Source organism: Mustelus asterias, chromosome 14 (genome assembly GCF_964213995.1).
Source record: "Mustelus asterias chromosome 14, sMusAst1.hap1.1, whole genome shotgun sequence".
Taxonomy (NCBI): domain Eukaryota; kingdom Metazoa; phylum Chordata; class Chondrichthyes; order Carcharhiniformes; family Triakidae; genus Mustelus; species Mustelus asterias.
This window is the reverse complement of record NC_135814.1, coordinates 97,982,310-98,270,667: the sequence shown is the minus strand read 5'-3', so window position 1 is coordinate 98,270,667 and position 288,358 is coordinate 97,982,310. Positions and strand designations below refer to the sequence as shown.

At 45.4% G+C, this 288,358-nt stretch overlaps 4 protein-coding genes and 1 pseudogene across 13 annotated transcripts; 3 read left to right on the top strand and 2 right to left on the bottom strand.

Annotated features, from left to right (window-relative positions):
• The first annotated feature begins 28,214 nt into the window (after positions 1 to 28,214).
• Positions 28,215 to 29,903, top strand: LOC144504091 (frizzled-5-like). The gene has a single exon (XM_078229264.1). The coding sequence runs from the start codon at positions 28,248 to 28,250 to the stop codon at positions 29,901 to 29,903; it is 1,656 nt and encodes a 551-aa protein (XP_078085390.1). The 5' UTR covers positions 28,215 to 28,247.
• Positions 29,904 to 55,695: 25,792 nt separating this feature from the next.
• On the top strand, positions 55,696 to 73,496 carry LOC144503423 (methyltransferase-like protein 27 pseudogene; annotated as a pseudogene). The gene is made up of 3 exons (XR_013499476.1): positions 55,696 to 55,732; positions 55,890 to 56,446; positions 73,351 to 73,496. The product of XR_013499476.1 is annotated as a methyltransferase-like protein 27 pseudogene (transcript).
• On the bottom strand, positions 70,175 to 143,897 carry ccnyl1 (cyclin Y-like 1). The gene is made up of 10 exons (XM_078228931.1): positions 143,580 to 143,897; positions 119,611 to 119,685; positions 114,712 to 114,746; positions 108,609 to 108,709; positions 106,860 to 106,895; positions 103,005 to 103,056; positions 100,193 to 100,312; positions 81,894 to 82,060; positions 76,482 to 76,644; positions 70,175 to 73,628 (listed from the first exon to the last, which is right to left on the bottom strand). Exons 1-10 carry the CDS (start codon positions 143,764 to 143,766, stop codon positions 73,512 to 73,514), a joined length of 1,053 nt encoding a protein of 350 aa, XP_078085057.1. The 5' UTR covers positions 143,767 to 143,897; the 3' UTR covers positions 70,175 to 73,511.
• mettl21a (methyltransferase 21A, HSPA lysine) lies at positions 143,544 to 163,274 on the top strand. 5 transcript variants are annotated; one of them, XM_078228935.1, is made up of 5 exons: positions 143,595 to 143,661; positions 147,649 to 147,724; positions 155,151 to 155,333; positions 160,626 to 160,737; positions 162,176 to 163,274. In XM_078228935.1, the coding sequence occupies exons 2-5, from the start codon at positions 147,722 to 147,724 to the stop codon at positions 162,571 to 162,573; spliced, it is 696 nt and encodes a 231-aa protein (XP_078085061.1). In that variant the 5' UTR covers positions 143,595 to 143,661; positions 147,649 to 147,721; the 3' UTR covers positions 162,574 to 163,274. The 5 variants fall into 5 exon arrangements, with proteins under 5 accessions (XP_078085059.1, XP_078085061.1, XP_078085062.1 ...); XM_078228933.1 differs by lacking the exon at positions 147,649 to 147,724 and having other exon boundaries at positions 143,544 to 143,661; XM_078228936.1 differs by lacking the exon at positions 147,649 to 147,724 and having other exon boundaries at positions 143,602 to 144,196.
• A 36,280-nt stretch (positions 163,275 to 199,554) lies between these two features.
• On the bottom strand, positions 199,555 to 282,093 carry creb1b (cAMP responsive element binding protein 1b). Of its 5 annotated transcripts, XM_078228926.1 has the most exons (9): positions 281,502 to 281,642; positions 252,883 to 252,967; positions 240,097 to 240,213; positions 231,971 to 232,114; positions 218,782 to 218,882; positions 209,561 to 209,700; positions 206,972 to 207,154; positions 203,772 to 203,928; positions 199,555 to 202,401 (listed from the first exon to the last, which is right to left on the bottom strand). In XM_078228926.1, exons 3-9 carry the CDS (start codon positions 240,199 to 240,201, stop codon positions 202,257 to 202,259), a joined length of 975 nt encoding a protein of 324 aa, XP_078085052.1. In that variant the 5' UTR covers positions 240,202 to 240,213; positions 252,883 to 252,967; positions 281,502 to 281,642; the 3' UTR covers positions 199,555 to 202,256. The 5 variants fall into 5 exon arrangements, with proteins under 5 accessions (XP_078085052.1, XP_078085050.1, XP_078085049.1 ...); XM_078228924.1 differs by lacking the exon at positions 252,883 to 252,967 and having other exon boundaries at positions 281,502 to 282,093; XM_078228923.1 differs by lacking the exons at positions 252,883 to 252,967; positions 281,502 to 281,642 and adding an exon at positions 281,925 to 281,989.
• Between the last annotated feature and the right edge of the window lie 6,265 nt (positions 282,094 to 288,358).

Here is a 288,358-nt window from a genome sequence, read left to right as displayed (position 1 = left end):
CCCGAGGCCGGAATTGAACCTGGGTCCCTGGAGCTGTGAGGTAGCAGTGCTAAACACTGTGGAGCTGTGAGGTAGCAGTGCTAAACACTGTGCCACTGTGCCGCCTTAATTTCCCATGAATATTTTGTATATTTCCTGAATCAATAGTGTGCTGAGATGATCCTTCACCTGTCCTGGTGTTCATTTCTGAAGTTGAAAACTGCACATCCCCATGTTCACAGCACTCCACTGCTGCTCCTTCCTTTGCCATATCTCTGCAATGTCCTTCCAACCCTCCGGGAACTCTGCATGTCTTACAGTCCTGGCCATTGACTCTGTCTACATTTCCCACTGCCTCAGGAAAGCAGCCATCATAATCAAGGGCCCCACGCACCCCGGACATACTCTCTTCCACCTTCTTCCGTCAGGATACAAAATTCTGAAAACACGTACCAACTGACCCAAGAACAGCTTCTTCCCTGCAGCCATCATACTTAGAATGGTCCTATCACATATTAAGCTGATCTTTCTCTATGCCCTAGCTATGATTGTAACAGTACATTCTGCACTCCTCCCCTTCTCCCCTATGTACTCTACGAATGGTATGCTTTGTCTGTATAACGCACAAGAAACAATACTCTTCACTGTAGCCCAATACATGTGACAATAATAAATAAATCAAATCAAAATCTCTGATTTGCATAGAAACATAGAAGATAGGAGCAGGAGGAGGCCATTCGGCCCTTCGAGCCTGCTCCGCCATTCATCACGATCATGGCTGATCGTCCAACTCAATAGCCCAATCCTGCTTTCTCCTCATATGGGTTGCATGATGGCACAGTGGCTGGCACTACTGCCTCACAGCACCAAGGACCCGGGTTCGATTTCTGGCTTGGGTCATTGTCTGCGTGGAGTCTGCACATTCTCCCCATGTCTGTGTGGGGATGCTCCGGTTTCCTCCCACATTCTGAAAGATGTGCTGGTTGGGTGCATTGACCCGAACAGGTGCCAGAATGTGGCGACTAGGGGATTTTCACCGTAACTTCATTGCAGTGTTAATGTAAGCCTTACTTGTAACTAATAAATAAACTTCAACTTTACTTTAACCTTTGATCCCATTTGCCACAAGTGCTATATCCAGCCACCTCTTGAATACATTCAATGTTTTGACATTAACTACTTCCTGTGGTAATGAATTCACTTCCTGTGGCAATGATTTCTTTCACCTCCACATCGGTGGCCATGCTTTCAGTTGTCCAGGCCTTAAGCTCTGGAACTCCCTCTCTGTCTACCTCTCTTCCGTTAAGATGCTGCTTAAAAGTTAATCTCTCTGACCACGCTTTTGGTCACCTGTCCTAACTTCACCACGTGGCCCTGTTGTCAATCTTTATGTGAGGCGCCTTAGGACATTTGACTAGTTAAAGGTGCTGTATAAATGCAACTTGTTGTCCAGACAGTGGTTAATGCTGCTGCCTCACAGCACCAGGGACCCGGGTTTGATTCCCGACTCGGCTCACAGTCTGCACGTTCTCCCCGTGTCTGCGTGGGTTTCCTCTGGTTTCCTCCCACAGTCTGAAAGACGTGCTTGTTAGGGTGCATTGTCCATGCTAAATTCTCCTTCAGTGTACCCAAACAGACGCTGGAGTGTGGCAACTAGGGGGTTTTCACAGTAATTTCATTGCAGTGTTAATGTAAGCCTCCTTGTGACTAATAAATAAATTTAAACTTCCATACTGTACATTGCCTCTCCTTTTCTCAGCTGTCGCCTGGACTGTTGAACATTGGTTTGAGACAGTGTCCTGCACCCCACCCCCTCGTCCCTGAAACAGCCTGCTGTTTACCTGCCTTGGAAAGACAGCTGCAATGCCAAGTGTCTGGGATTGCCTGCCAACAGTATTATGGCAGCCCTTCCAGACCATTTCCATGTCCTGGAACTGATTATACAACGGGAACGTAGCAACTTAGAGCAGCGAGTTCCAGCTGTTTAAAAGCAAAATTGAAACTTGGGCATTGCCGCTGCAGCCCCGAAGGGAGGCCCAAGATAATTAAATTACGTTTAGATTCTTTTTAATGCCACTTAACACGTTAGAAATATCACATTAAAACAATCGGCAAGTAATCTTGTACAAAATCTTTAGTTGGGTTCGTTGCAAACAGGAAAGTGATCTCCGGGGGAAAACAAAGCAACTCCTTGCATTTATTTAGCGAGCTTTTCATGACCTCGGGGAAAGGGCCACCCACCCAAAACAATTTGCAGTCAGTTAAGAGCTCTTATTGAAGTGTTGTCACTGTTGTGATGTAGTGGAACGCAGCAGCCAGTTTGCACGCAGCAAACTCCCGCAAACAGCGATCTGATAATGGCCACATAAACCTTTCTTGGTGACTGATGGGTTTGTTGCAATTCACGATGCCAGGGCCTGTGGCATGGGATCTTTTACATCCACCTAAGAGCTCAGAAGGGACCTTGAAGGTCTCACCCAACAGGGCACTTTTCGGCCTTCCAGACTGAATATTGACTTCAACAACTCTCTCCTCCACCTTCACCCCATTTTCATGTATTTTATTTCATTTCTTCTATTCATCCATTTTTATGACTTGATATTCTTATTTTTATTTTTCCACTTCTGAAATCTCACTCTCCATCTTGCCTTCCAACCTTCCCCCCTCCCCCCGCCACATTCCTCAGGTTGTCCTCTGACAATCTCTACCTTTGTTCTGCCAGTCACACATTCCGATCACTTAATGGACGCTCTTAGCACCTTTCTCAGCCTTTATCATCACCATTTACATTCCCTTTGTCCAATTACAGCACCCCCCCACCCTCAAAAAGTATAAATCTTGTCCTATCTTCTTTGCCTTTAGCTCTGACGAAGGTCATCCTGCCTCAAAACATTGGCTCTATTCTCTCTCCACAGATGCTGTGGTGATGCGATAGTTAAGAAAGCCCACCAATGCCTCTACTTTCTCAGAAGACTAAGGAAATTTGGCATGTCAGCTACGACACTCACCAATTTTAACAGATGCACCATAGAAAGCATTCTTTCTGGTTGTATCACAGCTTGGTATGGCTCCTGCTCTGCGCAAGACCACAAGAAACTACAAAAGGTCGTGAATGTAGCCCAGTCCATCACGCAAACCAGCCTCCCATCCATTGACTCTGTCTACACTTCCCACTGCTTCGGAAAAGCAGCCAGCACAATTTAGGAACCCAAGCACCCCGGACATACTCTCTTCCACCTTCTTCCGTCGGGAAAAAGATACAAAAGCCTGAGGTCATGTACCAGCCGACTCAAGAACAGCTTCTCCCCTGCTGCCATCAGACTTTTCAATGGATCTACCTCGCATTGAGTTGATTTTTCTCCACACCCTAGCTATGACTGTAACACTACATTCTGCACTCTCTCCTTTCCTTCTCTATGTACGGTATGCTTTGTCTGTATAGTGTGCAAGAAGCAATACTTTTCACTGTACACTAAAGCATGTGACAATAATAAATCAAATCAGACCTCCTGAGTTTTTCCAGCATTTTCTGTTTTTGTTTCAGATTCCAGCATCCGCAATATTTTGCCTTTATCTTAGTGCAGCGAACAAGCTGGAGGGTCAACATTACATTGAGTGCCCAAGCCTCTAGGAGCCACACAATCCAAAGATGTGCGGGTTAGGTGGATTGGCCATGCTAAATTGCCACTTGGTGTCATAGAATCATAGAAACGCTGCAGTGCAGAAGGAGGCCATTCGGCCCATCGAGTCTGCACCAACCACAATCCCACCCAGGCCCTACCCCCACATATTTACCTGCTAATCCCTCTAATCTACGCATCTCAGGACTCTAAGGGGCAATTTTTAACCTGGCCAATCAACCTAACCCGCACATCTTTGGACCAGGGGGACTAGCTGGGTAAATGCATGGGAATAGGGCCTGGGTGGGATTGTGGCCAGTGCAGACTCGATGGGCCGAATGGCCTCCTGCACTGTAGGGATGTTAGGATTCTAGCCATAGGCCACAGCTAACCTCTAAATTACACATCTATATAACATACACAATTGTTTTATGGTCTCAGGACAGTGATTACAATGGTTGGTAACATAATGATGGGTTACAATTTTATTTTTTAATCATTGCGTGAAAAGTTCTCACTTAACAAGGAATATGTTGTTTTCTGCGTGTCGACTTTGATTAAACCCTATGCAGGTTCGTCACTGAGATACTCGGGGCTTGACGAGAAACCTCATTACTTTCTCCAATTTCCCTCTTTTATCCTCTGCTTCAACCTCTATCCCACCCTTGCATCTAGCAGGAGGTGCACAATGGAGGAGGGAAGATTTGAATTTTAACCAGTTTTCCAACCCATTGACTTGAAAATTGGGCGGGTGGTACAGTGGAGCCGGTCTGTGCCCTACAACAAACTCTAAAATGTACTCCAACGCGAGGACATCACAGGAACCAGAATACAGGGGAGAAGCCCAGACGTAACTACTTCAATTGAGTTTGATTTATTATTGTCACATGTATTAGTATACAGTGAAAAGTATTGTTTCTTGCACGCTATACAGACAAAGCATACCGTTCATAGAGAAGGGAAGTAGATAGTGCAGAATGTAGTGTTACAGTCATAGCTAGGGTGTAGAGAAAGATCAACTTAATGCAAGGTAACTCCATTCAAAAGTCTGATGGCAGCAGGGAAGAAGCTGTTCTTGAGTGGGTTGGTGCGTGACCTCAGACTTTTGTATCTTTTTCCCGATGGAAGAACGTGGAAGAGAGTATGTCCAGGGTGCGTGGGGTTCTTGATTATGCTGGCTGCTTTGCCAAGGCAGCGGGAAGTGTGGACAGAGTCAATGGATGGGAGGCTGGTTTGCGTGATGGACTGGGCTACATTCATGACCTTTGTAGTTTTTTGCGGTCTTGGTTTGATTTGATTTGATTTATTACTGTCACATGTATTAGTATACAGTGAAAAGTATTGTTTCTTGCACGCTATACAGACAAAACATACCGTACATTCAGAAGGAAAGGAGAGAGTACAGAATGTAGTGTTTCAGTCATAGCTAGGGTGTAGAGAAAGATCAACTTAGTGCGAAGTAGGTCCATTCAAAACTCCAGGTACATTGAGAATGTTGTGACTGTTTTGTTGCTGGTTATGTTGCTAGTAGGTTTTGCTGTGTGCTTACCAAGCAACGTCTAAACCTAGAAAGTGAAGGGCAGCAGGTACAAGGCATAAACATCACATCTAAGTTCCCCTCCATCCACAAAACATCATAGCTATAGCACATAGCTGATGACACCACCGTAATGGGTCGGATCGCAAACAATGACGAGATGGAGTACAGGAAAGTGATAGAGAATCTGGTGAACTGGTGCGATGACAATAATCTCTCCCTCAATTGCAGAAAAACGAAGGAGATTGTCATCGACTTCAGGAAGCATATTGGAGAACATGCCCCTGTCTACACCAACGGGGATGAAGTGGAAATGGTCAAGAGCTTCAAGTTTCTAGGTGTCCAGAGCACCAACAACTTGTTCCTGGTTCCTCCACTATAGTTAAGAAAGCCTACCAATGCCTCTACTTTCTCAGGAGGCTAAGGAAATTTGGCATGTCAGCTATAGCTCTCACCACTTTTACAGATGCATCATAGAAAGCATCCTTTCCGGATGTATCACAGCTTGGTATGGCTCCTGCTCTGACCAAAACCACAGGAAACTACAAAGGTTTGTAAACGAAGCCCAGTCCATCATGCAAACCAACCTTCCATCCATTGACTGTGTCTACACTTCCCACTGCCTTGGGAAAGCAGCCAGCATTGAGCCAGTGGGCTGATGAATTGCAGATGGAGTTTAATTTAGGTAAATGCGAACCAGGGCAGAACTTACTCAGGTAATGGTAGGGTGTTCGGGAGAGTTATAGAACAAAGAGATTGAGGGGTACAGGTTCATAGCTCCTTGAAAGTGGAGTCACAGGTGGACAGAGTGGTGAAGAAGGCATTCGGCATGCTTGGTTTCATCGGTCAGAACATTGAATACAGGAGTTGGATACGTCTTGTTGCACAAGACATTGGCAAGGCCACACTTGGAATACTGTGTATAGTTCTGGTCACCCTATTATAGAAAGGATATTATTAAATTAGAAAGAGTGCAGAAAAGATTTACTAGGATACTACCGGAACTTGATGGTTTGTGTTATAAGGAGAGGCTGGATAGACTGAGACTTTTTTCTCTGGAGCATAGGAGACTTCAGGGTGATCTTATAGAGGTTTATAAAATAATGAGGGGCATAGATCAGCTAGATAGTCAATATCTTTTCCCAAAGGTAGGGGAGTCTAAAACTAGAGGGCACAGGTTTAAGGTGAGAGGGGAGAGATACAAAAAGGTTCAGAGGGATAATTTTTTCACTCAGAGCGTGGTGAGTGTCTGGAACAAGCTGCCAGAGGTAGTAGTAGAGGCGGGTACAATTTTGTCTTTTAAAAAGCATTTAGACAGTTACATGGGTAAAGAGGGATCTGGGCCAAACGCGGGCAATTGGGACGAGCTTGGTGGTTTAAAAAAAAGGGCAGCATGGACAGGTTGGGCTGAAGGGCCTGTTTCCATGCTGTTAACCTCCATGACTCTATGAGCATAATTAAGGACCCCGCGCACCCCAGACACACTCTCTTCCACCTTCTTCCATCAGGAAAAAGATGCAAAAGTCTGAGGTCATGTACCAACCAACTCAAGAACAGCTTCTTCCCTGCTGCCATCGGACTTTTGAATGGACCTTCCTTATATTAAGTTGATCTTTCTCTACACCCGAGCTATGACTGTAAGACTACATTCCGCATCCTCTCCTTTCCTTCTGAATGTACGGTATGTTTTGTCTGTATAGCGCGCACGAAACAATGCTTTTCACTGTAACGATAATAAAAAATCAAATCTTTTCAAATTAAATCATCACGACTTGGATATGTACCGCTTTGTTCCTCCCTCGTCGCTGGAGCAAAAACCCTCCTTAAATGCATTGTGGGCGGACCTATATCACACAAACTGCAGCAGTTTAAGTAGTTGGCTCACGACTTGTGGGTAATTAGGAATGGGCAGTAAATTCTGTTCTTGCCAGCCATGCCCAGAAACCCAAGGATGAACTGGGAAATGGAACCATGAGGATCCAACACCAGCACTCTTGGATAAGGATAGCTCAAGCCTGTTGCAGAATAAAAACGAATCAAATTTTCCTTTTCTGCTGCAATTAGGGAAACCTTCCAGATTACCAAAGGTAAATGGTGAAATAGTGTCTCCACTTTCTTTCCGTCCTAAATGGTCTACCCTGGCTGGAATTTTACCGGCACGCCCGCCCCGATTCTGGGGGCAGGCGAGGCTCGGAGAATGGCATTTTGTTGGCCTCGAGCAGGATCGTACGAACCTTGGGCGAACGTGCCGGTAAAACTCCGCCCCCTGTATCCTCAGGTGACCTCCCTGTGACCCCTGGTTCTGGATACACCCATGAGATCATAACAGAATAGGGCAAAGTATTTAAAACAAGTCATATAAACACAATGCTTTGCGGACAGACTGGGATTTGGTTGGAAACTCGGGAATTCCTTCTTGAACTTCTCCTCCTGTCTGGGTCTCCTCCTTGAAGGCTCCTTCAGACCCTATCTCTCTGCCCAAGCTTTTGGCCAACCCGAGTGTCCCCTTACACACGGAGGGATGGCAGTTTTTGTCTGGTAACGTTCCTTGGGATGTTTGACCACATTAAAAGGCTCAGTGTCACTGCAAGTGGTTGTTGTTAGAACGTGAAATTCCTTTTTCACTCTGCAATGATTTGCTGTGGATTTGGTAATCATTAGGGACTGGGTTGAGGCCGTCTGAAGGGATCTTTCGGAAAGGTGATAGTCATCTCATTGATCTGGCCTGCAGCTGGAGCCCAGGACTCCAGATGTGAAAGGACAATGTCCGACTGAGTCAAAGGGGGGCTCCATGGGGAACACTGTCCTCTCTGAGCCAGAACGTTGTGGATTCACATTCCACTACAGAGACTTGAGGACTTGAGGTTTAACAGGCTGATTCCGTGGATGGCGGGACTGATGTATGAGGAGAGATTGACTGGGTTAGGATTGTTTTCGCTGGAGTTCAGACAAATGAGGGGGGATCGCATAGAGACTTATAAAATTCTAACAGGACTAGATAGGGTAGATGCAAGAAGGATGTTCCTGATGGTGGGGGTATCCAGAACCAGGGGTCACAGGGAGGTCACCTGAGGATACAGGGGGCGGAATTTTACTAGCATGTTCGCCCAAGGTTTGTACGATCCCGAGGCCAACAAAATGCCATTCTACGAGCCTCGCCTGCCCCCGGAATTGGAGCGGGCGTGCCGGTAAACTTCCGGCCAGGGTAGACCATCTAGGACGGAGGAGACATTTCTTCACCCAAAAAGTGGTGAGCCTGAGGAATTCATAACCACAGGAAGTAGTTGGTGCCAAAACATTGAATGTATTCAAGAGGCGGCTAGATATAGTTTGGGGCGAATGGGATCAAAGGTTATGGGGAGAAAGCAGGATTAAGCTATTGAGTTGGACAATCAGCCATGATCGTGATGAATGGCGGAGCAGGCTCGAAAGGCGGAATGGCCTCCTCCTGCTCCTATCTTTTATGTTTCTATGTTTACAACCTTGGCTGACACTCCTAGATGTGTTGGAGGAGGAACCAATTGGATGAGATGTCAAACCAAGGTCCTATCTGCCCAAACAGGTGGACGTACAAGATCCCATGGTGCCATTATATAGAAGAGCAGGGGAGTTCTCTCCTCTTTGAAGCATTCAGCATACATTGCTCCTTTTTTTTGTAGTTTCTTGGGGAGTGAACACCTTGAGCCAAAAGCAACCCCCTGTCAGGGACTTGAACCCCAGGTTAAAGGTCTGATGCTCTACCAACTGAGCAACCTTGAAGGGGCTAAGGGTGTTCTCCCCAGTGTCCAGGCCAATCTTTATCCCTGTCAGCATCACTAAAAACAGATTCTCTAATCATTATCACATTGCTGTTTTGCAACCTCGAAAGCATTCTTTCTGGTTGTATCACAGCTTGGTATGGCTCCTGCTCGGCACAAGACCGCAAGAAACTACAAAAGGTCGTGAATGAAGCCCAATCCATCACACAAACCAGCCTCCCACCCATTGACTCTGTCTACACTTCCCGCTGCCTCGGCAAAGCAGCCGGCATAATTAAGGACCCCACGCACCCCGGACATTCTCTCTTCCACTTTCGTCAGCAAAAAGATACAAAAGTCTGAGGTCACATACCAACCAACTCAGGAACAGCTTGTTCCCTGCTGCCATCAGACTTTTGATTGGGCCTATCTCGCACTAAGTTGATCTTTCTCTACACCCTAGCTATGACTGTAACATTACATTCTGCACCCTCTCCTTTCCTTCTCTATGAACGGTATGCTTTGTTTGTGTCGCGCGCAAGAAACGATGCTTTTCACTCTATACTTATACATATGACAATAATAAATCAAATCAAGTCAGCTGCTGTGTTTCCTACGTCACAACGCTGGCTACATTTCATTGACTGTGAAGCATTTTGGACACTCCGGAGGTTGTGAAAGGCACTATATAAATGCAGGTCTTTTAATTAATGTGGGGCAGCTTTAATATTCCTCTCCCTCCCCAAAGAAAGCCAACTTCCTCCTTCAGTCTGAACTTGCTGTAGCTCGCAATTCAGAGCCCTGTGGTGCACGATGCAGGATACCACTGCTTTTTAAAACTGTTGGATGTTATTTTTAAAAAAAACACCAGTAGTTCCGAATGCATTTGGTTTGCCAGAGAACCCAAAGGGATGGTTGATCATGCCAAGATAGCCTTTGCCTTCATGCTGGTGACAACGCCCCTTTAAGAGATTACATTAATAAATCATTCACACAGGATTACACAGAACTGAACTTTGTGCCGGCCTATGGTGTTAAAGGTAAACAGGAGGTTGATTGCTCTTTTCTGGCTTTCCCTGGTTCTGTGAGGCGAGAGGTAACACACCTAGCATGAGGAAGCCGTGCATTAACAACAGGGTCTCTAACTATGTAGGAGTTGCCACTCTTCCTGGAATGTTGTGGAGTGTCCAGGGATTGAACATTAACCAGCAAGTGTGGCACAGTGCTTAGCACGGCTGCCTCACAGCACCAGGGACCCGGGTTCGATTCCCAGCTTGGGTGGCTGTCTGTGTGGAGTCTTGGGTCACTGTCTGTGTCTGCGTGGGTTTCCTCCGGGTGCTCCAGTTTCCTCCCACAGTCCGAAAGATGTGCTGGTTAGGTGCATTGGCCATGCTAAATTCTCCCTCAGTGTAACCCCAACAGGCAGTTGGCGACTAGGGGAATTTCACAGTAACTTCATTGCAGTGTTAATGTAAGCTACTTGCGACACTAATAAATAAACGTAAACTTTAAAAAAGGACTATACCGTGCGCAACTCTGGAGAAAAACATAGCCATGATGTGGAGATGCCGGCGTTGGACTGGGGTAAACACAGTAAGAAGTCTCACAACACCAGGTTAAAGTCCAACAGGTTTATTTGGTAGCAAATACCACTAGCTTTCGGAGCGCTGCCGCTTCATCAGGTGAGTGGGAGTTCTGTTCACAAACAGGGCATATAAAGACACAAACTTGATTTACAAAATAATGGTTGGACTGCGAGTCTTTACAGGTAATCAAGTCTAATCAAGCTGGAAAAAGATAGCATCATAGAATCCCTACAGTGCAGAAGGCGGCCATTCAACCCATCGAGTCAGCACCGACCACAATCCCACCCAGGCCTGATTCCCATAACCCCACATTTTTACCCTGCTAATCCTCCTGATGCTAATGGGCAATTTAGCATGACCAATCCACCTAACACGCACACCCTTGGACTGTGGGAGGAAACTGGAGGAAACCCACGCAGACACGGGGAGAACGTGCAAACTCCATACAGACAGTGACCTGAGGCTGGGAATCGAACCCAGGTCCCTGGCGCTGTGAGGCAGCAGTGCTGACCACTGTGCCGCCTGTGGATTTCCTCCGGGTGCTCTGGTTTCCCGGAAAACAACTGAATGTTTCCCCCCCCCCACCTTTCTACACTTCCCTTGAATATATTTGTTCCTTCGTTATAAAAAGATTGGGATTTGAGTAAGAAGGTCCTTTGTCTGGATGAGGCAGGAGATACTGTGATGAAACTTCCAGGAATGGGTCCAGCCAGAGTTGGCAGCCCTGATGTTTTCCGATGGGTTGGATTCCTGCCTGTGATTCGATCGGCCCTTGCCTACATACATGTGTACATGGACGCACCAAGAACCCATGATCCACCAAAACTACCACAGCTTCAGGTAAGCATCAAAGAATGGCCCTTTCCCTCAGAGGAATGGTAGAAAAGTGTCAAAGCATCACAGACCCACTATTGGTCTTTCCTACACTTCCAACCATTGAAATTGGAAGGGGGCTAGTGCGGGGGTGTGGCAGGGGCCCTGCCAAAATCTAGGTTTCCAGTATGTCCCCTCCCCACCATCCAGCCTTTTCATCCAGAGGGTTCTGGGAATCTGGATCTGACTGTCTGAAAGGGTGATTGAGGCAGGAATCCTCACAACATTTAAGAAGCATTTAGATGGGCACTTGAAACATCATAGCGTACAAGGCTACGCACCAAGTGCTGGAAAATGGGATTAGGATAGATAGGGTGCTTGATGGCCGCGCAGACACAATGGAGTAGACAGGAAGACATTTTTCCCCTTGGTGGAGGAATCAATGACTTAGATTTAAGGTAAGGGGCAGGAGGTTTAGAGGGGATTTGAGGTCAAACTTCTTCACCCAAATCGTGGTGGGAATCTGGAACTCACTGCCTGAAAGGGTGGTGGGGGCAGAGACCCTCATAACATTCAAGAAGCATTTAACATGGAACATAGAAGATTACAGCACAGGAACAGGCCCTTTGGCCCACAATGTTTGCCGAACATGATGCCAAATTAAACTAATCCCTTCTGCCTGCCCTTGGTCCATATCCCTCTATTCCTTGCGTATTCATATGCTTATCTAAAAGCCCCTTATACGCCCCTATTGTATCTGCCTGCACAACCACCCCTGGCAGCGTTCCAGACACCTACCACCCTCTGTGTAAAAAACTTGCCCCTCACATCTCCTTCAAACTTTCCCCCTCTCACCTTAAATGCATGCCCCCTGGTATTAGGCATTTCAACTCTGGGCAAAAGATTCTGACTGTCAACCCTATCTATGCCTCTCATCATTTTAGATGTGTACTTGCGATGCCAAGGCTATGGGCCAAGTGCTAGAAAATGGGACTGGAACAGACACGATAGGCTGAAGGGCCTTTTCTGTGCAGTATACCTCTACGACTCTATATTTCTGCTGTAAAACTAAGAGTCAATGACCCCTTTCATATCCTACTTGCCCTTCCACCCAGGAAGTTCTAGTCGATACAAGGCCAGTAACGTAATCCATCCTGCGGTTTAAACCCCCAGTATCAATCTGATGAATCTGTACTATACCTCATCCAAAGTCAGTATATCCTTAGGGTTGTGACTAAAACTGAATACATGGACATGGACAACAATCCCACCCAGGCCCTATCCCTGTAATCCCGCCTATTTACCCTGCTAGTCCCCCTGACACTAAGGGGCAATTTAGTACGACCAATCCACCTAACCCGCATATCTTTGGAGATATCAAACCATGTAAAGAGTTATTAGGGATGGTGACCAAAAGCTTAGTTAAAGAGGTCAAAAAGGAATTTCATAAAATCCCCTCAGTACAGAAGGAGGCCATTCAGTCCATCAAGTCTGCACCGACTCTCCGAAAGAGCATCTTACCCTGGCCCATCCACAGACCCACCCCATAACCCCATGCATTTTCCCCGCTAATCCTCCTAACCTACACTTCTTGAGACACTGAGGGACAATTTAGCATGGCCAATCCACATAACTTACACATCTTGAGAAACTAAGGGGCATTTTAGCATGGCTAATCCTCCTAACCCACACATCTTACGACACTAAGGGGCAGTTTAAGTTCAGTGTCACAAGCAGGCTTACATTAACACTGCAGTGAAGTTACTATGAAGTTAATAGTTGCCGCACACTGGTGCCTGTTCAGGTACATTGAGGGAGAATTTAGCATGGCATTACACCTAACCATGATGTGAAGATGCCGGCGTTGGACTGGGGTAAGCACAGTAAGAAGTCTCACAACACCAGGTTAAAGTCCAACAGGTTTATTTGGTAGCAAATACCATAAGCTTTCGGAGCACTGCTCCTTCGTTAGATGGAGTGGTCTCTGTTTGCTACCAAATAAACCTGTTGGACTTTAACCTGGTGTTGTGAGACTTCTTACTGTGATTACACCTAACCACCATGACTTTTGGACTGTGGGGGGAAACCAGAGCACCCGGAGGAAACCCACGCAGACACTGGGAAAACGTGCAGACTCCACACAGACAGTGACCCAAGCCGGGAATCGAACCCGGGTCCCTGGCGCTGGGAGGCAGCGGTGCTAACCACTGTGCCACTGTGCCGCCGCCATTTTCTGAAATGGAGAGAGAGAGAGAGATACAGCAATGTGGAGCGGTTTAGGGAGGGAAGCCCCACCATCAGAAAGTTTGAGATACCTTAACGTGGCTGAACACTGAGGACAAACTGAACCAGTTAACACACTGAACGATTACTTCCAGGGATATTTACTCAAGAAGACGCCAGCGAGAGGCCACCAATTATAGGTAATTCGCCAAGTAAATTTAACAATATCAACATCACTTGAACAAAGACCCTAGACAGTCAAGAGGAGGTCAAAACAAATAACCATCCAGGGATTTATGCACTTGTGGGTGCTAAATGAAATTGGAGACTAAATTGTCTGAGTGCTGATGGTTATCAGGATGAGTCAATGCAGACAGGGGAGATCAAATGAATCCTATCTTTTTTAAAAATGGTGACAACACAAACCTGGGTAACTACAGGCTCTAGAATGTTGATTAAGCTTGTCAAACATTGATGGTTGCCATAAAAGCTGTAGTAGTTTAGATTTTATAAATAGTGGCTCAGAGTACAAAGTAACAAGATAATGAGAAAGGTGTCGACTGTGGGTAGCTTCTTTGTCAGGAGGTTGTGAACTCAAGTCTCTGGAAACCTGAGCTTAAAGTCGAGGCAGGCACTCCCAGTGCGGTACTGTGGGGTTGCAGTGTTTCAGATGAGATGTTACACTAAAACTCTACTCTCTTGTGTGGACCCCGTGGGTCTACTTGACACGTTGGCACAGTGGTTAGCATTGCTGCCTCACAGCGTCAGGGACCCGGGTTCGATTCCCGGCTTGGGTCACTGTCTGTGTGGAGATTGCACGTTCTCCCCGTGTCTGCGTGGGTTTCCTCCGGGTGCTCCGGTTTCCTCCCACAGTCTGAAAGACATGCTGGTTAGGTGCATTGGCCATGCTAATTTCTCCCTCAGTGTACCCGAGTAGGTGCCGGAGTGTAACAACTAGATTTTCACAGTAGAATCATAGAATCCCTACAGTACAGAGGTAGGTCATTCAGCCCATCAAGCCTGCATTGACAACAATACCTCCCAGGCCCTACCCCTATAACCCCACCTATTTACCCTGCTAATCTCCCTGACACGAAGGGGCAATTTAGCATGGCCAATCAACCTAACCTGCACATCTTTGCACTGTGGGAGGAAACCGGAGCACCCAGAGGAAACCCACGCAGACACAGGGAGAAAGTGCAGACTCCACACAGACAGTGACCCAAGGATGGAATTGAACCCTGGTTCCTGGGGCTGTGAGACAGCGCTAACCACTGTGTCACCATGCCACCCGTAATTTCATTGCAGTGTTAATGTAAGCCTACTTGTGACACTAATAAATAAACTTCAAACTTAAAAGCTTCAAGGAAAGGTAGTGGAGTTCTCGCCAGTGCCCTGGTCATTATTAATCCCTCAACCATCATCACTAAAATCAAATGATCCCACAGGATTACCAACCCTCCAGGACTGGATAGGAGTCTCCAAGAATTGAACATCAATCTCCAGGGCACTGCTTTCGGTCATCATAGGGACATTAAAAAAGATGTTTTGTTTTTGTTATCTTCTTTGAACATTTGTCTTTACCAATAGAAATATTGAAAACCGGGGTGGGGTAGGGGAGAGGGGGGCGCGGTAGCGGGGGAAATGGCTGTCTGGCTGATAGCCAAGCATTAACTCATTGGGTAATGAGTCTTTTTGCTATCCAATTGCATGGAAGGCAGTACTGCACAAGGATGGATGTGTTGGCCACAGATCTTTTCATCGTGTTCCAGTTTTGACTTTTGAACCCCACTGGAATGTCGGCCAAGCTTTATGAGCTGAAGTCTCTTAAAGAGGGACTTGAACCCGTAGCACGGTGGCACAGTGGTTAGCACTGCTGCCAGGGACCCGTGTTCGATTCTGGCCTCAGGTCACTGTCTGTGCGGAGTCTGCACCTTCTCCCCGTGTCTGCGTGGGTTTTCTCCGGGTGTTCTGGTTTCCTCCTACACTCCAAAGATATGCGGATTAGGTGGATTGGCCATGGTGAGATGTAAGGGGCAAGTTTTTTACACAGAGGGCAGTGGGTGCCTGCAAGGCGCTGGCAGAGGAGATGGTAGAAGAAGATACAATAGCAATGTTTCAGAAGCATCTAGACAGATACATGAATAGACAGGAAATAGAGGGGTAAGGACCGCCTCGGGGCAAAGGATCTTTAGTTTAGAAAGGAGTCATGTGTCGGCGCAGGTTTGGTGGGCCGAAGGGCCTGTTCCTGTGCTGTACTGCTCTTTGTTCTTTGTCCCTTAGTATCCCAGGATGTGTAGGTTCGGGGGATTAGCGGGGCAAATATGTGGGGCTACGGGGATAGGGCCTGGGTCAGATGCTATGTCAGAGAGTTAATGCAGATTTGATGGGCCGAATGGCCTCCTTCTTCACTGTGGGGATTCTATGATTCAATGAGAACTCGTAGCGAACAGTAAGACATGAGTCATGACTGACTCAGGGGGAATCAGAGCTGGGACGTTCTCTCTTTCCACTCTACAGGGAATCATGCTCTATTTCGAATCTACCTCAATAATCTGGGTTCAGAGAGGTGATGGAAATGGGCTATTAAACTAGGGGGGACAGGGGTCAAGTTAAAACTGACAAGGCAGCCAAGAAACTACAAGAGGTAACATTTGGAACAATCATGGGAGTTACAATTCAGTATAGATGAAAGAAAGTTAATGATTAGTATGGCACTGGCAAAGTATGACACTGCATCTGCTTTGTCAGAAACAGTGCAAATGGACTTGATTCATAGATGTTTCAAAAGGGGAGCGAAGCAAGATTACTACCACTGAACCAAGGTGCAACTCTGATATAAGCAAAATACTGTGGATACTGGAAACTGAAACAAGAGTAGAGAATGCTGGCAGAACCTGTGCTGGTCCCTCCACGCTGATGCTATAGTTCAGAAAGCCCACCAATGCCTCTACTTTCTCAGGAGACTAAGGAAATTCAGCATGTCCGCTATAACTCTCACCAATTTTCACAGATGCACCATAGAAAGCATCCTCTCTGATTGTATCACAGGTTGGTATGGCTCCTGCTCTGTCCAAGACCACAAGAAACTACAAAGGGTCGTGAACGTAGCCCAGTCCTTCACGCAAACCAGCCTCCCATCCATTAATTCCGTCTATACTTCCCGCTGCCTCGGCAAAGCAGCCAGGATAATTAAGGACCCCACGCACCCCAGACATTCTCTCTTCCATCTTCTTCTGTCGGGAAAAAGATACAAAAGTCTGAAGACACATACCAACCAACCCAAGAACAGCTTCTTCCCTGGTCCTGCCATATCTTAAGCTGATCTTTCTCTCCACCCTAACTATGAGTGTAACACTACATTCTGCACCCTCTCTTTTCCTTCTCCCCTATGTACTCTCCAAATGGAATGTTCTGTCTGTATAGCGTGTAAGAAACAATACTTTTCACTGTATCCCAATTGGGCGGCACGGTAGCACAGTGGTTAGCACTGCTGCTTCACAGCTCCGGGGTCCCGGGTTCGATTCCCGGCTCGGGTCACTGTCTGTGTGGAGTTTGCACATTCTCCTCATGTCTGCGTGGGTTTCCTCCGGGTGCTTCGGTTTCCTCCCACAGTCCAAAGATGTGCGGGTTAGGTTGATTGGCCAGGTTAAAAATTGCCCCTTAGAGTCCTGGGATGTGTAGGTTAGAGGGATTAGCGGGTAAATATGTGGGGGTAGGGCCTGGGTGGGATTGTGGTCGGTGCAGACTCAATGGGCCGAATGGCCTCCTTCTGCACTGTAGGGTTTCTATGATTTCTATGATTTCTAATACATGTGACAATAATAATCATAGAATCTCTACAGTGCAGAAGGAGGCCATTTGGCCTATTGAGTCTCCACCGACCACAATCCCACTCAGTCCCTATTCCCATAACACCACCTATTTACCCTGCTAATCCCTGACACTAGGGTCAATTTAGCATAGCCAATCAATCTAACCCGCACACCTTTGGACTGTGGGAGGAAATCGGAGCACCTGGAGGAAACCCATCAGACACGGGGAGAACGTGCAAGCTCCACACAGACAGCAATCCGAGGCCGGATTTGAACCCGGATCCCTGGCGCTGTGAGACAGCAGTGCTAACCACTGTGCCACCCGTGGAATGGAATAAAGAAGGCTAATCCTGTGCACTCCTTTTTAAAGTTGAGCCTCAATTGCAAGGTGGGCAGATACAGGTAAAAATAGGTAACAGCGACTTCAGGACGGCACGGTGGCACCGTGGTTAGCACTGCCGTCTCACAGCGCCGGGGAAATGGGTTCAATTCCCAGCTTGGGTCATTGTCTGTGTGGAGTTTGCACATTCTCCCCGTGCCTGCGTGGGTTTCCTCCGGGTGCTCTGGTTTCCTCCCACAAAATGTGTGGGTTAGTTTGATTAGTATTGCTAAATTGCCCTTTAGAGTCAGGGGGTTAGTAATAATAAGTAGGTTTATGGGGCTGGGGCCTGGGTGGGATTGTGGTCGGTGCAGACTCGATGGGCTGAATGGCTCCTTCTGTACTGTAGGGATTCTATGAATTGTGAGGGAGGTCGTCTTCGAAGAGATCAATGCCTGACAGGGGCACAAAGCGGGAATCATATGCCTCCAGGGAAAGGTGGCCGAATCATCTGTGTGATTGTCCTGTGAAAGGGTTAACTCGGCCCTGAGTGCTGGGCTGAGAGATTCCACAGTACTGACTCCTGTGAAAGAGTTAAGCATGCTGTTACTTGTAGTGGAAACTAGCAATGGGGGGGGGGGAACTCTTGGTGCTGCTTCTGCTGCCAGTTTGCGATGGCATCCACTCATTGTTTCATATCCGCTTCCCTCTGAAAGCGACTTATTTTCGGGAATGAATCATAGTTCCTGAAGCCATAGAAACTCTTTCGAGAAACACCCTGACCTCTTCAGGGCTGAGTAAACACAGGTTTGTTGTATTACAGAAAGGCGCTTATTTACTGAGCATTTTCCACCTGAAGGGAGGCTGCAGTCCAGTCAGGAGAAGCCTCTCGTGGCCTTTTATCTTCCTCCCAGTTCTAACTCTCTTTGTGTTGCTGTCTCTCAGAGTAACCGAGGCATCTGCATTGTCAGCAAGACAACACAAACGGGCTTGATTCGCAGATGTTTCTATACGAGGAGCGGATCAAGATTGCTGGCCACTGAATCAAGGTGCATGCAACACTTATAGATCAGCTTTAGCACCAGTTGCTGCTACTGGCACACTTGACACTAAGTACAGCCTTTTGCCAATGTCCGGTCGTGCCCGCAAGTCCATGGGAAGTGGTAGCTTAGTGGTATTGTGACTGGATTGGTAATCCAGTGACACGGGGTAATGATCTGGAGACCTGGATTCAAATCCCACCAAGGCAGATGGTGAAACATAGAAACATAGAAGATAGGAGCAGGAGGAGGCCATTCGGCCCTTTGAGCCTGCTCCGCCATTCATCACAATCATGGCTGACCATCCAACTCAATAGCCTAATCCTGCTTTCTCCCCATAACCTTTGATCCCATTCGCCCCAAGTGCTGTATCCAGCTGCCTTTTGAAATTTGAATTCAATAAAAATCTGGAATTAAAAGTCTAATGACGGCCATGAAACCATTGTATAAGTTTATTTATTAGTGTCACAAGTAGGCTTACATTAATGCCACAATGAAGTTATTGTGAAAATCCCCGAGTGGCCACACTCCGGTGCCTGTTCGGGTACACTGAGGGAGAATTTAGCACGGCCGATGCACCCTAACCAGCACATCTTTCTGACTGTGGAAGGAAACCGGAGCACCTGGAGGAAACCCACGCAGACACGGGGAGAACATGCAGACTCTGCACAGACAGTGACCCAAGCCGGGAATCGAACCCAGGTCCCTGGCGCAGTGAAGGAGCAGTAATAACCATTATGCTACGTTGATTGTCGTAAAAATGGCCTGGTTCACTTTAGGGAAGGAAATCTGCCGTCCTCATCTGGTCTGGCCTACATGTGACTCCAGACCCACCACATGGTTGACTCTTAAATGCTCTCGGAGGGATGGGCAATAAATATTGGCCCAACCAGCGACGCGCACATCCCATAAACGAATGAAAAAAAGCACAATCCCTTGAGAGACTAAAGTTTATTTATTAGTGTCACAAGTAGGCTTACATTAACACTGCAATGAAGTTACTGTGAAAATCCCCTGGTCGCCACACTCCGGCGCCTGTTCAGGTACACTGAGGGAGAATTTAGCACGGCCAATGCACCTAACCAGCATGTTTTCCGGACTGTGAGAGGAAACCGGAGCACCCGGAGGCAACCCACGCAAACACGGGGAGAACGTGCAGACTCCACACAGACAGTGACCCGAGCCAGGAATTGAACCCAGGTCCCTGCACTGTGAGGCAGCAATGCTAACCACTGTGCCACCGTGCCACCACATCCCTCTGTGGATGTACAAGGGATGTACAACAACCCTTGTACAACAACCTGTAGTTACTAGACATGGTCGTTGCAGCAATTAGAATACATGGTTCAGTCGGTAACACTCTTGAGTTGGATAGCCCACACCGGGATAGTGAGTTTATAGCCCACACCGGGAGACTTGAGCACAGGATCTGGCCAATCATTCCCAGTGGAGCGCTGAGGGAGCACTGCACCATCAGAAGTGCCATCCTTCAGCTGAGCTGCTCAATCAAAGTCCCATCTGCATCGATCCCATGGCATTAATTTGAAGAGAAGGAGTGGGGAGCTCTTACCGGCGTCCCGGCCAAAACTTATCCCTCAACTAACAGCTAAAAGCAGATTATCTGCTCAGCATCACATTGCCGCTTGTGGGATCTTGCAGTGCACAGCCTGGCTGCCGCATTCTCTACATTGCAACAGTGATGATGCTTTAAAAATATCTATTGGGCTTTAAAGCACTCTGAGGCTGTGAAAGGCACGAGAGAAATTAAAGTCTTTCTGTTCTTTCAAGAGGGAGGGAAAAGGAAATTGGCCAGGTTGCCCTCTCTTCACAGCTAACGTGCGGCCCTCACATCTCTGCACCTTGCTTGGTAAGGTAGACATGCATGCATTGGGTGCTTACAGGATGGAGTGGCACTGTGGTGCCCTACACTGTTGAATAGCCCGCCAGTGCTCACTGTCGGAGGTCCATGCATGAATAATAGCCACTTGGCCAGAGAATCGGTAGGTTCCCAGAAGACAAGTTGCAGTCCCACGGTGTAAACTGCCATCATTGGCACATGTAGGATTAAAACAGAGGGGAATATTGGAGAGGGGTGTTGGAGTACGGAGGGAGGCGGGGGGTGTAAGGCTATAGTTTTGGAACGGGTGTGGGGGTGAGGCTATGGTTTTGGAAGAGATGTGAGGGGATGGGGCTATGATTTCGGAAGATGTGTGGCGTATGGGGCTATGGTTTTGGAAAGGGTGTGGGAGGGGTGGGGCTATGGTTTGGGACGGGGTCTGGGGGGTGTTGGGGGTGGGACTATAGCTTTGGAAAGGGTGTGGGGGCGGGGCTATGGTTTTGGAAGGGGTGTGGGAGCGGTGGGGCTATGGTTTTGGAAGGGGTCTGAGGCGGTGTTGGGGGGTGGGACTATAGCTTTGGAAAGGGTGTGGGGGATGGGCTATGGTTTTGGACGGGGTGTTGGGGGGGTGGGGCTGTGGTTTTGGACGGGATGTGGGGGGTGGGGCTATGGTTTTAGAAGGTGTTGGGGGGTGGGACTATAGCTTTGGAAAGGGTGTGGGGGGTGGGGCTATGGTTTTGGACGGGATGTGGAGGGTGGGGCTATGGTTTTAGGAGGGGTGTGGAGGTGGGACTATAGCTTTGGAAAGGGTGTGGGGGGTGGGGCTATGGCTTTGGAAAGGGTGTGGGGGGTGGGGCTATGGCTTTGGAAAGGGTGTGGGGGGTGGGGCTATGGCTTTGGATGGGGGTGGAGCTATGGTTTTGGAAAGGGTGGGAGCTATAACTTTGGAAGGGGTGTGGGGGTGGGGCTATGATTTTGGAAGGGGTGTGGGGGGTGGGGCTATGATTTTGGAAGGGGTGTGGGGGTGGGGCTATGGTTTTGGAAGGGGTGTGGGGGGTGGGGCTATGGTTTTGGAAGGGGTGTGGGGGTGAGGCTATGGTTTTGGAAGGGGTGTGGGAGGTGGGGCTATGGTTTTGGAAGGGGTGTGGGGGTGAGGCTATGGTTTTGGAAGGGGTGTGGGAGGTGGGGCTATGGTTTTGGAAGGGGAGTGGGGGTGAGGCTATGGTTTTGGAAGGGGTGTGGGGGGTGGGGCTATGGGTTCAGAGGGGTGTGGGGGTGTGGGGTCATGGCTTCGGAAGGGTGTGAGGCTATGATTTCAGAAGGGGTGTGGGGGTGAGGCTACGGTTTCGGAAGGAGTGTGGGGGGTGGGGCTATAGCTTTGGAAGGGGTGTGGGGGGTGGGGCTATAGCTTTGGAAGGGGTGTGGGGGAGTGTGGGGGGTGAGGCTATGGTTTTGGAAGGGGTGTGGGGGGTGAGGCTATGGTTTTGGAAGGGGTGTGGGGGAGTGTGGGGGGTGAGGCTATGGTTTTGGAAGGGGTGTGGGGGGTGTGTGGGGGGTGAGGCTATGGTTTTGGAAGTCGTTCGGCAGATTTTGGCAATCTCCCAAATTTGGTGAATACTTAACCTGACTAACAATCTGAAAATGCACCTTGCACCCTACCTGAAGTAAATGTCAGCAGCAGATATATAAATAGGAGGGTGCGTCTCACCCAACACCTCAAAGACTCATAGAATCCCAACAGTGCAGAGCGAGAGGCCATTCGGCCTATCAAGCCTCACAGCGCCAAAGACTCAGGTTCAATTCCCGGCTCGGGTGACTGTGTGGAGTTTGCACCTTCTCCCCGTGTCTGCTATGGCCTCTACTTCCACTTTTCTGTCTTGCCAGGGGCGGCACAGTGGCACAGTGGTTAGCACTGCTGCCTCACAGCGCCAGGGACCTGGCTTCAATTCCAGCCTCAGGTGACTGTCTGTGTGGAGTTTGCACATTCTTCCCTTTCCCGTGTGGGCTTGCTCTGGGTGATCCGGTTTCCTCCCACAGTCCAAAGATGTGCAGGTTAGACGGATTGGCCATGCTGAATTGCCCCTTAGTGTCAGGGGATTAACAGGGTAAATACATGGGGATAGGGCCTGGGTGGGATTGTTGTCAGTACAGGCTCGATGGGCCAAATGGCCTCTTTCTGCTCTGGAGGGTTTCTATGATTCTATGACTATTACTGTGAGGTGGAACAGTGGTTAGCAGGGTAAATATGTGGGGTTACGGGGATAGGTCCTGGGCGGGATTGTTGTTGGTGCAGGCTTGATGGACTGAATGACCTCCTTCTGTACTGTAGGGCTTCTATGAGGTCTCCCTCTTGCACCATTAGAGGTTCTTTCTCCATTTTGTAGTCATTTTCAGATAACAGGAGTCACTCCTGTTCTGCCTGTCAGTACTTGCACTGCGCCTTCTTACTCCGTCACCCCCCTGTCCATCATCCTGAACATACAGCCAATATGTAAACATGGCAGTCGCTCTCCCTGCATGTACCCCATTTATCTCATGCCTCCATTCACAGGACCACTCCCCCCCACCACCCCCACATTCAATCTGGAAATATATCCCCCAAAATTCCTCTCCAGTCAGTGGCACAGTGGTTAGCACTGCTGCCTCACAGCGCCAGGGACCTGGGTTCAATTCCCGGCTTGAGACACTGTCTGTGTGGAGTCTGCAGGTTCTCACCGTGTCTGTGTGGGTTTCCTGCGAGTGCTCCGGTTTCCTCCCACAGTCCAAAAATGTGCAGGTTAGGGTGCATTGGGCATGCTAAATTCTCCCTCGGTGTACCCGAACAGAACAAAGAACAATATAGCACAGGAACAGGCCCTTCGGCCCTCCAAGCCCTCCCTGGTCCAAACTGGACCATTCTTTTGTATCCCTCCATTCCCAATCCGTTCATGTGGCTATCTAGATAAGTCTTAAAAGTTCCCAGTGTGTCCGCCTCCACCACTTTGCCCGGCAGCGCATTCCAGGCCCCCACCACCCTCTGTGTAAAATACATCCTTCTGATATCCAGGTGTGGTGACTAGGGGATTTTCACAGTAACTTCATTGCAGTGTTAATGCAAGCCTACTTGTGACTAATAAATAAACTTTAACTAACTTTGCTGACTTCCTAAGCTGTGTATCCCTTTCCCATTCTTCATGCATTTATCATCCTTCTGTCCTGGTTCTGTGTTGTTGTGCAGAGGCTGATTACACAGGGGGTGCAGGAGAGCAGAGTGTGGAGACCTATGATTTCCACAGCCTGTGTTAACAGACGACAACAGGCATCATGGGTGGCGTCATCCTGTGTTACAGGAATTTGCACACAGTAGCTGAATTCCGGAAGGGCATTAGCCTGAGCAGAAGGGTGGAGTAAGGATGGAGAGTGACACCAACTCTCTAATGGCTTCCTTCCCCTTTTCGACCCATTCAACCAGCTGTTTAGCTCTTACAACCCAATGGGACGTTCCCCTTCCAATATGAAAGCAAACTACTGCCGGAATCTGAAACAAAAACAGAAATGAAAGTTTCAGCAGGTCTGACAGCATCTGCGGAGAGAGAACAGACCTAACGTTTCAAGGGTCATCTAGACTCGAAACATTAGCACTGTTCTCTCATTACTCTTGCATTGTTTGTTTTAAATAGGGTATAACCACTCTTTATAGTCAATAGACTGATTCCTTGAAGTGATTCTATTAAAAATATCGTGCAGCCCTGAACTTCTGGTCTAAACAGCAGAACTTTAAAACCTTCCCTCTTTGCGGTGTTCTTTGGGTCAGTCTCACTGTTTCCCTGAGCAGGTACCTTGTGTTTAAGTTTGAAGTTTATTTATTAGTGTCACATGTAGGTTTACATTAACTCTGCAATGAAGTGACTGTGAAAATCCCCCTAGTCGCCACACTCCAGCGCCTGTTCGGGTACACTGAGGGAGAATTTAGCATGGCCAATGCACCTAACCAGCACATCTTTCGGACTCTGGGAGGGCACAGTACGAAGTCTCACAACACCAGGTTAAAATCCAACAGGTTTATTTGGAATCACAAGCTTTCGGAGCGCTGCTCCTTCCTCAGGCAAATGGAGAGTCTCCACTCACCTGAGGAAGGAACAGCGCTCCGAAAGCTTGTGATTCCAAATAAACCTGTTGGACTTTAACCTGGTGTTGTGAGACTTCTTACTGTGCCCACCCCAGTCCAACGCCAACATCTCCAGATCAGCACCTGGAGGAAACCCATGCAGACACAGGAAAAACGTGCAAACTCCGCACAGGTAGTGACCCGAGCAGGAATCGTACCCAGGTCCCTGGCACTGTGAGGCAGCAGTGCTATCCATTGTGCCACCATGTCATCCTCTCTCTGAAACCAATATAATTGACTCCTTGAAGTGAAGCTATTAAAAATATCATGCAGTCTTGAACTTGGGATCTAAACGGCAGAATTTTAAACCTTACCTCTTTGCCCATTATGGTGTTCTTTGGGTCTGTGTCACTGTTTGCCTGAGCAAGTCCACTGTGAAGTGCTTCAGGGGACTTTTACAATGCTAAAAGGCTCTGTCATGTAAATGCAGGATGTTGTTGTTAGATTCCAGGGGCCTGACTTTGTATACTTAGTTCCAGCAGGGGAGTGCAGCTGCCCAACCCGGGAGGGGCATCTTAATGTGCACAAGGGTGAACAGACTCCCCCATCAGCCGAATTCACCTTTCGGTTCTGAATTGTACAGGGCTAGGCAGTGGAAGGCAACCAGCTTTCAAACTGAGGTCAGCTTTACCCATAGTGAAAATTCATTGGTCGCTATAAGAAGCGTAACAGGCTAAGGTTAGCAAAGGGAAAAGGCACAGACTTCTATTTTAAAACCCAGACTACTGATGTCCGGTTTAGAGTTTCAGTGTTTCCAGACAGGACACTTCAAACCTGTGCCCATGCCAACCCTGTGTAGCATAGTGACAGAAATCTCTATGTCACTATGGCATTCAATACATTTTGGAGTTATTTCGCTTGGCACAAATCGAAGTAAAATGCTCTTTAAAAGGACATTTTTGATTTGATTTAATTTATTATTGTCACATGTATTGAGATACAGTGAAAAGTATTGTTTCTTGCGCGCTATACAGACAAAGCGTAAGGAAAAGGGGTGGGGCCAAGGGGGCAGGACGGTGGCACAGTGGGTTAGCACTGCTGCCTCACAGCACCAGGGATCCGGGTTAAATTCCCGGCTTGGGTCACTGTCTGTGCAGAGTTTGCATGTTCTCCCCATGTCTGCGTGGGTTTCCTCCAGGTGCTCTGGTTTCCTCCCACAGTCTGAAAGACATGCGGGTTAGGTGGATTGACCATGCTAAATTGCCCCTTAGTGTCAGGGGCACTAGAAATCATAGAAACCCTACAGTACAGAAAGAGGCCATTCGGCCCATCGAGTCTGCACCGACCACAATCCCACCCAGGCCCTACCCCCATATCCCTACATACTTTACCCACTAATCCCTCTAACCTATGCATCTCAGGACTCTAAGGGGCAATTTTAGCATGGCCAATCAACCTAACCCACGCATCTTTGGACTGTGGGACGAAACCGGAGTACCCAGAGGAAACCCACGCAGACACGAGGAGAATGTGCAAACTCCACATAGACAGTGACCCAAGTTGGGAATCGAACCTGGGTCCCTGGAGCTGTGAAGCGCAGTGCTAACCACTGTGCCACCGTGCCGCCCACTAACTAGGGGTAAATGCATGGGGTTAAGGAGATGGGCCGAGGTGGGATTGTGATCGGTGCAGACTCGATGCGCCGAATGGCCTACTTCTGCACTGTAGGATACTCGGATTGTATGATTCATACCGTTCATAGAGTACATAGGGAGAAGAAAAGGAGAGGGTGCAGAATGTAGTGTTACAGTCATAGCTAGGGTGTAGAGAAAGATCAGCTTAATAGTAGGTCGATTCAAACATTTGATGGCAGCAGGGAAGATGCTGTTCTTGAGTCGGTTGGTATGTGACCTCAGACTTTTGTATCTTTTTCCCGATGGAAGAGGGTGGAAGAGAGTATGTCCGGGGTGCGTGGGGTCCTTAATTGTGCTGGCTGCTTTGCCGAGGTAGCGGGAAGTGTAGAGTCAATGGATGGGAGGCTGGTTTGCGTGATGGACTGGGTTTCATTCATGATCCTTTGTTGTTTCTTGCGCTCTTGGTCAGAGCAAGAACCATACCAAGCTGTGATACATTCGGAAAGGATGCTTTCTATGGTGCACCTGTAAAAATTGGTGAGAGTCGTAGTGGACATGCCAAACTTCCTCATTCTCACGGTCTTGGACAGAGCAGGAGTCATACCAAGCTGTCATACATCCGAAAAGCACGCTTTCTATGGTTCACCTGTTAAAAAATCTGCAAAAGCTGCGATCTAGCTTTAAAATTCCTTTCAGTTTCACACAACATACTGTGTGTGTGTGTCATTGTGTGGGTGGATGGGTGATGTCTCTTTAAAAGTGTAAAGCCAACCATTGATACATTCACACAGTGAGCTGTCGCATCCTTGGGTGATTGGTCCAAAAAGTAAGGAGCGGGTCTTTTGGGCGGGCATTTGATTGGTCCAGAGAGAATTGGGCGGGGCCAAAGGGCCAGTGCTGGCTGTCTGATTGGTCAATTTGGAAGGACGGGGTGGGGCTTTCTGCAGCTCCCTCCCGCCAAGCTCGAATTGTGAATGGGCAGCGCGGCGGAATGCTGGCGTCTGATTGGTGGGAAAAGACAATGGGAGGCGGGGTCCCTGTGGAGGGTGACCTCTGATTGGGTATGGAGTAGCGGGGGGGGCGGGGCGGGCAGCGGGGTGATTGACAGGTGGGGCAGCAGCTCCACCTTGAGCTACATTGTGCCCGGCACAAAAGTAGCAATCTGATAGCGGAGCCTCCGAGCCGCAGCGCAGCGCCCCGCAAAACAGAAAGGAGCTGGAAACCCGGCTCAGACAGCAGCCAGGGTCCGAGCAGCGACACAGCCGGATAGGGGAAGGAGAGGGGGAAGAGAGGAAAAAGAAAGTGCGGGGCAGAAGAGGCGGGGGGGATAAATGCCAACCGGTGTGGGGCAGAGCAGAGATGCAAAGCTTACCTGCGCTCGGAATTGCGGTCGCGTAGCTTGCGACTGAGAAGGGAAGAGACTCCGGGGAGATCACAAAGTGCGGTGAAGCCCTTCAACCCGCACCTGAGGACTGCTTTGGAGGAAATAACACTGGAAGATCCCAAATTCAAAAGTTTCTACCTGAACAAGTGCTGGCGATTTTACCTAAACCACAGGGAGAGAGAGAGAGACCTGGAATGGATTAAAAATCGGAGCCACAGAGAACACAAAAACACACTTTTAAATAACAGATTATCAACAGCAAACAATAAATTGGAGAAATCGACCAGGAAGGAAAATTAAGATGAGTTTCAGATTAGACTGAGAAGGATTGCAAGTGTGTGCCTTTGTGAATATTTGCCCTGTTCCATTTGGAGAGCGGTGAAATTGACTGGAAACCGACATTTCACCTGAGATTTGTTTGCTGCAGAAAGCCAGCGATCAGGGTTTGTTTAACCTGGCTGGGAGAAAGGGACATAGAAATAAATGTTTCTGTGAAGGACTCCCTCCCCCTGACTCCCCACTCTCTCTGTGTCTGTGCAGGGAGCAAAGCTGTAGACCATGCTCCCTGGGCATTGCCTGTTCCTGGTCAACCTATCCCTGAGTCTGGCGGGGCTGGCTCTCTGCGCCTCCAAGGCCATGGTTTGCCAGGAGATCACTGTCCCCATGTGCAGGGGGATCGGCTACAACCTCACTTACATGCCCAATCAGTTCAACCACGACAACCAGGACGAGGCGGGGCTGGAGGTCCACCAGTTCTGGCCCCTGGTGGAGATCCAGTGCTCGCCGGACCTCCGCTTCTTCCTGTGCAGCGTCTACACCCCCATCTGCCTGGTGGACTACAAGAAGCCCCTGCCCCCCTGCAGGTCGGTCTGTGAGAGGGCCAAGTCGGGCTGCTCCCCTCTCATGAGGCAGTATGGCTTTGCCTGGCCGGAGCGGATGAACTGCGACAAGCTGCCCGTGCTGGGCGACCCCAACAACCTGTGCATGGACTACAACAGGAGCGAGGCCACCACCCTGTCGCCCCCTTTCCTCAAGCCCACCGCCGCACCCAAGGGCCCCGGTAAGAATTTGAGACCCCTGTGGCCACACCCTGGCAAGCAGCCTGGCCAAGCGGCGGAGTGCCAAGGGAAGTGTCGGTGTAAGGAGCCGCTGGTACCCATCTCCAAAGAGAGCCACCCGCTGTACAACAGGATCAGGACGGGCCAGGTGCCCAACTGTGCCATCCCGTGCTACGAGCCCCACTTCAGCGAGGACGAGAGGACTTTTGCCACCTTCTGGATAGGCTTGTGGTGCATCCTGTGTTTCATCTCCACCTTCACCACCGTCTGCACCTTCCTGATCGACATGGAGAGGTTCAAGTACCCGGAGCGCCCCATCATCTTCCTCTCCGCCTGCTACCTCTTCGTGTCCGTCGGCTACATCGTCCGGCTCATCGCCGGCCATGCCAATGTGGCCTGCAACAAGGAGTACAACCACATCCAGTACGAGACCACCGGCCCTGCCCTCTGCACCGTGGTCTTCCTCCTCATCTACTTCTTTGGGATGGCCAGCTCCATCTGGTGGGTCATCCTGTCTTTCACCTGGTTCCTGGCGGCGGGCATGAAGTGGGGCAACGAGGCCATAGCCGGCTACTCCCAGTACTTCCACATGGCAGCCTGGCTGATCCCCAGCGTCAAGTCCATCGCCGTGTTGGCGCTGAGCTCGGTGGACGGCGACCCGGTGGCTGGCATCTGCTACGTGGGCAACCAGAACCTGGACAACCTGCGGGGCTTTGTCCTGGCCCCCTTGGTGGTGTACCTGTTCACCGGCACCATGTTCCTCCTGGCCGGCTTTGTATCCCTCTTCCGCATCCGGAGTGTCATCAAGCAAGGTGGCACCAAGACGGACAAGCTGGAGAAGCTGATGATCCGGATTGGCATCTTCACCGTGCTCTACACCGTGCCCGCCACCATCGTGGTGGCCTGCTTCATCTACGAGCAGCACTACCGAGACCGCTGGGAGCGAGCCCTCAGCTGCTCCTGCCCGGGGGGCCAGGGCCAGCACCCCCGACCCGAGTATGCCATCTTCATGCTCAAGTACTTCATGTGCCTGGTGGTGGGCATTACCTCCGGAGTGTGGATCTGGTCGGGCAAGACCTTAGAATCCTGGAAACAGTTTGGCAGCAGGTGTTGCCGGGGCCGTAAGTTGGCCAACGAAGCGATGTACGGTGAGGGCAACACTGCCCTGACTGCCAGGACAGGGGGTGGCAGCTCTGCCTCCTACCACAAACAAGTACCACTGTCCCACGTTTAACACTCTTTGGAGAAAGGGTTCATGCACATATTGTAGATAGATATTATATATATATAATGAAAAAAATACATTCGAGGTCATTTCACCTCTTAACTTGTGAGTCTTTTACACTGTCTTGTCAACGTGTGGATTGTAAGCATTGTACAGTGCGCTATTTGTGGTAAATACATCCCGGTGGGATCAGAAAATGCTGGAAAAGTTCCACAATCTGTGGAGAGAGAATAGAGCCCACATTTCGAGTCAGGATTTGATTTGATTTTATTATGCATTGGGATACAGTGGTTAGCAATGCTGCTTCACAGCGCCAGGGACCCGGGTTCGATTCCCGGCTCGGGTCACTGCCTGTGCGGAGTCTGCACGTTCTCCCCGTGTCTGCCTGGCTTTCCTCCAGTTTCCTCCCACGGTCCGAAAGACGTGCTGGTTAGGTGCATCGGCCGTGCTAAATTCTCCCTCCGTGTGCTCAAAACAGGCACCGGAGTGTGACGACTAGGGGATTTTCACAGTAACTTAATGCAAGCCTGCTTGTGACACTAATAAATAAATGTAAACTGTGCTATACAGACAAAACATACCGTTCACAGAGTACATAGAGGAGACAGTGCAGAATATAGTGTTACATTCGTAGCCAGGGTGTCGAGAAAGATCAGCTTAATATAAGGTAGGTCCATTCAAAAGTCTGATGGCAGCAGGGAAGAAGCTGTTCTTGAGTCGGTTGGTACGTGACTTTTGTATCTTGTAAGCTTTTTGTATCTTCATCCAGACTCAAAACATTGGCTCTATTCTCTCTGCACAGATGCTGTCAAATCTGCTGAGATTTTCCAGCATTTTTTTTGTTTCAGATTCCGGCGCCCGCAGTATTTTGCTGTTATCTGAGTGGAATCAGTCACGATTTGTTTTTTAAAAAAAAGAGGGTCCGTATAGTCTACCATGATGTGCCTGTCAGTGTCCAGAATCTGTTCCCTTTCAAACCAGAGGAGCGAGTCAGCAACTGGGGGCACAACAGTTCAATTTTATCTATGCCATGGCTAGTCTTATTGGGAAGGTTCCTGTTCCCCGCACTTTCTAAATCCTGGGGAGGGAGCTGTCTAACTAAACAGAACGTGTGGGGGAGATATTAATATTATTAAACAATGGAGCATTTAATAACCGCTACATTCTCCCTGTCCCTCTGAATTACTGCCACTTTCTCTCTCTTTTCCTGTAGTCTGTGCATTGTCCTGCACCGTATCCTCTCCTGAATTCAGATGTTAACTCACTGTTGTTAGGGTTACGTGCTGGCGAGCTGGAATCATTTACTGTGTGACAGATCCTTGTCTCCAGCAGTTGGACTGCTCAGAGACAAGGCTGCGTTAAGCACCTTCTCCCCTGTGCTGTGTCTCCCGTCCCTAACGAAAGCAGTATCGTTCAAACCAGTTTAAAGTTAATTGATGGCTGATTTCACTTTTTGCCCTGAGTAAATTGAGCTGTTTTTATACAATTGCAGAAAGCTCCCGGCGTCCCTTAAGTCAGGAATTAGACAGGGGTTTGAGTTAACTTTTACACTTTTACTCATTAGTTTAAAAAAAAGTGTCCTGATTTAGGGAAAACTAGAAGTATCTGGATTGAATGTGGGGCATTTGCAGACTGTTCTACTTGAATGCATTGCAGTCAATGCCCGGCTTTAGTATGGGTGATGTGGCAGTCAATCTCTTTGGACTATTTGGCTATGAAGACATCACTAATCCAAGCCTGATATATACACAAATATGTATATGTAGAAGTATATATGATATATATATAAGGGCGGCACGGTGGCATAGCGGTTAGCACTGCTGCCTCATAGCGCCAGGGACCCGGGTTCAATTCCGGCCTCAGATGACTGTCTGTGTGGAATTTGCACATTCTCTCCGTGTCTGCGTGGGTTTCCTCCGGGTGCTCTGGTTTCCTCCCACACTGCAAAGATGTGCGGGTTAGGTTGATTGGCCATGGTAAATTGCCCATTAGTGTCAGGGGGATTAGGAGGGCAAATACATGGGGTTATGGGGATAGGGTCTGGATGGGATTGTTGTCGGTGCAGGCTCAATAGGCCAAATGGCCTCCTTCTGCACTGTAGGGACTCTATACTTGTGTATACACTTGTGCAGAATATCAGGGTGAGCTAGGCTTCTGTTCTGCAATAGTTGAAGCCAGAGGGAGCCTAGGATGGGGTGGTGCTATTTGAGGGCAGACATGTCCTTGGTATTAAGAGCTGTGTAATTTATAGTTGCAACTATAGTGAACACAGAGAGAAAGACTGCACCTGCCTCTCTCTCTCTGGTGCCCATCCGGCATCTTTGCATTGTCCCGGTTGGGGCAGGGGTGGGAGAGTGCCCCGAACTCAAATCCAATCCATCACCCCTGTACTTGCTGACCAACTCAGATTTAAGATTCTCAAATCTGTGCCTGGACCCCTCCCCATCTCTGCAGCCTCCTCCAGCCCTGCAACCTTCCAAGATCTCAGGGCTCCTCTATTCCTGCCCTCTTGAAGTTCCAGAATTGGGGAGGTGATGGCCCAGTGGTATTATCGCTAGACTATTAATCCAGAAACTCAGCTAATGTTCCGGGGACCCGGGTTCAAATCCCGCCATGGCAGATGGTGGGATTTGAATTCAATTTTAAATATCTGGAATTAAGAATCTACCGATGACCCATTGTCGATTGTCGGAAAAACCCATCTGGTTCACTAATGTCTCTTTAGGGAAGGAAATCTGCTGTCCTTACCCGGTCTGGCCTACATGTGACTCCAGAGCCACAGCAATGTGGTTGACTCTCAACTGCCCTCTGAACAAGGGCAAATAGGGATGGGCAATAAATGCTGGCCAGCCAGCGATGCCCATGTCCCATAATTGAATTTTTAAAAATTGATGGCCCTACCTTCTCGATCCTAAGCTCTGCAATTCTGTCCCTAAACATTGCAGTCTCTCCTCCATTGAGGCTGTACTTAAAACCGATTTTATTTAACCACACGTCCTAATATCTCGAAATGTCGAATGTGTTTCTGGTTCCGGTCCTGTGAAGCACCTTGGGATGTTTTACTATGTTAAAGGCACTATACAAATGCAAGTTGCTGCATAGTGGGTAGGGGTAGCTGCAGACCAGGAACAGCCTGGTTCCCTCCAGCCCAGGATTATTGCGGCATCGCTGCTCATTCAGTTTTTCTCTGTGCCTCTGTCCTCACGCCTGCCACAAAATACAATGAAGAGACAAACGGCAGGGAGCCCTGAAATTATATCCCGACACGTTCTGGTGTCCAAATGCTTAGCGTAGGCAATGAGGCTTTGGAATAGGGCAAAAGCTAAAGACTGCGGATGCTGGAAGCCTAGAATAAAAACAGAAAATGCTCAGCAGGTCAGACAGCACCTGGGGAGAGTGAAACAGTTAACCTCTCACATCCATGACCCTTAATGAAAATTGGAAAAACATTAGCAGGTTTGGTGCAAGTACAGAGGCAAGGAGGGAACAAAGAGATAGATTGAGGTCTCCACCAAAGCATCAGGTTTCACATTTCAGCCAGTCCATTAAATACTTGTATTCCAGTGTGTAATTTCAGGGTTCCTTGTGTCATTAGCTCGCTGCCCGAGGGTCACGAGAATGATACAGCGCAGCAGGAGGCCATTCGGCCCATCATAACCCCGTACTGGCTCTTTAAAAGAGCTTTCCAATTAGTCCCACGCCCTCTGATCTTTGCCCTCGGCCCTGAAAGTCTTTCCCTTTCAATTTGAATCTTCAGCCAACATCGCCAAAACATCACCTGTTCGATATCGCTTTGCTGTCTGTGGGATCTTGCTGTGCGCTAGCTGCCCTCCCATGTTAGATTACAACAGTGACTGCACTGTACTGTAAATCGCTGCGCAATGTCCTGGAACCATGAAAGGCGCTGGGTAAATGCACTGTTCTAAAGTTACAAAGTGTCTGATAAGAGTGAATAAGGAAGGTCTATTATTTTTTTTTGCAAGTTGCTGCCGTGACTGCTTCCGCCATCCTTCCAAATCTGGTTTCGTCAGTTTATTAATTCTGTCGGCCTTCCTGGCATTCGTCCTGTGATTGGCAGCTGGTGGAGTGGTACTGGGGTCCTGGTCGGGTTGCCGTGGGTCAGTGAGCTGGTCAGGGTGCGGGCTTGCTGCACTCAGTGCGGTCCTGGGAGAGTCGCACAGTTTCGCCTGCAGTGTGTTTGCAGGTGGATAATACTCACGGTTCCGATTGGCTGTTGCTCCCCCGTGGTTATTTGACCTTTAACCTGACCTGTAGATAGTGACACTCCTTGGGCGATTGGGCTGATAGTTTACTGTCACTTAGTTGGGATTGCTGGGGAAACGTGATTTCAGAGTGCTCAGCACTAATCCACTTTCCTACAAGGTTCCCTTGCAGCTAGTTTCCACAGCTCCATTGCTAAAAGGACTATTACGAAAGGTTGGACATGCTAGGGTCTTTTATTCTCCAAAAAGAGAAGGCGGGGAAGAGACCTGATTGCGGTTGCCAAAGCGATAAACGGTGGAGAAAATGTTTCCACTTGTCGGGGAGTCCAGGACGATATGGGGCATAAATATAAAAACAAAAGAAGCTATGAAGAGAAAAGAATTGACAGGACAAGAGTCTGGGGAGTGGGACGAGCTCTTAATGGAGAACCGACACGGACAGCACAGTGGTTAGCACTGCTGCCTCACAGCGCCAGGGACTGGGGTTCAATTCCCAGCTTGGTTCACTGTCTGTGTGGAGTTTGCACGTTCTCCCCATGTCTGCGTGGGTTTCCTCCGGGTGCTCCGGTTTCCTCTCACACTCCAAAGATGTACGGGTTAGGTGGATTGGTCATGCTAAATTGTCCTTAGTGTCAGGGGGATTAGCAGGGTAAATATATGGGGTTACGGGAAAAGGCCTGGGTGGGATTCTGGTCGGTACAGATTTGATGGGCCAAATGGCCTCCTTCTGTACTATAGGGATTCTATTCTATGATTCTAGGTTGGGGGAATTGGCCATGGTAAATTGCCCCTTAGTCTCCAAAGATATGCAGGTTAGGTGGATTGGCCAAACTAAATGCACAGGAGTTACAGGGATGTGAGGGGGGGATGCTCTTTCGGAGAGTCATTGCAGACTTGATGGGTCGAATGGCCTCCTTCTGCACTGTAGCGATTCTATGATTCTGTGGACACAACAGGTTCCTTCCATGCTGTAACCATTCTATGACAGTAATAAATCCAGCTGGGACTTCAGGAGGAATTTCTTTACCCAGAGAGTGGTTAGAATGTGGAACCTGCTGACACATGGAGTGATTGAGGCGAATAGCATCAGTGAGCAGAGGCCTGAAAAATACTTGAGGGAGAAAGCAATAGAAGGTTATGCAGATAGAGTGTGATGAAATAAAGTGGGAGGAAACTCACGTGGAGCATACACACTAGTACAGACGTATTCGGCCCAATGAGCTGCCTCTGCTATAAAGACAATGTGATTCAGCTATGTCAACGTCACGTTGTTACGCAGACTCTGGTCACTGGATGGCACTGTGGCGCAGGGTTCAGAAACCTCTCTCCCAACTCCATTGTTTTCACTATTACATTCATCAGCACCGAACCTTAAAGAAGAAATGATCCGTGATCTCTGCACGGGTTCATTCTCGAGCTCTTTACCTGATGGTCCGTGCTGGACAGCAGGTGTATGCGCCAGTGCTGGGCAGGGGATTGGACTCAATTGTGATGCCTCCCTTAGTTAAACAGCCAGCCTCGTGCAACGCGGGGAGTTTGCCACTTGTGCACCGTCTCCCCAAAGGCGGAAGTCAGCCGTCGCTCAGCACAACAGGAGGAATTAGCACTTTGAGGAGGAAAATCAGAATATACTATTTATTGATAAAAGGGTATTGGGCAATATTACCATCAGAAGTTCAAAAATAAAGACTTGCCTTTTACGACCATCAGCTTTACAGCCAAGTGAGTACTTTTTGGAATTAGTCACTGTTGTAACAGATGAAATGCGGGAGCCAATTTGTGCGCAGTAAGCTCCCACGGACAGCAACATAACATTGGTAGATGGATAAATATCGGCCAGGCCACCAGGGAGAACACCCCTGCTCTTCTACAGAATAGCCCTGGAATCTTTTACATTAGGGCGCTCAGTACTGCACCAGAGTGTCAGCCTGGATTTTGTTCTGAATTCTGTTGGGACTCGAACCCTCAATCTTCCTGCTATCCTCTGGACCATAGCTCATTGCTTTTAATTTGTATTAATTTAGTAATCAATAACAAAATATGGCAGATCATAGAATCAAAGGGTTGATCTTTGAAAGGATAGAGGAGGTAATAGATACTGGTGAGCAATGGTTGATGTTTTTTGTTTGGATAGGCGAGGTGACTGGGGTATTTCTTCCAATCGTTCATTGTAACCTCTGTTGGAAGATCTGGGGGAAGCCCGGAGTGTTTACATTATTTTTCCAAGCTTCCCTGATCACACCTTTGATGTTGGTATGGACAATCGGGGGGGGGAAGAAAAAGCAACAACATGCTGAGAAGAAGTTTACATAAGTAGAAGACGGTCTCTCATAACTCCAGTAGAGTTCAAGAGAAACATCTTTGCCCAGAGAGAGAGAGAGGTGAGAATGTGGGACTCGCTGGTGCTTGAGGTGAATAAGGTGGATGCAAATAAAGGGAAGCTGGATAAAGAGTGGCAGGGTGGCACAGTGGTTAGCACTGCTGCCTCACAGCGTCAGGGATCCAGGTTTGATTCCCGACTTGAGTCATTGTCTGTGCGGAGTCTGCATGTTTTCCCTTTGTCTGTGTGGATTTCCTCCGGGTGCTCCGGTTTCCTCCCACAGTCTGAGAGACGTGCCGGTTAGGTGCCTTAGCCATGCTAAATTCTCCCTCAGTGTACCCGAACAGGCACCAGATGAGGCGACTCAGGGATTTTTACAGTAACTTCATTGCAGTGTTAATGTAAGCCGACTTGTGACACTAACAAACTTTATTTTCAGAAAGGAATGGAAGTATGTGCCAATGGGGTTAGATGATGAAATGTGGGAAGAGATTTTTGTAAAGCATAAACACAGATATAAACCAAATGGAAATAAGTCTTGGTATGCTCGATGGTGAATTAACTGATCCAGGCACTGCTGTATACAGTGTGTGTACTTTGATTCAGGATCTAGATGTGGAGCATTGATTGGGTACAGTAGCGTAGTGGTTTAATAATGCAGAGGCTGGACTAATAGCTTCTCTGCTCACTTGTCCGATCTGGGATTTTACAATCAGTTTCAATCTAGGAATAAAAAAGCTCGTGCCAGTAAACATGATGTTACTGGATTGTCAGAACTATTATTTAAAATCCCAAACTGGTTCACTAATGTCTGGAGAGGGAGACAGAGCTGCCGTCCACACTCCTGTCTCACCCTAGTGTGGTAAAGTGGCCTGCTCACTTCCTGTCAAACTTCAAGAGAAAGCCTCAGCAGCAGTTTTTCAGGGCTGGCCGTGCCAGCGGAACTTGCATCCTCAGAATGAAATTGTAAAAAATAATGGCAATTTGTGGGCTAGGAGTCTGTGTGCTGTTGGATCCAAATTCTTGGAAATCTAACTGAAAAATCCCATTCTGTTCTAACGCGAATGTCTTGGCATAAGTATTGGCAAGTCCCCAAAGTCCAGCTGCACAAAGAACGCGTGCAGTGGCAAGGATTTGTACCTAGATGTCGCCAGTGAGCTTTGTAAAATGGGATACTAGTGACATCTTGTGGCAGAATATTAACAGGCACTCATCCTTTTGGCTTTATTTCCCAAGGCCCCAGCTACAAGATGAAAGGAAGGGTTTGAAGGCTTATAGATCCATTAGCCGTACTGTCCAACGCATTCCTGAGTATGCCATCTATAGGGAAAGGCAACCCACACACACACACCCCACATACACACACACACACCACACACACTCACCACACATACACACACACACCCCACACACACTCACCACACATACACACACACACCCCACACACACTCACCACACATACACACACACCCCACACAGACACACCCACACCACACATACATACACAGATCCCCACACACACTCACCCCACACAGACGCACACACACCACACATACACACACACACCCCACACACACTCACCACACATACATACACAGATCCCCACACACACACACCCCACACAGACGCACACACACCACACAAACACACACAGATCCCTACACACACACACCACATACACACAGATGCCCACATGCACATAGATCCCCACATGCATGCACACACATGTCCCCATACACACACACCTCACACACATGTGTTTAAAGTTTCTTTTAAAGTTAATTGACTAGTGTCACAAGTAGGCTTACATGAACAGTGCAATGCAGTTACTGTGAAAATCCCCTAGTCGCCACACTCTGGCTCCTGTTTGGGTACACTGAGGGAGAATTTAGCATGGCCAATGCACCCTAACCAGCACGTCTTTCAGACTGTGGGAGGAAACCGGTGCATCTGGAGGAAACCCACGCAGACACGGGGAGAATGTGCAAACTCCACACAGACAGTGATGCAAGGCTGGAATTGAACCCAGGTCCTTGGCGCTGTGAGGCAGCAGTGCTAACCACTGTGCCACTGAGCTGCCCCATACACGCACACACCCACACTCCCCCAACACACATACACATAACCACATACACATATACACACACACATATATACACACACGCACACACATATATACACTCCCCCACACACGCACACACTCATACACACTCCCCCAACACACATACACACAACCATATATACACATACATACACACACACACATATATATATACTCCCCACACACACACATATATACACACACCCCCACACACACATATACACAACAATATACACACACATAAATACATACACACACATCACCACATGCACATATATACACACCTCACACATACACATCCCACACACATGCATACATACATGCACACCCAACACACATGTACACACACACACACACACATACATACACACATGCACACCCCACATACATGTACACACATGCACGCCCCACACACATGTACACACACACACACACATGCAAAACAGTTGCAGCCAATTCTCAGGAAAAAGCTCTTGAGAAATTCCTCACCAGCTCCCTCAGTGCCAGTGCAGTAGTGAGGGGGTGCTGCACTGTCAGGGTGCCATCTTTTGCATAAGATGCTAAGCTAAGGCCCCATACGCTCTCTAAGATGGACGGAAGAGAGCGGGGGAATTGTCCACGAGCCAATATTTATGCCTGAGAGAGGTCGTCATTCCTGTGTGGCTGCTTGTGGCAGCCTGTCATTCAGAAACTGGAAATGCCCTCAGGGACTTGTCAGATTGTTATGATGTGTTGGATGTTTACAAAGATATTGAATTGAGATGGCACCACGCAAGGATCATCTCAGCAGGAGGCAAAGCCTCAAGCCTACAGGACTCATAGGGAGTGGGGCTAAACTATCCGTCTTAGAATATAAGGTTACGCATTTCTCTTAAGGAGTGGTTGTCTTCACATTTATCTATTTGGAGAGGTGGAACTTTGAACTTTATGTCCAAATCGTCGGGGACTATGTTCAGTCCCACAGACTCTGGGCTCCCTGGCCTGCACCAATACTTTTCCTGTGTCGACCTATAAAGGAGCAGTCTAACTATCCACGAATAGCCCCCTACTCCCATTGATTGGACCCAGACACATGGGGTCAATCGAGAGAAACCACCCCCTCTAGTGGGGGAGTCCAGGACGCAACCCTAAAATGGGAGCCAGGGGTGAGGTCGGGAAGCTCTTTTTCACACAAAGGAGAGTGGAAATCCGGAACACTTTCCCACAGAAAGCTGTTGAAGCTGGCTGACAGGCGGTCATAGTCAATGGAGAATTTCAAAGCTGAGACTGATATTTTTGTTGGGTGAGAGTGTGGAGGGATTATGCAGTGATGGTGGGTAAATAGCGTTAAGACCCAGGGCAGTCACACTCTAATTGAACGGCGGCGGAACAAGGTCAGAGGAGCTAACTGCAGTCCGCTCCCAATATCCCACTTATAGTCCACTTTTCCCAGCTGATCAATGGAGGGCAGTGACCCGGAGTAGAAATAAAAGCAGAAAACACTGGGAGAAAAAACACCACGCTGGAACTTTACCGCGGGGCGGGTGAGGCTCACAGAACGGAATTCTCCCGTTGGCCTCACCCGAGCAAGGTCGTAAACTCCCGGCCAACCAGTGTGGCAGCGTCTGTGGACAGAGGGAATCAGAGTTATCATCTCAAATGAATTCAATTTGAATTCAATAAAAAATAGATATCTTTGAATTAAGAATCTACTGATGACCATGAAACCATTGCCGATTGTCGGAAAAACCCAACTGGTTCACTAACGTCTTTTAGGGAATGAAATCTACCGTTCTTACCCGGCCTGGCCCACATGTGACTCCAGAGCCACAGCAATGTGGTTGACTCTCAACTGCCCTCTGAAACGGCCAAGTGAGACACTCAGTTTCAAGGGCAACTAGGAATGAGCAACAAATGCGGGCCCAGCCAGCGACGCCCATGTCCCACGAATGAATTTTTTTTTAAATCAAAAATTACTCTGAGAAACATAGGAACTAGAAGCAGGAGGAGGCCAATCAGCCCTTTGAGCCTGTTCCGCCATTCATTTTGATCATGGCTGATCAAAAACTCTTCTTCGAAACAGCTTGGACTCGAAGCGTTAACTCCGTTACTCCCTCTCCACAGATGCTGCCAGGCCTGCTGGGATTTTCCAGCACTATTTTTATGTCACACTCCAGCATCTGTGGTATTCTGCTTCTATTTTTAAGAGTCTGATTTCCTTACCAACAACCCCCAGCACTTAGATGTGTAAACCAGCAGCATTAAGCATCCTAACCAAGTTTAGCCAACACCAGTACATGAACGTGGGACGTCCCTGTCAGTGGGTAAGGGGCACATTAAGTGGCACATTTTCACACGGTGCCCTCCCAGGGAGAATTCTTCACTCACTTGGCATTGCTCCTTTTAAATATAATTTTTGTTGACAAAGTTAGTTAGAGGGAGCAGTTCTTATCATTTTACTTCCATTGGCGCCAGGGCTCGGCTGAATTGCTTGCAACCATTAGTTTTGTTTTTACAAAAAGAATGTCCACGTTTCACATTGTAAGAAAATGGATGTTCGTCACAAACAGGGAGGGCTCTCACACCAGCCCCGTTCCCATTGAATGGTCCAACAGGCTAGGGGGGGCTAAATGGCCTTAATCCTGTTGAGACCAGGAGCAGAAGTTGGCCATTCGGCCCATCGAGTCTGCTCCGCCATTCAATAAAATCATGACTGATCTGATGTGATAATCCTCAACTCCACTTTCTCGCCATATCCCCATAACCCTCGATTCCCTCATTCATTAAAAATCTGTTTATCTGTTCACATGTGGCAGCAGTATGGGGTTTTTAAAATGCACTTGGAGAACACAGTGAGGCACTGGAACGCCATATTCCTGCTGAATATGGGACAAGGCCAAGTCACTTGCCTAATATATTGGTTTTGACTGCATGGGGATGGGGAGGGGGTTGGGGCCTCCCCTATTTTTCACTGGAATATGATTCAGACAGGTATCTCCAAATGTTAAATCCACCAACCTGTGATATTCGGTGTATTGTAACTGTCTCCAACAGTTAGGCATCAAAAAGGGCATAAAATTAAAGCACTTGGCCTATCGGTAACAAATATGTAGAGGAGCCCTGATTAAACCGTTGTAAACACTAGAACCAGCTGGATCTTTTAATTTGATTTGATTTGATTTATTATTGTCACATGTATTGAGATACAGTGAAAAGTATTGTTTCTTGTTCGCTATACAGACAAAGCATACTGTTCATAGAGAAGGAAAGGAGAGGGTGCAGAATGTAGTATTACAGTCATAGCTAGGGTGTAGAGAAAGATCAACTTAATGTGAGGTAGGTGCATTCAAAAGTCTGACAGCAGCCGGGAAGAAGCTGTTCTTGAGTCGATTGGTACGTGACCTCAGACTCCAGTTAATTTTTCATATATTTTACAAAGGAAAAGAGTTCCCCGGTTGTACTTCACACATTCAAAGTGGTCCAACACCCATTTCAAACAAATATCAGAGATGCCTCATGACATTGGGGATGAATGTGGCAGAAGCCATGTAAGTTAGGCACAGAACTCTATGCCCGAAACTGGTACACATTGTCCCTCCAAAACAAAAATGAAACACGCACCAAGTTTTACCCTTGCTGAATATGGCCCACGCCAGGATGTCGGATCAGGCCCCATTGTAAATTCATTTTGACCCCCACCGCTAATGGGTGGCACAGTGGTTAGCATTGCTGCCTCACAGCACTAGGGAACCGGATTCAATTCTGGCTTCGGGTCACTGTGTGGAGTTTGCATGTTCTCCCCGTGTCTGCGTGGGTTTCCTCTGGGTGCTCCGGTATCCTCCCGCATTCCAAAGATGTGCGTGTTGAGTGGATTGGCCATGCTAATGTCAGGGGGATTAGGAGGGTAAATATGTGGGGATTACAGAGATAGGACAGGACCTGGCTGGGATTGTTGTCGGTGAAGGCTCGTTGGGCTGAATTCACTGTAGATTCTATGATCTGCAGCCCTCCATTGCCATCCAGGAAATTTGGGAGTGGAGTTTTTTTTAACAGAGCCTGCCCTGTGACCTCACCGGATTCACACGGTAATGGTGGAGTGTCTGACCAATTCCAACTGGAAATTAACTCTGCAATCATTCTTCCCAATGTTAAGTTGATTTGAGATCGGACGATCGCATTGCAACATTCAGGACTGCCTTTCCTTTCTTACTTTCATTAAGTGAAGTACCAACCATTGTTTCTGTGTGTGTGTGGGGGGTCATTCTGGCTGGACGGCTGGTTCGTGACGCAGAGTCTAATGGCAACAGCACAGGTTCAATTTCTTCACCGGCTGAGGTTCAACCTTGCCCCTCGCCTGAGGTGTGGTGACCCTCAGGTTAAATCACTACCAGTCAGCTCTCCCTCCTCAGAGGCTATCTAGGACAATGGCGACTTTATCTTTATGTTCGATCTCTCCATCACTTCTTTAGTATCTGCTATGTGCGTCCCTTTGTTTTGTCAACTCTGTGTGCATCCTACTAAACTTCCAGCATCGTGAGTAACTCTAAGGACTTGAGCAGAAAATGTAGGCTGATACAGTGCAGTGCTGAGGGAATGCAGCAACTCTTAGATGCAATTTTAAATCAGTGTTCCCCCTCTGCTCTCCCCAGTAGAAGATCCTACAGCAAAGAGGAGCAGGGACGTTCTCCTTGACCGCCAGTTATCCCTCAGCCCACTGCGTTGAAACTATTCACTCGACCCTCCGACCTTCCCCTCTCTGAGGCTGAGCGTACTGTTCTCAGCAAAGGCCTCAGCTTTGTACCCTTACACCCCCACCTCAATGCCGCCTACCCTGAGACTATTTAGTTGGCCGTCAAACCAATTGCTGTCAGTGGGATCTTGCTGTGCAATGTATCCCACCCCTTCCTGAAACAAGTGAACACACTTCCAAAAGGTAATTCAGTCGCAGTCACTTTATTTGAGAGTTGAGTGTGACAGTGTATCGCAATCAGTAGGTGAATCTCTCTTTATTAAATTCCGCGACGCCGCAACTTCCTGAATGTGGCTGAGGTTGATCAGGGTGCAAGAAAGCGCTGGACTTTTCATTGTAGCAACCGCAATGTTTTCTGAGCTGTATGCAGTGTAAGGTGATTTTATAGCATTGCTCAAAGATAATGCCCAGCAGAGGCCCATCACCTGGACTATCTGCTCTTACCTGGGTTGGATTAAGGGCAGTAGGTGGAAACTGGACAACTTTTCTTTGTGGTAGATATTGGTTTCCTGTTTAACTCAACCCGTTCCTCTTGGGGAGTGTGTTTTACGGAAAGTCTTAAGGACTAACAAATGTAAATATTTCCCAATAACTAATGTAAATAATTCCAAGGATTCTTAGCTTAAGTACGGGTTTGTTGCAAGCGTATTTATACCTGGGTGCGCCCTAGGCTCGGAATTCAAACCAGCAAAATGTATTAGCAGGTTAGGTGGATTGGCTATGCTAAATTGCCCCTTAGTGTCCAAAGATGTGCAGGTTAGGGGGATTGGCTATGCTAAATTGCCCCTTAGTGTCCAAAGATGTGCAGGTTAGGTGGATTGGCCATGCTAAATTGCCCCTTAGTGTCCAAAGATGTGCAGGTTAGGGGGATTGGCCATGCTAAATTGCCCCAGAGTGTCCAAAGATGTGCAGGTTAGGGGGATTGGTCATGGTAAATGCGCAGAGTTACAGGGATAGGGCAGGGGGGAGGGGGAGGGCCCAGGTCAGATGCTGTTTCGGAGACTCGGTGCAGACTCGATGGGCCAAATGGCCTTCCTCTGCACCGTAGGGATTGTATGATTCTATATGTAGCATCTGAACTTGTCACAGCTCCTGAAGTGAGGATGTAAGTGAACTTTGACTCACTTCCCTCCCCCCCATTCACTACATCCCTTTGTGGTCGTTTTACATAGCTTAAAAACTTGTATGTATTATATTTTGGAAAGATTTGAGATTTTATTAAAGAAATGAAAAGTAGATATTTATGAAAAGGATTTCTGTCGTCTTTTTTTTGTTGCTGTCATTTGATGATTCTATATTAGGGGAAAAATAAAGTTGGAGTTATGAACGTTTGATCAAATGTCTGGGTTTTTTCACTTGTTTTCTTCTGTGCATTGTACTGAAAATCTCCAAAAATTACAGCAGTGTGAGCCCACAGATCCAACACTGACTCATGAAGCCCACCATTCCACGAGTGTCACTGATTTTGAAATTATTAATTATCGCTGCAATTCATATAATCCCACAGTGCAGAAGGAGGCCATTCAGCCCATCGAGTCTACACCGATCACAATCCCATCCAGGCCCTATTCCCATAATCCCACATATTTTACCCTCCTTATCCCCCTGACACTAAGGGACAATTTAGCATGGCCAATCCATCTAACCCGCACATATTTGGAGTGTGGGAGGAAACCGGAGCACCTGAAGGAAACCCACGCAGACACGGGGAGAATGTGCAGACTCCACACAGACAGTGACCCAAGCCAGGAATTGAACCCGGGTCCCTGGCACTGTGAGGCAGCAGTGCTAACCACTGTGCCACCGTGCCGCCCCACTTTCTGTCAGTGCTGTTGCCTCTGAGTCCAAAGTCATCAGTTCATGTCCCACTTTAGCACAAAATCCAGTCTTGGATTGGGATCCACAAATCTGCAGCATTCGGGCACTAAAATATCGGAAGCTTCCAGAATGCTGGTGTTAAAATGCCACACTGGAGCTATAGGGAATGCACTTCTGACATAACTATTAGCCTGTATTGAAAGGACAGGATAGTGGGAACTCAATTCTCTTTTTTTTGCGGGTATTGGTGATGGGGGTGGGGGGAACGTTGAAGCCAGAGAATGACCCCTCCCGATCCAGGGGCCTTTGACTCATTGGGGGGAATTTTCCTGTCCCGCCCTCCACGGGTATCACAGCGCCAGGGACCCGAGTTCAATTCCTGGCTTGGGTGACTGTGTGGAGTATTTGCACGTTCTCCCCGTGTCTGCATGGGTTTTCTCTGGGCGCTCCAGTTCCCTCGCACTGTCCAAAGATGTGTGGGTTAGGTGGATTGGCCATGCTAAATTGACCTTAGTGTGAGGGGGATTAGAAGGTAAAATATGTGGGGTTGCGGGGATAGGGCCTGGGTGGGATTGTGGTCGGTGCAGACTCGATGGGCTGAATGGCCTCCTTCTGCACTGTAGGGATTCTATGATATACCAAAGGCCCGTTGACCTGGGGCGGGGTCTTTCGGTTTTGAGGTGAGCACGGCTGGAAAATCCCATCCGTTGTGTCTGACCTGGGAAAGGTTGAATTTGAAATTGAGTGCAGCAAAGGGGCAAGATGACGAACACACTTAGAATCAACAAAAGAAGAGGCAATGACCCAACCCCTATATTCTCAACTAAAACATCCTCCCAATTTCATTCCCTCTTCCCAACCTCTCCCCATGTCCCTCTCTTCCCCTTTGCCTCATGGTTAAAACAAACCTTCAATTACATAAATATGAATCCCTGTTAAATTCAATAAAGGATTCCGATGAGGACAACTCTGCTTGTTTGTTTTAAACTCATGTGGCCTTGGGTTCTTTTCTCTTTGAATCAGTCTCCTTTGATTATCAGCTTGCCTGCCACTGAAAACAGCTTCACCTTATTTACTCTTACCAAAAAGCTTCATGGCTTTGGACGCCTCTATTAAATATATTTTTAGCCTTCCTGCTCCAAGGACAGCAACCCCACTTTCCCCAGTCTCCCCATATCAATGGGCAGCACGGTGGCACAATGGTTAGTGCTGCTGCCTCATAGCGCCAGGGACCCGGGTTCAATTCCAGCCTTGGGTGGACTCTCTGTGCAGAGTCTGCACGTTCTCCCTGTGTCTGCGTGGGTTTCCTCCGGGTGCTCCGGTTTCCTCCCACACTCCAAAGGCGTGCAGGTTATGTGGATTGGCCATGCTAAATTGACCCTTAGTATCCAAAGATGTGTAGGTTAGGGTGGATTACTGGGGTAAAAAGGAGGGCTATGGGAATAGGGTCTGAATGGGACGCTCTGTTGGAGAGTTGGTGCAGACTTGATGGGCCAAATGGCCTCCTTCTGCACTGTAGGGATTGTATGATTGAAGTCCCTCTTCCCTAATCCTGAAAACATTTGCAAGACAAAGGAGAAAATGCAGGGGAGTGGGACTAATTACAGAGCTCTGTCAAAGAGCTAGCACAGGCATGATGGGCTGAATGACCTCCTTCAGTGCTGTGTGACTCTATGCTCATCAGGCCTAAAGATTTGGGACTGCAGTGGGTTAGTGTTAATGTTGTACAATGTGAGTGCTCAGCAATGTGAGAGGATGGCACGGTGGTTAGCACGGTTGCCTCGCAGCGGCAGGGACTCGGGTTCGATTCCCGGCTTGGGTCAGTATCTGTGTGAAGTCTGCACATTCTCCCCCGTGTCTGCGTCGGTTTCCTCCCACAGTCCGAAAGACGTGCTGGTTAGGTGCATTGGCCATGATAAATTCTCCCTCAGTGTGACCCGAACAGGCGCCAGAGTGTGGCAACAAGGGGATTTTCACAGTAACTGCATTGTGGTGTTAATGTAAGCCGATTTTGACACTAATCAATAAACTTTTAAAAAAAGATCAGCAGCAGAGGGTTGGAACAGCTCCTTCATTCCAATAAAGAGACATTCAGACATCTGGGCTGTGTTTTTTCAGCAGTCCAGAATACAAGCAGCTTCTGGAGTTCCTCAAATCGCTCACCTGGCAATGCAAAGGGTTTCTAAGATGCTGCTTTCAGCATGGTGGGATTGAAAGGTAAGCGTGAGGGAGTGGTTGGTTCGATGCCTCCTTTTGTGCACTAATGATGAATGATGACTAAATATTTGCTTTGCCACCCACCCCGCCCCCACTCCCTTTCACTGAGTGTTTACCTAAAAAAGGCACATTCAAATCTCCTTTCACACAGCACACAGCCAGAGGTGCAGAACCATTCCTCCACCCCACCCAACAACATAAAGAAAGACTTGCATTTCCATAGCACCTCGCAACATCCCAAAGCATTTTTAGCACCAATTGAGTACTTCTAATGTGCAGTCACTGTTGCAATGTAGGAAATGGTATCCTCATGTATCTGGCCGGCACGGTAGCACAGTGGTTAACACTGCTGCCTTACAGCGCCAGGGACCCCGGGTTCAATTCCCGTCTCGGGTGGAGTTTGCATGTTCTCCCCATGTCTGCGTAGGTTTCCTCCAGGTGCTCCGGTTTCCTCCCACAGTCCAAAGATGTGCAGGTTAGGTGGATTGGCTATGCTAAATTGCCCCTTAGTGTCAGGGGGATTAGCAGGGTAAATGTGTGGGGCTAAAGGAATAGGGCCTAGATGGGATTGTGGGCAGTGCAGACTCGAGGGACTGAATGGCCTCTTTCTGTACTGTAGGGATTCTATTCCATTCTTCTAAAAGCAACTTCAGCATAGAAAGCTCCCAAAAGCAGCAATGTAATAACAATCATAGAATCGCTATAGTGCAGAAGGAGGCCATTCGGCCCATTGAGTCTGCACTGACGTGGCAGCATCATGGCACAGGGTTTAGCACTGCTGCCTCACAGGGTTCAATTCTGGCCTCAGGTGACTGTCTGTGTTGAGTTTGCACGTTCTCCCTGTGTCTGCGTAGGTTTCCTCCGGGTGCTCTGGTTTCCTCCCACTTCCTTTTGTCCACTCAAGGACAAAGGAGGGAAATTATGTGTAGAACCAAAGGAAGTGGGTGAGATCCTTAATGAGTACTTTGCATCGGCATTCACAAAGGAGAGGGACACGTTGATTCTTGGTGTCTTGGAGGGGTGTGTAAACTCTTTAGAACAAGTCATCATTACGCGGGAGGAAGTGTTAGGTGAATTAAAAAGCCTTAAGGTAGACAAATCCCCAGGGCCAAATGGCTTCTATCCCAGATTACTGAGGAAGACATGAGATGAAATTGCTGGGCCTCTAACAGAAATCTTTGTTTCCTCGTTGGCCACTGATGAGGTCCCAGAGGATTGGAGGCTAGCCAATGTTGTCCCGTTATTTATGAAGGGTAGCAAAGATAACCCGGGTAACTATAGGCCAGTGAGTTTGACATCAGTGATAGTGAAACTGTTGGAGAAGGTTCTTAGGAATAGGATCTATACACATTTGGAACTGAATGGACAGCATGGTTTTGTACATGAGAGGTCATGTCTCACTAATTTAATTGAGTTTTTTGAGGAGGTGACAAAAATGATTGACGAGGGAAGGGCTGTGGATGTTGTCTCCATGGACTTTAGTAAAACACTTGACAAGGTCCCTCATGGCAGGCTGGTGCAAAAGGTTAAATCTCACGGGATGAAGTGTGAACAAGCTAGATGGATTCAGAACTGGCTTGTATGGGTACAGAACTGGCCATAGAAGACAGAGGGTAGCGGTGGAAAGGTGTTTTTCCGAATGGAGGTCTGTAAGTAGTGGTGTTCCACAGGGATCAGTGCTGGGACCTCTGCTGTTTGTAATATATATAATGACTTGGAAGAAAACGTAGCTGATCTGATTTAGCAAGTTTGTGGATGATACTAAGATTGCTGGAGTTGCAGATAGTGATGAAGATTGTCAGAGGATACAGCAGGATATAGATAGGCTGGAAAATTGGACGGAGAAATGGCAGATGGAATTTAATCCGGACAAATGCGAGGTGATGCATTTTGGTAGATCCAATTCAGGTGGAAGCGAGAAAATAAATAGCGGAACCATCAGGAGCATAGACACACAGAGAGATCTGGGAGTACAGGTCCACGGATCCTTAAAAGTGGCAGCACAGGTGAAAAAGGTGGTGAAGAAAGCATACGGCACACTTGCCTTCATCGGACGGGGCATCGAGTATAAAAGTTAGCAAATTATGTTACAGTTGTATAAAACGTTAGTTAGGCCACATTTGGAATAGTGTGTCCAATTCTGGTCACCGCATCACCAGAAGGACATGGAGGCTTTGGAGCGAGCGCAGAAAAGGTTTACCAGGATGTTGCCTGGTATGGAGGAGCTATGAGGAGAGATTGAATAAACTGGGATTGTTCTCCCCGGAAAGACGGAGGCTGAGGAGCGACCTGATAGAAGTTTATAAAATTATGAGAGGTATAGATAGGGTGAACAGTTGGAAGCTTTTCCCCAGGACAGAAATGGCAATCACAAGGGGGCACCAGCTCAAGGTAAGGGGGAAAAGGTTCAGTGGAGATGTGCGGGGGAAGTTTTTACACAGAGGGTGGTGGGGGCTTGGAATGCACTGCCAAGGGAGGTGGTTGAGGCAGACATGTTAGCCACATTTAAGTCTCATTTGGATAGACACATGAACCTTGGCGGCACAGTGGTCAGCACTGCTGCCTCACAGCACCAGGGACCCGGGTTCAATTCCGGCCTCAGGTCACTGTCTGCGTGGAGTTTGCACGTTCTCCCCGTGTCTGCGTGGGGTTCCTCCGGTGCTCCGGTTTCCTCTCTCAGTCCAAAGGTGTGCAGGTTAGGTTGATTGGCCATGCTAAATTGCCCCTAGTGTCAGGGGGACTAGCAGGGTAAATATGTGGGGTTACGGGAATAGGGCCTGGGTGGGATTGTGGTCGATGTAGACTCGATGGGCTGAATGGTCTCCTTCTGCACTGTAGAGATTCTATGAATCGATGGATTCTATGAACAGACAGGGAATAGAGGGATTGAGAGACTAGTGTGCAGCCAATAGAGCCACAGTTGGCACAGGGCGAAGATTACAGGTGGGTTGGCATGAGTTGGCATGGGAGCTATAATTTGATTTATTATTGTCACATGTATGAGTGAAAAAGTATTGTTTCTTGCGCGCTATACAGACAAAGCATACCATTCATAGAGTACATAGGGGAGAAAGAAAGAAGAGAGTGCAGAATGTAGTGTTACAGTCATAGCTAGGGTGTAGAGAAAGATCAACTTAATATATAATAGGCCCATTCAAATGTCTGATGGCAACAGAGAAGAAGCTCCTCTTGAGTCAGTTGGTACGTGATCTCAGACTTTAGTATCTTTTTCCCGATGAATGTCCAGGGTGTATGGGGTCCTTGATTATGCTGGCTGCTTTTCCAAGGCAGTGGGAAGTGTAGACGGAGTCAATGGATGGGAGGCTGGTTTGCGTGATGGACTGGGCTATGTTCACGACACTTTGTAGTTTATTGCGGTCTGTAAGGGGGCATAGGTTGGCATGGAGCGGCTATTGTGGGTGGATGGTGGGCATGGTTTGGGGAGTGGGGGGATGTGGTAAGGAGTGAGGGCTGGAGGGCTTGATGTTTAACTAAACAATTAAAGTCCCAGTGAACCGAGGCAGTCTTTAGAAACATCCTCCCTCAGCAGCCCCCGTGGCCACCTCCGAGCTGCGCCTGGGAGTCCGACTCTGTTCCGTACTCACTCCGCCAACGTGAAGACCCTGCATTCAGCTGAGCTGCTGCCAAGGCAGGCGTGCCACAAAGCGTGAGATTTCCCATCTCACTCCACCCATCCCGGGATCGGAAATCCAAGCCATGGCCTTTCGTTTAAAGTCTAACTTCTCCTGGCATTAACCGGAGCCCCTCTTTCCCAGCTTTGCCATCAGGGGGAGGTGATGGCCTAGTGGTATTATCGCTAGACTATTAATCCAGAAACTTAACTAATATTCTGGGGATCCGGGTTCGAATCCCGCCACGGCAGATGGTGGAATTTGAATTCAATTTTTAAAAATCTGGAATTAAGAATCTACAGATGACCATGAAACCATTGTCGGAAAAACCCATCCGGTTCACCAATGTCCTTTAGTAACGGAAATCCTTACCTGGTTTGGCCTACATGTGACTTCAGAGCCACAGCAATGTGGTTGACTCTCAACTGCCCTTGGGCAACGAGGGATGGGCAATAAATACTGGCCAGCCAGTGACGCTCATGTCCTACGAATGAATAATAAAAATCACTCTTGTAAACAAAGTCCTCCTCACTCGACCTCTTCAGTTTAATCAAATACCCCATGGCCAGGTTCCCCTCTGATGAATCTAACTTTTCACAACCCAGGTTCCCTCGAGCATGGATTCCATCTCAATCAGCCCCTCGCTTGGTGGGTAACCCAAGAGCAGTTCCTTTCTCCTGCTTGCTTTAGCAGCATCGGTAGTGGGTCTACTTTCCCCCCAGTTGCTCGGTCTCACTAACTCCGACTGGCTGTAAGTTTGCACACAGCCAGTGCAGCTGTTTCCACCTTTGTGTCCAAATGTTAAAGCTCACACCTGCCTTTAATAAGTTTCAGTTATGGGTTTCTGTCTCCAAAAGCAGGCGACACGAGGTTTGCACCTGGACAGTCTTAGTATGAAATCACATGCTTCCAAGCAGAATTATTGGGAGGTAACATCCCCATTCTCAATGTTACCCTGAATTAAAAGAGACAGTGTAAAACATAACCTTCTTAGACAGCATAGTGGTCATAACAACAGTTATTCAAATTTCCAGCATCTGCTTTTGCCCTCCGGTGGTGCTGTTGAAAAGATTTACTCACCAGCCGGAATTAAGGAGCAGCAAAAGCTTAAAGTTTATTTATTAGTGTCACAAGTAGGCTTCTATTAACACTGCAATGAAGTTACTGTGAAAATCCCCCAGTCGCCACACTCCGGCACCTGCTTGGGTACACGGAGGAAGAATTTAGCATTGCCAATGCACCTAACCCATATGTCTTTCGGACTGTGGGAGGAAACCAGAGCACCCGGAGGAAACCCACGCAGACACGGGGAGAATGTGCAGACTCCACACAGACAGTGACCCTAACCGGGAATCAAACCCGGGTCCCTGGCACTGAGAGGCCATAGTGCTAACCACTGTGCCGCCTAGAGATGCCAGACTCTGGCGAGATGGTCCACAGGCCTCAGGACAGCGGTAATATGATGGTAGGATGTCTCCCCCGGTACCACAGTAGAAAACAGTACCACTGCAGGGAAGTCCATTGGCAACTTGTCGGACTACACACTTCAACCAGATGAAATCGAAGTTCTCAGCCGAGGGCTCAATTTCTGCCCCACCACCAAAATAGATCCCATCAGTCTCGCAGCCGACACAGAGGAATTCACCAGGTGAATAAGGCTGCGGGAGTTCTTCCACAAACCCCAAGAGGCCAACAGCGAACACAATGAGACAGCCAATGAACCGGAACAGCCGACAGAGAGATTCGCGCTGCAGCAACAGAAGAGGAAAGAGTCGAATTGGACTCCCCCGGAAGGCTGCTGCCCTCAACTCGATATGTATGCCCAAGCCGTCAGGAGGTGCGTCAATGCCAGATTTATCAGCCGCACTCACAAGACAGCTCCGAGCACAACGCAACGCCATCCGCGCTCTCAAGACCAACCGCAACATTGTCATCAAACCAGCAGACAAAGGAGGGGCCACCGTCATACTGAACAGAACAGATTACTGCAAAGAAGTGTACTGACAACTGAACAACGAGGAAAACTACAGACAGTAACCCGCAGATCCGACCAAAGAACACACCCGTCAACTCAACAGACTGATCAAGACCTTTGATCTGGACCTTCAGAGCACCCTCCATGCTCTCATCCCACGTACTCCCCGCATTGGAGATCTCTACTGCCTCCCAAAGATACACAAGGCCAACACACCCGGCCGTCCCATCGTATCGGGCAATGGGACCCTGTGCGAGAACCTCTCTGGCTACGTCGAGGGCATCCTGAAACCCATTGTACAAAGAACCCCCAGCTTTTGTCGCGACACTACGGACTTCCTACAGAAACTCAGCGCACATGGAGCAGTTGAACCAGGAGCACTCCTCGTCACAATGGATGTCTCGGCACTCTACACCAGCATCCCCCACAACGATGGCATTGCTGCAACTGCCTCAGTACTCAACACCGACAACTGCCAATCTCCAGTGCAATTTTACAACTCATCTGCTTCATCCTGGACCAAAATGTCTTCACCTTCAACAACTAGTTCCATCCCACCTTCAGACTCAACATGGACTACTCTCCGGAATCGGTTGCATTCTTGGACACACGCATCTCCATCAAGGGCGGTCACCTCAGCACTTCACTGTATCACAAGCCCACGGATGACCTCACGATGCTCCACCTCTCCAACTTCCACCCTAAACACGTTAAAGAAGCCAGCCCCTACAGACGAGCCCTCCGTATACACAAGATCTGCTCAGATGAGGAGGATCACAACAGACACCTCCAGACGCTGAAAGATGCCCTCATAGGAACAGGATATGGCGCTCGACTCATCAATCGACAGTTCCGACGCGCCACAGCGAAAAACCGCACCGACCTCCTCAAAAGACAAACACGGGACAGGGTGGACAGAGTACCCTTCGTCGTCCAGTACTTCCCCGGAGTGGAGAAGCTACGACATCTTCTCCGGAGCCTTCAACATGTCATCGATGAAGACGAACATCTCGCCAAGGCCATCCCTCCACCCCAACTTCTTGCCTTCAAACAACCTCAAACAGACCATTGTCCGCAGCAAACTACCCAGCTTTCGGGAGAACTGTGACTACGACATCACACAACCCTGCCAAAGCAACCTCTGCAAGACGTGCCGGATCATCAACACAGATGCCATCATCTCACGTGAGAACACCATCCACCAGGTACATGGTACGTACTCTTGCAACTCGGCCAACATTGTCTACCTGATACGCTGCAGGAAAGGATGTCCCGAGACATGGTACATTGGGGAGACAGTGCAGACGCTACGACAACGGATGAGTGAGCACCACTCGACAATCACCAGGCAGGAGTGTTCTCTTCGTGTTGGAGAACACTTCAGCAGTCACGGGCATTCAGCCTCTGATCTTCGGGTAAGCATTCTCCAAGGCGGCCTTCACGACACACGACAACGCAGAATCGCTGAGCAGAAACTGATAGCCAAGTTCCGCATACATGAGGACGGCCTCAACCGGAATCTTGGGTTCATGTCACACTATCTGTAACCCCCATGACTTGCCTGGGCTTGCAAAATCTCACTAACTGTCCTGGCTGGAGACAATACACATCTCTTTAACCTGAACTTAACCCTCTCCCCACTCACATTGTCTGTACCTTTAAGACTTGATTACCTGTAAAGACTCACATTCCAACCATTATTTTGTAAATTGAGTTTGTGTCTTTCTATGCCCTGTTTGTGGACAGAACTCCCACTCACCAGATGAAGGAGCAGCGCTCTGAAAGCTTGTGACTTGTGCTACCAAATAAACCTGTTGGACTTTAACCTGGTGTTGTGAGGCTTCTTACTTAGGATGTCTTTAGACCAGAGAATGTGAAGCAAAGGCGAAACCATTCAAGTGACATGTTGTAATAATCAAAAGACAGCCCAATCCATAATGGCAATGAGTTTTCAGAACGGATCCGGGAAAGTGTTCTGGAACAATATGTAACCATTAAGAGAATCGGCCCCGCGACATTTAGTGATGATAGCAAGAAATCATTCTGCAAACAATCTTAACACACCAGAGTTCGACATTAAACGCAAGAAGGGGGAAGATCAGATACAAACTATATGCAGTAAGGCAGATCTTCATAAAATCATTGAATCTCTACAGTGCAGAAGGAGGCCATTCAGCCCATCGAGCCTGTACCGACTACAATCCCATCCAGCCCCTATCCCCGTAACCCCATGCATTTAGCCTGCTAATTCCCCTAATCTATAGATCTTTGGACACAAAGGGACAATTTAACATGGCCAATCACCCTAACCCACACATCTTTGGAGTGTGGGAGGAAACCGGAGCACCCGGAGGAAACCCACGCAGACACGGGGAGAACGTGCAAACTTCACACAAACAGTGACCCAAGACTGGAATTCATAGAAATAGAAAGTCATAGAAACCCTACAGTACAGAAAGAGGCCATTCGGCCCATCGAGTCTGCACCGACCACAATCCCACCCAGGCCCTACCCCCATATCCCTACATATTTTACCCGCTAATCCCTCTAATCTACGCATCCCAGGACACTAAGGGACAATTTTAGCATGGCCAATCAACCTAACCCACACATCTTTGGACTGTGGGAGGAAACTGGAGCACCCGGAGGAAACCCACGCAGACACGAGGAGAATGTGCAAACTCCACACAGACAGTGACCCCAGCCGGGAATCAAACCCAGGTCCCTGGAGCTGTGAAGCAGCAGTGCTAACCACTGTGCTACCGTGCCGCCCTTATGAATCCATGGTGACTAGCTGTTATCCACTTGATCATCATTAAACAGGTAAAAGCAAAATACTGCGGATGCTGGAATCTGAAACAAAAACAGAAAATGCTGTAAAATTTCAGCATGTCTGAGAACGAATAAAGCCAACGTTTCTCCACAGATGCTGTCGGACGTGCTGAGATTTTCCAGCTTTTTTTGGCGTATTGTTAAACAGAATGGCAGCCACTCCAAGAACATTTGCAGATACTCAGAGAACTGTTCTCGCCGCTCATAAAGTATCCACAACTGAAAACAAAATGTCCTTTTACGATAGTTGGTCTGAACTCTATGAACAGGATGTGATGCTTCTGGATTATCGTGCTCCTCTCTTGGTTGCAGAAACTCTAGCAGCAGTAATGCAAGAAGACCGTGACCAAGTTCTGGTCCTGGATGTAGCCTGTGGAACAGGATTAGTTGCTCTACAGCTGCAGAGACTTGGATTTTGTAACTTCCATGGAGTGGATGGCAGTGAAGGAATGTTGGAATTAGCACGGTCTAAATCGGTGTACCAAACCCTCCAGAAATGTATTTTGGATACAGAGTCACTTCCAGCATCTTCAGGTATTTATGATGTTGTTGTGATTGTTGGGGCATTAAGTGAAGGGCAGGTTCCACATACCATTCTTCCTGAACTCCATCGAGTTACCAAGCCAGGGGGCTTTATATGCATGACCACCCGAACCAACTCCTCAAATCAACTCTACAAGGAATTGAACCCGGGTCTCTGGCGCTGTGAGACAGCAGCGCTAACCACTACATCACCATGCCACCCCATTGAAGATCGAGACTCAAACTGAACACATTAAACATCTCGGCAAGTGGAGGGTTTTCCATCGCCCTTAACATTTGTACCTCGTCAGTAGTGGAAAGGATTTGTGGAGTCAGCGGGTCAGTTACTGCATAATTCCCAGCCCCTGACCTGCTCTTGTGGTTGCAGTATTTATGTGGCTGGTCTGGTTAAGTTGCTGACCTCCCAGGATGTTGATGGTGGGGGAATTCAGCAACGGTAATGCCGTTGGAAGTCAAGGGGGAATGGTTAGACTCTGCTGCTAATGCTCATTATTTAGCACCAGTGTGGTGCAAATCTAATTAGCCACTTACCAGCTCAAGCCTGAATGTGCATGTGGGCAATGACTGCTTTGTTACCTAAGGAATTACAGATGGAACTGAACACTATACAGCTATCAGCAAACATCCTCATCTCTCTGACTTTATGAAGCAGCTGAAGATGGTTGGACCTAGAACACTGCCCTGAGGGATTCCTGCAGATAATTGGCCTCCTACAACCCCTACTATTTTCCTTTGTGCCAGGTAAGATTCCAGCCAGTGGAGTTTTCCCCAATTCCCATTAACGTCAATTTACCCACTAGCTGTGAAGCCAGTTGAATTTGTCATCAATTAGTTGGACAATCCATCCCTCAGCACACATAGACTACTCAGTGGAAGCTAATATGGCTCCGTTAAGGGCAAGTTATGTCTAACTTGGTTGAATTATTCGAGGATAAGGGTCAAAATTGGGTGCAATTTTCCTGTCCTGTCCGCCATGGGAATTGTAGCGGGCGGGACAGGAACATGCAGAGGTCCATTGACCCTGGGCGGGATTTTCAAGTCTTACGAGCGCGGCTGGAAAATCCCACCTTTTATCTACACAAACTTCCAGGAAACATACAATTCCAACAATTGTTAGCAAAAATAAGAGTGCATGGAATTGGAGGTAACCTTTTACCTTGGATTGGAAATAGGAGTTAAACTAGTGACAAAGGGTACATACTCTACTCATGGCCACGTGACAAGTAGGGTGTCTCACGAGTTCAGGAGTTCAACTTTTCACCATATCTATTAATGACTTGGATGAAGTGAGTTTCTAGAGGACACTAGGATGGACAAATGTGTATCTTCACACACATTTTCCTTTCTCTTTGGAAAAATAATGGAGGATAAGTTGGAAGAATGAGCTGGCTGATTCTTGATCCACATCACAAACACTCCTTCCATGGCCACAGCAATTTCATTGGCAGCACGGTGGCACAGTGGTCAGCACTGCTGCCTCACAGCGCTAGGGATCCGGGTTCAATTCTGGCCTCGGGTCACTTTGTGTGGAGTTTGCACATTCTCCCCGTGTCTGCACGGGTTTCCTCCGGGTGCTCCGGTTTCCTCCCACAGTACAAAAATATGCGGGTTATGTATGTGGCCATGATAAATGGGGGGTAAATATGTGGGGTTATGGGGAGAGGGCCGGGTGGGATTATTGTCGGTGCAGACTCAATGCGTGGAATGGCGTCCTTCTGTACTGTAGGGATTCTATAATTCTAAGTCCTAGAGCAGGACCTGAACCTGGAGTTTCTTGCTCAAAGGCAGGGCACTACCGACTGAGCCACACGCCCTCCTGCTGAAGCGTGAACACAGTATTGATAAATAGTTCAATTTGGGTAAACGTGAGGTCATCCATTTAAGATCCAAGAAAGACAGAAGCTTTTTTTTAAAAAAAAGAGACACGGTGGCACAGTGGATAGCACTGCTGCCTCACAGCACCAAGGACCCGGGTTCAATCCCAACCTTAAGTGACTATCTGTGTGCTCCAGTTTCCTCCCACAGTCCAAAGATGATGATATGGAGATGCCAGTGTTGGACTGGGGTAGGCACAGTGAGAAGTCTCACAACACCAGGTTAAAGTCCAACAGGTTTATTTGGAATCATGAGCTTTCGGAGCACTGCCCCTTCATCAGGTGAGTGGAGAGAGTTGGGTTCACAAACAGGGCATATATCGACACAGACTCAATAGCAAGATAATGGGTTGGAATGCAGTCGAGGGCATTCAGCCTCTGATCTTTGGGTAAGCGTTCTCCAAGGCGGCCTTCAAGACAGACGACAACGCAGAATCACCGAGCAGAAACTGATAGCCGAGTTCCGCTCACGAGGACAGCCTCAACTGGGATCTTTTGTTCACGTCACACTACCTGTAACCCCCACAACTTGCCTGGGCTTGCAAAATATCTTACTAACTGTCCTGGCTTGAGGCAATTCACACCTCTTTAACCCTCTCTTCACTCACATTGTCTGTACCTGTAAAGACTTGATTACCTGTTAAAACTCGCATTCCAACCATTATCTTGTTATTGAGTCTGTATCTATACATGACCTGTTTGTGAACCCAACTTTCCACTCACCTGATGAAGGGACAGCACTCCGAAAGCTCGTGCTATCAAATAAACCTGTTGGACGTTAACCTGGTGTTGTGAGACTTATACGGAGTCCAAAGATGTGCAGGCCAGGTGGATTAGCTATGCTAAATTTTGCCTTCCTGTCCCAAGATGTGTAGGTTAAGGGGGGTTAGCGGGGTAAATACGTGGGGTTACGGGGATGGAGCCTGGGATGCTCTATTCGAGAGTCAGTGTAGTTTTAATGGGCTGAATGGCCTCCTTCTGCACTGGACGGATTGAAAGATTTTAAATAGCGAGAAATAGGTGCTGTAGAGGTGTAAAGAGATTTGGTAGTCCAAATATAAAAACCAGGAAAAGTAGATAATTGCAAAAAAAAACAATCTAAAAGGCACATGGAATGCTGGCCTTTATCACAAGAGGGTTGGAATACAAAGGGTGGAAGCTACGCTTCAGTCGTAAAGTCTCGCTCTGATCTCATCTGGAGTACTACATTCAGTTTGGGGGCCCGCACTTCAAGGATATAATCGGTGGGGATGCAGCACAGATCCAGCAGAAATAAACCAGGGTGTAGTTACGAGGTACTGTTGCAGAAATTCAAGAAGTGATCTGATTAAGCTTTTAGAAAACTTAAAGGATTCGATAGAGGACATAAGGTGAAAGCAAAGTCGGATATGGACACCAAAAGCATGGACACAATCCTGAGTCCAGACTTAGGCTGTGCAACAGAAAAACGGTGTGACAGTGAGAAATTTTCAATAGACGGTGGGTTCTGAGGACAACTGGAGCAATCAAGAATGAGATAAAGGGGAAAACAGGAATTGGGGTACAGACCAGTCATGATCTAATGCAACGGTAGAGGTCCATTCCTATTCCTACCTCTCAGAGACCATGACAAACCACCACCGAGGGTGGCACAGTGTCACAGTGGTTAGCCTCACAACGTCAGGGACCTGGGTTCGATTCCCGGCTTGGGTCACTGTCTGTCTTTGTGGAGTCTGCAATTCTCCCTGTGTTTGCATAGGTTTCCTCCGGGTGCTCCGGTTTCCTCCCACTGTCCAAAAGGCGTGCTGGTTAGGTGCATTGGCCGTGCTAAATTGCCCCATAGTGTCCCCGAACAAGCGCTGGAGTGTGGCAACTAGGGGATTTTCACAGTAACTTCATTGCAGCGTTAATGCAAGCCTACTTGTGGCACTGATAAATAAACTTTAAAATCAAGTTTAAACTTTAAAGACATTAACAAACCACCATTTAACCTCTGCACTGTAATGCAATTAGTACTGATATTTTAGGAAGTTTATCAGATTTGAATTCTTTGAATATGCAGACTGGCATTGGTCAGATGCAATGCTATCTCGGGGTAGCACCATCCCGCTGGATTAGGGGACAGCTGGGGACAATGACCTCACAGGGAATAGAAAATATTCCCCACCTTTGGGACACCGTAAGGATTCAAATGACTGACCTCCAGACGCTCGAGTGAATCAGGTTTATTAATTTCCAAAATAAGAAATTCCAAACAGGTATGAACAGGGTTAGAGCCGATAATGTGCATTTTGCCACCTCAAAGCAACCAACGTTCTTTCCCACCCTCTCCAATGGGTAGCCCAGCCACCAGCAGTATTCAGACTAAACATGCTGGCAATCTGCAGCGTCTGAAAAGCAAGTGTTCTGGGTGATCTTTCAGACACTGGCAACCACTCCACCCCCCCGCCCCTCCCACTGCAATCCCCTAATTTTAAATTGCCAGCATTCACCTTTCTGTCCCTCTCCCCTTTCCTACATTGACAGAAGGATCAAAGTATCCCCTTGCTGGGTTTCCCAGCAGTCAGGTCGGAAATGCATCAGCGGCTTTTCCTCATGAAGGTCCCTTGTGGAACAATTCACTCCACCACAGTGTATAGAATCATAGAATCCCTGCAGTGCAGAAGGAGGCCATTCAGCCCATCGAGTCTGCACCGACCACAATCCCATCCAGGTCTTATTTCCGTAACCCGACATATTTACCCTGCTAATCCCCCTGACACTAGGGTCAATCTATCATGGCCAATCCTAACCCGCATATCTTTGGACTGTGGGAGGAAATCAGAACACCCGGAGGAAATCCATACAGACAGGCAGCACAGTGGTTAGCACTGCTGCCACACAGTACTAGGGACCCAGGTTCGATTCCCAGCTTGGGTGACTGGCTGTGTGGAGTCTGCATGTTCTCCCCATGTCTGTGTGGGTTTCCTCCGGGTGCTCCAGTTTCCTCCCACACTCCAAAGATGTGCGGGTTAGGTGGATTGGCCGTGCTAAATTGCCCCTTAGTGTCAGGGCGACTAGCTAGGGTAAGTGCATGGGGTAATGGGGAAAGGGCCTGGGTGGGTGGTCAGTGCAGACTCGATGGGCTAAATGGCTCCCTTCTGCACTGTAGGGATTTTATGATTCTAACATGCAGACTCTGCACAGACAGTGACCCGAGGCCGGAATTGAACCCGGGTCCCTGGCGCCGTGAGGCAGCAGTGCGAGCCACAGTGCCACCGTGCTGCCCCTAGAGTTTGTTCTGACCAGGATCTAATTTCTTTCTGCGCATCCCTCCCCACCTTCCCCTCCCATTTGTTCTTCGGCTTGGTGCTTGGAGCACCCTAATCGAGTTGTGATGAATGACAGCGATGGGGGGGGGGGGGAAAAAGAAAATCATATTGTTCGTAACCACGCAGGACGACAACTTGGGATATAAAACTGTAATGGCCATTGGTAATTACGTTTCTGTCCTGCAGTGGCTGTCAGTGTTACCAGGATGTTGAGCAGTGTCCAGAATGTTAAAAGAAATTACATACTGCGGTCCGAAGAACGGATGGAGATTTTTTTTTCAAAAATGGGAAACAAATACTTCACAAAGCGTTCAAAAGGCAGCATAGTGGGATAACCAGCGCAATTCTGCATCCATCCTTGGGAATACTGCGCCATTACGTTACCAAGGATGCAAAAGGTTTTGTCTGCATCAGAAAACACACACACACACAACCAACATTTTCCAGAGATGTTCAAGGCTGGTTGGCAAAATAGTTTTGAGAAATAAAATGCAGAGTTGGAACTTAATTGTGTCAATGCATTGTCGTCACCACAAAAAAAATGAGGGCCCATTTTCCTTAAAAGTGAGCTTTATCCTGCTGAATTGACACAAGACCATAAGATATAGGAGCAGAATTAGGCCATTCGGCCCATCGTGTTTGCTGCACCATTCAATCATGGCTGATATGATTCTCATCCCCATATGAGGTACTTGCACACACCCCCAGTGTCATAATGTCACACCATTGGGGAAAAAAAACTATACATAAAACATCAGCTTCCAAGTTTGCCTCTCAATTACGCCCTTCAATATTTTTCTTTGCCCTTCTATGAAGATTTTAGCTCCACTGTCTTCACCGCTGGCAGTCGTTTCCCCAGTACCTGCCGCACTCAGGTACAAGCTTCAACATCGCTAGTAAGCTGCAGCTGAGTTAGGACAGTCCCCATCTGATACGCACCAACCACACCCTCCACCATCCCTGGCAGCGGTTGTGGGTTTGCAGCAAGGAGGGGAAATCCTGCCCATTATCCCCTCCCCTCCTTGCTCCAGCCAAGGGCTTAGTGGCCATTTTAAAGCGCTTACCAACAAAGGGCAATGACAGAAGTGCAGATACCTCCCTCCCTTCATAACAGTCAACATTATGGGGCAAAAGTTCAGATAAATACAACTCTTCCGTAAAGAAGCAAAGCAAAAAACATTTCATTCAGAATTTATCTTGGTAATACTGATTTAGTAAAAGACTAATATTTCAGCTCTTTACGGTTTTATTTTCCTCTCTCTTCTTTCCATTAACTACTCTGTATTAGTAGCAGAGCCTGGGATATTACAAAATTGGCCATCGCCACAACCACTCCATCCTTGTTACAAAAAAGTTCAATTATAAAGTTTTTTTCTTTAAAACTATCTTTTATAAAAAAAAGTTCTTGCATTAGTTACAAACCATAATTTGCAAGTATATATTATTCTACCATTACTTTATATATATATTACATCAAAAAAATATGCATATATTATTTTTTTAAAGTCACACATAGGATATAGAAATTCTACTCGAATCGCAGCAGGTATCGACCAAGATTTCATGAGAGTTGATCGGACTGAGTTATGGCAGCAGCATCCAAGCAGTTTGGTTGAGGGTGCAGTAGTTGGCATCCCTTCTCTGCCACCTGCACTTCCCTCTCCACAGTTCACCCTCCACCCGTAGTAGTATATTAATTCTGGCTGCACATGGGGTTGTCAGTTCTCCAGATTTGCCCTGAAGTTACTAGGAATTAAGTTTTTAAAAATTTTATTTATTAGTGTCACAAGTTAGGCTTACATTAACACTGCAATGAAGTTACTGTGAAAATCCCCTAGTCGCCACACTCTGGCGCCTGTTCAGGCACACTGAGGGAGAATTTAGCACGGCCAATGCACCCTAACCAGCACGTCTTTCAGACTGTGGGAGGAAACCGGAGCACCCGGAGGAAACCCATGCAAACACAGGGAGGGCGTGCAGACTCTGTACAGACAGTGACCCAAGCTGGGAATCGAACCCGGGTCCCTGGCGCGGTGAGGCAGCAGTGCTAACCACTACGCCACCCTAAAGCTGGCCACCACCAAGAGCAATAGCCCAGGAGAAAAGGGGTTTCAAAATGTCTGCTCTCTAAACTTTTCTTAGAAAGATCTGCCTATTAATTGAGAGAGTATTGCAGACGGGAAGAATGGCTGTTTGGCTGGATAACGCATGTTATGAAACCTCCAGAATAATGTCCAACTAGAGTTGGCAACTCTAGCTGTGTACCTTTCCTATCCACAGGCTCCAATGTCAAGTGACCTCACAAACAATAACCTTAGAATAGATGGCAGTAGCCATTTTGGTGCAACAACCAAAGATATCGATTGGATTTGCTCCATTTCATGGTTACGCAGCCTTCTCGTAACTCTATTAAACTCTCCTCATACGCTTTCTCCAGCACGGGAACATCTACCACTGGGAAACTGCGATAAATATTCCAGGGGACTTTAAAATATCAAACGTAACAGAGGAGCGTCTGGACCATTTGGACCATGTTGAAAGATATTTTGGTACTAAAGGAGGGTTTCACATATACCTTTGAGTATTTTTTTACACACACACACACTTACACCCCCCCCCCCACAACCACTTGAGAAGGCAAACAGATCAATTGCTTTATCAACACCAGTGATATCCATCCACTGACTAGGAAAAGTTGGCTCTAAACATGAGGAGCTTGCCCAGATTGTTTTCTACCAAAATAACGGCTGAAAATTGAGGGTAAGTTTAAATGGCAACTAGTCTATGAGCTGGGCACAGTGAGACCAGATATACATCAGGAATGAACCAGCTCAATGAATATATTGGGCTCGTGCGTTGTTGAAGGATGTTGTGTTTGTGAAAGGACAGAGGATTATTAACCCACAACATCCCTGAAGTAAAACTCAGCCACACTAACTACGAGGGACAAGATTCAGTCATTTCTTTCCATTTGGTTCTTGGATCATCGTTTGTGGACTTTGTGATCACTTTGTGTGATCTCTCATTTCGGCACCTGTTGGATTGTTTTTCTGGTGTGCACCAGTAGGCCAATGAGCACGCACCAGGATTCAGTAAGGTCAGTATTACAACACCTGCACTGGTCCATAGTCTATCCATGGACAAGTAGGAGATGGCTTCAAACACCCGTGAACCAACATACATGCGCATACACACACACAAAGCCAGGCCATCATGCCTGAAAAAGGGATCCAGCACCTTATCGTTGCAACAAAGGAAATTTAAAAGATTACCCAAGGCTCACTCTCGTGCATCTTTTAACTTACTTGACCAGCCCAGAAGCAATGTTTCAACACTCAAAAATTCTAGATATTGTTCAAATACCTGTGCACATTAGTGGCTGCCTCTGGGTTGACGCAACACACAAGGAGTCTATTCAGCCTATTGTGCCTGTGTAGGGTCTTTGAGAGAGCTGCCTAATTTGTCCCACTCTCCCAGCTATTTCCTCATGGCACTGCAATGTTCAATCATTCAATTTATCCAATTACTGCGTCTACCAGCCTTCCAGATCAAGAAAACATGCTGATAATAGTCATCCTTATAAAATCTGTATTATAATGCCATTTATACATTGTAGGATACTTGGGACAACGGACCTGTCCGGTTTGGCGCAAGAGGCGGTACAGTTGGTGCCCGAATGTTTAGTGTTATGTCTAGCCAAGCATTACAGCGTCTGGCCTAACGGAGGTAGACGGGATGTGTAAACCAATACAAAATCTGCACCTTGTACCCTGCACCTTTTCACGCATGCTTACTCGTGTAAAATTAAGGAGCATCTACAAAATGCCAAGCAAGAAACATCATTGCAGCAGCTTCCTGTGGCGTGAACCAACTGGATTCCAAGGCTAAGCGGAAAGAGTTTCCAACTTGCGGTGGTTAGCCAACACAATAAGGAAACATTGATGACGGAAGTATTTGGGATAAGGAAAGGGTCATAGTGACTAAAACAGAGATGTCCTTAAATGTTTTGGGGGTAATTGCTGCATAACATATAAGTAACAGGCCGGGTCACAAAGTGCAGGTACCATTCAGCTCACACAATAAGCAAACTAGGGCCGCAAGAGGGTAAGCAAGTTAGCACTCCAGCATTCTGCTTAGAATCACTGGATCCCAAAATCCAGACTGCACTCAAGATTTTGGAAAAATCAGGGAGTTAAATCTGCAGTAAAAGAGATTAGAGGGAGGCAGGCTTTCAATCAGGAACAGGTGCATCGGGGCGGTCGGTATATTGTGCACACATTGCAAACGTCACACATTTTGGCTTAAGAATAACTAAGTCCGTGAAACTTGGCTGTGTTAACAGCACATTAAGGATGTTATATGGTCTGCAGGACTTGGTGCCTTGTCTTTCTTATTGTTGGTATTGTGCAGTGAGAGAAATAACATTAATAAGTCAATAGTACAGGTCAACAAATGTCCGGCACCCCGATTGGAAAACATTTGAGGGTAACATAGGAGGTGGTGGGAGCAGGTATGATAGTGGCATTTCAGAGACATCTAGACGAATACATGAATAGGACGGGAATGGAAGGATACAGACTCCGTAAGTGCATCAGGATCGGCACAGGCTTGGAGGGCCGAAGGGCCTGTTCCTGTGCTGTACTGTTCTTTCTTTGAAATGAAGGTGATGTAACAGGAGGAACTCTGGGGAGAAAGTTGTTGTGGAGGCAGTAGAGAACAGGGCAAAGTGATTTTGAAACAGTAGTAAGCACAGATTCTGAAGGCTCACAGTTAGATGTGAAAAGGTCATTAGGGTAGACTGCAGATTTTCATCTCAGTGTAATGAAGAAAAGCTACTCTAACCAAACCCAAGACAATGCATCATACTTGCCAATTCCAAGTGTTAAAATGAGAAGCATTTTAAGATGTATGGTTAAGATTCAGAAATCCAATTTTGCCATTAAGGTTGCGAACTGTCCAGGATTGGCCTGGAGTCTCCAGGAATCGAACTGCAGTCTGCAACCTTGGAGAAAAATCATCGGGACATTAAAAAAAGATTGTTTCCTTGTCATTTTCTTTGAACATTTCAATTTAGCAGATATAGAAATATTTGAAAATGGGAAATAAAGACAGTTTAGTCGATAGCTAAGCATCATCCAATGGGGGAAGGGTAATCAGTCCTTTTGCTTTCCAATTGGTGTAGGAAGGCCATGGATAGTCACATGTTGCGGGCAAGTCATGTGATGAAATCTCCAGGAATAGATGTCATCGCCGTTGGCAACCCTATTTGGCATTGGCTTGTAAATTGTAGCATAATCAGCCAGTGAAGATTGGAAAAGACACAAGATTATTTCCCCCATCACCTTATTCTGATAAAGGCATGCTTGGATGTTTACAGAGCCATGATGTGAACCTGAAGGTCCTAGGTTAGATTCCCAGTCTGTGCTGTTTCTCATTCAGGGTTTTCAATCCTCCAGGATGTTTTCTAAGCAGCCGATGGGAAAGGGCATTCAATACAGTTTCTTTAAAAAAAAATCTTTCAACACTTATTACTAATAAAAATATTGGAAAAAGTGCAGTTTGACTTACAGTCAGGAAATATCCAGTTAGATAAAGCGGAGAGTTTTTGCTTTCCAAGTGGTGTGGCTAGGTAATACACCATGAGATCAGCTAGGCATGCTGGGTGACCAATGGAGGGAGTATGGGGGTGGTTCAGTTGGAGGTCATGTGGTGACACCTCCAGAAATACGTACAGAGTTGGAAACCCTGTTTGCATGGGTGCACATTGGTTAACCACGGCATCCTTTGTGCGGATGAACAGGCAAGACTATCTGCCCCCAGTTGCTACTGGTAATTTGTACTGTTTATTAAAGGGTAGTGATGTGTACACTGATTGACACCGGAATTGGGAGCTTCACTGCAGTATCCCCATGGGCAACTACTCAGTGTTAAGATTCTATGAAATACTCATGCAGTCAGGCGAAGTACTGGACCCATGACAAAAAAAACACTGACCTCTTGGGAAAGTCCTCTTCCTAGGAAGAGTCTGGGAAAACTGACTACAAGCCATTTAATTTTAGAACCTAGAAGGTGCCAATGAAACATGTTTCATAGAAGCATTTCACAGAATCCTTACAGTGCAAGAGGCAGCCATTCAGCCCATCAAGTCTACACCAACCCTGTGAAAGAACACCCCACCCTCCACCCTATTCTTGTAGCTCCATGCATTACCACTATCAATCCACCCTAACCTACACATCTTTGGACACCAAGGGGCAATTTAGCATGGCCAGTCCACCTAACCTGCACATCATTGGACTTTCCACAAATGCCTCACGTCACCGTTCCAGCCTGCTGCTCGTGAAGGGAGGAGATACAAAAGGGAGATTTTGAACCAAACTAAAAATGACAAGTATTCTAACTTCATGCGCACAATCCACCTTATGCAAAAACATTTGTTACAACATTTTAAAATGGTGGCACGTCTTTCATGCAGCCAGCCTAAAATCTCTCACCGATAAGGTTTGAACATAGTGCACCATTCACATGGTAGGGAACAAGATATACCCTGGATCCTATCAGTAGAATGTTGCTGCAGATTTTATTTGTTAACAAATCTGTTCACTTCCTCACTTTCATATACAACGGATCTAAAAATAATCCATTACGTTACAAGGATCAACACAGACACTAAAGGATTAACCCTCCTGCGAGTTATGCCCACTGGGGTCCTATGTTAGGACAAAGGTATGGACAACATTAAAGGGTGTAGATACGCAGAAGGACCTGGGTGTGCAAGTCCACAGATCCTTGAAGGTGACGTCACAGGTAGCGAAGGGAGTGAATAAGGCATATGGCATGCTTGCCTTTATAGGACGGGGCATAGAGTATAAAAGTTGGGGTCTGATGTTGCAGTTGTATAGAACGTTGGTTCGGCCGCATTTGGAATACTGCGCCCAGTTCTGGTCGCCACACTACCAGAAGGACGTGGAGGCTTTAGAGAGAGTGCAGAGGAGGTTTACCAGGATGTTGCCTGGTATGGAAGGGCTTAGTTATGAGGAGAGATTGGGTAAACTGGGGTTGTTCTCACTGGAAAGACGGAGGATGAGGGGTGACCTAATAGAGGTGTATAAAATTATGAAAGGCATAGATTGGGTGAACGGTGGAAAGCTTTTTCCCAGGTCGGTGGTGACGTTCACGAGGGGTCATAGGTTCAAGGTAAGGGGAGGGGGGGGGAGGTTTAACATGGATATCAGAAGGATGTATTTTACACAGAGGGTGGTGGGGGCCTGGAATGCGCTGCCGGGCAAGGAGGTGGAGGCGGACACACTGGGAACGTTTAAGACATCCAGATAGCGACATGAATGGAGTGGGAATGGAGGGATACAAAAGAATGGTCTAGCGCAGGCTTAGAGGGCCGAAGGGCCTGTTCCTGTGCTGTATTGTTCTTTATTAATGACATACTAGCCCCTACCAGGCCAGCATGGAAGGAAGGAAGGCTGCTAGGTGCATAAGATGTTGACTCAGCTTACACTATCATATTGGAAGGAAGAGAGAAGAACAGAGAAAATCCCCTTTACACCGTTCAAACTCCGAGCACAGACACATCAATCTCTCCAGTTGTTCTCAGCCTCTCCACCTGCCCCACTTCCTTTAAGGTGCTCCTTAAAACCTCTCAGCTGGTCTAAAATCTCACCTGGCTCTGTATCAAATTTTGTCTGATATTGTTACTGGGAAATTTTACTACGCTAAAGGCGTATAAACACATCGGCCGGCACCACAATATTCGCGGAAACCTCAAAAAAAAGATGCTGAAAGAGCAAGTGATGGTGAACAAATCCATGGAGGCTTCATTTAAGCAGAATCCAACGTGATAACAGAGCCCAAACCTCACCCACCTACACAAAAAACAGGTGTTGAATTGGCCAAGCAGAGCCAAATTATCAGGCATTTCCAGTTACCCACAAATAACTGGGGAAATTGTCCTGAGATTTCAGCATTTCCTTTTTGACGTGTAGCCCCATCACAGGCTGTTTGTCAAACTCAGCAGAAATACGTCAAGTGCCACACGTCAACTGTTCCCATTTCACCTCATGCTGCTGGGAGTCGGTCCTCCCATTCCCGCCAATTAAGCGGGAAAGCTCGGGAGTAGTCCCGTCTCCACACCCTCAGTTGTTTAGTATATTAAATCCGGCTTTAGTTTGCCTGCTTCGACCAAAACTGTTGGCACTTGTTAGTCTACATGCCACATAGGATGCTCAGTGGTAGAGGGTGGAGGAAGGACAACTATCAAGTCTGGATACTATCCTACTCAGATGTGTCAACTAGTTCCTTACACAACAGTGGTCATTCTCAAGTGACAGCAACCTGCACTGGTTTTTGTCTAAGAGCACTGCATTTCTGCAACTCCTGTTCTTCAACCTAATATTGGGTCAACCTCAGGGAACCTAATGTTCATTCATTCAGCAGGGCTGCAAAGTGCATCACCTCCAATTCAGCCACGCTATGCTGTACTAATATCCCGGTTGTACATTAATCGCAATTAATGAAGTAAATCAGTGTATTCTCCCCATTACACTGTGTATACCCTTCTTGTTTCATAGAGTTCAATAGAGTGTCATAGAAGCCCTACAGTGCAGGAGGAGGCCATTTGGCCCATCGAGCCTGCACCGATAACAATCCCACCCAGACCCTATCCCCGTAACCCCACATATTAACCTCCTCCCCCCCGCCCCAAACTAGGGTCAATCTAGCATGGCCAATCAATGTAACCCGCACATCTTTGGGCTGTGGGAAGAAACCGGAGCACCCGGAGGAATCCCACGCAGACAAGGGGAGAACGTGCAAACTCCACACAAGCCGGGGATCGAACCCAGGTCCCTGGCGCTGTGAGGCAGCAGTATAAACCATTGTGCCACCCCATTGCTACCTTTGAAGATGTCAGCTTAATTAGTCGACGGAAATTTCTACGGGCGACAGCTTTATCCACAGACCAGGAGAAAATGAAATCTTCCCAATTGACAACCTTCATTGTAGCTGACTCCACCTTTTGCTTCCCTTGAGTGCGTCAGTCAGCATCTACCTGCTCGCCGCCTTCACAAGTGAAACACCCCAGCTGGATTTGTACACCCAGAAACAAATAGGACAACCCCCATTTCTAGTTGGCAAATGTGCTCTGGACAATCTCCGCTCACCGTGGCGTCAGGAGGGTAGATACACTTCACTCCCTCCTTAATCAAATGGTTGTTTTCTGGACTCTGCTGAAGAGCTGTCTCACAGGGAATTACACCTCAAAAAGGAAGGGAAAGTTGTTGGTACTTCACTTTGAAAGTACCATTTTCCCTCCCGCACAGACTTGCCATTTTACAGTAGCTGATTTACGCATGCAAATCTTCACTGCTTCTCCCTCACGTTTTAAAGTAACAATGAAGATTTAAAATGTATAAACTTCCACAAAGTAATTTCATAAGATTTCCTGTTTAGTTTAAAGATGGAGAGAGAGCATTTCAACTTTGACTTGGTCTCACTGGGCCTGTTGCTTGTTGTTTAAACACTGCTGTTGCTGTTTTCTGCGTCTTTCTTGTTTATTTTATAAAAAGTTAAGCACCATAAAGCCCATGCACTGTACAACCTAACCTGGGCAAACTGGGCCGGGAAGGTGGGGAAGGAACAGTTAGAGCCAGCAATAAAACTCAAGCCTAGTTTCAACAGTTTATTACCAGGGCCTTTGGTTATACGATGAACGAACAACTCAAATTTGTTTTTTTTTTGATTAAACGGGATTTAGATATTTTTACTTTTAAAACCTACACTTTGATGACTTTGCTCTACCAATCTGCCTGTACCGTATCACTCCCCGAAGATCGCAACTACCTCATGCCCCATCCGGGTGAAAGCCCAGATGCTGTTCATTTTACTGGCTGAAAAAAAAGTAGGAAATTCACTCGCACAGCGATGGAAGAAAATGAAAATAAATCAAAACGCTTATATTCAGGGGGGGGGGGGGGAGAGGAGAGAAGAATAATTGTAAGCAGCGTTAAAAATTGGTTCCTCTTAGTGAAGTAAGACAAACAAGTTAGAGTAACCATAAAGAGGTTTACTTCTACCATCTGTCGTGGCTGTACCAACTGTGGGACTACACAGTCTGATGGAGCAGCAAAAAGTCTCACGACAACCAGGTTAAAGTCCAGCAGTCTGAAAGAAGTCACGTTTCCATGGTAAACTGTCATTGAGAGGTTTCAGTTGAAACAGAAGTTGATAGATTTCTTTCAAGATTATGAAAGAGTTTGATGTGTGGGGATGGTTCATAACTGGGGGCCATTAACTCAAGAGAGCAACTAACAGATTCAGCGGGGAACTGAGGAGAACATTTTTCACCCAAAAGAGGTAGAATTTGGAACCCCCTATCTTTGTTTGAGATGTCTAGCATAGATGCAAAAGGGGAGGTTAGATATGTAGATGTGAGAGGTAGGAACGAAGAATATTTTGTTCAGGTGAACTGAAACAGGGTAGGAGGATGGATAAACACCAGCACAGATCTGTTGGGCCAAATGGCCTGTTTATGTACTGCAAAATCCTACATACTTTGCTGACAAGCGGTCACCCCCCGTGATTAGGGTCATGTATCTGCCCAGAGAATGGGGCAGCGTCACAAATTAAGATTGCAATTTGATGACTGGCAGGGGCCCCTGAGTGAATACTTATAACAGCTGAGTGACCCAGGTGTGGAGTTGGACAACCCTCAGACACCCCATCGTGCTCACAGCCCTACCCACCAAGTACCCCAACCCCTCCCCTTCCCTCCCCCAAACCTAGCCCCCAGTAACTTATTCAGATCAGCCGAGAACAGAAGAAAAATTCAAACATTAAAAACACTGCAATTTAAAACCCAATAGTTTCTTTGGGACGTGTGCTCCTGCACTGTAGACTGGCAGTGCAGTTTTAATTCAGGCTTATTACCCAGTAAGAGCCCTACATCTGAGGTAATACTGTCATCTTCAAGATGATAAATCTGAACTGACGGACACATCAACATAACGCCTTCAACTTGAATTCGGTTTTCCTCTCTGCAGATGCTGCTTGGCTTGCTGAGTATTTCTAGTATTTCAGATTTCCAGCACTTTCCTTTCGGACCATTGGTGTTGGCTAGCTTACAACTGAGACACGCATGTGTAGGTAGGTGTACATCATAATTCAGTTGCATAGACCCCAAGTTCAAAATTCCAACCCCGAACACCTCCACTTATCTACCCTCCTTTACTACTCTCCTAGAAAACTAACTCTTTGACCAAGCTTTTTGGTTACCTGTCCTAATATTGCAGGTGGCTCAGTGTCGAATTTGGTTTGAAAATGGCCCAGTGAAGCGCCAAGACACCAAAGGTGCTAAGTAAATGCAGGTTGTTGTCTTATACCTGCCCAGCCTACTGGGTAATGATGTAGATAATGCCAAACATTGAGGTGGAAAAGAATATTTACTGGGATGGATGAGGGGACAGGTGGGCTGGGGGGGGGGGGGGGGGGTTAAAAGAGAAACTGACTTCAACCTTAAAGCCTGCATCGCAGAATTATCTACGAATGCTTGCAGGTTAAGTCCATCCCACAGCTAAAAGAAATCTTCACACACGGAGAGCTTTGATGTTTGTTAAACTTGCACAGTGCACATGGTCAGTAATTTGCCCCTATTCTGACGCCATTTCATTCTACCACTGCTGCCATTGTCCCAACCTACCTGCAGAGTCCATGCGACATGATTTCAATTTGTTTTGGATGTTATTTCTTAAAATTAGAACAAATTAAAATAAAAGCTTGAGGAACTTCTCAGTTATAGGCCTACACAGTAAGCATAAAAAAACCTCCACACTGCAAGTTGCGTCCTGCTGTGTCAGTGTAGTGTCAAAACATTTTCTTTCCCTTCTCCTAAAAGGCATTGAAGCCAGGCGGACAACATTTAATGTTAATCTCTTAAGTGTGCTCTTCAGTGCCAAGAGCTGCGACTTGGTATTCAGCCGTCGAAGGATTCAGTCGCCCCAACTGGAAGACGGTCTCTGCTGGTGCAATACATGCCGATGAGATCAAGTCTCCCATCTAGGAGAGGATGGCATTAGAACGACTAATTCCTATCAAATTGCCAGCACTGAGTGATCGCCTTATAGCAGCTTTGCTCATGTCTTTGTATTTGTCCTCACACAACCTGGAGATTGCCTGGTGGAGGAAAAGAAAGAAAAGGAATTATTGTCCGGTCCTTAGTTCTTCTTAACTTCACTTACTGCTCTCCCCTATCTGCCAATCTATATTTTTAAGCCCCCTTCTTTCTCCATATCGCCTCATGCCATGCAATATCCATCACCCAAGAGTTAACATAGCCACGAACAAACATTGCCATTGGAATAATTTGTTGCTCAATGGTCTACTTAGTAGTTGCTTGGAGATCCAGTTAATGGAAATGTCCCCTCGACTCCCACCTTTGGAGAACGGGAAATTCCGAATAGAATTGTAGTACCCAACGCGACAGTTTAGAGAATGTTGCAAGACAACTTCTCCTGCTCCCCACCCCCCCCTCATTCCCACCCTTCCTGGAGGCATCATTTCCAAGCCAGATGCTTTTCAATAGCAAGTAGGCCCCTCTGGTGGAAGATTAAGGCACTGACTCATCACATGTTAGCTTGCAGAAAGTAAATCATTAAAATTAAAGATTCACCCTTTGCAAAAATTGGTTGACATTTTAAAAAAGTTGTGTGGATGGGGGAGAGGAGAGAAAGGAGGGAATAAAAAGCACTACAAGGGAGAACACTCTGTGGTATTATAACAGACCTAGAGCCCCAAAGCCCCTCGAGGCTGATCCACTATTCAATTAGATCTGGGTTGTTCTGTACCTAAAAATAATTCATCCATACTGATCCTATAACTGTTAATGCCCTTAATTAAAAACCTGAAGTTTGAGATTTTCCATAGCCCCCAAATCAAGAACCTTTTGCGGCGGGGGGAAGGAATTATGGATTTCCTTTGTGTTGCCCTGATATCACTCCTGAATGGTCCAGTGCTTATCTTACAGTTGTTTATTCTGGACTGCCCCCACCAGAGGAGACCCTGTTCACACAGCCACTCTTTTAATCACCTTTAATATTCCAAGTGGGTTATCTTTTTACAAAGAAAGAACAGTACAGCACAGGAACAGGCCATTCGGCCCTCCAAGCCTGCACTGACCATGATGTCTGCCTAAACTAAAACCGTATGCACTTATGGAGTCCGTATCCTTCCATTCCCATCCTATTTGGGATCCAGTGGGAAGATTTTTCCCAGGTTGGAGGTGACGAACACAAGGGGTCACGGGTTCAAGGTGAGGGGGGCAAGGTTCAACACAGATGTCAGGGGGACGTATTTTACACAGAGGGTGGTGGGGGCCTGGAATGCACTGCCAAGCAAGGTGATTGAGGCGGACACGCTGGGATCGTTTAAGACTTATCTAGACAGCCACATAAACAGACTGGGAATAGAGGGATACAAACGAATGGTCTAGTTGGGCACATGAGCGGCGCAGGCTTGGAGGGCCGAAGGGCCTGTTCCAGTGCTGTATTGTTCTTTGTATTCATGTATTCGTCTAGATGCCCCTTAAATGCCACTATCGTACCTGCTCTTACCACCCTTGGGGTGCTGGAGATTACCTGCACTTCTTTATGTTTTTATTGATTTACTAATGTTATTTCTCTCACTGCACAATACCAACAATAAGAAAGACAAGGCACCAAGTCCTGCAGACCATATAACATCCTTAATGTCCTGTCACAGCCAAGTCTCATGGACTTAGTTATTTTTAAGCCAAAATGCGTGACATTTCCAATGTGCGCACAATATACCCACTGCCCTGATGCACCAGTAGAAACTTCTGAACTGCAGTGGGACAAACTGCACTGAACTCATGGAACATTTTGTTTAGAAGAAGGTAGTGCATACATAAAAGTTATTCTGCAAGCATTATGCTGTTTTACTTTGGAGAGTTGATCAATTCTGCAGACAGAGAACGGATGGAGGCCACTGAGGAAAGTGAATGGGATTTGGTGCAGGTTAGGATGCAGAGGGTGCAAAGTGGGAGAGCTGGCAGAAGATCACGGCAGTCACTAGGAGTGTGTTGTTAATTAAGGAGGCAAATGGGAGGTTGCATTTGGTAAATGTGGAATTAGTCAAGGCCTGGAGAACATTGCAAGCCAACCATCACATCCAAGAGATAAGGAATGACACCAGTGTGACTTCATTTAGGAACATTTAGGGTGGCACAGTGGTTAGCACAGCTGCCTCACAGCGCCAGGGACCCGGGTTCGATTCCCAGTTTGGGTCACTGTCTGTACAGAGTCTGCATGTTCTCTCCGTGTCTTCGTGGGTTTCCTTCGGGTGCTCCGATTTCCTCCCACAGTCCGAAGATGTGCAGGTTAGGTGGATTGGCCACGATAAATTGCTCCTTAGTGTCCCAAGATGTATAGGTTAGGGGAATTAGTGGGGTAACTATGTGGGGTCACGGGGATGGGGCCTGGGTGAGATGCTCTGTCGGAGAGTCGGTGCAGACTCAATAGGCTGAATGGCCTCCTTCTGCACTGTAGGGACTCTGAACAGCCCAAGTTATCTGTACGCTTCCATTATACACCCTGTAGGTCGCAGACACAGTGGCAGCCTCCAGTCGGGCAAGCTTTGCACCAGTGAGCAACACTGGCAGCACTCCCCACAGCAGGCAAACTCATGGGGACATGGGCACATAATCTGGATGGATGCTGCCATGCAGTACCCGGGCAAGAGCTGTCTTTTGGGTGAAATTGTAAGCCATCTCAGGTGGATGTACCCAATCCCATGGCAATTTTCAAAGGCTGGTGAGCTTCCAGTGAATTGGTTAACATGTAATACTTCAATTACCTCAATGCAGTTTGTGGGATCTTGCTGTGTGCCAATTGGGTGCACCACATTTCAACAATGTTCTGTTTCAGAAGTATTGAATTGAATACAAAGCACTCGGGAACACTGAGGTTGTGAACGGCGCTGTATAGACTTGTACTTTCGAACGGTTATTACCTCTAGTTTCTGTGCTCGCTCTTTGCTGAGTGGCTCCAAAGGGAAATTCATATTGTTGTCATCTGCCAGAGAGCGCAGATCAAAGTAATATTTGGCGTAAACACTAGCAGGAACATTAATGTTAAACTGTAGCAGCTCGAGGAACTGTCTCTCCATCTCATTCCTGTGGAGGGATGGAAAACACCATGAGAACCTTTCATGAAAGAAAACAGCCAATTGATAGAGAGAGACGATAAACGGTGACAATCCGGATGAGAAGTGTTACTGACTTCAACAGTGCAACAGTGCAGTAACCTTGGAACGTAAGCAGTAGCCAATAGCCAGACCATTGTGTAGTATCTTATGACCCATTACAACTCTCAACATTATTTGCGAGTCTGTTTGCACATTTTCATGCTCCAGAAGCTTCTAGCTCCAAATAACCCTCTAACATTCACCATGCAGGACTTCCAGGTGAAAAATAGTCACTTAGGAGAGGTACCAGAGGATGGTTGCTGCCTGTGGAATTATACCGCAGGACAAATCCCTGTCCTTGGGAAAGGAAGGGAGAGTAGAGAAATTTGCTTTCGAACATGAAACCATTTGGCCCTTCAAGCCTGCTCCACCATTCATTATCGTGGCCGATCATCCAACTCAATAGCTTGATCCCGTCTTTCCCTCTCATATCCTTTGATCCCCTTTGCCTCAAGTGCTATACCTAACTGCTTTTTGAAAACATTCAATGTTTTGGCCTCTACTATGTTCTGTGGTAACAAATTCCACGGGTTGACCACTCTCTGGTTGAAGAAATTTCTCCTCATCTCTGTCCTAAGCGGTCTACCCTGTATCCTCAGACTGTGACTTCTGGTTCTGGACACCTCCACCATTGGGAACATTGTTCTTGCTGTTAGAATTTTATAGGTTTCTATGAGATTCCCACTTCATTCTTCGGATTTCCAGCGAATGCAATCTTAACCGACTCAATCTCTTCTCATAGATCACACCTGCCACCCCAGGAATCAGTCTGGTAAAACTTCTCTGCACTCCCTCAAGAGTAAGAACATCCTTCCTCAGATAATGACATCAAAACTGTACACAATATTCCAGATATGGCCTCACCAAGGTCCAGTATAATTGCATCAAGTCATCCCCGCTCCTGTACTTGAATCCTCTCTCTATTAAGGCCAACATACTGTTTGCCTTTTTTACTGCCTGCTGTATCTGCATGCTTACCTTCAGTGACTGGTGTATGAGGACACCCGGGTCTCGTTGCACATTCCCTTCTCTTAATTTATGGCCATTCAGATAGTAATCTGCCTTCCCGTTTTTGCTATCAAAGTGGATAACCTCACATTCATCCAAATTATGCTGCACCTGCCAATCATTCATTTGTCCCCCACCCGACTTGTCCAAATCACACTGAAGCATCTCTGCATCTTCCTCACAGCTCACCCTCCCACCCAGCTTTTATCACCTGCAAATTTGGAGGTATTATATTTACTTCCCTCATCTAAATCATTAATATATATATAATAGCTGGGGTCCCAGCACTGATCCCTGCAGTGTCCCACTAGTCACTGCCTGCTATTCAGAAAAAGACCCGTTTATTCCTATTCTGTTTCCTGTCTGCCAACCAGTTTTCTATCCATCTCAATACACTATCCCCAGTCACTTGCACTTTAATTTTACACGCTATCTCTCATGTTGAACTTTGTCAAAAGCCTTCTGAAAGTCCAAATAAACCACATCTACTGGTTCCCCCTCATCAACTCTACTAGTTACATCCTCGAACAATTCCAGTAGATTTGTCAAGCATGATTGGGTGGTCCAGTGGCACAGTGGTCAGCACTGCTGCCTCACAGCGCCAGGGTCCCAGGTTCAATTCCGGCCTCCTGTCACTGTCTGTGTGGAATTTGCATGTTCTCCCCGTGTCTGCGTGGGTTTCCTCCGGTTTCCTCCCACATTCCAAAGATGTGCAGGTTAGGTTGGTCGGCCATGCTAAATTGTCCCTTAGCGTCAGGGGGATTAGCAGGGTAAATATGTGGGGGTTACGGGGATAAGGCCTGGATGGGATTGTGGTCAGTTCAGACTTGATGGGCTGAATGGCCTCCTTCTGCACTGCAGGGATTCGATGATTCCCCTTTGTCTACCAGATAATGCTACGTGAATAGTATTTTGACTAAGTGTCTCCCTTTCCCGCGACCGTAGATCCTGTTACCAGCTGTCAACACATTATTAGAACAACCACCATCTAACATGGGATAATAAGTTTAAAGTTAGAGCGTGGCTATTCAGGGGTGATGCCAGGAGGCACAGCTTTGCTGAAAGGGGACAGGAAATTTAGAACACTCTCCACTGAAAAGCTGTTGTGCTGAAGGAGAGGGTCTACTGAAAACGTCAAAACGGAGGTTGGTAGATTCTTTGTCAGGTAAGGGTGTTCAGGGATATGGAATCAAGGCAGTAACTAGAGTTAAGATGCAGATCAGCCACAATCTGACTGGCTCGAGGAACTGCATGTTCTACTCGTGTTCCCTTATTTCTAATGCAAACACAAGCCATCAGATCCAATTATGAAACTATAGACATTCTTACACTGCAGCATGAGGCTCTGGGGTTTGATCCTGATTTTTCAGTTCCATTCCCGAGACAGCCAACTAAATCCCAACGCAAAAACACAAGCCTACCAATGTGGCTTTGACTGAAGGCAGGTATTCAATGTGTAAACCTGCAGAGTTAGCTAACGTGTTTGCGCTCCAGACTTCTGAGTTATGAAGCAGAGACAAATAGAGACCACATTCTGTTGCACATTGCCGATGCAGGAGGGCATTCATCAAATCAGAATGAAGCGCAAACGTAAATACACCTTAGACATTAACAAGTCAGGCCACATTGTACTAGCAGTCTTAGAGAGGAGTGGGTTTGCAATTACGATTAGAGTCTACACAAGGTGCAAAAATGAGGTGACAATGACTGGGCTCCCTCGACTTAAGCTTCACATGGCAATACCTCACCCCATAAACTGAATTCACAAAAAAATGCTGGGGGGGGGGGGGGGGGGGGGGGGGAGAGGAGGAGGAGGAGGAGGAGGAGGAGAGAGCGCGTGAGGGACGGGGGGGGGAGCGCACGAGGGACAAAGGGGGGGGAGGGGAGAGAGCGCGCGAGGGACAAGGGGGGGGTGGGGAGAGAGCGCGCGAGGGACAAGGGGGGGTGGGGAGAGAGCGCGCGAGGGACAAGAGGGGGGGTGGGGAGAGAGCGCGCGAGGGACAAGGGGGGGTGGGGAGAGAGCGCGTGAGGGACAAGGGGGGGTGGGGAGAGAGCGCGTGAGGGACAAGGGGGGGTGGGGAGAGAGCACGCAAGGGACGGGGGGGGGAGGGGGGGAGCGCACGAGGGACAAGGGGGGGTGGGGAGAGAGCGCGCGAGGGACAAGGGGGGGGTGGGGAGAGAGCGCGCGAGGGACAAGGGGGGGGTGGGGAGAGAGCGCGCGAGGGACAAGGGGGGTGAAGCGAGAGAACGAGGGACAAGGGGGGGGGGGAGGCGAGAGAATGAGGGACAAGGGGGGGGGGGAAGCGAGAGAACAAGGGACAAGGGGGGGGAAGCGAGAGAACGAGGGACAAGGGGGGGGAGAGAGAGAGCGAGAGGGGACAGCGTGTGAGAGAGGGAGAGCTTTGGTCCTCCTTTCTGAACTCTTGTATCCCCACAACAGATGAAAAGGATTCATATGTTGTGCATTATCAGCAAATGACTCAGAGCCACTTTCACCAGGATGATAACAGAGAGAGATTTACTGGGGAGGGAAAAAACACACATACAAAGGCCTCGGGCAGTCGCCACGGCAACAAATGGACTCTCAGAATGCTGCTGTTATCATGTCAGAGGATGAGGGCCCTTGAACCTGCAGAGGCGCATTATAGAAAGGCTTTTAACAGGAAACTGCTCTTCGTTATGCAACAGGCTAATACATAGGTAGCATATACTAGGAGTGCTGCACTTTGCTGCCCTTGACATTCTGCGGCCATGGATGCTGTGCAACTCTCGATGAGCTTTATTTAATAATTATCTGAAAATGAACCACAACGTCCACTTACTCTCATCTTTTGCGAGTTTCCATTTTGAGCGAGACTGAACAAAGGCTCTAATGTGAAAGACAGCCTCAACCTTCTTTTTAATTCACTTGTCATTCACTCCAGTAATCACAAAAAAAAGGGGTCTGAAGAGGGAGCATCTAAAAAGTGTAGCAACTAAATAAAGCTGCAGTGTCTCACTAAGATGTGCAGCAAGTTTCCCTCGGTGTGGCTCGAGAGTGACCCAAGAATGTTCCCGAGAACAAGTCAGGATCATTCGTCCCATTTGTTTCCCAAACATTGAAAAAAATCACTTTGTACCTCCAAACGGACTGCTGGTCTTGGTAGACAAAAGACACACTCCAGCACCTGGTATTATGTCACCTTCTCACAAACCACGCCTAAAAAGGTGCCATTTAGTGAATTCTAGGGCTTAAAATTGGTTTAAAAAGTTAGTAGGGTAAATAAAAGGAGCAAAATTCTCGTTAACAGCATATAAATTATTATTTTTTGAATGTAGTTAGTTGTTCTGATCTGGAATGCACTGCTTGATGCGGAAGCAGATTCAATGTTAAGTGGGAACAGGATAGCCAAAGATGTGTGGGTTAGGTTGATTGGCCGTGCTAAATTGCCCCTTAGCATCAGGGAGATTAACAGGGTAACTATGTGGGATTACAGGGATATGGCCTGGTGGGATTGTCATCAGTGTAGACTCAATGGGCCAAATGGCCTCCTTCTGTACTGTAGGGATTCAATGATATATACTCGAAATGGAAAAAATCAGCAGGGTTGTGGAAAAGAACAGGGGAGTGGAACTAATTGGTAGCTCTTAGAGATCTAGCACAGGCAAAAATGGGCAGACTGATCTCCTCCTGTGCTAGATGATGCTGCGGATACCATTGGGTGGCACAGTGGTTAGCACTGCTGCCTCACAGCGCCAGGAACCCGGGTTCGATTCCTGGGTTGGGTCACTGTCTGTGTGGAGTCTGCACATTTTCCCCGTGTCTGCGTGGGTTTCCTCCAGGTGCTGCGGTTTCCTCCCACAGGCCAAAAGACTGGTTAGGTGCATTGGCCGTGCCAAATTCTCCCTCAGTGTACCTGAACAGGTGCCAGAGTGTGGCGACCAGGGGATTTTCACAGTAACTTCACTGCAGTGTTAATGTAAGCCTACTTGTGATGTTAATAAATAAAAAAAACTTAAAGAAATTGCAATATGAATTTTAACATGCACCTGTACCCACTTCCTTAGCACAGCATCAAGCCGTTTTCTACTTTTATTTGGAAATAAGGGAGGAGGATAAAGGCTCAGAAGTTCTGGGCACTGTAAAGTGAGCTTCAACGGGTTTAGTAATGACCAACCACAAATACTTACATATCCTCAACCGTCATGTCTTTCAGGATCTGGCAATAGTCCACATTCCAGACAGCCTGATCATCCCAGACCTTGGAAGCAAGCAGGATGGCACCCAGCACAATTCGTTTCCAGTTACTTGGACAGATATCTATCTCAGCGTAAGTCAGTAACCTTTCTAGGTATACCTGGAAGAAGAGGTGTTCAATCTGGTTACTACTTCACAGACAAAACAAGATTGACAGCAAAAACGTACAGCACATTGCAAATGCCCAGAGTACTCAGATAGCTCATTGGCCGGTACGGCGGGGGGTGGTGTGTGTGTGTGGGAGGGTGGGGGTCTGCCAAAGGACAACAATTGAGCAACAGCCCAACACGCAAAGTGGAGAGGCACAGCTCAAATTCCTGCACTTTGAGAGTGGAAGTCCAAGCATTTCCTTGCAGCAAGCGGTATTCAGGTTATCCTTTTATATCGATGTGGCACTCAAGCGCACTATTGTGCCACACCTTGAAGTGGGAGAATCGAGGGCTGTGCCCACCATTTCCCACTCCAGTAGCCCGCGGCTACAGCTGCACTGCCTGAAAGGTGATGGGAACAGGAGAAAGAACAGAGGCCAAGAAAAACTGGTCTGCTTTTGCAGATCTCTTGGCAGCGGCTTCAGCGCACAAGGACTGCAGTAGCCAAGGAGTGGTATGCCTACTTGGTTGGGTAGTGGTGCATGGTGACCTAAAAGGGTAAAAGAATGAAACAACGTATGAAGATAAAATGCCACATCATTGTGGAACTCCAACACATTTTGTGCCAATGAATGATGCAGAATTGAGGCTGCATTCACAACAAAACCACCTTCCTGTAGATACACCACTCCAAAGGTAGCAAAGGGGAGATCAAATTTTTGCCCACCACAGGGAAGTATTTGCACTGCTGCCTCACAGTGGCAGGGACCAGGGTTCAATTCTGGCCTCAGGTGGCTGTCTGTGTGGAGTTTGCATGTTCTCCGCTTGTCTGCGAGGGTTTCCTCCCACAGTCCAACGATGTGCGGGTTACGTTGATTGGCCATGCTAAATTGCCACTTAGTGTCAGGGGGGCTAGCAGGGTAAATATGTGGGGTTACAGGGATAGGGCTTGGGTGGGATTGTGGTCAGTGCAGGCTAGATGGGCCGAATGGCCTCCTCCTGCACTGTATGGATTCTAACTAGGCTTCTTCTAAAGAAGGTTGGGAGAAAGAGAGTTGGAATTTAGATGCTTGCAACAGCTTCAAGCGATGGGGGATAGAAAGGTAGGCCAGATTGCTGACCAGGCCTCTTGGCCCGAGGAGACAAAATATAAATGAGAAAAAGAAATACTTCAAAATAAAAAAAGGGGCAGGTGATTCCAAGCCAATGTGTTCCGCTCAGCTGGAATTGCATTGTTGGAATACCAGAGACCTGGAAACAAATCAACCCCCAATTTCTTAGCGTAGAAGCTTCTTAGCTCCACAAAAAGACAGCCACTGTGACTCCGATATAAAAGCAAATTACTGTGGATGCTGAAATCTGAAACCAAAAGAGAAAATGCTGGAAAATCTCAGCAGGTCTGGCAGCATCTGTAAGGAGAGAAAAGAGCTGACGTTTCGAGTCCAGATGATCCTTTGTCAAAGCTTTAACAAAGGTTCATCTGGACTCGAAACATCAGCACAGTGACTCCTATACCTTGTATGGGTGATTGTACCTTCACTTATTTTACACGTCACCCTCTCCCCTGCCCTCCCTGCACCTTGCTCCCTTTCCTCTATGAAAGAGAGATATCTCCTGTAGGGACAAAGTTCTGAGTGAAGCAGTAACTTTATTCTATCTTGACCGCATGACCTAGAAGTGTAAAAGCTCCAGACAGCCGATGCTGCCGAGCTTACCGCTTGGTGAGATTATCGTGGAAGAGCCAGACCACCCGTTCACCTGCTCTTCTCAGCAGAGCTCACTTATTTGCCATGAGATGCAGGAAAATGTAAGATTACTCCCTCCCTTGCCCAGAGCACTGAGAGCAACTGCAGTGCCCCAACAAGAGAGCGAGAATGGAACTTCCTGGCTCATGTAATTTTGAGGGTGAAGACAATCTGAGAAGAGCTAGTGCAAGAAAGTGAAAGTGAGAAAGAAAACCAGTGATACTGGGGGCAATACAACACGTACTGATGATCTTGTGAAGATCAACTCAAGTGAATTCCACTTAAGTTTACGGATCAGTTCCCCTGCTAACCACATGTTAAAATGTTGTGGAGAATTCTGGTCATGGTAATATTTTCTAAAGCACAACTCAGAGATAAGTTATTGTTTCTCTTCCCACCACGTGCTTAGGGTGGATTCCAGATGATATTGTGTGTTTATGTCCAATCTTTATGTATTCAACGCAAGAGGTAGGAGTAGACCATACAGCCCTTCCAGTCTGCTCCGCCATTCAATACAATCGTGGCTGATCCAACTCCACCGGAATCTTGTATGTTTCAAACAGAGAATTTAGGTCCGGTTTACTCAGCACGTCATCATAAGACAACCCTCCCATCCGAGGAAGCAATCTAGCCAACCTTTGCTTTACTGCGTCCAATGCAAATTTATCCTCGTAGGGCCGAATGGCCTACTCCTGTTCCTGGCATTCCTTAAACATGGAGGCCAAAGTGGCACACAGTACTCTAGGTGTGGTCTCACCAAAGACTTGCACATTTGTGGCAAGACTTCTTTATTTCTGTATTCCAATCACCCTTGAAATAAAGGCCAACGTGCCATTTGCTTGCTGTAGATTTTAGATGTATTCTTTCGTGGCATGTGAGTGTCGATGGCACGGCCAGTGTGTGTTGCCCATCCCCAATTGCCTTGGACTGAATTTCCTTCCTTAAAAAGGGTATTAGTGAACCAGAATCAATATAAAATCTACAGCAAGCAGGTAGGAAGGCAAATGGCAAGTTGGCCTTCATTACAAGGGTTTTTACAAGAACCGGCAATAGTTTCATGGTCAACATTACGGAGGCTAGCTTTCAATTCCCGACTTTTGTAATTGAATTTAAATTCCACCAGCTGCCGTCGTGGGATTTAAGCCCATGTCCCCAGAGCATTAGCCGAATCCTCTGGAGTACTATTGCAGCGACATTACCATCTCACTCTAGTTGCTAGCTAACTTTCCGAGTTCCTTGAATGAGCACACCCAAGTCTTTCTGGAAATTAACATTTAAAGGTTTCACATCTTTCAAAAAATATTCTGCTTTTCTATTCTTATGATCAAAGTGAATAAATTCTCACTTGCCCACATTATATTCCATCTGCCATCTTGTTGCCCACTCACTTAACCTTTATATCACCAACAAACGTAGATGCTATACTCTCCAAGTTATTAATATAAATTACAAATGGCTGAATCCCTGGAACTGATCCTTGTGGCATTCCATCCATCACAGCCTACCATCTTGAGAATGTCCTTCATTGCTTCCTACCCATTAACCAATCCTCCACCCATGCTAATATATTTTCCCATCTCCATGAACCCTTATCTTGGCATTTAACCTTTTGCTCGGCACCTTATCAAATGCCTTTTGGAATTCCAGATTTGCTACACTTCTGGTTCCCCTCTATCTACCCTGCTAGTTGTCATATGCCAACTAGTAGGAAACTTGTTGTATGAGGAACAGTTGAGGACTCTGGGTCTGTACTCGTTGAAGTTTAGGAGGAGGAGGGGGGATCTTATTGAAACTTACAGGATACTGTGAGGCCTGGATAGAGTGGACGCGGAGAGGATGTTTCCATTAGTAGGAAAAACTAGAACCAGAGGGCACAACCTCAGGCTAAAGGGACGATCCTTTAAAACAGAGATGAGAAGGCATTTCTTCAAGCAGGAGAATGGTGAATCTGTGGAACTCTTTGCTGCAGAAGCCTGTGGAGGCCAGGTCATTGAGTGTCTTTAAGACAGAGACAGATAGGGTCTTGATTAATAAGGGGATCAGGGGTTATGGGGAAAAGGCAGGAGAATGGGGATGAGAAAAATATCAGCCATGATTGAATGGCAGAGCAGACTCGATGGGCCGAGTGGCTCGATTCTGCTCCTTGGTCTTATGTCACATCCTCAAAAGAACTCAAACAGATTTGTCAAGCACACTCCCTTTTGTAAAACTATATTGACTTTGTCGGATTGTGCTATGATTTCCAAGTGCATTGTTATGGCTTCCTTAATAATAGATACCAGACTGTCCCGACGACTGATTTAAGGCGACCTGGCCTGTTGTTCCTCGTTTTCTCTGTCCCTCTTCGCAGTGTCATATTTGCTCATTTCCAAACTGCTGGGACCAATCCAGAATCCAGAGAGTTTTGGGACAACATAGTTAGCGTATACCACTAACCACTAGCTCTGCTGCTGGGGGGTTACAGGAAAAGGCCTGGGTGGGACTGTTGTCAGTACTGACTTAATGAGCCGAATGGCCTCCTTCTGTATTGTAGGGATTCTATGATTCTATCTCTTTTAAAATAGAAAGATGTAGGTCCAGGGAATGTCAGATTTTAGTCCCTCAATTCCTTCAGCTCTTTTTCTTTGCTGATATTAATTTCTTCACCCATCATAGCACCTAGCTTGCCCTCTATTTCTGATATCTAACTTGTGTCTTCCAATGTGATAAGACAAGACACAAAATATTTGTTTACTGTCTCTGCCATTTCCTCATTTCCCCAATAATTCTTCCTGTCTCTGCTTCTGAAGAACCAATATTTACTCTCTCTCTTCCTTGTTATATAATAATAATAGGTCTTATAATCTGTTTTTATGTTCCTGGCTAGTTTCCTCTCATATTCTTGCTAAAAGCAAAAGCCAGAAGAGATCAAGGGATCCAAGTCTATCCACTTTCTTTCACTAAAAATTCATTCCAAAAAATATTTAAATCAGACAAAGAGAGGCTTGACAAAGTCCTCTTGAAACACAGTCCATAACACACAATGATATTAGGAGAAAATATAAAAGGTATACGCTTATCTGGGAGTTGTACAGTTCAGAAAGAACATAGAACAGGAGTAGGCCATTCAGCCCCTCGAGCCCGCTCCGCCATTCAATAAGATCATGGCTGATCTGTGGCCTAACTCCATATACCTATCCTAGGCCCATATCCCTTGATACTCTTGCTCACGGGGTGGCACAGTGGTTAGCGCTGCTGCCTCACAGTGCCAGGGACCCGGGTTCAATTCCCGGCTTGGGTCACTGTCCGTGCGGAGTCCGTACATTCTCCCCATGTCTGCGTGGGTTTCCTCCAGGTGCTCCGGTTTCCTCCCACAGTCCAACAGATGTGCTGGTTAGGTTCAAGAGCCATGCTAAATTCTCCCTCAGTGTACCCGAACAGGCGCCGGAGAGTGGCAACGAGGGGATTTTTACAGTAACTTCATTGCAGTGTTAATGTAAGCCTTACCGTGCCACTAATAAATAAACTTTAAACCAAACAATAAAAAATTTGTTTATCTCAGACTTAAACTTAACAACTGAACCAGCATCCACCACCATTTGTGTTCCAAACCTCCCCCACTCTCTGCATGTCGACATCTCTCCTGAATGGCTTAGCCCTCATTTTTAGATTATGACCCCTGGTTCTAGAGCCTTCAACTACTGGAAACAGTTTATCCTGATCCACCCTGTCCTTCCCTGTAAATATTTTGTGGACTTCTATCAGATCACCCCTCAACTTCCGAATTTGAGAGAATAAAGGCCTAATTTGTCTAGTCTTTCCTTGTAACTAAACCCCTGAAGGTATCATTCTTGTAAACCTGCTTTGAAGTCCCTTCAGGGCAAAAACATCCATGCTAAGGTGTGGTGCCCATACCTGCTCACAGTACTCTCAAGTTGTGTCTAACAAGGGTTTTGTACAACTGCAGCATAACACCTGCATCCCTACACTCCAGTCCTTTAGATGTGAAGGCCGGCATTCTGTTGGCCTTCTTGACTATTTTCTGCACCTGTTTGTGACATTTTAAGGAGCTATTTACCTGAACCCCCAAATCTCTGGATATCCACTGAATATAACAGTGTACTTTCTAAAAAAAATCTATCCCTTTTGATCCAAAACGGATAACCTCATGCTTGTTTATATTAAAATCCACCTGCCACAGCTTGGCCCAATCTATCAATATCCTGTTGTAGTTTTATGTTGTCCTCAACACTATCTACAACACTGCCCAATTTTGTGTCATCCACAAATTTGGATATTTGACTTCTTATGCCATTATTTGATTTTGATTTGATTTATTATTGTCACATGTATTAACATCGTGAAAAGTATTGTTTCTTGCACGCTATACAGGCAAAGCATACCATTCATAGAGAAGGAAATCAGAGAATGCGGAATGTAATGTTACAGTCAAAAGTAAAATTAAAGTTTATTTATTAGTCACAAGTAAGGCTTACATTAACACTGCAATGAAGTTACTGTGAAATTCCCCTAGTTGCCAGAGTCTGGCACCTGTTCGGATCAATGCACCTAACCAGCACATCTTTCAGAATGTGGGAGGAAACCGGAGCACCCGGAGGAAACCCATGCAGACACAGGGAAAACGTGCAAACTCCACACAGACAGAGACCCAAGTCTGGGAATCGAACCTGGGTCTCTGGCGCTGTGAAGCAGCAGTGCTAACTACTGTGCTACTGTACCACCCCTCTACACCTACACCCTAGTCATAGCTAGGGTGTAGAGAAAGATCAACTTAATGCAAGGTAAGCCCATTCAAAAGTCTGACAGCAGCAAGGAAGAAGCTGATCTTGAGTCGGTTGGTACGTGACCTCAAACTTTTGTATCTTTCTCCTGACGGAAGAAGGTGGAAGAGAGAATGTCCAGGCTGCGTGGGGTCCTTAGTTATGCTGGCTGCTTTGCCGAGGCAGCAGGAAGTATAAACAGAGTCAATGGATGGGAGGTTGGTTTGCGTGATGGATTGGGCTACATTCACGACCCTTTGTAGTTCCTTGCGGTCTTGTGCAGAGCAGGAGCCATACCAAGCTGTGATACAACCAGAAAGGATGCCTACTATGGTGCATCTGTAAAAGTCGGCAAGAGTCGTAGCTGACATGCCAAATTTCTTTAGTTTTCTGAGAAAGTAGAGGCGATGGTGGACTTTCTTAACTATAGTGTCGGCATGGGGGGGACCAGGACCGGTTGTTGGTGATCTGGACACCTAAAAACTTAAAGCTCGCGACCATTTCTACTTCATCCCCATATCTAAGTCATTAATGAATATTGTAAATAATTGAGGCCCCAAGACAGCTCCCTGTGGGACATCACTAGTCACAGCCTCCCAATTTGAATACTTACCCATTACTACAACTCCGTTTCCTGTTACTCAACCAATTTCCTATCGATGTCAGGGGCAGCACGGTGGCACAGTGGTTAGCACTGCGGCCTCACAGTACCAAGGACCCGGGTTCGATTCCCGGCTTGGGTCAATGTCTGTGTGGAGTTTGCACATTCTCCCCGTGTCTGTGTGGGTTTCCTCCGGGTGCTCCAGTTTCCTCCCACAGTCCAAAGATGTGTGGGTTAAGTGGATTGGCCATGCTAAATTGCCACTTAGTGTCAGTGGGATTAGTAAGGTAAATACGTGGGGTTACAGGAATAGGGCCTGGGTGGGTCGTGGTTGGTGCAGACCCGATGGGCAGAATGGCCTCCTTCTGCACTGTAGGATTCTATGAATCTATCTTCAATTCCATGGGCTAACAAACTCTTGTGCAGGACTTTATGAAGTTTAAAGTTTATTTATTAGTGTCACAAGCCTTTGTACTGAGATGCAGAGGGATCTGTCTGTGTCCCAGAGTATGAACTGCACAAGGTTAGAATGCAGTGAAATTAGCAAAGCTAATAAATTGTTATCGTTTATTGCAAGGGGAATTGAATACAAGAGTAGACAGGTTATGCTTCAGTTATACAGAGCATCGGTTAGACCACATTTGGAGTACTATGTAAAATATTGGTCTCCTTATTTAAGAAAACATATAAATGCTTTAGGTGGCAGCATGGTGGCACAGTGGTTCACACTGCTGCCTTACAGCGCCAGGGACCCAGGTTCGATTCCCGATTTGGGTCACTGTCTGTGCGGAGTCTGTACGGTCTCCCTGTGTCTGCGTGCGTTTCCTCCGGGTGCTCCGGTTTCCTCTCACAGTCCAAAAGACGTGCTGGTTAGGTGCATTGTCCATGCTAAATTCTCCCTCAGTGTACCCGGAACAGGCGCCGGAGTGTGGCGACTGGGGGATTTTCATAGTAACTTCATTGCAGTGTTAATGTGAACCTACTTGTGATACTAATAAATAAACAAAAAGCAGTTCAGAGAAGGTTTTCTAGATTAATACCTCGAATGGGCAGATTGCTTTATGAAGAAAGGTTGGACAGTCTAGATGTGTATCTGCTGGAGTTTAGAAGAATAAAAAGCAACTTGACTGAAACATAGAAGATACTGAGGGAACTTGATAGGATGGATGTAAAAAGGATGTTTCCTCTTGTGAGGGAATCTAGAACTCAGAGTCACTGTTTCAAAATAAGGGGTCGCCCATTTAGAACATAAGAACTAGGGGCAGGAATAGCCATCAGGCCCCTTGAACGTGCTCCGCCATTCAAGAAGATCATGGCTGATCTTTTCGTGATCCACTTACCCGCCCGCTCATCATAACCCTCAATTCCATCACTATTCAAGAATCCAACTGTCCTTGCCTTAAAAACATTCAATGAGGTAGCCTCAACTGCTTCACAGGGCAGGGAATTCCACAGATTAACAACCCTGTGTGTGAAGAAGTTCCTCCTCAACTCAGTCCTAAATCTGCTTCCCCTTATTTTGAGGCTACGCCCCCTAGTTCTAGTTTCACCCGCCAGTGGAAACAACCTCCCTGCTTCTATCTTATCTATTCCCTTCATTGTTTTATATGTTTCTATATGATCTTTCCTCATTCTAAATTCCAATGAGTATAGTCCCAGTCGACTCAGTCTCTCCTCATAAGCCAACCCCCTCAACTCCAGAATCAACCCAGTGAATCTCTTCTGCACCCTCTCCAGTATCATTTCTCAAGTAAGGAGACCAAAACCGTACACAGTACTCCAGATGTGGCCTCACCAACAGCTGCAACATAACCTCGCTGTTTTTAAACTCCATCCCTCTAGCAATGTAGGACAAAATTCCATTTGCCTTCTTAATTACCTGCTGCACCTGCAACCTTTTGCAATTCATGCACAAGGACACCCAGGTCCCTCTACACGGCAGCATGCTGCAATTTCTTACCATTTAAATAATAGTCCATTTTGCTGTTATTCCTACCAAAATGGATGACCTCACATTTACCAACATTGTACTACATCTGCCAGACCTTTGCCCACTCACTTAAACTATCTATATCCCTCTACAGACTTTCAGCGTCCTCTGCACACTTTGCTCTACCACTCATCTTCGTGTCATCCGTGAACTTTGATTCACCACACTTGGTCCCCAGCTCCAAATCATCTATTTAAATTGTAAACAACTGCGGTCCCAACACTGATCCCCGAGGCACACCACTGGTCACTGATCGCCAACCAGAAAAACACCCATTTACCCCCACTCTTTGCTTTATGTTAGTTAATCAATCCTCTATCTACGCTAATACATTACCAGTAACACCGTGCACCTTTATCTTATGCAGCCTTTGGTGCGGCACCTTGTTGAATGCCTTCTGGAAATCCAGATACACCACATCCACCGGTTCCCCACTGTCCACCGTGCTCGTAATGTCCCCAAAGAATTTCAGTAAATTAGTTAAACATGACCTGCCTTTCATGAACCCATGCTGCGTCAGCCCAATGGGACAATTTCTATCCAGATGTCTCGCTATTTCTTCCATGATGATAGATTCAAGCAGTTTCCCCAGTGCAGAAGTTAAGCTAACCAGCAAAGATGAGGCATATGCCTTTTCTCTCAGAGGGTCGTGAGACTTCGAAATTCTCTTCCTCAAAAGGGGGTTGAGGCAGTGTTCGTGAATATCTTTACGGCAGTAGTAGATAGATTCTTGATAAATAAGGGGGTGAAAGATTATCAGGGGTAGACAGAAACGTGAAAATGAGGGCTGAGTGGCCTACTCCTGCTCTTAATTCATATGTTCGTACGCCCTGCATTGATTTTTATAATTTGAAGTGTAAGAGTGCTTGGTTCATGCTGAGTCCATTAGTTGTTCGAGGTTTGTGTGTTGAGGTATGTGTGATGTGTGCCTTTAAGAAATGTATTTATATCATGGTTCTTGTGAAAGATCTGTTAAAATTCAACTCTGTTTAAGCGATGCCACTCTGTCTGCTCCAGGCAGCCCATTAGCTAAGGATGCAGGGCAGTAATTGATGCTAGATACTGGGGTGTTTATTTTAATCTGAGCTAATGCAGTTTTGTTTATTTTGTGGGTTGCCCTCTGGGGTTTCAGAATAAGGTTTGATTAGGTTGATTGACAGAGGCCAAGTCATGTACTAATGGGAGGAGCTAAGATTACAGAGACAAGCATGCAGTTTTCTGCTTGGGTCTGCAAGGAGCTCTTTTCTCTCTCTCTTTGGGCTCTGCAGTTTAGGACCCGCTAGAAAATAGGTATCTCTCTCCAGAGGTGTTCTGGAGGTTTGAGGACTAGCAGCCCATGTACCAGCACATAAGCTTGTTGTTGTTTGCTAACTGATTTTGAAGGGGAGTTCAAGTCTATGAGGAATATTGCTTAAATTGGAACTAATAGAGATAGACTAGAAGTTAAGAATTGTATCTTACTTATTTGGGTAAAAGCGCTTTTTTTGTTATAGTTTGACTGTCAAGTACAGCCTCTCCTACAAGAGGAGAGGCTGTACTTGATCTGATACTGACCAATGAGCCTGGACAGGTGTCAGATCTCTCAGTGGGAGAGCATCTTGGGGATAGCGATCATAACTCTATCTCCTTTATGCTTGCATCGGAAAAAGAGAGGATCAGGCAAGCTAGGAAAGCGTTTATATGGAGTAAGGGGAAATATGAAGACATAAGGCAGCAAATTAGAGGAGTAAATTGGAAGGAGGTATTCTCGGGGAAATGTACTGAAGAGAAGTGGCAGTTTTTCAAGGAATGTCTGTCTAGGGTTCTACAGGACAATGTTCCGAGCAGACAGGGAGGAGTTGGTAGGTTAAAGGAACTGTGGTGCACGAAAGCTGTGTGGGACCTAGTCGAGAAGGAAAGCGTACAAAAGATTCAGAGAGCTTGGCGAAGATAGGGATCTAGATGAGTATACGGCTTGTCGGAAGGGACTAAAGAAGGAAATTAGGAGAGCCAGAAGGGGTCACGAGAAGGCCTTGGCAAGTAGAATTAAGGAAAACCCTAAGGCGTTCTAAAAATATGTGAAGAGTAAAAGGATGAGACGTGAAGGAATAGGGCCTATAAAAGGTGAAGGCGGGAAAATCAGTACGGAACCAGTAGAAATGGCAGAGGTGTTTAATGAGTGTTTTGCCTCGGTTTTCACAGAGGAGAAGGACATGGGTGGATGTACTGTGGGCTTGCGGTGGACTGAAAAGATTGAGTATGTGGACTTTAACAAAGAGGTTGTGCTGGAATCTTTGAATGGCATCAAGATAGATAAGTCGCCGGGTCCGGATGGGATGTACCCCAGGTTACTGTGGGAGACGAGGAAAGAGATTGCAGAGCCTCTGGCGATGATCTTTGCGTCGTTGATGGAGACGGGAGAGGTGCCAGAGGATTGGAGGATTGCGGATGTGGTTCCTATTTTCAAGAAGGGGAATAGGGATAGGCCAGGAAATTACCGACCGGTGAGTCTAACCTCAGTGGTTGGTAAGCTGATGGAGAAGATCCTGAGGGACAAGATTTATGAGCATTTGGAGAGGTTTAGTATGCTCAAGAATACTCAGCATGGCTTTGTCAAAGGCAGATCGTGCCTTACGAGCCTGGTGGAGTTCTTCGAAAATGTGACTAAACACATTGACGAAGGGAAAGTGGTAGATGTGGTTTATATGGATTTTAGCAAGGCGTTCGATAAGGTCCCCCATGCAAGACTTCTAGAAAAAGTGAGAAGGCATGGGATCCAAGGGGCTGCTGCCCTGTGGATCCAGAACTGGCTTGCCCAAAGGAGTAAGAAGTTTAACAACACCAGGTTAAAGTCCAACAGGTTTATTTGGTAGCAAAAGCCACACAAGCTTTCGAGGCTCTAAGCCCCTTCTTCAGGTGAGTGGGAATTCTGTTCACAAACAGAATTTATAAAGACACAGACTCAATTTACATGAATAATGGTTGGAATGCGAATACTTACAACTAATCAAGTCTTTAAGAAACAAAACAATGGGAGTGGAGAGAGCATCAAGACAGGCTAAAAAGATGTGTATTGTCTCCAGACAAGACAGCCAGTGAAACTCTGCAGGTCCACGCAACTGTGGGAGTTACAAATATTGTGACATGAACCCAATATCCCGGTTGAGGCCGTCCTTGTGTGTGCGGAACTTGGCTATCAGTTTCTGCTCAGCGACTCTGCGCTGTCGTGTGTCGCGAAGGCCGCCTTGGAGAACGCTTACCCGAATATCAGAGGCCGAATGCCCGTGACCGCTGAAGTGCTCCCCAACAGGAAGAGAACAGTCTTGCCTGGTGATTGTCGAGCGGTGTTCATTCATCCGTTGTCGCAGCGACTGCATAGTTTCCCCAACGACCATGAGGCATGGTACGTTGGGGAAACTATGCAGACGCTGCGACAACGGATGAATGAACACCGCTCGACAATCACCAGGCAAGACCGTTCTCTTCCTGTTGGGGAGCACTTCAGCGGTCACGGGCATTCGGCCTCTGATATTCGGGTAAGCGTTCTCCAAGGCGGCCTTCGCGACACACGACAGCGCAGAGTCGCTGAGCAGAAACTGATAGCCAAGTTCCACACACACAAGGACGGCCTCAACCGGGATATTGGGTTCATGTCACAATATTTGTAACTCCCACAGTTGCGTGGACCTGCAGAGTTTCACTGGCTGTCTTGTCTGGAGACAATACACATCTTTTTAGCCTGTCTTGATGCTCTCTCCACTCCCATTGTTTTGTTTCTTAAAGACTTGATTAGTTGTAAGTATTCGCATTCCAACCATTATTCATGTAAATTGAGTCTGTGTCTTTATAAATTCTGTTTGTGAACAGAATTCCCACTCACCTGAAGAAGGGGCTTAGAGCCTCGAAAGCTTGTGTGGCTTTTGCTACCAAATAAACCTGTTGGACTTTAACCTGGTGTTGTTAAACTTCTTACTGTGTTTACCCCAGTCCAACGCCGGCATCTCCACATCATGACTACCATCGACACTGCCCAAAGGAGGCAGAGAGTGTGTATAGATGGGTCTTTTTCTAAATGGAGGTCGGTCACCAGTGGTGTGCCCCAGGGATCTGTTCTGGGACCCTTGCCGTTTGTCATTTTCATAAATGACCTGGATGAGGAAGCGGAGGGATGGGTTGGTAAGTTTGCCGACGACACGAAGGTTGGTGGGGTTGTGGATAGTCTGGTGGGATGCCAGAAGTTACAGAGGGATATAGATAGGATGCATGACTGGGCGGAGAAGTGGCAGATGGACTTCAACCCAGATAAATGCGTTGTGGTCCATTTTGGTAGGTCAAATGGGATGAAGGAGTACAATATAAAGGGAAAGACTCTTAGTACTGTGGAGGATCAGAAGGACCTTGGGGTCCGGGTCCATAGGACTCTAAAATCGGCCCTGCAGGTGGAGGAGGTGGTTAAGAAGGCATATGGTGTGCTGGCCTTTATCAGTCGAGGGATTGAGTTTAGGAGTCCGGGGATAATGATGCAGCTATATAAGACCTTCGTCAGACCCCACTTGGAGTACTGTGCTCAGTTCTGGTCGCCTCATTACAGGAAGGATGTGGAAAAGATTGAAAGGGTGCAGAGGCGATTTACAAGGATGTTGCCTGGATGAGGATAGGCTGAGGGAGCTTGGTCTTTTCCCCTTGGAGAGACATAGGATGAGAGGAGACCTAATAGAGGTATACAAGATGTTGAGAGGCATAGATCGGGTGGACTCTCAGAGGCCTTTTCCCAGGGTGGAAATGGCTGCTACGAGAGGACACAGGTTTAAGGTGCTGGGGGGTAGGTACAGGGGAAATGTTAGGGGGAAGTTTTTCACACAGAGGGTGGTGGGCGAGTGGAATCGGCTGCCGTCAGTGGTGGTGGAGGCAAACTCAATAGGGTCTTTTAAGAGACTCCTGGATGAGTACATGGGACTTAATAGGATGGAGGGTTATAGGTAGGCCTAAAAGGTAGGGATATGTTCGGCACAACTTGTGGGGCCGAAGGGCCTGTTTTGTGCTGTAGTTTTCTATGTTTCTATGTATTGTTAAATAAAGTTTGTTTTGATAAAAGCTTCCTAGTGGGTCAATAGAATCACACCTGGAGTGAAATACCTTATCCTCATACGAATGCCAAAATCAAAAATAGTTGGAGTTTAACTTCATAATACACCTCTGGAGTTTCTGATAACACATGATGGAGAAAGAAAACCTCGCAACAAGGTGGTGATATTGCTCCCCTATAGTACATTTTAGCTTAAATTACTTACAATGTCTGTCAACTTGCACTGTGAATCTGGACAATTTAGTTCTGACTTTGTTTAATTTACATTGGATTTACAGCAGACAAACAGATCTTTTGGCTCAACTATCTAAACTAGTTCCAGCCTATCCCACCTCACCTCGGTTTATTTAACTGCTTTGCTAAGCTGACCTGCTACTTTGAAAGATTTTTGTGTGAGAACCCCAAGGTCTCTCTGTTCTTACAACCCCTTAAAACTGTATATTTCGTTGTCACTCCTCATTCTTCCCACCAAAATGTATCACCTTCAACGAAGGATTCAGCATTTGTTGGGCGATGGATATTGGACGAACACTCACAGTGGAGGTTTACTGCCCTTCCGAGTGGTGCCGATGAGTTCTTTTGCGACTGGCTGGGAGGGTAGACAGGGCCTTTGTTTGGTGTCCTGTTGGGGAGTGTCACCTCTGACGATGCTGTGCTCCCTTGGTGCTGGATTGGAATGCGCGCTCAGGAATCTGCGCTGGGGTTTGGGGCCACTGCCTTCTGCCCGAGAGCTGAGAGCGCTGCTACTGGGTAGCACAGTGGTTAGCACTGCTGTCTCACTGCCCCAGGGTCCTGGGTTCAATTCTGTCCTTGGGTGACTGTGTAGAGTTTGCATGTTCTCTTTGTGTCTGTGTGGGTTTCCTCCGGGTGCTCCGGTTTGCTTTCTCAGACCAAAAATGTGCAGGTTAGGTGGATTGGCCATGCTAAATTGCCCCTTAGTGTCAGGGGGATTAGGAGGGTAAATAGGTGGGCTTACGAGGATAGGGACTGAATGGGGTTGTTGTCAGTGCAGGCTCGATGGGCTGAATGGCCTCATTCTATACTGTAGGGATTCTATGAACACCTAGACAGCGGGTTAGGGAAGGAGCGGGAGGAACTGTGGTGTGAGGGGGGTGCAAACTGTTGGGGGGAGAGAATGGGAAATTAAGGAGGCGAGGCGTTTGTGTTGCATATGAAAATGATCTGCAAATGAACTGTTAAATTGATGATAAAATATGTAAAGAATTCAGGAAAAATTTCTTTGCCCCGAGTGTGGTTGGGATGCAGAACATGCTACCACACGGGAGCAGTGAAGGTAAATAGTATAGACCAATTTAAAAGGAAGCGAGGTGAATACATGAAGGAGAGAGAAATAGAAAGATATCCTGATAGTGCTGGGTGAAGTAGGATGGGAATAGCATAGATCAGTGAGCCAAAAGGCCTGTTTGTCTGCTGTAAATCCAACATAAACTAAACAAACACAAAACTGTTTAAAATAAATGGTCCAGATTCATGGTGCAAGTTTGCAGACGTGTGTGTAATTTTAGCTAAAATATGCTGCAGGAAAGCAATACTACCACCTAGTGGTGAGGGTTTCAAAAATAAAAATACGAAAGCAAGCATCTCCATCGCATGCCTCAACACTCCAACAACTAATGGACCCAGCATGAGTCACTCTTACACCTCAAATTATAAAAATCAACGCATAGCTTCACAAAAAGAAAATAGAATCTTTAATGGGATACAATCGTACACAGAGCCCATCAAGTCTGCAGACTCTTTAAAAGAGCTATCTTCAGGAAGCACAGTGGAGGATATGCTCCTGTCTACATCAACGGGGACAAAGTGGAAATGGTCGAGGGCTTCAAGTTTCTAGGTGTCCAGATCACCAACAATCTGACGCTATAGATAAGAAAGGCCACCAACGCCTATTCTCTCAGAAGACTAAGGAAATTTGGCATGTCTGCCACGACTCTCACCAACTTTTACAGATGCACCACAGAAAGCATCCTTTCTGGTTGTATCACAGCTTGGTATGTGTGACTCCTGCTCTGCCCAAGACTGCAAGACCTTACAAAGGATTGTGAACGAAGCCCAGTCCATCATGCAAACCAGCCTCCCCTCTATTGACTGACAATATTTCCCGCTGCCTTGGAAAAGCAGCCAGCATGATCAAGGACCCCACGCACCCCGGACATTCTCTCTTCCATCTTCTTCTGTCAGGAAAAGGATACAAAAGTCTGAGGTCACGTACCAACCGACTCAAACACAGCTTCTCCCCTGCTGCCATCAGACTTTTGAATGGATCTACCTTGCACTAAGTTGATCTTTCTCTACACCCTAGTTATGACTGTAACACTACATTCTACACTCTCTCCTTTCCTTCCCTATGAACGGTATACTTGTCTGTATAGCGTGCAAGAAACAACACTTTTCACTGTATACTAATACATGTGACATTAATACATCAAATCTTCCTAGCTCCATTTTCCCTTACTCTTTCCCCATAACTCTGTGAATGTTTCCTTCCCAAGTATATATCCAATTCCCTTTTGAAAGTTGTTATTGAATCTGCTTCCACTACCCTCACAGATTGTGTGGGGGGAGGGTGGGGAAGAGCCATGCTGTCTAAGCTTTTTGCCTTCCACTCATCAGGACCGATCACAAGTAAAGGGAACAATAATTTACATTATGAGGAGAGAGGGCTTCTTGGTTGGCAAGTTAGCCAAGTGTCCCCTGCAACATTCTCCACGGCAACACCTCTACCAAACAGAGTCCACTTGGCGACCAATCAGCGCTCTCTTCTCATGCAGTATAAATTGTTGCTTTCTTTAATTGTTGGTGATCTTGTGATCTGTTCTGAGAGTTCAAGCTGAAAAGCTTCGACAGCATGTCCCTTTTCTTTAGCAATAAAAATAACCTCTCATCTCTCCCTGGTTCATTTTAACCAATTATCTCAGACTCTGACCGTTCTGTCGGTGGAATCCATTCCTCCCTATTTATATTCCATCAAACCCCCTCATAGTTTGAAACACCTTCAGTAAATCATCCTTTAAAATCCTATACGCCAAGGAGAACAATTCCAACTTCTCTAATCTCTCCGCAAAATCATCCATGATTTATATATTTTTTGAAGTGGTATTAAGAGCACAGAGGCTTTAATCAAGCATTACTTCTGCAATACTTCATCAGTTGGCAGGAACCCTCATTTTTCAATGGAAACAGCAAAGAAATGCAGGAGAGAACAAGTGTGACGAATTGACGCTGGATTCATTGTCAGGTGCTTGTGTGTGTATGCAGGGGGCTGGATAAACGCCTCGGTAACTGGCTGAAAACATGAAGAGGGAAACTCTTAACAGAAATGTAAGCCCCTACGATGCTATGAATAGATGGTAACCAAGTACATGCAAGAGTAAATCCGACGTGCTGATCTGCCCAAGTATCGACACGGTCACAACTTTGGAAGGCAGTACATACTGACAGCCCTTCTTGCTTAAACACCATAAATTGTAGAACCATTGACAGAATTGCAACAGACTGAACGCCAAGTTAGAAACGGGTGAAATTCTGATGCATGCCCATTCTTTTATGATTAGTTAACACTGGAAATATCTTGTAATCAGGACAGGGAACTCTCTTCAGCTTAGTGGGGTGGGGAAATATTCAGGAGTATTCTGATAGATGATTAGTGACCAGAGGCACGTAAATGGGATTAGGTGGGAGGTCAGGTGCTTCACACGTGCCGGTGCAGACTCAATGGGCTGAAGGGCCTTTTCTGCACTTGTATGATTTTAGGAATTGGAACTTCACTGATTTTGAGCACAATGAATCTTCTGAAGATAAAACTGTGAGGAGCTGAATTGAACGTGAACGGGGGCACAGGTATTTTGTTTTGATCGGGTACAGGTTTAATCATTGGCACAGTGTCCTGAATTGGTGTCCTCAAACAGTATGAGGTGATGCATGGTACAATGGATGCATGGCATTGGTGCAATTCCCTTACCAGTGTCACTATCGCACATTCTGCAGTCAACTGGGCAGCACCGAAGAGGGTCCGTACAAACCGGTATATATGTTTATGTTCTGGGTCACGTTTATAATAATCTACTGGCACCTCTTCTCTCTGTAATGAGAAGATACAAAATCTCAAAAACGTGTATTGGCAAAACAGTACAAGAATAGGAACTGCACGTTGACTCCCTCTTCACTAATCAGCTCACTGGTGGTTAACAAATCTCCCTCCCATTAACGCTCAGGTCTTCTAGGCAACTTCCTGCTTGTGACCTTCTAACCAGCTGCCTGGTGGGTGGGTAACAAAGGCCATTAAAATGACACTCCCCAATTATCCACAGATTAGGCACAATGTTCAGATAACTGCTGGAGCTGCGTTTCCACCAGTGATGGCATGGTCACCCCGGCTCTCTGTTCATAGAACCATAGTGTGCAGGTGGAGGCCATTCGGCCCATCGAGTCTGCACCAACCACAATCCCATAACACCATGCATTTACCCTAGCTGGTCCCCCTGACACCAAGAAGCAATTTAACATGGCCAATCCACCTAACCCGCACATCCTTGGCCTGTGGGAGGAAACCGGAGCACCCGGAGGAAACCCAACCAGACACGGGGAGAACGTGCAAACTCCATGCAGAAAGTGACCCAAGCCAGGAATCGAACCCGGGTCTCTGGCGCTGTGAGGCAGCAGTGTTAACCACTGTGCCACCATGCCGCCCATGGGCAAGCTTGCACAGTGAGTGCCAACTGGGTAACTGGCTGTGGGGAACATCACAGTTAGGGGAGGCAATGGCCTCGTGATATTATTGCTAGACTATTAATCCAGGAAGTCAGCTATTGTTCTGGGGGCCCCGGATTAGAATCCCGCCACGGCAGATGGTGGAATTTGAATTCAATGAAAGATATCTGGAATTAAGAACCTACTGATGACCATGAAATCATTGTCGATTGTCGGAAAAACCCATCTGGTTCACAAATGTCTTTTAGGGAAGGAAATCTGCTGCCCTTACCCGGTCTGGCCTGCATGCGACTCCAGAGCCACAGCAATGTGGTGACTCAACTGTCCTCAGGCAACTAGGGATGGGCAATAAATGCTGGCCAGACTGCGACACCCATGCCTCACAAATGATTAAAAAGCTAGAACCAGCCTTCATCCCACACACAACAGGCTTTCCAGGAGGAGTAAATGGATAGCAAATCAGGAGTGGAATTCATCGAATGGCTTTGCAACACTGATGTGCGGCACACTGCAACTCAACACTACCCGTCACCATTGTTGCTTTTAAATGAAAGCATCTGGAATATTTCATAACGTCACAACTGAAATAATGCGCAATTTGCAGCAGGCCATGTAACAATCCAGAGTTCTGCACAAGACAGAATCAGTGGCATTCACGTTGGGGCACACAGGGGGGAAAACAAATCAGGAAATAGACTGAAATCTAACCTCCTCGTTGAAGCGGAGTAAATAAACTGGTTGGCATGGTGCTAAATCAGAGCTCTCATTCCTGGTCACTATCCAGCTACTCCAACAGAAGTGTTTGATTGTTGAGTTACATATGCTTTTATTTAGCTGTTGGAAATGGGTGCACCAGCAATCTGACTCCATTTGGCAGGGTGGTAATAATATCAAAGGAGGGCAAGGGAAAGAGGCGAAGAGCAAGTAGACCGTAAGAACGATCTTGGCACAGTGGTTAGCACTGCTGCCTTGCAGCGCCAGGGACCCAGGTTCGATTCCCGGCGGGGTTTGCACGTTCTCCCCGTGTCTATGTGGGTTTCCTCCGGGTGCTCTGGTGTCCTCCCACACTCCGAAAGACATACTGGTTAGATGCATTGGCCATGCTAAATTCTCCCTCAGTGTACCCAAACAGGTGCCGGAGTGTGGCGACCAGGGGATTTTCACAGTAACTTCATTGCAGTGTTAATGTAAGCCTCCTTGTGACACTAATAAATAAGTTGGGACGTCTTGTTGAAGTTGTACAAGACATTGGTAAGGCCACACATGGAATACTGTGTACAGTTCTGGTCACCCTATTATAAAATGGATATTATTAAACTAGAAAGAGTGCAGAAAAGATGCTACTGGGACTTGATGGTTTGAGTTATAAGAAGAGGCTGGATAGACTAGGACACTTTTCCCTGGAGCTTAGGAGTGATCTTATAGAGGTCTATAAAATAATGAGGGGCATAGATAAGTTAGATAGTCAACATCTTTTCCCAGAGGTAGGGGAATCTAAAACTAGAGGGGGCATAGGTTTAAGGGGAGAGATACAAAAGGGTCCAGAGGGACAATTGTTTCACACAGAGGGTGGTGAGTGTCTGGAACAAGCTGCCAGAGGCAGCAGTAGAGGTGGGTACAATTTTGTTTTTAAAAAATCATTTAGACAGTTACATGGATAAGATGGCTATAGAGGGATATGGGCCAAACGTAGGCAATTGGGACTAGCTTACTGGCAAAAACTGGGAGCCATGGACGAGTTGGGCCGAAGGGCCTGTTTCCATGCTGTGAACCTCTATAAATAAACAAATAATACAACATAATATAAAGGGAAAATTCAAAACAACTGGATACGTGTGGTATTTTCTGAATTTTGGATTGCCCAGGCGTACCAGGTTCGACTGCTCCAGTCCGGTACACTCCAATGTACAATACAAGCATATGGATGATCACCAGCGCATCTAGCCCCACTTTGTCTACCCAATAAGCTCAAGGAATTTAGTTGGCCTTTCAAAATACATAATCCTGTTCATTTTGTTATTGGTTAATGTGGTTAAAATTTCAACAATGAGGGAAGCACTTACCGTCAATGGGTGATTTTTCTCGTCAAAAATATCTATCGATCTGTCTGAATCTCTGGAGGAAGAACACAAATCATATTTACTACTTTTAGCACCTGTGACTTTCTATCTAAACTCTGCTGATCTTTCAACTAACCTTGCTGCCACCCTCTGGAGCTCCTTGGCACCGCATTGCCACCTTGGTCCACACTTTTTAAAACCTCCTTAAAACTCTATTTCAAACAAGCTTTTCCCCCTCTGTAAAACCCAATGCTCACTGCTTAAGATGTTTTTCCTGCATGTGACAAGAGCTACGGAAATACAAATTACATGAAATCTGCAGCACAGAAACAGAACATTTAGTCTCCGCTGGTGATTATATCCAAGTGAACCAGCCCCACACTTCAGCTGCCCTATCAACACCATTCCATTCTCCTTTATGTACATATCTTGGCTCCCCTCGCATGCACATATGATGCTCACTTCAACTACTTCGTAAGGTAGCGACTTCCAGATTCTCTGTGCAATTAAGTTTCTCCTGAATCATAGAATGGAATCATCTAATTATTGTAGTTTGGGGTGGCACAGTGCTTAGCAGTGCTGTCTCACAGTGCCAGGGATCAATTCCCGACTTCGGTCACTGTCTGTGTGGAGTTTGCACGTTCTCCATGTTTGCGTGGGTTTCCTCCGAGTGCTCCAGTTTCTTCCCACAGTCCAAAGATGTGCGGGTTAGGTGCATTGGCCATGCTAAATTCTCCCTCAGTGTACCCAAACAGGTGCCGGAGTGTGGCGACTGGGGGATTTTCACAGTAACTTCATTGCAGTGTGAATGTAAGCCTACTTGTGACTAATAAATAAAACTTTAAAATTTTAAACACAGAAGGCAATTCAGCCTGTTGAACCTATGTTAACTCTCTGCAACGGCAACTCAGCTAGTCCCACTCCCAGGGATTCCCCATTAGATTCCTTAGTGACCATCTTAAATTATTCCTATTAGTGCAAGAGTCACAATTCTGTGTATGCTAAAACTGTAAATTGGAGTGAAAGTTATACAATAACCCTTTGGAAGGCAAACTAAAAAGGAGGAACTCTGCTGTTCCTCTCCAGTTGAGGTCTTTATAGCAGAATGTAATTTTCGCAATAAAGTACTTTTTTTTTGCTAATCTCCATTCTAAGTTCCAGCTTGATTGAGGAACTCTGCCAGTGCCACTCTGAAACCAACATCAAGGCAGCGACTGAGCAATTTTGATTATCTGTACTCGTACTTTCCTCTGCCAGGTTAACTGAACATTTTAAAATTATAGGTTTTTGTTAGAGAAGGGTATTTATGGATATAGAATCAGGACAGGTAAATGGAATTAAGACAAGGATCAGCCTTGAAATAATTTATTTGCGGAACCACTTGAGCCTGTTCCAATATTCCTCCCAGCCTACCTCCCCTTCCTCCAGTAGCATAACCACCAAAACTAATAATTGGAGAAAAACACAGGCATGAACTGGTCTGGCAAGGCATGATGGAATAACCCACTTAAAAGGGAGTGCAGAGAAAATACAATTATTTGTATTAACTTATACAAGCAATGCTGGCATTTTCTCAACAAAAGAATGGTAAGAAGTCTCACAACACCAGGTTAAAGTCCAACAGGTGTATTTGGAGCGCTACTCCTTCATCAGGTGAGTGGCTATATGGATAAAGGATGATGAAGGAGCAGCGCTCCGAAAGCTCGTGATTCCAAATAAACCTGTTGGATTTTAACCTGGTGTTGTGAGACTTCTTACAGATGTGTGGATTAGGTTGGTTGGCCATGCTAAATTGTCCCTTAGTGTCCAAAGATGTGCAGGTTAGGTGGATTGACCATGCTAAATTGCCTATTAGTGTCCAAAGATGCACAGGTTAGGTGGATAAATACATGGAGTTATGGGGATAGGGCCTGGGTAGAATTGTGGACAGTGCAGACTTGATGGCCTCCTTCAGTACTGTAGGGATTCTATGTTCAGTTTTGGGGCTTTGTCACCTTATCGTTGGACACACTGGATTTTCTTATGATATTTCCCTTAGTATACTTCCATCAAGACCATAAGACGTAGCAGCAGAAGTAGGCCATCAAGTCTGCTTCGCCATTCAACGAGACCATGTCTGATCCGAGATAATCCTCAGCTCCAATTTCCCACCTTATGCTTATAACCCTCGATTCCCTTACCTTCAACTGCATCAGTTCCCCCATTGTTTTAGAATTTGATCCTCCCATCAATCTTCCTTTGCAATGAGAATAGCTCCAGCTTCCGATGACACTTTTTATATCGAGGACAAATATTCTTACATTGTCTTTCACAACCTCAGGATGTCCGACAGCACTTCACAACCAATGAAATATATTTGAAGTTGTGTTGTAATGCAGGATACAGTGACTATACTTGAAAAGTACTTCATCACTTCATAAGTGTAGTGATCACTGCACGTGGCCTCACTGATGCTTTGTGCTTTCTTTCTCCTGTGTTTTATGAAGATGCAAACTGCACTTAATTTTTGCAATTGCTGTCATCACAATAATGTTTTCAATGTTAAAGTTTAAAGTTTATTTATTGGTGTCACAAGTAGGCCTACCTTAACACTGCAATGAAGTTACTGTGAAAATCCCCTAGTTGCCACGCACTGGCACCTGTTCGGGTATACCGAGGGAGAATTTAGCATGGCCAATGCACCCAAGCAGCACGTCTTTCAGACTGTGGGAGGAAACCCACGCAGATACGGGGAAAATGTGCAAACTCCGCACAGGCAGTGACCCAAGCCGGGAATCGAACCCGGGTCCCTGGCTCTGTGAGGAAGCAATGCTAACCACTGTGCCGGCCATGAACTATAAGATAGAACAATGCGCCTGACATGTCTGCCTTTTTCCTTAACTGAGGGTTTCCCTCCACCTGTGGTTGAAGGGCACCTTTTGGGTGTTTGTCACTAAAAGCATTAAGTTCCTCCAACTAAAAAAAAAATTATCCCAGCATTTGACACATCTCCATTTGACTCCTCCAATGGTCTCCTGGCCTGTCTCCCATTTTCTACCTTTCATAGACTTCAGCTCATCTTAAATTGCTGCCCGTATCTTGCGCCGTTCATCTGTTCCTCTCTTCCCCCCCCCCTCTCCAACGTGTTGGCCTAAGTTGGCTTTGAGTGGAGCAATATCTCAATTTTAAATTCTTCACGGTTTGCCCCTCTCCATCTTTGTAACTGCCTCCAGCCCTCAACAGCACCATATTCCAGCAATCCTGGCCTCTTGTATAGCCTGTTATCCCTTCACCACTGATAAAACACCATAACATTTTACTATGCTATAGAACCTTCACAAATGCAAGTTATTGGAGGGGAAAATGGACTGCCTGCTGTGATAGTGGAGTCAGACACTTTAGGAACTTTCAAGCGGTTATTGGATAGGCACATGGAGCACACCAGAATGATAGGGAGTGGGATAGCTTGATCTTGGTTTCGGACAAAGCTCGGCACAACATCGAGGGCCAAAGGGCCTGTACTGTGCTGTACTGTTCTATGTTCTATGTAACCTTCACAAATGCAAGTTATTGGAGGGGAAAAAAAACACCCCATCCTTTATTTTTGTTCCATTAAGATTTGTTGATGGCAGTTATCAGGGCTCCACAGGGCGACTGGTGGAGGAAACGTCACAGGAGGCTACAGAACCCAACGCAATTCCCTGGAGACTAATTACATTTTGAAAATTAATTTCCTGAAAATTGGCAGTGGATAATTGGCAGAGTTCTGACATCCATACTGTGGAACAAACCCTACTTTCTTGTGAAGTCACACAAACTAGGTGCTACAAGATAGCATTAGATAATTGGTAAGAACAATTTGAGAAAGAGTAAGATTACCTGTTCTTTGTGTGATAATATATTGCAAGCGTAACGCTGTAAGAAGGGGGAAAAAAATTAACATTTAAACTGTTAAACAAATGCAAATTTACACCATCTATAGCCCGACAAATACAACATCCATACTTTCTCACCAGTATCTCCCTTCCCAAAAAAAACTCTTTGTATTCATGCCATCTAACTAGCCCCACCAAGTTACTGTTGAACAAGGCTTCCTCATAGAACTGTTACTGACCTATGCACATCTGTATTTAAAACATAAATGAAGCACAGTTTACAAGATGCTATGCTGCAAGTCACTTGCCAACAGAATGGGAAGACTGGCGTAGTGCCCTTCACATTCTCTAGACATCTCAAGGCACTTTGTGACCCACAAATTACTTTAAAACTTGCAGTCATTGTTATGTAGCCAAATGCGGCAGCCAACTTGCACATGGCAAAATCCCATAAAGAGGAAAGGAGATTAATGATAAATTAATCTGTCCCTGGTGGTGCTGGCATAAAGACAAGCTGGTTAACTGGCAAAACCCTGCTTCAAGCAGTACCAAGGGATCTTTCATACTCAACTGGAGCTGCCTCAGTTTAATCTGAAAGAGGGCAGCTCCACTCTGTTGGCCCAAATGATGAGTTTGTTTCCTAGACTAGGGCCTGAATCCACAACCTTCTGACACTGAGGTGAACATTCTACCCACGGAGCCAAGGCTGATGTTTGAATCGAGGATTGAAGAAGGGTAAATGAAAATTGGATTATAGAAGCCCTTCATTTTAGATTTACTATAATAAGTGGATGAGGTTAAGGTAATTATAAAGTGCCTTATTTGTAGTGAGAATTCACAATGTGTCTGGAACAATATATGCAAAGGTATATAAACTGTACAACCACAATTTAACCAAGTATTATGAAATTAAACTGCATTCTTCATGTGTTTTGTAAACCTTGGCCAATGGGCAATCCAACTGCTCAACATGATGGGAAACACAGTGGTAAACCAAATTCTTTTAGTACAATAGAGTACAGAAAGGTGGATTTTCTTGTCAGCTTGGGATACGCAGGAGCAAGTTTAACTAGAAGTCTGGAATGTATGGGAGTATATTCACTCCTGGGTAGCGAGGCTGGTGCAATCTCTCAAGCTGATAAGAGAAGCTGGATTCAGGCAAAAGAATGACTCCGTTCGCCAATTACAATTCACACGTTAGCTGTGGCTTTGGATATACCGGATGTACGTGGGCTAAGTTTCCTAAGTAACGGGGTAGGAACCTTTAGGTGCAATGAGCTAATGATCTCCTACTTCTGTTGACAGGTGGAATGTTATTGGCTAAGATAATAATGTACAATATTGTAATTGGACCCTCCAGTTTGGGTGACAGACTGGGCAGGATATTGAAGTGTTCAGGACAGTATATCAATTCGACATTTGTAACGTTTAGCGATGATAGATAGTAGTCATCGGCTATTCTCTCTCCAATGGATGCATTAGCAAATAAAATTTCTTTTCATTCTTTAATCACATGCTGACTTTCGTAGTCTATGTATTGGTTGAGCGAGATCAACTGAATACAAGACACCTCAGTGGGACACCTGAGAAAAGTCTTCTTACAAGGATCATTTATTCAGATAAATCACAACAGTTCATATTAAGAAGTAAAAAAAACCTCATGTTTTTAATCTACCACAATTAGATAAAGAAACCCCACACCTACTTTAAATTTAGTCTGACAAGAAGAGAATTGAATTCGTTGATCACCTACCATTTAATTGTGCTCTTCAGGTTGGGTTGGCTTACAGTACTGTCATCAATAAATATTGTTGAACATGAGCTGTATTTTTTAGTGAGTTGACCAGGAGATACCTGTGTAAATAAATTAAATCAAATCTGAAAGATTTCTCTTTATTTCCGCACATCAGTACAAGACATTGATTATTATAACTATATGTCCTTGCCATAGAGGGAGTGCAGCAAAGGTTTACCAGGCCGATTCCTCGTGATGGCAGGTCTGTCATATGAGGAGAGACTAAGTTGGTTAGGATTGTATTCACTGGAGTTTAGAAGAGTGAGGGGGATCTCATAGAAGCTTATAAAATTCTAACAGGGTTAGACAGGGTAGATTCAGAAAGAATTTTCCTGATGGCGGGGGAGTCCAGAACTAGGGATCATCTTTTTGAGGATAAGGGTTAAAGTTTTTAGGACTGAGATGAGGAGAAATTTCTTCACCCAGAGGGTGGTGAATGTGTGGGATTCACTACCACAGAAAGTAGTTGAGGCCAAAATGTTGTCCGATTTCAAGAAGGAATTAGATATAGCTCTTGGGGCTAAAGGGATCAAAGGATGTGGGGGAAAAGGGGGAGGATCAGGATATTGAATTTGATGATCAGCCATGATCAAAATGAATGGCGGAGCAGGCTCGAAGGGCCAAATGGCCTACTCCTGCTTCTAGTTTCTATGTTTATGTTTCTATAACATGTAGGTATGAACCCTGCATACCTGCATGGGGCGGCACGGTAGCACAGTAGTTAGCACTGCTGCTTCACAGCTCCAGGGACCTGGGTTCGATTCCCGGCTTGGGTCACTGTGTGTGGAGTTTGCACATTCTCCTCGTGTTTGCGTGGGTTTCCTCCGGGTGCTCCGGTTTCCTCCCACAGTCCAAAAATGTGTGGGTTAGGTCGATTGGCTGTGCTAAAAATTGCCCTTAGTGTCCTGGAATGCGTAGGTTAGAGGGATTAGTGGGTAAATATGTAAGGATATGGGGGTAGGGCCTGGGTGGGATTGTGGTCGGTGCAGACTCGATGGGCCGAATGGCCTCTTTCTGTACTGTAGGGTTTCTATGTTTCTAAAAAAAATAATGCAAAAGCCAATCATTGAGGGATTAAATATCTAGTATAAATAATTATAGCTATTAGCCCCATATCACATTGAAATTCCTTAAACTGCCTCAATGAGTCACGATGCAGGAACATGCAAAAGCTATTCTATTATCAGCAACACTTCACCAATAGTAATAGCCTGTTCATTCATCCTTCTTTACGTTGAGAGAAGAATACAAAAAGTTCAGAGGAGATGTGCGAGGCAAGTGCTTTACAAAGAGGATGGTGAATGTCTGGAATGCCCTGTCCGGGGAGGTAGTGGGAGCAGGTACGATAGCGACATTTAAGGGGCATCTAGCTGAATTGATGAATAGGATGGGAATGGAAGGATACGAATTCCGTAAGTGCATATGGTTTTAGTTCAGATGGGCATCATGATCGATGCAGGCTTGGAGGGCCGAAGGGCCTGTTCCTGTGCTCTACTGTTCTTAGTCCTTTATGACATTGGAAGAATTCCCTGCTAAAATCTACCTCTTTGACCAAACCTTTGCCCACTTATCCTAACATCTCTTTATGTAGCTCAGTGCCAAATTTTGTTTACTAATCACTCCTGTGAATACACTGTATATAAAAAGTAGACTGCATTGGGATACCTTTGAACTTGTATAATGTTTGAAATGATACTTGAAACTTGTACATCTGATGTGCTAAGTGCAATTTTACCATGTTAAAGCATGGTGACACAGTGGTCAGCACTGCTGCCTCACAATGCCAGGGACCTGGGTTAAATTCTGGCCTTGGATCACTGTCTGTGTGGAGTTTGCATATTGTCCCTGTGTCTGTGTGGGTTTCCTCTGGCTTTCTCCCACAGTCCAAAGATGTGCGTGTTAGGTGGATTGCTAAATTCTCCCTCAGTGTCAGGATGATTAGTAGGATAGATATGCGGGATTATGGGGATTGTTGTCGGTGTAGTCTCGATGGACCGAATGGCCTGTTCTGCACTGTAGGGATTCTATGATGCTATAAAGCTGCTACATAAATGCAAGTTGCTGTTGGAATAGTTCCTTGGGATCTTTACTATCTTCTTGAGTCACCTTGTGTTTAACAAAAGTATTCAAGAGGAGGCTATTTAATCTTCACAACCCCCCCAAATATTTTGATAACTTCCCTCAAACAAATGGGAACAGGCCTCACCCACACTTCTTCAGTGAAACTATCACAAACTCCCTGTCGCTGTGAAATTAGTTTCAATCTTGCTCAGTGCTCTCTATTACTGGGGATCATATCCTTGATAATATTTAAAAGATAGCGATTGAGTTGGAGATCCATCTCCATCTATAGAAACATATAAGATTATGAAGGGAATAGATTAGCAGGGAAGTTGTTTCCACTGGGGGTGAAACTAGAACTAGTGGGCATGGCCTCAAAATAAGGGGGAGCAGATTTAGGGCTGAGTTGAGGAGGAACTTCTTCACACAAAGGGTTGTGAATCTGTGGAATTCCCTGCCCAGTGAAGCAGTTGAGGCTACCTCATTGAATGTTTTTAAGGCAAAGATAGATACATTTTTGAACAGTAAAGGAATTAAGGACTATGGTGAAGGGGCGGGTAAGTGGAGCTGAGTCCACGAAAAGATCAGCCATGATTGTACTAATGGTGGAGCAGGCTCGAGGGGCCAGATGGCCTACTCCTGCTCCTAGTTCTTATGTTCTTATGATGACTGCCAGCCAAGGAGAGCAATGATTAAGTGTCTCTTTTACTTGCAGCATTGTCCTCGTTTGATATTTCATTACATTCAAAAAAATAAAATGCCTCAGAAATCCACATTGACGTCCAAGGCTCGTAATGCAGAACCTCACAAACAGCACTACCAGTTCTCAAATTTCTACAAATGTTGTTCTAGAAGCAAGAGTTTGGAGAATGAGTGTGAAGAGTTCTGTGGGATCCACTATGGTTGCAGAGCATCCAGAGTCTAAACGTTTGTATATTATTGTCCCTGTGAGCATTGCCAACCTTCCTGTTTACTCCCAGTGTCACCAGGAGTTAAAGCTTAACCCCCTGGGCACTGCTACAAGAAACCCTGGAGAAAAATCATGGAGACATTTGAAAAGAGACATGGTAAACTTCCCTAATATTCTTAAACATTTTGAGAGTGGGATTATCGCTAAAGTGTAAAGTTTATTTATTAGTCACAAGTAGGCTTACATTAACACTTCAATGAAGTTACTGTGAAAATCCTCCAGTCGCCACACTCCGGTGCCTTTCAGGTACACAGAGAGATAATTTACCATGGCCAATCCACCTAACCAGCACATCTTTCGGACTGTGGGAGGAAACCAGAGCACCTGGAGGAAACCCACGCAGACATGGGGAGAACGTACAGACTCCGCACGGACAGTAAGCCAAGCCAGGAACTGAACCTGGGTCCCTGGTGCTGTGAGGCAGCATTGCTAACTATTGTGCCACCGTGCCGCTAGACTATTAATCCAGAAACTCAGTTAAGGTTCTGGGAACCTGGGTTCAAATCCCGCCACAGCAGATGGTGGAATTAAGAAGCTACTGATGACCATGAAACCATTGCCGATTGTCGGAAAAACCCATCTGGTTCACTAACGTCCTTTAGGGAAGGAAATCTGCCGTCCTTACCTGGTCTGGCCTCCATGAGACTTCAGAGCCACAGCAATGTGGCTGACTCTCAACTGCCTTCTGAAATGGGGATGTGAACATTGCTGGCTGAGCCAGTATTTATTGCCCAACCCTGATTGCCCTTCAGAGGGCATTTGAGAGTCAACCACTTTGCTGTCGTCACATGTAGAGTCATAGAGGTTTGCAGCATGGAAACAGGTCCTCAAGCTCAACTTGTCCATGTCACCCAGTTTTTAACCACTAAACCATTCCCAATTGCCCGCGTTTGGTCCATATCCCTCTATACCCATCTTACCCATGTTACTGTCTAAATGCTTTTTAAAAAACAAAATTGTACCCGCCTCTACGACTACCTCTGGCAGCTCGTTCCAGACACTCACCACCCTTTGCATGAAAAAAATGCCCCTCTAGACCCTTTTGTATCACTCCCCTCTCACCTTAAACCTATGCCCTCTAGTTTTAGACTCCCCTACCTTTGGGAAAAGATGTTGATTATCTAACTTATCTATGCCCCTCATTATTTCATAGACCTCTATAAGGTCACCCCTAAGCCTCCTACACTCCAGGGAAAAAAGTCCCAGTCTATCCAGCCTCTCCTTATAACTCAAACCATCAAGTCCCGGTAGCATCCTAGCAAATCTTTCTAGTTTATTAACATCCTTTCTATATTAGGATGACCAGAACCGGGTAAGGACGGCAGATTTGAAGTGTTAGCCAGGCTCCCACATTCCCACATCAGTGAACTAGGTGGGCTTTTCTGACAATTGACAATGGTTTCATGGTCATCTTTTAATTTTAGATTTTTAGTGAATGCAAATTTCACCATCTGCCCTGGTGGGATTGGGATTCGAACCCAGGTTCCCAGAGCATTATTCTGGGTCTCTGGATTACTGAAAAGTGACATTGCCACTACACCACTGCCTCCTCAGGCCATTAATGTAGTAAAATGTCCCAAGGCACTTCATAGGACCATTATAAAACAAAGTCTGACACCAAGTCACATAAGGAAATATTAGGGGGGTGGGGTGCGGGGGAGAGAGTGAGAGAACAGCATTGTGTTCTTTTATGCCTTTGTTAGACCTGTGCCGCAGTTGGTTTTGTGGAAGGTGCTGCGACTGCTTCTGCGGGGGTATGCGCTCTGCATTTGTGGCACCAGCCGGCACAGCCTCTCTCTCTCTCTCCAGTGCCAGGTCCTAGACCTGCCATTTTGCACATAGTCAGAAGCATTTAACAAGTCACTTTCTGTTATTTCTCCCACCTCCAGTGCAACGTTACCACCAATTACATTTTTCTCATGTCCTTTAGCATTCCAAAGGGATCTGACCCTTCACAACAGCCCGGTTCACTCTTACAGCACCCCCAAAACCCACTCCCCTTTGAGCACAAGTAGAGGAAATGCAACATGTCATGTCCTTTCAAACTTTCCTTCCCCCATCCAGGTCCCAAACACTTCTTTCAGGAAAAGCAATAACTCTGAAGCACGTCAATGGCTGTAAAGTGCTCGAGGACATTCTGAAGTTGTGATAGCCTTTTTATATAATGTTAGTAACTGGGCGGTCCAAGAGGCTGTTACATTGCATCTTCATATCTGGGATGAAGCGATGCAAATGATTTCTCGCTGCTTACCTGTCTTCCTACTGGAAACAGGTTTCAACTGTCCAAACTTGGCTCCTCATATGAACTGGCCTCAGCACTGTGCACTGCTCAGTTTTCCTACTGCTGCTCTATACCCTCACCTTTTATTTGGTTGAAAATGCGAAGGTCGTCACCATGAGAATGCACCAGAGAATACTGGCGAGTGAATGTTGTGCTATGAAATGCCTCTCTTTGGAAAAAAGTGGAAATGCTAATCTATTTTAAAAATAAACAGATTGAGTTTCAATTAAAATCACAGTGGCAACAATATTAAGAATTTGCGTGCTAATGTCCTCTAGTGTGATTTCACAGTGTCCAAGATTTAATTCATCACCACAGTACAGAAGGAGATCATTTGGCCCATTGAGTCTGCACTGACTCTCCAGCAGAGAATCCCACTCAGGCCCTATGCATAACTCCACACATTTACCCCGCTAATCCCCCTAATTTACACATCTTTACACTGAGGGGCAATTCAGTGTGGCCAATCTACCTAACCTGCACAACTTTGGACTGTGGGAGGAAACCCATGCAGACACGGCGAGAACACGCAAACAGATAGTGACCCATGCCGGGAATCGAACCCGGGTCCCTAGCGCTGCGGGGCAACAGTGCTAACCAATGTGCCACCATGCCGGGAGCTTGGGGAGAATGAAATGAAATTGACAAAATGTTGTAGCTTAAAGAATTAAATCCTGAAGTATGACAAAATACTGATGGCCCGCGATGGTGAAGCAGACACACAGCTTGTCTAAAGGAATTGCACTTACGTGGTTTATATGATTGCTCTTTCTCTTCTCTCTCACTGTTTCAAAACAAAGGAAACACATTTTAAAATTTGTGAGCAAACTAAAACAAATCTATTTGGAGCCAAATGTAGACCTTTATCAGTGACCCCTCAGCTCTTCTGTGTTTCTGAGAGACAGTTAGAGGTCTTTATGGAAAACGCTACCTCTTCCAACCTACCTGGTGCCAGCAATCATCTGGAGCAAAGCACAGCCTGGGATAACATCACCTACACTTATCTGACATTTTGTCTGAAGAAGCAAGACATGCTATCGTGTGGATTCCTTCGAGCGCAAGACCTCGATTACTTAGGCAAGAAATTCAGAGTTTCCATACTTTTAAAGAAAAGTCTAACTCTCCATATCACAGGATCAGAAAATATATACGTCATTTAACTAAATCCTCACTAATGAAACGCTTCATTTACATTTTATATATTGTATAATTTGTGCTTAGATACAGCACGATCACCGGGACTCACTGGCCTCCCCCAAGGCATTTTTCTCAGCGGCAGGAGACTGCGTGCTGTGGGCAGGAGGTGGATCTTCTGGTCCCGCCGCTGTCAACGGCATCTTCCATTGATTCAACCCCACAGTGCAGAGAAACATGGCAGGGGTGCACTGTCGGTGGTGTGAAAAGCTGGAAGATCACACTCAATAAGCTGAGTAATTGATTCTGTGACGTTAGTGTACCTTTAAGAATTTGGGAGAGGAAGTAGTTTGTCACGAATGTGATAAAAGGAGAAATGTTCGATGGTGGGAGACAAGAACTGAAATGGATTATATTATGACGTTTGCATGTTTTGATTTTGCAAAATATATGTATATTTATTGTAGAGTACTAATAGTGTGAAACTGGAAGGGTTTGAAAAATGAAACCATCTTGGAATGTCAATGGTTCATTTTTGTTCTTAAAGGGGGTGTGAGGTTAGTGTATCTTTAAGAGATTTTAAAAAAAAAAATCATGCTCACAGCCTTATCTGATGTCATGGCTGCCGGCTTGTCTGGAGATGTCCTTTTATTGCTGCTTAAACAGGGGTTTGTTTATTTTTACTGGGGTGTTTATGACTCGGCATTGTGAGGAGGAAAACTGGTTGGCAGGTCAGGTGACAGGAGTCTTTCATTTTCAGTTTTGAGCTGCAGGTTTTAGTTTAGAAGGGAGAAGGGAAATCAGACTGAAAGCAGTGTCTTCTCTCTCTCTCCCTGGTTTTGGTAAATTCTGCTGTTTAGCTGAAAGCCTTCCTGGAGTCGAAAACCTGCTGTTGGTGGCTTGACCAGAGTCTCTCCCTGCTGTTCTAACTTCAAACTGTTCTATCAAGAGAACTGCAGAATTCATCCAAAGGACTCAGTTCCAGTAGCACATGAGCATTAGTCTTAGTTAAACCTGTGAAAAGGATTTTGTCTAAAGGAAGTTTTGGTTTTGATTGGAACATCTTAGATATATTTGTTATGGGATATACATTATTGTGGTTGTTTTGTTATTGATAAAAGTTATTGCTAATTTTCTTTCCATACATGTCAACTATATTCTTAATTAAACTTGTTTGATAAAAGCTCCCTAGTGGGTTATTTGAATCATATCGGAGAGGAACCATATCATGCTTATCATAGCCAAATTCAAGGTGCAAAACTTACCATCCAAGCAGGCTTCATAAAACACTTTGGAGTTTCTGAGCTGAACCATAATTCAAGCAATAGCTTTCATTCTTATATTGCCTTTTATGCAAAGAAAATCATCCCAAGGAACCTCACAAATGGAAGCTACCAAGGAAAGGCATGTGCGAGCCATTGAGGAAGAGATTAGAATGAGATGGCCAATGCCTGGCCAAAAGGATGATTCTTGAGAAGACCTCTGCAGAAGCAGAGATTCGTGGTCATGCTGATGTGGTCAGGGGGTGAGTTTTCTTTTATTTATTCTTTCATGGGATGTGGATGTCGCGGGCTGGACCAGCATTTATTGCCCATCCCCAAAGGCATTTAAGAGTCAACAACATTTGCTGTGGGTCTGGACTCTCATGTTGCCAGACCAGGTAAGGACGGCAGATTACTTTCCCTAAAGGAAATTAGTGAAATTAGGTGGGTTTGACGTGGACGCTAGTGTACCTTTAAGAAATGTTTTTTTTAAATCATGTTCTCTGCAGTTTCTAAGCAGGCCTTTGATTTTATTGTGGTACCAGCTGTCTGCTAAAAGTCTTTTTATTGCTGTTTCAATGGTTTAAATGGGGTTATGTTTATTTTTAAGCTAGGCCTCATGCACCGACTTGGAATTTACAACTGGGTGGTAGATCATGTGTTTTGGACAGGTTTTTTTCCATAGTGAATTTAAGGTTTCATTTTCAGTTTGGCTGCTGATTGCTGTTTTAGTTAGAAGGTGTTTGGACATCAGACTGAAAGCAGTGTTTTTCTCTCTCTCTCCCCGGTATTTTAAATTCTACTGGCTATCTGGAAGCAGGTCTCCTGGCCTTCCTGGAGTGAAAGGTCTGCAGTTGGTGGTTTGCTAGCTAGTACCTGGAGTCTATCTCTCGCCCCCTGGTATTTTGGGAAGTTATTCTGGCTTCAAGTTTATCTGTGTGAATATCAAGAGAACTGCAGCATCCAACCAAAGGACTAAGTTCCAGCATCACATGAGCATTTGTATTTTCTGTGCTAAACCTGTGGCAAGGGTTTTGTTTGTTTGGAACGGTATTTACTTGTTAAAGTTTATACAATATCATGGTTATTTTTTTCTTGTTTGTAATTGGTAAAGGTTATTGCTAATTTTCCTTCTATACATGTTAATTATATTCTTAATTAAACTTTGTTTGATAAAAGCTCCCAAATGGGTCATTTGAATCATACCTGAAGTGAAACATCTCCTGCTTATCCAAATTCAAATTGCAAAACTTATGATCCAGACGGACTTCATAAAACACTCTGGAGTTTCTGACCTGAATTATAATAGATGGCAATCGACAATGGCTTCGTGGTTATCATTAGACTCTTTAACTCCAAATTTCTACTGAATGCAAATTTTACCATCTGCCGTGGTGGGATTTGAACCTGGGTCCCCAGAGCATTACTCTGGGTTACTAGATTACTAGTCGAATGACAAGTCCACTTCGCCACGGTCCAATGAAAATACCACTACGCCACTGCCTCCCCTAAAACCAATGTGAAACCACTGTCACCAAAGGATCGACCACAAGTAACAGAATCAGAACACTGAAAGATGCCATGGAAGGTGATCGGTGACTCTGGGGATGTTGTAGAGACAGAGGGCTGTCTTTACAACATCCTCAGAGTCACCAATGAGAAATATGTTGAGAACAAATGGTTCAAATTTAATGCGCTGTGGGACAGCAGCCAGTGTAAGTCAACAAAGGATGAATTGAACTTAGTGTAGAACTGGATCTTGTACTTTTGAACAAATGTGAGCTTGCGAAGGACAGGAGAGCATTGGAATAATTAAGTTGAGGTGACAAAGAATAGATAAGGTACTCAGTGGCAGAGGGGCAGCAATGTTTCACAATGGAAACAAGTGGTGTTAGTGATGGGACATGGGGTTTAAAACGCAGCTCAGTATCAAATAGAATGCCAAGGATTCACACAGTTCGTTTCAGTCTGAATTGCTGGAAAAGGGACTTGGAGAAGGATGCTGAGGGAGCCCGAGAGTTCTGTGTTGGGATCATCGCTTTCCTTTTGAATATAAGTGAATTGAACTTGGGCATGGCCTCCTTCTATGCTGCAAGATTCTGTGGTTCTAAGGGAATAGAATTTATTCTTTGGCTGCTTAGCCAGCCAGCTAGGGAATTTTCACAGCAACTTCATTGCAATGTGAATGTAAGCCTACTTGTAACGAATAAATAAACTTAAACTTACACTGAGCAGACAGTGAGGTTATTCCCCCTAGTCAGACCATTCGCAACATTTTGAAAAAACTGACTGAAAGTATTTAAAGGGGAGGAAGAGGCTGGAGGTGGGGCAGGTCAGGGCTAACAAAAGTATTATCCACCCATATGTGGAGTGCACAAAAGAATTGTCCTTACACTTCAGTGTTTATTTCACTTAAGCAGTTTAAGATGCTGTAAACATTACGTGCCGGGCCTGAATAAGCAACCTCGTGTATCATGTTAATGATGAGCAGTGCTATCAAACACATCGTTTAAGTTGTATACAGGTTTTGAATCTGTACATTTTAAACAAAGCTTGGGCAATAAAGAGATTAAAACATTGAACCCAACTGCTTGTAGAGGTATGCGGGCAGCCAGCAGAGCTGGAAGGGATTACACCAAGAGACTAACCCGCTTCAAAGAAGCTAAAGGGCTTTAAAGATCCCTGAATTTGATCGAGTCCCTGAAACACCGTTGATAACCATGACCCGCAGGTTGCTGATATATTGGAACCTGTGGCCCTGGTCATATTCTTATGAATGACAGACAGCTCTAAAGGTAGATATGCAAAAAAACCTTTTCATTATATCTGTGATTAACAGGGAACAAAAAGGATAGATAACCCCTTCTGCCACCTTTGCCAAGTCATTTTGGGAAGCGTGGTGCTTGGGAAAGGACGATGGGAAAAAGAGATGCAACTTTCCACCACTGAGCTGAATATTTGTCCATGAATGTTACAAACCTTAATGGAACATGGCAATATCAAAGGCAGTGTTTCTTTGTTGCTGGGTAGATTTGGTGAATGAATTTCATGAACAGTGCAGCTTTTGCATTTAGAAAAAAAAGATAGAAATTGAAGCAATGTTGTGACACTGCATGAGATGTTGGCCTACACTGGAGTCGACAGTAGCTATTGTAATGGCAGCATTTTAAAACAGCCAGAACATCTCTCTGGTACATAATGGACAACAATAACACAGATATCATGATATTAATCTGGCTCATATCTACTCACCATCTGGCTGTGACTTGCTCAGGAAGATGGTGCTGGCTCTTGGGTGGTCGGATGGATTGGATTCACAGTTCATATCTGGGAGACAGATGAGAGAGAAAAAAATAAATACAAAGTGTATCCGAGGTTGCAACAACTGGCGCCTTTCTCATTTTTCGCCTCTCATCTAATCGCACCACCTTGCCTTGCCGAAAGTCAGGCAGGGCGAGGTCTTAATATCATGCCCATTGTGTTCAATCCCTGCGGCTTCCCAGCAACTGATTCTGTCCTGCTCCTTGGCAACAGCCTGAACCTGAGCCAGGCTATTTGCAGACTTGGTGTCATATCTGACCTCGGAGATGAGCTTCTAACCACATAGCCACACCATTACTGGGACCCAAGACCACCTATCCCAACCTTCATAACATCACCTTGACTTTGCCCCTGCCTCAGTTCACCTGCTGTTGAAATCCTCATCTCTGCTGTTGCTCCCTGTTGACTTAAAACTGTTAGCTGGGCTCTCACATTCTACCCGCAATAAACTGCAGGTCATCCAAGACTCTGCTGTTCAAATCTTTAAAGTAAAAAAGTTTATTTATTAGTCACAAGTAGGCTGACATTAACACTGCAATGAAATTACTATGAAAATCCTCTAGTCGCCACACTCCGACCTGTTCCGGTACAGTGAGGGAGAATTTAGCATGGCCAATGCACCTAACCAGCATGTCTTTCGGACTGTGGGAGGAAACCGAAGCACCGGAGGAAACCCACGCAGACACGGGGAGAACGTGCAGACTCCACACAGACAGTGACCCAAGCTAGGAATCGAACCCGGGTCCCTGGAGCTGTGAGGCAGGAGTGCTAACCACTGTGCCGCCCCACACTCCAGCAGAATTTCCCAACCACCCGGGGGCTTCAATGGACTCCGGGAGGGCCGGTGTGAAGCCGATTTCACTGACTCACACCTAGTCCAATCATCCCTGCACTCACTGAGCTACACTGGCGTATGGTCAAGTACCGCCTCGATAAACTCTTATCCCTGTTTTCAAATTCCTCCATAACCCCCCATCCCAACCTCCTAATATTATAGCCCCCTCCCTCCCACAAGCTCGACAAATGTTCTGGCCTCATGAGCAGTCCTGATTCTAAATGTTCTACTATTGATAGGCTTGCCAACTGCACTGTGCATATTCCAGGAGGCATCAGCAGAAGCAACATCACAGAATCTAGGCAACTTGATGAGCCCACACAGGGTGGGACAAAGTCCAAATCTGCAGATCCTACACATCGAGTGCTGGCAAACGGCCAGCTCGGTTTCCACTTTCTGGCTGGCGGGAGCTTCAGCCAGCTCCCTCCTGATGGTTACATCAACAGGCTCGCGAGGTCCAGCCCGGGACCATTGGCTCGTGCCTGCTTCCTGCGGAAGTACTGGTCCCTCTGCCAGCTCACACCACACTTATCTCAGCGCCAGCGGGGGGAAAAACAAACAGGCTGGGCAGCCGGCAGCAATGTGCGCTGCCTGTTGTAATGCACTATATCATCATGCTGGCTGCACCAGAGAGGGAGCGCTGCCTAACCTGCCTACCAAATGGACTCTTGTGGCTGCCAGGCCAGAAGTCAATCAGCCGAGGGGAAATCCTATCATTTTAAAATCTCCAGGACTGTTTGTAATAGTCGCTGGGAGATTCTGGGCAATTCCGGGAGTCTCCTGCTCATTCCAGGAGGGTTAGCAACACTAGCCATTGGTGACCTCGCCTTCAGCTACTTAGAACCTTAGCATTAGAATGCAAGTGGCAGCCATGCTTCAGTTGGTAGCACTTTTGCGGAGTCAGAAAGTTGAGAGTTCAAGTCCTGCTCCAGCACAAAAATAAATGCCCGTGCAGTACTCAGTGGCTGCTGCACTGTCAAAAGTGCTATGTTCTGGATGAGATGTTAAACCAAGGCCCAATCTGCCCCCCCAGGTGCACGTAAAATATTCCATGGCACTAACTTCAAAGAGAAACTATTTCCTGTGTGCTGGCCAATAATGATCCCTGAACTAACAACACACAAAAAAATTACCTGGTCGTTAACACATTGTGGTTTATGGGATCTCACTGTGCGCAATGGGCTGCCACACCTTCTCAATTATAACAGAATTGTAAAGTACTTTCATGCATCTGGTGGTCATGAGAGGCGCTATATAAGTGCAAGTTTTACAATTTTTTCTTTTTACAAGTTGTTACAGTACCCAAAACCAAGCGACCTCCTCTCACTTTTGAATTTAGATAAGTGGCGCCAACTGGCAAATCGATGACACAGAATATTACAGCTGTGGCAAAGCCTATCTTTGCCCCATGTCCACACACATACATGTTCCAACAGCAATCGCATGCAACAATTAGGACAACTTGGTAAAGGGTTAAGGGGCATCTTACAGGAGGAGAGTACAATGGAGAGGCAGAAGGGCTTAGAAAGGAACTCTTGAGCTTAGCACGGAGGCCTAGAAAGAGTAATCTTCTTGAGTGCCTTCTTCTCTTCCAATTCCTGATTTACAGCTATTTCTGGGATGTTAACCTGTATTCTCTGGAATGAAGACTGATGCAAAACACACAATTCCATCTGCCATCACCTTATTTTCCATTATTACTTCCCCAGACTCATTTTCAATAGGGCCAATTACTTTTTTTAAAGTAAAGCTAATTTATTAGTCACAAGTAAGGCTTACATTAACACTGCAATGAAGTTACTGTGAAATTCCCCTAGTCGCCACACTCGGACGCCTGTTTGGGTCAATGCACCTAACCAGCACATCTTTCAGACTGTGGGAGGAAACCGGAGCATCCGGAGGAGACCCACGCAGACATGGGGAGAATGTGCAAACTCCACACAGACAGTGACCTAAGCCGGGAATCAAACCCGGGTCTCTAGTGCTGCAGAGCAGCAGTGCTAACCACTGTGCCACCTCCAAAACTCCTAAATCAATGTTTATAATTCTAGCCATCTTTCTCTCATACTCTAAGCTTTCCCTCCATATTAACCTTTTAAGTTTATTTATTATTGAGACAAGTAGGCTTACATTAACACTGCAATGAAGTTACTGTGAAAATCCTCGAGTTGCCACACTCCGGCGCCTGTTCGGGTAGACTGAGGGAGAATTTAGCATGGCCGATGCACCTAACCAGCACGTCTTTCGGACTGTGGGAGGAAACCAGAGCACCCGGAGGAAATCCACGCAGACACAGGGAGAACATGCAAACTCCACGTAGACAGTGACCCAAGCCAGGAATCGAACCCGGGTCCCTGGCGCTGTGAGGCAGCCGTGCTAACCACTGTGCCATCCCATTTAGTCATTCTTTGCTGTTCTTATGTTCTATGCAATTGTCAGACTGGCTACCCATCCGTAGGCAATTTTCTTTAAGTCTGATACGACTTTTAATTTTGTTAGTTGACCGTGGACGGTTGGTCCTCCCCTGGTAATTTTTCTCTCTCTTTGGAATGTTTATATTCCGTGAATTCTGAAATATCCCTTTAAATATACACATTACATATACATCAGATACCATCATTAATTCTAAATGATATATATCATCTGGATCTAAATGATTGAAAATGGTATTTATAAACTTGCTGACAAGCAGATGATGAGCCTCAAGGTTTATGAAATCAATCACAGTGTTGTCATTCTGATTTCAGTGAAGGGTGAAAGGTTCTTGAAATCCATATCCACTAGAAGTATGCAAAACATAGAGCAGTACAGGAAGAGATTTTATTTTTCTTAAGAGCTACGCAGCACTGGGATGAAATATAGACGATGGGAGCAACTGATGGCGTGCTGAGACTTTTACACAAGGGAACATTTTACATAAAGCGGGGAAATATGACTTTTCCCAAAATCAGCAGCTGATTCAGCCCAGTGACAAAAACAGCAACTTTATTCTTAACGTGGCTTATCAGAAGCCCACAGGTAGAGCGCGAGATGACTTTCTCTCCAAATTTCTACTGTCTCCTGTCAGGACGAGGAATAGACCATTCGGGACAACAACAGCAAAATACCAAACTCGACTTTAAGTGTTCTGAAATGTCAATCACATCTTTTCAGCTCATAGAAACACAGAAGCAGGAGGAGGCCATTCGGCCCTTCGAGCCTGCTCCGCCATCCATCTTGATCATGGCTGATCATCAAATTCAATATACTGATTCCCACCTTCCCCCCCATATCCCTTTATCCCCAAGAGCTATATCTAATTTCTTCTTGAAATCACAAAACGTTTTGGCCTCAACTGCTTCCTGTGGGAGTGAATTCCATACATTCACCACCCTCTGGGTGAAGAAATTTCTCCTCATCTCAGTTCTAAAGGTTACCCCTTATCCTCAAACTACGACCCCAAGTCTGGACTCCCCCACCATCGAGAATAGTCTTTTTGAATCTACCCTGTCTAATCCTGTTAGAATTTTGTAAGTGTCTATGAGATCCCCTCTCACCCTTCTAAACTCCAGTAAATATAATCCTAACCGACTTAGTCTCTCCTCATATGACAGACCTGCCATCCCAGGAATCAGCCTGGTAAACCTTTGCTGCACTCCCTCTATAGCAAGGGCATCCTTCCTCAGATAACACCAAAAATGCACACAATACTCCAGGTGTGGCCTCACCAAGGCCCTGCACAATTGCATTAAAACTCAGCAGAACAATACTGTAAACAAAGACTGAGAACTTCCCGCAGAGCTGCTCCACCACTGTGGCTGTGAAGAGAATCCAACTCAGGTTGTCACCTCACTTTACAACACCAACTTGCACCTATATAGCAACTTTAACATAGTAAAAGGAGACATTAAGACAGATTACCAAAAGCTTGCTCATAAAAATGGGCTTTAAGGAGCAAGTGACCTTAAGGAAGGTGACAGAGTTTGCGAGGTTTAGGAGCCTGAGTGATGCAGTAAGTTGTGCTCCTGCCTCTGAGCTGGAATGGCCCAGGTTTGAGTCCCGCATCAGAATTTGTTGGCCACAGAAGCGGCCTGCATGTATCGGTGCCGGTTCCCAGTCCGGATAAATGGGAGAAGAACACCCGGTTGTACGGGTATCCGACTGTATAACCACCCGGCAAATCCAAAAGATTATGGTCCACATGAATGGTGATCAGCCAGCGTTGTGGTAACCTTGTGTATAATGGAAAAAGAGGAAGAGAGAGGGTAAGAAAGAAGGAGCTGGAAAGCTTTAGTTATGAAATTCCAGAACTTGGGGTCCAGGCAGCTGAAAGTACATCGCTTGTGCAATGATAAAAGTTGGGAATGCACAAGATGCCGGAATTGGAGGATTAGCTTTATAAACATTAGATAAGTGAGACTGATTGTTCTTTTTCCTAATTGGGAGTCAGAGTATATTAACTTGCCAAGTGATACAAATCAGCTACCACAAAGAAGTCACCTTCATCCTTTATTTACGCATCCCAGTCACTCAACAAGTATTTATGGTGTTGTTCTATTTAACGATAGAATGCCAAGCAGGGTTCAATACAACATGCAAGCACGAGTCTTACAGCAGGAAACAAACTATCTGATCCTTAATGATGCTGAAATCTAGCACCTCACTACAAAGGATATGAAGCATTTGTAACTGTCTTCAGCCAGAAGTGTTGAGAGGATGGATGATCCATCTGAGCTCCTACTAGGATCCCCAGCATCACAGACATCAGCCTTCAACCAATTCAATTCACCCCCGGTGTTATCAAAAAACTGATGAAGGCACTGGATTCTGGAGGGCTTTACTATATAGTGGAGGCGAGGGAACAAGTTTGGAAAGATGTGATAAATTAAATAGCAAAGACAAGGGAAGAGAGCAAGGTAGGAATATGGGAAATGGTGATCGGAGCAAGGCAGGAAGGGACAGTGTAAAAACCGAAGAGTGTGACAGCAGAGGAGGATAGAGGTTACTAAAATAGTTAAAGGGCAGGACTAAAGACTTTGTATATAAAAGCATTTAGCTTTTGTAACTAAATAATGAACCGACAGTGTAAATAGAAATAAATATGTATGATCTGAGACGTAGCTGGAGGATGACAAAGACTGGGATCTGAATACTCAAGGGTACATGGCATTTAGGAAGGAGAAGGTGGAGGGGTAGCTCTGTTAATTAAGAATGGCATTGGTACAATAAACAGAGATGACCTTAGTCAGCACCGTGGCACAATGGTTAGCGCTGCTGCCTCACAGCGCCAGGGACCTGGGTTTGATTCCCAGCTTGGGTCACTGCCTGTGTGGAGTTTGCACGTTCTCCCTGTGTCTGCGTGGGTTTCCTCCATGTGCTCCGGTTTCCTCCCACAGTCCAAAGATGTGCTGGTTAGGTGCATTGGGCATGCTAAATTCTCCGTCCGTGTATCCAAATAGGCGCCAGAGTGTGGCGACTAGGGGATTTTCACAGTAACTTAATTGCAGCATTAATGCAAGCCTAATTGTGACACTAATCATAGATCCCCAAAGTACAGAAGGAGGCCTTTCGGCCCATTGAGTCTGCACCGACCACAATCCCACGCAGGCCCTATTCCCGTAACCCCACACATTTACCCTGTCAATCCCCTGACACTAAGGTCAATTTAGCACAGCCAATCCACCTAACCCGCACATCTTTGAAGTGTGGGTGGAAACCAGAGCACCCGGAGGAAACCGACACAGACACGGAAGAAACTGCAAACTCCACACAGACAGTGACCAAGGCTGGAATTGAACCTGGGTCCCTGGTGCTGTGGAGCAGCAGTGCTAACCACTGCAATAAATAAACTTTAAACTTCTGGAGATCAAGATGTAGAATCAGTTTGGGTAGAGATGACGAATAGTAAAGACAAGAAATCACTTGTGGGAAAGAACAGAAAAGCAGCATGTTATTTAAATGGAAAAAACTGTAGTACCCAGAGATACAGGGGAATCGAGGTTCCTGGAACATGAATCACAAAAAACGTGTATGCAAGTACAGCAAGTGATTAGGAAGGTAAATGGAATGAAGTAGAAAGGGTTGAGAGCTTCAAGTTTTTAGGTGTCCAGATCACCAACAACCTGTCCTGGTCTCCCCATGCCAACACTATAGTTAAGAAAGCCCACCAACGCCTCTACTTTCTCAGAAGACCAAGGAATTTTGGCATGCCAGCTACGACTCTCACCAGGTTTTACAGATGCACCATAGAAAGCATTCTTTTTGGTTGTATCACAGCTTGGTATGGCTCCTGTTCTGACCAAGACCGCAAGGAACTACAAAAGATCGTGAATGTAGCTCAGTCCATCACGCAAACCAGCCTCCCATCCATTGACTCCGTCCACACATCCTGCTGCCTCGGCAAAGCAGCCAGCATAATCAAGGACCCCACGCGCCCCGGACATTCTCTCTTCTACCTTCTTCCGTCAGGAAAAAGATACAAAAGTCTGAGGTCACGTACCAACCGACTCAAGAACAGCTTCTTCCCTGCTGCCACCAGACTTTTCAATGGACTTACCTTGCATTAAGTTGATCTTTTTCTACACCCTAGCTATGATTGTAACACTACATTCTCCACTCTCTTGTTTCCTTCTCTATGAACGGTATGCTTTGTCTGTATGCTGATACGTGACAATAATAAATCAAATCAAAATCAAATGTTGTCATTTATTGCAAGGGTAATGGATTATTAATGTAGGGAGGTTATGCTACAGTTGTTGATGAGACCACATCTGGAGTAGTGTGCACAGTTTTAGTCTCCTTATTTGAAAAAAGGTTTTAAATGCATTAGAAACACTTGGGCGACACGGTGGGTGGCACGGGGGTGGCACAGTGGTTAGCACTGCTGCCTCATAGCGCCAGGGACCCGGGTTCGATTCCCAGCTTGGGTCACTGTCTGTGTGGAGTCTGCACGTTCTCCCCATGTCTGCGTGGGTTTCCTCTGGGTGCTCCAGTTTCCCCCGTCAGTCTGAAAGAGGTGCTGGTTAGGTGCATTGGTCCAAACAGGTGCCGGAGTGTGGCAACTCGGGGAATTTCACAGTAACTTCATTGCAATGTTAACGTAAGCCTTACTTGTGACTAATAAATAAACTTTACTATAAAACAGTTCAGAGAAAGTTCACTCGATTGATACCTGGGATTGGGGTTGGTATCTTGCGAGGAAAGGTTAGTCAGGCTGGGCCTATATCCACCGAGAGGTGACCTTATTGAAACATACAAAATCCTGAGGGGACTTGACAAGGTGGATGTTGAAAAAATATTTTCCCTTGTGGGAGATGCTAGGAATATGGGACACATTTTAAAAATAAGGGGCCTCCCATTAATTATGGAGATGAGGAGGATTTTGTTCTGAGGGACGTAAATCTTTGGAACTCTCTTCCCCAGGGAGGGGTGGAGGTAGGGTCATTGTATATTTTTAAGGCAGAGCTAGATAGACAAGAGAGTTGAAGGTTACTGGGAGGTGAGAATGTGGAATTGAGGCCACGATCAGATCAAGCCAGGACCTTAGTGAAGAGTGGAGCAGGCTTGAGGGGCGAATGTTGTACTGAAGTCTTGTGCTCCAGAACTTGCCATACCCCTATCCAACTTGTTCTAGTACAGCTACAAACACCAGCATCAGTGTGAAAATTTCCCAGTATGGCTTGTCCACAAAAAGCAGGACAAATATAATCCAGCCCAACCAATGCCCCATCAGTCTGCTCTCAGTCAGTCAGCAGCAAGGTGAACAAAGGTTTCGGTGAGTGTTTTCAAGCAGACTTACCCAGTCAGCAACAACTGCCTCAGCAAGGCCAGGGCTTTTAGGATAGCAGGGTATCCCTTCCCATCCCCACCTGAAGACTCAGTAGGCAATGCATCATCGCTGATACTGGCTGCCTTGCTGCCATTTAACCCCGTCTCTAAGGAACATCAACTGGCTGGAGATGGGACTGCTGCCCCTCAGTCAGGAGGAAGTCCTGTCTCAGACAGCTGTCGGCCAATCTGACTGGCCAGCAACACCAGAGGCCGCAGCAGACAGGACTGTAAGCAGGCCCATTGCCTCCAAGTCCCAGGAGTCCAGGTCCAGCAAAGTCTTGAAGTGCTCAGGGTGGAGTGGGGAGGTGGGGGTGCATCTGTAGTGGCCACACCTTGTGGGAGAGGTGCCCAAGGTTGAAAGGAGGCTTTACATGGAGGCGCCTCCCCATCCCACCCTTCCGGCCAGAGGCCTGAGCAAGGTCACTTTGCAGATTTACCCCCTCCCCTGAACCCCTCCCATCTGCCTGAAACTTGGGGCAGGGTGGGAAAGGGTCTTTGTGGTCATTATTTGGTCGCTTAAGGGCCTCAGTAAAAGAATGACTAGGGTAAGATTAGGGCCAGTCAAGGACAGGAGTGGGAAGTTGTGCGTGGAGTCTGAGGGGCTTTAGATTGGTACCACTGGTCGGCGCAACATCGAGGGCCGAAGGGCCTGTAATGTTCTATGTTCTAAATTGCAAGGGGGCCAGGGTGGGTAGGTTCCCAGTGGAAAGGTTACCTGAGGAATTTTACAGGGCACCCCACCTGCAAGCCCGCTGGTGAGGGAACATAAGTTTCTGGCCCAAAGTGCTGGCAGGGTTTAAAAGTTTAAAGTTTATTTATTAGCGTCACAAGTAGGCTTACATTAACAGTGCAATGAAGTTACTGTGAAAATCCCCTAGTCGCCACATTCCGGCGCCTGTTCGGGTACACTGAGGGAGAATTTAGCATGGCTAATGCACCTAACCAGCATGTCTTTCGGACTGTGGGAGGAAACCGGAACACCTGGAGGAAACCCACGCAGACACGGGGAGAATGTGCAGACTCCACACAGACAGTGACCAGAGCGGGAATCAAACCTAGATCCCTGGCACTGTGAGGCAGCAGTGTTAACCACTGTGCCATCATGCCGCCCAGGTCACTCAGCTCCAGATTTCATCACAGCCTTGGTCCAAACATGGACAAAAGAGCTGAATTCCAGAGGGGAGGTTAGCGTGACTGGCCTTGGCATCAAGGCAGGATTCAACCCAGCCCAAGCAGAGCTGAATTCAAGGGGAAACAGGATGAAAACTCTCCATTGGGTGAAGTCATACCCAGCACAAAGGAAGATGTGGTTGTTGCGAATGATAACAGCTCTAGGACCTCAGTGTAGGAGTTCCTCAGGGTAGTATCGTAGGTCCAACCATCATCAGCTGCTCCATCATTGATCTTCCCTCCTCCACCGTAGGATCAGAAATGGGGACATTTCCTGATGATTGCAGTGTCCAGTGCCATTTATGACTCCTCAGATTGTGTCCATGTGCAGCAAGACCTGGACAACATTCAGACCTGGGCTGTTAAGTGACAATGTACTGATCATAAACATCCTGGGGAATCACCATTGACCAGAAACACAACTGAAACAGCACAAAAATACTGTGGCTACCTGAGCATTCAGAGGCTGGTAATTTTGTAGCAAGTAACCCACCTTCTCCAAAGCCTGTTCACCATCATCAAGCCACAAGTCAGGAGTGTGATGGAATACTTTCCTCTTGCCTGAATGGGTGCAGCTCCAACAACACTCAAGAAGCTCAACACCATCCAGGATAAAGCAACCTGCTTGATTGGCACCTTAAACATTCACTCCCTCCACCACTGACGCACAGAGGCAGCAGTGTGTACCATCTACAAGATCAACTGCAGCAATTTGCCAGGGCTTCTTCGACAGCACCTTCCAAACCCATGACCTCTTAACGAGAAAAATAGGGTAGCAGATGCATGGGAACATCACCAGTTACAAGCTCCCCTCCAAACTGCACACCATCCTGATTTGGAACAATAGTCGCCATTACTGAACTGTCAGTGGGTCAAAACCTTGGATTCTCCTCCCTAACAGCACTGTGGGTCCCCCACACCATATGGACACCAGCAGTTCAAGGTGAAGTCTCACTCCCAACTGCTGAAGGACAATTGAGAAATGGGCAAGTAATTTTGGCATTGCCAGTGATGCTTATATCCCATGCATGAATAATAAAAAACATGCCATGTCATTACAGTCTTCTGTGATTCCACTTTCTGGCTGTAATACTTGAGTGCCATGGTACTCAAAAACAAATAAACTCAATACTACAAACTGGAATCTTTCTGCCCTGCAGATTCAGAAAACTTCCCATAAAAGATCTGGCAATGTCAGTCTGCAAACAGCTGGTAGATGAGAAAGCAGTAGCCTGAGATTACTCACCCTCTGATCTACCATCTCACCCAGTTGGAAAAGCAGTTAGACCTCATTCATCAATCCCCAAAACTTAATCCCCACATGGCTAGAAGCACCCTGCCATTCCCTGCTGCAGCTTGTTCATCAGCTAGTATCGCTGTCCCTTATCCTGAGCCTTTCCTCTCATTGCTTCATCAGAGTACTGAAATAAAAAGCTTCAAACATGCAGGTACATTGTGCCCCCTCAACACAGCACAGCATCTTATCTCCTTCAAGGGGTCAGCCTTAGCATAGGTCAGTGTGGGGTGGCACTGTGGCACAATGGTTAGCACTGCTGCCTCACAACGCCAGGGACCCTGGTTCGATTCCCGGCTTAGGTCACTGACCGTGCGGAGTGCGATGTTCTGCGTGGGTTTCCTCCCACAGTCCGAAAGATGTGCTGGTTAGGTGCATAGGCCATGCTATGTTCCCCCTCAGTATACCCGAATAGGCGCCAGAGGCGACTAGGGGATTTTCACAGTAACTTCATTGCAGTGTTAATGTAAGCCTACTTGTGACACTAATAAATAAAATAAAAGCTTCGTGGTAGCACTCTTGCCTCTTAGTCAGAAGGTCATGGGTTCAAGATGCTTTAATTGTACGCCGTGAATAAGATGGAATATTTATTTGCTACACCCAATACAGCGGCTGGAAAATTCCACATCAGCAAGCCAGGAAGCAGCGAGCTTGTACATTTAGCAAACCAATAAAAGCAGCTCGCACATAATGTTCACTTGGTCATTCCACTGCCCAGCCTCCAATTTTAGATCAAATAAACGACTGCACAAGAGTCCATTCAGGCCACAGCTCCTGTGGCAGCGTGGGCTCTTACTGGCGCTCAATTCCGTTCCTTCGGCATTACATTATAATGCCTTTCTGTTCTTCCCTCCTGCTTCCCAGCCTTTCTGAGCTTATTAAATCTGACATTTCACAGCCTAACCTCTCTTCGGAATTGGAAAAATAAATTTATTTCTACAAATCACCAGTTACAGTTGAGGTAAAAGGTCCCTGATGGTTAGACCTATTTAGACTGTAAACAACAGAGTACCAGAGAATATCTCAGGTTGAAATTATGTAGTCTGCATTGAGTTAGCTGAGCCTATCCAGAGCATGTAGTTGGCCACTATAACTGGTTCGAATACATTGGGTTACAAAGTCATTCTGGGTCAATGCTTCATCTCTTGGTGTGTTTGTGGATGGAAAGCTGGGATGACACATCACAACGGTTCAAAAAGGTGGCTCACCACCACCTTCTTAAGGATAATTATGAATGGGCAATGAATACTGGCCTTGCCAACACCGCTTACATCCCATGAAAGATTTTTTTTAAAAGCTGCATGCTACCTTCAGGTAACCTGTTGATAACTTACTGTCAAAGATCATAAATGATAAATAACCTCTGGCTTAGATTGGTAAAGTTCTCGCCTCTAAGTCAGAAGGTTGTGAGTTCAAGTCTCACTCCAGAGACTGGAGCCCGTGTGGGCGGCACAGTGGCACAATGGTTAGCACTGCTGCCTCACAGCGCCAGGGACCTGGGTTCGATTCCAGGCTCGGCTCACTGTCTGTGCAGAGTCTGCACGTTCTCCCCGTGTCTGCGTGGGTTTCCTCCGGGTGTTCCGGTTTTCTCCCACAGTCCAAAGATGCGCAGGTTAGGTGCATTGGCCATGCTAAATTCTCCCTCAGTTTACCCGAACAGGCGCCGGAGTGTGGCGACTAGAGGATTTTCACAGTAACTTCATTGTATTGTTAATGTAAGCCTACTTGTGACTAATAAATAAAGTTTTAAAAATAATAAATTATCCAGGCCCACAGTCGCAGTGCAGCACTGAGGGAGTTCTGCACTGGCTGAGGAACTGCCCCTTCAGATGAGACTATCGCAGGTGGACGCTAAATATCCCAAGCGCTCTTTTGAAGAACAGCAGGGGATTATCCACATTGTCCCAGACAATTTCATCTCAGCCAACGTTACAGAATATTTGGTCATCATCTCATTGCCAAGTGTAAGACCTTACTGCGTGCAAAATAGCTACTGTGTTTTACACAAGATATACAGCTGAGAAGCAGGCCACTTTGAGAGCTTCAAGTTTCTTGGTATCCAACAAACTGTCCTGGTCCTTCCACGCTGATGCTATAGTTAAGAAAGCCCAGCAGCACCTCTACTTTCTCAGGAGGCTAAAGTAATTCGGCAACTCCGCTACAACACTCACCAATTTTTTTACAGATGCCCCAAAGAAAGCATCCTTTCCAGATGTATCACAGCTTGGTATGGCTCCTGCTCTGACCAAGACTGCAAGGGTTGTGAACGAAGCCCAGTCCATCACACAAACCAGCCTCCCATCCATTGACTCTGTCTACACTTGCCGCTGCCTCGGAAAAGCAGCCAGCATAATCAACAATCCCATGCAGCGCAGACATACACTCTTCCACCATCTTCCATTGGGAAAAAGATACAAAAGTCTGAGATCACGTACCAACCGACTCAAGATCAGCTTCCTCTCTGCTGCCATGAAAGTTTTGAATGGTCCTATCATATATTAAGCTAATGTTTCTCTACACCCAACTGTGACTGTAACACTATATTCTGCACCCTCTCCTTTTCTTCTCCCTTATGTACTCTATGAACGGTATGCTTTGTCTGTACAGCGTGCAAGAAACAATACTTTGCACTGTATCCCAATACACATGACAATAATAAATCAAATCATTTGGTGCAACCAAGGTATGCTGCTGTTAATGTTCCACTTGAAACATCTATCTTTCCTCATTTAACTCAGTCAGAATAATGCTCTACTCCCTCCCATGCTTGTCTGGCCTCCCATTAAATGTATTTATATTACAAGTGGAAGTTGTGGTATAAATATATGTCTTTCTCTCTATGAACACTCAATTTAGGAGGGGGAGGACCTGAACAAGAAATCAACATCATTGGGAGAGGAGGAAAACAATATGGGGGTGGGGAGAAAGAGAGAGAGAGAGAGGAGGAATTCAAGTAATATTTTTGGTTAAATAAATTTTTAAAATATTAACAGTTGTGGCAAATCAGCACACTTTAAAATGACTTGTGTGAAATTAACATGTTTATTTCTTTAGTGGAACGTAAACCATTGTTTGGACATTTTAATGCACTACACAAGACTACTGTCATCAAACTGCAGGAACACTAAGTGGGGAAGATCAGAGTCCTCTTTTATAGGGCTGGAAGAGTAATGCACAAAAACTCTGACTAACAGCTTGTATTTATATAGCACAATTAATGTAATAAAACATCCCAAGGCAGCTCAAAGAGCACCGCAAGATAAAACTCGGCACCGAGCCACAAAAGATAACAGTCAATGATAACTCGAGAAAAAAACTTGGCCTAAAAGGTAGGGTATTGAAGGAGCCTCTTAAAGGACGGAGACAAAAGAGGTGAAGAGGTTTAGGGAGAAAACTGCAGAGATTAGGGCCGACACAACCATTGATAGTCATAGAATCCCTACAGTGCAGAAGGAGGCCGTTCGGCTCATTGAGCCTGCACCAACAACAATCCCACCCAAGCCTATCCCTGTAGTCGCACATATTTACCCCGCTAATCCCTCTAACCTACGTATCCCAGGACACTGGGGCAAATGCTAAAGACGATGCACCACTGGATTGGACTGTGGGAGGAAACTGGAGCATCTGGAGGAAACCCACGCAGACACGGGGAGAAAGTGCAAACACAGACAGTGACCCAAGCTGGGAATCGAACCTGGGTCCCTGGCGCTGTGAGGCAGCAGTGCTAACCACTGTGCCACCGTGCCACCCACAATAGTGGAGCAATAAAAATCAGGGACATGTAAAAGGGCAGGGATGGAGAAACGCATAGTTCTCCTTGCGATCTCTACTACACTCATTTTACACTGCAGCACGGCTGTGACCACAAGTTTAGTTACACAGAAGATTGTGGACATGACCCACGTCCATGGAGCTCAATGTCACCTCATTATCACTGTCTGTCCAGTTTGACACCAACTCCTAACCCTCACCTACTCTCTATGAGACACACAGGTGGACATTGGGCCTCTTTCTTTATGTGGCTATTGGTCACATGTGGACCTAGATTAAGTACTGGCAGGAAAATCACCCTTTAGCCTAATCTCATCCACATATTACCTAGCTAGCCATCCCCAACTTAAATACTGAGGGCAAATGCAACATCTCTGCTGCCACTCACTCCAGCTGAGATCATCCAACCAGCTACAGACCAGTCAACAAAACATAGACTCAGGATGATAGATACTTCAACACAAGAGAGGCCATTTGGTCCATCATGTCCATACTAGCTCTAAAAATGGTCCCACTACACTTCTCTCCCCCCTCATACCCTTGTCTGTTCAAATGCTTTGAATATTTATCTACTTTAAAAGTTGCATCAACTAAAGTTTATTTATTAGTCACAAGTAGGCTTACATTAACACTGTAATGAAGTGAAAATCCCCGAGTCGTCACACTCCAGCACCTGTTCAGATACACTGAGGGAGAATTTAGCATGGCCAATGCACCTAACCAGCACGTCTTTCAGACTGTGGGAGGAAACTGGAGCACCCAAAGGAAACCCACACAGACAAAGGGAAAACGTGCAAACTCCACACAGTGACCCAAGCTGGGAATCAATTCAGGTCCCTGGCACTGTGAGGCCGCAGTGCTAACAGAATCACAGATTACTACAGTGCAGAAGAGGCCCGTCGGCCCATCAAGTCTGCACTGACGCATGAAATGCCCTGACCTGCCCACCTAATCCCACTTGCCAGCACTTGGCCCATAGCCTTGAATGTTATGGCGTGCCAAGTACTCATTCAGGTACTTTTTAAAGGATGTGAGGCTTCCTTCCCCCACCATCCTCCCAGGCAGCGCATTCCAGGTCATCATAACTGAACCTTCAATGAAGGGGAACAGCTGCTCCCTATCCACGCCCCTCATAATCTTGAACACCTCAATCAGGTCGCCCCTCAGTCTTCTCTGCTCCAGAGAAAACAACCCAAGCCTATTCAACCTCTATTCATAACCTAAATGTTCCATCCCAGGCAGTGTCCTGGTAAATCTCCTAACCACTGTGCCACTGAGCCGGAAGCAAAATATTCCATGCTCTAACAACTCTCTGCAGGAAGAAATGTTTTCCTAATCTCTCTCTGGAGACATTATGGAGAATTTTAAATCAATGACTCTCTCGCTCCAGAGAATAGTCTCTTACTTTTCATTCTGAGTTTTCTCTGCTCCATGTAAGTAGTCTCAATACCTCAATATCTAAGTTTCCCATCTTAGACACCACTCTTGTGAATCTAAACAGTCTGCTGTCCACGTACTTTCCAAAATCGGGGCAGTGAAAATTGCAGATAGTACCCTCACTGTCGCCATTGCCTTTAAGGAATTCAGTGGAAAGTTTAGGTTCCAGTGAGTGATTAGAAAGGTACCACAGGGGGTAGTTGAGGCATATAGCAAGGATTAAAGAGATGTTTGATTGATACATGAGGGGGAAAGGAATAAAGGATGTGGTGATGCAGTCAGATAAAACAAGGGAGGAGGATGTGACCTTACAAGCTTGTCATAAATTCTTGCTCTTTGTTCGCATACAAGGGGCCTTCATCTATGCCTTAACATTTCCATGCTGTTATTCTACGCCCCCTTTATAAAATCCAAACAGCTGGTTGTCGTTTTCATGGCTTGTTCTTGCATGTTAAAAGAATTATACATTTGCTGATTTATATGGCTAATCATCTATTGAGTCACACGGATGCTCTGTAACTCACTTCTAACATAAGCCATGTTACTTCAGGCAGTGCTGGGTAGGGTTGGCATAAAAACAAGTAAAGACACAAAAACTTCTACATGGCTGTTAGATTTAATATCCTGAGCAGACAGACAAGTCTGGGTTGGCATAGTGGTTAGCATTGCTGCCTCACAGTGCCAGGGACCCGGGTTCGATTCTGGCCTTGGGTGACTGTGTGGAGTTTGCACGTTCCCACCGTGCCTGCGTGGGTTTCCTCTGGGTGTTCCTGTTTCCTCCCATAGTCCAAAGATGTGCAAGTTAGGTGAATTGGCGGTGCTAAATTGCCCCAACACCGGTTAAGCTACAGCCAGAATATTGTCACAATACTCGAAGAAAGATGTGTTTGCGCGAGAGAGGATACAGGAAGATTTATGAAGATACAGTGGAGCCCCATTGTAACACGACAGTCGGGGTCCACAAAATGTCATTGCGAATGTTATCGGGGTCGGGCTAAATCGGAGTCGCGCTAAATCACTAAACCGGAAATAGCAAAAGGGTCCATCGCATCATATCAGATTTCGCGCTAAATCGGGGCGCGTTACAACAGGGCTCCACTGTATTACCTCGGCTGGAGAATTTTAGTTAGAAGAAAAGATTCCATAGGCTAAGGATGTTTTCTTTGGAATAGATGGGGCTGAAGGGAGCCCAATTGCAGTGTGGAAAATCATCTAGAGTGGACAGGAAGACCCTATAGAATCCTTACAGTGCAGAAGGAGGCTATTTGGTCCATCGAGTCTGCAACGACCATAATCCCACCCAGGCCCTATTCCCGTAACTCCACTTAGTTACCCTGCTAGTCCCCCTGACACTAATGGGCAATTTAGCATGGCCAATCCACCTAACCCACACATCTTTGGACTGTGGAGGGAAACTGGAGCACCCGGAGGAAACCCACGCAGACACTGGGAGAATGTGCAAACTCCACACAGACGGCCACCCAAGGCCTGAATTGAACTCGGGTCCCTGGTGCTGTGAGGCAGCAGTGCTAGCCACTGTGCTGCCGTGCCTCCCCTATTCCCCTTCGTTGAGAGAAATAGGAAGTTTAAGAGGGGATTTGAGGAAATATTTGTTCATCCAGCAGATGGTTGGGGTCTAGAACTCACTGCCTGAAAGGACAGTCGAGGTAGAAACTTTTATATCATTTAAAAGGTTCTTGGAAATGCATTGTTGTGCCAGAACATAGAAGGCTATGGACCAAAAGTCAGAAAGTAGGATTAAGCTGGATGGACATTTGTCAGCTAGGCTGGACACAATGGGCAAATACATCTCCCATTATGCTGTAACCTTCTATGATTCTATGAAGGCTACTTGGGTAAAACCTTTTGGGTCCTGCTTATGTACCAATATAAATAACTCCCCAAGAGTACAGAACTGCTCTGTGCGCTTAACTCGCTAATAGATATCCAGACACAACCCTCCACAAGCATCCACATGTCCTGCCAACAAACAGCTCACATTAAGAATGGGAAGACGACCAGAATTTGAACTATGCCTTGAAGTGAAACCAATCACCACCACATCGAGTGGAATTTACAACCTGGAGTCTCAGGATGACACAGACAAAACCAGCTGTTGGCTCTCCCTCACCACATCAATTATCCGTACGCAACCGTACCATTTTGACATCACCCCTCCTCCTCCAGAGGTTATCACATCACTGACCGTAGTGACTGAAATACTACACAGTGGATAAAGTTACTTAGAAAGGGATATCTGTCCCCAGAATAAGACCGGAAGTAGAAAGCAGCCTGCCCTTGACTTTTAAAACTCAAGGGGAGAGAAAAGCATGGAACCTTTCTCTCCTTCCTCCCCAACTATCAACACAGCCTCAGTACCCAATATCAGAAATACATTTCCTATAAACTTTAGGTTTAAGATGCAATTGATGGGTTGTCAGATCACCAGAGTTAGGTGAATTCTACAGTCCCTGGGCCAACCTAATATTTGACCTCACACACAGGAACATGCAATATTACAGCAATTCTAAGAATTCAGTTGGGTTTCAAATGAATTATTTTACTAGAATCCCTACAGTGTAGAAAGAGGCCATTTGGTCCATCGAGTCTGCACCAACAACAATTCCACCCAGGCCCTATCCCTGCAACCCCACATATTTACCCCGCCAATCCCTCTAACCTATGTATCCCGGGACATGAAGGGGCAATTTAGCATGGCTAACGCATCTAACCCGCACATCTTTGGACTGTGGGAGGAAACTGGAGCACCTGGAGGAAACCCACGCAGACACGGGGACAATGAGCAAACTCCACACAGACAGTGACCCAAGTTGGGAATCGAACCTGGGTCCCTGGAGCTGTGAGGCAGCAGTGCTAACCACTGTGCCACCCATATATTGATTATGGATGCTCCAAAAATTCTTCACAGAAAATCATTATTTGTTTTTAATGTACGTTTTCCATCCCTATTCTCTTTCTTCATACTACTCCTTGGCTTTTCGTTACTCTGCACCCTGTTTTAAAACTTGTTAAAGAGCGTATTTCACATCGTCAGGATGATTGGTCCAAAGCACTTTCACCAACAAAGTCTTAATTGTAAGTTATAATTACAATTAGCACTTTGTCTTATAGCCAAACCTGGCAACTGGTCATAGCAACGTCTCACTTAGAACATCAAATTAATGAATGGTCAGTTAATCAGTTTCTAGTGATGTTGGGTGAGGGAGCAGGGAACTGGAAGAACTCCCGTTTCTTCTTCAAACGTTACCTTGGGATCTGTTGCCTCTATCTGAAAAGACATATCTGGCAACACTCAGGTGGCCTGAACCAATTACCCTCTGACTGAGAGACAAGAGGGCCAAAACCTGAGCCAGGCAGATATCTGCAGTCATGTCACTCAATCAGTTTTCCTGTAGCCCCGGATTCTCGCAGCTGACATCAACTCAACGAGAATTAGATCAAAGCAGTGAAACAATATGAACCCATTCTCAGTTAACCAGGCATCGCTTTATTAAAACTTGGAGAATTATTGTATAATTAGAATGGGGTCTCACATTTCCCATAATTTTCGCCAAGTCCAACAAGAATGTAAAATTGTTCTTTACCATTTTATCTGCTTTCTTTGCTAGAGTTGACCCACATATACTGTACCATATATTCAGTAGCAACACAAACAAATCAAAAACGAAAGTGCGCTGCTCCCCTAAAAGTTCAAAGTGTCAGCTGTAGCTCACTCTCTCCTCAGATTCTGAAGATTGAGTCTCTCAGGTGCACAGAGAAGATTCCATGGCACCATTTTATTTATTATTGTCACAAGTAGGTTTACATTAACACTTCAATGAAGTTATTGTGGAAATCCTCTAGTTGCCACTCTCTGGTGCCTGTTTGGGTACACTGAGGGAGAATTTAGCATGGCCAATGCACCTAACCAGCACGTCTTTCGGTCTGTGGGAGGAAACCAGGGCACCCGGAGGAAACCCACGCAGACATGGGGTGAACGTGCAAACTCCGCACAAACAGTTACCCAAACCCAGAATCGAACCCGGGTTCTTGGCGCTGTGAAGCAGCAGTGCTAACCACAGTGCCAATGTGCCGCCCGGGTGCACAGAAAAGATTCCATGGCACCATTTCTACTAAGGGCAGGGGAGTCCTTGTCTGTAAATACTGTGGATGCTGGAATCTAAAACAAGAACACAGGGTGCTGGAAAAACTCAACATCTGACAAAGAGCCAAAAGTACACGAGACATAAACTCTGCTTCTCTCTCCTTACAGATGCTGCCAGACCTGCTGAGTTTTTGCAGCATCCACTGTTTGAGTTCTCCTCAGTTCCCTGTCCAACATTTATCCATCCACCAATCTCTCAAATTTGATTATTCGGTGATTTTCATAATCTTGTTTGTGGGGCATTGCCATGTACAAATTAGCTGCTACATTTCCTACATTACAACAGTGACTACATTTCAAATGTACGTCACTCACTGAAATGCGTTGGGATATCTTGGGTGGGATTTTCCGGCCACGCTTGCTCCAAAACCGGAAAATCCCGCCCACGATCAACGGACCTTTGCATGGTCCGGTAGCACTTTCGGTGGCTTCCTGCTATGGCAGGCTGAGAGACCAACACACCTGATTTAAATAGGAAGCATGTTGCTCCCTGATTGCACCATCAATTAGGACTCATCAGGTACTTATTTTTGGGTACCAACTAAAAAAAAATTAAATTAACTTGGGGACAAATTAAAAGGGGTAGCTCCCCAAAAGGAGGGGGATCCACCCGAAATAAAAGACAAAACACAAAGGAAACTTAAAATATCAAATTAAAAGGTGATTATCCGGGTCTATAATACACCCCAGCCCCTGCAGTGCCCAGCGGGACACCGCATGCCCCCTCTCTTGGGACACCCGGCTGCAAATATAGCCGTGGTAGAGGGGCAGACAGTCGGGTTGGATGACCCCCTCGATTGCCCGCTGCCTGTAGATTGCATGGTCTGGTACTACCCCCCCCCCCCCCCCCCCCCGCTTCCTGTGGTGGGTGGGACAGGAAAATTCCCTGCCTTGAGACTGTAAAAGATGCTATGGAAATGCAAGACTGTTTTTTAAAACCCAAGCCAGGATTACAGACACAAAACTAGTTGCTACTGGGAGTACCTTGCCTTCAGCGTACCTGGCAAAATACTAAGAAAGAAGCATTTTGTTGACATCAACAGCATCGATGTAGGGTTGTTTATGATATACAACTGCATCTGATAGCTGTCTTTCAGGAATCCCAACCTTGCATCATTCAAATTCACTGGCATTCAGAGGAACAGCAAATTATACCACAGTAATCTCCCCACAGGCAGACACTTAAAGATGTGTTGTGCATATTCACGCACCAATCAGTCTAAAATTATCATGTTGCAGGGTCCCAGATGTGCTCAACTTCAAGAGCTCAGGAAAGCAGCTGTCCCCACAATAGCTTTGCACAGGTCAGATGCACTGCAATCACTGACATAGAGCCCATGTATCTCAGTGCGATGACTATCCACCTACGGATGTAATGCATTACCATTTACCAGGCTGATATTCGAAAATAAATTTGCCATCCAAATTTCTCCCCTCATTCCCTGAACCCTGTTAACAGAAGCTAGCTCGAGAAGCTCATTCACCATTCCGCCAAGTGACCATTTTTCACGCATGACACGTGATAATCAGCATACTTTTTGGGCATGAGGGAGGGAGCAATCACAGAATCCCTACAGTGCAGGAGGCCATTTGGCCCATTGAGTCTGCGCCGACTCTTCGAATGAGCATCTTACTTAGGACCCATCCCCAAAACAGCCTCCCGTTGCCTCGGCAAAGCAGTCATAAGGATCCCACGCACCCTGGACATTCTCTCTTTCATCTTCTTCCGTCGGGAAAAAGATACAAAAGTCTGAGGTCATGTACCAACCGATTCAAGCAAAGCTTCTTCCCTGCTGCTATCAGACTTTTGATTAGTTCTACCCTGCATTATGTTGATCTTTCTCTACACCCTAGCTATGACTGTAACACTACATTCTGCACTCTCTCATTTCCTTCTCTATGAACGGTATGCTTTGTCTGTGCAGTGCGCAAGAAACAATATTTTTCACTGTATACTAATAGAGTGTATGACAATAATAAATCAAATCAAATACCCCACTAATCCCCCTAATCTACACATCTTGGGACACTAAGGGGGCAATTTAGTGTGGCCAATCCACCTAACCTGTACATCTTTGGGGAGGAAATGGAGCACGCAGAGGAAACCCACGCAGGCACGGGGAGAAGGTGCAAACTCCACAGTGTCACCCAAGGCCGGAATTGAACCCGGGTCCCTGGCGCTGAGAGGCAGCAGTGCTAACCACTGTGCCGCCAATGTCACAGCTGAGGCCTGTCCCAACCTTGCCTGGAGCAAAGTGGGAAATATGAAGAATTGTTCATATTTCTCACCCCGAGCACTGGAAGCCAATTTATGTCCCCACTGCTGATATAAGTGATTGTAAAGCCAAACCCAACAAGTAAGATAACATTTATCTTTTACGGCTGACACAGCCACCTCATGATAATTTCTAACATTCAAATTCTGGGTGACACCTGTGTTAAAAATGTGTAATTCAGATTATTTGAACTGAACAAACGGAATTATCGGAACACGAGTCAATGCATACAGACATACAAATTAGGTGCAAGAATAGGCCATTTGATCCCTCAAGTCAGCACTATTATTTGGTAGGATCATGGCTTAGTGGCACAGTGGTTAGCACTACTGGATCACAGCGCCAGTGACCCGGTTCGATTCCCGGCTTGGGTGTGTGTGGAGTCTGCACGTTCTTCCCCATGGTTCCCTCCAGGTTCTCTGGTTTCTTCCCACAGACTGAAAAACGTAGAATCCCTACAGTACAGAAGGAGGCCATTCGACCCATCAAGTCTGCACCAAGCACAATCCCATCCAGGCCCTATCCCCATAACCCCATGACACTAAGGGGCAACTGAGCATGGCCAATCAACCTAACCCACACATCTTTGGAGTGTGGGAGGAAACTGGAGCACCTGGAGGAAACCCACACAGACATGGGGAGAACACGCAAACTCCGCACAGACATTCCCAAGCCGGGAATCGAACCCGGATCCCTGGCACTGTGAAGGCAGCAGTGCTAACCACTGTGCCGCATGTGAATCAGCCATGTTAAATCTTCCCTCAGTGTATCCGAACAGGTTCCGGAGTGTGGTGACAAGGGGATTTTCACAGTAACTTCATGGCAGTGTTAAACTAAGCTTACTTGTGACACTATAAACTTAATTATGCATGGGATTTTCTGTTGGGTGTTAATGTAAGCCTATTTGTGACACTAATAAATAAACTTAAACTTAATTATGCATGGGATTTTCTGTTGGGATGAGAGGCAGCTTGCCAGCAGTCTGGCCTGGATCTGGTCTATAGCTTTGCCCACTGATCCCTCGGCTTTAACCTCCTTGCTGCAACTTGGTCCTGCATCAGTGTTTGTGACGTCACTGGCACCCGGTGTTACCGCCTCTCCCTTCCCCCGCTCCTCCCGGCCGCACGGTGTCGCCCTCCTTACCTTCCGGTGCTTCCCGGTCGCTGATGTGCTGCAGGTTGGTTCCGGGGCTGGGCTCGGCTTCCCGGAGCTCCGCCTCCACCCGGTAAGCGTCGACCCTCTCCTGCTGCTGTCCCCCCCGGAGCCCGCCGCGGCCCGACAGCGTGGGGCTGGCCCCGGGGGACACGCAGCAAGACAAGGTGTTCCCCATCCCTCCTCGGTCGGGGGAACGGGGGCAGCGAGTGAAACTTTAGCCCTGGCGCCTTGTGGCCTAAGAGCGGTTTATTTTCCGGGGGGGGGGGTGGGGGTTCCGCGCTCGACGCCTCTCAGGTGAGGGAAGGGGAATCGTCGTTCGTATCCTCTGGTAAATGGCAGTCTCTCGACCAAGTCCTGGATGCTGTCGAATTTCTCCGCCGCCGCCACCCGGCTCTCAGCCCGGCGGCCTCGGCTTCATTTGCGCCCCGCGGAATTTCTCCGCCATTTTGCGCCGCGCCCCCCGGACTCCGGCATAGCAACAGACCCCGCCCAGTGGAGACCCCGCCCAGCGCCCGCCCCTGATCGGGCCGGCCCATCATCAATCAGTGCCCCCATTGGCCAATACACATGCCAATCACTGAATTGCTATCCTCATTGGTCGGTAGGTATGTCAATCACCAATCTTTACCCCCCATTGGTCAATATGCATGTCAATCACCCGGCTTCATTGTTGTGAATTAAAGGCGCTCCCGCGCCTAAAGTCATCCCACTTTGGTCAAATTTCAAATCGTCACAGACAGCTGTTTATGACAGACTCTTGTCCAAGCTTATTAGTTCATTTTTATTCGTGTCACAAGTTGGCTTACATTAACAGTGCAATGAAGTCACTGTGAAAATCCCCCAGTCGCCACATTCCAGCGCTTATTCAGGTACACTGAGGGAGAATTTAGTACCTAAGCCAGCACTTCTTTCAGACTGTGGGAGGAAACCGGAGCACCCGGAGGAAACCCACGCAGACACAGGGTCTCCACACAGTGACCCATGCCGGGATTCAAACCTGGGTCACTGCAGTTGTGAGGCAGAAATGCTAACCACTGTGGACGCCCCCCCCCCCCTCCCTTCCTAAGCTGTTCATGACACACAGACTCTAATACAAGCTTATCCAGGATTAGTTAGGATGGGGACATTTTGCAATCATGAAGTATGCATTGAATTAAACTTGATACCGGTTTATGATTTCCAAATGAACCTTTGTCCCTTGTTTGTGCTGAGAGCTCAGCCGTAAACCGTGTTTGGGATTCAAATTGTGGACTGATTCCAAAGAGGGGTACAAAACAGAAACGAGTTTCTAACTCCTTCCACACAATGGTTTTTGTCATTGTTCCCAATATAAATTTAAACCTAAAACAGACCCATTCAAAAATAAGATCCATTTGATTTGATTTATTACTGTCACATGCATTAGTATACAGTGAATAGTATTGTTTCTGTGTGCTATACAAAGTATACTGTACATGGAGAAAGAAAGGAGAGGGTGCAGAATGTAGTGTTACAGTCATAGCCAGGGTGTAGAGAAAGATCAACTTAATGCAAGGTAGGTCCATTCAAATGTCTGGTGGACATAAAAGAGCTAGAATGAATTTTTAGAAGCATAGAACGAGAGTAAAAGATAGAATTTGAAGGTATGCTGGGCACAGCTTGCAAGAAGTCACCACGCTCCGGTGCCATCTTGTTTTATTCACCACCTTCATAGAATCCCTACAGTGCAGGAGCAGGCCATTCGGCCTATTGAGTCTGCACTAACTCTCCGACAGAGCATTTTTTTTCAGGCCCTAACCCGTGACCCCACGTATTTACCCTACTAATCTCCCTAACCTATGCATCTTTGGACACTAAGAGTGGGATTTTATGGCCTCACTCTTCCCGAAACCATAAAATCCCACCCGAGGCCAACGGACTTTCCATCGCCTGTCCCTCGCCGTTCCAATTCCTGTGGCGGGCAGGATGGTAGAATTCTAGACTAAGGGTCAATTTAGCTTGGCCAATTCACCTAACCTACACATCTTTGGACTGTGGGAGGAAATGAGAACACCTGGAGGAAGCCCACGCAGTCACGGGGAGAACGTGCAAACTCCGCACAGACAGTGACCCGAGACTGGGAATCAAACCCAGGTCCCTGGCGCTGTGAGGCAGCAGTGCTAACCACTGTGCCACCTTATTCCCACCCTTTTAATTTCTCAGTCCATTTTCCCTGCCGTTTAAAGTAAAAGTCCCCACCCTGTTTCAAAGCTCCTGACTCCTCCCCGAGCTACAATTCCACCAGCACTGCTGCCTCATCCAAGTAACTATTTCTGATTTGTGAGCATTGTCAGTGGAGCTATTCAACGGCAGAGCCATCACAGTTGAGCTTGATCCTATCTCATTTATTTGATGTGCACATTGCTGCGTGGCAGTAAGAGGTGTGATTTTTTTTGGCTTAAACCAGGGACGGTAATGTCACCCATAGCAACCCTATTGTTGGTATGAATAATACCAAGTTGCTGCCTTGAATTGCAGCCATTTTGTGTGGCGGAGATGGCCCCAGCCGATCCATGCTTCTGTGGCTTAGTTACTTCAAGAATCCTTTCTTGAGCAACACATTTACAGTCTTAAAGAAAGAAGCATTGCTTGATCTTGGAAATGAAGTTCGACAAAGAACTCTCATATGAGGAGAGACTAAGTCGGTTAGGATTATATTCACTGGAGTTTAGAAGAGTGAGAGGGGATCTCATAGAAACTTATAAAATTCTAACAGGGTTAGACAGGGTAGATTCAGAAAGAATGTTCCCAATGGTGGGGGAGTCCAGAATTAGCGGCCATAGTTTGAGGATAAGGGGTAAACCTTTTAGAATCGAGGTGAGGAGAAGTTTCTTCACTCAGAGGGTGGTGAATTCTGTGGAAATTCACTCGCACAGAAAATAGTTGAGGCCAAAACGTTGTCTGATTTGAAGAAGAAATTAGATATAGTTCTCGGGGCTAAAGGGATCAAGGGATATGGGGGGGAAGGGGGGATCTGGATATTGAATTTGATAATCAGCCATGATCAAAATGAATGGCGGAGCAGGCTCGAAAGGCCAAGTGGCCTACTCCTGCTTCTAGTTTCTACGTTTTGATGTTTCTAACTGACGTGAGATAGGAGAACAATTGGAAAATAGTGATTGTGACAATGTTTGAATTGTAAAGAATAATGTGTTGTCAAAGATAAGGATGAGGGTTCTGTAAAGGGCTCCGTTCTGTGAGATAAGAAAGGACCAACTTGGCAGAAAACGTAGAAAAGGAATAAGTCACGTGGAGGGTTCAACTTGGAGATGGATTGAGTAACTAAAGTAGATATTTTCCTATGGGTGTAATACATAGATTTTTGTGGATCAATGAATTAAAACTGAACAAACATAAAGGGAAATATATTTGAATTGGAGTTAACAATGCTAAAGAAAATAAATCAATTTAAAATTGTCAGGAAGAGAGTGAGGAGATATATAACCATTTTGTTTTCATGTACGAGGTTATTGGAGCATGAGATACTTTGCGACAGGAGGATTAAAGTTTTTTAAAGTTAATTTGTGAGTCACAAGTAAGCTTATATTAACACCGCAATGAAGTTACTGTGAGAATCCCCCAGTTGCCACACTCCGGCGCCTGTTCAGGCACACTGAGGGAGAATTTAGCATGGCCAATGCACCCTAACCAGCCTCCCATCCATTGACTCTGTCTACACTTCCCGCTGCCTTGGAAAAGCAGCCAGCATAATTAAGGACCATACGCACCCCGGACATTCTCTCTTCCACCTTCTTCCTTTGGGAAAAAGATACAAAAGTCTGAGGTCACGTACTAACCGACTCAAGGACAGCTTCTTCTCTGCTGCTGTCAGACTTTTGAATGGACCTACCTCGCACTAAGTTGATCTTTCTCTACACCCTAGCTATGACTATAACACTACATTCTGCACTCTCTCATTTCCTTCTCTATAAACGGTATGTTTTTTCTGTATAGCGCGCAAGAAACAATACTTTTCACTGTATGTTAATACATGTGACAATAATAAATCAAATCAAATCAAAATCAAAATGTCTTTCAGACTGTGGGAGGAAACCGGAGCACCTGGAGGAAACCCCAAGCAGACACGGGGAGAACGTGCAGACTCCGCATAGATGGTGACCCAAGTCAATGCTGAGCACAATCCATTTCACCTTTAAGGAAAACTCGATAAATATTTTTGAACCAGAGAAAGATAGCAAGTTTAATGGGGGAGAGGCAAATGGTGGGATTAGTTTTAGATTCCTCCTGAAAAGAGATGGCACAGAGTCAGTGGGCCACAATGCTTTGTTCCACATAAAGTCCAATATTCCTACACTAGTCACCAGATAGATTAGCTGCACTATTGTGGGAGTCTTGTCAATGGGAAAAGCTGGAGCAGCGAGATATAGCAAACCCATTATTTGTTAATATGAACGAGCAAATGTATTCTAGAAGGAATCTGGGCATTATCATTTATAAAGCATCTTTCATGATCTTAGGCTGTCCCAAAGTGCCTTTCAGATGACATGGTACGCTCCAACTGTTGTAAGATGGGAAATATAGCAGCCAGGGTGGCACAGTGGCAAGCACTGCTGCCTCACTGCGCCAGGGACCTGGGTTCGATTCCCGGCTTGGGTCACTGTCTATGTGGAATCTGCACGTTCTCCGTGTCTGTGTGGGTTTCCTCCGGGTGCTCCGATTTCCTCCCACAGTCTGAAAGACGTGCTGGTTAGGTGCATTGTCCATGCTGACGTAGGAGGCATGGTTAGTAAGTTTGCAGATGACACTAAGATTGGTGGCATAGTGGACAGTGAAGAAAGTTATCTTCAATTGCAATGGGATCTTGATCAATTGGGCAAGTGGGCTGACGAATGGCAGATGGAGTTTAATTTAGACAAATGCGAGGTGATGCATTTTGGTAGATTGAACCAGGGCAGGACTTACTCAAGTTAATGGTCGGGCGTTGGGGAGAGTTACAGAACAAAGAGATCTAGGGGTACATGTTCATCGCTCCTTGAAAGTGGAGTCACAGGTGGACAGAGTGGTGAAGAAGGCATTCGGCATGCTTGGTTTCATTGGTCAGAACATTGAATACAGGAGTTGGGACGTCTTGTTGAAGTTGTACAAGATATTGGTACGGCCACACTTGGAATACTGTGTGTAATTCTGGTCACCCTATTATAGAAAGGATATTATTAAACTAGAAAGAGTGCAGAAAAGATTTACTAGGATGCTACCGGGACTTGATGGATTGAGTTATAAGGAGAGGCTGGATAGACTGGGACTTTTTTCTCTGGAGCGTGGGAGGCTGAGGGGTGATCTTATAAAGGTCTTTAAAATAATGACGGCATAGATCAGCTAGATAGTCAATATCTTTTCCCAAAGGTAGGGGAGTCTAAAACTAGAGGGCATAGGTTTAAGATGAGAGGGGAGAGATACAAAAGTGTCCAGAGGGGCAATTGTTTCACACAGAGGGTGGTGAGTGTCTGGAACAAGCGGCCAGAGATAGTAGTAGAGGCAGGTACAATTTTGTCTTTTAAAAAGCACTCAGATAGTTACATGGGTACGATGGGTAGAGAGGGATATGGGCCAAATGCGGGCAATTGGGATTAGCTTAGGGGTTTTAAAAAAAGGTCGGCGTGGACAAGTTGGGCCTAAGAGCCTGTTTCCATGCTGTAAACCTGTATGATTCTATAAATTCTCCTTCAGTGTACCCGAACAGGCCGCAGAGTGTGGTAACTAGGGGATTTTCACAGTAACTTCATTGCAGTGTTAATGTAAGCCTACTTGTGACACGAATAAATAAACTTTATTTTGTCCATAGCAAGATCCCACAGGCTGATGATCTGTTTTTGTGATATGCAGGTGAAATATACCAGGTATGAGAAAGAATTCCCTCCCTCTCATTCTAATGCAAAGTAGTACCATGAGATCCATTACATCTATCTGAAAGGTTCAGCAGTGCCTTGGTTTAATGTTCTCATCTGAAAGATAGTACCTCTGACAGTGTAGCACTCCCTCAGTACTGCACGATACAGGAGTTCAGGTTCAGCAGTGCCTTGGTTTAATGTTCTCATCTGAAAGATAGTACCTCTGACAGTGTAGCACTCCAGTTTTGGGATTGGGAATTGAACCCACAACCTTCCAACTCGGAGGCAAGAGCGGTACCCACTGTGTGATAGCTGACACCAGGGTCCCCTTTCCCATTCTTGAATCTATTGACCCTTGCTGGGAATACAAGTCAAGGACCCTCCGATGTTGGAATCATGCCCCGATAATTGAACTGCCTCCTGATATTCAACGATGCCCGTATGTTTGTGTTTATTCTTTCTTTCATGGGATGTGGGCATCACTGGCAGGGTCAGCATTGGCTGCCTATTGCTAATTGCCCTTGAACTGAGTGGCTTGCCACACCATCTCACCCATTGCTGTGGGTTTGGAGTCACATATAGGCCAGACCAGGTTAGGGTGGCAGATTTTCTTCCCTAAAGGGAAGGATGGTAGCCTGTAATTTAAAGAAGTGCAGAATCTCCATGGCATTGCCTTCACCTGCACTCTCCATTGCTTCTGTCCATCCTTTAGCTTCAAATTAGATTTTCTTTGCTAAATAGAAAAATGACAGGGCACGGAGTGAAAAGCTGATCCGTCAAGCCTGCCTCACACCCATTGATGGCTGGAGCATCATGACTGGACCCCCGGGCCTCTCCTCCCCGCAGACATGTGAAGAAAAAAAGAGAGAAACCCAAGGCCAATAAGGGAAAGAAATGTTCTTGAAAATCCTCCAACTCTCTGCTCGCAATCAAAACTAGTCCGGCAGATCATATAGGCCAAGTGTTACATATGGAGCCATTTAGCTTCTAATGCTGGCAACTCAGCTCACTTCCGAGAGCATACAGAGAGGTATTTTCTTTAACCTCATATTCACACACACACACCTTTTTCCCCTTTGGGGAATAGTGGGGAAGTGGTGGAAGGATTCCCGAGCTGATTATCAGCCTGTTGAATGCTTGTTATGAACACTCCTTCCATGGCCAACATGTCATGTTGTTAGACTTGAACCCGGAGCTCCTAGTCCAGAGATAGGGATGCTATTCACTGTGCCACTAGACCTCCTGTATAGAGAGAGTCAGCACCCACCACACTCGCCAACAATTGTTTGGGAGTGCACACAATAATGAGGCAATTAATTCCTATCACTAAACTGCATCTTTGCCTTATCCTCTGGTTACTAACCTGGTTGAAAGTTCTTCATTAAGTTTATTTATTAGTGTCACAAATAGGCTTACATTAACACTGCAATGAAATTACTGTGAAAAGCCCCTAGTTGCCACACTCCGGCACCTGTTCGGGTACACTAAGGGGCAATTTAGCACGGCCAATGCACCTAACCGGCACGTCTTTTGGCGTGTGGGAGGAAACCGGAGGAAATCCACACAGACACAGGGAAAACGTGCAAACTCCACACAGATAGTCACCCAAGCCGGCAATCGAACCCGGGTCCCTGGCGCTGTGAGGCAGCAGTGCTAACCACTGTGCCGTCCAAACACTGCAATGAAGTTGCTGTGAAAATCCCCTAGTCACCACATTCCGGCGCCTGTTCGAGTACACTGAGGGAGAATTTAGCATGTACAATGCACCTAACCAGCACATCTTTTGGACTGTGGGAGAAAACCGGAGCATCTGGAGGAAACCCTCGCAGACATGGGGAGAACGTGCAGACTCCACACAGACAATGACCCAAGCCGGGATTCAAACCCAGCTCTCTGGCGCTGTGAGGCAGCAATGCTAACCACTGTGTAAAACATATTGGGCAATAAAGCATTTTGAGATGCCTTGAGATCATGACGGATCTTATATTGAAAGTTTTAGATATTCCTGAACCGCCGGGAGGTTTTTGGCAGGTGGGGGGAGTGGGCGATTATTTGGGGGGGAGAAGTAATTAAACTAAAATTTAATTGGAACCAAGTATTTAAAGCAAAGATTAAATGACACAGAACATAAACTATGCAGGAGGTATGAAGAGGAAGACTATGAATGTGAATTAACAGAGAGGCCACAGTGGGTTGGGGGAAGCTGAAGGGGGTTTCCCCACCAGTGAGGGGGGGAAAGAGGGCAGGCTGGCAAAACTCCCTGTCCGCCCCCCTCCTCCCATTGCCACCTCGGCCTCCCTTCCCTTCCCTTCCCTCCCCCCCCCCCCCCTGCTGACTCCAGAGCCACCTTAAACCCCCAAGTGGGTGATAATGGAGCAAGTGCATAAACAAACAATGGGTCCAGAGGTGTAAATAGTTACAGCAGACAGGGAGGGAAGCATTGAAAACCTGGCAAACTGGAGGGTGTTGTTGCTGAAATGTGGAACATTTCCAGCATCCACATTATTCTGCGCTTGTTCCAACGTAAGAGGCCTGCCAACATAGTTAAAGCACATAAAACAAACGTGCTGGTGGCAGCATTGATACTACGTTGGCTGAGTGACAGGTAACATAGTGTTGAATGGCTGTTTTTCAGATTAGAGGTAGGTGTATAGTGGGGTGTCTCAAAGGTCGATACTAACTAAAGATCATTGCTTTTCTTAATCCATGTTAATAACCCGGTCTTGGATGTGCAAGGCATGGTTTCAACACTTGAAGGCTACACAAACCTCGGCATTCTTGTGAACTATGGGGAGGATAGTGATAGACTTCAAGAGGACATAGGCAGGCTGGAGAATAGGCTGACATGTGGCAGGTGAGATCTAATGTAGGGCTGTGTGAAGTGCTGTAGTTTGATCGGAATAATGAGGGGAGGCAGTACAAACCCAAAGGATACAATTTTAAAGGGGGTGCAGTAACAGAGAGACCTGAGGGTATACCTGCACAAATGGCTGAAGGTGTCAGGACAGCTTGCAAAGGTAGTTAATAGAGTATACGAATCCTGGGCTTTATAAACAGAGACATAGACTATAAAAGTGAGAAAGTAATGATGAACCTGTATAAAACACTGGTTTGGCCTCAACTGGAGTATCGTGTTGAATTGTGGGCCGCACACTTTAGGAAAGATTTATAGAATGGAGACAGAAGGACAGCACAGTGGCACAGCACCAGAGACCCGGGTTCGATTCTCAGCTTGGGTCACTGTCTGTGCGAAGTTTGCACATTCTCCCCACGACTGCGTGGGTTTCCTCCGGGTGCTCCGGTTTCCTCCCACAGTCCGAAAGATGTACTGGTTAGGTGCACTGGCCATGCTAAATTCTCTCTCAGTGTACCTAAACAGGCACTGCATTGTGGCGACTAAGGGATTTTCACAGTAACTTTATTGCAGTGTTAATGTAAGCCTACTTGGAAATGCCAAACCATTATAGGCCAGTTTGTCTTACATCAGTGGTGGCAAATTACTAGAATCAATCCTGAGAGATAGGATTGACTGTCACATAGAAAGGCATGGACTTGCTAAAGGAAGGTTTTGCCTTACAAATTTAATTGAATTCTTTGAGGACATGACAAGAAGGGTTAATGAAGGTAATGCAGTGGATGTTGTGTATATGGATTTTAGCAAGGTGTTTGACAAGGTCCCACATGGCAGATTGGTCAAAAAAGTAAAAGCCCATGCGATAAAGGGTTATGTGGCAAACTGGATCAAATGTTGGCTTAGTAACAGTAAACAAAGGGTAATGGTTGATGGATGCCCTTGTGAATGGAAAGTTGTTTCAAATGGTGTTGCAAAGGGCTAGGTGTTGGGACCCTTGCTAATTGTGTTATATATTAACGATTTGGACGTGAATGTGGGGGGCACGATTGGAAAATTTGCAGACAACACAAAGATTGGCCGAGTAGTGGATAGTATAGAGGATAGCTATAATCTACAAAGCGATATCAATGGGTGGACGGTATAGTGGCAGATGGATTTTAACATAGAGAAGGGTGAGGTAATGCATTTAAGAAGGTTAAACAGTTATATGGAGTACACAATGAATGGGAATACACTAAGAAGGGTAGATGAAGTGAGCGATCTTGGCGTGCAAGTACACAGGTTCCTAAAGACAGTTCAAGTAGACAAGGTTGTAAAGAAGGCATAAGGAATGCTCTCCTTCATTGGCAGAGATATAGAGTATTAAAGTAAGGATACAATATTGGAATTGTATAAAACACTGGTGAGGAGGCCAAAACTGGAGTATTGTGTGCAGTTCTGGTCACCACATTACAGCAAGGACGTAATTGCTCTGGAGAGGAGGTTTACAAGAATGTTCCCAGGGCTGGAAAAGTGTACCTATGAGGAGAGATTGGATAGGTTGGGGTTATTTCCCTTGGAACAAAGAAGGCTGAGGGGTGACTTGATACAAGTGTAAAAAATTATGAGGGGAAGAAACAGAGTGGACAGGATAAAACTGTTTCTCTTGGTGGAGAATTCTAGAACCAGGGAATGTAGATTCAAGATAAATGGCAGTAGGTGTAGAGAGGACATGAGGAAGAATGTTTTTACGCAGAGGGTGGTGGGTGTCTGGAATTCACTGCCCAAGTTGGTGGTGGAGGCAGAGACCCTAAACTCTTTTAAAAGGATCTGTACCTTCAGCACTGTAAGCTACAGGGCAATGGGCAGGAAGGTGGGATTAGAAAGGACACCTGGCGGTCCTCGGGCTGGCATGGACAAGATGGGCCGAATGGCCTTCTGTGCTGTATCTTTTCTGTGGTTTCTGTTGGTGGAAGGGTCAAGAATCAGATGATACCAATGGAAGGCGATTAAAAGAGCCAGAGGCACTGAGAGGGAAAACTTTATAATGCAGCTTGGGATCTGGAATGCACCGCCTGGGAGTGTGGAGGAGGCAGATTCAACGTGGCTTTCAAAAAGGAGTAGGTCAGCACCTGAAGAAAAGGGGCTGTGAGGAAAGGGTGGGGGAGTGGGACTTGCCAAGTTGCTCTTGCCATGGACTCGAAGGGCCAGACGTCATCGTTCTTGCTGCAACCATTTGATCAATCTGTGATAAATGCAAGCTGGCAGCATCTGTGGAGAGAGAGAGAGAGAGAAACAGTCAATGGGTGGGATTTTCCGGCCGCGCTCGCCCCAAAACCGGAAAATCCCGCCCAAGGTCAATGGACCTTTGCATGGTCTGCCCTCCCACCCGTTACAATTCCCGTGGCAGGCGTGACGCGAACATTCCGGAAATGTCTTAAGTCGATAACCTTTCTGTTCTTGGTCATCAGCCTGTTTCTCTCTCCACAGATCCAGCCGGTGATGAGTATTTACAGGATTTGACGTTTTATTTCAATTACTTGCTGGGTTTAATTTGTATTCATAATGAGCCAAAGCTCTGGGACCCCAAATTAAGCAGGACCCCTGAATCACCGGAGTGCCGCACTGTTGGATGGGTCGTCTTTTGGATAAGACATTAAACCAAGGCCCTGTCTGTCCTCTAAGGTGGCCTATCACTAAAACAGATAAGCTGGGCTTGCTGTATGCAGAATAGCTGCTCATTTCACTAAATTACAACGGTAACTGCACTTCAGAAGTATTCCAATGTGACTGTGAAACACTTTCAGACATCCCGAGGTTGTGAAGGATGCTGTATAAAGGCCCATCTTTCTTTCTCAGTTTTACAGAGTACGTGTGAGCCTGGGCTGGAACATAATGGCTCTACTGCCGTACGATGGCGCTATGATACCAGGACTCCGGAAATTCCATGAAGCATCAGCAACCTTTCACTACGCCAAGAGGGACATAGTGATCCGACAGAACTGGAATCAGCTTGGAGTAGCAGCGGTCGTGTGGGATGCCGTAAGTATCCGACTGTCATTTCATATTCATGACTAAAAGCAAAACCCTGCGGATGCTGGACATCTGAAATAAAAATGGAAAAATAGCAGGGTAAACTCAGCAGCTCTGGCAATGTCTGCGGAGAGGGGACGAGAGCTAACATCAACATTTCGAGTCTTCTGAAGTCATACAGACTCAAAGCCCCATTTCTCTCTCCACAGGTGCTGCCCGGTCCGGCTGAATTTATCCAGCATTTCACTTCATATTCATGAGTGCCTGAGACCTCGGCCTGGTTTAGTATCTACATTGACAGGTTATCACCAGATCTGAAACTGAGTTATAAAAAGAAAGACTTGCATTTATGTAGCAACTTGCACCACCTCAAGTTATCCCAAACTGCTTTGCAGGCAACAAAGTACTTTTGAAGTGTAGCCACTCTTGCAATGCCTCTACTTTCTCAGGAGGCTAAGGAAATTCAGTATGTCCACTACGACTCTCACCAATTTTTACAGATGCACCATAGAAAGCATCCTAACCGGTTGTATTACAGCTTGGTATGATTCCTGCTTTGACCGAGACCGCAAGAATCTACAAAGGGTCGTGAACGAAGCCCAGTCCATCACGCAAACCATCCTCCGATCCATTGACTTTGTCAACACTCCCCGCTGCCTCGGAAAAGCAGCCAGCATAAACAAGGGCCCCACGCACACCGGACATACTCTCAGCCACCTTCTTCCGTCTTGAAAAAGACACAAACGTCTCAGAATACGTACCAACCGACTCAAGAACAGCTTCTTCCCTGATGCTGTCAGACTTTTGAATGGACCTATCATTTTGATTTGACTTATTATCACATGTATTAGTATACAGTGAAAAGTATTGTTTCTTGCGTGCTCTGCAGACAAGCATACCCATTCATAGGGAAGGAAAGGAGAAGAATGTAGTGTTACAATCATAGCGAGGGTATAGAGAAAGATCAACTTAGTGCAAGATCGGTCCATTCAAAAGTCTGATGGCAGCAGGGAAGAAGCTGTTCTTGAGTCGGTTGGTATGTGACCTCAGACTTTTGTATCCCGACAGAAGAAGGTGGAAGAGAGTATGTTCGGGGGGCATGGGATCCTTAATTATGCTGGCTGTTTTTCCGAGCAGCGGGAAGTGTAGACAGAGTCAATGGATGGGAGGCTGGTTTGCCTGATGGACTGGGCTATATTCACAGCCCTTTGTAGTTTCTTGTGGCCTTGGGCAGAGCAGGAGCCCATACCAAGCTGTGATACATCCAGAAAGAATGCTTTCTATGGTGCATCTGTAAAACTTGGTGAGAGTCGTAGCTGACGTGCAAAATTTCCGTAGTCTTCTGAGAAAGTAGGCTTGCTTGACTATAGTGTCGATGTGGAGGGACCAGGACAGTTTGTTGGTGATCTGGACACTTAAAAGCTTGAAGCTCTCGACCATTTCCACTTCGTTCCCGTTGATGTAGACAGGGGCATGCCCTCCACTGCGCTTCCTGTAGTCGGTGACTATCTCCTTCGTTTTTTTGACATTGAGGGAAAGATTATTGTCATCGCACCAGTTCAACAGATTCTCTCTCTCTCTATATATTAAGCTGATCTTTCTCTGCACCCTAGCTGTGACTGTAACACTATATTCAGCACCCTCTCCTTTCTTTTTTGCCTATGTACTCTACGAACGGTATGTTTTGTCTGTATAGTGCGCAAAAAAAACATACTTTTCACTGTATCCCAATATATGTGGACAATAATAAATCAAATCAAAGTGGCAGCCAATTTGCGCACAGCAAGATCCCGCAAAGAGCATTGTGCTAATAACCAAACCATCTATTTTTGGGATATTGGGTAAATATTGGCGAGTACACCAGGAAGAACATGCCTGCCGTCCTTCCAGCAATGACTATACAATCTTTTGCATGCACCTCAGAGGTTCAATGTCTCATCTGAAGGCTGCTGAATCTCTGAGGACAGTGCAGCAGCATGCTGGTTGTGTCAGTTTGGATTTTGAGGCTCATGCCTCTGGAGTGGGACTTGAACCCACAACCCACAGTCTGACACCGTAATGCAAAGAAGCACGAGTGTGAACTTGTGCCGCATGAAAAAACCAAGCCACATCCAGCTTAGATTTTGGACTTTGTGGTTGTTGCGTTACTTCACTAGCTTTGGTGCTTTGGGATATCCTGAGTTGGTGCAAGTATGCTATCTGTGCAAGTCTTTCTCTCTTCCTTTATGTCAGGGGTGGAAAGTAGCTGGGGCTAAGCGTCACAGTAGAAAGGAAATATTTCAATACCACAATAGCGAAAGGGCATCAGAGAAGTACTGATAACCATAAAGCAACCATAAAACTGAAGCTCATCACAAACTGGGGAAAAACCTGAATGAATACTTGCTCCAAATATTCACAGGGGGAAGACATTAGAGATCTGCCCTCTCCGAACATTCTGGCTAGGAGACACAATGGGCTGAATGGCCTCTAACCACACTGTGACCATTCTACCGTGGCTTTGTTCTAGGCAGGATGGAAGTTCTGACAGGCTGACCGGCCTCAAAACATTGTCATTTACCCCGGAGTGCTGAGAGAGATTAGGGAGAAGATTTGTGAGGCATTGACAGTCCTGGTGTGGGAGTCAGTGGAGAGGCACCAGAAGAGTGAAAACAAGAGAATATGATTGATGCATTAAAAAAGAGGGCCAAATCTTCATTAATCACATATTGAGGGCGACACGGTGGCACAGTGGTTAGCACTGCTGCCTCACAGCGCCAGGGACCTGGGTTCAATTCCAGCCTTGGGTCACTGTCTGTGTGGAATTGGCATGTTCTCCCCATGTCTGCGTGGGTTTCCTCCCACAGTCCAAAGGTGTGCTGGTTAGGTGGATTGGCTATGCTAAATTGTCCCTTAATGTCAGGGGGACCAGCTAGGGTAAATGTATGGGGTTATGGGGATAGGGCCTGGGTGGGATTGTGGTCGGTGCAGACTCGATGGGTCAAATGGTCTCCTTCGGCACTGTCGGGATTCTATGGGAAGGTGAACCTGAAGCCAGTCTTTTCCTTAAGCCAGGTTTATTTCCAAGACTAAAGACACAGATTCCTCCTGTTCCTCCCCAACACCCAATGTGATCTGCTTCTTATACTCTTGCAATGATTCCCTTAATCTTTCCCGAACTAGGGGGCAACTGCTCTTTATTACCAACTTGAAGCATGTACTCTATTGCAGCACGATTCCAACATTGGCGCCAACTACAGACCTCATTAGTCTTTCTTTCATAGCTTGCAAAGTAATGGAATCGTGACTTAGGAGTAACCTTGCAGATGTGTACAATAATCTAGTAGTTAACAGCAGTCAACGTGGATCTAAAATGTGACGATGCCACCAGATCTACCTTCCCAATTTGTTTGAGGCAGTGACAGCTCAAGTGGAAATATGGTGGGAATCCTTAATAGGGTGTAACCTTGACTTCCGAAAGGCTTTCAATAAAGTTCCACACGAAAGACTATTAATTAATGTCAATGCTGTATAATTCTCCAAAGATGTGCGGGTTAGGTGGATTGGCTATGCTAAATTGACCCTCAGGGCGGGATTTTCCGTGCTCGCCTGATCAACGGACCTTTCCATCGTCCACTCCTCACCCGCTACGATTCCCATGGACTTTGTGGTTGTGGCCCAAGCTGGGAATTGAACCCAGGTCCCTGGAGCTGTGAAGCAGCAGTGCTAACCACTGTGCTACCATGCCACCCTTTATGGTTCTGCCATTTATCGGATAGCTCCCCCCTACGTTAGTTCTACCAAAATGCATCACTTCGCATTTATCTGGATTGAACTCCATCTACCATTTCTTTGCCCAAATTTCCAGCCTATCTATATCCTTCTGTAGCCTCTGACAATGTTCCTCACTATCTGCAAGTCCAGCCATTTTCGTGTCGTCCGCAAACTTACTGATCATCCCAGTTACACCTTCTTCCAGATTGTTTATATAAATCACAAACAGCAGAGGTCCCAATACAGAGCCCTGCGGAACACCACTAGTCACAGGCATCCAGCCGGAAAAAGACCCTTCCACTACCACCCTCTGTCTTCTGTGACCAAGCCAGTTCTCCACCCATCTAGCCACCTCCCCCTTTATCCCATGAGATCCAACCTTTTGCACCAACCTACCATGAGGGACTTTGTCAAACGCTTTACTAAAGTCCATATAGACGACATCCACGGCCCTTCCCTCGTCAACCATTCTAGTCACTTCTTCAAAAATCTCCACCAGGTTAGTGAGACATGACCTCCCTCTCACAAAACCATGCTGACTATCATTAATGAGTTTATTCCTTTCTAAATGCGCATACATCCTATCTCTAAGAATCCTCTCCAACAGCTTCCCTACCACGGACGTCAAGCTCACCGGCCTATAATTTCCCGGGTTATCCTTCCTACCCTTCTTAAATAACAGGACCACATTAGCTATCCTCCAATCCTCTGGGACCTCACCTGTGTCCATTGACGAGACAAAGATTTGCGTCGAGAGGCCCAGCGATTTCATCTCTCGTCTCCCTGAGCAGCCTTGGATAGATTCCATCAGGCCCTGGGGATTTGTCAGTCTTTATATTCCCTAAAAAACCTAACACTTCCTCCCTTGTAATGGAGATTTTCTCTAATGGGTCAACACTCCCCTCCGAGACACTCCCAGTCAACACATCCCTCTCCTTTGTGAATACCGACGCAAAGTATTCATTTAGGATCTCCCCTGCTTCTTTGGGCTCTAAGCATAATTCCCCACTTTTGTCCCTGAGAGGTCTGATTTTTTCCCTGACAACCCAGTGGATCAGGAGGAGGCAACTCAGAAATTAAAGAGTTCCACAAAATATGCAGAATAGGTAGAATAATAGCGCAGGAAAGTGTCAACATGTTACACCAAGGATGCTACATGTGTTTGAGGTATGTGTCAAAATAACTAAGGATAACACTGAAAAAAAATGGAGGAATCTTAACAGGTTGAACACAAAACATATCCAATTGAATTCGAGCCAATTGCCAAAGGACAAGTACTAAAGCCAAATGTTTCAGGTGCTGGAGGTCTGAAATAAAAGCAGAAAGTTCTGGAAATACTCAGCAGGTCTGGAAACATCTGCTCTCCACAGATGCTGGCTGACCTGTTGAATATTTCCAGCACAATCTGACAAAGAAATGTTGAATTGCTTCCTCAAGGACATAACTCTGGTGAGGTAATCTTTTGGAGAGGAAAATTGCAAGCCTGTGTACAACCGACCACCGAAAAGGCAGTCGAGGCTAAGAGAAGCCTTTCCTTCTGTGTTTCAGGCCATTGTACTTTGCACATATCTTGAACTGGGAACAATCCAGCTCCAAGACCGTACTGTGATAGAGCTGGGAGCGGGTACAGGATTAGTCGGAATAGTTGCAGCACTGCTAGGTAGGTGGTGGGTTACCGATGTTCATTGTACCCCCTGCGTTACTGAAACCACATGGCACTCCCACATTACTGCAAGAAGGTGTGCGTGGAGGTGTAGACTCAGTTCTGCTCTTACTGATCTAACCTCAGTCACCCGGGTGTGGGGAGGAATTGAGCAAATGTGTGGGGGTCTAGAGAGTGTGTTGAAATATTAATAGATCATGGACCCTGAGCTGTCTCAAGTAAATCTCTGCTTGAGAAAAACGCTCTGGCCCCTTTAAGTTGGCTGCGCAAACTATGGGAAGTGTCCAAGAGAATGAAGTTAAATGGCTAATATCATGGGCGGACTGACAGTCTGCTAGGTGATACTAAGATAGAAAGATTCACCATTCCTCTTGCACCTTTGATGATCTCAGGACCTTCTGAAGTGCTTTGTACTTTTTGATACTGCTGTTAGGAAGGGAATGCGGCAAATAATTTCACACAGCTAGTTCCCACAAACAGCAACAACATAACAACCTGGTCATCTGTTTTAGTGATATTGATTTTGGATAAGCATTGATGTCAAGGGGAGGTGGCATCTCTGTCAGTGCAGCACTCGCTCAGTACTGTGCTCAAGTGTCAGCTTCTTCAACACCTTTTCCCTGCCAGTGTCATCAGCCACCTTCCTGAACCAGCACCCGACTTGCTCAGTTTCATTTCCCCTTGTCGCTTCCCTCCCCCTTCTTCCCCACACCTCTTCTGTCACAGAGTCACTGAAATAACTCCTCAGAGGCTCGCGTCCTTTCAAGATTCCCTTTATTTACAAACTTATCTCCACTCCTAAGAGTCCTTCAGGTACAAGGTCAGAATCCGGAACGTCCGTATCCTTGACACTCCTCAATATATATTTTTTTATTCAGTAATGGTTCATGGGCGTCGCTGGCTGGCCAGCATTTATTGCCCATCCCTAGTTATCCTTGGAGGGCAATTGAGTCAGCCACATTGCTGTGGCTCTGAAGTCACACGTAGGCCAGACGAGGTAAGGACGGCAGATTTCTTTCCCCAAAGGACATTAGTGAACCAGATGGGTTTTTCCAACAATCGGCAATGGTTTCATGGTCATCAGTAGATTCTTAATTCCAGATATGTTTTATTGAATTCAAATTCCACCACCTGCCGTGGCGGGATTTGAACCCAGGTCCCCAGAGCATTAGCTGAGTTCCTGGATTAATAATCTAGCGATAATACCACTAGGCCATCGCCGCCCCTACTGGCAAGACTCCCTGATTGGGCAGGCCTGATGGAGCTCATTACAGTCACTTTGGAGCAATTTGTTACATCGAAGGTGTTTTATAGCTGGTGTGTAGGTGTTGTTTGCTTGCGGAAGCAAAAAGGGATTTAATCTCTCACTCCTCACCGGAGAGTCAACATATATATTCTTTAACGCAGTTTTGTTCCCTTGTTTCTCTTAAAACAGGTGCTGATGTAACAGTCACTGACAGGGGAGTGGCGTTACAGTTCCTGGAGTCCAACCTCCAAGAAAACATCCCCACTGACCTGCAGAGCAGGGCGCGGGCCAGGGAGCTGAGCTGGGGGGTGGACCTGCAGCAGTTTGACGCGGGTGGCTATGACGTGGTCTTGGGAGCTGACGTGGTGTACCTGGAGGAGACCTTCCCAGCCCTGCTGGAGACATTGGAATACCTCAGCTCTGAGCAGACCACGATCCTGCTGTCCTGCCGCATCCGCTACGAGCGAGACCAGAACTTCCTGAAGATGCTCGGAAGTCGCTTCACGGTGGAGAAAGTCTACTATGACACCGAGAAAGATGTTCACGTTTATAAGGCACAGAAAAGAATGGTGAAGGAAGACCTTTAACCAGAATGTAACCCCTGTTTAGATCTACTTAGGAAGAGAAGGAGGCCATTCTCAGTTTTGAAATTTCTATTTACCCCTCCGCAACCTCAACAGTTTTTGAGGGAAAGAGTTCCATACTTCCACAGTCCTTTTGTGTGAAGTGTTTTTTGGCCTTGGGTCTAATTTTAGGGTTATACCCTCTTGTTCCGGACTTACTAATATTTTCTCTCTATTCAACCTATCAAATCCCTTCTAAACACCCCAATGAGACCATCATCTTTGCTCAAGGGAATACAAACCTTGTCCATGCAATCTTCTGCCACAATTTAACCCACTTGGTTCTGGCAAATTTGGGTTGCACTCTTTCCAAGGCCCATCACTGCTTCCTGAGGTGCATCTCCTAGAAGTGGACACAATCCTCCAGAGGCAGTCTAACCAGAGCTCTCTCTACAACTGTGAAATAATTTCAACCCTACCAGCCCCCCTGAAATAAAGGCCAACATTCCATTCACTTTTTTGCATCACATTTTTGTATCTCTATCCACTAGCTTTTTCTGATTTTTATACTTGGACTGCTAAACCGTTCTGCTCCGTCAGTCCCCACTTATTTCTCTTAGGCCCAAAATGGATGACACCACACTTCTGAGATCTAGTCTCGAGATCTTTGACCAAGCAAGTCCACCTGAACGAGCCTAATAAAGAGATGGTTATGTTTAAGATGATGTTTTACCTGTGTGGATCTTTTTTGTTAAACCACATTTATTTCCTGAGTTAAGAGCAAAATACTGCAGATGCTGAAATCTGAAACAAATACAGAAAATGCTGGAAAAATTCAGCAAGCAGGTCTGACAGCACCTGTGGAGAGAGAAACAGGCGATGTTTCGAGTCAGGATGACCCTTCGTCAGAGCATTTCCAGCATTTTCTATTTTTTCCACAGTTCTGATAAAGGTTCACTCTGACTCGAAACATTGGCTGTATTCTCTCTCCCCAGATGCTGTCAGACCTGCTGGGGAGCGATCTTACCAAAATAAATTCCGAGTGCCAAACGAGTATGAAGACGGAGGGTTACAGATCCGTTTCTCGGGCGAGTTTAAAAGCGCAATCTGAAACCACATTGTGCAAAAAAAGATGCACAATCTGATTCCCGCCAGTAGGGGGTGGACAATGTCTGAGCTAACCGGAAAGCCGGCTGCTCACACCAGAGGGCGCAATTGTGCTTGTGGAGATCTCAGACAGCACAAAGAGAGATCTGTCAGGCACCCCCCCCCCCCCCCGATTACCACATGCCTCCCCCGCGCTCCACCCCCAGATCGCTGGCTTCCCTGGCTGATCACCCCTCCACAGCCCCGTCGATCATCGCCCAACCGACACCCCCGATGCAGTTGAACCTAATTTATCACCTCTTGCGCAATCTTGCCAGCTCACCACGCCCATCGACTGGTGGGACGAGCCCCCAATGAGTTTTCCCAGCATTTTCTATTTGTATTTCCTAAGTATCAGCTCCACAGTTCACCCTCTCACCTCTAAAGTTTTAAAGTTTATTAGTGTCACAAGTAGGCTTACATTAACACTGCAATGAAGTTACTGTGAAAATCCCCTAGTCGCCACACTCCGCCGCCCATTCGGGTACACTGAGGGAGAATTTAACTCTGTCGGAAGGTGTGGGTTATCAAGTCCCCAGATGTTTTGCTCTGTTAAGAGTGGCGTACCAGACCGAGTTGTAGCACGTGGGCTGTGGTGTACAGGGACACCCACACACGTGGGAGAGCGGAAGACAGCCGCGGCTTCTGCAACCGCATCCCAGCAAGACTCAGCAGCTTCGGGAGAGGGGAGGGCAGAAAAGTGGAACGCACGCAAAAAAAAAAATTATTGAAGAGCAAATTCCTGCTTATAAAGCACTGCACTTTACATCTTGCTGCCTCATTCATTTTCATTTGTGAGATGTCTGAGCAATTTGTGCAGAGTGCCGTGATCGGCAGTTTAAATAACAGAACGCATGAAGGGTGACGGTCACAAAGAGCCCCCACCAATCGCCTCGCTGTGCTGCAGTGCCGCTGCAAACACCCCTAAATCCCAGAACAATAAAGACAGGGACTAATTACTCACCCATGTATTTCTTTTCTGAGCATCACACAACACTGATAATTAAGACTTGTATTAAGTAAAAACCCGCTTAACTGTTAAATTATCCAACTGCAAAGACACATACCTGCCCTGAAAATCTAATGGAGTGTGTGTAGTTTGTTATAATTGATTGTTTAATATGAATGAAATATTAGCTACAGAACATTAATAACACTTCCTTGTTTTTTTAAACTTTTCAGTACATAGAACATAGAACAGTACAGCACAGAACAGGCCCTTCGGCCCACGATGTTGTGCCGAGCTTTATCTGAAACCAAGATCAAGCTATCCCACTCCCTATCATCCTGGTGTGCTCCATGTGCCTATCCAATAACCGCTTAAATGTTCCTAAAGTGTCTGACTCCACTATCGCTGCAGGCAGTCCATTCCACACCCCAACCACTCTCTGCGTAAAGAACCTCCCTCTGATATCCTTCCTGTATCTCCCACCACGAACCCTATAGTTATGCCCCCTTGTAATAGCTCCATCCACCGAGGAAATAGTCTTTGAACGTTCACTCTATCTATCCCCTTCATCAGTATTTTTCAGTATTCCACACAATATATTGCATAGAATCCTTAGTGCAGAAGGAGGCCTTTCAGCCCATCAAGTCTGCACTGACAATCCCACCAGGGCCCTATCCCCGCAACCCCACGTATTTACCCTTCTAATCCCCCTGATACTATGGGGCATGACCAATCCACCTAACCTGCACATCTTTGGACATTACATAATAGGCAGATACTATACAGTATCTTCTGATTAAATGGATTAAACAGCTGCACACTTTAGCCTATTTGTTTGAACAATCACTGTTCCCTCAGTAAAAGGTAAATGTTGTAACCATTTGAAGTACAAATTAAGAGTCTGCTTACTGTCGCTCGCCCTGGCACGTGCACTATTTGACTCTTCCTCTCTCGCCCTTGTCCACACATTTTATCTCTCTGCTCCTCTGTCTCTCTCCCAATGTCCCCGAAAATTGCAATTGTATAGCGCTTTTCATGACCGCCAAAGTTCTTCCCAGCCAATGGAGTATAGTCAATGGGGAAACAGGGCAGCCAATTTGTGCACAGCAAGCTCCCATAAACTGCAAAGTAATCATTGTCACGGTCCTGTTAGAGACTGGTAAGTTTTAAAAAGAGAGGCGAATTTCCCAGTGACATACAGAAAGAACTGCATTTCAAGGTTTTAAGACTTTTACTATAGCAAATAAACTAAAAACTAATTAGACTAAACATTACATAATAAGCAGATAATGTACAGAAAGGCTACTTCTCCATGAACTAATTAATGCAAATGAAATTATTACGCCACACTCCCAGCGGATGTGTAGCTTGAAGAACAAGCCCATACTCATGATTTTCAGCCGACTTACTTCTCTATTCAATGAACAGCATGACGCTAGGAAGTTCTGTGGAATAAAGGGACCTTGCGTGTTTGTCTGTAAATCTCTGAAGACGGAAGGGCATGTTAGAGTGGTGAAAAAGACATATGGGGCACTTGCCTTTATCAACCGAGGCATAGATTACAAAAGCAGAGAAGTCATGTTGGAGTTGTATAAACCTTTGGTGAGGCCACAGCTCGAGTAATGTGTGGAGTTCTGGTCACCACATTATAGGAAGGATATGCTTCCACTGGAGGGGGTGCAGAGGAAATTCACCAGCATGCTGTTTGGGATGGAACATTTAGTTATGAAGAGAGGTTGGATAGGCTTGGGTTGTTTTCGTTGGGGCAGAGAAGACTGAGGGGGCGACCTGATCGAGGTGTACAAGATTATAAGGGGCATGGACAGAGTGGATAGGGAGCAGCTGTTCTCCTTAGGTGAAGGGTCAGTCACGAGGAGACATAGGTTCAAGGTGAGGGCAGAAGGTCTGATGGGATGTGAGGAAAAATGTTTTTACCCAGAGGGTGGTGATGGTCTGGAATGCACTGCCTGGGAGGGTGGTAGAGACGAGTTATCTCACATCTTTTAAAAAGTACCTGGATAAGCACTTGGCATGCCATAACATTCAAGGCTATGGGCCAAGTGCTGGTAAATGGGATTAGTTGGGAGCTCAGATATTTCTTGTGTGCCAGTGCAGACTCGATGGGCACTGTATGATGCTATGATCCCCGCCACACAAGGGCAAATCTCCCAGTTTCCTTTGCAATTCTCTTCACGCAGTGTTCTGATTATCTCAGAACGAAGCTCCAGCAACAAAGCCCTTTCTGGCGACTCCTTGGTGCAAAAATCGCCACCAGTTCCATCTCTTCAGAAAATCATTGTCCTTGGCACGCTGCTTGGTGACCAACATGAAACAGTCTTTCCCTCTGCTTCTCACAGCAGCAGTTGTTTCTGTCTCTCTCCCCGGGTCTTTGAGTCTGAGTGTGTCTCTGTCCAGAAGAGCGACTCCTCTTTCGCGTTATACTTGATTTTCTATTGATTTTGGCCTAGGCCTCTTTCCCCATGACAACCAAACTGCATAGGCCTGTCTCTAGGCAGACTTCATTATGGTCTCATCTTTCCCCCCCCCCTATTGAGGACATTCTACTTCATCTTAAATTGAAGCAAACATTAGGATTTGCATTTGTGTGGCACCTTCTACAACTTCAGGACATCCCAAAGTGCTTCACAGCCTATTTCATCCTTTTTTCGTCACGTCGTCACTTTTGCAATGGAGGAAATGCCCATTTGTGAACAGGGGGTGGTACGGTGGCACGTTGGTTAGCACTGCGCCAGGGACCCAGGTTCAATTCCCGGCTTGGGTCACTGTCTGTGTGGAGTTTGCACGTTCTCCGTGTCTGCGTGGGTTTCCTCCGGGTGCTCTGGTTTCCTCCCACAGTCCAAAGATGTGCGGGTTAGGTGGATTGGCTGTGCTAAATTGCCCCTTAGTGTCAGGGGGAATTAGCTAGGGTAAATGCATGGGGTTATGGGCTGGGTGGGATTGTGGTCGGTGCAGACTCGATGGGCCGAATGGCCGCCTTCTGCACTGTAGGGATTTTATGATTAAAAATAAATGACTGCCTTAAGTCCCACATTCATTCAATAACAACCAGATAATCTCTTTTTGGTGATTATTTATTAGTGCCACATTACATTAACACTGCAATGAAGTTCCTGTGAAAATCCCCTAGTCGCCACACTCCGGCACCTGTTTGGGTACACTGAGGGAAAATGTAGCACGGCCAATGCACCTAACCAGCACGTCTTTCGGATTGAGAGGGGAAACCGGAGCATTCGAAGGAAACCCATGCAGACACGGGGAGAACATGCAGACTGCACATACAGTGACCCAAGTCAGGAGTTGAACCCGGGTCCCTGGTGCTACGAGGCAGCAGTGTGAACCACTGTGCCACCATGCCGCCCTGTTGATTGATGAAAACATATTGGCCGGGACACAGAAAAAAAGGTGCCGTGGGATCTTTTACATCCACCATACCAGGCAAATGGAGCCTCTGTTTGATGCCTCATTCAAAAGAGAGTAGCGGCGACAGTGCAGCACTCCATCAGTATTGCATTGGAGTGTCACCTTTTGTGCTCAAGTCCTGGAGTGGGACTTAAGCCTCGTGACTCAGAGACAAGTGGGCAACCCCACTGAGTCAGAAGTGGGACTGAACTAAAATAAAAGCTAAGCATATTGAAAATAGATACTTGTTAAAAGTTAATAAAAAGGTTCCAAAGTCTATGCTTTCATTCATTTCTTAAAACTAAAATGGAAAACACTATAATGGACGGCCAATCATTGAAATCTTGCTACCGTTCATGCTTATGGTCCCGCTGACGGCACACCCCCACTGCGGGTTTCCGGCAGCAAGGGATGCGTTGATAACGGTGGAACCATAAGGTTTCACTGCCAGCGAGTCACCTCCTGCTACTGCAAAACACACTATGAAACTTTACCTACACTTCCCGTTGCCTCGGCAAAGCAGCCAGCACAATCAAGGACCCCACACACACTGGACATTCTCTCTTCCACCTTCTTCCGTCGGGAAAAAGATACAAAAGTCTGAGGTCACGTACCAACCGACTCAAGAACAGCTTCTTCCCTGCTGCCGTCAGACTTTTGATTCTGATTTGATTTATTGTCACATGTATTGGTATGTATTTATTCTCGTTCTATACTATATTCTGCACCCTCCCCTTTTCTTCTCCCCTATATTTGATTTATTATTGTCACATGTATTGGGAAACAGTGAAAAGTATTGTTTCTTGCGTGCTATACAAAGCATACCGTTCATAGAGAAGGAAAGGAGAAAGTGCAGAATGTAGTGTTACATTCAGAGTTAGGGTGTAGAGAAAGATCAATGCGAGGGAGGTCCATTCAAAAGTCTGACAGCAGCAGGGAAGAAGCTGTTCCTGAATCGGTTGGTACGTGACCTCAGACTTTTATATCTTTTTCCCGACGGACCTACCTTATATTAAGTTATATTTCTCTACATCCTAGCTATGACTGTAACATTATATTCTGCAGTCTCTCCTTTACTTCTCTATGTTCTCTATGTCTGTACAGCACGCAAGAAACAATACTTTTTACTGTATACTAATGTAGGTGACAACAATAACACTTGCTTGTAGTTATAGTCTAAGGAAAGGCATATTTTGAATTGTGTATAATTTCCTGAATACTTGTGCATTCGGGGAGCTTGTGACACAATGCAAACACTCTCTGGTAAGCTGGGATTTAGATGGTAGCCTTGGTTCAGTGGGCAGTACTCTCACTTTAGAATTGGAAGGTTGTGCGATGTAGTTTCAGGCCATAGGGCTGAGCTCAAGCTATATACTGATACTCCCAGGGCAGTTCTGAGGGAGTCATACATGTTGGGAAGTGTTATCTTTCAGTCAAGACATTAAAGTCAAGGCCGATATGTACCCTGAAATGAATGTGAAAGACCCCTTGGGTGGTATTTTCCTGTCCCGCCCTCAACAGGAATCGTAGCGGCTGGGGCGGACAATGCAAAGGTCCATTGGGTGGGATTTTCCGGCTTTGGGGCGATTGCGGCTGGAAAATCGTGCCCCTGGGGTCTATTGGGAGAGGAACGGTGGGGTCCTGCCAGCACTCTGCCCGATGTTTATCCCTCTGGTCATTCATCGTACTTGTGAGCGTTTGCTATTCACAAATTGGCTGCAGCATTTCCTCCGTTCCTCCAAAGAAAGGACTAGAATCATAGAAGCCTACAGCGCAGGAGGAGGCCATTCGGCCCATCGAGTCTGTACTGGCCACACTTCCACCCAGGCCCTATCCCCATAACATCATACATTTCCCTAGCTAGTCCCCCTGACATTACGGGGCAATTTTAGCATGGCCAATCCACCTGACACGCTCATCTTTGGACTGTGGGAGGAAACCGGAGCACCCGGAGGAAACCCAGGCGGAGGAAGATGCTGAGGGTGAAGGTGAAGAGGCAGAGGTTGCTGAGGAGGAAGATGATGCAGATGGACATGCAGTGAAGCGGCACAGTGGCTAGCACTGCTGCCTCACAGCGCCTAGCACTGCTGCCTCACAGCGCCAGGGACCCGGGCTCAATTCTGGCCTTGGGTCACTGTCTGTATGGAATTTGCACGTTCTCCCTGTGTCTGCGTGGGTTTCCTCCGGGTGCTCCGGTTTCCTCCCACACTCCAAAGATAGGCGGGTCAGGTGGATTGACTATGCTAAATTGTCCCTTAGTTTTGGGGGACTAGCTAGGGGAATGCATGGCGGTAGCGCCTGGGACGGTGCAGACTCGATGGGCCGAGTGGCCTTCTTCTGCACTGTCCGCTCCTATGAAACGTCTGGCTGAGGAGCAGGATGATGTTGAAAAGAAGAGGCGAAAGTCAGAAAATGGAGAATCGGCAGAACCCAAGGCAGAAGCTTAAGCAATCCTTTTGAAAATGGGGAGAACCTGCAAACTCCACACAGACAGTAACCCAAGACCGGGAATCGAATCCGGGTCCCTGGCACTGCGAGGCAGCTGTGCTAACCACTGTGCCGACCAAATAGGCTGTGAAGCACTTTGGGATGGCCTGAGGTTGTAGAAGGCGCCACACAAATGCAAGCCTTTTCCCAAGGGCTGGGGGGTGAGGAGGGCGGGGGGGGGGGGGGGGGGGGGGGAAAGAGTGAGAAGGAAAGAATGCCACATCAAAGCTGCTCTACAGTAAGTTCAGGTGACCTGCTGAGTACATAAAGCCTCACTTTTATGAAAGCCTCTCACAGATGAAGTAATTGAGACAGAGCTGGGGAGTCCACAGGCCTGCCAGAACAAATCAGTCAAATAATTTACTACAATAAGAATAATTGTGAGGCAGTGCCCACGCTTGAGTGCACAGGTCCCCATGAATAAGAAGCGATCGCTTTGCATGTGCTGAGGCTTTCTGCGGCAGCAGTCCATCTATTTACCTTGTCATTTCACTTGGTTATCCTAAACCCGCCGCTTAATCTGGTCTCAAAGCAGCAGTGTTTCTAACACACGGGCCGTGGTACGTGCCGCGAATGCTGGAGATCTGAAACCAAAAGTGTGCTGGGAATATTCAGCCCATCAGGCAGCAGCTGCGCAGAGGGGGCAAACCGGTTGATGACCGAGCGAGGAGTGAAAGTTCGTCGACTTACGACGTTGGGCGGGAACTTGAGCCCCGGGTTCAGCGCCCGTGGGAATACTGGCGGGACTCAAGATCCCGCAAAATTCAGAAATCGTGAAGCTCGCCAGCGAGATCATGATTTCGGATTTTCACCGCCCTCCCTCGCTGGTGATGTCATCAGGTTCATGCCCGTTCATTTTAATATATTATAATAAAGCAGCCAGCATAATTAAAGACCCCACGCACCCCGGACATTCTCCCTTCCATCTTCTTCCGTCAAGAAAAAGATACAAAAGTCTGAAGTCACGTACCAACCGACTCAAGAACAGCTTCTTCCCTGCTGCTGTCAGACTTTTGAATGGACCTACCTCACAATTAAGTTGATCTTTCTCTACATCCTATGACTGTAACACTACATTCTGCACTCTCTCTTTTCCTACTCTATGAACGGTATGTTTTGTCTGTATAGCGCACAAGAAACAATACTTTCACTGTATGCTAATACATGTGACAATAATAAACCAAATCAAATCAAACTATTACCTGCCAAATATTGAGCCCCTGCTGTATTTTCAAACCAGGCTGATGAGACATCAAGTCGGCAAGGTTTACAATAGCTTCATCCAGATGTGAACCTTTTGTGGGGATCTGAGGGGTGTGAAGGTGGATATAGCCCCCCCCCCACCCCAGGGGAGAGGGAATTGGCCTGGCAATGCCCCCTGGCACAGCCAGGTTGGCACCATGCCCACACCAACTTGGCAGTGCCAACCTGTGCTGGGGGGGCAGTGCCAGGCACGGACCCTAGTGGGAGCCTCATGGAGAAGTGGTGGTGAGTGGGAGCGGACCTGGGAGCTGGGATGACACCGATGGCTGTTTTGGTGGGGAGGGAGGGAAGGGGTCCGGTGGTTGGGGGGAAGCGGGGAAGGCCCTGAGACTTCCATGGTGGGAGGGTGATGGGTAGGTTACCTTTTGCTTTAAACGTGGCGCCCCATCTCAGTGCTGCTGGACTTTATCAGGGTTTAGATCCCCACGCTCCCACCACATGACGGTGTGAAACACACCCAGTTGTTTTTTGTGACGGAGTGTGGTAACATCTGGAGAGAAAGTCACACTGTTTTCCTCACTGAAACTCTGCCATATTTTGTTAAGATTGCCCCCATAGACTCTTGTTTCTCTCTCCAAACAGCCTGCATTTAGCACAGAATCATCGAATGGTGGCAGCAAGAACAGCAACATCTGCCCCTTCAGCTAGTGCCAATCCTCCGTCCCTTCCTCGCAGCCCCTTTTCTTCACGTGACACAGCCAATTCCCTTGCGAAAGCCACATTGAAATCTACCTCCTCCACACTCCCAGCCAGTGCTTTCTAGACCCTAACCTTTTGCTGCATAAAAAATGTTTAAAGTTTAAAGTTGAAAGTTTTGAAGTTTATTTATTCGTGTCACAAGTAGGCTTACATTAACACTGCAATGAAGTTACTGTGAAAATCCCCTAGTCGCCACACTCCAGCGCTGTTCGGGTACACTGAGGAAGAATTTAGCATGGCCAATGCACCTAACCAGCACGTCTTTCGGACTGTGGGAGAAAACCCACGCAGGCACGGGGAGAATGTGCAGACCACACAGGCAGTGATCCAAGTCGGAAATTGAACCCTGGTCCCTGGCGCTGTGAAGCAGCAGTGCTAACCACCCTGCCAAGGTGCCACCCTATTAGTGTCACAAGTAGGCTTACATTAACACTGCTATGAAGTTACTGTGAAAATCCCCTAGTCGCCATATTCAGGTGCCTGTTCGGGAACACTGAGGGAGAATTTAGCATGGCCAATGCACCAATCAACACATCGTTCGGATTGTGGGAGGAAACCAGAGTACCCGGAGGCACTCACGCTCCACCCTTTGGCTGTTTTTGCCAATCACCTTCAACTTGTGTCCTCTGGTTTTCGACCCTGCCACCAATGGGAACAGTCTCTCTCCATCTGCTCAGTCTCGGCTATTCATAGTATTCAACTCCCCAGCCTTCTCTCTCTGAAGGAGAATCAATGCCAGTTCCTTCTGCTTCCATTCTGTAAATGCTCCCTAAAGTGAGGGGCTCACAATTCAACAGAATACTCCAGCAGAGACAAACCAGTGTGCATACACCAAAATAAAAGCTGGATACTGCAGATGCTGAAAATCCGAAATGAAAAGCAAAGATATTGAAGAAACTAAACAGATCTGCCAGCGTTTCAAACCCATGCAGCTCAGAAGAGTCACGTGGACTCAAAAGTTTAACTGTTCCTCTCTCCACAGATGCTGCCAGAACTGTTAAGTATTTCCAGCATTTTCTGTTTTATTTATATAATCCTTACTGTGCAGAAGAGGCCCTTTGGCCCATCGGGTCTGCACCGACCCTTCGACAGAGTATCTTACCCAGGCCCTATCCCCGTACCTCACGTATCTACCCCACTAGTCCCCCTAACCCACACATATTTGGACACTAAGAGGCAATTTAGCATGGTCAATCCACCTAACCTGCACATCTTTGGACACGAAGTGGCAATCTAGCATGTTCAATCTCCCTAACCTGCGCATCTTTGAACTGTGGAAGAAAAACCCACGCAGACATGGGGAGAATGTGCAAACTCCACACAGACAGTAACCCAAGGTTGGAATCGAACGCCAGTCCCTGGCTCTGGGGTATCAGTACTTCCTTATTTTTGTAGTCCACATCTGTTTATAAAGTCCAGGATTCGTATACGCTGTTAACCACCTTTGCAGCCTATCCTAACACCTTCAGCCATTTGTGTCCATGTACTCTCATAGAATCTCTACAATGCAGAAGAGGCTGTTCAGCCCATCAAGTCTGCACCGACTCTCCGACAGAGCACCTTACCCAGGCCCTCTGCCCCACCCTATCCCTGAAACCCCACACATTTGCCATGGCAAATCCCCCTAATCCACACATCTTTGGATACTAAGGGTCAATTCAGCATGGCCAATTCACCGAACCTGCGCATCTTTGGACTGTGGGAGGAAACTGGAACACCCAGGTCTCTCTGTTTCTGCACCCCTTTGGAATTATACCCTTTGGATTCATATTGCCTCTCCTCATTCTTCCGACAGTTCACACATTAAATGTCATCTGACACACATCCAGCTGTCCCACCAGACTGCCTATGGCCTCTTGAAGTCTATCACTTTCCTCCTCACAGTTCACAGGAATTCCAAGGTTTGTGTCATGTTCAGAAGTGGAAATCTTGCCTTGCACGTCCAAGTGTAAGATATGAATACAGATTAAGAAAAGCAATGATCTTAGTATCAAGCAGCCCACCATATATTCTAGTCTGAAAAACGGCCATTCAACACTATTCTCTTTCCTGTCACTCAGCCAAATTTGTACCTATGCTGCCACTGCTACATTTATTCCAAGGGTGAGAGCTGCAAATTTCTAGGTGTCCAGATCACCAATAATCTGTCCTGGTCCTCCCATGCCGACGCTATAGTTAAGAAAACCCACCTCTACTTTCTCAGGAGGCTAAGGAAATTCGGCATGGCCGCTGCGACTCTCACCAATTTTTACAGGTGCACCATAGAAAGCATTCTTTCTGGTTGTATCACAGCTTGGTCTGGCTCCTGCTCTGACCAAGACCGCAAGGAACTACAAAGGGTTGTGAATGTAGCCCAATCCATCACTCAAACCAGCCTCCCATCCATCGACTCCATCTACACATCCTGCTGCCTCGGAAAAGTAGGCAGCATAATCCAGGGCCCCACGCAGCCTGGACATTCTCTCTTCCACCTTTTTCTGTCGGGAAAAAGATATAAAAGTCTGAGATCATGTACCAACCGACTCAAAAACAGCTTCTTCCCTGCTGCCATCAGACTTCTGAATGGACCCACCTTATACTAAGTCGATCTTTCTCTATACCCTAACTATGACTGTAACACTACATTTTGCACTCTCTCCTTTCCTTCTCTCCTATGTATTCTATGAATGGTATGCTGTATCTGTATAGCGCACAAGAAACAATACTTTTCACTTTATCCCAATGCATGTGACAATAATAAATTAAATCAAATCAAAAGGGTTTTAACTTTGCTGGCACTTTATCAAATGTTGTTTGGAAGTCCATATAAACCACATCAAGTTCATTGCTCTTGTCAACCACCTCTGTCCCTTCATCAAAAATTTCAATCATATTATTTAGGGGTGGCAGAGTGGTTAGCACTGCTGCCTCACAGTACCAGGGACCCGGGTTTGATTCTGGTCTCAGGAGACTGTGCGGAGTCTGCACGTTCTCCCCATGCCTGCGTGGTTTTCCTCCGGGTGCTCTGGTTTCCTCCCACACTCCAAAGATGTGCAGGTTAGGTGAATTAGCCACGGCAGGGCTACGGAGATAGGGCGGAGGGGACAACCTGGGTGGAATGTTTTTTCAGAGAGTCTGTGCAGATTTGATGGGCTGAATGGTCTTTTTCTGCATTTTGTTCCATTAGCTTGTGCAGTAATCACCAAGCCAGGCAATAGCAGCCGCAGAGGTTAAATGCCTCCCTCTGAACTCTGATCTGAATCTTGTCAGGGTGTTAGTACTCAACAATGTGAGTCATAGAGGGGAATCTTCCTGTTCTGTCCACCAAGGGAAGCATAATGGGTGGAGGGGGGGGTTGCGTGGCGGACCATGCAAAGGTCCATTGATCTCGGGTGGGATTTTCCTGCCCAATGATTGGGAAGCACCGCAGCTGCAGTTCAGGTTCCCTGCATGACCCCATTTGCTGCACAAAGGCCTTGGCTAGTGTGGAAGGGGTTGAGGAGTGCCTAACGTCGCCGTGGCAAGTTTAAGCTACAGCCTCCATTCTAATTTTGTTCTACAGATTCTGCATGTCTCTATAATTCTTCTGCAGATTTACTCCTCTATATCTTACTCACTGGTTGGGGTCCTATAGAACACACCCCGTACCGGAATGGCACTCTATGACTTCAGACCAGTGGTGGGCAACGTGCAGTCCGGGGGTCACATGCAGCCCTTCAGGGTTCTGAGTGCGGCCCCATGAGACATTTTGTTGATCGTTGCCCAGGCGCAGAGTTAGCCACATTCCGCTGGTTTCCGTCCGTGCAGTTTTTTTTCCCACTCGTTTGACTGAAGTGAGGGCAAGCATTTCTTGCGCTATACAGACAAAACATACCGTTCATAGAATACATAGGGGAGAAGGAAAGGATGGGTGCAGAATGTAGTGTTACAGTCATAGCAACGGTGTAGGGAAAGATCAACTTAAGATAAGGTGGGTCCATTCAAAAGTCTGATGGCAGCAGGGAAGAAGATGTTCTTGAGTCGGTTGGTACGAGACCTCAGACTTTTGTATCTTTTTCCCAACAGGAGAAGGTGGATGCATGTCCGGGGTGCGTGGCGTCCTTAATTAAGGGGTGGCACAGTGGTTAGCACTGCTGCCTCACAGTGCCAGAGATCCGGGTTCAATTCCAGCCTTGGGTCACTGTCTGTGGGGAGTTTGCACGCTCTCCCCGTGTCTGCCTGGGTTTCCTCCGGATGGTCCAGTTTCCTCCCACAGTCCAAAGATGTGTGGGTTAGGTGGAATGGCCATGATAAATTGACCCCAGTGTCAGGGGATGTGGGGTTATGGGAATAGGGCCTGGGTGGGATTGTGGTCGGTGCAGACTCGATGGGCCAAATGGCTTCCTTCTGCACTGTAGGGATTCTATGATTCTACGAAGTGAAGTGAGGTGTGTGCTAACTGCTCACAACATTGACTGTGAGAGCTGTGTGCTCTCTGTGTCCAAAGTGTAAATATTTCTTTTGGTTTACCATTTGAAGTTGATAGTTTTACTCATATGGACAATTAAAAAACTTCTATAGCTCATTATGAAATATTTGGCATGTATTCAATTTAATTTGATTCAAGGGGTCATGGTTAGTGAACAAGCTTGTTTTCCATAAGATATAGGAGCAGAATTAGGCCATTCAGCCCATTGAGTCTGCTCCGCCATCCAATCATTGCTGATATGATTCTCATCTCCATTCTCCCCATAACCCTTGATTCCCTTATTGATCAAAAACCCATCTATCTCTGCCTTAAAGACACACAACGACGTGGCCTCCACAGCCCTCTGTCTCAATGAGTTCCACAGATTCACCACCCTTTGGCTGAAGAAATTCCTCCTTATCTCAGCTTTAAAAGCGTGTCCCTTCACTCTGAGGTTGTGCCCTCGAGTTCTAGTCTCTCCCACTAGTGGAAACACCCTCTCCATGTCCATTCTATCTGGGCCTCTCAGTATTCTGTAAGTTTCAATTCGATCCCCCCCTCATCCTTCTCTCTCAGTCATGAGGCCCACTGCGATGAAGGAGGGACAGTCATGTGGCCTAGGTTGCCTGTTACTGCGTTAGAGCCTTTAACATAATGTACTGTGTGACCTTCTGAGTATTTCCAGCATTTTCTGCTTTTATTTGATTGGCATTTTAACACTAGATTAACAATATACACCCTTATTCAGAACACCTAAATCTATTGTCACCTGTTGACAATGCCCTTGTTTGGGAATGAGGACTTTTCCTATTTTGGCTCGAAAGGTGAGTAGGTGTCAGCTGTGGTTCATTTCTCACTCAGATGTCTGTGGATGTGCGTCCCATTACCAAAGTCTTAAACGTAAACTCCAGGCTGACACTCCAGTGCAGTCAAGAGAGAGTGTTGCGCTGTCAGAGATGCCATCTTTCAGGTGGGATGTTAAACTGAGGCCCACCACTAAGTGAATTATCTACATATTATCACCTGGCTGTTAGTGTCATAGAGGTTTCCAGCATGGAAACAGGCCCTTCGGCCCAACTTGTCCATGCCACCCTTTTTGTTTAAACCCCTAAGCTAATCCCAATTGCCCGCATTTGGTCCATATCCCTTTATACCCATCTTACCCATGTAACTATCTAAATGCTTTTTAAAAGACAAAATTGTACCCGCCTCTACTACTACCTCTGGCAGCTTGTTCCAGACACTCACCACCCTCTGCGTGAAGAAATTGCCCCTCTGGACACTTTTGTATCTCTCCCCTCTCACCTTAAACCTATGCCCTCTAGTTTTAGACTCCCCTACCTTTGGGAAAAGACATTGACTATCTATCTGATCTGTGCCCCTCATTATTTTATAGACCTCTACAAGATCACCCCTCAGCCTTCTACGCTCCAGAGAAAAAAGTCCCAGTCTATCCAGCCTCTCCTTATAACTCAAATCCATCAAGTCCTGGTAGCATCCTAGTAAATCTTTTCTGCACTCTTTCTAGTTTAATAATATCCTTTCTATAATAGGGTGACCAGAATTGCACACAGTATTCCAAGTGTGGCTGTACCAATGTCTTGTACAACTTCAACAAGACGTCCCAACTCATGTATTCAATGTTCTGACCGATGAAACCAAGAATGCCGAATGCCTTCTTCACCACTCTGTCCACCTGTGACTCCACTTTCAAGGAGCTATGAACATGTACCCCTAGATCTCTTTGTTCTGTAACTCTCCCCAACACCCTACCATTAACTGAGTAAGTCCTGCCCTGGTTCAATCTACCAAAATGCATCACCTCGCATTTGACAAAATTAAACTCCATCTGCCATTCATCAACCCACTGGCCCAATTGATCAAGATCCCGTTGCAATTGGAGATAACTTTCTTCACTGTCCACTACGCCACCAATCTTGGTGTCATCTGCAAACTTGCTAACCATGCCTTCTATATTCTCATCCAAATCATTAATATAAATGACAAACAACAGGGGACCCAGCACTGATCCCTGAGGCACACCGCTGGTCACAGGCGTCCAGTTTGAAAAACAACCCTCTACAACCACCCTCCAGCTTCGGTCAAAAAGCTAATGTATCCATTTAGATAACTCACCCTGGATCCCGTGAGATTTAACCTTACCAACAACCTACCATGCGGTACCTTGTCAAAGGCCTTGCTAAAGTCCATGTAGACAACATCAACTGCCCTCATCTACCTTCTTGGTTACCCCGTCAAAAAACTCTATCAAATTTGTGAGACAAGATTTTCCACTCACAAAGCCATGCTGACTGTCCCTAATCAGTCCTTGCATCTCCAAATGCCTGTGGATCCTGTCTCTCAAAATACCTTCCAACAACTTACCCACCACAGATGTGAGGCTCGCTGGCCTGTAGTTCCCAGGCTTTTCCCTGCTGCCCTTTTTAAACAAAGGCATAACATTTGCCACCCTCCAATCTTCAGGCACCTCAGCCGTGACAATCGATGATTCAAATATCTCGGCTCGGGGACCCGCAATTTCCTCCCTAGCCTCCCACAACGTCCTGGGATATACCTCATCAGGTCCCGGGGATTTATCTACTTTGATGCGCTTTAAAACTTCCAGCATCTCCTTCTCTGTAAAATGTACACTCCTCAAGACATCACTATTTATTTCACCAAGTTCCCTAACATCCATGCTTTTCTCAACAGTAAATACTCTCTCCCTAGTTACTCTTTTGCCCTTTATGAGACCTTGCTTTTTGCAAATTGTGTTTCCTGCATTAGTCTTTCCTACGCTTCAATAGTACTTAGAAACATAGAAACAAGTAGTCGGCCATTTGGTCCTGCTCTGCAATTCATGATGATCATGGCTGATCATCAAATTTCAAGATCCTTATTCCCCCCATATTCTGCCCCCCCCCCCCCCCCAAGCCCCACACAATGACTTTGGCCTCAACTGCTTCACCGTTTGGGAAGTGTTATAGAAAAAGTGTTATACAATGGCAAGTTTTTTTTTATTCATTCAAGGAATGTGGGCGTAGCTGGCCAGGCCAGCATTTGTTGCCCTGGTCATCCCACATTGCTGTAGGTCTGGAGTCACACACAGGCTAGACCGGGCACGGACTGCATTAACCAGGTGGGTTTTTACAACAATGGTTTCATGGTCATCATTTGAATTTTAATACCAGATTTCTTTTTTATTGAATTCAAATTTCACCATCTGCTGTGGTGGGACTTGAACCCAGGCCCCCAGAGAATTACCCTGGGTCTCTGCATTACTAGTCCAGCAACAACACCACTGCCTCCCACAGTCTATTAAATAATTCTAACGTGTGTTGTTACACTGAACAAGTACAACAGCACCCTCTGTTGATAGCCAAATGGTACTTCACAATAAAATTTCTGGTTGTCATTTTCTCTCATGTTTAGTATGGTAAATGTCCAAAGGCCCTTCACTGGAGCATAATCAGGCTAAATCTGAGACTGAGCCATGTAAGGACACATTTGCATGGGTGAGCAAATGGGGAGACGGTGGCCTGATGGTATTATTGTTAAACTATTAATCCAGAAACTCAGCTAATGTTCTGGGGACCTGGGTTCGAATCCTGCCACGGCAGATGGTGGAATTTGAATTCAATAAAAAAAATCTGGAATTAAGAATCCACTGATGACCGTGAAACCATTGTTGACTGTCTGAAAAACCCATCTGATTCACTCATATCCTTTAGGGAAGGAAATCTGCTGTCCTTACCTGACTCCAGAGCCACAGCAAGACTCTCAACTGCCCTTGGGCAAATAGGGATGGGTAATAAATGCTGGCGAGCCAGTGACGCCCATGTCCTACGAATGAAAAAAAAATGCTTGGTAAGTAAATCTGTTTTAATGTAGAGGGAGTGCAACAAAGGTTTACCAGGCTGATTCCTGCAATGGCACGACTGTCACACAAGGAGAGACTAAGTCAGTTAGGATTATATTCATTGGAGTTTAGAAGAGTGAGAGAGGATCTCATGGAAACCTATAAAATTCTAGCAAGTTTAGACAGGGTAGATTCAGAAAGAATGTTCCCAATGGTGGGGGAGTCCAGAACGAGGGGTCATAGTTTGAGGATAAGGGATAAACGTTTTAGGACTGAGGTGAGGAGAAATTTCTTCACCCAGAGGGTGGTGAATATGTGGAATTCACTACTACAGAAAATGGTCGAGGCCAAAACGTTGTGTGATTTCAAGAAGAAATTAGACATAGCTCTTGGGGCGAAAGGGATTCAGGGATATGGGCGGCGGGGGGAGCGGGATCATGATATTGAATTTGATGATCAACAATGATCAAAGTGAATGGTGGAGCAGTCTGGAAGGGCTGAATGGCCTACTCCTGCTTCTATTTTCTATACCTAATTTTAGTTGGGTAAATTGCTTCAACACAATAGACACAAGTCACTATGGTGTCAGCAACCCCAACCCACAACCAATCGCTGTAACCTCCTCCAGCCCTGCAACCCTCCAAGATCTTCATCTCCTCCAATTTTGGCCTCTTATACAGAACCGACTTTCAAGGCCTTGTGGCGCCATGGATAGTGTCCCTACCTCTGGACCAAAAGCTCCGGGTTCAAGTCCAGCACCAGGACCTGTTGGCATGGAAGGAGCGTTTGATGTGGTTCAACAGGCTGATAATGAGCTCAGGAATCCTCCCACTACTTCCCTCACTACTCCCAAAGGGTAAAAAAACAGTATATGGGTGTGAAGTATACTAACAGCAACATTGTCCTATCAGGAAAGAGATAGAGGATCTGGTGAAGTGGTGTGATGACAATAGTCTCTCCCTCAATGCCAGTAAAATGAGGGTGTTAGTCATTGACAGTGGAGGACATGCCCATCTATGTCAACAATGAAGTAGTGGAAATGATCGAGAGCTTCAGGTTTCTAGGTGCTCAGATCAACAATATTCTGTCCTGGAACCTCCATACCAATGCTAAGAAAGCCCACCAATGTCTCAACTTTCTCAGCAAGCTAAGGAAACTCAGCATGTCCACTACGACTCTCACCAATTTTTACAGATGCATCATAGAAAGTAACCTATCTGGATGTATCACAGCTTGGTATGGCTCCTGCTCAGACCAAAACTGCAAGAAATTACAAAACGTTGTGAACATAATCCAGTCCATCATGCAAACCAGCCTCCCATCCATTGACTCCATCTACACTTCCCGCTGCCTTGGAAAAGCAGCCAGCATAATCAGAAACCCCACTCACCCTGGGTATATTCTCTTCCACCCTCTTTCGTCAGGGAAAAGATACAAGTCTGAAAACACATACTAACAGACTCAAGAAGTTTCTTCTCTGCTGTTTTAAGACTTTTGAATGGTCCTATCATATATTTTTGGTTTGATTTTATTTGATTGTCACATGTATTAGTATGCAGCGAAAAGCATTATTTTTTGCGCGCTACACAGAGCATATCGTTCATAGAGAAGGAAACGAGAGTGCAGAATGTAGTGTTACAATCATAGCTAAGGTGTAGAGAAAGAGCAACTTAATGCAAGGTAAGTCCATTCAAAGGTCTGACTGCAGCAGGGAAGAAGCTGTTTTTGAATCGGTTGGTATGTGACCCCAGATTTTTGTCTTTTTCCCAACGGAAGGTGGAAGAGAGAATGTCCGGGATGCATGGGGTCCTTGATTATACTGGCTGCTTTGCCAAGGCAGCGGGAAGTGTAGACAGAGTCAATGGATGGGAGGCTGGTTTGCGTGATGGATTGGGCTACATTCACGACCTGCTATAGTTTCTTGCGGTCTTGGGCAGAGCAGATATATTAAGCTGATCTTCCTTTTCATCCTACCTGTAACTAATTTCTGCACCCTCTCCTCTCCTTCTCCCCTATGTACGGTATGTTTTGTCTGTATAGCGCGCAAGAAACAATACTTTTCACTGTATGCCAATACATGTGACAATAAATCAAACCAAATCATTGGTTGCCCTACCTTCAGCTGCCTGGGTCTGAAGTGCTGGAATTCTCTCCCTCTCTTTTAAGATGCTTCTTAAAACCTACCTTTCTCATCTGTCCTAATGTCCTTCTGCGACTCAAAGTCAAGCTCAATATGATTACGTTTCAGTAGTGTGTTTGGGACATTTCCAGTGCTAGCCACTGTACCACAGGATGGTGGCACAGTGGTTCGCACTGCTACCTCACAGCGGTTAGCACTGCTGCCTCACAGCACCAGGGATCTGGGTTCAATTCCGGCCTCGGGTCACTGTGCGGAATCTGCACATTGTTCCTGTGTCTGCGTGAGTTTCCTCTGGGTGCTCCGGTTTCCTCCCACAGTCTGAAAGACATGCTGGTTAGCGGCAGTGGTTATGCTAAATTCTCCCTCAGTGTATCCAAACAGGCACCGGCGCGTGGCGACTAGGGGATTTTCACCGTAGCTTCATTGCAGTGTTAATGTAAGCCTACTTGTGACACTAATAAATACTTTATTATGGACACTATGCAAATGCAGGTTTTTGGTTGTTGATTTAAGGGCCATGTCAGCTGGGAGTGAGAATCGATTCAAAGGGATGCACATCCATGAGACTCACGCGTTACTAATCCTGGCATCAAATGGTCTCATTCACTTCACTTGCAAAAATTAAAGCCGGTGGCATAAACCATTCCCAGCACTATGTAAAACTGGCAACGATTGTGCAGACTGTAGCTTTTACCTCCAAAACAAAAGTCTGAGGGTTGTTCCAAGAAAGTTTAAAATCGTGAAAAGATTTGTTCTGTGATGACATGGAGATGTTTCCACGAGGGGGGACATATTTACTGCTACATATTTAAAAGGGTTGCATGATTACTTTAAGAGTTGATCATGTGATTTGATGGTGCTGTCATTGGGATGTTGTACAGGCTACTAGTGCTTTTAGTTTCAATTTCTTCTCTATACAGGCAAGAGCTCCTAGAATAAGCCTATTGTGTGTTGCTATGAATCTACATGTGCAACCACATCTTTTCCTTCTGTTAAAACCCACAAACTCTAACATAGTTAGCACATTACATTTACCCAGAGGGTGATTAAACATAGAACATTACAGCGCAGTACAGGCCCTTCGGCCCTCGATGTTGCGCCGACCAGTGGTACCAATCTAAAGCCCCTCTAATCTACACTATTCCAATATCATCCATATGTTTATCCAATAACCACTTGAACGCTCTCAATGTTGACGAGTCCACCACTGCTGCAGGCAGGGCATTCCACGCCCTTACTACTCTGAGTAAAGAACCTACCTCTGACATTTGTCCTATATCTCTCACCCCTCAATTTAAAGCTATGTCCCCTCGTGCTAGCCAACACCATCCGAGGAAAAAGGCTCTCACTATCCACCCTATCTAATCCTCTGATCATCTTGTATGCCTCTATTAAGTCACCTCTTAACCTTCTTCTCTCTAACGGAAACAACCTCAAGCCCCTCAGCCTTTCCTCATACGATTTTCCCACCATACCAGGCAACATCCTGGTAAATCTCCTCTGCACCCTTTCCAACACTTCCACATCTTTCCTATAATACGGTGACCAGAACTGTACGCAATACTCCAAATGCGGCCGCACCAGAGTTTTGTACAGTTGCAGCATGACCTCCTGGCTCCGAAGCTCAATCCCTCTACCAATAAAAGCTAACACACCGTACGCCTTCTTAACAACCCTATCAACCTGGGTGCCAACTTTCAGGGATCTATGCACGTGGACACCCAGATCCCTCTGTTCATCCACACTACCAAATATCTCACCATTAGCCCAGTACTCTGTATTCCTGTTACTCCTTCCAAAGTGAATCACCTCACACTTTTCCGCATTAAACTCCATTTGCCACCTCTCAGCCCAGCTCTGCAGCTTATCTATGTCCCTCTGCAACCTGCCACTGCCCTCCGCACTGTCCACAACTCCACCGACCTTAGTGTCATCCGCAAATTTACTAATCCATCCTTCCACGCCCTCATCCAAGTCATTAATAAAAATGACAAACAGCAGTGGCCCCAAAACAGATCCTTGCGGTACACCACTAGTAACTGAACTCCAGGATGAATATTTCCCATCAACCACCACCCTTTGTTTTCTTACAGCTAGCCAATTCCTGATCCAAACCACTAAATCACCCTCAATCCCATATGTCCGTATTTTCTGCAAAAACTTACCATGGGGAACCTTAACAAACGCTTTGCTGAAATCCATATACACCACATCAACCGCTTTACCCTCATCCACCTCTTTGGTCACCTTCTCAAAGAACTCAATAAGGTTTGTGAGGCACGACCTACCCTTCACAAAACCGTGCTGACTATCCCTAATCAAATTATTCCTTTCTAGGTGATTATGAATCCTATCTCTTATAATCCTTTCCAATACTTTGCCCACAACAGAAGGCTCACAAAGAGTAGAACTCATTATGGACTGGTCAAGAAAGACAACACTAAGGCATTTGAGGGAAGCTTGATCAATACATGAGGGAGAATGGACTAGATGAATGATTGGATTAGACAAGGGCATGTCTCTGGATCATTAACACCAGTTGACCTGAGAGGCCTGTTCCTGTGTTGTAAATTCTATAAGTGTTAATACACTTTCTATTTATCAAGTCTTCTGCACATCTTCCTGAAGGCAGCACCCCCTCTATTCACTGCAGCAGGCAAAACTCAAAAATAGATTTGTTTTAACAGAGAACATTGTTGGTGATTCCTCAGAATGGTTACAGCGCAGGATGCCATTGGCCTGTCATGTCTGTGCTGGTTGAGGGAGCAATTCACCTAGTGCAATAGGCTTGCCTTCTCCCTATAGCTCAGCAGAAATAATTCAATTCCCTCTTGAATACCTTGATTGAATCAGACTTTACCATCCTGTCAGGCAGTGCATTCTAGATTCTAAACATTTGCTGCATGAAAATTGTCTTCATGTCACTTTTTGCCAATTTCCTTAAATCTGTCCCTTCTGGTTCTTGATTCTTCCCACCAATGTGAACAGTTTCCCCCCAGACCCCTCATGCTCTTGAATGTCTCCATCAAATCTCCTCCAAACCTTCTCTTCGCCAAGGAAAACAGTTTTCCCATCTCCAATCTATCTGTGAATGAAGTTCCTCATCTCTGCAACCATTCCCATGAATCCTTTCTGCACCCACTGTAATGCCTTCACATCCTTTCTAAAGTGAGGCACCCAGCACTGGACGCAATACTCCACTTAAGGACAAACCCATGTTTTATATAACATAACCCATGTAACATAACTTCCTTACTCTTGTACACTACGCTCCTTTAAAAAAAGCTGACAAACATACAAATTAGGAACAGGAGTAGGCCATTCAGCCCCTCAAGCCTGCATTTTGATGAGAACTTGAAATACCTTGGCATACATGGTGGCACAGTGGTTAGCACTACTGCCTCAAGGCCAGGACTCGGGTTCGATTCCCGGCTTGGGTCACTGTCCGTGTGGAGTTTGCACATTCTCCCCGTGTCTGCGTGGGTTTCCTCCGAGTGCTCCAGTTTCCTTCCACAGTCCATAGAGGTGTGGTTAGGTTGATTGGTTATGCTAAATTGCTCAATGTCAGGGAGATTAGCAGGGTAAATACATGGGGTTACGGGGATAGGGCCTGGGTGGGATTGTTGTTGGTGCAGGCTCAAATGGGCTGCACTGTAGGGATTCTATGATTCTATTCTATCTTTGACTGAAGTGGTTGACCCCTTAATTTTAACCAGAGTTTAGTTTAAGTCTCTCCCACATTGGGAAGCATCCTTTCAGCACTCATGCTGTCATCTCCCCTCAGGATTATATGTTTCAATAACCTCTCATTCTTCCAAACACCAATGGATACTTTGCTCACCACTTAACCAATTAACCACTCTGCAGGCTTCTTATGCCCTCTTCACAACTTAGAATCTTATCAATGTTGGCGTTATCTGCAAATTTAAGAACGAAGTATTTGGTCCCCTCATCCAAGCCATTGATATAAATTGTAAAATGTTGAAGCCCCAGCACTGATCTCTGTGCCACTTCACTCATCACATCTTGCCAGCCTGAAATGACCCGTTTATGCCTCCTGTGTTTCCTGTTAACTATCTATCCTCTGTCTACATTACCTCCTACACTATGAGCTCTGATTTGTGAAGTAACCTTTGATATGGCACCCTGTCTGTTGCCTGCTGGAAACCTAAGTATACCACATCCACAGGTTCCCCTCTATCTACCTTGCTTGTTACTTCCTGAAAGAACTCCAATAAATTGGTCAAACACAATTTCCCTTTCACAAATCTACGTTGGATCAGCCTGATTGCATTGAAATTTTCTACGGGCCCCACTAGAACATTCTTAATTATAGATCCTGGCATTTCTCCATGACATATGTTATGCTAATAAGATGAAGGGGACTGGGAAATTAGGCCTAAGGTGCTGTATGCTTTATTAACAGCTCAGTCAACCTACTCCACCGGACCCCAATGATTGATGCACACTTACACCAGGCATCTCTGTTCTTGCAGCCACTTTAGAATTGTAACTTTTATTTCATATTGTTCCTCTGTCCTTTTCACCAAATGAATCACTTCACACTTCTCTGCATTAAATTTCATTGGTGACTTGATCAAAATCTTTAAGCTCTGGTCAGACCCCATTTGGAATATTGTGAGCAGTTTTGGGCCCTGTATCCAAGGAAGGATATGCTGGCCTTGGAAAGGGTCCAGAGGAGGTTCTCAAAAATGATCCCTGGAATGAAGAGCTTGTCGTATGAGGAATGGTTGAGGACTCTGGGTGTGTACTCGTTGGAGTTTAGAAGGATGAGGGGGGGATCTTATTGAAACTTACAGGATACTGTGAGGCCTGGATAGCGTGGACATGGAGAGGATGTTTCCACTAGTGGGAAAAATTAGAACCAGAGGGCACAACCCCAGACTAAAAGAGACGATCCTTAAAAACAGAGAGGAGGAGGAATTTCTTCAGCCAGAGTGGTGAATCTGTGGAACCGTTTGCTGCAGAAGGCTGTGGAGGCCAGGTCATCGAGTCTCTTTTAGACAGAGATAGATGGGTTCTTGATTAATAAGGGGATCAGGGGAAAAGGCAGGAGAATGGGGATGAGAAAGATATCAGCCATGATTGAATGGCGGAGCAGACTTGATGGGCCGAGTGGCCTAATTCTGCTCCTTTGTCTTATGGTCTTAAGGTCCTGAGGCGTAATGATGGGGTGGATGTGGAAAGAACGTGGGGTTTTGGTGAAGGGTTGGGTGGGGTGGGGTGGTATCTGGGGTCAGATCCAGGGCTGGGGTGTCCTATACGGGGTTCAATCTGAGTCTTTACTCTGAAGTTAGAAGTCCTTTTCTCCTTCTAACTCTTTCAGAGTGTAAAACTGGCAGAACCATGTGGAAGTTAGCAATTTAAATCGTATTGTCAGACGGTTCTGAACTCAGCGCAGTTGTTCAGGGGAAGTTCTGGACAATTGCCAGGTAAACCTTTACGTGGGATCTTCCAAGAGGGTTTACCCAGTGCATCATTGGAGGTACACATCCAAATTTGATGCTTGGGGAGTCAGGAGGTATTGGCCCATGATACAATGATCTCTGTCCACTAAATGTTCCCCTCCTGACACAATGCACTTGGCCCACCTCATTCCCAAGAACCAGGTCCATGGACTTGAAACATGCTGCTCTGGAAAATTCTCCTGAACCCTGTGGAAACTCTTACCTCTCTCTGCTCTTGACACGATTACCCACTCTATATGTGGATAATTAAAGTCTCCCAATATACTATAATTCATGCACCTCTCTGCAATTTATTTGCAAACTTGTTCCTCTACATCCTTCACATTGTTCGGCTAGTCCATAGGCCACCAACCAATGTGATTGCACCTTTTTTGTTCACTAGTCAAATAGATTCTGTTCCTGACCCTTGTGGAATATCCTCTCCAGCACTGCAATGTTGTTCTAAGTACTGCCACCCCTACCCCTTCTCGAAACCATTCCATGTGGCTACTTGTGCCTGCAACTCACCCATCTTATTTACACACACTAATCCTAATTTAGACTTTATTACTTTCCTCCTTACTCTAAACTCACCTAATAACTTACTACAATAATGCTATGCTTCCCCCAGCATTTTGAAAGCTTGGTATTCCTCTCTAACATGACCTCCTGATTCCCACATTTCTGCCAAGTTAGTTTAAATCCTCCTCAATCGCACTAACAAATTGCCCACAAGGAAATTGGTTCTGCTGTTTCGATGCAACCTGTCTGGCTTGTACAGATCCCATCTCCTCCAGAGCTGGTCTCATGTCCTGAGAAACTAAATCACAATCTTTCCAGCCATGCATTCACCATTTTATCTTATTTCTACACGCATACGTTCATGTCATGGGGAACAATCCAGAGATTATGGCCAGAATTCTCTGGTCTCACATGCCCCGCTACCAGCGAGAATGGAGCATTTGGGACTCAGCCATAAAATCCACCTGGTTCACGAATGTCCTTTAGGGAAGGAAATCTGCTGTCCTTACCCAGTCTGCCTACAAGCGACTCCAGAGCCACATGTAGTTGTGGTTGACTCTCAACTGCCCTCTGGCAACTAGGGATGGGCAATAAATGCTGGCCTAGCCAGCGACGCTCATGTCCCAGGAATGAATAAATTTTAAAAAATGAATAAAAATAAAAGCTGTGGAGTGACCACATCTCTAAGCATGCATTCCACAAAGCTCCCAATCACAGATGTGCTGCATTGATGCCAGCTGCTGCTCAAGCTCAAATTCTGGAGATTAAGCTGCTGCAATTGACAATACCTCCTGCACATATGGTTATCCAGGACACTTCCCACATAACACAGGAGGGGCACTCAAAGCTGCCCTGCCATTCCTCTATCTATTGAACAATATACCTTGCTACCGCTAATAAATCTTACCACTTAAAACAAGACTCATGAGCTGCTCACTTTCCTTCTGCTGACATCACTTTAAAAATAGGAAAACTGAATGCTTCACTTTATTTGAAAATAAGGGTAAAAACTTTTAATTTACCAGCTGCCTTAGACTAACTCCCTAACTTTGGAGAAAAGGTACACAGCAACATTACTCACCAGCCAATTAACACTCAGCCTTCTTGTGGCGTGACAGTATTTTTTTCCCTCTTTCAGACTTGAGCGCGACCTGGTCTGCTGTCGCCCCCAATTCTCTCCTCAGGTGTATGATAGGCTCCAAGACTGGGTCTCAAATGATCTTTTCCCCAGTGCTCCTGATTTTTCCAGGTTCGCTCCAGCTGCCTACTCTACGTTCAGGTGTGACATTCCAAGGTCTGATAGGGCCAACTTCTTTTCATGGGCAGGTGGAGTATAGTACCGAATCATGGAAACGTCCTCTTTTGCAATCAGCGCTATTCTTTCAAATGCTGTTCAAATACTTACATTACTGGCACAGTGCTGCCTCAGAACCAGGGACCTGGGTTCAATTCCGGCCTCGGGTAACTGTGGAATTTGCACATTCTCCCCATGTCTTTGTGGGCTTCCTCCGGGTGCTCCAGTTTCCTCCCATAGTCCAAGGATGTACAGGTTAGGTGGATTGGCCATGCTAAATTGCCCCTTAATGTCCGAAGATGTGTAGGTTAGATAGATTAATCATGGTAAATGTGTGGGGCTACAGGGATAGGGTGCAGGAAGAGGGCCTGGGTAAGATACTCTGACTCAATGGACACTTTCTGCATTGTAGTGATACTACGATTCTATTCTAGAATGGACTGTGGATTGGAGGGAGCTCCTTCTGAAGAATCAACTCTTTTACTGAGATGGAACTATTTTCAAGACCATTCTGAGTGAAACTGCCAAACTGACAGTTGTTACTGTGACTCAAGACTGCCTGAAAGTTCATTTCACTTAGACTCTCAGAATAACTGTTTAAAATGTCGGTCAGACAGGTATGTGAAATTGAAGATTCTGCAAGGGACTTTTCCCAAGCTTAAGTTTATTTATTACAAGTAGGCTTACATTAACATAGCAGCTAAGTTACTGTGAAAATCCCCATGTCGCCACATTCCAGCACCTGTTCGGGTACACTGAGGGAGAATTCAGCATGGCCAATGCACCAAACTAGCAAATCTTTTGAACTGTGGGAGGAGTACAGTGGAGGAGGAGGTGCTGCTGGGGCCACAGGTGAAGAGGCTGTGGGGTCAAAGGAGTGGGGAGGAAACTGTGAAGGCGATGGGAGAAGACACACACATACACAGAAGGGCCCACAGGGAGGAAAGATTGCAGGAACTTGATGCCGACACTGCGAAACCCAGGGTCAGTGATGGGGAAAAAGACTCGTCGCTGTGTGAGGGTGAGAGATAGTGAATATGAGAGAGAGAGAGAACGACAGTGAGAGTATGAGAGTGAGAGTCTGTCTGGCTCACTCCCAATCTCAGAATTCTCACTCACCCTCATTCCCCACACCAAGATGTGGGAGGGCAAATTAGTGAGCACCCAGAGACTGGAAGTGAGCCAGACGCACACACACATACTGAACCTCTCACTTTTAATGGTCACCTTCATTAATTACTCATTTTTTAAAATGATAAATTTATTGCTTGGAAATTACTTTATTTTTGCTCAGCCTTTATACTCAACTTTTCAAAAAACTTCATTTATTTTTCTGAAATTTGCTCATCGGCCCCTTGAGTGAGAGAAATAAATGGAAATGTGTCAACGTCTGTGCAAAAAGGTTGCAAATATGGCTTACATTTTTGTGTGGAAGACTAAGTGGGATTTGAAAAAACTTTCGTGCTCAGAGGTAAGAGTGCTACCAACCAAATCACAACTGGTGGCATGGAAATAATTCTCAAAACTTTCATCTTGGGCCTTATGAGTGAATGAGTTATTTGGGAAAAAAATTGAACAACAAAGTGGCTCATTCAAACTGGCATCTACTTGGCAATTTGGAAAATTGCCCAGTTATGTTTTGTCCACAAAAAGCAGGACAAGTCCAACTTGGCAATTACTGTCCCATCAGTCTTTTTTCGATTATTAGCAAAGTGCTATTACGCAGCAATAACCTGCTCACTAATGCTGTTTGGGTTCTGCCAGGGCCACTCTGCTTTAGACCTCGTTACCACCTTGGTCGAAAAGAGCTAAACTCAAAATGCGAGGCGAGAGCGACTGGCCTTAACATCAAGGCAGCAAATGGCTGATTGCGGCATCAAGGAGCCCTCACAAAACTGGAGACAATGGAAATAAGGGGGAAAACCATCCAAATGTTGGGAGTCATACTTAACACTCAGGATGATGATTGTGGTTGTTGTCGGTCAAGCATCGCAGCCCCCGGACATCACTGCAAGATTTCCTCATGCTGCCCCAAGCCCAACCACCTTCAGCTGCTTCATCAATATCCATGATAGGGGATGTTCACTGATGTTTGTACAATGTTTAGCACCATTCATGACTCCTCAGATACTGAAGCAGTCCTGTCTCTATGCAGCAACATTCAGGCTTGGGCTGACAAGTGGCAAGTAACATTCAGGCCATGCAAACGCGAGGCAACGACCATAAAAATAAAAGTTCATTCGTCACATGTAGTTCACAATGCAATGAAGTTACTGTGAAAATCCCGTAGTCACCAGTCTGGTGCCTGTTCGGGTACACGGAGAGAGAATTTAGCATGGCCAATTCACCTAACCTGCACATCTTTGGATTGTGGGAGGAAACTGGAGCACCCGGAGGAAACCCACGTAGACACGGGGAGAATGTGCAAACTCCACACAGTGACCCAAGTCAAGAATTGAACCCAGGTCCCTGTGCTAACCACTGTGCTGACCATCTTCAACAAGCGAGAACCTAACCATCCCCCCATGACTTTAAATGGAATTATCTTTGCTGAATCCCCCACTATCAACATCCTGGGAGTTATGATTGACCAGAACCTTCAAACTGGACTAAGCATATGAATACTGAGACTGTAAGAGGTCAGAGGCTGGGTAATCTGTAAGGAGTTAACTCGCCTGTCCACCACTACAAGGCAGGTGTGTGATGGAATACTCTCCCCTTGCCTGGATGAGCCCAACTCCAACAACATTCAAGAAGGACAACACCATCCAGGATAAAGCAGCCCACTTAACTGGCACCCAATCCATCACCTTAATATATTCATTCCCTCCACCACTGGCACACAGCAACAGCACTGTACACCATCTCCAAAATGCACTGCAGCATCTCATCAAGGCTCCTTTTACAGCACCACAGATGCATGGGAACACACCACTGCAAGTTCCCCTCAAGCCACACACCATCCTGACTTGGAACTATATCAGTTACTTCATTGTTGCTGGGTCAAAGTCTTGGAAGTCCCTTCCTAAGAACTCTGTGGGTGGACTGCAGTGGTCGAAGAGCACAGTTCATCTCCTAAAGGACAATTAGAGATGGGCAATAAAGGTTGGCCTAGCCAGCAACACTCATACCTCATCAAATAATAAATTATATGGTACCTTCAAAACTGACTGTACGATATCAAACCATCACTGTCGCGAGTTGGAGAAAGCAGAGATCCAGTTAAGGAGAATTTCTGTCTTGGGTATTTGTTGATGGAGAGTGAACAGATGATACGTAGGAGTAGAATTCCTGACTTCACAAGGTCTGGCTTAAACAGTGCATCACTAAAAATTAAATCCTTGTAGCTCTAAAAGTTTGCAATAAATTACATTGTATGTTGTTGTTACTGTAAAGTGGCTTCTGATGACTCTCCTGTAAAACTTAATGCTTACATTTAAAACAAGCCTAAAGATCAACATTAATAAAAACTGATTTTTGGAAAGCCACACAGCCCCACCTAAAATTCTAATGAACTGTAAATGTAATGATTTTTTCTCCATACTATATTTACCAACTCGCACCTTCAATGTGGTAAAACATCCCATGATATTTCACAAGTGTAATCAGACAAGCGAGCCACATAAGGTGTTATCCTGAAGGCATCCTAAAGTTTGCTCGGATGTAGGTTTAAAGAAATATCTTAAAAAGGGGAGAGAGAAAGACGCACACAAAGAGGTTTAGGCAGGGAATTCCAGAGCTTAAGGCATAGGCCAGCCGATGGCATGGCCACCAATGGTGGTGCAACAGAAATTGTTCAAACATTTGATTGGTGAATTTTAGGAAGCCATAAACCTTCTACCACCAAAACTCTTTAATGCTGTAATTTCTGAAATATAATCTTGCACCCTTCACATTATAGAATCACAGAATTGTTACGGTGTATGAGGCCATTTGGCCCATCGTGTCTGCACCAGCTCCATGACTTAGTGCCATTCCCTTTATCCCTGCACATTGTTTCAAGTAATCATCTAATGCCCTCTTGAATCCCTTGATTGAACCGGTCTTCACCATATTTTCAGGCAATGAATTCCAGCCCCCTCATTATTTTCAATATCTCTACCAAATCTCCTTAGTCTTCTTGTCTCCAAGGAGAACAGTCCCAACCTCCAATCGATTCTCATAACTGGAATCATTCTCTTTTGTACTATTTCACATACTTCCTTTCATGTGGTGCCCAGAACTGTACACAATATTCCAGTTGAGGTCTAACTAGTGCCTTGTACAAGTTCAGCATAACCTCCTTGCTCTTGTGCTCTGCCACAATGAATGAAGCCTAGAATACTGTATATTTTATTAACTGCTCTCTCCACCTGTCTTTCCACTTTCAATGATCTAGCTACGCACATATACACCCAGGTCCCTCTGCTCCTGAACCCTTTTAAGAATTTACCCCTTACTTTATATTGTTTTGCCATGCTGTTCCTACCAAAATGCATCAACTCATATTTCTCCGCGTTGAACTTCATCTGCCACCTATCTGCCCACTCCACTAACTTCTTCATGTCCTCGAAGTTTTAAACTGTCTGCTTCAGTTTACAATACTTCCAAGTTTTGAGTCATCTGCAAATGTTGAAATTGTCCTCTGCACATCCAGATCTGGATCATTCATTTAAATCAGGAAAAACAAGGGTCCCACTACCGACACCTGGGGAACACCAATACAAACCTTCCTCCAGCCCGAAAAATATCCATTAACCATTGCTCTCTGCTTCCTATTTTTCAGTCAATTTTGTGCCCACATTGCTACTGTCCCTTTTATTCCATGAGCTATAGCTTTTCATACAAGTTTGTGTAGCACTGTATTGAATACCTTTTTAAAATCCATGTACACCATATCAACAGCATTATCCTCATTGACCTTTTCTGCTACCTCCTCAAAAAACTCAGACAAGTTAAACATGATTTCTCCTTTAGAAATCAATGCTGGCTCTTCCTAATGTACCCACATTTTTATGTGACTACTAATTCTATCCCGAATAATTATTTCTGGAAGCTGCTCCAGCACTGATGTTAAACTGACTGGCCTGTAATTTCTGGGGCTATACTTACAACTTATTTTGAACAAGGGCAATTCTCCAGTCCACCGGCACTTCCCCGGAGTCTAGAGAAGACAAAGATTATGGCCAGTACCCTTGCAATTTCCATTCTCATTTCCTTTAATAACCTTGGATGCATCTCATCTGTTCCCAATGCCTTGTCAGCTTTCAGGACCGACAGTCTATCCAACACATTTTCCTCATCAATTTTGAACCCTTCTAGGGACAGAATGTCCTTGTCTGTCACCATTTTCTGGGTAGCATCTATTTCCTTGGTAAAGACAGAAAGAAGTCTCACAACACCAGGTTAAAGTCCAACAGGCTTACTTGGTGTCATGAGCTTTCGGAGCGCTGCTCCTTCATCGCTCACCTGATAAAGGAGCAGCACTCCGAAAGCTCGTGATACCAAAACTTGTGTTGGACTTTAACATGGTGTTGTGAGACCTGCTATACGAGCTTAGAAAAATGAAGCTTAATTCATCTCTACCCATTTTGTTTTTTTTTTCCATCTCTCAGGTCTAAGGTCAGGCAAGAGGGACAGCCATCACCAGGATTTTCAATCTCACACTGCAATTGAGTGGTTAAGAGAATGCCCTGGCAAGACTTGATTTCTCACGCATCACCCCAAAATACAGACCGTGAAGTGCAAAACTTGAAACTTGTTCCACCAACCATCGCTTTTTTTAATACAACACCAGCTCGAACAGCGAATGATAAAATAATGACTAGACAAGCTTACATACAATTACAGCACAGTAGGCGGCTGTTTGACCCATCATGCCTGTCACTGGTGCATTGAGAGCGCTGTTTAATGGACTATTCACCTTCCCCAAATTACTGTATGCTTTTCCTTTATTTATTCAATTCCTTTTTTCAAAAGTTATTACTGAATATGCTTCCACCATCCTTTCAGACTGTCGTAACTCACAGCACCAAATAATTTCTCATTTCTCCTCTGGCAAAAGAGCCAGGGGAATGGGACTGAGTGCACTGCTCTTTCAAAGAGTGTGTACAGGCCATGTGGACAGAATGGCCTCCTTTTTATAGTACAAGTCAGCAAGTGATCTTCTAATGGGAGAGGCAAAATTGTGTGCCTGTGCAGTTGGGGCAGCACAGTGGCACAATGGTTAGCACTGCTCCTCACAGCGCCGGAGACCCGGTTCAATTCCCGGCTTGGGTCACTGTCTGTGTGGAGTTTGCACGTTCTCCCTGTATTTGTGCGAGTTTCCTCCGGGTGCTCCGGTTTCCTCCCACAGTCCAAAGATGTGCAGGTTAGGTGAATTGGCCATTCTAAATTCTTCCTCAGTCAACCCGAACAAGCGCTGGAGTGTCGCAACTCGGGGATTTTCACAGCGTGAATGTAAGCCTACTTGTAACTAATCAATAAAAACTTAAACTTTAAAACTTGGTTGGGAGTGGGAGGCAGGAAGAAAGAAGTGTTAAGCAGCACACTGCCTGTAAACTAACAACCACATATGAGGATCCTTAACATTTCCCATCTAAGTCTGGTATCAAACATGAGTCATATCTTTAAACAGTTTTTTTAAAATGGGTTAAATGAAGAAATAAAACAAAATCTCTTACTGGGAAGTTTCCCATTTTAAAGGAACTATGAAGGAACTGAAAGCTTTCTGGGCATTTGGATCGACAATCAGATTATGAGTTGATCTGAAAGAAAGCCTCCAGCTGAGTTAAACTAACTGTAAATTCCACAAGAGACGAGTAGTCTCAATTGGGTCTCCAGGGCAGAACAGCTGTTGTGAAGTCAAAGGCAATGGAAATATTTTTAAAAGGTCAACTACTTTGAACATCAAAGGAGCCTGTTTTTAAAAAAATTTTCAATAGCATTTTCTTTGCAAATGTTTTTTTTATTAAATCAGACAGCACAGGAGGCCATTCAACCCATCGGACCCACTCAGAACCCATCTAACGAATCTCATGCCCCTGGTCTTTCAGGGTAGCCGTGCAAAACTCGCCCCTTCAAGTATATCTGCACTTCCTTTTTGAAAATTACTATTGTTTCAAAAACACCTTCATAGGCCCATTCCAGCTTGTAACTTGCTCTGCCAAAAAAGGCACTGTTTCAGGTACTTCTTTCAAAGTGGCGATTAAGCCATGGTGACACAGTGGTAGCACTGCTGCCTCACAGCACCAGGGACCTACATTCAATTCTAGCCTCGGGTGACTGTGTGGAGTTTGCACATTCTCTCCGTGTCTGCGTGGGTTTCCTCCGGATGCTCTGGTTTCGTCCCACAGTCCAAAGATGTGTTGGTTAGGTTGGTTGACCATGCTAAATTGACCCTTGTGTCAGGGGGATCGGTAGGGTGAATATATGGGGTTATGGGAATAGGGCCTGGGTGGGATTGTGGTCAGTGCAGACTCGATGGGTTAAATGGCCTCCTTCTGCACTGTAGCGATTCTAAGCCAAGGTCTTTGGGCACAAAATACCCCACAGCATTTTCACAAAGATTAAGGGAGTTCTCCCTTGTGTCCTGGCCAATATTTATCTCTTGACTAATATCATAAATTTTAAAAATTCGATTAGCACATTACTGTGGGATCTTGCTGTGCACAAACAGTTGCTGTGAGCAGTGACTACATTTTTAAAGTATATTAGCTGTAAGATGCCTTGGAACATCATCTGGTCATGAATAGCACTGTACAAGTCTTTCCATTCTTTTTAACACATGGTTGTTATAATATTAAGGTCCATTCTTGTCTTTGGCTTTGCCAGTTGGCTTGTGTGAGCATACATTAGCATAATAAATGTTAGACATCAAATGTAAACCTTGCCACTCAGTTGCCCAGTGATTGTGTGTCTAACACTAAGATAAAGCAAAATACTGTGAATGCCGGAATCTGAAACAGAAAATGATGGAAAATCTCAGCAAGTCTGACAGGATCTGTGGAGAGAAAACAGAGCCAATGCTGAAGTCTGGATGACCCTTCATCAGCCCTGTCTGTGTGTGTGCAAGCACAAGAGGGTGGGACAGGGGAGGGACAGGTTTGATCTATTGCAGAATGCTAACTCAGCGACCCCAGTGAGATTCCACAACAGATTGTTACAACAGACTGACCCAAAAGACTGAACTCAAAAATATTACAAGTTAAACATTTTGCACCAACGATTAATTGAAGAAAAAGGCAAAAGAACTTGAAGTTTGCCATTGCATTTCTACTAATAACTATGGATTGGCAAGATTAAGCACTCTCTTATGGGATAGGCTGTGGGTTTATAACTGGCACTGTTCCAAGTTGCTGAAAATAACTTCTTCAAAACCTAACTCTTCAACCTTGACTGTGTCTCCCCAATCTCATTTTCACCACCCCCCTCCCCCTTAATCTTAATTGTCTGTCCACTAGCCTCTTCTCTCCTTTCAGTAAAGCAGTCTAATACAAAACTGTGGCTCAGTGTGTAACACTCCCACCTCGAGTCAGAAGGCAGTGGGTTCAAGCCCCAAATCCAGAGACCCGAGAAAAAAACCCAGGCTGACATGGAGTAGCGTGGAACTGCTACACTGTTGGAGATGATGTGATTCAGATGGGATGTTGAATTGAGGCCATCTGCCCTCTCAGGTGGACGTTAAACTTCCTATGGCACTATTTTGAAGATCGGTCGGGTAAGCGTTCTCCAAGGCGGCCTTCACGACACACTACGGCGCAGAGTCGCTGAGCAGAAACTGATAGCCAAGTTCCGCACACACGAGGACGGCCTCAACTGGGATATTGGGTTCATGTCACACTATCTGTAATCCCCACAGCTTGCCTGGACTTGGAGTGTCACTGGCTATCCTGTCTGGAGACAATACACATCTCTTTAACCTGTCTTAATGCTCTCTCCACTCACATTGTTTGGACCTTTAAGACTTGATTAGCTGTAAGTATTTGCATTCCAACCATTATTCTGTAAATTGAGTTTGTGTCTTTATATGCCCTGTTTGGGAACAGAATTCCCACTCACCTGACGAAGGAGCAGCGCTCCGAAAGCTTGTGGCTTTTGCTACCAAATAAACCTGTTGTTGTTAAAACTTCTTACTATTTTGAAGAGCAGAGCAGTATTTCCTAGTGTAGCGGCCAAATATATTTCTCAAGGTTAATGCCATACAAAGATCAGAACCATGCAGCAATCTCAAACCACCTCGAAGACCTCTTACCTTTAGTACATGCAGTAGTCTTCCCGATCATACTGCCACTTGTACTTTGGTGCTCAATTCAATACCCGTTCAGCATCTATGCACAATAATAGCACAACCATAAACCTAAATATTTAATAAGCAATAATAATTCCTCTGATCTACAGGTTTAAACAGTTCATGTCATTCCGATTTTACTTTGTGCAGTTGCAGAACTAAATTTGTTTTTTGCAAGTAGCAAGGCACCTATGAAGGTGAAGAATAATAGGATATTGATCTGTCCCACATGGGCAGGGCAACTGATTTAAGGAAGAATACTGCATATATTGATAACACCTGGAACTAGAGATAAAGGAACTCTAGAGTCTCTCCAATCCAAGTTGTAGAGGAATGAGCAAGGATCTAGGTGATCTGAACCTGGGCTGACCTCACCAGGCCGTCAGCGGCCCAGAGAATAGATGTAACTGAGATCACAGATGAACTTGGCAGGGTGCACTGACTCACTGAGAATACCAGCAAAAATTCTGCTACATCACACTTAACTGGCCATTTGCTAATGTGCCACATAGAAATCATTTCTGGACATGGGAAGGAGTGTATAAGCCATTCAAGCCCTCCAGTTTGGACAGGGCTGCCATCGTGGAAGGCCCAAGTCCTGATGTTTTTCAAGAAAGGTCATGGAGAGCAATTGTTGTTCCTTGGCTCACTTACCTCTGAATCTCAAAGTCATGGGTTCAGGTGCTACTCCATAGCACATATTTCTAGGCTGTCATTGCAGGATCATACTGAAGGAGTAATTTGCATGTTGGAAGTGCTCTCTTTCAGTACGTGGCATTTCAGGTGGCTGTAAAAGGTCCCATAGCACCACTGCACAAAGAACAGGGGATTTCTCCCCAGTGTCCTGAATTTCACACCCCCAACAAATGTCAATAAAACAGATTAACTGTTGATTATCACATTGCTCTTTGTGGGATTTTGGTAGCCAATTTGTGTACAACACATCTCTTACCATAGTGACGGCAATTTTTTAAAAAGTACTTCATTGGCTGCAAAGCAGTTTGTGATGTCCTGAAGTCACGATAGGTAATGTATAAATGCAAGTTCTTTCTTTTACTCTTTGTCCTCCTGGCTTTCTGTTCAATTTTGCTTCAACAGACGAGCTTTCTACACTCAAGTTGCTCGATGTCTCGGGCTGTAAATAGCTGACAATGCAACAACCTACCTAGAAACTGACTGCTCAGTGCTAAATTTGTTATTTTTTCAAGGCTGCTTCTTAACTGATGCCAGAACTGCTTAACTGGGGCGATTCAAACACCACAACTCAGTGATCACTTAGGAATGGGCATTATTCTCCCTCCAGGCATTGAACTTTTGTTTGTTATCGGTACGCAGAGATCATCTGTGCGACATCCTGTATGGCACATCTTGTTACCATCTTTATACGACATTGTTTTTGGAAAAAAAATATTAGATGGTTCTTTTGCTCTTTTAAAATTTGCACTGGGCTAGTTTTATTTTGCAGGGTGGGGGAATAAGGTGCTGAACCTCAGATTGACGGAACAGCAGTGCTCTCTCTCACTATTGAGAGCGGCAAAGGGGTTGTATCACAAACCCATAGCCTTTTCTAGTTCTATTTCTTCCTTGCAGAGTCACACTTCTTTTAGAAATATATATACAGTATAAAAATGTAAAGTGTTATTAATACAGTGCAAAGGCATCAAACAAAAGGTGACCAGTTTCACAACAATTATTCTCCCCCTCCCCCCCCGCCGCCAACCCAAAAAAACAGCGCTTTACACCCACTTTGCCGTGGGTGCCAGTTTACAGCATTAATTGGTTTTATGGTTCGCTCCCTCACGTACTTTTTTGTAGAATGATAAATACAAAACTTAACATTCCTTCCAGCCTCACCACCTATCGGGCAGGGGTGCAGTCAGCTCAGCTTGACTGACGGAACTGTCTGGCTGGATCGCAACATCGTTTTGAGAGGAAAAAATATATATATATATGGTATATAACGCAAACCAACACAACTTTTAAAAATTCAAGCTCAGACTAAAAAGTGATTAATTGAAAGGCCAGTAAGCGAAGCAATCAAGGCGCTCAAATCCACGGATGAAAGGGATCTTCTGCCCCAACATGGGCTGATCCCTCCGACACGCTTACCAACATTGCGGGGTGTGGTTTTGCATTGTTGCTGGGTCGCAATCTGACGTATCCTACAAATGGCTTGGCGAGAAGATGATAGCATAGGCATCCATGTTACCCCATGAGTGTGTGCGCCTTTAAATGACGTGGGCCTGAAGGTCCCACAAAGGCAAGGCCATGATTGCAGATGCAACTCCTACTTCACCTGGTGAGATGATTGCGACAACACTGCGCTCCAGAGCAACAAGGAGAAGGAAAAGAATAATAGGGGTGGGGGTGGTGGTAGTGGTGGGGGAAAAAGACAAAACCCTGAACTAAAATGTTCGCTTGTGATTTTTCCTGGTCACATTAGACAAGAATTTTTTTTTGTACCGATAAGTTAGTTCATATATAAAAATGTTCATGTGAAAAAAAAAACAATTGCCCAAACCAGGTTCCAGGCTATCTTGAGTTTGGAACGAGAAAGATTTGACCAGGTTAGATCCCGCAATCCGATGCATGATCCTCCTGGTGCATGGGCGTGCAGCTGCCGGAACTGCATCCATGCAGTTTTTTTTTGACTTTTTTTTCCCATGTAGGAGAGAAATCATTAGAAAGGTAGCAGAGACGCCCAGCTCATGCCAATAGTCTTTTGGGGCAAGTCTGTTAATCATTTGCAGGAATGACGGTGGCGTGCTAGTCGGATTTATGGCAATACAGGTCTTTGAGTGCCTTGAGCTCTTCAATGAGGGTCTTGTTTTGATTTTCCAGAACAGCCACCCGGTTCTCCAAGCATTTCACGTACTCTTTCTTCTTACGACGACACTCTCGTGCTGCTTCCCTGAAATGGGAAAATGGAAGAAATGGAAGGAACATTAGTTATTTATTTATTGGTGTCACAAGTAGGCTTACACTAACACAGCAATGTAGTTATGGTGAAAATCCCCTAGTCCGGCGCCTGTTCGGGTACACTGAGGGAGAATTTAGCCAATCCACCTAACCAGCACATCTTTCGGACTGTGGGAGGAAACCGGAGCACCCGGAGGAAACCCCACGCAGACATGGGGAGAACGTGCAGACTCCATACAGAGTCACCCAAACGGGAATCAAATCCGGGTCCCTGGTGCTTTGAGGTAGCAGTGTTAACCACTGTGCCGCCCTGCATGCAGCAATCATCATTCCCTACACCAATGCTTTTTCTGCTCAAATGTTCCTTTTCTTCCACATTCCAAACTTAAATCTAGGAATTCAAGCAAACATACTCCTCCAACTCTACTGGCCTCAAGACCTCTACCCTCCTCCAATCCTGGCTTCTTGCTTCACCTCACCATCAGCAGCCATGTCTTCAGTGTCCAGGCCATAAGCTCTGTAACACACCTCCACCTACCCCTCAAACTTCTTTCTCTTGCTTTCTCTCTCTCCTCCTTTAAGTAGCTCCTTAAAATCTTACTAATTACTCTTGAAAATCCGAAGACACCACATCCATTGGTTCCCCTTACCAGTCACATTCTCAAAAAAGGGGCATTAAAATACATGTTAAAATGGCAAACTTAGAAATGTTGTTGCGATTCCCATTCTTAGAGACAACCACGGTGAGATTTTTAAATTAAAAATCAAATCGATCGGGATGATTGGGAAGAACTATTTTCTCTGAGGTATCATCAATTTAAAACTAAGTTGGTGGGAAGAGACACAAGGGTAATGTTTTAAAAAGCACACATAATTTTAGGGAATTCTTAGCCACAGGGAGGAATTGAGTCAGAGATCATTAAACCTTCTAATGAGCAGCAGGTAGAATAGGAGGGAGTTTTGGACTGCATTAGCCAGGTACTAGCACAGACAGGGTCAGCCGAATGTTGTGAACTTTTACCACGGCGGACATTACAATCAAGCCTAACCTTGTTCTCATCGGATGTTCACACCCTGCAGTTATCAGTATGGCTGATAGTTTACTCATGAGGATTGGGAGGACTAGTTGATCTGTCGTGGCTCGATCGCAGGATTAGGACCACTTGTAGCAACGACTGCCTCAGCTGAGGTAGTTTAGCGAACACAGATGCAGAATTGGAATCTGGGACTTTCACCAGGTGACATCTTTACCCAACAACTCCGTCAGAAGAGCCTGCCATGAATTTCCTCCAACTCACTTGGATGATCTTTCCAGGGGGACATAGACATCAGTTTCTGGGACCGGAAGGAAAGGACAACTACCTGTTTTTCATGAGGCGGATTTCTCGCTTGCGAGTAGTTTCTTCAGCGTTCTGGGGCTGGTTCTGCAGAACTGGCGACGATGCCATCACCATTCCCTGGCCGGCAGTGGAGTTAGGGGTGGTACGGATCTGATAGGTCTGGACATCTCCACCAGCACCTAAGCAAAAAAAAAAAAGTACATCAGGCTCAGAGAGACATGCAAATAAATGTTAACTGTCAATCTTGTAGTGCAGAATTAGCCAGCACATCCCTGATCACTTTAGTTGCTGAATGATGTGGGTAATTGCTTACCCACATCAGGATTCTGCAGATAGTAACTTCTAATTCATAAAACATAATTCAACAAGGATTTTTAAATCCCAATTTTCTCAAGTTTAAGCAATCAGAAAATAGCAATGCTGTATACAAGCAGTTTAATACAGCTTTTTTTAATGACACTTACAAATGCTATGCACTGAATGTGGGTTCCATGCAGAGTTTTCCGTTTTTAACACTGAGAAAATGCTCGTTCAACATGTAAAATCTTACAGATCAGCTGCAAACATGTATTGCAGAGTGAAGGGATGAGAGATTTTCACTTTTATTTCCTCAGGTGGTGACAGCTGGATTCTAGTTAACTTCAATTCCCAGACTTGCTCGAGTGGTGTAAATAGTGTGTCAATGCTTAAGGCAGGAGTTATCTTGTTCTGAGCCCCAGGATCTCCAATTACCCAATATTAGGCTACCTCATGTATGGCACCCCAGTATTAATCCAATTAAACACCACTGTTTTCATGTCAAGGCCTCATTAATCCACTTTTATGGTGCCAATCATACAGGCTGGATAAATTCCTGTCTTAATTCTCACCATCTTTTGTTGTGCTGAGATAACTATTATTTATTAGTGACACAAGTAGGCTAACACTGCAATGAAGTTACTGTGAAAATCCCCTAGTCGCCACACTCCGGCAGCTGTTCGGGTACACTGAGGGAGAATTTAGCATGGCCAATGCATCTAACCAGCACGTCTTTTGGACTGTGGGAAGAAACCGGAGCACCTGGAGGAAACCCACACAGACACGGGGAGAATGTGCAGACTCCGCACAGATAGTGACCCAAGCCGGGAATCGAACCTGGGTCCCCGATGCTCCAAGGCAGCAGTGCTAACCACTGTGCCACCTCAGCTAATCTCAGCCATGCCCTGAATGTTCCTGGACTAGTGGGTTTAAAAAAAAGATATCAGCAGCCTTGCTGGAGACAGCAAGTTACCACAATTCCCCACCCACTCCAAACTATGATCCATCAAATCCAATTCCCACTTTTTCAATCCTACCCCCTTCTCAATCAACTGATCTTCGAACAATCCCTCAAACCACCTCACACTATTAATGATTCACTTTACTGAGGCACCATTTCGCAACAACGTCACACCAACCCTCCCTCAAAAAGCTTAATCTCAATCCATCGACCTATCGCCTCATCTTTAATCTCCCTTTCCTCTCCAAGGTCCTTGAACATCAATAACTACACACCCATCTGTCCCAGAATAACCTTCGGCCAGCTTTTGAGGAAAATAAAAATCACGAAAGCTCAAGGGTCGTTGCAACAAAGTCTTCATGGGACATGGTTGCTTCCATTTTGGATTTAGCAGATCCATTCTAAGAGGGATTCAAATGAGGAGTTGGAAATATCAACAGACTGGGATCGCCGATGACTGAATACAATACTTTCTATTGCCACCAGCTGGCTCTGCCATGCGTTATCCATGCACCAACACCATTTAATGGCACAATCTCATACTGCATTAACCTGCTATTTTAAATTGTTTTTAAATGATCTCAATTGTCAATGAAGAAAATTACATTTTCAACATTCACCTCGTCGGTAACAGAAAAGGTAGTAGCCCGCTGCAAAGCTCTTTACGTCGCAGGGATTTCTATACAGACAGTGGTTAGCACTGCTGCCTCGTAGCGCCAGGGAACTTAGTTCAATTCTGGTCTTGTCACTGTCTGTATGAAGTTTGCATGTTCTCCCAGCGTATGCATGGGTTTCCTTCAGGTGCTCCAGTTTCCTCCCACAGTCCAAAGATGTGTGGGTTAGGTTGATTGGCCATGTTAAATTGCCCTACAGGGGGATTACCAGGGTAAATACGTGGGGTTATGGGGATAGGGCCTTGGTGGACTTGTCAGTAGTGCAGGCTTGATGGGCCGAATGCCCTCTTCTGTACTGTAGGGATTCTATGATTTCATGATCTTGAACTGCTACACATAGCAGAAAGGGAGAAAAATAATACTGAGGGAAGCCCTTTTCTCTGCTCCCAAGAATGCCTGCCCCTAAAGCTCCAAACTGACAGCACTTAGAAATCCTAATGAGGATATACTCGTAATCCCTCTTCTCCAATCCCCAGGATCTCTCTCACTCCTGGCCCGCCTATTTCTTCTGTTAGACTGAAACATTTGAGCATCAGCCACTCTGTCCTCAGCAGCAGCTATTAGAGTGCCAAGGAACTATTGACATTACAACATCCGATTCAAAAAAAAATACACAAACAATTGCATAAACCAGCTGCTTTGCCTGGAACGTCCTGTCTGAAAGGGCCACTAAAGTGGATTCAACAGTAATTTTGAAATTGAATACAAGGAGAAAACAGCTGCAGAGAAATGGGAAAATAGCAAGGAATGAAACCAATTGCATAGCTGGTGTAGACACAATGGGCTGAATGGCCTCCTTCCTTGCTGAGTGATTCTATGAATCCATGTTGCACTCTCCTCCTGTCTTTGTCAAAATGGCTCAAAATACAAAACAGGAAGTGTCGCAGAGATAAAAATCAGCGGTCACACAACAAAATAAACATTTGATTCAACTCTGGTGAAACTCGTGTGTTGATTAGGTTGTGCCACAGACAGGACATAAACACAAGACTTGCAATATCTTGCACATTGAGTTCCTGCTGTCACCTAAGCACCTATATACCACAGCGCACACATACTGGCATTATTAAACACTGTGCAGCTTTTCTTGGCATTCATTCGTACAACGAATTGATTGATTCAGCAAAACAGTGCAGGGCACAAGTGACCTTATAATCTGACTCTTTGGACTTGTTAGCTTCGTGGCAAAATTAGTCTGCCACAGCCAAGGCTGCCACCGTGTATGAGAATTGTTAACTTTGAAAGTTTACCACTTTTGCTGGTTGAAAAGTTTCTAACAAACAGTCTCACCTTGTACGACCACTTGACTGCCCGGTACAAAGATCTGCTGTCCATCGGGACTCTGGGCATACTGCACAATGGCTGCCCCACCCTGGGCCGTCGCCGCGTTACTCATCGTTAGCGTCTGAAGCCCCTGCACCCCATCTGTGCCATTGTTGGCTAGCTGGATTGCGCCTCCCTGTGTGATAGCAACTGGCAACAATAAAGAATTGGGTTAATGGAAACTTTCTGCATTTAAGTCCCTGTTTTGATCACAGTGATGCCTCTTTATTGTACTGGTGACTGTTAAAAGTAGCTCTTATTTGGGCTGAGTTGGGAGAAAAGTTTTCTTTTGAGCAACTACACTTTCAGTCTGCAACAAGAAAAGATTGTATTTATATTGTGTATTTACCACTTTAAAATTCCCCAAAATGCTTCACAGGAATGTTATCAGACAAAATATGACACTGAACCACAGAGGACTTAAGGCAGGTGACCAAAAGCTTGATCAAAGAGGGTGGTTTCAAGGAGCATCTTAAAGGAGGAGAAAGAAGTTAGGAAACAGAGATTTGGAAGGGAAATTTCAGATCTTAGGATCAAGGCAGCTTTAAGGCATGTCCACCAGGAGTAAAACAGGAGAAAAATGGGGGATGCACAATAAGCCCGAGTTTGAATATCATTTTGTGATAACATTCTGGACTATCAGTACGAAAATTGACCAGCACTTGTTAGTCGTTTCAATTGCAAGTTATACATAGCTTTGCACCTTGAATTTAAAAGTAGATAGGTTTCATTTAGTTTTGAAGGGTTGCATCGGTCAGGGAGGACTACAGATAAATAGCTCAAGGTGAGACCTTATCACAATCTCTCAATCATCTCCTGTCCCCGGTCCTGCAAATTGATAACACCCATGAAGTATTAGGAGCACTGGACTGCTCCATTCTCAGCAGGACCGGACACAGCATGCGAATTTCCTTCATTGTATCTGAACTCAACATGGGAAATCAGAGTTGGCTGAAGTAGTTTGGTTTGACAGGACACTAATAAATCCAGTAACTAATTTGGGAGACATTTCTGTACACAAAGAGTGGTTATAATATAGAACTTATCATACATTGAGCAGTTAAGACAAATAGACTGGGTGCATTTAAGGGGCAAGCTAGATCGGTTAGCTCCATTGGTTGGATGGCTGGTTCATGTTGCAAAGCAACGCCAACAGGGCGGGTTCAATTAAAGTCCAAAGATGTGCAGGTTAGGTGAATTGGCCATGCTAAATTGCCCCTTAGTGTCCCAAGATGCGCAGGTTAGGGGGATTAGCAGGATAATGCATGGGGTTATGGGGCAGGTATGGGGGTGAGCCTGGGTAAGATGCTCTTTTGGAGAGTCAGTGCATACTCAATGGGCTGAAAGGCCTCTGTCTGTACTGTAGGGATTCTATAATTCTGCTGAGGTTATTCACGAAGGCCTATCTTCTCAACCTTGCCCTTCACCTGAGGTGTGGCAATCCTCAGGTTGAATCACCACCTGTCAGCGCTCCCCCACAAAAACGTGAGCCCAAGTCACCTGGGGCTGTAGCGACTAACTTGTTTTTCGTTGGAGGAGAAAGGATATTCAGGCAGGGTTTGACGAAGTAGAGTGGGAAGGAGCTCATTTGGAGCATAAACACTATAACAGGCAGGAAAATGGCGTGCTCTTATGCTTTAATCTTAATACAGGCAGCTCCCAGGTTACGAACGAGTTCCGTTTTTAAGTATGTCTGTAACTCGAATTTGTATGCAAGTCGGAACAGTTATAATAATAAATGGAAATGACAAAACTGGGATTATTTTTTAATAATAATTTTTATATTTATATATGTGTGTGTAGGTATAAAAAACATCGGTACGTAAGTACGGGCATTCGTAAGTCGGGCGTTCGTAACCCGGGGACTGCCTGCATACATAAAACGTGAAGGAAACAAAGAACAATACAGCACAGGAACAGGCCCTTCGGCCCTCCAAGCCTGCATCGATCACATGTTCCTAACTAGACCATCCGTTTGTATCCCTCTATTCCCGGTTTGTTCATGTGGTTATCTAGATAAGTCTTAAAATGATCAGAGCGTGTCTGCCTCAACCACCTTGCTTGGTAGTGCATTCCAGGCCCCCACCACCCTCTGTGTGAAATACATCCCCCGCATATCTGTATTGAACCTTGCCCCACTTACCTTGAACTTGTGACCCCTTGTGTTTGTCATTTCTGACCTGGGAAAAAGCTTCCAACTGTTCACTCTATCTATGCCCTTTATAATTTTATAAACTTCTATCAGGTCGCCCCTCAACCTCCGTCTTTCCAGGGAGAACAACCCTAGTTTACTCAATCTCACAAAGACAAACTTGCATTTATATGTTACCTTTCACAACCTCAGGATGTCCCAAAACACTTCATATTTAATGAAATACACTTAAAGTGTAGTCACGGTTGTCATGTAGGAAACAGCATCTCAAACAATGCTGCCCAGCAATTTTCACACTTTTCCCCTTATAACTGGCTCGTATAAAGTTCCCAGTCCTGATAATAGGTTAATTTCTGTGCAATGGTAGTATTTCTTTCAGGTTAGGATATGAAACGTGTACATACTGTACTGTCCGCTGCTGGTCTGATAAATGGGGGTTGGCATTGTCATTGTAGTAACTGTCGAGACAGACTCTTCTTCTGATTTCTCCTCATCGATTCTTGGCACACCAGGGGTGTCAGAAGAGAGTTCGTTCAGAATTTTCCTTAAAAGGGAAAGCAACAAGGCAATCTGATTAGGACAATGCAGGAAAATATCTCAATAAATAGACTTAAGCTACAAATGGAGTAAATATCTCCTGAACTGACCAAACATTAAACCATGTATAATCTCCGATAGAAAACATTCAGAGCAAAACCAAAGTTGCTGTTTTCCAGAAATATTGGTGACGGTAAGCATGCTCTAAAGCCGTGTCTTTTCTAGCTGAGCAGCACCAGATCTCAGTTCATTCATCCCCCCTATACCTGCTGATCTACAGTGGCTCCCAGTCCTGTAGAATCTCAAGTTTAGAAGTTTCATCCTAGTTTTCAAATCTCTCCACGATCTCACCACTCCCTATCTTCGTAACCTTGCCCAATACAACACCACAGAGATAAGAACACAAAAAATAGGAACAGGAGGTGACAAAACAGCTCGTTCTGCCTGCTCTGCCATTCAACACAATCATGGCTGATGTTGGGGCTTCAGTCTCACTTTCTCACTTGTTCTCAAATTCCTTGAGATTGCCTACTCCAGCCTTAAATGTATCCAACAGTGGAGCATCCATATTCCAAATGCTGGAAAATAGGATTTGAATAGATAGGTGTTTGATGGCTGGCGCAGACACCGTAGGCCAAAGGGCATTCTGTTGTACTGTAAAACTCCATGACTATAATCCTTGAGGGTAGAGAATTTGAGATTTACAACCCTCAGTGAAGAAATGTTTTCTCATCTCAGTCCTAAATGCTGTGTCCCTTATCCTGAAGCTGTGCCCTCTCGATCTAGATTCTCCAACCCCAGAGGAAACACTCTCCCAGCGTCTACCCTGTCAAGCCCCATCAGAATCTTGTATTTTTCAATGAGACCACTTCTCATTCTTCTAAACTGCAGAGAATATGTGGCCAATGTACTCAACCACTCATCCTTGGACAACCCACCCCATCCCAGGGACCAATTTAGCTTACCTCTACTGTACTGCCTTCAATGCAAGTATATCTGTCCTTAAGTATGAAGGCCAAAACTGCACACGGTATTCCTGACATGGTCTCACTAAAACCCTGTACAATTGTGTAGCTTTTCATCTTTTTTCCTGTGCTCCAATCTCTTTGTGATAAAGGCCGAGGTGCCATTTGCCTTCATGATTGCTTGCTGTACCCGCATACTGACTTTTTGCTTTCCTTGTACAAGAATACCCAAGTCTCTTTGAACATCAACTTATCAAGTTTCACACTTCTACAAAAATATTCTGGCTGGAATTTTCCCATCCAGTCTGCCATGGGAATTGGAACGGGGGAGGGGGGGAACCATGCAAAAGTCCATTGACAGGCGGGATTTTCCAGTCTTGGAGCGAGTGCGGCTGGAAAATCCTGCTCCGTGTTTCTATTCTTACAACCAAAGTGAATAACTTCACCCTTTCCCACATTATACTCTATCTGCCATCTTGTTGCCACCTAACCTGATTATATCCCTATAGGGCGGTATGGTGGCACAGTGGTTAGCACTGCTACCTCACAGCATCAGGGACCTGGGTTCGATTCCCGGCTTGGGTCACTGTCTGTGTGAAGTCTACACGTCCTCCCCGTGCTCCGGTTTCCTCCCACAGTCCAAAAGACATGCTGGTTTGGTGCACTGGCCACGCTAAATTCCCCCTTAGTGTACCCGAAGAGGCGCTGAAGTGTGACGACTAGGGGATTTTCACAGTAACTTCAATACAGTGTTAATGTAAGCCTACTTGTGACAATAGTAAATAAACTAATAAATAAATAATAATAAACTTTTGTGATCTATGTGCCTTCAATGCTGGCATTTGCCACTCATCTCATCCCTGATTTTCATCCTCCCACCATTGGGGACTGCATCGTCCACTGCAATTCCCTCCCTGAACTTCAACTCCTTCCTTTAAGATGCTCCGCAATCAAGCCTGTGGTCATACAAACAGAAAATGCTTTTGGTCACCTGTCCCAATATCTCCATTTATGGCTCTGTGTTAAGTTTTCCTAGATAACACTCTTACGAAGTGCTTTAGGGTGTTAATGCTGAGTGTTTCTGTGCACCTCTTAGTGGTTTGTTGCAAAGGAGGTCAGAAAGATACTTCAGAGGTGGTTACCTGCTTAATCTCTCCAACAAGGAATGGTGCTCGAGAGGGGGATGTTTTTGTGTTGAATTGAATATTTAGACTACATCTGACCAAAACAGTAGGTAAGTATACCATTGAAGAAACGCAATTTCTTAACTCTAATCTTTTATACCAACATTATTTTGACCGTTTTTATTTTATAAGTGTCGTCTGCAGCCACATTCCTCCATCAAATATCTGCAAACACTAACTGATTGTTCATCTCATTCAGAAGAATGCGGTGGGGGGGGGGGTGGGATCTCAAAGAATAGTGCAGCACAGGAACAGGCCCTTCGGCCCATCAAGTCTGTGCCGACACAAATGTCTCTCTAATTTAATATTTTCTTGTCTCTACGTGGTCTATATTCCTCTATTCCCTGCCTATTCATCTATCTATCCAGATGCCCCTTGAACGTTGTTATGGAATCTGTTTCCAACACCTCCTCCGGCAGTGCGCTCCAGGCATTCACCACCCTGTGTTAAAAACCTGCCCCTTACGTCTCTTTTAAACTTTCCCCCTCTCATTTTCAACTCATGCCTCGAGTAATTGACTCTTCAATTGGCTCTATCCAAGCCTGTCATAACCTTGTAAATCTCTATCAGGTCCCCCCTCATCCTCCGATGCTGCAATGAAAATAATCCAAGTTTGCTCAACCTTTCTTCATAGTCCATATCCTCCAAATCAGGCAACATCCTAGTAAATCTCTTCTACACCCTTTCCAATGCATCAACATCCTTCCAGTAGTGTGATTTGATTTGATTTATTATTGTCACATGTATTAGTATACAGTGAAAAGTATTGTTTCTTACACGCTATACAGACAAAGCATACCGTTCAGAGAAGGAGAGAGTGCAGAATTACTGGTTACAGTCATAGCTAGGGTATAGAGAAAGATCAACTTAGTGCGAGGTAAGTCCATTGAAAAGTCTGGTGGCAGCAGGGAAGAAGCTGTTCTCAAGTCGGTTGGTACGTGACCTCAGACTTTTGTATCTTTTTCCCGACGGAAGGTGGTGGAAGAGAGAATGTTTGGGGTGCGTGGAGTCCTTAATTATGCTGGCTGCTTTGCCAAGGCAGCGGGAAGTGTAGATTGAGTCAATGGATGGGAGACTGGTTTGCGTGATAAATTGGGCTACATGCACGACCTTTTGTAGTTTCTTGCGGTCTTGAGCAGAGCAGCAGCCATACCAAGCTGTGATACAACCAGAAAGAATGCTTTCTATGGTGCATCTGGAAGAGTTGGAGAGAGTCGTAGCTGACATGCCAAATTTCCTTAGTCTTCTGAGAAAGTAGAGGCATTGGTGGTAACCAAAGTTATACACAGTATTCCAAATGCGGCCTAACCAAAGTCTTATACAGCTGCAACATGATTTTCCTACTCCTATACTCAACACCCCGACCGATGAAGTCCAACATGCCATATGCCTTCTTGACCACCTTGTCCAACTGAGTTGCCACTTCAGGGAACTGTGGATCTGCACACCTAGATCCCTCTGTATGCTAATATTTCAACAGGCGCTACCATTTACTGTATATTTTCCTTCTGCCGCATCACCTCATATTTGTCCAGGTTAAATTCCATCTGCCATCTTTCAGCCCAGGTCTCCAGCTGATTTATATCCTGCTGTATCCTCTGACAATCCTCCTCACCATCCATTACTCCCCTAATTTTTGTATCATCTGCAAATTTACTGATCAGACTACCTACATTTTCTTCCAAATCATTTATATATATTACAGAGGCCGCTGCACTGATCATTGTGGAACACCGCCTGTCTCAGAAACTTATAAAATTCTAACAAGACTAGGCAGGGTAGTTGCAGGAAGGATGTTCTCTATGGTGGGGGTGTCCAGAACCAGGAGTCATAGTCTAAGGGTAAACCTTTTAGGACTGTGATGAGGAGAAATCTCTTCATCCAGAAAGTGGCAAGTTAGTAGAATTCGCTACCACAGAAAGCAGTTGAGGCCAAAACAAGTAGTTAGATATAGTTCTTGGGGCAAAGGGGGAAATCAAATGATATGGGGGAAATGGAGGGATCTGGCTCGAAGGGCCGAATGGCCTCCTCCTATTTTCTATGCATCTGGTTTGCTGTTGGTGGGATTTTGCTGCGTGACAGTGGGCCACTAACAAGTGATTCCACTCCTTAGTTTTGGAGTGCATCAATTGCCCTGAGGATGTGGCAAAGCTTTATAAAAATGCAACTTCACTGTGCTTTACTATTCATGATTAATGATTTAGCTTACTAAGTGGCATTTCATATTGCTGCAGTGCACTGAAGCCACATAAAATGATTTGCAGCTTTCCAACAACCATTAGATGACTAACAATAACACATACTGAGACCTTTTGCGACTGTGAGAACAGTAGATTATGTCACATACAGACAAAGCTCTTCTCCAAAAGTCCTGGTTAGTAATTAATTAAAATCCCATTTCCAGATTTAACTTTTGAACTGGGCTTTATTTAGAGGGACATAAAGTACAACAGCAAGGAGGTTATGTTGAATTTGTATAAAACACTAGTTTAGCCTCAGCTGGAGTATTGCGTCAGCTCTGGGGTGCCACACTTTAGGAAGGATGCAAAGGCATTAGCAAGGGTGCAGCAAACAATTCACAACAATGGTTCCTGGTTCCGGGGATGAGAAATTTCGGTTATGAAGCAACATTGGAGAAATTAGGACCGTTTTCCTTAGATAAAGAAGGTTGAGAGTAGATTTCTGAGCAGTATTCAAGATTGAGGTGTCTGGACACGGTGTAGAGCAAGAAACTATTTCCACTCGTGAAAGAATCCAGGAGTGGGCAAAGAAAAGCCTCTTTATGCAGTGGGTGGTTGGGGGTTGGAACTCACTGCCTGGGAGTGTGGTGTAGGCAAGTCAAATTGAAGCTTTCAAAAGGGAATTAGATTGTGATCTCAATGTGCAGGGTTATGGGGAGAAGGCTGGGGATTCATATTAGGCGAGTTGTGCAATTCTGCGATTCTCTTGACTTTGCAAGAACTGAATACATTTAATGAGCTGAGGGGTGGGGCAGGTTTAACACAAGTAATAATAAATTTAAAAGGACTAAGGGGAAAGGGAGGAAAAGTTTCCCAATTGGCTCTTTCAATATCCTGTCTTCTGTTACATGATCCAGATCGACAACCCTACAAGAATACAACATTTCTCTGATTCGGGCCTCTTTGGCATCTGTTTCTTCTGTCTCATCACTGGTGTCACAACACCAGGTTAAAGTCCAACAGGTATATTTGGTAGCAAAAGCCACTAGCTTTCGGAGCGCTGCTCCTTCATGGTCCTTAAGGAGCAGCGCTCCGAAAGCTCGTGGCTTTTGCTACCAAGTAAACCTGTTGGACTTTAACCTGGTGTTGTGAGACTTCTTACTGTGTTTACCCCAGTCCAACGCCGGCATCTCCACATCATCACTGGTGGCCATGCCTTCAGCCTCCAAGGCCTCCCTAAACCTGTCTGCTCTCTCTCTCTCCTCTTTAATCATAGAATCCCTACAGTGCAGAAGGCAGCCATTCGGCCCATCGAATCTGCACCGACCACAATCCCACTCAAGCCCTATTCCCATGACCCCACACATTTACCCTGCCAATCCCCCTGACACTAGGGTCAATTTAGCATGGTCAACCAACCTAACCTGCACATCTTTGGACTGTGGGAGGAAACCAGAGCACCTGGAAGAAAACTGTGCAGACATGGGGAGAATGTGCAAACTCCACAGACAGTGGCCCAGGGTCGGAATTGAACCCAGGTCCCTAATGCTGTAAGGCAACAGTGATAACCACTGTGCCACCCCTTAATACATTCCTTAAGCCCACCTCTTGGATCAAACTGTGCAATTGTTTCCTTACGTAGCTCAAATTCTGTAGTGTCAGATTTTGCCTGATTATGCTTACGTGAAGTGCCCTGGGATATTTTAATACATTTAAGGTGCTATATAAATGCTATAAGTAAGAAGTTTAACAACACCAGGTTAAAGTCCAACAGGTTTATTTGGTAGCAAAAGCCACACAAGCTTTCGAGGCTCTGAGCCCCTTCTTCAGGTGAGTGGGAATTCTGTTCACAAACAGAACTTATAAGACACAGACTCAATTTACATGAATAATGGTTGGAATGCGAATACTTACAACTAATCCAGTCTTTAAGAAACAAAACAATGGGAGTGGAGAGAGCATCAAGACAGGCTAAAAAGATGTGTATTGTCTCCAGACAAGACAGCCAGTGAAACTCTGCAGGTCCACGCAACTGTGGGAGTTACAAATAGTGTGACATAAATTCTGATTCTAGGATCGCATGATAAAGACTCAGAAGGAAAAAAGCAGAAATATTTATGTGAAATAGTGTGACATAAACCCAATATCCCGGTTGAGGCCGTCCTTGTGTGTGCGGAACCTGGCTATCAGTTTCTGCTCCGCGACTCTGCGCTCGGCCAACGTTGTCTACCTGATACGCTGCAAGAAAGGATGTCCCGAGGCATGGTACATTGGGGAAACTATGCAGACGCTGCGACAACGGATGAATGAACACCGCTCGACAATCACCAGGCAAGACTGTTCTCTTCCTGTTGGGGAGCACTTCAGCGGTCACGGGCATTCGGCCTCTGATATTCGGGTAAGCGTTCTCCAAGGCGGCCTTCGCGACACACGACAGCGCAGAGTCGCGGAGCAGAAACTGATAGCCAGGTTCCGCACACACAAGGACGGCCTCAACCGGGATATTGGGTTTATGTCACACTATTTCACATAAATATTTCTGCTTTTTTCCTTCTGAGTCTTTATCATGCGATCCTAGAATCAGAATTTATGTCACACTATTTGTAACTCCCACAGTTGCGTGGACCTGCAGAGTTTCACTGGCTGTCTTGTCTGGAGACAATACACATCTTTTTAGCCTGTCTTGATGCTCTCTCCACTCCCATTGTTTTGTTTCTTAAAGACTGGATTAGTTGTAAGTATTCGCATTCCAACCATTATTCATGTAAATTGAGTCTGTGTCTTATAAGTTCTGTTTGTGAACAGAATTCCCACTCACCTGAAGAAGGGGCTCAGAGCCTCGAAAGCTTGTGTGGCTTTTGCTACCAAATAAACCTGTTGGACTTTAACCTGGTGTTGTTAAACTTCTTACTGTGTTTACCCCAGTCCAACGCCGGCATCTCCACATCATATAAATGCTAGGCAGTGATACGTGAAGCTGATACCAATCTTAATTTCTTTGAGCCTGTTTTCAGTATTGATGTGATATGGAGATCCTCAAGTGGACACCTTCTCCATTCCAGTGACAAGGAAGGCCAAAAGCCATACTGGAATCAGACAACTTTGTAAACCATGGACTGAAGAGACAACTCCTTTTCCCTTACAATCGTTTGGTATAAAACAGCGCTGAGCTATTGTGTAATTCACTCTAGTCTCGTCAGTTGGGGAAGTTCTTCTGCATTTGAACATTTAAACAGTCCATTAAAAAAAAATCAGAGCAAATTCAGGAATATAATAAAAGGGGTGAGCTAGAACAAAAGGTATGTCCTTGAGATTCTCAGTCCTCATTAACCTTCAGGCAAGAATGCATTGGGGACAGTGAACTTGGAAAGCCCCTGATTTTTATTTCCAACCAATATAGCTCATGTGGGGGAATAGTTAGCTCAGTTGGCTTGCATGTGTTTAAGAGTAATGGCAACAGTACAAGTTTGACTCCAGCTCTGGCTGAGGCAGACTTGTACCTGCCTCCACACCCTGCCACCAAGTGCGGATGGGCAATGGCAAACCACCACTGACAAAAACTACCAAGGAAACAGCTCAGAGTGAAACATCAAGAGGCACTGAACTAAGGACCTGACTTCAGGCAAAATATATGACATAACTTGAACGTGTAAATATATTTTACTGCTGAATGCTGTTTTAATTTGACACCAATTTCAAATATCTGTTGCAGCTACTGTTCCATGGCCATCAGCCTCCCTCCAATATCTGCATAAAGCAACGATGTTACACTGTTGAATCCAGACACAGAGCTGATTTGTTGGAGGAAAGTACAAGAGAGGAAATCACAACCTAACTCATCTCATTACCCAATGCCCTTACATAAACAGAGGGTGCTGGATTTCAAATCAGGGAACTATGTACTTCAGTAGCACAGGAGCCCCATGGGACCATTTGCCCACCATCAACTGCTACCTTAGCCTTGATCAAGTTGGGAATGGAACCCAGAATCTTCCCTTGTCTATATGGCTGTGTATGAGGCATTGTCTTTATCTAGTCAGTCAACAATTCGTGCAACCTATCCATTATAGTATCAGAGAATGTTGACAGTGCAGAAAGAAGCCATTCGGCCCATCAAGCCTGCAACAAGAATCCCACTCATTCCAGTAACCCCATATATTTATCCCACCAATCTCCCCGACACCAAGGGGCAAATTAGCCTGGCCAATCAACCTAACCTGCAGGTCTTTGGAGTGTGGGAGGAAACCAGAGCACCCGGGGGAATCCCACGCAGACACGGGGAGAATATGCAAACTTCACACATATGGCTACCCAAGGCCTGGAGTATGTTGATATTTTTCAAAATGGGAAGCAGTAAAATGAATGTGCTCATTTTATTATCCAATTGGGTTTAAACCAGCTTTTTGTTATTCATTCAGTGTGAGGTCACTGGCAAGCATTTACTGCCCACCCTTAATTGTGGTGAGAACACGATCATGAGCTGCCTTCTGGATCCACAGCAGCTACTGTGGTCTAGGTGCAGCCACAATGCTGTCAGTTAGGGATCTGCAGGAGTTTGGCTCAGCAACAATGAAGAACCATGGATATAGATCCAAGTAAGGGTGGTATGTGACCCACAGATGGTTTCCAAGTGCCTGCTACCCATGATTTTTTAAGAAGGAACATGTTGCAGAGATGGATAACATTTTGGGTTAAAACTCCTCAAAGTCAGAAGTCCAATCTGAAATCAAGTCGGTAATAAAAACAAGTGATCACTTACCTATACGAAGGCCGCCTCGATAGAATTTCTCTACGTTTCTGTGAGTCAGTCATGCTATCCACAGATTCCTGGGAGTCCTCACTTTCTGGTATAGTAGAAATCTGAAATAAAGAGAAGTTTCAGTGCCCTGCTAACCTTGTTGTTTCCAATTTAACCACAAGTAAATACTTCCATTAATAATAGATTATACATTTTATGGCTAGTGAAATACTTTTGATGTATAGTGATGTATAGTATAATGTGGGAAACAGTGCCAATTTGCTCTCAAGCATGATGTTTTAAACAGCAATGTAATAATAACCAGATAATCTGTTTCTTTTGTGGATGTTGGGTTAAGGATAAATATTGGTCATTACACTGGGGAGAACACACCTGCCCTTGGGATCTTTGAGTTCCATACTCTGGGTGCTCTGGTTTCCTCCCACACTCCAGAGATGTGCGGGTTAGGTGGATTGGCCATGCTAAATTGTCCCCGAGTACCAGGGGATTAGCAGGGTAAAATAGGTGGAGTTACGGGAATAGAACCCGGGTGGAATTGTTACTGTTGATGCTGGTGCAGGCTTGATGGGCCGAATGGCCTCTTTCTGCACTGTAGGAATTCTATCCTCATAGGTGGACAGAGCCTCGGTTTAACATTTGCAACAGTGCAGCACTTCCCTCAGTAGAGCACGGGTGTGTCAGGTCAGATCGTGGCCAAGTCTTTGCAGTGGAATTTGAACACGCCTGGCCAACAGGAGAAATGTCTAAACACAGTTAAGGACTTCCGAACAAGCAGGGAAAATATTCCACACACCTCCTAGAATCTGTCTGAAGATTCCAAGAGAACATGCTGTTTACAGACAGCCTTGGATAATCATTTTTGCATGGAATCTCTAGTGTGGCAGCTGTGACACGATCTACTTAAAGCATCTATTCTCTGGTTGCCTCCAAGCAGCAGTTTTATAGCAGAAGACTTGCAGTATAATCTATTTTGGGATTTGGAAAAAATTTAGCGAATTTAGTGCACGTTACAACACTAAAATATCTACCAAGATTGTATGATAACTCAATCTCTGACTATATCAATATGTTAACTATTAGACTTCATTATACACTCGGAGCCCTCCCTCCTACCAACTTCTCTCGTACTTGTTGCCGAACTTAAAACATTTAGCACTGCCGCATGTGCTCGCTAAATTGGCTCCCAGTCCGCCACACCTCAATTCTAATTTTTAAAACATCCATTTCCTCAACTCTTCCCATGTAACCTCCTCCGGCCTTACAACCCTCTGCAATCTCTGTGCTTCTCCAATTCCTGGTTGCACAGTCCTGATTTTCATCCCCCCTATGTTTTCGTAGAATCCCCACAGCTCAGGAGGAGGCCATTCAGCCCATTGAGTCTGCACCGACCACAATCCCACCCAGGCCCTATCCCTGTAACCCTATGCATTTACCCTAGCCAGTCCCCCCGACACTAAGGGGCAATTTAGCATGGCCAAACCAAATAACCTGCACATCTTTGGACTGTGGGAGGAAACCGGAGCACCCGGAGGAAACCCACGCAGACATAGGGAGAACGTGCAAACTCCACAGACAGTGACCCAAGCCGGGAATCAAACCTGGGTCCCTGGCGCTGTGAGGCAGCAGTGCTAACCACCGTGCCGCCATTTTGTGACCCGTAAATTCAGTTGCCTCGGCCCTAAATCTTTCCACCGCTCCCTCTCCCCCTCCTTTAAGAGGCTTCTCAAAACCTACTTCTCTGACCAAGCTTTTGGTCATCTGTCCTCAAGTAACTGGTGTGACTCGGTATCAAATTCTGTTTGATAACAGTCCTGTGCAGGACTCCATTAATCAAAGTCGGTGTTGTTCATCACTGGTCTGAACACGGTATTTATGATATCTAAGGAATTTAAAGCAATAACATCGATAACTACTGAAAGTGGCCCACCTAAACATACTTTGGACCCTCACTGAAAAACATCAAGCTGTCGCAATATACCATTCAGCACACGATCTAAACTGCAGGTTGTATGTGAGGCACATTGGGCCTGATTTTACCATTTTGAGTCTAAGTGCCGAATCTGGGCGTCAAATAGATCCGCGCCCGGAATCCTCTTCGCAGCGCGCCCATACGCTTTTTGCCCGCTCCAGTCCGATCCGCTGTGGGCGATTCACTTGAGGTGAATAATGACAGTCGTGGTGTTTGAAGTATGCGGCCACTCCGGAGAGGAGGGATTCATTCCTCCAGTGGGGAGAGGAGGGATCGGCCGCAAAGTGGCAGCGGAACCCCCTGCCCCCCCCACCCCTCCCCCCAGAGGAGGAGCTGGGTCAGACAGCCGTATGCCGTCTCTGACCCCGCTCTTCAGAGGCTGCAGCGGCAACTTCGGATTTTTATTCGGTAGATCGATTAGAGCACGGATCCGCATCAGACCAGAAGACGGTAAAGTGGGACTTGGCAGCAGAGTTGGGCGCGCGATTCGATTTAAATGCATGCAAATGCATTTAAATCGTCGGGCCGCCTGGCCCGCGCCAGAATCGGGTGTCGGTAAAGCCGCGATCTGCTCGGAATCGGGTGCAGATCGCGGTATAGGCCCGACGCCCAACTTTACCGCGATTTTGTGCCTGAAAATTGGCGTGACGTTTTGGTAAAATCGGGCCCATTGTGTTCCGACAGTATATTCAGCAGGCGTTTTGAAGAAATTTTATATTAGGAAAATTTGCCAACAGTATAGAATTCAAAAGCCAGAGACTGTATTCCCGTAGACGAATGTAGAGCAAAAACGGTCATCCTTTTCACAGTTCCGGATGATGCCTAGTCTCAGCTGCTGGGCAGTTAAACAACAGGAAAGAAATGAGCTCTCTTCGATCCTTTCAAGGATCTATTGGCCCCCACATCTCTGAAATTAATTAGATATTTCCCTTCTTCATCCAACAACATTATAGATGGTAAGGAAAACTTTAAAGTTACTTCAATGTAAGCTCTCCAGTGTCTCACCCAGCTGTTGGGAGAGGGACGCAGTCAGTCCCTGGATATCACAGTAATAATCGAAGTCCAATACCCTGGACGTAATTTGTTCTCCATACATGACCACATCCCACTAATTTATCAGAGGCAATATGCCAGAACAATATAAAACACTAGTTAGGCCACAGCTTGAGTACTGTTTACAGTTCTGGACACAGGAAGGATGTGATCAGGAGAGGATGCACGAGAGATTTGCGAGGTCCTTGCCAGGAATTAATAATTTTAGCTATAAGGAAAGATTGGATAAGGCTAGGCTTGTTTTCATTAGAACTGGCAAGGCTGAAGGAAGATTTTTTGAATGAATATAAATTTATGGGGCCCTGACAGAGTGGATAGGAAAGAATGACTTCCCTTAGCAGAAAAGTCAATAACCTGGAAGCATCGACTTAAAGTAGAAACAGAAAATGCTGGATAAACTCAGCAGACCTGGCAGTATCCGTGGAAAGAAACAGAGTTAATGTTGGAGAGAGTTGAAGATAAGTATTTTTCAGTGGACAGCATGGTAGCACACTGGTTAGCACTGCTGCTTCACAGCTCCAGGGACCAGGGTTCGATTCCTGGCTTGGGTCACTGTCTGTGTGGAGTTTGCACATTCTCCTCGTGTCTGCGTGGGTTTCCTCCGGGTGCTCCGGTTTCCTCCCACAGTCCAAAGATGTGTGGGTTAGGTTGATTGGCCATGCTAAAAAATTGCCCTTAGTGTCCTGGGATGCGTAGGTTAGAGGGATTAGTGGGTAAATATGTCGGGATATAGGGGTAGAGCCTGGGTGGGATTGCGGTCGGTGCAGACTCGATGGGCCGAATGGCCTCGTTCTGTGCTGTAGGGTTTCTAAGATTCATGCACACTTTATAAAATATAAAAAATCCAGTAGTTGGGGAGTGGAACTCACTGCCTGAAGCGGGGTTACGGCAGGAACCCTCATCGAATCTGAAAAGTACTTATTAGGTATTTGAAGTGCTGTAAACTGCAAGGCTATGGACTTAGCTGGAAAGTGGGATTAGCTTGGATAGCTCTTTCTCAGCTGGCACAGATACGATGGGCTGAATGGCCACCTCTTGCTGTGAATTTCTATAATTTAAAATCTGTAGTATGGATGAAGCATTTCTGCTAAACTCCATTGGATCCTTATTTCCCACCCCACCCCCAATCCTGCAGGCTCTAATCAGCGTCTGCTGATAAATTATAAATTCTGACTAACCAGCTTTTAACTGGGTTTATAATGCTCATAGTAACAAGGAAGTGAAACAGGATGAGAGAGTTAAATAAATTAAATCAAGATATGGGAAGGCTTAAAAAGGAACATTGTAAAACCTGGGAAATTAAACTTAAATGTTGTGCCACAAATTATTGTTCAAATTAAATTTGATTAAATAATCTATCTGGCTTCCATCCCACTATCAGTAATAACCTTCAGCCACCACACCATGACACTCAGGAAATTCCCTGTCCTCAAGCCCTGTACTATGCCTCTATTTTCCTGCTCACGTTCTACAACTCTGTTGGATGTTCTGCACCCTTTTTCCAAAAAAAATCTTTTACTATATTAAAGACATGATGCAATACTTCTAAATGAGCAGAGAAACATCATAATGCAAGTGTCAAAAGCAACTGCTTGGATCACATTTTGCAGGTCCAATTAAATACTACCCTTCAATTTCTGGAACCTGAAACAGAATTCAGTCTGAACTAATCGGATGAAAATCTAATTTTATTGCAATGAAAGCTTTACTCCACAAGGAGAGCTTTAATTAATGTGGAAATGCCTGATGTAGAGTGTGAAAAGATGATGAAACGTTTAACTTAACACCTGAAATTGCGTTTTCTGGTATTAATCTGTGGGCATGCTTAACATGCTGACTTCAACCAAAATCTTAAAAAATATGAACTCATTTAAAAATAGATCACAAATCTTCACATGCAAATAGTGCAAAGGCAATTTTAAGACAAATTTATTTTGTTAAATTAAGGCAGACAAAGCACACAAAGGAATGTATGCTGAATTGGAACCAAGGGAAGTGAGTCACCTACTGTTCAACCAACTGTGTTGATAATTTCAGAGCTTTACCAGTTCTGTTTTGTTTGTGCCAATAATTAATTCCAAACACTTGTGTAATCCAAGCTTACTGTGCTAGCCATCTCCTCCTCCTCCACCCACACTTACTCATCAACCTGTCATACTGCACACTGGGGCGACTGAAATGATAAACATCTGGTCCACGGAGTACTTCCAAATGGACCATGGCATGAGTTCATCCCAGGAATAGTTGGGGAAAATGTTACACATGCATTTAAGGGGAAGCTGGATGAACACGAGGGGGAAAGGATTATAAGACTATGTTGTTAGTATTAAATAAAATAGGGTGGGAGAAGGCTCATATGGAGTATAAACGCCTGCATGGCTCAGCGTGTTTCCATGTAATATATTTGTATCTGAGCTGCGCTCACTCTCCAGTGAAACTGCCTTAAGAAATAATCCTAGAAGCATTAGGCAAACTAAAATTACCATAAAAATGATACGGACATATGAATTAGGAGTAGACCCTCGAGCCTGCTCTGCCATTCAATAAGATCATGGCTGATCTGATTGTAACTTCAACTCCACATTGTTGCCCATACCTGATAACCTCTCACCCCCTTGTTAAATCTAACTCTGCCTTAAAGATATACCATCAATATCCTTCAGTCGCCTCTTACTCTTCTGAATTCTGGTGGATACAAACCAGACCTCTAAAACTTTTCCTTGTAAGATAACCCTAGTATTAGTCCAGTAAACTTTCCCCGAACTGCTCTAATGCATTTACATATTTTCTTAAATAAGGAGACCAATACTGTACACAATACTCCAGATGTGGTCTCACCAATGTCCTGTACTAATGAAGCAAAACCTCCCAATCAATTCTCCTCACAATAAATAACATTCTATTAGCTTCCTGAATTACTTGCTGCACCTGCATCCTAACCTTCATTCACGGTGACTCCAGATTCCTCTGCACCTCAGAGCTCTGCAATCTCTCACCATTTAGCTATCAAGCTTCGTTATTATTCTTCCTGCCAAAATTCCCAAATCCACATTTGCCCCCATTGAACTCCACTTGCCAGATTTTTGCCCACTCACTTAATCTATGTTCTTTTGAAGCTTTCTTACGTCCTCTTCACAATTTACTTTCCTACCTAACTTTGCATCGCCAGGAAATTTAGCAACCATATTTTCGGTCCTTTCATCCAAAACATTTATATAAATTGTATAAAATTGAAGCCCCAACACTGATCCCTGTGGTACACCACACATAACATCCTTCAGCACAATTGGTCTCAGATTTGGGTTCAGTTGTAGGTGAAATTAGAAAACCCAAATTGAAGGAGGAGGTAAGAGTGCAGGTTATAGAGTCATAGAGGTTTACAGCATGGAAACAGGCCCTTCGGCCCAACTTGTCCATGCCGCCCTTTTTTTTTAAAGCCCTGAAGCTAATCCCAATTGCCCGCATTTGGCCCATATCCCTCTATACCCATGTAACTATCTAAATGCTTTTTAAAAGATAAAATTGTACCCGCCTCTACTACTACCTCTGGCAGCTTGTTCCAGGCACTCACCACCCTGTGTGAAAAAATTGCCCCTCTGGACACTTTTGTATCTCTCCCCTCTCACCTTAAACCTATGCCCTCTAGTTTTAGACTCCCCTACCTTTGGGAAAAGATATTGACTATCCACCTTGCCTATGCCCCTCATTATTTTATAGACCTCGATAAGGTCACCCCTCAGCGATATCGCAGATGGTTACCAGACAATAAAAGAGAGGGACATAACGGGTGAATGTCTTTATGCACCAAGGAATTATAAAAAAAAAGTAGAGAAATTTACCAGTAGAACAAATTTAAAAGCTTTGTATCTAAATGCACGAAGCATTCGGAACAAAATTAATGAGTTAACGGCGCAAATCGAAACAGAAGGGTACGATTCGGTGGCGATTACTGAGAACATGGTTACAAGGAGACCAGGTCTGGGAATTGAATATCCAAGGCATTTCGGAAAGATAGCCTAAAAGAAAAAAGTGGTGGTGTAGCTTTGCTGGTGAAGAAAGGGATCAGTGCTGTAATGAGAAATGACATAAGCAGAGGAGGTGAAGATGTTGAATCTGCCTGGGTAGAAATAAGAAACACAGTAAGAAGTCTAACACAGGTTAAAGTCCAACAGGTTTATTTGGTAGCAAAATCCACTAGCTTTCGGAGCGCTGCCCCTTCGTCAGGTGAGTGGGAGTTCTGTTCACAAACAGGGCATATACAGACACAAACTCAATTTACAAAATAATGGTTGGAATGAGAGTCTTTACAGGTAATCAAGTCTTAAAGGTACAGACAATGTGAGTGGAGAGGGGGTTAAGCACAGGTTAAAGAGTTGTGTATTGTCTCCAGACAGGGCAGTTAGTGAGATTTTGCAAGCCCAGGCAAGTCGTGGGGGTTACAGATAGTGTGACATGAACCCAAGATCCCAGTTGAGGCTGTCCTCATGTGCAGAACTTGGCTATCAGTCTCTGCTCATCGACTCTGCAGTCTTGTCCAAGGCCGCCTTGGAGAACGCTTACCCGAAGTTCAGAGGCCGAATGCCTGTGACCGCTGAAGTGTTCCCCAACAGGAAGAGAACACTCTTGCCTGGTGATTGTCAAGCGGTGTTCATTCATCCATTGTTGTAGCATCTGCATGGTCTCCCCAATGCACCATGTACCAATGTACATTGGGGAGACCATTCAGACGCTACGACAACGGATGAATGAACACCGCTCGACAATCACCAGGCAAGAGTGTTCTCTTCCTGTTGGGGAACACTTCAGCGGTCATGGGCATTCGACCTCTGATCTTCGGGTAAGCGTTCTCCAAGGCGGCCTTCGCGACACACAACTGTGCAGAGTCGATGAGCAGAGACTGAGAGCCAAGTTCCGCACACGAGGACAGCCTCAACTGGGATCTTGGGTTCATGTCACACTATCTGTAACCCCCACGACTTGCCTGGGCTTGCAAAATCTCACTAACTGTCCCGGCTGGAGACAATACACATCTCTTTAACCTGTGCTTAACCCTCTCTCCACTCACATTGTCTGTACCTTTAAGACTTGATTACCTGTAAAGACTCGCATTCCAACCATTATTTTGTAAATTGAGTTTGTGTCTCTGTATGCCCTGTTTGTAAGCAGATCTCCACCTGATGAAGGAGCAGCGAGCGCTCCAAAAGCTAGTGGCTTTTGCTACCAAATAAACCTGTTGGACTTTAACCTGGTGTTGTGAGACTTCTTACTATGTTTACCCCAGTCCAACGCTGGCATCCCCACATCATAGAAATAAGAAACAGCAGAGGAAAGTAGTATCTATAGGTCCCCAAGCAGTAGTTCCGCAGTGGGGCACAGTATTAACCAGGAAATGCTGGGGGCATTAATCATGGTTGATTTTAATATGACCTGCAGAGTTTCACTGGCTGTCTTGTCTGGAGACAATACACATCTTTTTAGCCTGTCTTGATGCTCTCTCCACTCCCATTGTTTTGTTTCTTAAAGACTGGATTAGTTGTAAGTATTCGCATTCCAACCATTATTCATGTAAATTGAGTCTGTGTCTTATAAATTCTGTTTGTGAACAGAATTCCCACTCACCTGAAGAAGGGGCTCAGAGCCTCGAAAGCTTGTGTGGCTTCTGCTACCAAATAAACCTGTTGGACTTTAACCTGGTGTTGTTAAACTTCTTACTGATTTTAATATGCACATAGATTGGAAGAATCAAACTAGCAAAGGTAGCCTGGAAGCAGAGTTCATTGAATGTATTAGAGATTGTTTCTTGGAACAGTATGTTGTGGAACCAACCAGGGAGCAGGCTACTCTGGATTTGGTATTGTGTAATGAGGGGGGATTAATTGATGACCTCATCGTTAAGGATCCTCTAGGGAGTAGTGACTATAGTACGATAGAATTCAAAATTCAGTTTGGGGGTGAGAAAGTGGAGTCCCACACTAGCATTCTGCAATTAAACAAAAGAAATTATAGGCATGGGGACAGATTTGGCCTGAGTAGAGTGGGCAGGGAGGCTAAAAGGTAGGACAGCAGATGAGCAGTGGCAGTTGTTTAAGGAGATACTCAAGTCCTCACAACTAAAATATATCCCTGTGAGGAAGAAAGATGGCAAGGGGGTTAAAAACACATGCATGGCTAAAAAAAAAGAGATCAAGGACAATATAAATACAAAAACTAAGGTGTACCATATTGCAAAGGCCAGTGGCAGGCTGGAAGATTGGGAAACTTTCAAACATAAACAAAGGAGTACTAAAAAAGTAATAAAAAGAGCCAAGATAAATTACGAAAGAAAACTAGCACAAAATATTAAGAAAGATAGCAAAAGCTTCTATAGGTCTATAAAAGGGAAGAGAGTCAAGTAGGGTGAATGCTGGTCCCTTGGAAGATGAAACCGGAGAGTTAATGGTGGGGAGCACTGAAATGGCAGAGATCAATACTTTGCCTCAGTTTTCACGATGGAGGACACGAGTACCATTCCTATAGTAACGGGCAAGTCAGAGGTAATAGAAAGGGGAGAACTTAGAACAATCAACATCAATAGGGAAAAGGTTCTCAGCAAACTATAGTGATCGAGGGCAGATGAGTCCCCCGGGCCTGATGGCCTACATCCAAGGGTACTAAAGTGGCGGCGGTGGCGGAGATAGCGGTTATAATTGGTTATAATATTCCAAATTTCCCTGGACACAGGAAAGGTTCCAATGGATTGGAAAAAATGTTAATGTAATGCCCTTATTCAAAAAGGGAGGGAGGCAAAATGTGGGAAATTACAGATCAGTTAGTTTAACATCTGTTGTTGGGAAGATGTTAGAATCAATTATCAAGGAAGCAATATCAGGACATTTGGAAAGTCAAAACGCTATCCATCAGAGTCAACATGGTTTTATGAAGGGCAAATCATGTTTGACTAATTTGCTAGAGTTCTTCGAGGATGTGACAAGCAAAGTGGATAATGGGGATCCTACAGATGAGGTATATCTGGACTTCCGGAAGGCGTTTGATAAGGTGCAGCACAAAAGGTTAATTCACAAAGTTAGATCACATAGGATTAAGGGTAATTTATTAGCTTGGATAGGTGACTGGTTGATGGGCAGAAGACAGAGTCGGGATAAATGGGTTTTGTTCTGGATGGCAAGAACTAACCAGTGAGGTGCCACAGGGTTCAGTCCTTGGACCCCAGCGATTTACAATCTATATTAATGACTTGGATACAGAGATAGAAGGCTCGAAAAGCCAAATTTGCAGATGACACAAAAATAGGCAGGACAGTAAGCTGCAATGAGGATATAGATACAATAAGACGTATGGAGTTTAACATGGATAAGAAAGAAGCATTTTGGTCGGAAAAATGGGAAGGCGACTTATTATCTAAATGGGGAGCGACTTCGGGGTGCTCAGGTGCAGAGAGATCTGGGTGTCCTCGTTCACGAGTCACAGAAAAATAGCATGCAGGTACAGCAGATAATAAAGACAGCGAATGGAGTGTTGGCATTTTTGGCTAAAGGAATAGAATATAAAGGTAAGGAAGTATTGTTGCAACTATACAAGGCATTGGTGAGGCCACACCTGGAGTATTGTGCACAGTTTTGGTCCCTTTATTTGAGGAAAGATGTAGTGGCATTGGAGGCAGTTCAGAGGAGGTTCACTAGATTGATTCCAGAGATATGGGGTTTGTCGCATGAAGAGAGATTGAACAGTTTAGGCCTATACTTTCTGGAATTTAGAAGAATGAGGGGAAATCAAATTGAGGTATGGATAAAGTAGGCGTAGAGCAGATGCTTCCTCTTGTGGGGCATTCTAGGACTAGAGGTCATAGTCTTAGGATAAGGGGTAGCAAATTTAAAACAGAGTTGAGGTGAAACTACTTCTCCCAAAGGGTTATGAATCTGTGGAATTCGCGACCCCAAAGTCAGTGGATGCTGGGCAGAGAGTAAATTTGAGGAGTTAGACAGATTTTAAATTGGTAACGGGTTGAAGGGTTATGGGGAGAAGGTAGGAAAATGGAGACGAAGAGCATATCAACCATGATCGAATGGCAGAGCGGACTCAATGGGCCGAATGGCCTAATTCTGCTCCTATATCTTATGAACTTATCTGTGAAATGGGATCAGTTCAAGGGTCAGTTTCAGTCAGTCAGTTTTGGGAAGTCAGTCTGTAAGTGTCACAAATACAGGGACAGGAACAGCTCTCAGTTAAGTAAAACTAAAAAAAGGATAAAGAAAGACAGCGCTTTCAAATGAAGAAGGCCACCGTGGAAAAGGTACCCCTTCGGTGCAATCGTGTTGTGTTTGGAATGGCCATGGATTTGCAAGTGCACTGGTATTGAATGTACTCAGGAATTCAAGAAGGAATCCCAGAAGGTAAGGCTAAAACCCAAGTAAGTGGGTCATTGTGAAAGCCATTCAAGTGGGAGGGATTTTGAAGCAAATGCCAAGGAGAGATCTTCAAAGATGAAGATGGGAATTCCCCTTCAGTGCAACAGAGTTTTAACGAGACTGTTTGGCTTGGTGTTTACTGACATCTGGTGGGGTCTTGAGAAATCCATGGACTCGGTATTGGTTGCATTTATCATTTACTCTGTGTTGTATGTTCGACCACAGTTCATCTGTTAATTCACACGTACCTCATACTTACCCTGAATGTTAGAATACAAGGCAGATTTGCAAGTTTTCTATCTGAACTTTTATAGTAATGTTTCTTTTTTTGCTTGTTCAAAACATGTGGAATCTTGTGGTTTTACTCCAAAGGTTGAAGTCTTGAACCACAATCTTTTTTTTAAACTTTAAACAAAACGTTATTGGTCCCTAATGGGATCTCCGCCCCACAACCCGACCACATCCTGAATTTTTTTTGTTTGTTCAAAACACGTGGAATCTTGTGGCTTTACTCCAAAAGCAGACGTTTTGAATTTAAAATTTTTTCCCCTTCAAACAAAACATTATTGGTCTCTAACAGGATCTTCCCCTGCCACCAGCCCCCCCATATAGAAACATAGAAGAAAAACTACAGCACAAACAGGCCCTTCGGCCCACAAGTTGTGCTGAACACATCCCTACCTTCTCGACCTACCTATAACCCTCCATCCTATTAAGCTCTATGTACTCATGGAGTATCTGGCTCAGGATCATGACACCAGTCACCAAATTTAAAACCTCTCTGGGAGTCAGCTTTATCATGAGTGTTAGTTTTGCAACAAAACATCACAAAATTTCACGCTGAAGTTCTGGCTGCAAACAAAATGTCTTACCATGTGATACATCAGAATGGCCTCGTGAATTACTTTGTCATGGTGCAGGGAATGGAAATTTCTGGCATGCTATCCCATGTGTCAAGTGAAAATCTATTGAGTAGCTTTCTTTTAACAAAGACGGACAAATTCAGGGCAAAAGAAATGCAATGGTATCTAACAAAAGCATGAAGGAAATAAAGCTTCATGTTGAATAAAATGTTCCGCAAGCCTCTTGCAAAGGTTTTCACTGAAGCTCGCAATAATATGAGAAAACTATTAATTGTTTCGCAAAACATAAAGCAAGGAAGAATGGTAACAATCTATGCTTCAGTTCTGCCTCCTCTATATGCTGAATTTAACAGTGGTCAGCAGTGCGAGGGGCCCGGGTTCAATTCTGGCCTCAGGTGGCTGTGCATTGCACATTCTCCCCGTCTGCGTGGGTTTCCTCCCACAGTCCAAAGATGTGTGCGTTAGGTTGATTGGCCATGTTCAATTGCCCCTTAGTGTTAGGGAGATTAGCAAGGTAAATGTGTGGAATTACAGGGATAGGGCCTGGGTGCGATTGTGGTTGGTGCAGGCTTGATGGGCTGAATGGTCTCTTTCTGCACTGTAGGGATTCCATGATAAAATTTTCTCCAAAAACAAAACCTGCGTACAGCACAACCACAAAAATAAAATTGAGCAGCAATTCACCAGAAATAACACAGAAACGAAAGCTGAAAGCTCAATTACACACATCAACCACACCCCCCTTTCCACATTTAAGCAAAAGCCCTGGGAAAATAATTCATGCTTACATGTGGGCTTGATCTCAAACTTAAAACTAATTCTTCAGGCTTGTCAAGTGCAGTTTATATTTGGATCAATATAGTATACCTGAAGCATATGATTACTTTAGTGGAACTTACATGGACAGTCTGAACTTGAGGCGACTGTATAACTGATGATTGAGCTGCCTGGATAACTCCTTGGACCTGAACAGTCTGCCCATTAGGCAATTGCACTAATGTTACTGTTGGACTGGTTGTTGATTGGATCCCAGGCATGGTTACCTGTAAATACCAAATATAATAAAAGTTCATTCTTGCATTCTAGCTCACATTTCATAGATTAATTCAAATCTTATTCATTCAAATATTAGATACCATGATATGAGAAAAACATGCTCGGTACAGTAGGGTATGCAGAAAAGCTGCTGTGTGCAAGAAACACAAACTTAAAACACAATTTGATTTACTCAAATTTACAAAGGTGTCCCAAGGCCCTTCAGGGTGGTGTCTTCATGTTCACTGACATGTTGGCTTGTGGCAATCCACCAAAACTTCACATTTGCAGTTCCCATCTTGTGTTCCAATCCTCTGCAACCTTTACTAGCCCTAGAGTTCTTGGAGAACTTGGTGCTTTTTCAGCTTTGGCCTCTTTTGCATTTCGAATATCCCAAAGTAGGGAACTATATCTTTAGCTGTCCCAAGCTTTGGAATCCCTCCCAAAATCTCTTTGCCTCTCTCTTTCATCTTTTAAAAGCTATTTCTTTGATCAGACTTTTGGCCACCTATCCTTTCAGGTGCTGTGTCAAATTTGTCTATTTTTGCTTATATATGTTAGTTGTTATTCAAAACAAGTATAAGGAGGATTGAGGTGGATTTAGGACAAGCTGAATAATGAGGACAGAGGTTGTGGGGCTCACCTGGATAACAGAGTCATAGAACTTAACAGCACAGAAAGAGGTTCTTCAGCCCATCAGGTTGAAGACAGCCATCAAGCACTTACCTATTTAAATACTATTTTCCAACAATTAGTCTATAACCTTGTATGCTATGGCATTTCAAGAACTCATCTAAATGCTTTTTAAATGTTGAGGGTTCCCACCTCTATCACCCTTTCAGGCAGCGAATTCCAGATTCCTACCATATTCTGGATGGAAAAAGCTTCTCCTCAAATCTCCTTTCCCTTGGTTATTGACCATTCTACTAAAGAGAAAAGTTTCTTCGTATTTGCACTATGTCCCTCATAATTTTGTACACCTCAATCAGGTCCCCCCTCAGCCTTCTCTGCTCCAAGGAAAACAATTCCTGCAGATAAACTGAGGTCGGCAAGATGTATACAGATAGCTTAGGATCAAAAAGAACACGGAGGATGCACACAATCTGGCTTAGCATAACGTGGTGACTGTGAAAGCAAATGGGACCAGCTGTAAGAGCAGCGTGTTTATAGCAGGGGTCAAGAGCAGAGCCTCAGTCTTTTCAATGGCTAGCTGAAGGAAACTGTCACCCAAGAGTGGATGCCAGACAGGCAGTCCGATATCATAGCAGCAGCAGAAGGGTCGACAGGAATAGTGGACTTGTAGAGTTGAATGCCATCAGAATACATATTGGAAGCTGACCCCATGTCTATTAAAGACATGGGCGGCACAGTGGCAAGCACTGCTGCCTCACAGTGCCAGGGACCCAGATTTAATTCCTGGCTTGGGTCACTGTGCAGAGTCTGTACGTTCTCCCCGTGTCTGCATGGGTTTCCTCTGGGAGCTCCGATTTCCTCCCACAGTCCAAAAGACGTACTGGTTAGGTGCATCGGCCATGCTAAATTCTCCCTCAGTGTACCCGAACAGGTGCCAGAGTGTGGCGACTCGGAGATTTTCACAATAACTTCATTGCAGTGTTAATGTAAGCCTACTTGTGACACTAATAAACTTAAACTTAGACTGTCACCTAAGGGCAGCATGTGGATATGGGAAAGGAGGGAACCACGACGGCGTGATGGGGAACTGCAAGGTGGTGCTGTGAAGCGGGATAAAGCACCTTTAATAGCGATGCTCTGGCTACAACTGGATAGGCAAGAGTTGAATCAAGCTGGAGCAGCACTACCAAGCAAGGCAATGAAGGAGCCAGATTGGTGGAGGATGGTTTGGTCAGTTGTGTCAAAGGCTGAGGGGATAAGGACCCATAACTAGCACATCACAAAGTTTTGTTCAGGCTGTTTCAATCCTGTGCGACTCATCCAAACAGCACTTAGAGACAGACCCAAATCTGAGGGGGCAACAATTCCTCCAAGCAGCAGAAGGCAGCAACTTCATGATTGTAAAACGCCAACAGATCTTTTAATTTTGACATGGGGCAGTCAGTTATCAATGGTGGCTTTCATAGATGGATAAGAGGAGGATACAGTAAGAAGTTTAACAACACCAGGTTAAAGTCCAACAGGTTTATTTGGTAGCAAAAGCCACACAAGCTTTTGGAGCTGCAAGCCCCTTCTTCAGGTGAGTGGGAATTCTGTTCACAAACAGAGCATATAAAGACACAACCTCAATTTACATGAATAATGGTTGGAATGCGAATAGTTACAACTAATCAAGTCTTTAAGAAACAAAACAATGTGAGTGGAGAGAGCATCAAGACAGGCTAAAAAGATGTGTATTGTCTCCAGACAAGACAGCCAGTGAAACTCTGTGGGGGTTACAAATAGTGTGCCATGAACCCAATATCCCGGTTGAGGCCGTCCTCGTGTGTGCGGAACTTGGCTATAGTCTTTAAGAAACAAAACAATGTGAGTGGAGAGAGCATCAAGACAGGCTAAAAAGATGTGTATTGTCTCCAGACAAGACAGCCAGTGAAACTCTGTGGGGGTTACTTGATTAGACTTGATTAGTTGTAAGTATTCGCATTCCAACTATTATTCATGTAAATTGAGGTTGTGTCTTTATATGCTCTGTTTGTGAACAGAATTCCCACTCACCTGAAGAAGGGGCTTGCAGCTCCGAAAGCTTGTGTGGCTTTTGCTACCAAATAAACCTGTTGGACTTTAACCTGGTGTTGTTAAACTTCTTACTATGTTTACCCCAGTCCAACGCCGGCATCTCCACATTAAGAGGAGGATACCAGAGATGTGGTTGAAGAAGTGGATTATGAAAATGGGAAGATAGGTAGCACTGCAAAATTTGAGATCAGCAAGCATCTATGAGACAGCATGATACGAGTCGACACCATCGTGGAAAAAAACAATTCGATTCATAATTGAGTTGATGAGATACTGATAAGGGTAAACATCTGGATGAAAATGCCTTTTAGATTTGAACTGATGAGGTGTAAACTGCCTGACAATTTATCAGTACCTAATGTTAATAGGGTGAAATTTAACAATGTATGAAAGGAGTAGAACATAGAAACAGGAATAGGCTGCTCTGCCATTCAATTAGATCATCTCCTTCAATGCCGCTTTCTCACACTATCGCCATATCCCTCAGTGTTATTAGTATCCTGAAATCTACTGATTTCTATCCTGAACATACTCAATGAGTGATCTTCCACAACCCTCTTGGGTAGAGTATTCCAAATATTCACCCCCTCTGAGTGAAGAAATTCCTCCCCATCTCAGTCCTAAGTGGCCCACCCTTTATCCTGAGATTATGTTCCCTGGTTTTAAAGTTTAAACTTTCCAGCCAGGGGAAACATCTCACCCACATTCACCCTGTCACATGCTGTAAGAGTTTTGTAAGTTTCAACGGAGTCACCCCTCATTCTTCAAAACTCTAGGGAATACCGACCCAGTCTCCTTAATCTCTCCTCATTAGACAATCCCACCACCCCAGGGACTAATCGGATGAACCTCCTTTGCACTCCATCTGTGGCAAGTATATCTTCCCTCAGGTATGGGGACCAAAGCTGTGCACAATACTCGAGGTGAGATCTTACCAAGGCTCCGGTTATCGGCAGTAAGACCTACTCCTGTACTCAAACCCCCTCACGATGAAGGCCAACTTGCCATCTGCCTTCCGAATTGCTTGCTGCATGTGCATGCCAGCTTTTCGTCACTCTTAGACAAGGACCCCAGGTCCCTCTGGATACCCGCACTTGTCAGCCTCTCACCAGTTGAGAAGCATTCTGCCTGTTTTTTTCTACCGAAGTGAATAACTTCACATTTATTCACATTATATTTCACCTGCGATGTTCTGACCCAATCGCTTAGCCTGTCCAAGTCTTCTTGAAGCCTCTGTGCATTCTCCTCACAGCTTACATTCCCACTCTGTTTGGAAATATTACAATTGGATCCAAATTATTTACATACATTATGAATGGCTGTGGCCCTAATGCTCATCCTTGTGGTACCCCACTAATAATAACCTGCCTTCCCGAGAATAATGCATTTATTCCTACTCTGCTTTCTTTCTGTTAACTAATTCTCAAACTATACTACTACATTTCCTCCAATTACATGCACTCTAATTTTATTTACTAGTTTCCTGTGCAGGATCTTATCAAAAGCTTGATGAAAATCCAAGTACACCACATCCACAGGCTCTCCTTTATCCACGCTACAAGTAACATCCTCAAAAAAAACTCTCAACAAGTTTGGCAAACATGATTTTCCATTCATAAATCCATGTTGAATTTGCCCAATTTTACCATTCTCTTCTAAATGTCCAGTCATATATTTTCCCTACTACTGACATCAAACTAACAGGTTTCCATCTTCCCCCCTTCTTAAATAGTGGAGTTACACTTGATACTTTCTGGAATTTACAGAATTTTGAAAGGGTGTGGATTCTTCATTCAAAATTGAGTAATTATGAGAAGAAAAGGGAATAACTTTCAGTTACATACTGAGGTCCATAACCTCCGGATGTCCCAAAGTGCTTTCACAAGTCAATGAAGTACTGTTGAAGTATAATTGCTGGTGTAATGTAGGAAAGTGTAAAGGCCAACTAATGCAGAGAAGAAAAGGGTTTTCTTAAATAATGTTTAAAGAAGGAAAAGGAACTTTCTCAGGTGAAATCAGGTTGGCACTGAGAATGAGGAATGAATAAAGAGCTTGGTGGCATCAACATATATGTGGAAGGTGACCCCATTTCTATGGATGATGTTGCTAAGGAGCAGCATAGATAGGAGCCAAGAATAAATCCTTGGCAAGACAAAGAATGTAACAATATTGTTAGTAACTCCACTGAGCTGGATAATGGAGGAAATGGGTTGGAGGAGGATGAGGAGTGTCAGTGCACCTCATTTTTTGAGTCTTATTCTTTCCTGGCTGGGCTTATCTACCCAGTAACATATTTGTTACAGTCCTGGGCCAAATCAAAAGTCCCACTCCTTTTTTAACCTTTGTGATGCTAGACACAGCATAGAAATTTTTGTAAATTCACATGATGGCAAAGGAGCCTTCAAAAATGTAATTTTTAAAAAGTGCTGCCATTATAAATGGTATCGCTCCAGATACAAAGCAAAAGCTGCCATTCATGTGTAAGACATAAGATGCAAGGGTGGGATTGTGGTCGGTGCAGACTCGATGGGCCGAATGGCCCCCTTCTGCGCTGTATGATTCTATGATTGTATCATGACAGTGCTCATGAATACAGACGTAATACATAGTGTCAGAATCATAGAGCAGTTATTCATGTTAAGAGTAGGTAGAAACCATCTCAAAGATGAAGAAAGCACCAATTCCCAGCACTTCTGTTCTTTCAACTAATGGTGAATTAAGGTTGGATTTGTACTATGAGTTTGGTCCACTGAACTGAGACTACCCATGCTGTTGACACATTGATCAAACTTCTTCAGCCAAATATTCTTTTGTCATCATGCAAGGTCACTGACATTTGCTTGAACATTGTTCCATGAACATGGAAAATGTCTAACCTAAAAAACCGAGACAACAAGTGTTTGTGAGATATCTGACTGGGGAGACAATCACAGCTGAACTGTGTTCTTGCTTGTAACACTCACTGTCCAGTAAAAACTTGCATTTATAGAACACCTTTCACACACACAGGATGTTCTAAAGAACTTTACAGCCAATAAAGTACTCAAGTATGCTGGGTCATTGTAAGAGAGTTATGGATGAACAATTAAACTTTTGTATGATGGAGCATAATAGCCTTTATCAATATAAACGGCATGCTTTTTAAAAAATTTATTTAATAGTGTCACAAGTAGGCTTACATCAACATTGCAATGAAGTTACTGTGAAAATCCCCTAGTCGCCACACTCCAGTACCTAATCGGGTACACTGAGGGAGAATTTAGTATGGCAAATGCACCTAACCAGCATGTCTTTCGGACTACGGGGGGAAGCCAGAGCACTCAGGAAACCCACGCAGACACAGGAAGAATGTGCAGACTCCGCACAGACAGTGACCCAAGCAAGGAATCGAACCTGGGTCCCTGGCCCTGTGAGGCAGCAGTGCTAACCACTGTGTCACCATTTTGAGATGTCATGTGAGGAATGCAAAGTTTGTCCTCTGCAAAGAAATATATAACAGTGATGACAGCCATGAATGATTAGAGTGCAACTTTAGGGGCTTGAATAATTATTAATATAGGCAAGGTAGCCCTTTGCTTTAGTATGGAAAGTTGACTGTAATGTGGCAGGCATTTGACAAATGCCACACCAAAGGCTGCTGCATAAGATAAAGATGCATGGTGTTACGGGTAATGTATTAGCATGGATAAAGGATTGATTAACTAACAGAAAGCAAAGAGTGGAGGTAAATGGGTGTTTTTCTGGTTGGCAATCAGTGACTAATGGTGTGTCTCAGGGATCAGTGTTGTGACCACAGTTGTTTACGATTTACACAAATGATTTGGAGTTGGGGACCAAGTGTAGTGTGTCAAAATTCCCAGATGACGCTAAGATGAGTGGCAGAGCAAAGCGTGCAGAGGACACTGAAAGTCTGCAAAGGGATACAGATAGTCTAAGTAAGTGGGCAAGGGTCTGGCAGATGGAATACAATGCTGGTAAATGTGAGGTCATCCATTTTGGTAGGAGTAACAGCAAAATGGCCTAATATTTAAATGGTAAAAAATTGCAGCATGCTGCTGTACAGAGGGACCCTGACACCCACAAGGGTATCCTTGTGCATGAATCACAAAAAGTTGGTATGCAGGTGCAGCAGGTAATTAAGGCGGCAAATGGAATTTTGTCCTTCAGTGCTAGAGGGATGGAGTTTAGAAACAGGGAGGTTATGTTGTAGCTGTATAGAGTGCTGGTGAGGTCACACCTGGAGTACTGTGTACAGTTTTGGTCTCCTTGAGAAAGGATTTACGGGCACTGGAGGGGGTACAGAGGAGATTCACTATGTTGATTCCGGGGTTGAGAGGGTCGGCTTATGAGGAGCACCTGATTAGACTGGGGCTATACACATTGGAATTCAGAAGAATGAGGGGAGATCTTGTAGAAACATAAAATATTACGAAGGGAATAGATAAGGTAGAAGCAGGGAAGTTGTTTCTACTGCAGATGACACTAGAACTAGGGGACATGGCCTCAAAATAAGGGGGAGCAAATTTAGGACTGAGTTGAGGAGGAACTTCTTCACCCAAAGGATTGTGAATCTGTGGAATTCCCTGCCCAATGAAGCAGTTGAGGCTATCTCATTGAATGTTTTTAAGGCAAGGATAGATAAATTTTGGAACAGTAAAGGAATTAAGGGTGAGCGGGTGGGTAAGTCGAGCTGAGTCCACGAAAAGATCAGCCATGATCTTATCGAATGGCGGAGCAGGCTCGAGGGACCAGACGGCCCACTCCTGCTCCTAGTTCTTATGTAGGTAATTTGCACCCAGAGACAGAAATGTGGTAACGAACAGATCATCTGTTTTAGTGACAGTGGGAGAGAGATAAATATTGATCAGGGCACTGGGGAAAATTATCCAGGCTCTTCTTCAAAGTAGTGAACGTTTGAGAAGACAATGGGGCCAAATGATCCTACTTCTGAAAGTGCAGGACTCCCTCAATATTTGAAGCCATAGCATTTTGACTCAAGAGTACTACCACTGAACCTGTTACTGGATCTGCATGAAACAGAACTCTGACTGATCATCCCCTCCCTAGCCAGAGTTACCAAGACGGAGCCCAAATGTGGAGCTGGCACAACTACCCTGACAGGAATCATCAGTCAGAAGGTTTTGAAACCAATTCGGAAGGGAAAGGACAGTGATGTATGTACGGTTCAGGGATTATTTCAAAAAAAATTTAAACTGAAGCCGGGAATACTTGTGGTTTCGCTGGTCACAAATTGCCATTTGTTAAGCACATTGAAAAATACCTGTGCTATAGTTGCAAGCTGTGCTTGTGTCTGAACTGCTAGCTGGTGGGTTTCCGTTTCTGAAATTGGAGTGTCACCATGTTGAGCATCTGCACTGGAATCCATTGTTTCCTTTACCTGCAGCACCAGAAAATAATGAAAACATAAGCAACACATTCTGTCTACAGTGCAACACGCTGGGAAAAGCAGATGTTTGCTATACCTCAAATTATTTGCCATGTTATTCAAAAAAGTGAACTGCTTCCAGATTATGAAGCCACACGCTGGCAATGTTTCGCTTAGAGCAGAAAACATAAAGGTGAGGTTTAACAGGAATGTTCAAAATGACAAGGGGTGTGATGGAACAAATGAGGAGAAACTGTTTCTTTTGGCAGGAGGGTCAGTAACCAGAGTACATTGGCAAAAGACCCAGAGGGGAGATGAGAATTCTTTTTGTGCAGTGAGTTGTGGTGATCTGGAATGCATTGCTTGCAAGGATGGTGGAAGCAGATTCAATAGTAATTTCCACAAGAGAATTAATTGAAGAAGAAACATTTTCAGGGCTATGAGGAAAGAGCAGGGGAGAGAGACTACCTGGAAAACTTATATTGACTCTATATGGAATAGAACTGTTTCTTGGGGTGCGATGGTGGCAGGGGTGGGAAGGGGGTGTAGTGTAAAAACATTATACTATTAGTGATAATGAGTTGGTGGGTATAGTGCCTTTCACAACAGTGGAAGAGTCAGATGTTACGTAGGAGTGTTTCACAAAAGAATGAATACCTGCATTGCACCATTGCAAGCAAGATTTATATTCAGTAGATACACTGATGTATCTTAACCGTACTTTCAACAGTTACATAAACACACAAAGTCTAATTATGAAATGCCACTGGAAACTACAATAAATGGCTGATGTACAGGGGAGATTTGATTTTAGGGTTCTCCTATCTAAGTTAAATTTCAGTTTACAAATTTGTTTTCGCCCCTCTGTTGTTTGTCCTTTCCTGAATGCAGTGGATTCACGAGTATTAATCGGTCTTTCAGTACCAGGTCCAAGTGACCACCCTGCATATTATAGCTTCTATAATGAATACCTGACCGCAGAAACGGGAAGCAAGGGTAGTGAGGGATGCATGTTGCCGAGCTTCCTCCTGTATCATTGGATATCTTCCAGGTGAGCTTGCAAGGCAAGGCAATTCCCGCCACACCATTCCCTCACTGCTCCCCTCCCCACTTTCCGCCTGGGGACAGATCTGGCAACAGACTCTCACTGCACCTATGCAGACAAGATTTAACCTGAAATCTTTCTGGTTTAGCATCCCAACCACCAAAAATCTTGAGGCAAAAAAAATAACGTTCCGAGTCAAAACTGACAGGGAAAATTCAATGCTGCTAAAGGATCTTGAAAAATCTCTGTACTATTCATTCTCAACACAAGGCAAGAAAATGTTAGATTGCCCCATAATTAACAGCTCCCTCATTCAGTTTTGAAATCGGAGCTTTCTGAGAACACAACTTTACTCGTGGTTGTTAATTTGAGAGTAAAACAGGAATTTCTGCTTTGTCATTTGAGGAGAAATTTTAGCCTACAATTAATCTCTTTGTTGAAACATATGCTCCTCAAATTTAGGTTACACTATTTTTCTCTTCAAAATGGTGTACTTAAGAATCCAGATGAAACATACCTCCAAAAAGGTGCACAGAAACCTAATATGAAGAGATGCCTAAACTGCAAAATCAAGACAGCTGCATGCTTGGCATGAGTCAATGGGGGTAGACAACATTTATCTCAGCAGGAAATTACTGGCCATAAATTAAAATTGTACGCAGTTTAAAAACCTGTAGCATGCCACAATCACATGCAGAATTACTTCTCTTAACATATCACAGAGCTGTACTCTGAAATGGTTTCACATGGACTGCAAACAGACCTGCGCAGAACGTTTCCTGTACGTTAAAGATTTTTAGGCTTCATCACTTGTCTATAAAATGCACAACTTTAGAATATAATATTTGAATTAGTTTTAGAACACAAGTGCAAAATTAAGTGATAATTTAGTCAAACCCATCACTTTGTACAGAGCATTGCAATTTTTCTCATACTGACCCCAATGTACCATGAAAACATTTAGTAAGACCATATGGTCTCAGTGCCGAATGCAAATGTAATGAAATCTGCAGTTTAAATGCATCTTAAATAAAAATACTCAAAGGAGACATTCCATACTGCTGACCCCATACAAGAAACCATGGACTAGGGGGGTAAGGGAAGAGAGAAAAAAGATTATAGCTGAGCCCAGCCCTGCATCCATCCAACATTTACAAGCATGCACTTTTCAACAGAAGCAACTGGATGTGACTAGGAGGAAGAATCCAGCTTGATGCTATGATTCATAAACAGGGAGCTGAGGTTAATTTCTGTGCCATTACAACCCCCTGCTCAAGATCAACAAATTCAGCACAGGCCAGGAATCAAATCGAGCATCTTTCTCAGATGTATCTCTCAACTAATCAACGGATGCAGGTCATCAGCTATCAGAACTCTGATCTTTTATTAGTCAAACCAACTGCCTTTGGTGTTTCTAGGCCCTTCTACCTACATTTTTGTCTGCACTCTCTGTTCTGACTCAAATAGATTTTCGTACATCTATAATTCCTGTTTCTTACCAAATGCCGCTTCTCCCCTTTTAACTCTTTTTAAAGCCCAAGTCCATGCATCATTTAACTAATGTTCCCATATCCAAACAGGTTCTTTTTAACACCAAATCTGCCAAACCAAAGCTTGTCCCTGACCCCTGAATAAAGGGGTGAATGGAGGCAGGCAAAAGTAATTTTTAAAAAATTGCAGAATTGTTGCGGTGCAGGAGGTCATTTGGCCCATCGTGTTTTCTACGTCAATTTTGGATTCACTTTTACAAATTCTGATGAAAACCATCAACCACAACATGTTTTTCTGACGTTCTGGCTTAGGATAGCAAACAAAAATTCTGCTTAAATACCAAACATCCTTCCCTCAAGAGATAAACTATATGTTTTTCAAACTGAAGTCACACATTGAAAATAATGGAAGTTCAACGACTATAGTAAGGCTGTAGCAACATTCTATGAACACTATGAGGAGTGTTGTAAGTTTTTGATCGACCTGAGTCACCACCTCACCATCAGTTCCTTAACTAGTGCTTCCAAGCTATATCGGATTATTTGGTCAAATGTTCGACAGGTTCAATAAGCTCAACTTTCCTAAGGTAAGAAAATAACATTGTGCATGAATAAGCATTTACAGCTTTGTCAAAGACCTTTACTATGCAACCAAGCAACGTGCCTTAATGACTATCGGCAGGAGGCTCTGACATCCATCATTATGAAGTGCTTTGAAAGGTAGTCATGGCACGAATCAATTCCAGCCTCCTGGACTACCTGGATCCACAGTTTGCCTACTGCAGCAACAGGTCCACAGCAGACGCCATTTCTCTGGCCCTGCACTCAACCCTGGCACACCTAGATAACAAGGACACCTATGTCAGACTCCTATTTATTGACTACAGCTCAGCCTTCAACACTATTATTCCCGCAAAACTCATCTCCAAACTTCGTGGCCTGGGCCTTGGCACCTCCCTCCGCGACTGGATCCTGAACTTCCTAACTCACAGACCACTATCAGTGAGGATAGCAACAATACCTCCTCCATGGTAATCCTCAATACCAGTGCCCCACAAGGCTGTGTTCTCAGCCCCCTACTATTCTCCTTGTACACCTATAATTGTGCGACCAAATTCCCCTCTAATTCGATTTTCAAGTTTGCTGACGACACCACTGTAGTGGGTCGGATCTCAAACAATGACGAGACAGAGTACAAGAATGAGATAGAGAATCTGGTGAACTGGTGTGTGAACAATAATCTCTCCCTTAATGTTAACAAAATGAAGGAGATTGTCATTGACTTCAGGAAGCGTAAAGGAGAACATGCCCCTGTCTACATCAATGGGGACAAAGTAGAAAGTGTCGAGAGCTTCAAGTTTTTAGGTGCCCAGATCACCAACAACCTGTCCGGTCCCCCCATGCCGACACTATAGTTAAGAAAGTCCACCAACGCCTCTACTTTCTCAGAAGACTAAGGAAATTTGCCATGTCAGCTATGACTCTCAGCAACTTTTACAGATGCACCATAGAAAGCATTCGTTCTGGTTGTATCACAGCTTGTATGGCTCCTGCTCTGCCCAAGACCGCAAGAAACTACAAACGGTCATGAATGTAGCAAATCAGCCTCCCATCCATTGATTCTGTCTACACTTCCTGCTGCCTCGGCAAAGCAACCAGCATAATTAAGGACCTCATGCACCCCGGACATTCTCTCTTCCACCTTCTTCCTTCGGGAAAAAGATACAAAAATCTGAGGTCACATACCAACCAACTCAAGAACAGCTTCTTCCCTGCTGCTGTCAGACTTTTGAATGGACGTACCTTGCATTAAGTTGATCTTTCTTTACACCCTACCTATGACTGTAACACTACATTCTGCACTCTCTCGTTTCCTTCTCTATGAACTGTATGTTTTGTCTGAATAGCATGCAAGAAATAATACTTTTCACTGTATGTTAATACATGTGACAATAATAAATCAAATCAAACATGTGGCAGCAATTTGCTGCAAGAGATTTGTGACATGGTCTTCTTTTATTGTGGACTTAAGTTGGAGATGGGAGCTCAATGCACCAAGCCAATCATGGTCATCTCCTGAGGTGAAAAGGACAGACTTGCCTTTCACAACCTCAAACATCCAAAGTGCTTTAGAACAGAATAGAATCATACAGTGCAGGAGGCCATTCGGCCCATCGAGTCTCACCGACAACAATCCCACCCAGGCCCTATACCCATAATCCCATGCATTTACCCGAACTAGTCCCCTGACACTACGGGGCAATTTAGCATGGCCAATCCACTTAACCTGCACATCTTTGTAGCCAACAAATTATTTCTGAAGTGCAGTCACTGTTACAATGCAGGAAATGTGGCAATTTGAGCACAGCAAGGCCGACCAAAATACCAATGAGATAATCTGCTTTAGTGATGCAGATTGAGGAGTAAGTATTGGTTAACGTTCACGAGGGGTCATAGGTTCAAGGTGAAAGGGGGGGGGGGGAGGTTTAACACAGATATCAGAAGGACATATTTTACGCAGAGGGTGGTGGGGGCCTGGAATGCGCTGCCAGGCAAGGTGGTGGAGGCGGACACACTGGGAACGTTTAAGACTTATCTAGACAGCCATATGAACAGAGTGGGAATGGAGGGATACAAAAGAATGGTCTAGTTTGGACCAGGGAGCGGCGCGGGCTTGGAGGGCCGAAGGGCCTGTTCCTGTGCTGCATTGTTCTTTGTTCTAATGCACTGGAGAGAACCCTCCCCAGCTCTTCTCAAAAAGTCTCAGAGGATTTAACATCCAGTCAAGGGGACAGACTGGCCCGTCGTATAACATATCACCTGAAATAAGGAAATCTTTTGACACTGCAGCACTCTCTCAGTACTGCGTTGTGCTGCAGTCTATTGAATGGAACCTACAACCTTTGACTCAACTGAGCAAGTGTTACCTTGCAAGCAGGACATTTATAAACGTAAGCTTCAGTTAAGTCCCTCACTGTACAAATGCGTTGACAACAGGGCCCTCGGGTATTGCAAGATGCAATCCTGTAATAAGGAGGAAACATTTCAGAATTGCATTTAACAATTCTCCCTCTGTTTGCTAATTAACTCGAAGAACTGACACTAAGCTGAAATGGACTTTCAACTCATTTGGCTTATTGTTGAGAAAAACTACTGAATAGCATTATAAAAATATTACGGGGCAGGAATTTATGTCGGGCAGTGATACAAAATGGGTGGTACTGAATCAGCTACCTGTTATGCAGAGTGCCTGGTATTTAATTATAATGCAGTTGATTAAATCAGATATCAGACACTGCACATAACAGGCAGCAGATCTTATGCTGCCCATTTTGCACCACTGCATGAGATAAATTTCTAGCCGTGTTTGCAAAATTCAGTTTTCCACAGATTGCCCTTAGTAGTTGACACAGTTCAAATCACACATTCATAGGTGGAATATTAATGCTTGCACAATCTATATCTCATAATATTAGGAATTCGTACCACACGGAATGGAAAAAGTACCTAGTTTTCTTTTCATTATAAAACTCAATACTTCCAAGAAGTCTAATGGAAAGGAATTGATAATATTGATTAACGCATTTCATTAACTTGCAGGGCTCAAATACATCGGCGAGACAAGTTAAAACTGCGAACACAAAAAGAAATTAGATGAACAGTACTCATACAAAAGATAATAAAGATGTGCAATAAGTTGTAATGCACTTAATGGAGCTGAAACAGGTAGTAGACATGGGCTCAAGGCAACTGGGTGAATTTCTTGAGGGAATGACTTGAAGAACAAAAAGTACATTAAATTAATCTACCACAAAGGACAGAGGTGTGAAATCCAGTGGCCTTTTTTGTTTCTAAAAACTCTGACAAGCTAGACGAACATAAAAAATTGTAATTTCCCAAGAGTAAAGAGCTAATTGAATTCCGGCTTGGTTGAAGTATTTAAGAAGTGAAAGAGGTTAGATTTAACAGATGGGGTGGTAGCAAAGAATTAAATACACAGGACTGAGAAAATAGAAGAATGAAAACTGAGATGCAGAGCTCAACCTGAACAAAATCTTGGCTGTCTGAATGGCCTCTTTCTGTTCTTGCACATTTAGCCTGGTACAAAAAGTTAAATGAAACCATTGTCGATTGTTGGAAAAACCCATCTGGTTCACTAACGTCTTTTAAGGAAGGAAATCTGCCGCCCTTATCTGGTCTGGCCTACATGTGACTCCAGAACAACAGCAATGTGGTTGACTCAGGCAACTAGGAATGGACAATAAATGCTGGCCAGCCAGCGATGCCCATTTCCCACGAACAAGTAATTAATAAACCTATTAAAGATCAGATTTACTAAGAAGTTCATATTTCTGCCCAAATTGTAAATCAACATGATGTGTTGGTAATTTGGGGAACATCATGATTTAATGATGAATCCCTTGTCTGTGTGCTTATTTGTTCAGCCAAAAGATGCTAAGCTAATGAGGTTACATAACAGTTGTGTGTAGGGTATGCTAAACATTGAAGAGGAAGCCCTCTATTTAAAAGGTTAATGAATATGTTTGTATTAGCACCTCCTTGTTGAGAGAGAAAGTGAAATTTAAAATCAAATCTGCATCAACTCCTTTGCAAGCCAGGATTCATTTTGGTTCCTTGATCTTATATAGACACCCTTTGAGTTTTAAATGGAGGGGGATCCCAAGTACGCTCCGAGGAAGAAGCCATTTATCGTGCCTAGACAATCCCCTTCATGTGTCTATACATTTCTTAGGATATCAGTTATTCAATGATTTCTCATTTGGATAACTGGTACAGGCTTGTCTGGACTGGAACCATTTTGCTCAGCTCCATTTAAATGGGCAGCTAATTTAATATTAAATTTAGCATTCTTACCCTGTGCAGAACATCAACAGAAACTATTGCATTAAAGGAAGCATGGTTCAAGCTGATTCTATAAAACAGGGGAAAAAAATGTTGTAATTCTTTTAACCTCTGCGACTTAATTTTATTTCCTTCCTCTCTAAGTTTCCTTACACCACTCACTACTTGAGGGTGGCAGGCATGCTGGTGCCAGGGTTTTCAAATGCTTCCCACTACCAGTACTTTTAAGTCAAGTGCAATTATTTGATTGTTTTCTGTCTTCACTCATCTTCTCCCTGAGATGGCACAGCTTGGATTAGAAATTCAGCATATTACTGCCCAAGAGCTCTGGGTTTGCTTCTTCCTGGCCCTTGACTTCTCATCCTTGTTTCCAGATTCCCTTCTCCACCTCTAAAACCTTTGAGATCTCCATACTCCAATCCTGGTTTTTGGTAAATTTCTTCACGCCACCATTGGTGGCCCTGCTTCTTTGGACTTCATCTCCTGAATACCTCTGATAAACTTCTGCCCCTCTCTCCTCCTTTAAATGCTCCTTAAAACCACTTTGACCAAGCTTTTGGTCACCTGTGCCAATATCCCCTTAGGTGGCATGGTATCAGATTATGATGAACACATTTTACTACATTAATGGTGCCAGGCAAAGTAAAGTAAAGCTTATTAGTCACAAGTAAGGCTTACATTAATACTGCAGTGAAGTTACTGTGAAATTCCCCCAGTCGCCATACTCCGGCGCCTGTTCGGGTCAATGCACTTAACCAGCATGTCTTTCAGAATGTGGGAGGAAACCGGAGCACCCGGAGGAAACACACGCAGACACGGGGAGAATGTGCAAACTCCATACAGACAGCGACCCAAGTCGGGGATTGAACCCAGGTCCCTGGTGCTGTGAGGCAGCAGTGCTAAACACTGTGCCACCGCGTATACAAGTTGTTACATGGAGAAGACACAGACTCAAAGCCTAACCACTATGGCACACTTTCACCTTTATCATATAACCCCCACAGTGCGGAAGGGGGCCATTCGGCCCATCAAGTCTGCACTGACAACAATCCCACCCAGGCCCTATCCTTATAACCCATGTAATCCCCCTGACACTAAGGAGCAATCCCACCCAGACCTGTTCCTCATAATCCCAAGTATTTTCCCCACTAATTCCCCCTAACCTCCACATCTTGGGTCACTAAGAGGCAATTTAGCATGGCCAACCCACCTAACCTGCACATCTTTGGAATGTGGGAGGAAACTGGAGCACCCATCGGAAACCCACACAGACACGGGGAGAATGTACAAACCCCACACAGACAGTCACCCGAGGCTGGAACTGAATCCAGGTCCCCGGCGCTGAGAGGCAGCAGTGCTAACCACTGTGCCGCCCGTGCTTTAGAGTTCCAGAGCACTCCAGTGTCGTTACAAGCCTTACTTGATGTATTAGTATAAATATGCTATGGGGAGAAAAAGTAATTAATTTTGTCATTCAAATACGAAGCCAATATACTTCTTGTGAGGCATCGAGCCTCTGATCTTCGGGTGAGTGTTCTCCAAGGCGGCCTTCACGACACACAACAATGCAGAATCGCTGAGCAGAAACTGATAGCCAAGTTCCGCACAAATGAGAACGGCCTCAACCGGGATCTTGGGTTCACGTCACACGATCTGTAACCCCCACGGCTTGCCAAATCTCACTAAATGTCCTGGTTGGAGACAATACACACCTCTTTAACCTGTGCTTTACGCTCTCTCCACTCGCATTGTCTGTACCTTTAAGACTTGATTACCTGTAAAGACTCACATTCCAACCATTACCTTGTAAATTGAGTTTGTGTCTATATGCCCTGTTTGTGAACACAACTCCTCACTCACCTGATGAAGCAGCGATACTCCGAAAGCTTGTGCTGCCAAATAAACCTGTTAGACTTTAACCTGGTGTTGAGAGACTTCTTACTGTGTTTTCCAGTGCCCAAGTGGAGGGTGTAAACACTGCTCAAACATTTCATGAGAACTTAACAAATGAGAAATGGATTCCAACTTAAAAACACTCATGGAAATGAAAATAAATATTCTAATATTATTTGTAAGTGGTCATAATTCCCTTCGTGTGACTTTAGTGTCCCTTTAAGAAAGTTTTTAAAAAAACATGGTTTCTGCAGCTCACAGCTTCACTCGAATAAATCAAATGACTCAAATAAAATGAAGGCATACAAAGAATGGAACGCTCTAGGAAGAAAGCTAAAACCACAACTAGTTTAATTATGGATGCAATTGTATTCTGGTGAAGACCTATTGGGAAACAAGGTAGGAAATGCATTGTATTGAGGAATGTGATTAGATCTGTACAGAATTTAATACACTCACATGATTAGATCTGTATAAAAGATGGCTGTAACAGAACAACTGGGAGCAGATCCTTCTGATCACTCCCAATGGCCACTGAGACTGCAAAATAAAGTAATATTGTGTGGATTTGCCGCGATTTTCGTTCTTTAACACTTGTCTCAGCAACAGAAGTAACTACTATATCCTACGTCATTCTCTAATTAATTCTAAATTTTAGTGCACATCATGAGTCAAAAAAATAAACTTTTTTTTGAAGAGCCTTGCCTTTATATGGCATGACATTCTAAAGCACTTTACAGCTAATTAAGCACTTTTGAAGTGTAGCCACTACTCTAACTGCAAGGTGGCACAGTGGTTAGCACTGCTGCTTCATAGTACCAGGGGCCCGGGTTCAATTACAGCCTTGGGTGACTATCTGTATGCAAGTCGCATATTCTCCCCGTGTCTGCGTGGGTTTCTTCTGGGTGCTCCCACACTCCAAAGATGCGCGGGTTAGGTTGATTGGCCATGCCAAATTGCCCCTTAGTGTCAGGGGGATTAGCAGGATAAATAAGTGGGGTTGCGGGGATAGAGCTGGGATTGTTGTCAGTGCAGACACAATGGGCTGAATGGCCTCCTCCTGCACTGTAGGGATTCTATGATTCTAACGAAGGAAATGTGCCAGCCGATTTGCATACAAATCCTCAAAACAGCAATGCGACAATGGCCAGGTTGTCTGTTTTCATGATCTTGGTTGAGGGATAAATATTGGCCAGGACAATAGGCAGAAATCCCTGCTCTTCTTGAAAATAATACCATAGAATCTTTCTTGTCCACCTGAGGGTACAGATGGGAACTCGGTTTAATATTCCAACTGAAAGAAGGCATGTCCAGCAGTGCAGTACTCCATCCATACGTACCACATTGGAATTTCAGTCAGGATTACATGCTCAAATTTCTAAGAGCTTGTACTCATACTTCAGGGAGAATATCTAAGTCTTTTACCAACGATGGGAATCAAAGCACACTGCTCATTGAGACAATTAGATTAAGGACAGTAAACAATTCTTCGTTGAAGTTTAGTTTACACATCGTTTAGGTGCCCAGTAGGCTAAGCTATACTTTTGCGACAATAACTGAGCTACCTTAAGTTCAACCTTTTCTGTGTAACTACTGCAGAGTAAGAATTCCACCTAGTCTTGCAGGTGGTCATGATCTTCAACTGACATAATTAGTGAGCAGCAACCAGTCAACCGAGCTTAAAGACGAAAGAAGCACAATTTAAGTTATCCTTTACAATTCTGCCCTCCCAACCTAATCAAAAATTGCATTCCGTAAGTTGTTTTTGTGTGCCACAATAGGTTGACTTATTATGCAATACTTTTGATTTCTTAGCTTCGGCCCAAAGGACTTCTCTATCCTTATTTGGATGGGCAGAGCAAAAAAATCAATTAGTTAGGATCAAGGTATATATGTGCCATTAACAGATTCTGCTTGTGTGAATGTAAAGCGTAGAGTCCCTGCAATCAGAATACAAAACCAGAGAGATAATTCCCTTTACACTAAATCTCAGATTGCAGAATCATTCTGCCTGCAAGCAATCACACACACCCCAAAAAACAGGGCGGGAGGGGCCTATTTAGCTTAACAGAGAGGTCAGTGACTAAGGGACATAGAATTAGAGTGGTTGGCAGAAAGATTAGAGGGAAGATTAGGAAAATCTATTCCTCCCAAAGGGTGAGGGGGGGGGGGGGGGGGGGTCTGGAAATCACTGGCTGATAGAGCAACAGAGGCAGAAACCCTCAACTAATTGAAAAGATGTCTGGATTTGTACATCAAGTGTCGTAACCTGCAGGGCTATGGGCCAAATACTGGAAAGTAGGATTAGGCTGGGTGGCTCATTTTTCAACCGGTTGAGACACAATGGGCCAAGTAGCCTCTTTCTGTGCCATTAGCTTTCCAAAAGTTGAAGAATTACGACATATAACTTTGTTCATCTGGAAAGATTTTGTCCTAACTTTTCCATTGCCTCCTACAGCCCTGATAGGGTCATGCTTTTTAGGCCCTGTCTCCCTGCTCCTTCTCAAACTCCTCTCTTTACATCCAGCCATCAATTCCCACCTTACCCAGTCCCAAACCTTGCACTCCTTTACATGCAGAAACAAGACATATCCCGGCCCAGTACCCCTCCATACTGTTCCCAGAAAGACAAGACTGTACGGGCGGCACAGTGATTGGTGCTGCTGCCTGACAGTGCCAGGATCCCAGGTTAGGTTCCTGGCTTGGGTCACTGTCTACATGGAGTTTGCATGTTCCCCCCGTGTCTGCGTGGGTTTTCTCCGGATGCTCCGGTTTCCTCCCACAGTCTGAAAGACGTGCTGGTAAGGTGCATTGACTCGAACAGGCGACGGAACATGGCGACTGGGGGAATTTCACAGTAACTTCATTTGCACTGTTAATGTAAGACTTACTTGTGACTAAATAAACTAACTTTTTAAAGCTGACAAAAATGTGGAGCCAAGTTTTCCCTGGCAGCTAAGAGGAAAATGACAGTAAAAAAATGGAGGACAGATAAAAACAGAGGGAGTGTGAGAGCACCCCCTCGACATACAAGAAAAGGATAAATGTGAAGGCAATGGGAGAGTCACACTCAGAATGTGTAAGAGATGCTGAGAGAAGTATGAAATCAAAGACATGTAAGAAACACAGAAAAAGAAACCAAAATAGTTAACAGAGGGGTTCAAGCAGTGACATATTTACAAGAACTCTTATCTTGCCGTTGAACAAGATCTTTCTCATGATTCTGCAGAATGGAAATTAAGATCAAGTATAGTTGTGAGGTTGAGAAAAGGATAATGCACCAGGGCACACCAGTGCCCTTGCTCACACTATGTATTCTGTCCTATATTTGCATCAAAAATTTCTACTTCTGCATTTGCCACCTGTATAAACTGATCACGTTGTACTTACACCCTGCTGTCAGTTTTTGCAGCACATGTAGTGGGAGGAGGGTGTACATATAGTTTCCAGTTTAAATGTGGGCACAGCAATGTATCTGGGGAAAAAGCAAGAGTTAGCATATAAATAAACAGCATGATTTTCCAATGCCAACAGTCTGTAGATACCTCCTAGAAAATCAGTAATCAAATATATTAAATCCTCAATCGACTACATTTAATCACACTGGTTCCTTCATTTCACTTTACTCTTCCAATTCAACTGTGGTTCTAAGAATTTTAAATCTTTGATCGTTATTGGTGTATGGGGTTGGAAGGGATCAGGATCATGTGAAATTACAAGTTCAAAATGGATGAGGCAAAAAGTTGGAAAGTTTCAGACAAACCTAGCTGAACCTATTTTCACTCAATTTCTGCTTTAAGCTGTGTCACTTCCTGCAAATAAACGGTGTGGCTATTGTACCCTCATGGGCTTTTTGTGGAGTATGTGGAATATTCTGTGTTCCAGTCCTAACTCAGGCTCTCTCCCACAACTCTTTCTCCATTACATTGATGACTATCTTGGTACCCCTTCATGCTCTTGTCTGGACCTGGAAAAATTGATCAATTTTGCTTCCAATTTCTACCTCTTTCTCACCTTTACACAGCCCATCTCTGACACTTCCCTTCCTTGACCTCAGTCTCCATTTCAGGCGATAGTCTGACCACCAATATTCATTACAAACCCACCGGCTCCCACAACTACATCGACTTGAGCTCCTCATACCCTGTTCCCTATAAGGACTCCATCCAATTCTCTCAGTTTCTCTGCCTCCATCACATCTGTTCTGCTGATGCCACCTTTAAAAAGTGTTTCTGACATGCTCGCCTTTTTCCACAACTGAGGTTTCACCCCCACTGTGGCTGACAGGGCACTCAACTGTGTCCAACCTATCTCCACGTCTCTGCCTCGCCCCTTCCCCTCCCTCCCAGAACTATAACAGGGCTCCTTTTGTCCTCACTTTTCCAGTCATCAGTCTCTGCTTCAATGGATCATCCTCTACCATTTCTGCCAAATCCAGCATGATGCCACCACTAAACACATCCCCTTCCCCCATCATCACCCCCACCCCTTCATCCCTTCCCATGCAATGGCAAAAGGTGCAACACCTGCCTGCCCCTTTACCTCCTGCCTCCTCACTGTCCAAGCGCCCAAATACCTTTCAGGTGAAGCAGCATTTCAATTTGGTCTACTGTATCCACTGCTTCCAATGCAGTCTCCTCCACATTGGTGAGACGAAACACAGACTGGATGGTTGCTTTGTGGAACACCTTCGCTCAGTTCACAAGCATGACCCCAACCGTCCTGTCGCTTGCCATTTCAATTCAGCATTTTGCTCTCATGTCCAGATGTCCATCTTTGGCCTGCTGCAATGTTCCATTGAAACTTAATGTAAGCTGGAGGAACAAATCCTCATCTTTAGATTAGGCACTCTACAGCCTTTGGGACTCAACATTGAGTTCAACAACTTTAGGCTGTGAACTTCCTCTTCCATCTTTACCCCCATTTTTGTTTTTTGTCTCGGTTTGTCCCAATACAACCCCGTCTGCACCACCCCGATAGGGCCATCTGTCAGTTGTTCAGGTTTGCTTTCACTGATCTTTGTTCTCCTATTAACACATTCTATCTTACCTTTATGCCACTATTAACACTTCTTTAGTCCTTAATGCCACCATTAATACTCCCTTTGTCTTATGTTCATGATATGTCAATCTCTCTTTAGCTCCGACTTATTCCCGATCTTCTGTTCTGCCCAACCTCCTCCTCCTCCCTCGCCAGCTATATAATCAATCACATTTCTACCATCCAGATCAAATTTACTGGATATCATTCCTCCTTTTTGGCAGTAAAGGGCCTTCATGAAATGCATGCCAATGGTTATTTATCTGGTACAAATCAACAGGATCACCATGGTGTATTTACACTACATCTGTACAATGAAACAACATAAAAGCAAGCACTGCCACAATAGTACAGTTACTGCAACATAAACCCAATATTATGGTTCACTTTAAGGAGACCAATCTCACTCCACTTTGCCCAAAGACAGCCCCAATTCCAAACTGCATCACATCAGTTCAACACCTATAGAGACCAATAGACCACGCGGCGGGAGAATGAAGATTGCTTTACATTTACAAAGACATGCCAAAAAGCTGAAAACGTGACTGTTCACAACAGAAAGTATGGAGGGATTTGCAGCCCGCATTGGCTGTCATGGTGACGGATTAAAGACTTGATTAGCTGTAAGTTTTCGCATTCCAACCATTATTCATGTAAATTGAGTTTGTGTCTTTATATGCCCTGTTTGTGAGCAGAATTCCCACTCACCTGAAGAAGGGGCTTGGGGCTCCGAAAGCTTGTGTGGCTTTTGCTACCAAATAAACCTGTTTGACTTTAACCTGGTGTTGTTAAACTTCTTACTGTGTTTCCCCCAGTCCAACGCCGGCATCTCCACATCATGGTGATGGAGGCACAGGCTAAAAATCTAGAGAGAATCAGGAAATATGATTCTCTCTGAAGAGATTGCGTTTTGTTCTCTCTCTCTCTCTCCCCCCCCCCCCCCCCCCACCCCCTCCCTGGACATGGCCTCATAATGGGCCTGACACTGCCCCCTGGCCTGTGGGAGTGGGTGTGTGTGTGGAGGAGACGGATGGACTCATTTATTTGTGGTGTTGTTGGGCGGGTGTGGCGGCGGCACGGGGGGGGGGGGGGGGAGGGAACGTGGGTTGAGGTGGGGATGCTGGCGTTCACTGTTTGGTGGTGGCATTTGGGCGGGGGAGCGAAGACTGTTATCATTCTCTCTAATCTTAGTGCAGCCCATTTACAGGTATGTTTAGGCCCCACCCCTCAGCATGATAGCTTGAAACACAACTCCCCCCCCCCCCTTTTCTTGACAAGCATCATAAGATCAGGAGAGAAAACTGGCCTGTTTCTCTTTTTTAGTCTGATCCTTACACTTAACATTTTTTGGTAAGATTCCGCCCTGCATCTATGCTGGTGGGTACTAAATACTGACAGTGTTAAAAATAGGAAAAGCATTCTGTTCTCCAAAACTGACAATTCTCCTGTTAATGACAAAAATAGAAAAATTGAAGTAATGATGCATAATCAAGAGCCACCCACATATGCTGCTACCTCCTAGGAATAAACGAATGCATCGTTTATATTGCAGGATGAGGAAAGCTTCAGGCACAATTTGATAACTTTAACACAATTACAGACCACATGTAATCCTCAAACCTACATAAACTTTCCATACCTTGTTGACGAGCATGATGAGCAGTTATTTTGACAATATGATCAGTTAATTCTTGCTCGCCAGATGTAACCCACAGATTCGAACAACAGACCACCTGTACCGGGGAAGCACAGTCTGACGCGAAGGAATGTATAACCCGCCACCTGTTAAAACGACTACTGTACAGCATCTAAAATTTCACCTGTCAACTAATCTGCATAATCACCATCTTTGAACTGAAAACAAAGCAACTAAGACTGGCTTCTATTATTCAGACATTTGCTCATTCTTCCCACTTCCTGTTCCTAACTTCCTGTTGCATTTCTTTGTGATTAGCTGCAACTTTTCCTTTTACTGCTCTTCTCAGGTACTATATGATTCACCTTATTCCATCTGATTAAAGTTTAAAATAAATACGAAAGGCAAAACACAGAGGATTCTGAAAACAAAAATAAAACTGAAAGAAGTTCACACTTTAGGTCTGTGACCGTTGGAACTGGAAAACTTCACAGATAAATAGCTGATATTTCTAATATTTTCCAATTCTGATGAATGGTCTTCAACCTGTAATGTTAATTCTGTTATGCTCTCCACAGATGCTACCAGACTGACTGTGTAATACCAGCACTTTATATTTGCACAAGTTAACTTCGATGAATTTAAAGGCTACTTGCAATTTTTCCAATTTGTTTACAGACAGGTCATTTGTTAGAATTGCACACCAGTTAGAAGAAACAGAGGTACATCAATCTCAAAAAATAATTAAGGCTATTCAGAAAAGGAGAACACAAAACTAGTTGGGGATGTATGGTGTAAGGGCACCAAGAGGCTGCAAAGAGATATAAACAGATTAAGTGAGTGGGCAAGAAAGTGCGAGATGGAGTACAATGTGGAAAAGAGAGGTTATTCACTGGAAAAGTGGAATATTTTTTTAAAAGACACGAAACTTGTAAATTGTTGATGTGCAAAAACACATGGAACACAAAGTTAGCATGAGTGTACACAACAAATAATTAGGAAGGCAAGTGGCATCTGAGCCTTTATTACGAGGACTGAGCACAAGCCAAGGAAGTTTTGCTACAGTTGCAGAGGGTTTTAGTGACACCACACCTGGAGTACTGTCTGCAGTTTTGATCTCCATATTTAAGGGAAGATAGTTCACTAGATTAGCGCCCGAGATGATAGGGTTGTCTTATGATAAAACGCTGAGAAAATGGGCCTATATTCTATTGAGTTCAGATGAATGCAAGATAACCTCATTGAGACATACAAGATTCTGAAAGTGCTTGACAGGGTTGTTTCCCCTTGCTGGGGAATCTGGAACATACAAGCACAGTCCGAAACAAAAGGGCATTTATACAATGGGGGTTGTGAATCTTCTCGGTCCAGAGTGTTGTGAATGCTCTATAGTTGAGTATATTCAAGGTTGGGAAAATGTTCTGATCTCTCAGGGAATCGAGGTATATGGGATGCGGGTGCAGAAGTGGTTCTGAGGTAGAGGTAATGATGAATGGTGGAACAGGCTCAAGGTACCATAGTCTGTTCCTATATCTTATGTTTTTTTATGTCCAAGTCCTGCTTACTCCCATGTAGTCATGATGTGGAGATGCCGGCGTTGGACTGGGGTAAACACAGTAAGAAGTTTAACAACACCAGGTTAAAGTCCAACAGGTTTATTTGGTAGCAAAAGCCACACAAGCTTTCGAAGCTCTAAGCCCCTTCTTCAGGTGAGTGGGAATTCTGTTCACAAACAGAACTTATAAAGACACAGACTCAGTTTACATGAATAATGGTTGGAATGCGAATACTTACAACTAATCCAGTCTTTAAGAAACAAAACAATGGGAGTGGAGAGAGCATCAAGACAGGCTAAAAAGATGTGTATTGTCTCCAGACAAGACAGCCAGTGAAACTCTGCAGGTCCACGCAACTGTGGGAGTTACAAATAGTGTGACATGAACCCAATATCCCGGTTGAGGCCGTCCTTGTGTGTGCGGAACTTGGCTATCAGTTTCTGCTCAGCGACTCTGCGCTGTCGTGTGTCGCGAAGGCCGCCTTGGAGAACGCTTACCCGAATATCAGAGGCCGTATGCCCGTGACCGCTGAAGTGCTCCCCAACAGGAAGAGAACAGTCTTGCCTGGTGATTGTCGAGCGGTGTTCATTCATCCGTTGTCGCAGCGTCTGCATAGTTTCCCCAATGTACCATGCCTCGGGACATCCCGAGGATGTCCCGAGGCATGGTACATTGGGGAAACTATGCAGACGCTGCGACAACGGATGAATGAACACCGCTCGACAATCACCAGGCAAGACTGTTCTCTTCCTGTTGGGGAGCACTTCAGCGGTCACGGGCATACGGCCTCTGATATTCGGGTAAGTGTTCTCCAAGGCGGCCTTCGCGACACACGACAGCGCAGAGTCGCTGAGCAGAAACTGATAGCCAAGTTCCGCACACACAAGGACGGCCTCAACCGGGATATTGGGTTCATGTCACACTATTTGTAACTCCCACAGTTGCGTGGACCTGCAGAGTTTCACTGGCTGTCTTGTCTGGAGACAATACACATCTTTTTAGCCTGTCTTGATGCTCTCTCCACTCCCATTGTTTTGTTTCTTAAAGACTGGATTAGTTGTAAGTATTCGCATTCCAACCATTATTCATGTAAATTGAGTCTGTGTCTTTATAAGTTCTGTTTGTGAACAGAATTCCCACTCACCTGAAGAAGGGGCTTAGAGCTTCGAAAGCTTGTGTGGCTTTTGCTACCAAATAAACCTGTTGGACTTTAACCTGGTGTTGTTAAACTTCTTACTGTGTTTACTCCCATGTATACAGTTCTAAATGTTTAGTAAAGCATCAAGTATAAGGGAATGATAGAGTCCAAGATTTGGGAGGCAATTTATTTCATTGCTACCAAGAATTAATAAAGTGAAATAAAATGCAGTCTCAGCACTTAAGAGACTGTTACACGCATAATAGTTGACTTTGGAGATTATACGAAGTCCTTTCTAAAACAGAAGTCACTTCACACAAAAATGTCACACAATTGCTGTGTAATCCTTGCAATCAAATTATAATATGAAGGCTGGAGTTCAAACTTATTTTTTTTATTGCACACAAATGTATTATTGTAAACCACTATAAAGGGACTGTCCAAAGTTAATCCTTAGTTTGGCACCAACAGAATCATACAGTGCAGAAGAGGCCCTTCGGCCCATCAAGTCTGCACCAACACATGAGAAACACCTGAACTCCGACCTAATCCCACCTTCCAGCACTTGGCCCATAGCCGCAAATGTCATGATGTGCCATGTGCTCATCCAGGTACTTTTTAAAGGATGTGAGGCAACCTGCCTCCACCATCCTCCCAAGGCAGTGCAATCCAGACCGTCACCACCCTCTGGGTAAAAAGGTTTTTCCTTGCATCTTCCCTCTACCTCCTGCCCCTCAGCTTGAACCTATGTCCTCTCGTGACTGACCCTTCAACTAAGGGGAATAGGTGCCCTTTATCCACTTTGTCCATGTCTCTTGTACACAAGGATGGAAGTTGAAAAAATCCAAAATATCTTGAAAGAGATGTCATCTGTTGAATACCAAATCAATAGAAAATGTCAGAAAGAGACATTCAATATTAATATTTTGTAAGGCGTCTGTTTAAGGTGACAAAATGGTGATGTCAGCATTCCCCAAGAGTATAGGGAAAATAAATCACCAATTCATACTCAAAGGATCACTTAAAACTCCTTCGCCACTAAATTCAAGTTACATTTCAGAATTTTCCCACTGGAAATAGAGTTGAAGATGTTGCGAACTACACTGGTCACTTTTTTCTTCTCAACAAGACAACGGACCAATTTTACCCTTTTTCTGTAACTTGTGCAACTGGTTTGCTTTGACCATGCTGATGTGCAAAGACGGAGGACAAATCCTTCAAATTTTTACTTGGTTATTCAGAAAGCTATTTGATTTTTTTCAAAAATTAAATTAGCCTACAGTGCAAAAAAACATCAGTCATAAATTAAGGGATGTCAATACAGTCCCTAGCACTTATGATAGTCATTGTAGCAGCAAAGCAATATTAAACAATGTGGTAGATCACCATTGAATGAAATAAACAAGACTGCATGCAACGCAACTGGCTCTAAACTGCAGTTAGCGTTTATTACAAACTAATGCCATATCATTAGAGGGGAATAGAAAAGTTCAGTACACAAAAGGTAACCAAACGCCAACTTATTTCAGGTTTCCACCATCCACAGTATTTTATTTTACTATCATTTAGGCGTCTGTTTTTGCATTCTGTATACGAACAAAAGTGACAATAATAAATCAAATCAAAATGCAAGCTAATGAGTAAACACAGCTCTTATCCAAACTAAACAGAGAACTTAAGACATTATAGCTGACAATTTTGAAATTCACAATAATGCGAACAGCAAATGGTCATTGCTTTTAATGCTCATTTTAAACGTGGATGCTTTAAATTGCCTGGGCTGTATTTTTTTAATTAATGGGATGTAGATATTGACTAGTAAACTCCAGCCTTTATTGTCCATGCCAAATTTCCCTCAAGAGGGTGGTGCTGAGACCTCTCCTTGAATACAACTGAGTGGTTTGCTAGGCTGATTCAGAAGGCAGTTTAAAGTTAACTATGCTGCTGTGGGCCTGGGGGGGGGGGGGGCAATAAATGGCAGTTTTGAGGCCCCACAACTCAAGAATGAAGAAAATAAAACTTATTGGAAAAGGGACCAACAATGGGCATACCCATCTCCAAGGCAGAGTTATAATAGAAATTGGGGTGAGGCTAACAAAGTAACTGTAAACTGGAGGGTTCCTGTGTTCAGTCCTTCTCCAAACAGTTGGCAATGATAAAATTCACATCAACCCAGATTGCACTTAGCAAGTTACATCTTTACGTATCGAACCGTAGCCAGAGATCACCTCCAATGGCTTCTCTTCCCACTCCTGCACTATTACATCTGGTGCTCTCAAGGATTCACCCTTGGCCCATTCCAATTTCTCATTTACCTACTGGCCCTGGATGACATTGTCCAAAAACACTTAGTTTTCACTGGCATGCTGATGACGGCCAGCACTACCTCACAACCACCTCTTTTGACTCCTTCATTCTCTCTGAATCATCAGTCTGACATCTAGTACTAAATGAGGGGAAATTTCCTCCAGTGACACATTGGAAAGACTGAAGCCATTGTTTTTGGTTCTCACTACACGCTTCGTTCCCTAGCTACTGATCTCATCACTCTCCCTGGCCAGGGCAGCATGGTGGCACAGTGGCCAGCACTGTTGCCACACAGCGCCAGGCACCCGGGTTCAATTCGGGCTTGGGTCACTGTCTGTGCAGAGCCTGCACATTCTCCCCGTGTCTGCGTGGGTTTCCTCTGGGTGCTCTGGTTTCCTCCCACAGCCCGAAAGACGTGCTGGTTAGGTGCATTGGCCATGCTAAATTCTCCCTCAGTGTACCCAAACAGGCGCCAGAGTGTAGCGACTAGGGGATTTTCACAGCAACTTCATTGCAGTGTTAATGTAAGCCTACTTGTGACTAATAAATAAACTTTAGCTCTCCTGAGGCTGAAACAATGTTCACTACCCTGGTGTCATACCTGACCGCATGCCTGTGCCATCACTACGAATGCCTGTTTCCACCTGCACAGCTTCACCCAACTCCAATCCGTTTAGACTTGGCTATTCCATGGCACACCTGGCCAGCCTCCTGCATTCTACCCTCCATAAAACTTGAGGTTATCCAAAACTTGGCTACCCGAGTCTTTACTTGCACCATGGCCTGCTTACCCATCACTCTTGTGCTTGCTTGCTGACCCACACTGCTAAGCAATCTCTCAATTTAAAAATGTTCATCCTTAGTTTCAAATTCTTCCCTGGTCTTGCCCCTCCTGAGCTCTGTAATCTCTTCCAACCCCATAATTATGTAATTCTGGCCTCTTAAGCATTCCTGATTTTAACTGCTCCACCATTAGTGCTCTGCCTTTATTTGCCAAGGCATCAATGTCTGGATTTACCTCCCTAAACTTCTCCACTTCTTTTCGGTCCTTTAAGACATTAGAACATAGAACAGTACAGCACAGAACAGGCCCTTCGGCCCACGATGTTGTGCCGAGCTTTATCTGAAACCAAGATCAAGCTATCCCACTCCCTATCATCCTGGTGTGCTCCATGTGCCTATTCAATAACCGCTTAAATGTTCCTAAAGTGTCTGACTCCACTATCACTGCAGGCAGTCCATTCCACACCCCAACCACTCTCTGCGTAAAGAACCTACCTCTGATATCCTTCCTATATCTCCCACCATGAACCCTATAGTTATGCCCCCTTGTAATAGCTCCATCCACCCGAGGAAATAGTCTTTGAACGTTCACTCTATCTATCCCCTTCATCATTTTATAAACCTCTATTAAGTCTCCCCTCAGCCTCCTCCGCTCCAGAGAGAACAGCCCTAGCTCCCTCAACCTTTCCTCATAAGACCTGCCCTCCAAACCAGGCAGCATCCGGGTAAATCTCCTCTGCACTCTTTCCAGTGCTTCCACATCCTTCTTATAGTGAGGTGACCAGAACTGCACACAATATTCCAAATGTGGTCTCACCAAGGTCCTGTACAGTTGCAGCATAACCCCATGGCTCTTAAACTCCAACCCCCTGTTAATAAAAGCTAACGCACTATAGGCCTTCTTCACAGCTCTATCCACTTGAGTGGCAACCTTTAGAGATCTGTGGTTATGGACCCCAAGATCTCCGTTCCTCCACAGTCTTCAGAACCCTACCTTTGACCCTGTAATCCACATTTAAATTTGTCCTACCAAAATGAATCACCTCACATTTATCCGGGTTAAACTCCATTTGCCATTTTTCAGCCCAGCTTTGCATCTTATTTATGTCTCTTTGCAGCCTACAACAGCCCTCCACCTCATCCACTACTCCACCAATCTTGGTGTCATCAGCAAATTTACTGATCCACCCTTCAGCCCCCTCCTCTAAGTCATTAATAAAAATCACAAAGAGCAGAGGACCAAGCACTGATCTCTGTGGCACTCTGCTAGCAACCTGCCTCCAGTCCAAAAATTTTCCATCCACCACCACCCCGTCTTCGATCAGATAGCCAGTTACCTATCCAATTGGCCAACTTTCCCTCTATCCCACACCTGCTTACTTTCATCATAAGCTAACCATGGGGGACCTTATCAAACGCCTTACTAAAATCCATGTATATGACATCAACTGCCCTACCTTCATCAACACACTTAGTTACCTCCTCAAAAAATTCAATCAAATTTGTGAGGCACGACTTGCCCTTCACGAATCCGTGCTGACTATCCCGGATTAATCCGCATCTTCCTAAATGGTCGTAAATCCCATCCCTAAGGACCTTTTCCATCAATTTACCAACCACCGAAGTAAGACTAACCGGTCTATAATTACCAGGGTCATTTCTATTCCCTTTCTTAAACAGAGGAACAACATTCGCCACTCTCCAGTCCTCTGGCACCATCCCCGTGGACAGTGAGGACCCAAAGATCAAAGTCAAAGGCTCTGCAATCTCATCCCTTGCCTCCCAAAGAATCCTAGGATTCCTCAAAACCTATCTCTTTGAGCAAGATTTGAGCAAGGGCGGCATGGTAGCACAGTGGTTAGCACTGCTGCTTCACAGCTCCAGGGTCCCGGGTTCGATGCTCGGGTCACTGTCTGTGTGGAGTTTGCACATTCTCCTCGTGTCTGCTCCGGTTTCCTCCCACAGTCCAAAGATATGCGGGTTAGGTTGATTGGCCAGGTTAAAAATTGCCCCTTAGAATTCTAAAATGCATAGGTTAGAGGGATTAGCGGGTAAAATATGTGGGGGTAGGGCTGGGTGGGATTGAGGTCGGTGCAGACTCGATGGACCGAATGGCCTCTTTCCGCACTGTAGGGTTTCTATGATTTTGGCAATCTGCTCGAATATCACTCATTGGCTCAATTTGTGTCACCATAAGAGCATAAGACAAAGGAGCAGAATTAGGCCACTCGACCCATCAAGTCTGCTCCACCATTCAATCATGGCTCATATTTTTCTCATCCCCATTCTCCTGCCTTTTCCCCATAACCCCTGTTCCCCTTATTAATGAAGAACCTATCCAGCTCTGTCTTAAAGACACTCAATGACGTGGCCTCCACAGCCCTCTGTGGCAATGAGTTCCACAGATTCCACACTCTCTGGCTGAATAAATTCCTCCTCATCTCTGTTTTAAAGGATCGTTCCTTTAGCCTGAGGTTGTGCCCTCTGGTTCTAGTTTTTCCTACTAATGGAAACTTCCTCTCCACGTCCACTCTATCCAGGCCCCGCAGTATCCTGTAAGTTTCAATAAGATCCCCCCTCAGCCTTCTAAACTTCAACGAATACAGACCCAGAGTCATCAACTGTTCCTCATACGACAAGCTCTTCGTTCCAGGGATCATTCTTGTGAACATCCTCTGGACCCTTTCCAAGGCCAGCACATCCTTCCTTAGATATGGGGCCCAAAACTGTTCACAATACACCAAATGGGGTCTGACCAGAGCCTTATACAGCCTCAGAAGTACATCCCTGCTCTTGTATTCTAGCCCTCTCGACATGAACGCTAACATTGCATTTGCCTTCCTAACTGCCGACTGAACTTGCACGTTAACCTTAAGAGAATCTTAAACACAAGTCCCTTTGTCTTTCTGAATTCCTAGGCATTTTCTCATTTAGAAAATAGTCTATGCCTCCATTCCTTCTTCCAAAGTGCATAACCTCTCACTTTTCCACATTGTATTCCATCTGCCACTTTTTTGCCCACTTTCCTAACCTGTCCAAGTCCTTCTGCAGCCCCCCCCCGTTTCCTCAATACTACCTGTCCCTCTACATTTTGCTTCATAACACACGGTGAAGTGACTTGGGATGTTTTATGATGCTAGGAGCAGCACACTGGCAGCGGTTAGCACTGCTGCCTCACAGCACCAGGGACCTGGGTTCAATTCCAGCCTCGGGTGACTGTGTGGAGTTTGCACATTCTCCCGGTGTCTGCGTGGGTTTCCTCCGGGTGCTCCGGTTTCCTTCCACAGTCCAAAGATGTGCAGGTTAGGTTGATTGGCCATAGTAAACTGCCCCTCAGTGTCAGGGGACTAGCAGGGTAAATAAATGGAGTTATGGGGAGAGGGCCTGGGTGGGATTGTGGTCGGTGCAAACTCGATGGGCCAAATGGTCGTCTCCTGTACTGTAGGGATTCTATGATGATGATTCTAAAGGGGATAAATTGTTATCTCCTTTGTTCTCTGGAAGGAGCAGTCTCCTACTGGTTAACAGTTCTAGCCAAATGCCAGCAACAGCCCAACACTTCATCCCATGAGAGCTGGTGGTCTGTTTAAACAAATAGGCATCACAACCAAGTCTATTTTGTTCTGATCAGGTATCCCCACACATGTTCATTCTAACAGGAATCCCATTGCCAAATTGTTACTGCGGCTGAATAGCCGTGGCTTCATGTAGCAGATGCAAGGCAAGAGGCCGGCATGGTCCCAAGCTGCAATGATCAAATAACCTTTTTTTGTGATGTTGGTTGAAGGATAAATATCGGACAAGACACAAAGAACTCCTCGGCTCTTCTGAGAAACAATGCCATGAATTTTTTTCACATTATATAACATTTCATATAAAAGACAGCACCTCTGAATGCATTACTCCCTCGGTACTTGACTGGGAGTGACAATCTGGATTTTGCGCAGTTATCATAGAATCATAGAAACCCTACAGTACAGAAAGAGGTCATTCGGCCCATCGAGTCTGCACCGACCACAATCCCACCCAGGCCCTACCCCCATATCCCTACATATTTACCCACTAATCTACGCATCCCAGGACACCAAGGGGCAATTTTTAGCATGGCCAATCAACCTAACCCGCACATCTTTGGACTGTGGGAGGAAACCGGAGCACCCGGAGGAAACCCACGCAGACACGAGGAGAATGTGCAAACTCCACACAGACAGTGACCCGAGCCGGGAATCGAACCCAGGTCCCTGGAGCTGTGAAGCAGCAGTGCTACCCACTGTGCTACCGTGCCGCCCGTATGTTGAATCCACAATCGTTTTACACAGAACTGAGGGTACTGCCAATTGAACTATGGTTGACACCTTAATGTGGAGAAAGCATTTCAGGAATGTTTTAGTGAACAGACTTGGGGACGAGATAAACATCCGACAAAACAACAGTTGGAATCCAACGCACAGAGAATGCCACTAGAGCATTGGTAAATGTAAATTTATCTTGATAATTCTACACATTATGAAAGGAATAAGGAGACAAAATTGTTTCAAATACTCTGGGGAATTTTATCCAGGGCTTTTACACAAATGCCTGCACAAATAAATCGTGAGTTCTAAATCTTATGTGCTGCTACTGATTCCCTACACAAAATCAATGGCTAGACCAGAAATTAACCTGCATGGCACACTCAGGAAAACAGATTTGGAAGAGGGATGGCTATTTTTGTTTAGAAAGGAATAACTGGTTGAATGAGGTTAGGGTTTGAGGGCTATCGGAGTATAATGAGTTAACATTTAGGCTCCAATTCGAGTTCAGTGAAAATATTCGAGTATTACAAACCTAATCAACCACATCAAAAAAAAAGTTAATAACATGAAATTTCAATCATCCACTTTTAATATGGTGAATAAGGGACGGACAAGAGATGGGAGACCATACGAGGTATTCCTTCATTGAACTGCTTCTGAAGTCAACATGTTGCAACAGGTATTGGTGAAAACGAAAACAAAATTTAAGATTTTGTAAAATGAGCCAGAGTGAACAGGTGACCTGCAAGTGGAAACTGAGACCACTCTATAAATAAAGATTTATTTGTACCCATGAGGTGGTACAAAACGTAAACGCCATGTAACAGGGTAGTTATAGAATCATGTAGCACAGAAATAGGTCCTCTGTCCACTATGTCTATGCCGGCCATCAAATACCAACCTATACTAATGCCATTTACCAGCACTTGGTCCATAGCCTACTATGCCCTGGCGATTTAAGTGCTCGTCCAGATGCTTAAATATTGGCGAAGTTGAAATCCCCACTACTATAACCCTATTCCTTTAACACTTCTGTTATTTGCCCTATATATCTGCCCCTCTATCTCCCTCTGACTGTTGGGAGGCCTGTAGTACAACCCCGGCAAAGGCAAAGTGATCATCCCTTTTTTATTTTTAAGCTTCATGCATAAGGCCCTATTTGAAGAGTCTTAAAAGACAACAAGGCTGGTATCCACAGAATCCCTACAGTACAGAAGGAGGCCGTTCAGACCATCTAGTCTGCATCGACTCTCCCAAAGAATATCTTACCCAGGCCCAACCCGCCACCCTACCCATAATCCTGCACATTTACCATGGCTCATCCACCTAACCTTTTATTCATTTGTGGGAAATGGGAGTCGCTGGTTGGCCAGCATTTATTGCCCATCCCTTGTTGCCAGAGGGCAGTTGAGAGCCAACCACATTGCTGTGGCTCTGGAGTCACATGTAGGCCAGACTGGGCAAGGACGGCAGATTTCCTTCCCTAAAGGAGATTAGTGAACCAGATGGGTTTTTCCAACAATCAACAACGGTTTCACAGTCATCAGTAGATTCGTAATTCCAGATATTTTGTTTTTTTATTGAATTCAAATTTCACCATCTACATTTCTTTCAATACTAAGGGGCAATTTAGCATGTTTTAGTTAGTGGCATTAAAACAATGGTGGGATGGGGACAGAGGGAACAGGGATGTGGCATACTGCTAATGTAGGGAATATGGCAACAAATTTCTAAATAGGATGAAATATTTTTCAGTTTAGTGACTCACATCTGCATTTGACACCAAGCATGAAACTGTGTCAGTTACGCTCAGAAGGCACATATACATTCCATACTTCATTAACACAGAGATGTCCCATGTCAATTGTTGCGGAATGAATGCCACCACCCAATTTCCCAAAAGGGGAAAGGGCAACAAATTAATTCTTTAAAAAAAATTGAATTTTACTGTGGGCAGTAAGGGTTCAGCAAAATGCTCTTCAGAAACTGTGATTAAAACACATTCCCTACTCAAACGTAGGCGGATGTACATTGCAGTTTCTTTATGGTTTAATTTTTATTTGCTCATCTGGTAGTTTCTGCAAATTTTAGGTGCTGAGGGGTTTGGAAAAAAAGCACACTATCAGCTGCCCAGAAAATTGACAATGAGCCACATCAGGACAAGTGACCAAAAGCTGGGACAGAGGTAGATTTTAAGGTGAGAGGTTTACATAGAATTTTTCAACACAGACACAGGCCATTTGGCCCAATGATGCTTATGCACCTCAAGACTCTGTCTTCTCCTGCTTTATTTATTCCATCTCACCCAATCAACCTTCCCTCCTCCATGGCCTGTGTCTACACTAATTCAAATTTTCTATCTAACAAAGTTAGTAATCCCTGCCTTTGTGGGTGGGTGGTGGCAGAGGTAGCTAATTTGATGATCAATATTAAAGTGACAAAAAAAATCCACGAGCTCCTTGCATGTTGTTGGAGGGTGGGAGAGTTTAAAAAGACAGTTTGCAGGAAAGAAGCAGGGGGCGACCTTTGAATTCCAGGATTATCCTGGATTAGTAAAACAGTTTTCACAGAAGAGAACTGGACACAATAATGCATTCTAGGCGCAAGTTTTCCGTCACGTCTGTTCAAGTCTGTATCCCTTGGACTTAAGAGAGATGAAGGAGCAACAAGGTACGGGAAGGGAATTCAAAGGTAACGTGCAAGAGGCCAGAACGGGAAGAAGCCAGAGTTCTCACAGGGCTGCAGACACATCAATGACACCAACTTCATCAACCCGCTTTGTTATTTCAAAGGACTGTCAAGTTAGGCAAGCCTGATTTGTCTTTCACAAATGCAGGCTGGCTTTAATTTATAAACACATTTTTTCCCACGTGCCAATTAATTTTGTCCCAGATTATTGTCTCCAAAAGTTGCCCCACTATCAGTGTCAAGTAGGCTGGCGTGGAATTGCTGGGTTCATTCCTCTCTCTTTTCTAAAATGGGTGCTAACATTTGGAATCTCCAGTCATCCATTCCCTTGTCTGAGAAGGATAGAAAGTTTGTGACCTCAGCAATTTACACTCACTTTCCACAGTAATCCAGGACGTTCCTGTCCACACCAGGGGACTCTTCTACTTTGAGTGAGATAAATCTGAAGTACCTCATTACCTACCTTTACCTTATTCAATTTCTCCACCACCTCTTTTCTTGCGAGGTTGGCAACATTCTCTTCTTCAGGAAAGACAATTAGTGCTCAATTAGTATTTCCGCCTCATTGTCCCTCCTTCAAAAGATTTCCTGATTGGCTCTAACCTTCCTTTGACTACCCTTTTTACTATCCCATTTTTAATAAAAGCCATTTGGATATCCTTTTATGTGACCTACTTTCTCAGCAGGCTAAGGAAATTGGGCCTATCTGCTATGACTCTCACCAATTTTTACAGATGCACCATAGAAAGCATCCTTTCCAGATTTATCACAGTTTGCTATGGCTCCTGCTCTGACCAAGACCGCAAGAAACTACAATGGGTTGTGAATGTAGCCCAGTCCATCACACAACCAGCCTCCCATCCATTGACTCAGTCTACACATCCCACTGCCTCAGAAAAGCAGCCAGCATAATTAAGGATCCCACACACCCCAGGCATTCTTTCTTCCACCTTATTCCGTCAGGAAAATGATATAAAATTCAGGTCACGTACCAACCAACTCAAGAACAGTTTCTTCCCTACTGCCAGACTTTTGAATGGACCTACCTTATATTAAGCTGATCTTTCTCTGCACCCTAGCTATGACTGTAACACTATATTCTGCACCCTCTCCTTTCCTTCTCACCAAGTACTCTATGAATGGTATGTTATGTCTGTATAGTGCACAAGAAACAATACTTTTTACTGAATCCCAATACATGCGACAATAATAAATCAAATCCAATAAACTATCTGCATGCACTTTCTTTGCCTCATTTTCTTTTGCAACTCTCCTCAGTGTTTTCTGTATGCTGCTTAGTTCTCAACTGAATTATGAACCTGACATTCATCAGAAACCTTTTTCTATTTCACTTTGAAGCTTTAGTAAACCAGGGCGCTCTAGCTTTGGATGTCCTTTCTTTCTTTGAGGAAACATGTCAAGCCTGTGCATGGACTATGTCCCATGTGATGTCCCATTGTTCACATACTGCTTTACCAGCCAACCTTTGATTCCAATCCACCAGAGCCAGATCCTTTCTCAACTTACTTTATGTTTCGCAGAAGTATTGTGGTTATAGGTGATAGCTGGGATACAAGCAATGAGATAATTACAAATAAGATATGAAATTGTGTTGGCGTTTGAAGTATGATTCTGCATTCCCTTCTACAAACCCAGCAGTATTTTAGTATCGAGAAATTAAAGTGTATTATGTTATAAATATACACAGCATATTTTAGAAAGCGGTTCCTACAGATATGGCACGAGAAGCAAATTTTGAAAATATCTGAGCGTATTTCACACCCCTGCAGCCCCCACACACTTTTCAAATGTACAACAACCATAAATAGATTTTACATGCTGTTCAGTAATATGATAGCTATTGCCAGTTGTGAAGGAACTGTAACTTACAATGGATATATTTTGGCAAGAATATTTAACACATTATATCTGACCCTAACAGATTCATTATTCAACACACAAAATCACCAGACCCTCATTAGCTACAATCAGCTGTTAGAAAACACATTCTCAAAAAAAAAAATCAGCATAAACCCATATCTGTAAATACTATTAAGTAATTTGGCAAGCTAGGACAGGAGAATTAATCCCATCACTAAACTTTACTAATTCTCTCAGTTCCTCAAGATTCTTACTGATATCAGTCGGTTTATTTTATTAGTGTCACAAGTAGGCTTACATTAACACTGCAATGAAGTTACTGTGAAAATCCCCATGTGCCACACTCCGGCGCATGTTTGGGTACACTGAGGGAGAATTTAGTATGGCCAATACACCTAACCGGCACATCTTTCGGACTGTGGGAGATAACCAGAGCAAACTCACAGACACAGGGAGAACGTGCAGACTCTGCAGACAGTGACCCAAGCTGGGAATCAAGCCCTTGTCCCTGGTGCTGTGAGACAGCAATGCTAACTGTTGTACTGCGGTAAGATTTTGCGTGGGATACCATGTAAGTAAGGTATTAATTTAAGACATGGGACTGTTGAGCAAACCAAGACAACAAAATCTATTAATCAAGTGTTACAATAACTTTGGCACTGATGTCATCAAAATGCAACTAAATGTGAAATCAGAAAGTGACAGTAAAACCAAGCTCCGTGAACATGGAAAAGTAATCCAATGAAGAAGGCAGTCAGCAAACAAGCCACACACTCCCAACATATCACAGAATCCCGATAGTGCAGAAAGCGGCCATTTGGACCATCGAGCCTGCACCGACAACAATCCCACCCAGGTCCTATCCCTGTAACCCCACACATTTATCCGGTTAATTCCCCTGACACTAAGGGGCAATTTATCATTGCCAATCAACCTAACCCGTACATCTTTAGACTGTGGGAGAAACCAAAGTGCCCACAGGATACCCACACAGACACGGGGAGAATGTGCAACCTCGACACAGACAGTCACCCGAAGCTGGAATTGAATCCGGGTCCCTGGCGCTGTGAGGCAGCAGTGCTAACCACTGTGCCACCTCTTAGCAATGTCAGAGCAATCGAACATAAAAAGTTTTGAATGCTTTAGATGAAGCCCCTATGTTCGTTTAATTTCATTTACAAAGGAAGTTTCTCTTCACCACTAAAAGGAGGTCCCCTACTCTTTCCATTCATAAATGCACTAATTAGTAAAGGAAGAGGTCCAGAGACCAGGAAGGTGCCAGGTTTATACCTTGGTCTGTGTTGAGTTGGTTTCTGTCTGCTTGGACACAACAGTTAGAGAGGGTAGGGAAGAAGAGATTTCATTCATCATTGCCATAAATAACCACTGCTACACAATATGGACATGGTGCAAGCACGATGCATGATTGAAAAATCTGCCAACACTCACCTCTGGGCTTAAACAAGCTGGATGTGGTGGTGGAAAGTTGTCAGTTTCGCAGTATGGCATGTGTCACCACATTCAGGAAGGGAGGGGAATTTTTTTTAAAAAGTTCTTTATCTTGGTGTTTATTTTAAAAAGGAAATCAAAATATTGTCGATGCTGGAAACGTGAAAGAAAAACAGAAATATGCTTCAAAATTATACACTCGAACATCTTCCAGCTCTGATGAAAAGTCATTGACCTGAACGATAACTCTGTTTCTCGCTCAACAAATGCTGCATGTCCTGATGAGTGCTTCCAACATTTTCTAAATGCTGGATTTTCATTTTATGATGGAAGTTTTAAAGCTATTTGTATTCATAATAATCATCAGCAAAATAAATTAATGGTTCATTGATCTCATTGCTGTTTGTGGAACCATGTTGCACTGCCACATATGCTTAGAGGAACTGTGATTACACTTCAAAAACAATTAACTGTTTGCAAAGCACTTTGGTACATCCTTAGATGTGAAAAGCATGATATAAATGCAAATCTTTTATTTTTAGCTCAGAATAAAAATAAAAATGCTGGAAATACTCAGCAAGTCAGGTAGAGGGAGAGAGTGTTAAATTGTCAGGTTCCCTGAACATTAGCTTTATTTTCTCTCCACAGATGCAGCCTGAATATTTCCAGCATTTCTTTTGTTCTCATTTCAAACTTCCAGCATCCACAATATTTTGTTTTGCCTTTTAAGCTTGTCCACTGCAATTTATCCTTTACTTAAAAAACTGTTTTTTAAAGTTTATTTATTAGTGTAACAAGTAGGCCTACATTTACACTGCAATGAAGTTACAATGAAAATCCTCTTGATGCCACACTCCGGCGCCTGTTCGGGTACACTGACGGAGAATTTAGCCAATGCACCAGCATGTCTTTTGGACTGAGAGGGGAAACTGGAGCACCCAGGGAAAACCTACGCAGACATGGGGAAAACGCACAGACTCCGCACAAGACAGTGACCCAAGCTGGGAATCGAACCTGGGTCCCTAGCGCTGTGAGGCAACAGTGCTAACCACTGAGCCACCATGCACTCAATAAGGTGAAGAACGAGGGACCTGGTCAACAGAAATCTCTTCTTCGCCAATGTCAGATATGGCTTTATTTCAGAAAATTGTATTGCACTGTACTTGAGTCATGACATATGATAAGCAAACCATGCTTGGAGGGATGTGACTTGGAAGCCATGATTCTCAAAATGGTCCACCAGAGGGTTTTTCCTTTCACCATGTCTGGCTCTGTTGTAGCACACCAATTAATTGCCACGATTAGTCGCCATTATCATTGTGTCATGCAACTACTTGCATAGTACAGGGGCTGCAGTAATTTTTTTCTTCTTGAGCAATTCCTATTAGTGTCAAGGAAACCTGCGGCAGGCGTGGTGTAAAAAATCTAACTTAAATTTGTCTCACTTTGAAAAGATGTTCATAGAAGAGTATATCCTACTTCCCCAATGATAATATTGTGCTCCCATTTCACCATTGTCATGAACTGTCAATTTCTGTTAAATCACAGGTAGTTGTGTGCTGTGGATCCCTACAAAAGGAATCGGGCTTTAAATGACTACTCAAAAATCATTTTATATAGATCTTTATAACGAGAGATTTTTAATCTTTTGTCAGTCTAGGTAAGGTACAGTGGAACCCAATTCAGAGATAAAACAATACTGTCTCCAAGGATCCAGTTCAGGATGTACTGGGATCTGATTTGCTCATTTGTCCTCTGAGCTACAGTTGATAATTAGTCTGTGGTAACTAGGAGACTTTTTTAAAACTCTCTAATTAAAGAAAATCTTTACAGAAGGCTGGTGAACTCCTTCAACTCCTAAACAGATTTAAGATCGCACACAATCACCTCCTCCCTTCCTTTGGAACCACATATTGATCAGGTGTGAAGGTTCACACACTCCCAAAACCCTGAGAGCTATGTTGGCAGCAGTATGAACCAGACAGTGAACGGCCGGAGCCAGACTAAAGGCAGCTCATCTGCCCTGGGCAGAGTGAACAAACTTCCATTTATATAAAGCTTTTCACAACCTCAAAATGTCCCAAACTGCTTTGTAGTCAAGTACTTTCTGAAGTGAAGCCCCTGCAGTAATGTAGGGAAAGATGGCAGCCAATTTGTGCACAGCAATGTTAAACCAACAGTTAATTTGTTTTAGTGAAATTTATCAAGGAATATATACCAGGGAAACTTGCCAGTTTTTCTTCAAAATAGTGTCATGGGAACGTTCACAGCCACCCAAGGGCAGATGGGACATCAGTTTAATGTTTCACCCAGAAGACAGCACCTCCAAACTTGCAGCAAGCTCCCAGTGCTACACAGACTCGACTGCGCTCAAGTCTCAGAAGTGGAGCTTGAACCCGTGAATGGTGTAGGGAGATTGACAGTCAGGTTAACGACCTGCCCATATATGCCTTTTGCTGCAGAAACAACCCACAGACAAGACAAATCTGTTACAGGGTTACAAATATAAACACTGACTGTGGAAACATCACAAGTTGATGTCTTGTCATCCAATATCTTGCTCTAGGCAAACAGCAGCAGCAGAAATGGGTTGCTTTGTGCACCACTAGCACTGTAGACGATAACTAATTTGCTCATGTGCCATCTCTTACCAGAGGTTATGAAAATTAAGAAACTTAAAAATCAAAATTCACTGTTTTGGGTTATCTAATCACTTTCACTGTCTCCCTTGTCTGTGTACTTTATTGGGACATTATGAGGATTGGGTTAAGTTTTACAGTTTATGCACCTCTTTAAAGTAAAACTCCACAGTAACTGTGAGCCTAACTGACACACCCTAAACCAGATGCATTCCTTGGAATCAAATCTCCATCTCTATTAGCAATTCAGGGAACATACTCGAAAAAGCATACAATCACCCAGCTGCACTTAGCGTTAACGGTAACTCTCAACCCCCTTCCAAAATTGTCCATCTCACACCTATTTTAAAGTTACTAACAAGGACCACACTACTGCTTCGTGTGGAAGCAGTAAGAGGGGTAAAATACCAGGCCTCCTATTCTGATGCTAGGCATATTGTAGTGTAACACTAGCACCCTCTAATTCTGCATTCAGTCAAAGAACAAAGAAAATTACAGCACAGGAAAAGGCCATTTGGCCCTCCAAGCCTCCACCAACCATGCTGCCCGACTGAACTAAACCCCCTATCCTTCCGGAGACCATATCCCTCTATTCCCATCCTATTCATGTATTTGTCCAGATGCCCCTTATAAGTCACTATTGTACCTGCTTCCACTACCTCCCCTGGCAGCAAGTTCCAGGCACCCACCATGTAAAAAAAACTTGCCTTGCACATCTTCTTTAAACCTTACCCAGTCAAATTAAATTACTTATTTGCATCTACATTATGAAATCATGAGCGTTTTAAAAATATGCATTTTGCCTCACTTTTGTTCTAGTTGTTGAGTTTCTTTCCATAGCTTAAATCTCAAACCTCCTAAATCACTGTCACTCTCCACCAAACTTTTTTCTGCACATAAATTACCATCTTGAAGATAAAGTGCATTGAGTATTTTGAGGTGGCTTTATCAAAGACGTATAAAGGTTAGAATAACTTGTTTCAGCTTGACATCAGACACCCTTGAGCAGTACCTCAGTATATGGTGATAGTATAATGTTTATGTGAAGCTGTTATCAATGAAAGATTAATAACTACCAAATCCTTTTTCTCATTTAGGGCGACACGGTGGCACAGTGGTTAGCACAGCTGCCTCACTGGAACCCAGGTTTGATTCCCGGCTTGGGTCACCGTCTGTGTGGAGTTTGCACATTCTCTGTGTCTGTGTGGGTTTCCTCCGGGTGCTCCGGTTTCCTCCCACATTCCTGCAGGTTGGGTTGATTGCCCATGCTAAATTGACCCTTAGAGTCCCGGGATACCTTGGTCAGAGGGAGCAATGGGTAAATAAATGGGGTTACAGGGATAGGACCTGGGAGGTATTACGGGGATAGGACCTAGTTGGGATTGTCGTCGGTGCAGACTCAGTGGGCCGAATGGCCTCCTTCTGCACTGTCGAGATTCTATGATCCACCTTTAATGATCAATACATCTTTACCCTTGTGCACTTCATGTCTCAAACATTTGCAGCAAAAATCAAATTGCTATTCTTTAGACTGTTTACCTATTGCAGCCAAACAGCCCTGATATCAAGTTTTAATTATGCTTGCAAATTGCTTGAGCGAGAGGAAACCAATGGGATTTCCAGGTTAATCCATTTCTAAAGAAGGGCTTTGTCTCTCATGAGATCGTCCTCAGTTATTGGAATCAACAGGATTCCACCACACACTGCTTCACTGTGTACCTCCACATTAATAATAACAAAGTACAAGACTAATCCTCACAATTTGTAGATTGCTCTAATACTATTCCCATTTCCAGCTCCCTCCAAGTTATGCACATGACTAAAGTCTTTGAACCCAACGGCACCAGCTGTCATGTTTGTGGCAGCACACAGTAAAAGAATTGCAGGCTCCAGTCACCATGCAGAGTACAAAATCCAGACAGAGGGGATGTTGCAGTGGCAGAGGTGCTGCCTTTTGGATTCTGCATTAAAATGGAGACTCTCTCTGGCGGATGCAAATGATCCCATGGCACTATTTGGAAGAGCAAAGAGGTCCCAGATGCCCCGACCAAGTTATCCCTCCACCAGCATTACTACAGCAGATTATCCATTCATTATCACCTTGCTTTGTGCAAATGCTTCCTGAACTATAACAATGAATCCATTTCAAAAGTGTTTCATTGGCTGCAAAGCAATTTGGGGCGATGGGTGATCATGAAGAGCCCTACAAAAATGCTAGGGCATTTATTTTTCTCTTCCCAATTACAAGAATATGTACGCATTAATCCTTCAAGTCTGTCTGCTCTATCCAAGCACATAAAAATGTAAAAATATTCACCTAATAATTCAAAACATCCTGAGCAAGCTCCTCATATTGAAATTACTTGTTCTCCATAGTTTATAACCACTTATTTTCAGCTAGGGCATGTTCAAGATTTGGACGCAGTACTGACGCATGCAACAGATCTTTATATCACAGACAGGAACTAAATAAACATGATATTGAATTAACAATAAACTTCGACATACCTAAATGCATACATTTTGACACTGACATATAACCTTTATAACATTACATATGCATGCATCACACAGATACACAAGTAGCATGGGCACTTTATATCCACAAACCTCCTGAAGTTATGATACTTGGTCACACATTTCCCATTAATTTCCCAGCTCTGACTTGAAACTTTAGCTCTATTCTCTCTCTTCACAGATGCTGTCAGACCTGCTGAGAGTTTCCAGCATTTTCTATTTTCATTTCAGATTCCACCATCAGCAGTATTTTGCTGCTATCCCATTAATTTCACTAGCTTTGGTGTCACAATATGCAACTCGTTTTATCTAGCCCCCAAAGAAAATAATGATGTGGAGATGCTGGCGTTGGACTGGGTTGGGCACAGTAAGAAGTCTCACACCACCAGGTTAAAGTCCAACAGGTTTATTTGTAATCAAGAGCTTTCGGAGCGCTGCTCCTTCATCAGGTGAAGAAAATAATGACAAGGACTTCATACAAGAGGGAGAAAAAAATGGACAGTGAAAACAAGGAGATATTAGGAAGGGTGACCATAAGTGGAATCAGCAGATTTTAAATTAGGATGGGGAAATGGGCTTGTGCTTTATCATTAGATGAGGTTAAGGTAGTGAGAGACAAGGCCATGAGGAAATTTAAACACAAGGGCAGAATGTTGTATTTGAGGTTTTGGAGATCCAGAATTGAATGCAGAACAATAAAAATGGAGGCGATTTGAAAAGGCAGAGACGGCCACAGCTGTACGGTTTTGGAGAAGTCTAAGTTTATGCACAGCGGAGGATGGGAAGCTGGCCAGGAGAATATAGAAAAGACAAAGGTAAAGATGGCTGATGCAGAGATGTGGGAAAGAAATTAAAGAGGTGAAGCAGGAATTCTTTGCGATCACAAGTTTAGCTTTGGGATTAAATGGGATACGGAGGCTGCAAACAGTCTGGTTCATACAAAATAGTGACAGGAGAGGGAGTTGGGAAGGCTCCAGTTCTTCACAATGATTTCACAGTCCTCCCAGTGCTCAACAAGGGCAAGTAGACCGACAAGAGAGGCCAATACAGCTGGCATCAATGTGCATGTGGAAATTGAACGTAAGCTCGAAAATGGGCAGAGGAAGTGATTAAGGATGCATCCTCTGGCAGGAGGGGTGGTGCCAGCAGGTTTGGTACCCAAAGTTTATGTATTAGTGTCACAAGTAGGTTTATATTAATACTGCAATGAAGTTACTGTGAAAATCCTCTAACCGCCACACTCCGGCACCTGTTCGGGTACACTGAGGGAGAATTCAGCATGGCCAATGCATCTTTCAGACTGTGGGAGGAAACGGGAGCACCCGGAGGAAACCCATGCAGACACAGGGAGAACGTGCAGACTCTGCACAGTCACCCAAGCCAGGAATCAAACCTGGGTCCCTGGCGCTGTGAGACAGCAGTGCTAACCACTGTGCCACCGCCCACAAGATGACAGCATGTAGGTGAGAAGAACAACTCTGAATAGGAAACAGTGGAGTCAAGTGCAGGGCAGCTGCCTCACAGCCCATTTTGAGAAACAGTAGAAAGCAACTGAAAGAGGTGAACAGTGTGGTCAGCTGTATTCAGGATTGGAAGAATTCCTACAGGGATGTAGGGTGGAAACAGGTCAGGGCGGCAAAGGGGAGGGTGCACCTGGGGTCAGCAGTTTGTAAATTCAGAGAAATTAAGGGTGGTATTTGAGGAGGGGGGAGTGATAATAGTCCATTTCAAAGGGAAAGCGGACATTCCCAGAGGAGAGGGAACCATTGAGAAAGCCAGCTAGAGTGACAAGCAGTTAGGGAGTGGAAGCAATAGGTCCAAGGAAGTGTTGGTAGTTGGGGGGAAAAAAGTGGGGTTTGCTATCCACAATGATTTGGTATGGGTGACCCCAGTAGAGCTTGCTATGATCATTACCAGATTGGGTAATGGATGGTCAAGCGAGTAGTGCTGGTTCCAGCCACTAAGTGGCTCTGTACAGTAAGATCTGAAATTTCTCCCAACCTGCATACAGAATATAAAATATAACTTTGCCCTATACAGATACCAAGTGCAAGATTTCCTGTGTAAACCTCAATTTGAAACTTTAAGTTTTGTTTTATTAATTATTGATATGAGCATTCTGAAAAATCACTTGAAACCAGCTTGCAATTTAAAAAAATAAACATAGATAGATAAATGTTCACTTTTAATTCTTGTATTGAATATTGCAAACTAAAAATTTCAAATTTAAAAGATCACATTGGTAAAAATGGCTTCTAATCCCCTTGACTGGAACAGACACCAACACTTAAATACAATTACAATACGTGAGCCACGAACATGCACAATCCAACTAAACTACACCTCGCTATATAACGTCATCCTACTCAGATAAAAATCAACACGTGTGGATTCCATGCAAAATTAACTCAAAAATAGATCAGAAAGATTCTGACTATTGCAGTCCTTCAGTTGTTTCACGGTGGCACAGCAGTTAGCACTGCTATCCCACAGCACTTAGCACTGCTATCCCACAGCACTAGGGACCCGGGCCCAATTTTTGCCTTGGCCAACAGTGTGGAGATTGTACGTACTTCACGTGCCTACATGGGTTTCCTCCAGGTGTCCGGTTTCATCCCATGGTCCAAAGATGTGCAGCTTAAGTGGATTGGCCATGCAAAATGAATGGGGTGGCGTAACAGGGATTGAGGGGAGAGGTTTAGCTGAGTAAGATGAGAGTTGGTGCAGACACAATGGGCCGAACGGCCTCCTCCCGCACTGCAAGGATTTTATGGTTCATTTAAAAAAAAATCTGATGGTAAAACCAACTGAATTCAATAACCACATTACTTAAAATCATCTCTTTGTTTATTACTGTACTAAATCTTGAAGGAAAATCTAGGCCCGTTCAATACTATTAAAAACTAAAGGCCCCACAGGAAATATGTAAAGAATATTTACATACCTATAACATATTTATGAATTGCTTTATATAGATATTATACTATAGAACAAAATGAGAGTTGACTACCCTCAAAATATTGCATTAAATACTAATTCTGAACAGGCATGGCAAATTCAGGAAATGTCACAATACATCATGCATTTCTATTTATATCTTTCAATCTATTACTTCAGCTTTGCCCTCAGAAAGAAAACAGCCGAAGCCTTTTCTGGCATCATTTATCATTTGTGGTGTTAAATCCTGTGAAAATTATTTAGCACAAGCAGTTTTCTGTATATGCTGTGAGCAAGCATGGCTGATCAGTGGCACTGGTTAAGTTACATTCTTTGATTTTTGCAAAAGGACTATTAAAAACCCCAACAACTGTGGGTCATCTGCACCCCTGGAAGACTTCCCACCCTGCACCATCCCTTGTGCAACTTCCCATGCATTTTGTATTTGCCACTGGGCATGCACGGATGGGGGTACTTGCACAGCAAGATCCCAACCAAAAACTGGTGAAAGCCATGAAAGAGGAGAACATGGGCAGGATTGTATGTACATGTGCGTGGTTTTCTGGATTAAATGTGTACACATGACAGCCATGGCACAGGAAACACTCGTGGTCTTCTCACTTCTTGCTCACAGTACTAATGGTCGGGCGCCCATTTTCTTTAAACAGCAATTTGAGAGGGGTGAGAAAAAAACCCCCAAAAATGTGGTGTGGCCAAACTGTTCTCTCCTGGCTGCAGTTCTAAACTGAAAAATCTCTTGGCAGGCCAGAAAGAAAATCGAGGGGAGGGGAGAAAAGGTGAGGAGGGAGGGAAATAAATGCCTGGTGGTTTAATTAAAAAAAAGATTTTTGGCGGGGTTTTCTTTCTGCAAGGAGATGGAAGGGGGGGGGGGGGGGGTTGAGGAGGAGGATGGCGTGGGTGATTTTTTTTTCAGATGCAAACATTGCTGGAGGCTACTTCATGAGGAGAGAAAGACCTTCTTCTTCTTCTCCCTCCCTCTCTCTCTGCAATCCAGGAGCCCTGCTCATGAACAAGCCAGCCGCCATTGTTCAGATGCAAGCCTTCCCCGACAACAACAACACCGCCCCTCCACACCCAGCCCTCTCGCTCTCTCTCTCGATTTATCTCACTCTCGTCTCTTACCGGTTTTATTTCCCTCAAGTCCCCGGCTCTCTCTGCTGCCACTGGACACTCGCACCGAGACGTAAACACCGCGTCAGTCCCTTACACCTCCACCGCGTCACTCACACACTCTCCCCCTCTCTCTCTGACTGACTCTCTCTCGGCGGCTCCGGCGCAAACAGAGAAAAGGGGGTGGGGGAGGGGAGGGTAAGGGAGTGCCACTGCGCAGCCGCCAACTGACTCCAGCAGCCGGCCGACGTCCTCTTCGCGTCCGCCCCTCCCCCCACTCCTTCACGGCGCTTGACATTGCGCATGCCCTGCCCCCCACTCCATTTCCATCAGATTTCCACTCCATCTGACGAAGGAGCAGCGCTCCGAAAGCTAATGGTATTTGTTACCAAATAAACCTGTTGGACTTTAACCTGGTGTTGTTAAAACTCTTACTGTGTTTCCCCCACTCATTCCCAGCGCCCGATACTACGCATGCGCACCTCCTGACGCCTTTCCGGCGCCCGATACTACGCGTGCGCACCTCCTGACGCCTTTCCGGCGCCCGATACTACGCATGCGCACCTCCGGACTCCTTCCCGGCGCCCGACACTTACGCATGCTCCACTCCACTTCTTCCTGGCGCCCGATACTGCGCATGCTCGCCCTCCTTCCCTCCCGCCCCTTGTTCTGGCGTTGGACGTTGCGCGCATGCCCGCCCTCTCTCCCTCACGCCGTATCATCATCATCACGGCGCCCATAACTGCGCATGCCTATTCTCTTTTCTCCCCACCAAGCCGCCCAGGTTGCGCGGTGAGAGGCCGCGAGCCGCGCCTTGCCGGCTGCGCGCGCGCGCGCGCGCGAGCGACCAAACCAACTGATAGAGACACGCGCGCGTGCGCATGGCGCGAGGGCGCTTTCGAAAGGCGGAGCTACGCCCGTGTGAAGGGGGCCGATCGATTCGAAGGCCGCCAGGTACACACAGTTGAATCGATTTCAACGTGACAGCTTTTAATTTCATATTAATTTTTGTTCGGACTCTCCACGCACGACAATGAGATTATTATTGGAGTGGGAAACGCGCCCTGGTCAAAGATTTTGTGAACGCGCTCAGCTCCCCAGAGGAACCGACCGGCCATTGCGCACGCGCACCCGGCCACATTCTCCTTGGCTGCCCCGATAAATGTGCGCGTGCGCGGGGCCTTCATTTTGTGAACACAACAACAACTTATGTTTAAAAAGCAGAGACAATTGTGGTGAAATGAGAGCCTTTTATTGCAACAATAATTATCCATCCCGTGCCATTCTATTCCTACCTTTGGGATGTATTGGATTCCTATGCTTTCCCATCCCAATGGTATGGAAATCTCATGCTATTCCCCTCCTCTCATCAATTTCGTTCAATCCCTCTCCTGTCATTTCCCCCTCCCCGGGTACTATAGTTACCCCAGTCAGACCCCCTGGGCAAGGCTTTGGCTCAGTGGGTAGCAGTCTTGCCTCTCAGTCAGAAAGTTCAAGCCCAGCCGTGGGGCTTGAGCATCAAAATAAAGGCTGATGCTCTGAGAACAGTACAGAGGGAATGCTACACTGTCAGTATCAAGATGCAGTATTGCAATGGTGGAGAACCTGCATTTTGGTGAGCCATGGCCCTATTTTCCCTCTTGGGTGGGTAAGAAGCATCCCTGTGTGAGAATTTCAAAGAAGGAAAAGCAGATGGTTTATCCCTGGTGTCCTGACAAATATTTACCCCCCCCCCCCCCCCGCCAGTCAACATTGTAAGGATCACAGAATCTTTACAACACAGAAGGGGGCATTTGGCCACTTGAGTCTGCACTGGCTCTTTGAAAGAGCATTCTACTTGGCCCAACCCCCCCACCTGCCTGAACCCCATAATCTTACCCAAAGCAATCCAATTCCACTTTTCCTCCTTTTGCCATTTTTTAAAATCTGTGGCCTCTAGTTCTTGATGCTCTCTTGAGTGGGAACAGTTTCTCACTATTTACTCTCCGTACCCTTCAAGATCTTGAATACTTCCATCAAGTCGCTTCTCAGCCTTCTTTTCTCCAAGGAAAATGGTCTCAACCTCTCTGATCAATCCACATAGCTATAGTTCTTTATCGCTGGAATTATTCTTGTGAATCTCCTCTACTCTCTCCACTTTGCATCTTTCCTCAAGTATGGCACCCAGAATTGGACACAGAATGCCAGATGAGACCCAAGAACAGATTGTCTTGCTGTTGTTACATTGCTGGTCGTGGGAGCTTGCTGTGAAAAAAAAGCGGACAAGGTCTGGTGTGCCTCCGCACTCAGATAGCGACCTTCCGCCTCCAGGCCCTGCAGAGGTACCTTTACGTTGAGCCCCCTCCACAATGGTGTGCCATGGCGACGTATTTCTTCCGCCACTGGCACGGCCACAATTATGACGTGCAGCTCCTGCATATCGAACTGGGGCGTGCTTCGACCGCCCTGCAGGAGTTGCCCGTCTTTTACCAGGACCTCCTCACTGTCTGGAACAAGGTCGCCTCGCGACGCAGCTCTTCCCCGTCAGGAGTAGCGGCTCTCGTGCGAGAGCCGCTGCTCAGGAATCCGCTCCTCCAGCCGTATAACTTCAGGTGGCTGGCGGAGAGGAGGGCTGTGGATGCCGGGGTGACCAGAATCGGGGATGTGCTCGATGGCGGAGGGGCGGGCTGGATGAGTCCCCGCGTGCTGGCTGAGCGCGCGGGGACGTCCGTCCGGCACGCGACCAAAGCCATCCTAGACCTTAGGACGGTCGTGCTCGGCCCCGAAACTGCACGCAAACTCGAGATGGCGCAGGCGTGCGGTGGGATCCCGCCCGAGCGTTCCCCTGTTCGGGCGGAATTCCACATTGGCCCAAAGCCTCAGCCCCCCTCCCTGGGTGAGGTGCCCCACAACCTGAGCCGCCTCGCGGAAATGCCCTCCGTGCCTTTTTCTACCGCGCGGAGGCGTTTCCTGTGCGGGCTGCTGCTGCACACCTTCCACTACCGCCTCCTCACCTGTCGCCCGGATACACCTTGGCGGGCCTTGTTGCCGCCGGGCGGCGGAGGTCCCCGCTGGAGGTCCCTCTACGGAGGGATCTCCCCCAATTACGTTGGGGACCTGGGGTGGAGGGTGATGCATGCAGCAGTTCCGCACAACCGTAGGATTCACTGGTTCACGGGCTCCGAAGACTGCCCTTTCTGCGGCCTTGTGGAGTCCGTGGACCATGTCTATGTTGTGTGTCTTAGGCTGCATTCCCTTTATGTTTTCCTAAAAAACCTTTTGTTGATGTTTTGTCTGCACTTCAGTCCCACGCTCCTGATCTACGGACACCCAGTGCGGAGAGGGAAGGGTCGGGATGGCGACCTCCTCGTGAACCTGCTCCTGGGCCTGGCGAAACGCGCCATTTACCGGTCCAGGCAACGGGCGATCGAGGGGGCCGTCCATCCTGACTGTCTTCCCCTCTACCGCGGCTACGTTCGCGGCCAGGTGTCCCTGGAGAGGGAGCATGCGGTGTCCACGGGCGCGGTTGACGCTTTCCACGCCCGCTGGGCACCACAGGGGTTGGGGTGCATTATTGACCCGAATAATCACATTTTAATTTGATGTTTTTAAGTTTCCTTTGTACTTTGATTTCTGTTCGGGCTGTTCCCCCTCCTTTTTGGGGAGCTGCCCCTTTTACTTTGTCCTGATTTAATCTGAGTTTGTTTACTTGGTTTGGTTTGACCTAAAAAGAGGGCAAATTGGCGGCCACATTTCCTACATTACAGCAGCGACTGCAATTCAAAATTACCCCATTGGCTGCAAAGTGCTTTGTGATATCCTCGGGTCATGAAAGGTGCTAAGACTCGGGTAGGGGTTGGACCATGGAACAATGTGAAAAGTTGCTTGACTGCTATTGACAATTCATAGCAAAGTATAATTTCCAATCTCTTAAAATGCAGAAGTGAAAAATTTAAAGACTTAGAAATAGCTGCTCCAGTTTATAAAAATGGTTTGGTGTCTCGTCAGAGATGGTGCAGTTTTTTTGTCTTGGAAGAGAGGATCTGGTTGGAAACCTACTGACAGAATAACTGTTGCTTGTAGAAACTTGCTATTTAATTGTGCACTTTATTGTGGTGCCATGTTTGGATTATCACAATTAACGTGATTGATTTTGAGCCTGAGGTAACATAGAAACCCTACAGTGCAGAAAGAGGCCATTTGGCCCATCGAGTCTGCACCGACCACAATCCCACCCAGGCCCTACCCCCTTATCCCTACATATTTACCTGCTAATCCCTCTAACCTACACATCTAAGGACACTAAGGGGCAATTTCAGCATAGCCAATCAACCTAACCTGCACATCTTTGGACTGTGGGAGGAAACAGAGCACCCGGAGGAAACCCACGCAGACACGAGGAGAATGTGCAAACTCCGCACAGACAGTGACCCAAGCTGGGAATCGAACCCGGGTCCCTGGAGCTGTGAAGCAGCAGTGCTAACCACTGTGCTACCGTGCCGCCCTGTGGCTGTCATGTGATTATTCCCACTGAAGTGTTGTACTGAGGTAGTGCTGCACTCAGCTATCGGCTTTTGGATGAGATGTTAAATTTGGATCTCATCTTTCATCTTTGGTGGTTGTAAATGTCATGATGTGGAGATGCCGGCGTTGGACTGGAGTAAACACAGTAAGAAGTTTAACAACACCAGGTTAAAGTCCAACAGGTTTATTTGGTAGCAAAAGCCACACAAGCTTTCGAGGCTCTAAGCCCCTTCTTCAGGTGAGTGGGAATTCTGTTCACAAACAGAACTTATAAAGACACAGACTCAATTTACATGAATAATGGTTGGAATGCGAATACTTACAACTAATCCAGTCTTTAAGAAACAAAACAATGGGAGTGGAGAGAGCATCAAGACAGGCTAAAAAGATGTGTATTGTCTCCAGACAAGACAGCCAGTGAAACTCTGCAGGTCCACGCAACTGTGGGAGTTACAAATAGTGTGACATGAACCCAATATCCCGGTTGAGGCCGTCCTTGTGTGTGCGGAACTTGGCTATCAGTTTCTGCTCAGCGACTCTGCGCTGTCGTGTGTCGCGGAGGCCGCCTTGGAGAACGCTTACCTGAATATCAGAGGCCGAATGCCCGAATGTCCCCATAGCACTGTTATGAATACAGGCAGTCCCCGGGTTACGAACGCCCGTACTTACGTACCGACCTCCGTAAAGCCTATTATTTTTAAACATCGAGTTACATACAATGGTTCGTACTAACGAACGGGCGGACTACATTGCGCGATGCTCAAAACACTGTGCATTTTCAGCGGTTCATCGGCCCGAAGGAGAACAACGCCACGCCGTCATCACCATTTTAAGTCGGATCGCGTAAACACTGTTGTGTGCGTTGTGTTTTGACTTAAACTTATCGTGTGTTTACCCTCGTAATCATGGCTCCAAAGCGTAAATCTGATGCAAGTGATGGTGATGCATCGAAGAAAAGGAAAACGATCATGATTGAAACGAAAGTGGAAATAATAAAGCGATCAGAGAGAGGTGAAGCGCCAACAAACATTGGAAAAGTGTTAGGCTACAGTCGGTCAACGATCGGGACAATTATAAAGGACAAGGGGAGAGTAATGGAGCATGTAAAAGGCTCTGTCCCGATGAAAGCGACAATTATCACTAAACAACGCAGTAGTTTAATTATCGAAATGGAAAGGCTATTGGTAATTTGGTTAGAGGATCAAAATCAGCGTAATATTCCTATTAGCCTTGGCTTAGTGCAAGAAAAGGCTCGAAGCCTTTTCAGTGATTTAAAAGCTGCACGTGCAGCAAGTGAAGATGCTTGTGATGAAGAATTTGTTGCGAGTAGGGGTTGGTTCAAGTGTTTCAGAGGGAGGGTAAATTTACACAATGTTAAAGCGCAAGGTGAAGCAGCGAGTGCCGATGTCAGTGCTGTGAGAGAGTTTCCTGAAATGTTGGGAAAAATTATTGAGGAGGGAGGTTATGTGCCTGAGCAAATATTTAATGTAGACGAGACTGGCTTATTTTGGAAAAAAATGCCTGAAAGGACATTTCAAAAGCGGAAAAAACTGCTCCAGGGCATAAGGCATCCAAGAATAGGCTAACATTATTGCTTGGTGGTAACGCATCCGGGGATTGCAAGATTAAGCCTATGCTTGTGTATCGCTCCCTAAATCCAAGGGCACTTAGCCGAATCATCAAGGCATCTCTTCCCGTTATTTGGAAGTCAAACACAAAGTCTTGGGTAACAAAAGCTCTCTTTGGAGATTGGTTCCTGAACTATTTTGTTCCTGCTGCTGAATGCTATTGCTTGGCCAAGAAGATTCCTTTCAAAATTCTCCTTGTGCTTGACAATGCCCCCGGACATCCAAACACTTTAGATGACCTTCACCTCAATGTAAAGGTCGCCTTTTTACCACCCAACACCACATCACTACTTCAGCCAATGGATCAGGGGGTCAGAGTCTCCTTTAAGGCTTGCTATTTACACCGGACCTTCTCACAAGCAGTCAGGGCTACCCAAGATGATGCAATGATCTTAAAGGAGTTCGGGAGGAATTACAACATCTACGATGGCATCAAAAACATTGCAGATTCTTGGGAGGGAGTGAAGACAACCAACATGAAAGGAGTGTGGAACAAATTGTGCCCCCAATTCGCACAATTTAAGGGGTTTACAGCTGAGGACATCGCCGAAGCCAGGCAAGCTGTGGTTGATATTGGTAATAATCAACTGCAGTTCGACATCAATGAAGACGATGTCGTAGACTTGCTTGAATCCCATGCCGAAGAACTGACCAATGAGGACCTTATGGAGCTGCAGCAGCAGCAGATGATAGCATTTGAGAAAGAAGGCCAGGACCTAGAAACCCCAGAACCCAAGA

Coding starts and splice junctions, on each gene's coding strand:
- LOC144504091 (XM_078229264.1), top strand. CDS start 28,248: ATGGTTTGCCAGGAGATCACTGTCCCCATGTGCAGGGGGATCGGCTAC.
- creb1b (XM_078228923.1), bottom strand. Junction 207,155..209,560: donor GACCAGCAGCGGACAGTACA/GTATGTACACGT, acceptor TATTGTTGCCAG/TTGCTATCACACAGGGAGGC. Junction 203,929..206,971: donor CAGTCAAGTGGTCGTACAAG/GTGAGACTGTTT, acceptor TTTTTTGCTTAG/GTGCTGGTGGAGATGTCCAG.
- mettl21a (XM_078228932.1), top strand. CDS start 143,950: ATGCTGTCGAATTTCTCCGCCGCCGCCACCCGGCTCTCAGCCCGGCGG. Junction 144,193..155,150: donor ATTGCTATCCTCATTGGTCG/GTAGGTATGTCA, acceptor TTTCTTTCTCAG/TTTTACAGAGTACGTGTGAG. Junction 155,334..160,625: donor CAGCGGTCGTGTGGGATGCC/GTAAGTATCCGA, acceptor TCTGTGTTTCAG/GCCATTGTACTTTGCACATA.
- ccnyl1 (XM_078228931.1), bottom strand. CDS start 143,766: ATGGGGAACACCTTGTCTTGCTGCGTGTCCCCCGGGGCCAGCCCCACG. Junction 103,057..106,859: donor TATTATCACACAAAGAACAG/GTAATCTTACTC, acceptor TTCTTCCTCCAG/AGATTCAGACAGATCGATAG. Junction 100,313..103,004: donor AGAAAAATCACCCATTGACG/GTAAGTGCTTCC, acceptor TTCTCATTACAG/AGAGAAGAGGTGCCAGTAGA.